The sequence below is a fragment of the Mercenaria mercenaria genome, chromosome 4 (genome assembly GCF_021730395.1).
Source record: "Mercenaria mercenaria strain notata chromosome 4, MADL_Memer_1, whole genome shotgun sequence".
NCBI lineage: Eukaryota > Metazoa > Mollusca > Bivalvia > Venerida > Veneridae > Mercenaria > Mercenaria mercenaria.
In genome coordinates this window covers 43819665-44108022 of record NC_069364.1, presented here as the reverse complement: position 1 = coordinate 44108022, position 288358 = coordinate 43819665, and the positions used below count along the sequence as shown (strand labels likewise).

General features: G+C 35.4%; 12 protein-coding genes and 1 long non-coding RNA gene across 18 annotated transcripts; 6 read left to right on the top strand and 7 right to left on the bottom strand.

Moving 5' to 3' along the window:
* Window positions 1–19292: 19292 nt before the first annotated feature.
* Window positions 19293–31869, top strand: LOC123551589 (cornifelin homolog). The gene is made up of 4 exons (XM_045340634.2): window positions 19293–19446; window positions 23152–23296; window positions 29476–29615; window positions 30342–31869. The coding sequence occupies exons 2-4, from the start codon at window positions 23173–23175 to the stop codon at window positions 30432–30434; spliced, it is 357 nt and encodes a 118-aa protein (XP_045196569.2). The 5' UTR covers window positions 19293–19446; window positions 23152–23172; the 3' UTR covers window positions 30435–31869.
* A 4364-nt stretch (window positions 31870–36233) lies between these two features.
* On the top strand, window positions 36234–42366 carry LOC128556330 (PLAC8-like protein 1). The gene is made up of 4 exons (XM_053541057.1): window positions 36234–36441; window positions 38588–38723; window positions 40667–40806; window positions 41584–42366. Exons 2-4 carry the CDS (start codon window positions 38633–38635, stop codon window positions 41665–41667), a joined length of 315 nt encoding a protein of 104 aa, XP_053397032.1. The 5' UTR covers window positions 36234–36441; window positions 38588–38632; the 3' UTR covers window positions 41668–42366.
* A 3289-nt stretch (window positions 42367–45655) lies between these two features.
* LOC123549852 (THAP domain-containing protein 2-like) lies at window positions 45656–47806 on the bottom strand. The gene is made up of 2 exons (XM_045338292.2): window positions 46631–47806; window positions 45656–46254 (listed from the first exon to the last, which is right to left on the bottom strand). Exons 1-2 carry the CDS (start codon window positions 46821–46823, stop codon window positions 45932–45934), a joined length of 516 nt encoding a protein of 171 aa, XP_045194227.2. The 5' UTR covers window positions 46824–47806; the 3' UTR covers window positions 45656–45931.
* Window positions 47807–78373: 30567 nt separating this feature from the next.
* LOC123551588 (cornifelin homolog) lies at window positions 78374–87883 on the top strand. Its single transcript, XM_045340633.2, has 4 exons — window positions 78374–78467; window positions 80378–80511; window positions 84449–84588; window positions 87047–87883. The coding sequence occupies exons 2-4, from the start codon at window positions 80385–80387 to the stop codon at window positions 87137–87139; spliced, it is 360 nt and encodes a 119-aa protein (XP_045196568.1). The 5' UTR covers window positions 78374–78467; window positions 80378–80384; the 3' UTR covers window positions 87140–87883.
* Window positions 87884–88323: 440 nt separating this feature from the next.
* Window positions 88324–106010, bottom strand: LOC123551586 (feline leukemia virus subgroup C receptor-related protein 2-like). Its single transcript, XM_045340630.2, has 11 exons — window positions 105197–106010; window positions 100925–101516; window positions 99411–99552; window positions 98380–98517; window positions 97705–97772; window positions 97162–97265; window positions 93915–94025; window positions 92966–93071; window positions 92318–92429; window positions 91491–91534; window positions 88324–90060 (listed from the first exon to the last, which is right to left on the bottom strand). The coding sequence occupies exons 2-11, from the start codon at window positions 101441–101443 to the stop codon at window positions 89977–89979; spliced, it is 1428 nt and encodes a 475-aa protein (XP_045196565.2). The 5' UTR covers window positions 101444–101516; window positions 105197–106010; the 3' UTR covers window positions 88324–89976.
* A 133-nt stretch (window positions 106011–106143) lies between these two features.
* On the bottom strand, window positions 106144–125813 carry LOC123551585 (feline leukemia virus subgroup C receptor-related protein 2-like). 3 transcript variants are annotated; one of them, XM_045340628.2, is made up of 12 exons: window positions 124525–125813; window positions 121083–121666; window positions 119754–119895; window positions 119136–119273; window positions 116790–116857; window positions 113745–113848; window positions 112852–112962; window positions 110789–110894; window positions 110267–110378; window positions 109782–109825; window positions 108936–108971; window positions 106144–107942 (listed from the first exon to the last, which is right to left on the bottom strand). In XM_045340628.2, the coding sequence occupies exons 1-12, from the start codon at window positions 124526–124528 to the stop codon at window positions 107856–107858; spliced, it is 1536 nt and encodes a 511-aa protein (XP_045196563.2). In that variant the 5' UTR covers window positions 124529–125813; the 3' UTR covers window positions 106144–107855. The 3 variants fall into 3 exon arrangements, with proteins under 3 accessions (XP_045196563.2, XP_053397026.1, XP_045196562.2); XM_053541051.1 differs by lacking the exon at window positions 124525–125813 and adding an exon at window positions 121975–122131; XM_045340627.2 differs by lacking the exon at window positions 108936–108971 and having other exon boundaries at window positions 124525–125811.
* A 32646-nt stretch (window positions 125814–158459) lies between these two features.
* Window positions 158460–169638, bottom strand: LOC123551584 (uncharacterized). The gene is made up of 6 exons (XM_053541055.1): window positions 169620–169638; window positions 168049–168228; window positions 166826–166970; window positions 165246–165387; window positions 162296–162447; window positions 158460–159932 (listed from the first exon to the last, which is right to left on the bottom strand). Exons 2-6 carry the CDS (start codon window positions 168212–168214, stop codon window positions 159899–159901), a joined length of 639 nt encoding a protein of 212 aa, XP_053397030.1. The 5' UTR covers window positions 168215–168228; window positions 169620–169638; the 3' UTR covers window positions 158460–159898.
* Window positions 169639–177660: 8022 nt separating this feature from the next.
* On the bottom strand, window positions 177661–216481 carry LOC123551581 (fibrillin-1-like). Its single transcript, XM_053541050.1, has 15 exons — window positions 216367–216481; window positions 213648–213722; window positions 212845–212917; window positions 210908–211006; window positions 200543–200665; window positions 199814–199936; window positions 186516–186638; window positions 185796–185918; window positions 185066–185188; window positions 184349–184471; window positions 183618–183740; window positions 182899–183021; window positions 182179–182301; window positions 181459–181581; window positions 177661–179697 (listed from the first exon to the last, which is right to left on the bottom strand). Exons 1-15 carry the CDS (start codon window positions 216394–216396, stop codon window positions 179603–179605), a joined length of 1602 nt encoding a protein of 533 aa, XP_053397025.1. The 5' UTR covers window positions 216397–216481; the 3' UTR covers window positions 177661–179602.
* LOC123528301 (uncharacterized) lies at window positions 187113–199650 on the top strand. 2 transcript variants are annotated; one of them, XM_045308036.2, is made up of 3 exons: window positions 187113–188471; window positions 188741–189689; window positions 194788–199650. In XM_045308036.2, exons 2-3 carry the CDS (start codon window positions 188882–188884, stop codon window positions 197148–197150), a joined length of 3171 nt encoding a protein of 1056 aa, XP_045163971.2. In that variant the 5' UTR covers window positions 187113–188471; window positions 188741–188881; the 3' UTR covers window positions 197151–199650. The 2 variants fall into 2 exon arrangements, with proteins under 2 accessions (XP_045163971.2, XP_045163970.2); XM_045308035.2 differs by having other exon boundaries at window positions 187113–188487.
* Window positions 200688–203810, bottom strand: LOC128556329 (uncharacterized). The gene has a single exon (XM_053541053.1). It carries the CDS (start codon window positions 203379–203381, stop codon window positions 202533–202535), a length of 849 nt encoding a protein of 282 aa, XP_053397028.1. The 5' UTR covers window positions 203382–203810; the 3' UTR covers window positions 200688–202532.
* Window positions 210176–213776, top strand: LOC123551583 (uncharacterized). Its single transcript, XR_006686437.2, has 3 exons — window positions 210176–210355; window positions 212454–212584; window positions 212847–213776. It is a non-coding gene; the product is annotated as an uncharacterized LOC123551583 (long non-coding RNA).
* Window positions 216482–236036: 19555 nt separating the features above from the next.
* LOC123551580 (mitochondrial carrier homolog 2-like) lies at window positions 236037–259861 on the bottom strand. Of its 2 annotated transcripts, XM_045340621.2 has the most exons (13): window positions 259711–259861; window positions 257066–257150; window positions 255023–255129; window positions 251816–251893; window positions 250699–250756; window positions 250315–250366; window positions 249243–249302; window positions 243970–244063; window positions 242089–242115; window positions 241055–241087; window positions 239788–239855; window positions 238175–238250; window positions 236037–236485 (listed from the first exon to the last, which is right to left on the bottom strand). In XM_045340621.2, the coding sequence occupies exons 1-13, from the start codon at window positions 259810–259812 to the stop codon at window positions 236387–236389; spliced, it is 939 nt and encodes a 312-aa protein (XP_045196556.1). In that variant the 5' UTR covers window positions 259813–259861; the 3' UTR covers window positions 236037–236386. The 2 variants fall into 2 exon arrangements, with proteins under 2 accessions (XP_045196556.1, XP_045196557.1); XM_045340622.2 differs by lacking the exon at window positions 242089–242115.
* Window positions 259862–271730: 11869 nt separating this feature from the next.
* On the top strand, window positions 271731–287960 carry LOC123551579 (growth arrest-specific protein 2-like). Of its 2 annotated transcripts, XM_045340619.2 has the most exons (8): window positions 271731–271787; window positions 275915–276057; window positions 276529–276650; window positions 277255–277396; window positions 280952–281154; window positions 281582–281677; window positions 282899–282925; window positions 283879–287959. In XM_045340619.2, the coding sequence occupies exons 1-8, from the start codon at window positions 271762–271764 to the stop codon at window positions 284062–284064; spliced, it is 945 nt and encodes a 314-aa protein (XP_045196554.1). In that variant the 5' UTR covers window positions 271731–271761; the 3' UTR covers window positions 284065–287959. The 2 variants fall into 2 exon arrangements, with proteins under 2 accessions (XP_045196554.1, XP_045196555.1); XM_045340620.2 differs by lacking the exon at window positions 282899–282925 and having other exon boundaries at window positions 283879–287960.
* The last annotated feature ends 398 nt before the right edge of the window (window positions 287961–288358 follow it).

Genomic DNA, 288358 nt, shown 5'->3' with positions numbered 1-288358 from the left:
ACCTCCTGACCTAGTTTTTGAAGGCACATGACCCAGTTTCGAACCTGACCTAGATATCATCAAGGTGAACATTCTGACCAATTTTCATGAAGATTTTGTGAAATATATGGCCTCTAGAGAGGTCACAAGGTTTTTCTATTTTTAGACCTACTGACCTAGTTTTTGACCGCACGTGACCCAGTTTCGAACTTGACCTAGATATCATCAAGGTGAACATTCTGACCAATTTTCATGAAGATCCATTGAAAATTATGGCCTCTAGAGAGGTCACAAGGTTTTTCTACTTTTAGACCTACTGACCTAGTTTTTTGATGGCATGTGACCCAGTTTCGAACTTGACCTAGAATTTACCAAGATGAACATTCTGACCCATTTTCATAAAGATCCCATGAAAAATGTGACCTCTAGAGATGTCACAAGGAAAAGTTTACAGACGCACGGACTACGGACGACGGACACCGCGCGATCACAAAAGCTCACCTTGTCACTTTGTGACAGGTGAGCTAAAAAGGGGAGATAATTCATGAAATATTGGTGCTAGAATTATGATCCTTATGCCATATGATGTGGGTGATGATGAGGAACAATTATTTTAAGTTTGAAGTAAATCCATAAAGTAATAACAAAGATAAAGAGAAAGAACATCTCGCCAGGTTGAGTCGGATAGCTCTCCATACTTCGTATAGTAAAGCTAAAAATGCTCTATATATTTCAGAAATTAGCTGCAGGCTAAGGCAGCAGCAAAAATCTGGCAGCTTAAGCCAAATTCAACAACAAACAAACATTTCATTTGGGAAGGTACCTGACTAGCTGCTTAACCTTTAGCCTGCTGGCGATAAGTGATTCTGTCTTTGCGACCAGGCTGATCATGGTCTGCACTTTCCTCTATTAAGTCAGTAAATTTTCAGCAAACACCCCTTCAAATCATAAATGGTACTGCCCAAATTGAATGATGTACCAGTCCATTTTAGAAATTTAGCCAGCTAAATGTTAAGGCTAACTGATGCTGAAAACAGGTGGCCACAAAGGCAGGTTTAACTGTAGCAGATCTAACTGAGATTTAATAACATAACAGTCTTATTAGTAACAGGTTATTATCAATGCATGGAGTAATGCTTGTTTCTTTTCAAAAGGCAGTAAATTCTGACTTTAATGCATCAGAATAAATTGTATATTCAAATAGATCAAATTTCTACAGCATCTTACAGAATTAAACAAAAATGTTATGCTTTCTATGGGTTTGTACCTTGACCTTTGATCCTATGATCTCATATCGCTTAAGAGGTCATCAGCTGCACAAAAGCAATATGCCTGGCAAATTAGAGGATCGTTGGTCAAGGGTTTTATAAGACATTGTGAGGAAACAAGTTTCTGCGCTAGCTGTCAATGTGATATTGACCTTCAAAATCAATAGAAGGTCATGCACTGCCCCATGGACAATGTGCCAGCAAAATATGAGAATTGTAGGTCAAGAGGTTCTTAAGATACCTAGACCTTTAAGCTAAAGACCTAAAATCATTAGAGGCCATGCACTGCCCATGGACAATGTGCCTGCTCTGTCTGAGGATCATAGGTCAAGGGATTCTCAAGTAGCTGAGTGTAAACAATTTTTGTATTAACAGTCACAGAAACATTCTCAACTTACCGGACATGAAATTGCTAACAGGCAGACATACAGTCAGAAAATCTGTGCCAACACATAATACGCTTTCAGCATATCAAAATAAAGCCATATATCAAACAGTCTGCACAAAATATTAACTGACACAAAAAGCTTAATTAAGATTTTTAAGTTAAAAGGGACCACAATTCAGACAAAATCCTTGCTGAAGTTATGTATTCTTGCCTTAAACTGGAAATAGTGATAGTACACAAGTGATGTAAATTTCAAAGCTAGGTCAAAAGGTTTTGTCAAAATGTGGGCTGGTACAAACAACTTAACCAATGTGTGATGCCGACGAAATGGCGAGTAGGATAGCTCTCCTTATTCTTTGCATAGTCAAACTGAAGAAGTATTTTGGGCAGAGGTGGTGAAATGGGGTAGTATGTTACTTGTTACTGAATAGCAACAGAATTGTTACCAGATGGCCAAACTACGTCATCACATTATTACTTTCCTTTGTGCATATAAAAATGGGCCATTCTCCTACAGTATCTAATTTGAGGGGACGGTTTTCTTTTCTTTTTAAATATGTACAGTACCTATAAACAAACTTGTTTTGCTTCAAAAGTAGACAAAAAACTTACTGTGGATGTACAATAAAATGTACGTAATTTGGTGGAATCTTCTCCTTGGGTGGTATCACCTTCATCCAAAACAATGGCAGAAATTCTCTCCTCTGCGGATCACCTTCATAGTAGAGTGGATATCTGGGGATTTGCCTTTTCCATAAAGGTCTGTAAATTAAACAATAAAGATTGTATGCCCCAGAACAGGAATAACTTCTTTAACTCAGTGAAATGAAAAAGAAAACCCCAGGTGCATACCTTCAAATGCTTAATGACATTCCTTTGATGTATTTTTACTCTACTGGTCAAACAATTTTTGAGATACAATGTACTTGCGACAAAAACTTTTTAGCCTTTTATGTATATCTTTTTAATTCAATGCTGAGTCAAATGCAACGGCTCTTGTCTTACGGAGTGAAAGTCTAGAGTCAAAATTTCAGCTTCAGAGATGTTTATGGATTTCTGAACTGAAATGAACCTGATACCTAAACTATGGAGGTAGTTTAGAGATAGAGTGCTGACAAAAGCACTTAAAATGTACGGCATCAAGTAACTTTCGGGAAACATTTTTTTCCAGACGAAACATTCCATACAGTAGGTACATACCACCAAATACTGACTAAAGGTTAGAGTTAAGTTCTACCTAGCTTCAAAAATTTAATTGGGTTATACCTACTCTAAGGCCCCAGTGACTCGTTAGTATATGGAAAAGAGACGCATGTGAAACTTTCAGAGTAATCTAATATCGGGATAGGAATGTTTCAACATTTTTCGACAACATTAAAAATCCAAGAAATCCTCTCTTTGGTATTTTAAGGTCATGGAAGTCATTAATTCCAGGTCAAATACTGACATAATAGTCGAATTGGAAGATTTTGAGTTACTCAACAAAACAAGAGGGTCATTGACCCTAAAGCGCTCACCTGTGTACAAGGCTTCAAGTGTGTTTGTATAAGTACAGTTTATTCTAAGGTTTCTTCTAGGTTAGCCTATATTATATACATGTCACACACACTTTTGAACCTAGGGCAATAATTTGAACAATTATGGTAGACATTACAAATCTGATATCACACCTACAGTAACTTCACACACTTAAGTTAACTATGTGATGTAGAATCACCTGTGCAATTTACTAAATTACAAACATAATATGAAAAGTAAGAAACACGGAATTAAAGTGAAATAATTAAATCATTACGGTATATGCCTGTATTAATTCTCATGTGCATTCCTGTAATTGTACAGTAATTAATTAAGTAATTAAAACAAGAGGGCTATAATGGCCCTATATCATTCACCTGAATTTAGTTTGCTAGCTTGAAGAAATTTAAAGCTTCCAAAAATAACAAGAGGGCCAAGATGGCCTTAGGTCGCTCACCTGAGAAACACACCATAACAGTGTAAACATGTTTGACCTAGTGATTTCATGGAAACAAATATTCTGACCAATTTTCATTAAGATTGGACCAAAAATGTGGTCTCTTTAAATGTAAACAAGTATTTTCTTCAATTTGACCTAGTGACCTAGTTTTTGAGCCAAGATAACCTACATTAAAATTTGACCTAGATTTGATCAAGGCAATCATTCTGACTAAATTTCATCAACCTCAATTGAAAAATACAGACTCTATCGAATACAAAACGTTTTTCTTTGATTTGTCCTAGCAACCTAGTTTTGAACCCAGATGACCCATATTCAGATCTGACCTTAATTTCATCAAGGCTATCATTCTGACAAAATTTCATGAAGATCAAGAAAAATACAGTCTCTATTGCATACACAAGGTTTTTCTTTGATTTGATATAGTGACCTAGTTTTTGATCCTGGATGACCCATATTCGAACTTGACCTAGATTTTATCAAGGCAATCAATCTGACCAAAATTCATGAAGATCAATTGAAAAATACAGCCTCTATCGCATACACAAGGTTTTTCTTTGATTTGACCTAGTGACCTAGTTTTTGACCCAATATGACCCATTTTCAAAATCGGCCTAGATTTCATCAAGGTAATCATTCTGACAAAATTTCATGAAGATCAGTTAGAAAATACTACCCAGATGACCCATTTTCAAATTTATCCTAGATTTCATCAAGGTTATCATTCTGACAAAATTTCATGAAGATCAGTGAAAAATGCAGCCTCTATCACATACACAAGCTAAATGTTGACAGACGACAGACAGACGCCGGACATCGAGCGATCACAATAACTCACCTGAGCATTGCTCAGGTGAGCTAAAAACACATAACCCAGATTCGAACTTGGCCTAGAGATCATCAAGATAAAACATTCTGAAAATAAATTTACCGCATTAAAAATTCCCAATCTGACCAGGGGCCTTTTTCCCAAAAAATCCTAGAAAAAGCCTAGGCCTGTTAGGTCACCCAGTTAAATCAAAGGAAAAGCTAATGTTAACACTCATGAGGCAACATTTATGATCCTATCTTCATGAAACTTTGTCAGAATGTTTATCTTGATGATTCCAAGGTCAAGTTTGAATCTGGGTGGTGAGGATTCAAAAACTAGGTCACTCCCTCAAATCAAATGAAAAACTTATTAACACTCTTAGATTGTCAAAATTGGAAAAATATCGACAAATCAAGCGAGACATTCAAATGATGGATTGACAAAACATGAACTTTCTTCACATTCCAGCAATTGAAGCAAATATTCATGCTAAGAGCTAAATGATTATCTTTGTCATGTAGGTGTAAACAGTGCTGTGATCCGGAACCCCAATGATCTGGAACTGACTACTCAACTGTATTGCAAAAATAAAATAGGAAGTGTCTATAGGGGTACGGATGCGTAGCTCTAGAATCTGAATCTAGAGGTAAGGATCCGTACCTCTAGACAAGCCTGTCAGGGATTTTCTATGGGTACGGACCCCCATTTTTCCAGAGATTAAGGATCATTTAGATTTTATATTTTGTTGAAAATGATCAGTATTCACCTTAAACTTGGATCTAAATGATTTTTTAAAAAGATACCAACATTCACCAGTCAGGGGTGTAACTGTTTCAAGTTATCGCAGTTTATAACCCATTTGAGTTATTGCTTATACTTTCATAACTTGTTTCAGTTATCATAAAATATTACAAAGCCCTCCTGTGCCAATTCCTCATTTTGAATGAGACTTGTGCAATTATTTCCTCAATCCTTGAACTTTTATCTTTCCTGCTATGCAGTAAAATTTTTTATGCAAGGCTGATAAAGGTTTACGCAAAAGTTTTAAAGCTATAAAACTCAACATCCCATTATGCTTATCAGGTCCTGACCAGACTAAAAGAGAATTTGATTAACCACAGTTTCCTACTAATTTCGCTTTGAAGGTCACTTTGTGAGAGCAGCAAAAAGACTTTTTTTGAATAACTTACCCGAGTTAACTGCATTTTATAACTAATACAGGTTAAAAAATGCTTGAAAAATTAACTGAAATAGGTTACATAACTCAGGGATCATCCTACAAGGCGATTTGAGCGATATCGTCACTGTAAAGTCGGCCACTTTGCCTAATTATCGCCTCCAGGCGAAATCCGAATCGCCGAGTTTTTCTGAGTGTTGTAATCTGTTTACTTAAAGTTGTAAATCTTGATGCATATTCTAGATTAAATTACCGATAAATCCATAGTCAACCCCGCCTACTCGCCTGTCAAACTTCAGCCAATCGTATCGTTAATATCCCAAAGTGTTAATCAGTAATATTGTAAGCCGCCGCCATTTTGAAAATTTTCAATCGGCGAGTAAAAAGCCGATAAACTTAACGAGTGCATGATCTTATGCATCAAATGTATATTATTTATTGATTTTATTAAAACTTACTTAAAAAAAATATTTCAAATACGGCCAATTTCTGTAAATGAATTGCCCGGGCGCTGTTGATAAAAAAAAAATACGATTCCGCGGACGTCTCAACTGCCGTAAAAAAAATATTGTAAAAAGATCGCCAATATCTACGAGTTTGGTATTATTTTGATAAAGATTAATAAATATATCAATTAAATGTATAAATCTGAACAAGTTGATGCAAGAATCTGACATTATTTAAGCACGAGTATCGAAACATGAATGAAAATTTTCATGGCGTTTCGATCGTGCACCTGATAAACTTCCGAGTTTCGGACGTGTAAATTTCGGATAAAAATTTTAAGGCGACTTTTTCATAGCTAAGTTAATACTTTATTTAGAAATTCATGAAACTAATAATGCAATAATCAATAGAGGATATTTGTTTGTTTTGAGTGAATATGGAATATATCTCACTGAGAAGTGAGAAAATTTCAAATATTTTCACGAGACGCAGCGCGAGTGAACATGTGAAAATTTTATCACTTCGAGGTGAGATATATTCTATATTCACGAAAAACAAACAAATTTTCTTTTTATTTTATGCTCAATTACGTTGAGACGTGCATTTTGCAACTATTTTAATCTCAGCGCGGGAAACAGACGCACGTAAACAGACATGACGTCAGACGTGCTGTGACGTTATAAAGACGCATGCAACATAAAGTTCCATTTTGTTTTATTTCTTGCTGCATTACGGTATGAAATTCTCTTAAGTAAAATAATTTGAATCGAGAAATATAGAACAGTGCGGCTACAATTTCCATCCTGTTTTAAGCAAATAATTTAAAATTCATACACAATGTAATGAGGGGGCGGAGCTATATCTCTCACAGTGTGAAAATATTTAACTGATAGAATACAGTATTTCCTTATTTAATTACTGTTTATAAGTTATAGCAAGACCCACAGAAAGTGGAAATATATAATTATAGGCAGGAAACTGAGTCGAATCTTCTCCTTAAATTCCTCAATTTCTCCCTAAATTCTGCGGAGGGAGAAGTCACTTCTCCCTAAAATTTTGACCTAGGATGATCCCTGTAACTTAATTAAAACAGTTACACCCCTGACTGTTCACCCAATGTGTTACATTTTCTTTCAAATCGTAAATAACAGAGGAACACCAAATAAATCACGAGGATTCGAACAGGCAGCAAAAAAGATTATATATAAAGATTGAACAAAATAATATTAAATTATATAATTAATAAATTATATTTTGTGAAAATAAAACACTATATATTTGTAATTAATGATAATTAACCCTTAGGGTATTTATGTTTTCCACACATTTGGTAGCCATTACAAGATAAAAGGGACATTTTCACAAACAGTTTATTTTACTTTATATTGGTTAATAACAACAGTTTATTTTACAATAAACTAATTGACACAGAACAGAGTATTCATTTGGAGTGCCTTGGTTATTTATAGGTTTTAAAAGAAAAGGTAAACAATCGAGTGAACGCTGTAAAGTATAGATAGATCTAAATTTTAAGTGAACACTGGATATGTCTCATTTGTTATTTCATTTTCATTTAGTACGCATCCGTATCCCTTGACACTTCCAATAAAATACAGTAATGTAACTCTTTATTAGTCATGTTTAAATTTTTGTTTTCAGTTTGTTTTCACCACAATTGTAACTGAATTTCAGTTCAGAGGTCCGTAATAGTATATAAACATCTCTGTAGCTGAAAGTTTTAGCTAGGTTCCAAAAACACTATTTAACTGAAATTAATAGACGAAATTATGACTGTCCGAATACGATAAACTTCAAGGACAATCACGCGATTTCTTCGGAACACAATCGTGTAAAACAAACTTTTCAAAGATGTGCTACTTGTTTCGCATTTCTCATGTATTTTCTAGGATCTGTCATTGCTGTAAAAGCTTACATTCTTGCTAAACCTGAAGGAACCCTGGATGCCATTTCAAAGCGCAAGAAGAGCCGGGTACAAATCGAGGACCAGAAAGATTTAGTACCTCAAAGAGCTAATATAAACCCAATGTCTTAAAATACCCAAACAACAAATGTTCAGCAAAGTTTAAAAAGTATCACACTGGCTATACACACAGATAAAGATGTGTCCAGATTTGCATTTAAAGCTACTCACTAATGGCTGGGGTGATATAAATACCTAACCCATAAAATTGAGAAAGTTCAGAGATCTGCAGCTAGATATGTCTATAATGACTACAGTTGTACCAGTAGTGTCTCCAAAATGATAAATGAACTAAACTGGCAAACCCTACAACAAAGCCGTAAGGTCAGCTCAGTTACTAAGTTATACAAGATTCAACAACACCTTGTTTTGTTGACCACAGTCACCTTAGACCTACTAGAAACTTGAACTACTTGATACCGTATTCAAAGACACATTATCATGCAAACTTCTTTTTTTTCCCAGAAGCATACGTCTGTGGAACAGTCTCCCTGTGTCTTTGCAAGCTAGTCCCAGCTTAGATGTATTTGCTGGGCAGCTACCACGTACCTTCTATCAGTTCTAATTCAACTTCCTGCTTTTACTTTTAACCTGACCTGTAAAATAGTTCTTTTACTTTATCTTTGAGATGCACATAATCTCTGTATTCTTATTATTTTTAACAGGTATCCCTGACAAAGCGCCTGCTAGTTATAATCGATAACGATTGATAAGCAGTATAACATAGACATAGACATATTTTCTACGTATTCATTAACAAAAACTGAAAAATTTGAGTGAACATTTTGGTAAACGAGCAAGAGGAATATTGATTTTCAAAAGTATTGCAATGGTTTAGTGGATATTCCCTCGATCTGTTATTTACGACACTTCGTAAATGTCCTCGTAAGTTAAGGCTTAAAAATCCACCTATATATAGTGTCCTCGTAGCGCATAATAACTTGTGTATTTCTACCTATCTGAAGTTGAATCTTTGTTTCTTATTCAAGTTTTTGTACCACGCTGACGAATGACGTCCGTGAATTTATTTACTAAAGCTGTTCTTGGAATGAAGGAATATACAGACTGATTATTGATACTTATGTCATTACTTTCTAACTCTTTAACAGTGAAACAATTAAAACAATTACAAAAGAACTAAAATCTATTGGGGGAAATGTCAATGACTGTGTTGTCGGATTTCATGTTAAAGTTCTTCTAAAGCCTTTTGAAACCTTCCCTCGGGTGAATTTTTGTTAAAGATTTTTACGCCTCATATGCATTGGTTTATCATAAAGAATATACCTAATGTCGAATCTACATCTTCCAATAATGTCAAATCTACATCTTTCGATAAAAACGAAAAAGATTTTCTTGAGGAACATCATTGATCAAGTGAAAATACTTTTTGAGAACGCTGAAATTGCTGATGTTTTATTGAAAGATATAGATTCGACATACTGTCAAATACATCATACTTTCAAAATAAGTAGACTGTGAGAAACTTTCAAGACAGGTTATTCTCTATTTAACAACACATTTTGTTTTATATCACATATGTTCTTCGACTGTTCACGTTATATTTTGTAGAAGATATCAAGCCTCTATTTCAAAAGTATTTTGTCATTACTTTTATGACTACTGTGTATCTAACATATTTCTTCAGGTACTCTGGGAGTTGAACGTGCGACAACCCATATGCATTTAAATAAAGGGCAAAATTTGGAAAATGAAAGTGAAAGTGAGCTGTAAAAAGGATACAAGTCTGTGATGTTTCGAAAAATACAAAAGTTGATTATTTTTCATTTCCCGTAGTACCCAGATAAGTATGTTAGACAAACAACTAAAACAAATTTAGAGAAAAAATATGTTTGAAAAAGAAGTTTGATATTTCCTATAAAATAGAACGTGGACAGTCGAAGTACATGTGTTGTAAGACAAAATACATATAACTGAACAAGGTGACCTTTATAAAAAAAAGTATTTGCTACTTCTTCTGAACAATTCCGATAAATATATTATGAAAATTTACCCTTCTTAACTACAAAAACAAGTCAATCCATCTACACAACTTTTAATTATTTCTGTAATAGTATTTCAATGTATTCAATTCACCATTAACAGCAGACCAAGTTTGGACATAAGCAATGAGTTACAGCGTGGTGATGCTCTGCTAACCTCGTGTTAATTATCAAATTATTGTGGAGTTTAATCAAATGAATTTAAATTGAATAATCCATAAATATAATGGCCAACACAATACATTTTTTATGGTATATAAATAAGGGAGGAGTAAAGACCCAGGGTATAAAGACCTGGATGAATAAAGACCCAGGGTGTAAAGACCTGTATGTGTAAAGTCCCAGGGTGTATCGTCCCGTTAGTGTAATGTCTTGATAATCAGTTGCTTTTTTTAAAACAAAAATGTGTGAGCGAGTCATTTTAAAAGCTACAGTAGAATTAGAAAATTCCTACAATAGTAATTCAGGAAAAATAGTCTCCTTTACCCGTTCTGTAAAATTATATTATTGAAGTGGCACAGTGCTATATGTATGCCTCTGACTGCGTATGCGTACACATCATTTTGAGTCTGGAATAAACAATAAAAGTATTTAAAAGAAATTTGTAACAAAATCAACGGATATAAGAGAATGCAACAAAAATATAAATATACGTTTTTTATTATCTGGTGTTAGCACCATGTCAGCATTAGCTATGAACTGCTATTGACTGACTTATTAAAGCGCTTGTACGGTAGCATGCATTTCCACTACCGTCCATGAACAGATCACTTATTCTTCACTGTCATACTTTGAAGTTCTCTTCTTGCCGATTATTCATCGATAAGGTTTTCTCTTCATTTATTGAATTGCTCGCCTATCCGATTGCATCTGACTTATTTCTAATTCTTTACCACCATCCAATACATCGCTCACCTACATCATACATGCCTATAAGTCTTCATCTCCATCCAAAGTATCGCAAATGCATTGTTCTCCTACACCTGACTCATCTGTAGTTTTATCTCTATCCAACGCATTGCTAACCTATATCAAACTCAACTATAGTTCTATATCCTTATCATCTTTATTTTTATCATATTCGTCAAATGCATTGCTCACCTATAGGTTAGAGATCACTAACTGTTTTCCCATAGACTTCTGTTATAACATTGTGGCGACTCTGGTCGGCCTTCCATAAATCGGAGTGGGGGAGGGGGTCGTATCTTTGATGCGAAAAATACTCAAATAAAGTATCAATATTCATATGTTTTTCATTCGTTGTTTTTTGGAATTATGATAGTTCTTAAATAAAATGTAACTAGATATATATGTTATCAAGCATTCTAACATGGCTCGAACTGATTTCCAGTTAAACAAAGAAGAAAATCAAACGCAATATATCCTGCGATAAACAACGGTTGACGCACGGACCGGTAAGATAGCATTATGACGTCAATTTTGACGTCATGTAGCCGCCTGACGTCCGATACATTACTCCTCGCGTAAATGAATTCCAGCGTAATATTTATTGAAATATATCAACGTGCATGTCAGAATGAAAACAATCAATGCCTTCTTGTGATTCATCGTCTAATTTACCACGGTTCATCGTTCAGATGCTTCAGTATTTAACCACTCGGGCTAACGCCCTCGTGGTTCAATTCCTACGCATCTGAACTCTGAACCGTGGTAAATTAGACGATAAACAACGCGAAGGCCTTGATTATTTGTTAAGTATGTGTCAAAATGTATAATATATTATCCTAAACGCAATAACAAGGTTCAATTCCGAAAACAAATCACTGTTGGGTTTGTTAACTTTACTGACGAAACAGAACGGACTAAACATTACCTTATTCCCAGGTGTACTATTATTCCCAGTTTTATTTCAATTGGTAGTCTCTGACCTATATCAAAACTCATCATAAGTTCTTCATATTGCTCATAATAATTATACTCAACTGTAATTCTTTAAAAATTATCTCTATTCAGTCCATTGCTCATCTACATCAAACTTATGTTTTCTTCAGTCATTGCAATAATTGCTTTGAACGGATTCTCCATTTAACGTATTGCCCAGCTACATCAAATGCAGCTATATTGGACTTTGAAAACGCAACAGTGGGAGCAGTTGGTTTTTACCATAAAAGTAAAATCATTACATTTAAATTCAAAAGTATAGAAAAAGATGAAAATGGGAATTTACTTATTTTAAATGCTCTTATTGAAAATGTTGATTTTACAGTTATATGCCTATATGGACCAATCAGAGATAAACCTGCCTTTTTTACATCATTAAGAGATAAACTATCAAAAATTGAAAACAACTGTTTAATAGTAGGAGACTATAACTTGGTTCTTGATCCTGACATGGATTGTTACAATTATTTGAATATTAATAACCCTAAGTCACGTGATGTTGTTTTACAAATGTTACATGAATTCGACTTGATTGACTGTTGGAGGGAACAGAATATGGAAAAAAAACAATACACAAGGTTTAAGAAAAATCCAATAAAGAAAGCAAGGCTTGATTTTTTTCTGATTTCAAGTAACTTATATACATATCTAAAAGAAGCTACAATCGAACCAGGGTACAGAACTGACCATTCGTTAATATATTTAAGTATTGAATTAGGGGCACCTGTGGTCTTCCTCCACCATTAAAGCTTGAAAGTCGTCATATGACCTATCATGTGTCGGTGCGACGTTAAATCAAAAAAAAAAAAATATGTAAATTTGAAAAAGGCCGATCATATTGGAAATTTAATAACTCTTCTAACAGATAAACAATATGTAGAGCAAATAAAAAATGTCATCAAACAGGCAAAAACGCAATATGTTGTAAATCTGATAGAAAACGAAAGTAATGAAAATCTAGAATTTAGTATAAATGATAAATTATTTTTTGAAACTTTACTAATGGAAATCAGAGGTAAAACCATTTCTTATTCTTCATATAAAAAGAAACAAGAAGACAAAAGACAATTAAATTTAGAAAAAGATATTAAGTTTCTCGAAGGACAAGAACCCATTGACTACAATCTGTTAGAAAGGAAGAAATCATAAGTGAAGTAGAAAATCATTATAAAAATTATACTCTCATAAACAGACAGAAAATACAGAATTAGAGAATATTCTAAATGTTGTAGGCATACCTAAACTTAATGAAGAAGAAAAAAATTCATTAGAAGGGCATTTGAGTTATGGTGAGATGTTGGCAAGTCTAAAAAAAAAATCCAATAACTCATCGCCTGGTAGTAGAGGTTTTACAACAGAATTCTTTAAGTTTTACTGGATAGATATAGGTCATTTTCTTGTTAGGTCAGTTAAACATGCCTTTGGTACAGGCGAACTATCAGTCACTTTAAAACAAGGGGTCATAACTTGTATTCCAAAAGGAAATGTATCGTACAAAATTGCATCCGCAAGTATTGCCCAACGTTTAAAAATAGTGTTACATAAATTGATTAGTGAAGTCCAAACAGGCTTTTTACCATGCAGGTATATAGGAGACAACATAAGGTTAATCTATGACATAATGTACTTTACAGAAAAAAATAATATACCTGGCATGCTTTTACTACTGGATTTTGCTACTGCTTTTGACTTTCTGTCATGGTCATTCATGTATAAAACTCTAAAATTATTTAATTTTGGTGAAAATTTCATCAAGTGGATTAAGCATTCAATCCTGTGTTATTATAAACGGTCATCTCTCAGATTGGTTCCATTTCACCGTGGATGTCGTCAGGGGGACCCGCTGTCCCCTTATATTTTTATACTCTGTGCTGAAGTTCTTTCAATTATGCTAAAACAAAACCCAAGAATAAATGGCATTAATCTTAATAATTCTGAATTTCTACTGTCACAATATGCAGATGACAAAACTGTATTATTAGATGGGAGTGAAGCATCTCTCAGAAACACAATGCTAACATTAAACTCCTATGCCAAAATTTCTGGATTATGTATTAATGTAGAAAAACAAAAGCTGTTTGGATAGGAGCAATGAAAAATAGTCATTAAAGGTTATGTACTGATCTGGGTCTACATTGGGAACAAGAACAATTTAAATTACTGGGTGTAACCTTTACATTAAATCTGAAAAATATTGTTATTCCAAACTACTATTCAAAAATAGAGGAAATTAAAAACTTATTAACACAATGGTCTAAAAGAATGATCACACCAATAGGCAAGAATATAGTTATTAAGACGTTAACTATGTCAAAACTGAATCACCTAATATTAAGTTTACCAAACCCAAACATAGAAATAACTAAATCAATACAAAACCTATTTTATAAGTTTCTGTGGAATTCTGGACCTGACAAGATAAAGAGAACAGTCATAACACAATCTTATGAATATGGTGGCATTAGAGTGGTGAACTTAGAAACCTTTATGACATCTCTTAAAATTACATGACTTAGAAGGTACCTTACCTATAATACTAAATACTTTAATTTTATCACACAAATATATCCATTTCTTAATACATTTCACAGTTTTTGGTGCTGACTTTCTTAAAAACCAAACAACATGTGAAAAATCTTTTTTGGAAAGATATTTTCCAGGGATATATAAAACTCAGCATGCAATATCCAAAATCAGGGACAGCTTTCTGTGTTTTACCAGTTTGGCATAATAGTATGTTTAAAATAGGAGGAGCAAGTTACTATTTTTCGAGATTCTTTAAAAAAGGAGTAAAATTGGTGAATGACTTCCTGGACAGAAATGGAAATCTGTTATCGTTTAACAGTTTTATAAATATATATAATACTCAATACTAACTTTTTCAGTACCAAAGTATAATTGAATCTATTAGGGAATTTTTAGATTAAATTAAGATTTCTCTCATTATGCTGTCAAAGAGCAAAATCCTTTGCAACCTTTACCAATAAAGATCATTCAGAGTGCAAATAAAGGTTGTAGGCGTATTTATGACTTTTTGTCAAGCTTTCATAAGTTACCAGATTCAAGTAGAAAATAGAGAGACAAATTAAATTTAAATGCTAATTTCAACTGGAAATTTATATACAATTGTCCATTTGCAATAACAAAGGACCAAAAACTTCAGTGGTTTCAGTTAAAAATAAATCACAGAATTATTGGCACAAACTATTTATTAGAAAAAAAATGAGGAAAAGAAATGATAATCTCTGTACTCTATGTCACAATCACTCAGAAACTATAGAGCATTTATTTGCAGACTGCCCAATTTCACTAACATTTTGGGAAGAAGTTAAAAGATGGATAAAAAGAAAATGTCCTAATGCAGATATTGACTGGTCAATATCAGATATTTTATTAGGTAATTCAAATTTCAGTGCAGCTACTCTATTATTAATCTTGATTGGAAAATACACTATTTATCAAAGTAAATTTAAGGAGGCGGTTTCTACCTTACAGATGTTTATTAATAGTTTAAGAATACATTTGAAAACTGAGAAGTATGTCGCTAAAAAACCCAAAATATGAATAGCTTTGACAGAAAATGGAATAGTTTTAGGACTCTATTTGTAGATGGTGAAGTGTAACACGTGGGTCTGAGGCTTCATAGTGACTTGCGCCTATTGTCTTTTTTGTTTTCTTTGTTCTGCTTTTATTTCTCAGTAAAATTTTAACTTAGGTCTGAATTACATGCTATCTGTGAAGCATATTATTAGCTTTTCATTAATGGATATTTTTACTGACTCTTTTCCATTCTGACCTTGTACTTTTTAAACTACATTTTTTCCCCCTTTTTTCATATAACTTGTTGAAAAAGTTACTTTAGAAAAGATATGCAACTCTGCAATCTCCATACAAAAGTATCTGTTAGAGTTTCCTCCCCTAGATCAATACCTTGTTAATGATAAAAAACCTTGCGATTAAACGTAAGCAAGGTAACTATGTATGCTAATTAAGCCGCTAACTTATTGTGTGTAATTGGATTTCTGGAACCTACTGGTCAACTTTTTCGTACTCGTTTCCTTTTTTTTTTTTTTTCGAGCAAGGATGCCAAATTATAATACAACTATTAATGTAGACCCAAACATTGCAAGTTAAGTTTATTTACTGATTAGTTACTCAAGCAGCGTTTGAAAAACTATCTGATCATGTGCATGGTCTTTTCACTGTTAATATATTACTAGTCTTTCTTTTTAGAATAGTCTCCATCCGGAACACAACATGTATCACTTGATGATATTGAACAATGTATATCATTATTTGCATAGATATGTACATTTATGCACTTTCAAACAATTCTGGTTTATGTAGGTAGATTTATTTCTCCAACTACGCTTGATATTATAATGTAAATATCTTTTCTGGCACACAAAATCAATTTTGTGATGAATGCATGATACTTCTGATGTGGAAAAGGAAATAAATTATAAAAAAAAATATCATTACATGTATTGCCATACTTCATTATAAAGATCAACGCAGTGTCGACGTGTTGATACCAAACTAGATGCTTTTTGAAGAAATCATTGCATGGTAAAGGTTTTGCTTCAAAAAATGAAAGTAATGCATTGATAATTTGATTTCGATGTTGAATATGATCAGCCAGTGAGAAGTTCGAAAAAAAAACCAAAAAGAAAACAGATATACAACATAGAGTAAATCTGACACATCATGTTTAAACAGAAACAAACCCTTCTGTACTGTTATTTGGGTTTCATTTTACGACAACTATTTAAAGAGGACAAAGTCCGCTATAAGCGTTCCTTACTTCTACGCACAGTTACCTCATGAACAGGTACATTGAACTGACCACGTGCGAGTTTGATAAATTCAACAACGCTTTGGATTATGCATAAGCCAAAAGTGTGACTTTCGTTTTCTGAAGCGAAGAAAATAGCAGTTTATCCCACTGTTGCATCTTTAAGGTCCGTAAGTATACTTCATCTCTATCCAGTGCGTTACTCACCTTCATTACACTCATTCCCTTCTTCATGGCAATGCTCGTCTCTGATTCTTCATATCCACCAAATGCATTGCTCACATACATCCAACTGGGCTTTAATTTTCATTTCCGTTCGATGCATCTCCCATATTCACCTAACTCAGCTCCACTTTATTCACTGAAATGCTCTGTCTCCATCCAGTGCATTGCTCCCCTACATGAAACTCATTTATAGTTTTTTCATCTTCAACCTCTTCTACAGTTCTTTATTTTCAATCGTGCTTTTCTCATCACCAACGCACACATAACATATAAATCTTGACTGCAATCAAATGCATTACATCCAGTACATCTTTGATTCTTCAACTCCATCCGCGACAGGGCTCAACCACATCAAACGCATTTTTAGTTCTTCATCTCAATCCAGTACATTGCTCGCTACAACAAAGAAAGTCTTAAGCCCTTTCATACAGTGCATTCTCACCATCATCTTATCACATACCAACACAACTGTAATTCCTTTTCTCCACCCAATGTATTGCTCACCTTCATCAAACTTATCTACAGTTCTGAAATCACCTCAATCCAATGCATTTCTAACCTACATCAAACTTCTGTATAATTCTTCATCTTTAGCCAATGCATCGCTCACCTTCACCAAATAGACATAAATCTTTAATTTTTCATCTCCATCCAATACTTCGCTCCATTGCGTTAAACTCGTCTATAGTTCTCCTTCTCCATATCCTTCTCTATCCAGTGAATCACTTACCTACAAACACTCGTCTTTAGGCTTTCTTCATCTCCATCCAATGCCTGACATATTTTATTCTTTATCTCCACCCAAAGCGTCGCTCACTTACATCAAACTCATCTTTAGTTCTTCATCTACGTCCAATGCATCACTCACCTTCATCAAACTCGTCTATATTTCTTCATCTCAATCCAATGCATTGCTCACCTATATTATGTTCATCTATCATTGTGTGTTTCTTTTCGCAAAATCAACAGCTTATGCCAATTAACAACTTTTCCAGATGGCCAGACAATGTTTAGGTGTTGGCAAGCACCTTATTGGGTCAACCGACGAATCACTCGTTTTGTCTACATTGCTACATGGACATATCTAACCATATGATACAGTGCTTTTTGCAAAGTTATCTTTGCAGAACAGTGTTATTGTGCCTTTATTTGAAGCTTGGTTGCCCTGTTAGTTCCGTAGAGACCACGGCAATACAAATATAGATGTCAATATTGATCTTCAGGCAAGACAAATGTCTAGATTTAACTAAATGTTATTCATTCCAGATGATTTTTAAAAAAAAAGATGAGGAGAACAAGATGATAAATTCTTGCATACCAGACGGGGATTTCCGGGGATTTCCGGTATTTTTACCGGTGCTGGAAAAATCCATCTTACACCCCGGGGTGTAAGATGACTCTCATGCTTTAAATGACGTATTACGAAATACATATATGTAGAAGATTTATGTAATTATTTATATTTTATTTCGAAAAACGGAATAAAAATCTAATACCTTGACAGTTCCTCTTTGTTCCTGATTGTATATTTCTCGATTCAAAACCTGTTATTTTATCAAAAATTCATAACGTTACGTTGGAACTGATAAAACAAAACCGGAACTAAACATTGTTATTTGTCTTTGAAACGTCATGACGTCTTTCCTGTTTACGGACGTTGATTTCCCGCGCTTTGTTTGAATACGCTGCTATAAGAAATAGTTCTAAAATGAAAGCCGTTCGACTGATTTTATTTTTATTATTTTATCTTGATATCGGTATGCAAGAAAAAGATTCTGTCACTGGTTATAGGTGCAGATGGGAATATCCGGCTCTCGGGTAACTGTTTAGGCGGTAACTCGGTAGGAACCTCGTTACCACCTAAACAGTTACCCTCGAGGCCGGAAATTCCCATCTGCACCTATAACCAGTGAAAGAATCTGATAAGTTTAAAGAACACTTTATTTGATTATCTAAAATTGTTCAATCCATCAATTCAATACAAATCAAAATATGACTTAATTTTTACCGACTGTAGACTCGAAGAATAATTAACTATGCGTCTACGCACTCAGAAATTATTCCACAGGACGTATTATCTCAACGTGGTCACACTCACGTCACGTCGACTTACTGATTTGTACTATGGACACGTCATGAAATAGTTGTTCCTTTTATCATTCGGGGTTTTTTTTATTTTTCATATTAGAGACATGACAGAATCGGAATGATATGTAAAAGAACTATTTTTGATATATCTAAACACAATATATAGGTTATACTCACTCGTGCTACGCCCTCTCGAAATTATTCCGCAGGCGTATAACCTCTTCATCGTGCTTAAATATATTAAAGCATGGTTCTGCTATAGATCTATATCATTTCTTAAGAAAACACACACTAGTCCCTGTGGAATATTGATTTTCATCGTTTAACAACTTAAGTATTTACTACCAACTTGCGCAGTACTAATACAGAGAACGTGGAGTGGAAGTTCATACACGGAATTTTTGCATGTAAGTATAACTTTTTTTTGTATTAACGTCTAGAAAAGTTTTTACACAATCTAAGCAAATAATTTATTAACCCGTTGTTATTGGTGCGAATTTTAGACTTCAGCAGGAGTTATTTTCTTTTCAATAAGTCTTATATTTCTCGTAAGTTAATTTCATCAATCATACAGAAAACTCCTACAATTTTATTAATGTTGACCAAACCTTAAACATATCGTGTTTATCAAAGATTCTAGTAAAAATAAAATTGTCACCACTTAAAGACGACATAAAGCTAAACTTTTGATAGTTTTTGGCAAGACCTTAGAGCCTGTCTACAATAGAATTTAGTGAGAATAAAGTTTTCATTATTAAAAAAAAAAAAAAAAAAAAAAAAACACACAAAAAAAAAACATTAAAATATCTTTATGGTTTGCCCTTAAAAGATAGTGTTTAGATATACCTTGTATGTTGTAATAAAAAACGTTAAGATAGCTTTATAGTATAATATTAGTTACACTACTTTGAAAATACGTACATTCCTCAACTGTTTGTTTGACAAGAATTGATTTGAGGGGTTGGGGAGGTATTCTCAAGATGGATTCAACCAAAACTGTTGATCATCAATTGGTTTGCCTCATACTCGACCGGGCCCGACTCCCCATATTATTAATGCCACTTTTAGTAAACTCTATCTTTTAATGTATTCGAAAATTAACAAAAAAAAACTTTCGATACAGTTCGCTATAAACATGACATGTACCCACCCGACTCACGACATTAAATAAGAGATGTGGGGAGGGGGGAGTTCAACAACTGAAAAAAAAGGATAAAATTAGATGTTCTTATAGAATGTCACTGACTCTCCTACGCATTCCATTTTGATATTGTTTATTGTTTTTCCCACTTGAAAGTTGAGATTGTATCAAGTGACTTCCGAAATGCACTATTTTTGCATCGTTAACTCCTTAACATGAGATGGTATACGAGATATGAGCCGCGCCATGAGAAAACCAACATAGTGGCTTTGCGACCAGCATGGATCCAGACCAGCCTGCGCATCCGCGCAGTCTGGTCAGGATCCATGCTGTTCGCTAACGGTTTCTCTAATTGCAATAGGCTTTGCAAGCGACCTGCATGGATCCTGACCAGACTGCGCGGATGCGCAGGCTGGTCTGGATCCATGCAGGCCGCAAAGCCACTATGTTGGTTTTCTCATGGCGCGGCTCATATATAAAGTGATTTTAAACAGCATCATTGTACTTCTGTTGGTATGAAAAGTCAGCAGATTTATGGTATGCAAACGTAAATTACACAAACTGTAAGAACAATCTTATAAATATTCAGTGCAAGTTCCCATTTCATTAAACTTTTTTAATGTATCATCCGCAATATTTTCTGTGCCGTGACACTACTTTTCATATACGATACTTTTTCTTTGAATTAAAGACGGCAACGATCAAAATTAGCTAGGCGTTTATTGATACTAATTTGAGCCGCACCATGAGGAAACCAGCATAGTGCATTTGCGACCAGCATGGATCCAGACCAGCCTGCGCATCCGCGCAGTCTGGTCATGAACCATACTGTTCGCTAACGGTTTCTATAGGCTTTGAAAGAACAGCAATTGATCCTGACCAGACTGCGCGGATGTGCAGGCTGGTCTGGATCCATGGTCGCAAATGCACTATGTTGGTTTTCTCATGGCGCGGCTCAATTGTAATTTAGCGATCTTCTAATGAAGGCCACAAAACAAGAAAAAAGATCTTACGGCATATTCGTCACACAGTACGATTTTCAGTTTTCGCTGGACAAAAAAGACTTTATGTGATATATCGTTCATATTATACTTAATAAATATTAAGACACCTCGGTCGATGGCCATACCTGTACGAAAAAATGAACTGTTTTGCAGCTGTAAAATGTCTGTAAATGAACTGTGTTTTGAAATTACAGCTGTAAAAGACCTGTAAGTGTAAAATGACCAGAAATACAGTTGAAATTTACAGGTGTAAAACATGCAGTTCTCAAAAAATACAGCTGTAAAAAAATACAGTTGAAAGTTACAGCTGTAAAATGTTCATGTCTCAAAATTACAGCTGTAACTTTTTTGGAGGGAAACATGAGTACTGTCAGCCATCTTTAATTAAATTTGGCGGGATATAACTGAAGTTCACAAAGAAACCACATTTTCTAAAATATTGGATTTTTAACCATTATTGAGTAAGTGCAACTGTATTATTGTTTAATGTAGTTATAAAAGGACATATATATGTACATGCATATTGACACTATATTTGAAGCTGATAAGTTTAAGTGATTTAATTACAAAATTGTCATATGTTTTCATGACAAAGAAAGAAAACAAGATCTGAGGCACAGTATCCACTTTGACTATCCTACTCTTGAATTTTGCAAATGCTATACTGTAAACATATTTCATTACTGTTTTTATTTACTTACAACATCATTTATTTTGGCATTTTTTGTAGTAATTGCTACCTTTTCTAGAAAATAACAATTCATCCTAAAACTTTTTGCACCCCTGCTTTCGTCCCTTAAAATAATGTCTTCTTTTTCAACACCTGTAATATTTCTACAGCTGTAACTTTGAGGCATTTTACAGCTGTAACTATTTCATTTTTACAGCTGTAACGTTTTCATTTTACAGCTGTAAGATTTTTTTACAGCTCTATCTCATTTGCATAATTCGAACTGTTTTACAGTCGTTTGACAGCTGTAAATTAAAATCTACAGCTGTAAAATCAATGTTGATAATGAAACCTACAGGTGTAAATGAAATAATCATGACTGTAATTTTGAACAAAAATACAGGCCTTTTACAGCTGTAAAATTTCATACAGGTATATCTCGAGAAAGCGTGCGGGACATAGCAACAATATCTAAGGGGCCGCACTGAGACATTAACCAAAATGAATTATACCGCATTGACTCAGGCCACATTTGCTTGAACCAAGTCTGAAAAAGAAGAAAAGTATTCCTTTATCGCTCATATAAATCTTTTTCTTGATTGCGTACTTCACCAAGTTCACCGTGACAAATTGGTAGTAGAGTTATTTATCGGTCATATTTTATTTGAAGAATGGTATAAAATAAATTTCTAAATTTAGAATATCCGTCCTTGATAAATGTATCGAGATTACAGATATGAACTGACAGAAAATAGGCAATAGAGTAATAGAATAAGTACAACAGAAAACATTCAAGCGAATACACTCACTTGATTTGGGTTTAACGTAGTTTTCAAAAGTATTTCACTAAGTTTCCTGGATTTTGCAACAATTCTGACTTGTTCAGGAGTACATGACAACTTCCGCAAATGAATGTATAAAAAGGCTAATTGCACCATCCATTTTCCAAATCGGTACGGAGAGCATTCGCACGCGGGAACCAAACCGAAGTTTTAATAAACAGTCTTGTTTCTTGTGTTCTTCCTGACGAAAAAAAAATACACATGTATGTGAAAGCTGTATTATAAAATGAGCCGTGCCATGAGAAAACCAACATAGTGGGTTTGCGACCAGCATCCGCGCAGTCTGGTCAGGATCCATAATGTTCGCTTTCAAAGCCTACTGCAATTAGTATAGAGAAACTGTTACCGAACAGCACGGATGCGCAGGTTGGTTTGGATCCATGCTGGTCGCTAAGCCACTATGTTGGTTTTTTCATGGCGCGGCTCAAATGATAATTTTTTGCTTGTTTTTACAGAATTAAAACGTTCTTCACATCATGGCATCAACAACCGTTATGATTGCTCAGCCGGTGTCCGGGAGACAAATGCTGATAGGGTCCGTGCAGGGGCACAGGGACTGGGATTCCGGTCTTCTGTCTTGTTGCACCGACTGCAAGTCGCGTAAGTACAAACACACTTCTATATCTCGAACCATGTTTAAGCCGATAAACGTTCCGATAGCTCCCATGCTGGCCACATGGGACTAGGTACAAAGGGACTGGGATACTTCAGATAACTCGAACTCTCTTTCCGATCGAGTCGACATGTGGTAAGCTTACCATCTCGATCCCCGGGAATAAATGTCAGGGACATTGGAAGTGAGCTACTGGTCGATTTTCATGCCCTACTGACTGAAAATGCATAATGATGATCTCGTATCTAATATTGGTGATAGGATAAGCGCAAAGATCCTTGTGCAGGGATTTCGGACCTGTTTCTCGTTGTAAGTCGTGCGGTCAATGCTCGAACTCGATTTAAGCTATAAACAGCCGTGACTGACAGGCTTATGTATCAGATCAATGTGATAGCTCGCTAAGGGAGCAGTGCCTGAGTATGGGTGTAGGGATTTTGTTTTTCATTAACTGCAAATAATGTTTCCATCTTGAAACATTCAGTAATAAAAACGTTCAAGTGAGTATAGTTTATGGACTTTCTTCTCTAGAAGTAGGTTTAGGCACTTGAGAATTCCCTTTTTGGTGTTTATACGGAGTTGTAACAATAGTATATACTTAGATTTATACGCTCCACTTGAACATAGGCAACTTCATATATAAAGAGCTGCTTTAAAGGCACATGCCTAGATTGACATCACAATACCATTTTTAATACCATTTTTAAATGAATACTATGGGAGCGATGGTCTAGTGGTTAAGATGCCGGCCGCTCAACCCGGAGGATCGTGTGTTCGAGCCACAATGGGTTCACGACCACATTCTCCTATGACACGAGTACTTGTTTTCCAGAAAGCGGACACGAGAGTGGTTCAAATAAGTTTGAAGCTTTCATTATAATCGGGCTAAAATAAATAAGTATAAACTAAATAAATACAAATATAAAATACCGATCTTATAGATGATATAGATTAACACCTCAATGCCATTTTTAAACAGATAATGGCCTATATATAATTTTAAAAAAAACGCTTTGTAAGTATTGTTTGAAAACGATATTTCAAGTATGTATGTTCTAATTTTCTTCTGTTTTTTTTTTTTTTTTATTTATTTATTTTATTGCACGACTAACATACTGGAGAGAAACTCTTCATAATGTAAAAATGTCGCGAGTATTTTCATAAATAAATATTTCCTAGAACGAACAAATATTCGCGTTGGTTTTAATTCAATATTTTGAAAGAAACCCAACTGATATAGTTTTTACTGACCTGACCCTTTACCTGAGATGTTTATGAATATATATCAATGGTCTTTATGGCTTTGAAGCGTCATATGATAAAGCAATATATATACGTGGGTCATCATTCTGAAATGGTTGAACATCATACGTATATCAATTCAGTAATTCTTAACATATTGGCAAAATAGGAAGTTTAATGAATCGAAAATTATGGTATGTTTGTAATTTTTTTTTTTTTTTTTTTAAAGATAGTGGCAATTAGGGTTGTACAGGTACTTTGCCGTATTCAAGCAGACATTACTCATTTTAATATAACTACACATATTCCACCAATATAATTATGAAAACTGTTTGCAAAATAAAAAAAAATGCGAAAGATTAAAATCGCATGATAATTATACCTTGTAATTACAAAAAGAAAATACCCGTAATTCAAAACGCAATTACAGCCTTATCAGTGTTATAAACGTCCGTGTTATTTTAACCTTCCTTATTTAGAGGTAATCGGCAAGTTTTATTACAGGTCCAATAAAAAGGATTTATGCGTGATGCATACAACATTTTATTACCTCTATTAACTATCATTCAATAGGATTACATTATAGAAATTGGTTTCATGTAAAATTATCTTGAATTGAACATGTACAATAAATTATGAAAGTAAGTTAATCACGACGACATTTATGAAACTGAAAAGATCATGAAACCAGGTAAAATTTTCACGAAAACAACAAAAACATTCTTGTACACAAAAATACTCTGGACATATGTTCCACCTTTAATTTGATCAAGGCGGACCTTGAATTTATTTACTAAAATTTATTAAGTAAAATATATACAAAAAATTCTAAATTTTACCTTTTTGTACTGTAACTGAGTAGAAAAATAGCGACAGTTTGCATTTGTGATCCAATGGCCGATAGAAAAGCTATCTCTTTTAATGTTTAATTGACATAATTGACACTGATATTTAAATGTGTATGAAATAAGGTGAGAACAACAACATAAGAAGAAATGCGCATCTCTTTCTTTTTAGAACCGAAACATTAATTGCAATATTTAATTGCATTTCTTATATTGTTAATTTGTGATATTAACACAAAATGAATTACTCGCGAAGTAAATTACATTAAATGATTAAATCATTACTTTAACCTTTTGATCACAATACCGCATGTTCACGCGGCATAATAATATCGTCTGCTTATGACGCTACAACAACAACTTCGCGCTGAAGTTAATTTTTCTTCCAAATTAGTGGAAATAAACCGTCTGAGAACGAATCAAATTTTTATTTCACAAAAATGAAATAAATATCAATCAAAAGATAAATTCAATGAGAGTAGGAAATATTTTGCACCTAAGCTTTCATATCAATGGTTTTGTACAAAAAAAATGCTTTGAAGAAATGCATGTATGAGATTTTTGTACATTTTATATGGAAAAAAGAAGGGAAAAAATGACGAAATGATGGAATTAAACTTCATGTGAAGAACGAATAAAGAATTAAGATAAAATTTAATTTAAAAAAACCTTTTGATGAATCAAATGTTGAACTTTGGTAATATTTTTGCACCTAAGGTTTCTTATTTTTAGTAATTTTGTTATTAAGTAAAATGTGTACATGCCCTTCTTATTTCTATATAGAAAATCTGACCGCTATCGATTAGTGGCCGGAGGAATATTCTTCGGTATGGTCATGAATATTAAAACTTTGTAGCGGCTTATTAATAAGATAAAGTTATTGATTGTGGTCACAAAGTTACCCGGTGGGAACACAACAACACATGAACAAGACGGTCATTGTGGCCTTATATCGCTGCCCTGTGTACCATTGGTCTTTGAGACTAAATTTAAGGAAACCGGGTTCAAACAGAAGCTGGTAGAAAAAAAATCTTGATGATCAAAAGTTATCCATTGTAACATAATTTCATATCACAGGTTGTCTATTAAACCAAAACAAAGTATACACAAAGAACTTTAAAACAGGCCAGATATTCATCCGGAATATTTGATCCAAGAATATTTTCGTCAGAAAACAGAAGAATAAAAGTACCGATTTTAATTACGCAAAGTACACGAGTAACACGTGCACAGGTGATAAGTATTATTATTGATTGGAAAACTTGCAATTACATTATTCTCTACCTATAGTTGTCATATGACATTGTTCTTGGTGACCAGGAAAAGTTGCATTAATATCCGGTAAAACATGTGATTTCTTGAATATTAGTAAGTTGTTTTTATACGCCCTTCTCTGGGGTGGGGGAGCAGTCGGCGTCCAAAGTATGCCCGCTCTCTAAGTCAAACCAGTTTAACAGTTTCATCTGATCTTCACCAAACTTGCTGACAATGTTTGTGGGCATAATATCTCGGTCAAGAACCATAACCACCCAAATCGCCCCATGCACTCTTGGATTATGTCCTTTGAATTAGGCAAAGTTCGATGACGGGCGTATTTGTTGACAGTCTGACACTCTTGTTTCTTGTTAATTTGACATACTGACTTAGTTTTGACCAGATTTAAGCGTAAATCAGATAGAAAAGTCAGGCGCTCAGAATGTTCTTTTTTTTTTACTATAATTTGACCTAGTGGAATAATTTTAACCGCAGATGACCCTGCTTCGGACGACCTAGATTTTTAAACAACTTTCGTATAGATTAGATATTAAGTTGTTGGATTTAGACGCACACCTATAAAGATTAGATCATACGACAATTTTTCTAGCTTTTGAAGATCCCAGGTGCCTGTCCAGGCATTATTTTAGTCTTAGGCGGGCACCTTGGTAGAACCGCTGACCTTCCATAAGCTCTTGACATGAAAATTCTACACCCAAATCGAGGTAATAACATGGTCTATAGTCTGCTATGATTAAACCATGTGACCTATTTTTAACCAAGATGACCCGGTTACGTAAATAACGACAAACAAGTTTCATGTAGATCAGGTAGAAAATATGGCTTCTGGAGTGTCTACAGCAATTTGCTGTTCTCCGATCTAGTGACATAATTTTTGACTTTAACTTTTAACTTTCAGACTTGAACTAGATTTAATGAAGTTTAACCTTTTGGAAACGTTCATGTAAATGGAGTAAAATGTGACCTCTGGATTGATTACAAGGGATTTCTATGATTTGACCCAATGAAAAGTTTTTTACCTCAATACGGCCAAGTTTTGGACTTGACCTAGATTTCATAAAGTCTTAGAGAAAAAGAATGACATGACTAAGAGTGTTGAATGGCTTTTTCTATAATTGGCCTAGTTTTTCTTTACTCCAGATTACCGAGTCTCAAACCAAATCTAGATTCCACGAAGCAGTCTGATCATTCTTTATGAAAACTGGTTAAATAAATGGCCTGTACGATGTCAATGGTTTTCCATCATCTGACCTAGTATCCTAGTTGTTTTTACCCAAGTATCTTGTAAAAAATTGTAACCTTAAGAAGGTTAATATCAAGACGTTGTCGCATCATCGGTCTGTTAGGGTTTAACGCTCTTTTGTTGTTCTGTAATGGAGGCTATTTTTAGGTCATGTACAAATGTACCAGTATTGGCTCGTTTAAAGATATCCAGTGCCCACCTTTCACTTAAATAATTATCTTTAGCTATTTACTCCAAATATAGTAAACCATCTTCAGATGTATTTAGAATTACTAGATATGTAAATGAGTTGTGTAGTTGAAACTGTTCAGTTGATCAAATACCCCTCGATATCGATAGAAATAACGAATTAATATAATGCACTCATTGAATTCTGCAAAAAGTTAAGTTTAGGATTATCATTTATAATATTATCTAGTTTTGCTGAGCTGTTTATCTGTACGGTCCCTTAGAGCCGCCAACATTAAATCTATGCACGTATTGAGTGTAAAATATACTGAATAAATAGTTTAATGTAAGTTTTATAGTGCACATTCAATGCGTGCGTGCGTACACTCAATCCGAGAGATTTAATGCCGAAACCCACCCCCCACCCACACACACATCCCCCTTACAGCCTTAAAAATACTACTCATATATATGTAGGAATGCTACGTCCTCCGGAGTCTGTTATCGTGTTTTCGTTACAAAATGGCTGAAAACGGCGGAAGACAATTCATAATGTCTTTGTTTAAAATGTGGCTGCCAGATTTTCCGTTATGTACATAAAATACATTAATTTCTTGTAAAATCCTATATCTGATAATTACTTTCTTTAACATTTGTCCAAGGTTTGAATATTGCTGAACATACTAGAACGTTTTATCGAATCTATTGTTTTTATTACCTCCCTTTATTGCTCTAACTATAACAGTTCATGCGCGGTATTAAAAGTACTGCTTTTTTAACCATGTTATTACGCATAGCATGTATATAGAAAGTTGTTTTAATCTGTTTTTAAAATAAGAATCTAAGACATTACTCACTTTTAAGAGGACACGGCAAAATGATAGAACTTCTGGGCAAACAGTACATTAACTACGCAGATGACCTATTTATAGTCTACATTTTTTAAATTTCCTGTTTTCTCTGAAAGACATGAATCACTAAAGTATCATACATAAATATATACGGTGAAGATAAAGTAGAACTATTTTTTAACTTAAATTAGGTCATAGGGTGACTTCAAGCTTTTGTTGGTGGTGAAATACCCGCAGGTGCCCATGGACCAGGTTAGCATCATGTACCGACCTTACGCTAGCCAGTCAGATGACTTCTTCACATGTATTTTTTTTTACATTCAGTCGAGGCTGCGAAGTAACATCGATGAGGGACACGCAATTCGAAGCCAACGACCTTACCCTCTCGGCCCCTATGTAGATTATTGGTATATAAAGTAATAAATAACCGAAAAGATGAGAGAACGTGAAGGTGAGATTTCGGGCAGTTGTGCTTATACTTTGGACAACCAAATAATAAACGCAGTTTTGCCCCTTTCAACAAATGTTTATTTTTCTATTTCCAGTAATAATGACTTATTGCTGTCTGCCATGTGCCCTGTGTAATATAGCAGCTCGTGTTGGTGAATGTAGTTGTATGCCATGGTTCGTACCGGGTGCTCTGGTTGCCCTGAGGACCCGAATCCGAACCCTAGGCGGAATACAGGTAAATGATTTCATCATTTTGTCTTAACTTGCTTTCTTTAGCTTAATATCAGATGATTTTTGTGAACTAACAGTCTGCATTGAAGGAAAAACACCAAAATCAGTATGTCCTTCATGCGAGGCGCATTTGGGACACGAGAATGTTTCAAATCACTGGCCAGTAGGTTAAGCGGTCGAAACCTAGTCTTATAGACGGTTTTTATATGTCCCTCAACCACTGCTGCAATTCATTATTATTAGATTGTGCATACGATTTTCATGTTGAATATTACGGCGCCATTTTCGCCATTTTATGTACACCTGGTAAAATTACATTTGCACAAAAAACCGCATCAGAGCCTTTGGAAAACATTGTCATGATGTATACCAGAATCATGCACTGAAACACATATTAATTAGATGAATTCTGGCCAGTTTTAACTTAAATTTAAAAAAATACATGTGTCGGCCTTTTATTTCAAAATTATTTATTATCTAATTAATACCGTTAGAAAACAAACATAGTGCATCTACGACCAGCATGGATCCAGACCAGACTGCGCATCCATGCTGTTCGCCTTCAAACCCTAAAGCAATTAGAGAAACCGTTAGCGAACAGTATGGAATCATGCTGGTCGCAAATGCACTATGTTGGTTTTCTCATGGTGCCGCTCATATCTTCACGATTTGCTATAAAGTAATACTGTTCAAGACTTTAGTGTAGAATTGATACTATGTATGTTTTCAGGGCTCAATCTGTGGTGACTGTGTGGCAATGTCATTCTGTGGACTTTGTGCTATTTGCCAGATGCAGAGAGAACTGGACGCCATGGGTCTCTAAAAGTTTTAGCTGAAAGAGTGCGCGCGCACAGTGTGTCAGAAGAATGCGCGCGCATAGTTCCAACTGTGTTTTTAGAACATATGCAGAATTACAATTGTATTTTTCAATTATAATTGATGCCTTTGGTACGCTGACCGAAAACTGCGGCTTTTCACATAATTTTTAGAAGGCTTGTACCGCACACCACCATTTCTTACAAAAATGAGAAAATAACATATTTTTTTTATTTAAATATTTTCTTCAAGTGCCTTTAACTGATAACGTTTATATTTCTGGTTATGTTTGGGAAACACCAATGTTTCCACTACGAACAATATAGGGAAAGCTAGAATCACACTGCCTGGAAGGCCTTGCGGATGAGTTCCGGATAGCATCCGTAAAGCATCGGTAGAACTCAGGGTAAAATAACTCATTCGTAAATCATCTGGTATATCCGCTCAGAAATCGGGGACATCCGGAGGCAAGGGTGCAAAGTTTTGAACATGCTCAACATTTTGCCACGGATAATATATCCGTAAGAAATCCGTAATTAATCCGTAACAGTTCTGAAAACATCGTAACATATCTTAAAAGGTCGTAACAATCTGGAAGACAATCACTGTGGTCAAAATGTACGAGATTTTACAGTTTTATTCCGTTTTCTAATAAGATTAATTTAGGTTCTGTTACGACACTGCATTAGACAAAACCTATTTTTTTCTTACATGTGCATCCTAAGCAATCCGGGGATGGGAATCCGGAACTCATCCGCAAGCCTATCCAGGGCAGGGTGATTATAGCTGAAAGAAAAATGATTTGAAGAATAAGTTATTTAAAAAAAAATACATTTCTTTCATCAACCTTTCTGTGATAAGTCATTGTATAATAATTCATGCACTTTAAAGCCATATTTTTCGTATTCATATAGTTATAACTGATATACAATGTATGTTATTTTAAGTATCACGAATGCTTTACTGTGAATGAGTTAATTTTAAAGTGTGACGCTACTAAAACCTTTTATTTGTACATGTTTCAAACATAAGAGGGACATATATCTGAGAACTTCAATTTTAAGAATATCAATTATATCTCGTTGCTGGTATGGAAATATAGAATAGGCTAATTACAATTTTGTTAAACCTTTACCATGAACAAAAAATTATTTGGTTTCACATACACATGTAAGATCAAAACGTCTTCCACTGGCCAGCACTAGATTTTAAATTTTCAAGAGTGGGAACGTTTTTTAAACTTTATATACCTATTACCCTTCTTAAACATACTGAGCCTATTTTTCATGTTACTTTAGATGTTCAGTGTTTTACATATGGGATTTTTACATTTACTTTTTTACTTCTTTTTGTATGCCTTTTTTATAACTTCTGAAGATGTATAATTTGTCGTTTTGTATGTTAAGCTGCTTTTAAGTTATGAATAAAGTCTCTTTTCCTAAGTGTTTCTATATTCTGTGTTAACCCTTATCATGCTGGACACGGCTGAGTCTGTCTTTGTGACCAGTGCAGATCATGACCAGCCTACATATCTGTGCAGTCTGATTATGATCTTTACTGTTCGCCATTCAGTCAGTATCTATTTGGTAAGCACCCCTTTTAACAGTTAATGTTGCTGTCCAAATTGAAAGGTGGGCAAGTTCATTATAGAAATTTAGCAGGGTAAGGGTTAGTAAATTCAGCATGTTGACAAAATTATCATGAGGTTCAAAGTATTACTGTCACAGTCACTGCTCTTTCTTGGTTGACAATATTATCCTACGGTTAAAAATATTACTGTCACTGTCACTGCTCTTTCTTGGTTAACAATATTACCCTACGGTTGAAGTATTACTGTCACAGTCACTGCTCTTTCTTAGTTGACAATATCACCCTACGGTTGAAAGTATTACTGTCACAGTCACTGCTCTTTCTTTGTTGACAATATCACCCTACGGTTAAAGTATTACTGTCACAGTCACTGCTCTTTCTTGGTTGACAATATCACCCTACGGTTGAAAGTATTACTGTCACAGTCACTGCTCTTTCTTGGTTGACAATATCACCCTATGGTTGAAAGTATTACTGTCACAGTCACTGCTCTTTCCCCGTTGAAAATATCACCCTACGGTTGAAAGTATTACTGTCACCGTCACTGCTCTTTCTTGGTTGACAATATCACCCTATGGTTGAAAGTATTATTATAATTATAAGTGTCACAGTCACTGCTCTTTCTCAGTTGACAATGTTGCCCTAAGGCTGGTTGCATTGCTCTTACAGTCACTGTTCATTCTTGGTTGACAATGTTACCGTAAGGTTGATAGTACAACCGTCGGTTGACAGTATAATAACTGTCACAGTCACTGCACTTTCATGGTTGACAATGTTATCTTAAGGCTGGTAGCTTTACTGATATAGTCACTGTTCTTTCTTGGTTGACAATGATACCGAAAGGTTGATAGTGTAACTGTCACAGCCACTGGTCTTTTTTGGTTAACAATGTTCCCGCTAGGTTGACAGTATAACTGTCACAGTCACTGCTCTTACTTGGTTAACAATTTTGTCCTAAGGCTAGTAGCATTACTGTCACAACCAAGTCACTGCCCTTTCATGGTTGACAATGTTATCCTAATGCTGAAGGCATTACTTTCACAATCACTGCTCTTTCTTGGATGACAATATCACCCTACGGTTGAAAGTATTACTGTCACCGTCACTGCTCTTTCTTGGTTGATAATATCACCCTACGGTTGAAAGTATTACTGTCACAGTCACTGCTCTTTCTCTGTTGACAATATCACCGTACGGTTGAAAGTATTACTGTCACCGTCACTGACAATATCACCCTACGGTTGAAAGTATTACTGTCACCGTCACTGCTCTTTCTTGGTTGACAAATCACCCTACGGTTGAAAGTATTACTGTCGCAGTCACTGCTCTTTCTCGGTTGACAATATTACCCTACGATTGAAAGTATTACTGTCGCAGTCACAGCTCTTTCTCGTTTGACAATATCACCCTACGATTGAAAGTACAATGTATTACTGTCAAAGTCACTGCTCTTTTTTGGTTGACAATATCACCCTACGGTTGAAAGTATTACTGTCGCAGTCACTGCTATTTCTTGGTTGACAATATCACCCTAGGGTTGAAAGTATTACTGTCACAGTCACTGCTCTTTCTTGGTTGACAATATCACCCTACGGTTGAAAGTATTACTGTCACAGTCACTGCTCTTTCTTGGTTGACAATATCACCCTACGGTTGAAAGTATTACTGTCACAGTCACTGCTCTTTCTTGGTTGACAATATCACCCTACGGTTGAAAGTATTACTGTCACAGTCACTGCTCTTTCTTGGTTGACAATATCACCCTACGGTTGAAAGTATTACTGTCGCAGTCACTGCTCTTTCTTGGTTGACAAAATCACCCTACGGTTGAAAGTATTACTGTCACAGTCACTGCTCTTTCTTGGTTGACAATATCACCCTACGGTTGAAAGTATTACTGTCGCAGTCACTGCTCTTTCTTGGTTGACAATATCACCCTATGGTTGAAAGTATTACTGTCGCAGTCACTGCTCTTTGTTGACAATATCACCCTATGGTTGAAAGTATTACTGTCGCAGTCACTGCTCTTTCTCGGTTGATAATATCACCCTATGGTTGAAAGTATTACTGTCGCAGTCACTGCTCTTTGTTGACAATATCACCCTATGGTTGAAAGTATTACTGTCACAGTCACTGCTCTTTCTTGGTTGACAATATCACCCTATGGTTGAAAGTATTACTGTCACAGTCACTGCTATTTGTTGACAATATCACCCTATGGTTGAAAGTATTACTGTCACAGTCACTGCTCTTTCTTGGTTGACAATATCACCCTACGGTTGAAAGTATTACTGTCGCAGTCACTGCTCTTTCTCGGTTGACAATATCACCCTACGGTTGAAAGTATTACTGTCACCGTCACTGCTCTTTCTTGGTTGACAATATCACCCTACGGTTGAAAGCATTACTGTCGCAGTCACTGCTCTTTCTAGGTTGACAATATCACCCTACGGTTGAAAGTATCACTGTCACAGTCACTGCTCTTTCTTGGTTGATAATATCACCCTACGGTTGAAAGTATTACTGTCGCAGTCACTGCTCTTTCTCGGTTGACAATATCACCCTAGGGTTGGTAGTATAACTGTCACAGTCACTGCTGTTTCATGGTTAACAATGTTACCATAAGGCTGAAAGCATTACTGTCACATCTGCTACTGTTTCTTGGTTGAAAATGTTACCATTTTGTTGATAGTATTACCGTCACAGCCACTGCTCTTTCTTGTTTGACAATGTTACCGCTAGGCTGATAGTATAACCGTCACAGCCACTGCTCTTTCTTGTTTGACAATGCTACCGCTAGGTTGATAGAATAACTGTCAAAGTCACTGCTCTTTATTGTTTGACAATGTTACCGCTACGTTGATAGCATAACTGTCACATTCACTGCTCTTTCATGGTTGACAATGATATCCTAAGACTGGTGGCAGTACTGTCACATTCACTGCTCTTTCTAGTTTGACAATGTTACCGCTAGATTGATAGTATAACTCTCACAGTCACTTTCTTTCTTGGTTGACAATGCTACCATAAGGCTGAAACCATAACTGTCACAGACACTGCTCTTTCTTGGTTGACAATGTTACCGTAAGACTGGTAGCATAACTATCACAGTCACCGCTCTTTCTTGGTTGACAATTTATTTATTTAGCTTGTTGGGTTTAACGTCGCATCGACACAATTATAGGTCCTATGGCGACTTTCCAGCTTTTATGGTGGAGGAAGACCCCAGGTGACCCTCTGTGCATTATTTCATTACGAGCGGGCACCTGGGTAGAACCACCAACCTTCCGTAAACAAGCTGGATGGCTTCTTCACATGAAGAATTCAACGCCCCGAGTGAGGCTCGAACCCACATCGATGAGGAGCAAGTGATTTCAAGTCAGCGACCTAAACCACTCGGCCATGGTTGACAATATTATCCTAAGGTTGAAAGTAAAATTGTCACAGACACTGTTCTTTCCTGGTTGACAATGTTACCATATAAGGTTGAAAGTATTACAGTCACAGTCACTGCTCTTTCTTGATTGACAATGTTACCGTAAGGTTGACAGTATTACTGTCACAATCACTGTTCTTTCTTGGTTGAAAATGTTACCGTAAGGTTGATAGTATAACTGCCAAAGTCACTGCTCTTTCCCAGGTTTTGGTTAACAGTAACATTACCAATCAACAATCAACGCAAAATGAAGCAATGTGGAAAAGTTATCAATAATGGAAATTTGCAATAGTTTTGCCTGTACTTCTAAAATACAAGTCAGTTTCAAAAACCTTGGGCTGAGCTTACAAATTTTTACCTAAATTATTAGGAGTATTTCACCTCAAGCTATACAACAACTTCTGATGGAATAATAGTCTGCACGTCAGTAAGTCTTGGCTCTTTGGATCAAACTGCCGAACTATAACGATAAGGGGTCCCGATTGACGTAAGAAATCTGCATTTGTGGGGCTCGGACCTAAAATGGTCAGAGGTATGTGCTACTTGAAGATGCAGTCATTTCTGCAATATTTTCTTTAAGAAGCAGCGTAGCAGTAATATGAAGGTACCTTGATTTCAGAGCGCAACCGTACACAAAGAAGAAGCAGGAATGTTTTAGTTCATGTATTCATTCATGCCTCGTATATGATACGTGTTAAGCAGTTATATGATCCTTTGAGAGAACAAATTTTTACAAAAATGTACCCATAAAAATCGAAGACCGCTAACGTAAAGTTCAAAACATTTCAACATGTTCCAGCAGTCTACAGTCAAGATAAAACAAAGCCGCACTAGCCCCTGTGAAATACGGATATTTTTCGTTTATCAGTTCAACTTAAATATTTACACTTTATCAGGACAAGATTTGCGCAATATTACAAAGTCATTCTGTGTCTCCACCCAGAGTAAGAAATTCAGACAGGGGATTTTGTGCTGAAACGAATAACACGTAAGTATTGCTTTTTTTCTTTTGTATAAATACTTGTGTATGCCGAGCGCCTTTTTTTACAGCGAGAGCGGAATTTCAAAGGGTAAAGAACGAATAGTGGCATGTCCACCCGATAAAATGGTTTATATTATTATATGAAAAATTGGCGATTCTTGTACAGCTGTCAGGGTTCCAGCAAGTCGTATAATTTTTGGTAGATTAAAAAGTTTTTCAAAAAACAATTTACTCAAAGTATGACAATCCTGTTAAACAAAAGTATTGGATTAGCGAAGCACGCTGTGTTAAAAGACTTTCAAAGGGACCTGCGCCGTGTCCATCCCGCCTTGTAACTATGCATGTAGACTGACTGGAGACTCACAACGAAACTATATGAAAAGTAACAGGCTCTTGTCGACAAGTAGGACTACTATGTTTATTTTGAACCCTGAAGAAGGCTAATGTAGCCGAAACGTTGGTTAAAAATGAAGTGACTTGTTTTAAAAAGTTTTTGTAGTTTTGACTACTTTTAATACTTATGTTTTTAATATGTAAAATTGTTCAGATTTACAATTTTACATAGTATGGATTTTAGTCATAATCGAAATAAAATCGTTGAAATTGCATACCATCCTTTTAAATTTAGCCTAAATATGCAGGTCTAAAAAGTTATTATTTTCTATCTTTACACTGTTTCTTTTGTGTGCTTACTGCTATTCATCCTTATAATTGCTATGCACTGAAAAGCCTTGCACATTTTTGCGTAATATTCGTTATTTAATTTATTCATAAATTTAACAAAACAAAGAAGGAAGGAGTTGTATTATAAAATATTTTCCGCGTACGAATTGTGAAACACCACGACGATCAGACAGATAGACTGGAATTTGAGCTTGAGACATAAACCACAGGGCGTTGTACCGCGGTGTACAATTCATAAATACAAGTAGTTTTAAGGACCATGTTTTCCTTTTCCACGGTAAAAATAAACATTTTTGTCATGCTCGCATATTTCATTGAGATCAGTTTGATTTACCTGGTGGTAAAATACTTATCAGTTATACATAATATAAAATAGGGTTTTTATACAAACAGCTTGATCTGGAATGTTGTATTGGGCTCGAGTGGATTTTGCCAGACCTTGATGACCTGACGCACGCAAGCGCCGTGTTTGACCCTGTCTGTTTACAGTCAGGATAGCTGAATAAAACATCCCAATTCAAGCTACTGTTGTAATGACCCTTTTAGTATTATATACCTCCATATTCTAAAACATATTTTACAAAAAAAAAGAATTTTTTTTTTTTAAAAATACAAAAGCAAAAACACCATAACGCTACTCTGAACAAGCTCTTCCATCTTGTACGCTTTTTAAACTTCATGTTATTACCCCACCCTTTTAGCTACTTTTTAACCCATCCCTTTTTGTGTTTTGCATATAATTAAAATGTACTTGTTGGATTTTTGAAGCAACCCGTCTACAATACTTTTCCGTTACAGCTTCTGTATGGGCCTACTTTGCGATGCATGGCTCTATGGCTGTTTGGTGTGCTCTGTGCTTCTTGGAAATCTACCCTTACCTTTTTTTGTCAACGAACATTGGATTCTCGTTTACGTTAAGAGATTTGATCAAAAAGCGTTATAAAATGTTCAATACAAAAGAAGTTGAATGTCGTTATAGCTTGTCTTGTAATTTTAGGTTAGAAGGATCGTGATGGTTAAACTGAAAGATTTAAGTTATTTTTTAGCACTTTTAATAAAACTAGGTCTTGAATATAAATAAAAAGAAATCTGGACCAATGGCTACATGGTTTTCGCACGTTCTGAAAAGCAGTTTGTATTTTCCATATCTATTGGTATATCAGTATTCGGATGTGTTTATCAAAAAATACATGAGAAATATGATAAGAAAAGTGCAGACATATCTGTAAAGGCATATCCATACGCTTTATCTTCACTGACCGTTCTAAAATTTTCAATTTTTAACAAAATCCGCTTGCTTTAAGTCTAAGAAATTTTGTTCAACTGACTGGACGTATTTGTGGAAAATGTCCGAATAAAGATTAAAGCGATATTAGATCTGTAGTCTTTGATGAACTTCCGGCTATTCTGCTGAATTTACCACCAAACGTTACACATTTTGTTTACATTATTTTATTTAATCTTGCAGAGTATCACCATGGCAATGTCAAACATTGTGATATCTAACTAGCCGATGGGCGGGAGGCAGATGTTAATAGGCTCAGTGGAAGGGCACAGAGACTGGGACTCTGGTCTTTTTTCCTGCTGTACCGACTGCAAGTCATGTAAGTATTGTCTCAGTGTACTTATCCAAACTGCTTAGTGATAACTGGTAAACCGATTGACAGGAGGAAGATGTTGACACATGAAGTGGGATATTGTTCACTTTTCCAACTGTATCAACTGTCAAACAAACTCTGTTTAAGTAACTGCGGATAAAATTTCCCGAATACGAAATTATTTTACAGTATTTTTTTTTCGGTGTAACGACATCTTAAAATGTTTAAGAAGTCAGAGTGGGCTACTTATACATGTGTAATGTCGTTAAAGCAAATCGACTTCTCCACAAAGAATGTACAATGTAAAAATAAATATTTTACGCAGAGAAATTACAATAGGACGCATTTATTCATAATTAACCTTTACACTGCTAAATTTCTCAAATGGATTGGTCCATCATTCCATTTGGGCAGCACCACTTACTCTTCAAAGGGGTGTTCACTGAAAATATGCTGACTGAGTAGCGAACAGTGCAGACCATGATCATACTGCATGAATGTGCAGACTGATTTTGATCTGCACTGGTCTCAAAGGCAGAATCACTTGCCGCCAGCAGGCTACATGTTAAAACAGTTTTAATATGCTTTTTGAGTCTATAACGTCTAATAAAACAAATTAAGTTATATTATTATTGCTAAAAGTTTGTGTACGAGTCAGTTTTATCTTGTGTTTGACCTAAAACGACTTGCGAGAGTGCTGACCTATGGCATTTATAAATTGATTATAAACGTTGTGAAGATTATCTGGAGATAAAATATTATCAATTTTGTTTAAATAAGGTCACCGGATTATTATTCAGGGTCAAATACCTATATAGCAAGCCTATGTGATGTGATCAATCTCCAAAATTAAATTCGTTCATACTTCTAGATCTAAACTGCGGGTTATAAAAATGATATTTTACCCTAATCTGATGTACTGAACCTAGGATCGAGGACTGAGCCCGATCTAGACCTGTATAAATGTCGGGTTATAAAATGATATTATATCCTTAAACAATGTAATGTTCTGAGGTACCGACCTTAGGATCGAGGACCGAGCTCGATATAAACTTGTATAAACGGCGGGTTATAAAAATGATATTATTTTCTTATACCATGTAATGATCTGAGTTACCGATCTTAGGATCGAGAACCGGGGTCGATCTAGTCCTGTATAAACGACGGGTTATAAAACTGATATTTTTATCCTTTAACAATGTAATGATCCGAGGTTCCGAGTCTAGGATCGAGGACCGAGCTCGATCCTACGCTCCTCCAAATGAAATTACTATGAGTCTCGGATAAAGCTTTCAATCAATGATCCGCGTGAATGTTATACGATTAGCAGTTTGTGATTCGGAACGCCTCCGCTTTATCGTATACAATACCCTTAAATGACTAACATTTTTGGAGTGTCGCGCATTAGGAGGACATGGTAGTGACATCTCAGAGAGTGCACCCACATATAATAGCCAAACATGTAAATCGATAAAACGCAGAGTGACTATTGACCAGGATAATTAGTAATACGACATATTTGTATTTGACAATTTATCAAAATCAAACATTGTTTTGTTTTGATTTTTGTCATTTTTGTGCTTTTTGTTGTTTTTGTTTTTAATTTGTCCGAGCTTTCTATTATTGCGGACTTGATTGTCTAAAAAGAATATGACCCAAATTTTCTATTTTTCCTTCAAATTTGAATGTTTTATGAAAGAAATAATTTCAATTTTTTTACGTTCCGTAGACGGGGAACATTAAAATGTGTTCACAGAAAGAAGAAATATCCGGGGGGGAAAATCGTCACTTTACATAGACATGTACAGCTCAAGTAAAATAGAAATTATTAAAACTTTTGCATATATTTGTATATATTCCCCAACATCTATCCGATACTAAAGTTCGTGTCATGTCCTCTTTTGCGGCAAATTGAGCAAAATGCATTCTTGTTATTCTTCTAATTTCAGTAATTTTGACATACTGTTGTCTACCATGCGCCCTGTGTAATATATCATCTCGTGTTGGTGAATGTAGCTGTATGCCATGGTTCGTCCCGGGTGCTCTGGTTGCCCTGAGGACCCGAATCCGAACCTTAGGTGGAATACAGGTAATGTCTTTCATTAGCATTCTTTAAGGATAACTTAATTCATTTTAGTGTGATAATGAAGAGAGATTGCTGTCGATCTGAATCCCGAGTTTGATAAAATAAAACATATGAAGTGAAATCATGAATACGACCAGGATTCAAAATCACGATCTATAGGTGGAATTATTGAAGCCTTGTTAACAAAAATTTCTACTAACACAACGCTTGTACAGTATTTTTCATGTTTTAAAATGTCGAAAAAAAAATGATATTAACGATATGAACCGCATCATGAAAAAACCAACATAGTACATTTGCGACCAGCATGGATCCAGACCAGTCTGCGCATCCGCGCAGTCTGGTCAGGATCCATGCTAATTGCAATAGGCTTTGAAAGCGAACAGTATGGATCCTGACCAGACTGCGCAGATGTGCAGACTGGTCTGGATCCATGCTGGTCGCAAATGCACTATGTTGGTTTTCTCATGATGCGGCTCAATTATGTTGTTAATGACATGTCAACATTTTTACGAAGTCGAATAGTTTTTTGTTTGTTTTAACTTTAAACCGACACCGACACAGGTCATATGGTGACATCCAAGATTCTGACGGTGGAGGAAGACCTCTGGTATTATTTCAGGCATGGCCGGTCTCTAGGTAGAGCCACTGACCTTCCGTAAGTCAGCTGGATTGTACAATGCTTTTATTAGTTCATTTTGTGGCGTCCACCAAAGTTTAAAAAGACACAAAAATAAATAAAATGTGAATGTTTATAATAAATTATTTTCTTTTTTAAAGGAGTTGAATTGGATGATTCTCTGTATAAGTCGTGGAAGATGTACAAAAGTCCTCAGAAGGTCCAGGAAAATTCTAGTCAACTGAAAATACCTCTCCAAAAGAAGTCCGTTAATCTGAAAAAGAGAAAACAGGAGCAATACTTCGTTATTTCTTGTAATGAAGCATTTAACGCAAAGCAGAAAGCCTACGAAGAAAAGGAACTTAAGAAAAGACAGTTAGAAGAGCGTAAAAGAACAAGGGTTCAACAGAAGGAGGAAAGAGAAAAAATGAAACTTGAAAAAGCTCTTAAGAAAATGAAAAGGGAATGAACTGTAACCCAATCAATAAGTGTCATTATGTTCGAGTACTTTGGCTATAACGTCGAAGTTACACAATAGCAGTAGATTTAACTCGATGTTGATTTACTCGTTTATAGATCTATGTCAAAACATAAAACAACTTAAACAAATTAAAATAAGCTAGACGTAAATAGCACAAGTTAAATGTTTAGAAGAACTGATACTGAAATTGAAAAAATATCTAGTTCAGTTGTACATACCGGTATGTCACATTTGTTAAAGGAATAATTACAGTACAAAATTAGTTGTGTAGAATTATGTACGCATTTGATATATGTGTAAACCGACAACGAATCGTATTCCAGTGCGTGTTCTTCGGACAATTAACCTTGATATTTATACTTACCACTCGGACATCTGATTTGAATTACGTCTATAGTTTATTAAGATTTTGATTGACAGAAATGTTATGTCATGAATGAAATAGTAAACATATATTGAATGATTTAATTCTTCATTTGACATGATTTTTATCTTTGCACTGCTGATTTGGTGTAACTTTAGCACGCTGATCAGATACGTTTTTTTACGTTGACGCTTGCTTTAAACATTATTTTAGTTATATCAGGAAGTTCAATTAAGCATCGTTCCTGGTAAAGACCAGTTCTTACCCCTAAGTCCATAAGTAACTGCTTACTTTCTCAAATAATGAATCCTAAACGGTAACAGGGGTCGAACATACGAACCTCCATCAATGAGAGGTTTCAGAGATTACAAGCACAATTGTATCCCCTACACAACAGATCCGGGCTGACCCTAGATTTGTACAATCATTCAGTCTTACATCTAGTGATACACTGAGCATGTTCAGAAAACTTATACCCATGCATTCAAAGTTCCCCTCCTTAGATTTACTAGTCGTTAGATGATCCTCGCATGTATCGGTTCTCTACACAAGGAAAACATTAAAATCAATTGGTTACTTCGCACAAAGCTGTCCACTGATCTGCGTTTGTCAGACGGTAGCTCGTATAGAAATCACTTATCTCAAAATAAGAAGTATCTCAACTATACGGTGAGTTCATCCATACTAGAAGCGGAACTTACCTGTATTTACTTACATGTCTTAAACAGTCGCCTTCCTATTCAAGGATTTCGCATGTCCGATTCCAGGGCGAAAGTGGTCGAGTCAAGGGCGAAAATAGGCAAGGTAAGATTTTTAGTACTTGCATGCCTATGTCCGAGATATTGTCGTAAAATGTACCGGATATAGGCATTCATGGTAGTAAGTGACATATTCCGAATGAAAAAAAGCTTAATACCGGTGATACATCTACACAATATGCTTGCAAATATCCAACCTGTCCGACTTGCGGGCGAATTACCGTACACTGATTTAGTCTATAGGGGATAGCTTCATTTTACATTTGATGACATATGAAAAATAACACAACAAGCAAATATTTAAAATGTATGTCAGAATGTTTGTTTGCATGCCAGTAAAAGAATGATATGAAAATACAATAATTCAAGTCTAAATATAAAATTTATCAAGCTATCCGCTATTCTCGGTTTCGGCATGACGTCATAAAAAAAATGGCTGCCTAGCTACGGGTAATACAACCGCTTAGTTACGTATTACATATAATGAAATGAACTGCCGATCGCCAGCATTTCTGGTGATTTTTACCGTTCTGATAAGTGTAAAAGTTGTTTTTCACAAATTAATCATGTCTTTTAAGTATTTTGATGACCTTGATTCAGTGTCAAAAGCTAGATATAATGAAAAATTGAATTTAATTGGCTTAGCAGAATGCCCTTACAAACTACCAGCCGGTACTTGGGAAAACAATCCGTCAAAGTGGCCTTCGGTGGAATATGGAGATATTCACAATTATTTGATCGAAACACCTGGTAAGAGTTTGTTTTTAAAACAAATTATAAATCTTAAATGAGCAAAAAAAATCATAAATCAGTAAACTTTTAGATATCTGTTAGATTTTAGTAGATCTACAGGCCGCTATGATAATTTTTTTCTGAGCATTACACACGTCGCACCAGCGCTATAAAAAGTATTTTTTTAATACTGTTAAGTTTTACATGTCATCAAAATCATTATGTGTAAGTAATTTTTTTTTTTTAATCTTTAATTATCACTTGATATAGCGCAGAAAGCGGCAAACATAATATTGTTTGATCGGTGATAGATTAACAACTTCATTAACTGTTGTATTAGAGTGTAATGGTATAAATCTTTTTAGCAAGTTATTTTTTTCTACTTAAAACATACCAATACAATCAACTTGATCTTTATCGTTTTCATTTGCATAAATTGCAATTCAACAGCTGTTGTTAATTGTTGTGTTGTTTTTAACACATGTCATACAGCCCGTGGAGTAGCTCTAATTAACAATGGAAATGACAAACAGGAACACCCCATTGTGCTGCCTGATTAACGAGCAATCAAAACATATCTTATGAAAGATTAAATCAATAATTGGTGAGATTTCACTTTGAAGAAAAGATAAGGTTGACTTTTATGACATTCATTTTAAAATGTTTGTAAACTGGTGAACTTTGAGATTTAACAGGCTAAAATTTTACAGGTGTCTACACAAGAGACAGCATGAAAACTGCACGAGTCTGGAAGCCCATAATTACTTCATGTCCGGTTGGGTTGAGACAGTACTATCATACAAGCCAACTAATAGTCAACATATATTACTGAAGGCCTTTGTCAAACCATCACAAAAGCTAAATGATGAACACTATAACCCTTCAATGGGTAGCTGTCAGCAGTAATGGGCAAATTTCTGCTGCTCATAGTAACTGTATGGCTGGGTATGAAATCAAATGATTTATTATATTATACTTGATGGAACATGTAAAGCACAACTTCAAATACAAGTATAAGTCTAAAATAGGTTTTATAACATTTTATTCCTGTTTTTAAAAATGATAAATAATAAATAAATAATGTAAATAATAAAAACAGATCAAATACTGGCACATGAATACAGTTCTTAAGCTAGTGCTTTGCTGCAAATTTACTTTTCTCTTAAAGAGAATTCATTGTAACATTGATAAGTAAGATGTGTTACAGAGTTAAATGATTATAATTTTTTTCTGCTTTATACTGATAGAATGAACTGAATACTGGAAAATGAGCCACATCATGAAGAAAGGTACAGAGTGTTAAGCATGACATGAACATGAGTGTGTAATTTCTGTAAATTTAATACAATAGAATAATCACTGTAACCCATGAAAATGCATTTGCTGTGAAAATGTTCACTTTTACACCACAATGAATTATAAAAATTTGACATGATTCAGATGTGTTCTTTATTCCTTTTAATTGTAAACAATCCCATCACCTATATTTACCAGGATAGCACAAGAACGCAACAGTTTATCAATTCTAGCTAATTCCTCACCATCAGCCTCATCATTTGGAGATTTTATCAAAGTAATTGGAAGTGTCCCTTGTAACATTTTAAACCTGTGCTTCATCAAACCTATAACCCTCTCAATATGTATTCTTACACTGCTGATTTTCCGTGATGTCTCAACTTCTTGGGCTGACAATTGTTTCTTTCCCTTCGTAAATGATGGTATAATAAGTTCTGCGCAGCAAGCTGCGGCAAAATCATCTTGAAGCGTAAATCCTCTGTCTGCTAAAATCTGATCATTCGGCAAGTGGTACTTTGTGTCAATGAAACCGGAACTTCTGACAGTTTCAACATCAGAGACCCTACCCCCCCCCCCCCCCCCCCCCCCCATGCACATGACAGGAAAGAAATTACACCGTTTGGAGTACATGAAATAAACACTTTCACTGTGCTGTGTTTCTTGTAATTCGAATAACATTTTGCACGTGCCTTCTAAAATCCTCTAAAACCACCTTTCTGTTAATTGGTGCTGGCTTCACAAAATTGACCAAAAACTGAAATAGTACTAAAAATGTTTCCCACGACAATCCAGTGTAAAATTTACACTTGTCATCGTCATTGACTACAATTTTATAACTTAAGTTAGCACTTTTAACTTGCTCTTTCAGATGATCATTTTCAGATTTTATATTGTTTTTTTTCTGTTCTAATACTGTTGATTTCAGAATCATACTGGTAGCGTTCGGTATTATTCATGTCTCTATTGTAGCCAGTCTTTTGATTCAGAGGTGTTGCAATGTATACTTTCTCTACATTCTCAACCAAAGGGGATAATACTTTCCGCTGACGTATTGCAGGAATGGGAGTGCTGAAAGCTATTTTACGTTTTACTGCACTAGCAAATCTTTTCAATTTCGACTTGGTCTCTTTCGGTGTCGTCTTTACATACTCGAACAATGAAGGGACAAAATCCGGATGTGCAGGGTCTCTGTTGGGTTTTCCTAGACAAAAATGGGAAAAAAAAACACTGTAACAGCATCTACAATAACTAGCATGTAGAGAGATTGTCTTTGGTAATTTATTTATTTGCCATGAAACAGTGATGGAAATGTTGGAAATAGTTTTTCAACTTCATTATAAAGCAATGTTCAAAAAGACTGCATTGTTAAATACTTTTTTTTATTTGAAATAACATTTCTTTAACAAAAGAAGGTCAAACTTTATAACCAGGTGAAATTATTACACAGTTTCTGCTTCATACAACAGGCCTACAGACGGCAATGATTCTAATAATTAATTACTACACATGAAAATTCTAACTTCAACAATGTATTCATATATATTCACCTTAAACTGAAAAAAATAAAATATATATACCTTGAATGAAATGGTCGCTGCATAATACTGTGTATTTGTTAGGTTGCCATTTTGTACCATCTGGATTTACTCTTTTCACAGCACTGATCCATTTTTCTCTCCGTTCATCGTCTTTTGGAAAAGTGAAAAATGATAATTTCTTCAGCATTCTCCCATGGTTACTACAACCAACGGCGCAACAATGATTTGGCATCTTAATTACCTCAAAACAGTCCAATAATAATTATATACTGAAAAAAACTTCCGATATCTTTCGATCTTAACTGTAACTTATACAGAAAATGGCGTTTGTTTAACCCAGTCGTCAAGGGGCGCGTAACTCTTAGCGACCGAAGTACCCGGATGTGCGAAGCCGAGAATACCCTAAAATCTGCTATATACCACTTGCTGCTATTTTCGCGTTACATCTGGTCTCGCGGTATTTGGTTTTTGTGAGAAGAACAATGTGCAGCGCTCTCTACAGTAAACAAATTTGACCTACTTTGAAAGCTGATTATGTTGCACACCCTATTTTTGTAAACGTAGATCAATTATTTTTAAATGCCCTCGTCGATCATTTGACTAAGTAAAATCGGTAATGAATCGTGTGTTGTCCGTATATTTGACGGAATTATCCTTCCATTGTGTTAATTTTACATTGCAATAATTTTAATGTCTTACTCACGGAATCTATTTTGAAAATTTAGGGGTCCTCCTATACATTTTACACTTTCACAGGAAGCGCTTTATCAAGTCGGATGTCGTACCGCGAAATTAGAATTAACTCCCTTGGCGAAAGTGAAAGTCACATGCACCGGAAACATGATCGGTTTAAAAGTAAACAAGGACTAGAAAAATGATTTTCTGCTTGAAATAATAGTGGAAAAGAAAAGGTTTACGAAGTTAATAGGAAATAATAGCAACATAATATTGTTTTTCTTTCCTTTATTCATTTATTTCCTTAGTACCGCGAAAATAGGTGCAAACAGGCTACCCTAAAGCACTGTACAGTAACTCTTCATTAATATCATGTTTAAATTTTTGTTTTCAGTTTCTTTTCACCACAATTATAACTGAATTTCACTTCAGAGATCCGGTATAGTATATAAACATCTCTGAAGCTGAAAGTTTTAGCTAGGTTCCAAAAATACTATTTAACTGAAATAAATAGACGAAATTATGGCTGTCCGAATACGATAAACTTCAAGGACAATCACGCGATTTCTTCGGAACACAATCGTGTAAGACAAACTTTTCAAAGATGTGCTACTTGTTTAGCATTTCTCATGTATTTTCTGGGATCTGTCATTGCTGTAAAAGCTTACATTCTTGCTAAACCTGAAGGAACCCTGGATGCCATTTCAAAGCGCAAGAAGAGCCGGGTACAAATCGAGGACCAGAAAGATTTAGTACCTCAAAGAGTTAATATAAACTCAATGTCTTAAAATACCCAAACAACAAATGTTCAGCAAAGTTTAAAAGTTTCACACTGGCTATACACACAGATAAATATGCGTCCAGTTTTGCATTTAAAGCTACTCACCCATGGCTGGGGTGATATTTTCAACGTATTCATTAACACCAACTGAAAAATTTGAGTGAACATTTTGGTAAACGAGCAAGAGGAATATTAATTTTCAAAAGTATTGCAATGGTTTAGTGGATATTTCCTCTGTTATTTACGACACTTCGTAAATGTCCTCGTAAGTTAAGGCTTAAAAATCCACCCATATAGCGCTTAATAACTTGTGTATTTCTACCTATCTGAAAGTGAATCTTTGTTTCTTATTCAAGTTATTGTACGTACCACGCTGAAAAATGACGTGAATGTATTTACTGAAGTTGTTCCTGGAATGAAGGAATATACAAACTGATTAGTGACACTTATGTCATTATACTTTCTAACTCAAAATGCAATTCTGACTGGACCAAACTGTCCCTCAAAGGTATTAAATATATATACATCTCTTCCTATTACAAACCTTTGAAGGAAGATGATGAAACATCCTTAAGTGAACTTTTGTCAACAATCCAGAATATCCCCAAAAACAGTTCATCTGGGTCCTTGGTGATTTTAACATGCCTGGTGTTGACTGGACATCAGAATCCATCTCTGAAAACTGTAGGTACCGTAACTTGTATACCTCCTTTCTTGAAAATATAGTTAATTTCAATTTCCAGCAAATGGCCCTCTCAAGTCCATAACACCACTACTTTACCCCCCCCCCCCCCCCCCCCCCAATTGTCTTTCACGGGATAAAGGTTAATAGAGGCCGCCCTATACAACAGGTCAGAAAAATGAAATGTTACAAGAAAGCAAACTGGAATAGCCTCAAAAAAGATTTTGAAATGTTTTCAAAGCAGTTTCTTTTTCTTGCAGCAAATCACACTGATCCAAATACCGCTTGGTCATTATTTAAGGATGAGCTAAACCGTCTTAGCTCTATCCACATCCCAACTAGATGTACTAAAGTCCGTCGTTATCTCCCATGGGTTACTCCTGCCATCATTAGGCAAATAAGAAAACGGGACCGTCTGTTTTCCAAAATACAAAGGTCAAATTCCCACTCCCACTCTGAAAAACTGGTCAAAGAATATAAATGCTTAAAAGGAAAAATGCAAAAAGATATTAGGAATAGATACTGGCAGTATTTAGACACCATAATCTTCACTGCCGACACCAAACTAGGTCAAAACAAAAAGTTTTACTCATTTCTCAAATCGAATAGGACAGAAAATAGTGGTGTTGCTCCTCTTAAAAGTGAAGGTCAAACATTGTCGATCCGACAGTAAAAGCAAACATACTCAATCGGCAATTTGAGTCAGTTTTCTCACGGCCTCAGCCCCTAAACCCTCGCCCAGTCATGCAAACAACTGCTAACCCCTGTAAATAAACCAATCATGCCCAAGGTCAACATATCCCAGGAAGGTGTAGAAAAGCTCCTTAAAAACCTGGATCCAAGTAAACCCTCTGGCCCAGATGAACTGCCACCTAGGTTATTGAAGGACCTGTACTTAGAAATAGCCCCTGTCCTTACCTACATACATGTATTCCAAAGCTCCCTCAGGTCACTTCTTGGGTCAAGTCCTTCCTTCAGGATCGCACTCAGCAGGTTGTCGTCGAAGGTCACAATTCAGACAATCTCCCCATCCTCTCTGGTGATCCTCGGATCTTGCCTCTTCCTCTCGTACATAAATGATCTGCCTGAAAGTGTTAAAGGCAAGGTGAGGCTGTTCGGAGATGATACAATAGTCTATGTTACGGTCAAATCAAACAGTGATGCCCAAGCTCTACAGCAAGACCTTTTCAGTCTCGAAACATGGGAGTCTGATTGTTCCATGGAATTCAATCCAGATAAGTGCGAAGTTCTAAGAATCCGTCGCAGAAGAAACCCTGTAATATTCCCTTATAAGCTGCATGACATCGAGTTAAAATCGGCTGATTCTGCCAAATATTTAGGCGTAACCATTAGTAAAGACCTATCATGGACCAATCATATCAATAGTGTAACATCCAAAGCAAAAAATTCCCTAAGATTCCTCAAACGTAATGTCAAAACCCCAAATAAAAGAGTCAAAGAGGTTGCATATAAAACCTATGTTAGACCCCAGTTAGAGTACTGTTCCACCATATGGCATCCATGGCAAAAATACCTAACCCATAGAATTGAGCAAGTTCAAAGATCTGCAGCAAGATATGTCTATAATGACTACAATCACACCAGTAGTGTCTCCAAAATGATAAATGAACTAAACTGGCAAACCCTAGAACAACGCCGTAAGATCAGCTCAGTTACTATGTTATACAAGATCCAACAACACCTTGTTTTTGTTGACCACAGTCACCTTAGACCTACTAGAAACTTGAACTACTTAATACCGTATTCAAAGACACATTATCATGCAAACACCTTTTTTCCCAGAAGCATACGTCTGTGGAACAGTCTCCCTGTGTCTTTGCAAGCTAGTCCCAGCTTATAAGTATTTGCTGGGCGGCTACCACCCTTCTATCAGTTCTAATTCAACTTCCTGCTTTTACTTTTTAACCTGACCTGTAAAATAGTTCTTTTACTTTATCTTTGAGATGCACATAATCTCTGTATTCTTATTATTTTTAACAGCTATCCCTGACAAAGCGCCTGCTAGTTATAATCGATAACGATTGTTAAGCAGTATAACATAGACATAGAACTCTTTAACAGTGACACAATTAAAACAATTACAAAAGAACTAAAATCTATTGGAAAAATGTCAATGACTGTACGTGTTGTTGGATTTCATGTTAAAGTTCTTCTAAAGCCTTTTGAAACCTTCCCTCGGGTGAATTTTTGTTAAAGATTTTTACGCCTCATATGCATTGGTTTATCATAAAGAATATACCTAATGTCGAATCTAAATCCTTCAATAATGTCAAATCTACATTTCTCAATAATGTCAAATCTACATCTTTCAATAAAAACGAAAAAGATTTTCTTGAGGAACATCATTGATCAAGTGAAAATACTTTTTGAGAACGCTGAACTTGCTGATGTTTTATTGAAAGATGTAGATTCGACATACTGTCAAATACATACTTTCAAAATAAGTAGAAGAAACTTTCAAGGCAGGTTATTCTCTATTTAACAACACATTTTGTTTTATATCACATATGTTCTTCGACTGTTCACGTTCTATTTTGTAGGATATATTAAGCTTCTTTTTCAAAAGTATTTTGTCTATTGTATTTTATGACTACTGTGTATCTAACATATTTCTTCAGGTACTCTGGGAGTTGAACGTGCGACAACCCATGTACATTTAAAAAAAGGGCACACTTTGGAAAATGAAAGTGAAAGTGAGCTGTAAAAAGGATACAAATCTGTAATGTTTTGAAAAATACAAAAGTTGATTATTTTTCATTTCCCGTAGTACCCAGATAAGTATGTTAGACAAACAACTAAAACAAATTTAAGGAAAAAATATGTTTGAAAAAGAAGTTTGATATTTCCTATAAAATAGAACGTGGACAGTCGAAGTACATGTGTTTTAAGACAAAATACATATAACTGAACAAGGTGACCTTTATAAAAAGTATTTGCTACATCTTCTGAACAATTCAGATAAATATATTATGAATATTAGGCCTACGGGTCTGTCAGGTAGAAATTCCAAAATGAAAATTTACCCGAGGGTGGTCTCAAAAGCTTTACATGATTCTTAACTACAAAAAAAATCAATCCATCTACACAACTTTTAATTATTTCTGTAATAGTATTTCAATGTATTCAATTCACCATTAACAGCAGACCAAGTTTGGACATAAGCAATGAGTTACAGTGTGGTGATGCTCTGCTAACCTCGTGTTAATTATCAAATTATTGTGGAGTTTAATCAAATGAATTTAAATTGAATAATCCATAAATATAATGGCCAACACAATACATTTTCTATGGTATATAAATAAGAGAGGAGTAAAGACCCAGGGTATAAAGACCTGGATGAATAAAGACCCAGGGTGTAAAGACCCGTATGTGTAAAGTCCCAGGGTGTATCGTCCCGTTAGTGTAATGTCTTGATAATTAGTTGCTTTTTTTAAAACAAAAATGTGTGAGCGAGTCATTTTAACAGCTACAGTAGAATTAGAAAATTCCTACAATAGTAATTCAGGAAAATAAGTCTCCTTTACCCGTTCTGTAAAAGTATATTATTGAAGTGGCCCAGTGCTATATGTATGCCTCTGACTGCGTATGTGTACACATCATTTTGAGTCTGGAATAAACATTAAAAGTATTTAAAAGAAATTTGTAACAAAATCAACGGATATAAGAGAATGCAACAAAAATATAAATTTACGTTTTTTTATCATCTGGTGTTAGCACCATGTCAGCATTAGCTATGAACTGCTATTGACTGACTTGTACGCCGGGTAGCATGCATTTCCACTATCGTCCATGAACAGATCACTTATTCTTCACTGTCTTACTTTGAAGTGCTCTTTTTGCCGATAATTCATCGATAAGGTTCTCTCTTCATTTATTTAATTGCTCGCCTATCCGATTGCATCTGACTTATTTCTAATTCTTTACCACCATCCAATACATCGCTCATCTACATCATACATGCCTATAAGTCTTCATCTCCATCCAAAGTATCGCAAATGCATTGTTCTCCTACACCTGGCTCATCTGTAGTTTTATCTCTATCCAACGCATTGCTAACCTATATCAAACTCAACTATAGTTCTATATCCTTATCATCTTTATTTTTATCATATTCGTCAAATGCATTGCTCACCTATAGGTTAGAGATCACTAACTGTTTTCCCATAGACTTCTGTTATAACACTGTGGCGACCCTGGTCGGCCTTCCATAAATCGGAGTGGGGGAGGGGGTCGTATCTTTGATGCGAAAAATACTCAAATAAAGTATCAATATTCATATGTTTTTCATTCGTTGTTTTTTGGAATTATGATAGTTCTTAAATAAAATGTAACTAGATATATATGTTATCAAGCAGTATGTGTCAAAATGTATAATATATTATCCTAAACGCAATAACAAGGTTCAATTTCGAAAACAAATCACTGTTGGGTTTGTTAACTTTACTGACGAAACAGAACGGACTAAACATTACCTTATTCCCAGGTGTACTATTATTCCCAGTTTTATTTTAATTGGTAGTCTCTGACCTATCGGCAAAGCCAAGATAAATGGGCACTTTCATATTCCTCTGTGTTATATGTTGATTTCTGACAATATTTAAGGAATACAATATCATCTTATTCTTTTTTAAAAAGATATTTATAAGGGCTTTCTGTTGATGTATGTTTTATCATACTTTTGTTCAGTATTTTTTTATTTACAAGGGTTGGAGAGTCGAAAAATGGCTCATTTTTAATCGTTATTCTGTTGCACGGAAAATTCATTACTTTTTGACCATTTATTTAATTACTATTTCAGTTTGTTACAGTTTTTATTTCAAGTTTTCAAACTTCAAATGACATTCAGGTAAGACATACTTTTTACAGACTTGAAATTGGTCCGAAAATATTCAAGATATTTATAAATAACTAAATCCATCACTTCGTTATGCGATGATGGTTTTTACCTGCTCTGTCTCTACAAAGGAAATACCAAAGTTACTCTTTAAACTGGCAGATATAATCATTATAATCATGAAAAAGGAACACATTTGCCAGCATCTAAAAGCAAGATATTGATTTGCACTACATTATTTTCTGAAAAATGATAGCTGAATCTTGACATTTTTATGTAGAGTCCGTAGCCCCATCTTCAAGGTTACATTCTACCAATTCAATTCCTTATTTATTTCATATTAATAACAAAACATTCAGACCTCATTTTCAGCACTTTAGAGCATTTCAATGATATGAAAACCATATATGGTCATTTAGTATAACATGTCTTCTTATCAAAAATAGAAAAATATTGACATGTTATGTTGAATATAAGAAAAATAATCTGTTCTGAGAAACATCACCCTCTAAAAATGCCCCCATGAAAACAGCCGTTTAGCAGTTACGCGTAGGTAGACATTTTTCGCAAAGACTAAAACTTATTCCAAGAAATTTACAATGAAAATGGTCTAGATCTATTCTCAATACTATAAGCAATAAACATAAGCCAAAAATTTAACTGTCACCTCCTCATGTCACTCATTATACCAGATTTCATCCATAGTATGGAACTACATTTTGGACTACTTCACATGTAACACTGAGTAGTCACTTCCGCTTTGGTGTAATCCGTCCTCAACAGTGTACCGCTTGCACAAAAACAAGAGCAATATAAAAATGAACCTCTGATTATTTTCGTGTTATCCCACATACTAACTACAGAAAAGACATTTCTTCAGAGAAGAAGCAGAAAAAAGTTTTGTACAAAAAATGGTTGTCCGTAGCCCTGTAGAGTCCGTAGCCCCACCATATTCATGCAACTAAATCAGAATTTTTTATGCAATAATCATATCTAATACTCATAATTTTTCTCATTTATGATATAACAAAAGAGCTTCATTCTTTCAAACATCTAAGATGTTGATAGTAAACAGTATAATGGGAAAAAAGATATAATTGTAATAAATTAATTATATTTTTGCCAATTTCCAACACTAATCTTACAGATCTAATGCATATTGATGTTTGTTTAGTATCATAAAGTATGGTTAAGGATACACAGTATCAGACTTATAATAAAAATTGTATTAACAAAAAATTTATATATTGATAATAAATACAAGTTAAAATGTTATACAAGGGGCCTACTGACTCTACACTTGCATAACGAGTCCCGTTTCTGTTACATTTACCAATCTATTTCCAGATAATGTAAAGAAACAAACATATCAAACATGAGACCTGTAACAAGGAACCAAATAGCTGAAGAAAGCAATTTGTTTGCATAATTTTGTGTGCTGTTGACTGAAGCAGGGATGAAACATACTGTGTAGAGTCCGTAGCCCTATATTAGTCTGTATTTAAATATGCAAAACCATTCTAATATTTGAATTCAGGAACTGCTTTCTAGGTCTTAAAAACATGTTTATCTAAGAAATAATTTAACAAAACATGCTTTCTAACTATTTTATTTATCACAATGGGCGTTATACGTCGGACTATTTAATTTCACAAGGGCACAGGCCGAGAGAAATTATTTCGGACAACGTATAACCACCCAAGTGAATAAATAGTGATATTGATAAAGCACTGTTTTGCTATAAATTATTTCGACTCTAATAATTTCTTGTTTGTAAAATTTATATAAAATATAATCATAATGAACGTTTCTTCGCGCAAGCATGGCGCCAATATAGGTCTTTGTTTAACATGCCAAGACCGAAATGGTAATACATCTAATCTTGGTAGAGTTCAGTTTCGATGAAAATTATGTGAATTATTCAGCAAAGCCAAAACTAAGTAATGTTTTGTAAATTAAACCACACATTTGTGCAATTGACATTTTGTTTAAAACAGTTATTAAATAAATATTTCATGACATTGAAAGTGCCTATTTCTTGATGGTACATGGGGCTAAATATCACATTGAACGAACGTCACCATAATATCGTTGTGATATTAAAGCATTGTTAGTCATATTAGAAAGTGATTAATCTCCTGTTAAAACCAAAATGAGGTACACTGACACATTCAATGATTTTGTTCATGTTCTTCATGATCATGTTCATGATGTATACAGTTTGTTCACTTGCGTCTTTTACAAAGTTAAATAATCAAAATGCAAAAAAAACAAAAAACAAAAAAAAAAAAAATATAGTTATATAATGCCTCTTAAATGACAAGAATTATGATGACTGCAGAAATATCCACTAATTCTGGAAACTGACTATGAAATACTATACTGCAGCAACTATTTTACTAGTAACCATACATGCTGTAGAGTCCGTAGCCTTGATATCAATTTGTATTGGGTCTGTATCAGAAAAGTGTTTAAACGTTATTATCTGAAACCTTTAGTTCTATTAATATACACATTTCTTAAAGGTTTCAAGGAAGCTTGGCCCTACTCTTCTTAGTTTTCTGTCAGAATGTAAATTGGAAGGCAGTGCATACTGTCTCATTTGATGTACTTTGATATCCAGCTCTGGATATATTATGAAATGCATAAAAATCAACTTTAAATTCCATAAAGCAATATTGAAAACACTTAAGCAACATTGAACTTATTTTCAACACCATGAATAACTTTTTCTGTGTTTTCTATGTATGTTATGCTTTTGGCAGTAGAGTCCGTAGGCCCTCAAGAGGTGTGGTTCCTTAGGCATCCGTAACATTTTATTTTGCAATGAATTAAGAAAACCCTGATAGATTCTTGTGCTCAAAGATTACCTTGAAATCACATGATAAGATTGAAAATTTTGATCGAGTTAAAATTCCCATATTACCTGCCACATCAGGGTACCCTGTATATTGGCTATGCCGCATAATCAAAACTCATCATAAAGTTCTTCATACTGCTCATAAATACTTAACGCAACGTATCTTTAAAATTATCTCTATTTCTGTCCATTGCTCATCTACATCAAACTTATGTTTCCTTTCAGACCCCTCATTGCAATAATTGCTTTGAACGGAGTCCCATTTAACGTATTGCCCCACTACATCAAATGCAAGCTATATTGGACACCCTTTGAAAACGCACAGTGAGAAGCAGTTTGGTTTTTACCTAAAAGTAAAGTCATTAACAATTAAAATTCAAAAGTATAGAAAAAGATGAAAAATGGGAATTTACTTATTTTAAATGCTCTTATGTGAAAAGTTATTTTACAGTTATATGCCTCTATGGACCAATCAGAGATAAGCTGCCGGATTTTTACCATCGAGAGAAGATGAGTGATAAACTGCGAGCAATAATTGAAATACCAAACGGGTTGGTGTACTCTGGGGAGTTCTATGGGTTTTCTAACAGAATCTAGGCTTGTTTTATAGAGAGATGAGTACCGACATGGAATTGTTACGTTCTTGGTTCGGTTTGGGGAGAGAGGAGGTAAAGTAAGTTCCCCCCCCCCCAAACGGATGTTGTTTTACAAATTTTACATGAATTCGACGTGAATACTGTTGGAGGAACAGAATAGGAAAAAAAAAACATACACAAGTTTAAGAAAAAAAATCCAATAAATAAAGCAAGGCTTTGATTTTTTTTCTGATTTCAAGTAACTTATATACATATCATAAGAAACTACAATCGAACCATGGTACAGAATGACCATCGTTAAGATATTTTAAGTATTGAATTAGGGGCACCTGTGGTCCTTCCCTCCACCATTAAACTTGAAAGTCGTCATAATGTACCTATCATGTGTCGGTGCGACGTTAAATCAAAAAAAAAAAAATATGTAAATTTGAAAAAGGCCGATCATATTGGAAATTTAATAACTCTTCTAACAGATAAACAATATGTAGAGCAAATGAAAAATGTCATCAAACAGGCAAAAACGCAATATGTTGTAAATCTGATAGAAAACGAAAGTAATGAAAATCTAGAATTTAGTATAACTGAAAATTATTATTTGAAACTTTACTAATGGAAACAGAGTAAAACCATTTCTATTCTTCATATAAAAAAAACAAGAAGACAAAAGACAATTAAATTTAGAAAAAGATATTAAATTTCTCGAAGGACAAGAACCCATTGACTACAATCTTTAGAAAGGAAGAAATCATAAGTGAAGTAGAAATCATTATAAAAATTATACTCTCATAAACAGACAGAAAATACAGAATTAAGAATATTCTAAATGTTTAGCATACCTAAACTAATGAAGAAGAAAAAATTCATTAGAAGGGCATTTGATATGGTGAGATGTTGGCAAGTCTAACAAAAAAATCCAATAACTATCGCCCTGTAGTAGAGGTTTTACAACAGAATTCTTTAAGTCTTACTGGATAGATATAGGTCATTTTCTAGTTAGGTTCAGTTAACATGCTTGGTACAGGCGAACTATCATCACTTTAAAACAAGGGGTCATAACTTGGATTCCAAAAGGAAATAAAACAACAATATATAAAAAAATTGCGCCCAATATCTTTTATTAAATGTATCGTACAAAATTGGCATCCGGGGCAATATTGCCCAACGTTTAAAACTAGTGTTACAAAAATTGGATTATGAAGTCCAAACAGCTTATACCATGCAGGTAATAGGAGACAACATAAGGTTAATCTATGAACATAATGTTACTTTACAGAAAAAAATAATATCCCTCAGGCTTTTTACTACTGATTTTTGCAACTGCTTTTGACTTTCTGGCATGGTCATTCATGTATAAAAACTCTCAAATTATTTTAATTTTGTGAAAATTTTCATCAAGTGGATTAGCATTCAATCCCTGTGTTATTATAAACGGTCCATCTCTCAGATTGGTTCCATTCACCGTGATGTCGTCTGGGGGACCCGCTGTCCCCTCCCTTATTTTTTATACTCTGTGCTGAATGTTCTTCAATTATGCTAAACCATAACCCAAGAATAAATGCATTAATCCTAATAATTCTGAATTTCTACTGGCACAATAGCAGATGACAAAACTGTATTATTAGATGGAGTGAAGCATCTCTCAACAGAAACACAAGCGAACATGAAAACGCCGATGCCAAAATTTCGGATTATGTATTACTGTTGAATAACATAGCTGTTTGGATAGGAGCAATGAAAATAGTCATTAAAGGTTTAGTACTGATCTGGGTCTACAGTTGAATAAGAAAATTAAATTACTGGGTGTAAACCTTTACAAAATCTAAAATATTGTATTCCAAACTACTAGTCAAAAATATAGGAAATTTAAAAACGTATTAACACTATGGTCTAAAAGAATGATCACACCAATAGGCAAGAATGATAGTATTAAGACGTTAACTATGTAAAACTGATCACCCTAATATTAATTACCAACCCTAACATAGAAATAACTAATCAATACAAAACCTATTTTATAAGTTTCTGTGGAATTTTGGACCTGATAAGATAAAGAGAACAGGCATACTACACACTCTTATGATTTTGGTGACATTAAGTGGTGAACTTAGAAACCTTAGGCATCTCGTAAAATTACATGACTTAGAAGTACTTACCTATAATACTAATACTTTAATTTTATCACACAAATATATCCATTTCATATAATACATTTCACAGTTTTTTGTGCTGACTTCACTAAAAAACAAACAACAGTGAAAAAATCTTTTTTTGGAAAGAGTATTTCCAGGGATATATAAAACTCAGCATGCAATTATAGGTCAAATCAGGAAAGATTTCTGTGTTTTACCAGTTTGGCATATTAGTATGTTTTTTAAAATCGGAGGTGCAGTTTACTATTCTTCAAATTCATTAAAACAGGAGTAAAATTGGTGAATGACTGTCGGACAGAAAAGGAAATCTGTTATCGTTTAACATTTTTATAAATATAATAATATTCAAACTAACTTTCTAAATCCAAATAATAATTGAATCTAATTAGGGGAAGTTTTGTTGGATATATTCAATATCTAATTATGCTGTCAAAGAGCAAAATCCTTGCAACCTTTACAATAAAAATCAATTCAAAGAGCAAATAAAGGTTTTGTATGCGTATTAGGACTTTTAGTCTAGCTTTCATAAGTTACCAGATTCAAGTAGAAAATGGAGAGACAAAATTAAATTTAAATGCTAATTTCAACGTGAAATTTATATACAATTGTCCCATTTGCAATAACAAAGGACCAAAACGTCATGTGGTTTCAGTTCAAAATAAATCACAGAATTTATGGCACAAACTATTTATTAGAGGAAAAAAAATGAGGAAAAGAAATGATAATCTCTGGTGCTCATGTCACAATCACTCAGAAACCAATAGAGCATTATTTGCAGACTGCCAATAAAGTTCACTTATATTTTGGAAAGATGTTAAAAGATGGATAAAAAAAAATGGCCTAAGCAAATTGTTCGGCATTGCAATATTTTTATTAGGTAAGCAATTTCAGTGCAGCTACTCTATATAAAATCTTATTGGAAAATACCTATTTATCAAGTAAATTTTAGAGGCGTTCCTACCTTACAGATGTTTATTAAATAGTTTGAGAATACATTTGAAAACTGAGAAGTAGTCCGCTAAAAAACCCAAATTAGGAATTTGTCTTTTGATAGAAAATATTGAAATAGTTTTAGGACTCTACTGTTAAATGGTGCAGGTAACATCGTGGGTCTGGGGCCATATGACTGCGCCTTGGCGGGGGGGGGGATTTGTTCAGTTTTTATTTCTCATAAAAATTTCACGTAGGTCTGAATTACATGCTATCTAGGAGCATATTATTAGCTTTTCATTAATGGATATTTTTACTGACTCTTTCCATTCTGACCTTGTAACTTCTAGAACTACAATTTTTCTCCTTTTTTTCATATAACTTGTTGAAAAAGTTACTTTTACAAAAGATAGCAACTCTGCAATCTCATACACAAGTATCTGTTATAGTTTCCTCCCCTAATCAAATACCTTGTAATGATAAAAAAACTGCGTTAAACGTAAGCAAGGTAACAATGATGCTAAGTAAGCGCTAACTTATAGTGAGTAATTGGATTTCTGGAACCTACTGGTCAACTTGTCTTGTCATTGCGTAACTCGGTTCCTTTTTTTTTCTTCGAGCAAGATACCAAATTATAATCATGTACAACTATTAACGATTATTAAGTAACCCAAACATTCAAGTTGAGTTTATTTACTGATTAGTTTACTCAAGCAGCGTTTTGAAAACTATCTGATCAGGTGCATTCCTTCACTGTTAATAAATTACTAGTCTTTCTTTTTAGAATAGAGTCTGCCATACTGAACACAACATGTATCACTTGATGATATGAACAATGTATATCATTATTTGCATAGGTATGTACATTTTATTCACTTTCAAACCCATTCTGGTTTATGTAGGTAGATTTATTCTCCCACTACGCTTGATAAATAATGTTGATATCGTTCTGGCACCCCAAAATCAAGTGGGTGGGGGTATAAATGCATGATACTTCTGATGTGGAAAATGGAAATAAATTATAAAAAAATTCATTACATGTATTGCCATACTTCATTATAAAAGTTCAACTTAGTGACGACGTGTTGATACCAACTATATCTTTTTTGAAGAAAATCTTTTTGCATGGTAAAGGTTTGCTTCAAAAATGAAATAATGCATTGATAATTTTGATTCGATGTTGAAATATGATCACCATGAGAAGTTCGAAAAAAAAAAAAATATAGTAACATGATGACAAGTAGGGGGGTAAAGTGTTACTTAGAGTAAATCTGACACATCAGTGTTAAACGAAACAACCCGTCTGTACGTTATTTGTTCTTTTTTACGACAGCGATGTAAAGAGACAAAGTCCGCAATAAGCGGGCTTACAAATCTACGCACAGTTACTCATAACAGGTACATTTGAATCTGGACCACGTGCGAGTTTGATAAATTCAACAACGCTTTGGATAATCGCCATAAGCCAAAAGTGTACTTCGTTTTCTGAAGCGAAGAAAATAGCAGTTTATCCCACTGTTGCATCTTTAAGGTCCGTAAGTATACTTCAACCTACCAGTGCGTTACTCCCTCATTACACCATTCCCTTCTTCATGCAATGCTCGCTCTATTCTTCATATCCCACCAAATGCAATTGGCTCATATACATCCAACTGGGCTTTAATCTTTCAATTTTCCGGTTCGAGCATCTCCCTTATTCACCTAACTCAGCTCCACTTTTATTCACTGCAATGCTGTGTCGCCATCCAGTGCTTTGCTCCCCTACAGAAACTCATTTGAGCCGGGCCATGAGAAAACCAACATAGTGGTATTTTGCGACCAGCATTGATCCCGACCACCGCGCCATCCGCGCAGTCTGGTCAGATTCCATGCGTTCGCTTTTTAAAAGCCACTGCAAGTAGAGAAACCGTTAGCGAACAGCAATGGATCCTGACCGGACTGCGCGGATGCGCAGGCTGGTCTGGTTCCATTCTGTCCGCAAACCCACGATTTGTTTTCCAGGCACGGCTCATTTATATGTTTTCTTCTTCAACCTGTCCTACAGTTCTTTATCTCCATTCCGTGCATTCCTCATCACCAACGCACACATAACATATAAATCTTGACTGCAATCAAATGCATTACATCCAGTACATCTTTGATTCTTCAACTCCATCCGCGACAGGGCTCAACCACATCAAACTCATTTTTAGTTCTTCATTTCAAACCAGTACATTGCTCGCTACATCAAAGAAAGTCTTAAGCCCTTTCGTACAGTGCATTTCTCATCTCTTATTACACATCAACACAACTGTAATTCCTTTTCTCCACCCAATGCATTGCTCACCTTCATCAAACTTATCTACAGTTCTGAAATCACCTCAATCCAATGCATTTCTAAACCTACATCAAACTTCTGTATAATTCTTCATCTTTAGCCAATGCATCGCTCACCTTCACCCAAACAGACATCTTTAATTTTTCAGCTCCAGCCAATACTTCGCTCCATTGCGTTAAACTCGTCTATAGTTCCCGTCTCCATATCCTTCTCTATCCAAGTGCATCACTTACCTACAAACACTCGCTTTTAGGCTCTTCATCTCCGCCAATTCCGTGACTATTTTATTCTTTATCTCCACCCAAAGCGTCGCTCCACTACATCATACTCAATTTTAGTTCTTTCGTCTACGTCCCGTGAATCCACTCCACCTTCATCAAACTCATCTTTATTCTCCATCTAACGTCCCAGTGCATCCCCACCTCATCAAACTCGTCCTTTATTCTTCATCTATGGGGCGTCCAGTGAATCACTCACCTTCATCAAACTCATCTTAGTTCTTCATCTACTTCCATGAATCACTCACCTTCATCAACTCATCTTTAGTTCCTCAATCTACTCCATGCATCACTCACCTCATCAAACTCATCTTTAGTTCTTCATCTACGTCCATGCATCACTCATCTTCATCAACTCGTCTATATATTTCTTCATCTCAACCAATGCATTGCTCAACTATATTATGTTCACTATCATTGTGTGTTTTCTTTTCGCAAAATCAACAGCTAACAACTTATCCGAGATGGCCAGACAATTTTGAGTTTTTGTTGGCATGCACCTTATTGGGTCAACCGACGAAACACTCGTTTTGTCTACATTGCTACATGGACATTATCTAACCATATGATACTGTGCTTTTTGCAAAGTTATTTTTGCAGAACAGTGTTACTGTTATATAAGCGCCTTTATTAACAGTGTTACTGTTTTAAAAGCGCCTTTATTTGAAGCTTGGTTGCCCGGTTTGTTCCGTAGAGACCACGGCAATACAAATATAGATGTCAGTATTGATCTTCAGGCAAGACAAATGTCTAGATTTAACTAAATGTTATTCCTTCCAGATGATTAAAAAAAATGCGGAGAACAAGATGATAAAAGTTTAAAGAATACTTTGTTTAATTATCTAAAATTGTTCAATCCAATAATTCAATGCAAATCAAAATATGACCAAAATATGTTTACTTTCAGAAAAAAAAACACGGCAATATTGACGTCACGTTGACATATTATTTGGCGTAATACAGTCGCAGAGAAGGTGTACAGCCATATTTTTTCTACAATTTTATAATGAAAGACATTTAAGAATCAAAATGAAACCATAGAACCGTGTTACACTTAATTTTTACAGACTCTGTAGTCGCGAAGAATAATCAACTATGCGTCTACGCACTCAAAAATTATTCCGCAGGACGTGTTACCTCAACGCGGTCATGCTCACGTCACGTCGACTTATTGATTTGTACTATGGACACGTCATGAAATAGTTGTTCCTTTCATCATTCTTTTTTTTTTTTCATATTAGAATCGGAATGGTATTATAAAAAGAACCATTTTTGATATATCTAAACACAATGTAAAGGTTATACTCACTCGTGCTTACCCCGCGCGATAGGACTCCGCAGGCGTATAACATCTTCATCGTGCTTAGATATATTTAAAAACATGGATTCTGCTATAAATCATATCTGAAGAAAACACACACTAGTCCCTGTGGAATATTGATTTTCACCGTTTATTCGAACAACTTAAGTATTTACTACCAACTTGCGCAGTACTAATACAGACAAAATAAAATCGCTCTGGAGTGAAGTTCATACACGGAATTTTTGCGTGTAAGTATATTTTTTTTTGTATTAACGTCTAGAAAAGTTTTTACACAATTTAAGCAAATAATTTATTAACCGATAGTTATTGGTGTGAATTTTAGACTTCAGCAGGAGTTATTTTCTTTTTAATAAGTATAATTTTTCTCCTAAGTTAATTTCATCAATCATACAGAAAACTCCAATAATTTTATTAATGTTGACCGATTCTGGTAAGAATGAAATTGTCACCACTTAAAGACGACATAAAGATAAACTTTTGATAGTCTTTTGCAAGACCGTAGAGCCTGTATACAATAGAATTTAGTGAGAATAAAATTTTCATTATTGAAAAAAAATTTTTTTAAAAGAATGATATTGCCATCATAAAAAATAACAGCATTCTAAAAGATATGTTTAGATAACCTATATGTTTAATAATAAACTGTAAGATAGCTTTCTAGTATAATATTAGTACACGACTTTGAAAATACTACATTTCTCAACTGTTTGTTGACAAGAATTTATTTGAGGTTTTGGGAGGTATTCTCAAGAGGATTCAACCAAAACTGTTGATCATCAATTGGTTTAGCCTCATACTCCGACCGGCCCGACTCCCTCATATTGTTAATGCCACTTTTAGTTAAACTCTATTTTTTAATGTAGTCGAAAATAACACAAAAAAACTTCGATACAGTTCGCTATAAACATGACATGTAACCACCCGTCTCACGCCATTAAAATAAGAGATGTGGGAGTGGGGATTTCAACAACTGAAAAAAAAAAGGATAAAAAATTAGATGTTCTTATAGAATGTCACTGACTCTCCTACGCCTTCCATTTTGATATTGTTTATTGTTTTCCCACTTGAAAGTTGAGATTGTATCAATGACTTCCCGAAATGCACGATTATTTTGCATCGTTAACTCGCTTAACATGAGATGTATACGAGATATGAGCCGCGCCATGAGAAAACAACATAGTGACTTTGCGACCAGCATCGATCCAGACCACCTGCGCATCTAATTGCAATAGGCCTTTGCAAGCGACCTGCAAATGGATCTGGACCAACTGCGCGGATGCCAGGCTGGTCTGATCCATGCAGCCGCAAAGCCACTATTTTGGTTTCCATGGGCGGCATCATATATAAAGTGATTTTAACAGCATCATTGTACTATCTGTTGGTATGAAAAGTCAGCAGATTTATGTTAATGCAAACGTAAATTACACAAACTGTAAGACAATCTATAAAGATTCATGTGCAAGTTTCCCATTTTCATTAAACTTTTTTATGTATCATCCCAATATTTCTGTGACCGTGACACTACTTTTCATATACGATACTTTTTTCTTTGAATAAAGACGGCGAGCGACAAGACGCTCCACAAAAAATTTAGCTATGTCGCGTTTTATTGATACTAATTTGAGCCGCACCATGAGGAAACCAGCATAGTGCAATTTGCGACCGCATGGATCCCAGACCACCTCCGCATCCGCGCAGTCCTGATCAGGAACCAGACTGCACGCTAAGGTCTTATAGGCATTGAAAGAACAGCAATGGATCCGACCAGCTGCGCCGATGTGCAGCTGGTCTGGATCCATTTTGTCCCCAAATGCACTATGTCGGTTTTCTCATGGCGCAGCTCAATTGTAATTTAGCGGACACAAAACAAGTAAAAAGATCTTACGGCATATTCGTCACACAGTACGATTTTCAGTTTTCGCTGGACAAAAAAGGCTTTATGTGATATATCGTTCATATTATACTTAATAAATATTTAGACACCTCGGCCGATGGCCATATATCTCGAGAAAGCGTGCGGGACATAGCAACAATATCCAAGTGGCCGCACTTAGACATTAACCAAAATGAATTGTACCGCATTGACTCGGGCCAAATTTGCTTGTACCAAGTCTGAAAAAGAAGAAAAGTATTCTTTTATCGCTCATATAAATCTTTTTCTTTATTGCATACTTCACCGTGACAAATTGGTAGTAGAGTTATTTATCGGCCATATTTTATTTGAAGAATGGTATAAGATAAATTTCTAAATTTAGAATCTCCGTCCTTGATAAATGTATCGAGATTATAGATACGAACTGACAGAAAATAGGCAATCAGAAAGTAATAGAATAATTACAACAGAATACATTCAAGTTGAATACATCACTTGATTTGGTTTTAACGAGTTTTCAAAGTATTTCACTAAGTTTCTGTATTTTGCAACAATTCTGACTTGTTCAGGGTAACATGACAACTTCGCAATGAATGTATTAAAAGCTAATTGCACCATAATTTTCCAAATCGGTACGGAAGAGCAATTCGCACGTGGAACCAAACCTAAGATTTAATAAACTGTCTTGTGTCTTGTGTTCTTCCTGACGAAATAAAATACCACATGTAAAGCGTATTATAAAATGAGCCGTGCCATGGCAAACCAACATAGTGGGTTTGCGACCAGCATCCCGCGCAGTCTGGTCAGAATCCATAATGTTCGCCTTTCAAAGCCACTGCAATTAGTATAGAGAAACTGTTAGCGAACAGCACGGAGCGCAGGTTTGGGTCTGGATCCATGCTGGTCGCTAAGCCGCTATTGTTGGTTTTCTCATGCGCGGCCTCAAATGATAATTTTTTGCTTGTTTACAGAATTAAAACGGTCTTCACAATCATGCAACAACAACCTTGTGATGCTTCATCCGTGTCCGGGAGACAAATGCGATATGGAATCCTGCAGGGGCACAGAGACTGTGATTCCCGGCATCTGTCTTGTTTGCAAACCTACTGCAAGTCGCCATATGTACAAACACACTCTATATTTCGAACCATGTTTTAAGCCGATAACGTTCTGATAGCCTTCCAGCGGCCGCATGGGACCAGGTACAAAGGGACTGGGAAACTTCAGATAACTCAACTCCCCTTTCCGGCGAGCCGACATGTGAAAAGCTTACCATCTCGGGGGAGCCCCGAATAAATGTCAAGGGACAGTGGAAGTGAGCTACTGGTCGATTTTCATGCCCTACTGACTGCAATTGCATACTGAGAGCTCGTATCTAAATTGGTGATAGGATAAACGCAAAGGTCCTTGTGCAGGGATTTCGGACCTGTTTCTCGTTGTATGTCGTGCGGTCAATGCTCGAACTCGATTTAAGCTATAAACAGCCGTGACTGACAGGCTGATGTATCAGATCGATGTGATGTGCCTGAGTATGGGTGTAGGGATTTTTTTTCATTAACTGCAAATAAAATATTCAGTAATAAAAACGTTCAAGTGAGTTTAGGTTATGGACTTTCTTCTCTAGAAGTAGGTTTAGGCACTTGAGAATTCCCTTTTTTGGTATTTATACGGAGTTGTAACAATACTATATTTAAGAGATTTATACGCCCACTTAAACATAGGCAACTTCATATATAAAGAGCTGCTTTAAAGGAACATGCCTAGATTGACATCATAATACCATTTTTAAATGAATAAAATGGGAGCGGTGCTCTAGTGGTTAAGATGCCGGCCGCTCAACCCGGAGGATCATGGGTTCGAGCCACAATGGGTTCACGACCACATTCTCCTATGACACGAGTACTTGTTTTCCAGAAAGCGGACACGAGAGTGGTTCAAATAAGTTTGAAGCTTTCATTATAATCGAGCTAAAATAAATTAGTACAAACTAAATAAATACAAATATAAAATACCAATCTTATAGATGATATAGATTAACACCTCAATGCCTTTTTTAAACAGATAATGGCCTATATATAATTTAAAAAAAAAAACGCTTTGTAAGTATTGTTTGAAAACGATATTTAAAGTATGTATTCTCTAATTTTCTTCTGTTTTAATTATTTTATTGCGCGACTAACATACTGGAGAGAAACTCTTCATAACGTAAAAATGTCGCGAGCATTTTCATAAATAAATATTTCCTAGAACGAACAAATATTCGCGTTGGTTTTAATTAAATATTTTGAAAGAAACCCAACTGATATAGCTTTTACAGGCCTTCCCCTTTAACTGAGATGTTTATGAATATATATATATCAATGGTCTTTATCGCTTTGAAGCGTCATATGATAAAGCAGTATGTATACGTGGGTCATGTCATGAATATTAAAATTTTGTGGCGGCTTATTAATAAGATAAAGTTATTGATTGTGGTCACCAAGTTACCCGGTGGGAACACAACAACACATGAACAAGAAGGTCATTGTGGCCTTACATCGTTACCCTGTGTACCATTGGTCTTTGAGACTAAATTTAAGGAAACCGGGTTCAAACAGAAGTTGGTAGAAAAAAATCTCGATGATCAAAAGTTATCCACTGAAACGTAATAATAGAAGAATAAAAGTATCGATTTTAATGACGCGAAGTACACGAGTTACACGTGCACAGGTGACAAGTATTATTATTGATTCGAAAATTTGCAATAACATTATTCTCTACCTATAGTTGTTACATGACATTGTTCTTGGTGACCAGAAAAAGTTGCATTAAATCCGGTGAAACATGTGATTTCTTGAATATTAGTAAGTTGTTTTCTATATGCCCGTCTCTGGGGGCGGTGGGGGTGTATGGAAGTCGCATGACCGCTCTCTAAGTCAAACAGTTTCAAGTGATCTTAACCAAACTTGCTGACAATGTTTGTGGGCATAATACCTCGGTCCAGAACGATAACCACCCAAATCGCCCCAAGCACTCTTGGATTATGCCCTTTGAATTATGCCAAGTTCGATGACGGGCGTTTTTTATGACAGTCTGACATTCTTGTTTCTTGGTAATTTGACATATTGACTTACTGCCAGTAGTTTTGACCAGATTTAAGCGTAAATCGCAAAGAAAAGTCAGGCGCTCAGAATGTTGTTGTTTTTTTTTTTTTTTTTACTATGATTTGACCTAGTGACCTAATTTTAACCGCAGGTGACCCTGTTTTGGACGACCTAAATTTCTAAACAACTTTCGTATAGATTAAATAACAAGTTGTTGCATTTAGACTCACACCTATAAAATTTAGATCACGCGACAACTTTTCTAGCTTTTGAAGATCCTAGGTGCCTGTCCAGGCATTATTTTAGGCTTGGGCGGACACCTTGGTAGAACCACTGACCTTCCATAAGTTCTTGTCATCAAACTTTTACACCCCAATCGAGGTAATAAAATGGTCTATAGTCTGCTATGGTTAAACCATGTGACATATTTGTAACCAAGATGACCCGGTTACGTAAATAACGACAAACAAGTTTCATGTAGATCAGGTAGAAAATATGGCTTCTGGAGTGTCTACAGCAATTTGCTGTTCTCCGATCTAGTGACATAATTTTTGACTTTAACTTTTAACTTTCAGACTTGAACTAGATTTAATGAAGTTTAACCTTTTGGAAACGTTCATGTAAATGGAGTAAAATGTGACCTCTGGATTGATTACAAGGGATTTCTATGATTTGACCCAATGAAAAGTTTTTTACCTCAATACGGCCAAGTTTTGGACTTGACCTAGATTTCATAAAGTCTTAGAGAAAAAGAATGACATGACTAAGAGTGTTGAATGGCTTTTTCTATAATTGGCCTTGTTTTTCTTTACTCCAGATTACGGAGTCTCAAACCAAATCTAGATTCCACGAAGCAGTCTGATCATTCTTTATGAAAACTGGTTAAATAAATGGCCTGTAAGGTGTCAGTGGTTTTCTATCATTTGACCTAGTGACCTAGTTGTTGACTAAGTATCTAGTAAAATACTGTAACCTTAAGGAGGTTAATATCAAGACTTTGTCGCATCATCGGTCTGTTAGGGTTTAACGCTCTTTTGTTATTCTGTAATGGAGGCTATTTTTGAGTCGGCTAAAGGCTGAAAGCCTTTTGACGAGTCCTTGCTATCCAACGATTCTCTAAATGGACCGAATAACATGTGAAGGGATGTAGTTCCATTAGATTTCTCAAATTTCAAACAGAGCACTGCATGAATGAAGTTAAGTTGTGTCAATTCCCTTTGCTATGACCAATATACGATGTAATCTGTCATATTTATGACTTGTAATTGTGCAATTCTCGAATGTAACTCATTAAGCATAAATGTGCATTTTAAGAATTGCGCAGGCTTACAAAGCTTGGGTAACATCCAGCGAAAGACAAAAAATAGTTCCAGCAGGGCTCCAGATAAGATGCGTATTAGCGTAAATTACGTATAGAAATAATGCAAATACGCATGTCTAATAATTTCTAAGCGTATAAAAACGTATATAAAATTACAGAAACGCACACAATGCTTTTTTAAAAACAAAATCTGAATCGTCTGGATGCGTTAGGTAACATAGCCGATCAGCCTTAATTCTCCCACATTGAACGTAAACACGCATCGTATGATTTCTATAAACTTTGCGTGGGTTGAATTTTGCAGTCAGTAAACGGATAAATTATCGGAAGAAGAAGCTCTTACTGGTTTGTTTAGTTACTACTGATATTAAAAATGATTTTAATTCTTATTTTTCGAGAAATAAGCAAATCGGCGAAACATTAAATTGTATTTTCTTGTAGTGTTTGAAATCGAAAGTAGATCGTCTATGTTTGGCGAAACGAAATAACTTTTTTATGAAAAGATTTAAATAAGAGGTAATTTAACCGTAAACTTCAATGTCAGATACTGCCAATTGCTGCTAAATGTCTTCGTATCATCACAATTTGTAAAATATATTGTTCAAACTGGAGAAAAGTGTTATCGTATCCGGATATAATATTTTGGGTAAATATCGAGCTGTGTTATGAAATTTTAAGAAAAAAACTAAAAACAAACTGAAACTGGTAGACTATACTGTCAGTACATCAATCATTAGCCGACTCAGGCCATTCAGGCCTTTGATTAGGTTATGTACAAATGTACCAGTATTGGCTTGTTTAAAGACATCCCAGTGCCCACCTTTCACTTAAATAATTATCTTTAGCTATTTACTCCAAATATAGTAAAATTTAGAATTACTAGATATGTAAATGAGTTGTGTAGTTGAAACTGATCAATTGATCAAATACCTCTCGATATCGATAGAAATAACGAATTAATATAATGCACTCATTGAATTCTGCAAAAAGTTAAGTTTAGGATTATCATTTATAATATTATCTAGTTTTGCTGAGCTGTTTATCTGTACGGTCCCTTACAGCCGCCAGCATTAAATCTATGCACGTATTGAGTGTAAAATATACTGAATAAAGTAATAAATAACCGAAAAGATGAGAGAACGTGAAGGTGAGATTTCGGGCAGTTGTGCTTATACTTTGGACAACAAAATAATAAACGCAGTTTTGCCTCTTTCAACAAATGTTTATTTTTCTATTTCCAGTAATAATGACTTATTGCTGTCTGCCATGTGCCCTGTGTAATATAGCAGCTCGTGTTGGTGAATGTAGTTGTATGCCATGGTTCGTACCGGGTGCTCTGGTTGCTCTGAGGACCCGAATCCGAACCCTAGGTGGAATACAGGTAAATGATTTCATCATTTTGTCTTAACTTGCTTTCTTTAGCTTAATATCAGATGATTTTTGTGAACTAACAGTCTGCATTGAAGGAAAAACACCAAAATCAGTATGTCCTTCATGCGAGGCGCATTTGGGACACGAGAATGTTTCAAATCACTGGCCAGTAGGTTAAGTGGTCGAAACCTAGTCTTAAAGACGGTTTTTATATGTCCCTCAACCACTGCTGCAATTCATTATTATTAGATTGTGCATACGATTTTCATGTTGAATTATGAAATGATATTTAGGTAAATATTACACAATGCCTGCTGACTGTTACAATTTACTCACTGACACTCCCATTATGCTTACTGGTATAGTAATCATGCATGCTGGCACCTTTAACACGCTTGTTGACAATGATACCACGCTTATTGACAATGATACCATGCTTGCTGACAATGATACCATGCGTGCTTGAAGTTACAACTTCTTTGCTGCTTAGACCCTGATGTCTATATCATAATTTCAATTGGCAAAATGACAGTGCCGTGTACCGTATTGGAATATTTCAACATGTTATGGTTATACTGGTTAATCTGTAATGCATCCAAGAACAAAATTCACGAAGTGATCAACCAGTAAGGAAAATGTAATCAGGCACTAGGCAAAATAGGAGTAAGCATAATGTCATTTCAGAAGTATATGTCACATTTTGATAACAGGGGGCGCTATGTACAAGTGGTCGTGTTTTTCCGTACTTTGAATAATTATTTGCCGGAAAGGTTATCGAGAATATCCGAATATGTATAGAGATCTAACAATAGTTACTTCCCCTTTTTGCAAATCGCCATTTGTCTTAACTTTATTATCCCCCGCCGATGAAATCGGGAAGGGGTATTGAAATGGCGTTGTGCGTCTGTCCGTGCGTGCGTCCGTCCGTCCGTCCGCAGCCATTTCTCAGTAACTAGCAGGTAGAATTTCATGAAACCTGAAATAAACATGAACCAACATACTGCGATGATGCCCGTCAAGTTTTTTTTTATAGATTTTTCAATTTCCCCTAGAGTTATTGCCCTTGATTAATGAAAAATGCCCAAAAATGTCCGTCCGCAGCCATTTCTCAGTAACTATCAGATAGAATTTTATAAAACTTGACATTAACATACATCAGCATACTGCGATGATGCCCGTCAAATTTTTTTATCGGATTGGTCAATTTTCCTTAGAGTTATTGCCCTTGATTTAATGAATTATCTACATCTGTAGCCATTTCTCAGTAACAAGCTGGTAGAATTTCATGAAACTTGAAATAAATATGGACCAACATGCTTCGATGATGCCGTTCATTTTCTTTTTTTCTTCAATTTGTCAATTTTCCTTAGAGTTATTGCCCTTTAATTGTTTAAAAATCTACAGATTTGTATATAACAAACCAACCCATTGGTAGAATTTCATTAAATTTCTTTCATTCTTTTCCATGAACATTTAGTATAAACATGTGAAATTTTGTACCCACACCTGGTCACCACCTTGCCTTGGTCACACACCCTCCCTAAACTGGCTGTTAAGGACAGAATTTTGCAGATTGCTAATAATGTGTCAAACTGTCATTTTGAACATGTAGAATATGAACTTGAGTCAGTGATGACTGTTTTGACACTTAGCCAAGAGCTAATTAAAATCCGGATATTCCCGTTACCTTTCGTGAAAACTACAAACTCCCCCCCCCCCCCCCCCTCCCCGGTATCAAAATGTGATGTGCAATGTTGCACTTTGCATTATGCTAACTTTCAACTTGCTTAGTGGCTGATTGCATCTTTCATATTGTGTGGTCACATCGTGCATTTTCTTCTGTGAGTATTGTAACTGTGCAATGTTGCTTATATACAGTCCCGGCATGTTGAAATATTCTAATACGGTACACGGCACTGTCATTTTGCCAAATGAAATTCTGATATAGACATCAGGGTCTAAGCAGCAAAGAAGTTGTAACTTCAAGCACGCATGGTATCATTGTCAGCAAGCATGGTATCATTGTCAACAAGCGTGGTATCATTGTCAACAAGCGTGTTAAAGGTGCCAGCATGCATGATTACTATACCAGTAAGCACAATGGGAGTGTCAGCGAGTAAATTGTAACAGTCAGCAGGCATTGTGTAATATTTACCTAAATATCATTCCATACTGAATATTACGGCGCCATTTTCGCCATTTTATGTACACCTGGTAAAATTACATTTGCACAAAAAACCGCATCAGAGCCTTTGGAAAACATTGTCATGATGTATACCAGAATCATGCACTGAAACATATTAATTAGATGAATTCTGGCCAGTTTTAACTTAAATTTCAAAATATACATGTGTCGGCCTGTTATTTCAAAATTATTTATTATCTAATTAATACCGTTAGAAAACAAACATAGTGCATCTACGACCAGCATGGATCCAGACCAGCCTGCGCATCCGCGCAGCCTGGTCAGGATCCATGCTGTTCGTCTTCAAACCCTAATGCAATTAGAGAAACCGTTAGCGAACAGTATGGATTCATGCTGGTCGCAAATGCACTATGTTGGTTTTCTCATGGTGCCGCTCATATCTTCACGATTTGCTATAAAGTAATACTGTTCAAGACTTTAGTGTAGAATTGATACTATGTATGTTTTCAGGGCTCAATCTGTGGTGACTGTGTGGCAATGTCATTCTGTGGACTTTGTGCTATTTGCCAGATGCAGAGAGAACTGGACGCCATGGGTCTTTAAAAGTTTTAGCTGAAAGAGTGCGCGCGCACAGTGTGTCAGAAGAATGCGCGCGCATAGTTCCAACTGTGTTTTTAGAACATATGCAGAATTACAACTGTATTTTTCAATTATAATTGATGCCTTTGGTACGCTGACCGAAAACTGCGGCTTTTCACATAATTTTTAGAAGGCTTTTACCGCACACCACCATTTCTTACAAAAATGAGAAAATAACATTTTTTTAATTTAAATATTTTCTTCAAGTGCCTTTAACTGATAACGTTTATATTTCTGGTTATGTTTGGGAAACACCAATGTTTCCACTACTAGTTTTAATAAAACAATATAGGGAAAGCTAGAATCACACTGCCCGGAAGGCCTTGCGGATGAATTCCGGGTAGCATCCGTAAAGCATCGGTAGAACTCAGGGTAGAATAACTCATTCGTAAATCATCCGGTATATCCGCTCAGAAATCGGGGACATCCGGAGGCAAGGGTGCAAAGTTTTGAACATGCTCAACATTTTGCCACGGATAATATATCCGTAAGAAATCCGTAATTAATCCGTTACAGTTCTGAAAAGATCGTAACCGATCTTAAAAGGTCGTAACAATCTGGAAGACAATCACTGTGGTCAAAAAGTACGAGCTTTTACGGTTTTATTCCGTTTTCTAATAAGATTAATTAAGGTTCTGTTACGATACTGAATTAGACAAAACCTATTTTTTCTTACATGTGCATCAGGAGCAATCCGGGGATGGGAATCCGGGACTCATCCGCAAGCCTATCCAAGGCAGGGTGATTATAGCTGAAAAATGATTTGAAGAATAAGTTATTAAAAAAATTATGTTTCTTTCATCAACCTTTCTGTGATAAGTCATTGTATAATAATTCATGCACTTTAAAGCCATATTTTTCGTATTCATACAGTTATAACTGATATATGTTATTTTAAGTATCTGGAATGCTTTACTGTGACTGAGTAAATTTTAAAGTGTGACGCTACTTAAACTTTTTATTTTTACATGTTTCATACAGAATAGGCTAATTACAATTTTGTTAAACCTTTACCATGAACAAAAATTATTTGGTTTCACATACACATGTAAAATCAAAACGTCTTTCACTGGCCAGCACTAGATTTTAAATTTTCAAGAGTGGGAACGTTTTTTAAACTTTATATACCTATTATCCTTCTTAAACATACTGAGCCTACTTTTTACGTTACTTTAGATGTTCACTGTTTTACATACGGGATTTTCACATTTACTTTTTTACTTCTTTTTGTATGCCTTTTTTAATTATAACTTCTGAAGATGTATTTGTCGTTTTGTATGTTAAGCTGCTTTTAAGTTATGAATAAAGTCTCTTTTCCTAAGTGTTTCTATATTCTGTGTTAACCCTTATCATGCTGGACACGGCTGATTCTGTCTTTGTGACCAGTGCAGATCATGACCAGCCTACATATCTGTGCAGTCTGATCATGATCTTTACTGTTCGCCATTCAGTCCTTATCTATTTGGTAAGCACCCCTTTTAACAGTTAATGTTGCTGTCCAAATTGAAAGGTGGGCAAGTTCATTATAGAAATTTAGCAGGGTAAGGGTTAGTAAATTCAGCATGTTGACAAAATTATCATGAGGTTCAAAGTATTACTGTCACAGTCACTGCTCTTTCTTGGTTAACAATTTTATCCTAAGGCTAGTAGCATTACTGTCACAATCACGTCACTGCCCTTTCATGGTTGACAATGTTATCCTAATGCTGAAAGCATTACTGTCACAGTCACTGCTCTTTCTTGGTTGACAATATCACCCTACGGTTAAAAGTATTACTGTCACCGTCACTGCTCTTTCTTGGTTGACAATATCACCCTACGGTTGAAAGTATTACTGTCGCAGTCACTGCTCTTTCATGGTTGACAATATTTATCCTAAGGTTGGTAGTATAACTGTCACAGTCACTGCTGTTTCATGGTTAACAATGTTACCATAAGGCTGAAAGCATTTCTGTCACATCTGCTACTGTTTCTTGGTTGAAAATGTTACCATTTTGTTGATAGTATAACCGTCACAGCCACTGCTCTTTCTAGTTTGAAAATGTTACCGCTAGGCTGATAGTATAACCGTCACAGCAACTGCTCTTTCTTGTTTGACAATGCTACCGCTAGGTTGATAGAATAACTGTCAAAGTCACTGCTCTTTATTGTTTGACAATGTTACCGCTACGTTCGTTGATAGTATAACTGTCACAGTCACTGCTCTTTCATGGTTGACAATGATATCCTAAGACTGGTGGCAGTACTGTCACATTCACTGCTCTTTCTAGTTTGACAATGTTACCGCTAGATTGATAGTATAACTCTCACAGTCACTTTCTTTCTTGGTTGACAATGCTACCATAAGGCTGAAACCATAACTGTCACAGACACTGCTCTTTCTTGGTTGACAATGTTACCGTAAGACTGGTAGCATAACTATCACAGTCACCGCTCTTTCTTGGTTGACAATTTATTTATTTAGCTTGTTGGGTAAACGTCGCATCGACACAATTATAGGTCCTATGGCGACTTTCCAGCTTTTATGGTGGAGGAAGACCCCAGGTGACCCTCCGTGCATTATTTCATTACGAGCGGGCACCTGGGTAGAACCACCAACCTTCCGTAAACAAGCTGGATGGCTTCTTCACATGAAGAATTCAACGCCCCGAGTGAGGCTCGAACCACATCGATGAGGAGCAAGTGATTTCAAGTCAGCGACCTAAAACCCCTCGGCCGTGGTTGACAATATTATCCTAAGGTTGAAAGTAAAATTGTCACAGACACTGTCTTTCCTGGCTGACAATGTTACCATATAAGGTTGAAAGTATTACAGTCACAGTCACTGCTCTTTCTTGATTGACAATGTTACCGTAAGGTTGAAAGTATTACTGTTACAATCACTGTTCTTTCTTGGTTGAAAATGTTACCGTAAGGTTGATAGTATAACTGCCAAAGTCACTGCTCTTTCCCAGGTTTTGGTTAACAGTAACATTACCAATCAACAATCAACGAAAAATGAAGCAATGTGGAAAAGTTATCAATAATGGAAATTTGCAATAGTTTTGCCTGTACTTCTAAAATACAAGTCAGTTTCAAAAACCTTGGGCTGAGCTTACAAATTTTTACCTAAATTATTACGAGTATTTCACCTCAAGCTATACAACAACTTCTGATTGAATAGTAGTCTGTGCACGTCAGTAAGTCTTGGCTCTTTGGATCAAACTGCCGAACTATAACGATAAGGGGTCCCGATTGACGTAAGAAATCTGCATTGGTGGGGCTCGAACCTAAAATGGTCAGAGGTATGTGCCACTTGAAGATGCAGTCATTTCTGCAATATTTTCTTTAAGAAGCAGCGTAGCAGTAACATGAAGGTACCTTTATTCAGAGCGCAGCCGTACACAAAGAAGAAGCAGGAATGTTATTACGGCCCGTCTAGATTTTTGTTTAAAAGCAACGAAAAAGCCCGAACATTTCCAATCATATAAAGAGGCTTTTTCACGAGCAGTCGCAAATGCGCTGGCAAGTTGAGAACCTGCCATTGCTATATACAGAAACCATAATAGACTCTTTCTAATTGAAAGTGTAAATGTATTCCTCCTGTATAATTATATATTCAGTTTTGTTGAACACTAGCACTTTTAACGGGCCACCGGCTGACAAAAAGCTAACCTAGTTGACAAATTTAATACTTTTAGTTCATGTATTCATTCATGCCTTGTATATGATACGTAATAAACAGTTATAAGTTCCTCGCAGAGAACAAGTTTTTACAAAAATGTACCCATAAAAATCCAAGACCGCCATGTAAAGTTCAAAACATTTAAACATGTTCCAGCAGTCTACAGTCAAGATAAAACAAAGCCGCACTAGCCCCAGTGAAATACGGATATTTTTCGTTTATCAGTTCAACTTAAATATTTACACTCTATCAGGACAAGATTTGCGCAGTATTACAAAGTCATTCTGTGTCTCCACTCAAACAGAGGATTTTGTGCTGAAACGAATAACACGTAATTATTACTTTTTTTCTTTTGTATAAATACTTGTGTATGCCGAGCGCCTTTTTTACAGCGAGAGCGGAATTTCAAAGGGTAAAGAACTAATACAGTGGCATGTCCACCCGATAAAATGGTTTATATTATTATATAAAAAATTGGCGATTCTTGTACAGCTGTCAGGGTTCCAGCAAGTCGTATAATTTTTGGTAGATTAAAAAGTTTTTCAAAACAATTTACTCAAAGTATGACAATGCTGTTAAACAAAAGTATTGGACTAGCAAAGCAAGTTGTGTCAAAAGACTTTCAAAGGGACCTACGCCGTGTCCATCCGCCCCGCCTTTTAACTATGCATGTAGACTGACTGGAGACTCACAACGAAGCTACATGAAAAGTAACAGGCTCTTGTCGACAAGTAGGACTACTATGTAGTTCTTAATATGTAAAATTGTTCAAATTTACAATTTTACATAGTATGGACTTTAGTCATAATCGAAATAAAATCGTTGAAATTGCATACCATCCTTTTAAATTTAGCCTAAATATGCAGGTCTAAAAAGTTATTATTTTCTATTTTTACACTGTTTCTTTTGTGTGCTGCTATTCATCCTTATAATTGCTATGCACAGTTGTTACTGACAACTGAAAAGCCTTGCACTTTTTTGCGTAATATTCGCTTGTTTAATTTATTCATAAATTTAACAAAAAGGAGAAGGTAGGAGTTGTATTATAAAATATTTTCCGCGTACGAATTGTGAACCACCACGACGATCAAACAGATAGACTGGAATTTGAGCTTGAGATATAAACCACAGGGCGTTGTACAGCGGTGTACAATTCATAAATACAAGTAGTTTTAAGGACCATGTTTTCCTTTTCCACAAGGTAAAAATAAACTTTTTTGTCATGCTCGCATATTTCATTGAAATCAGTTTGATTTACCTGGTGGTAAAATACTTATCAGTCATACATAATATAAAATAGGCTTTTTATACAAACAGCTTGATCTGGAATGTTGTATTGGGCTCGAGTGAATTTTGCCAGACCTTGATGACCTGACGCACGCAAGCGCCGTGTTTGATCCTGTCCGTTTACATTTAGGATAGCTGAATAAAACATCCCAATTCCAGCTATTGCTGTAATGACCCTTTTATTACATATACCTCCATTCTAAAACATATACTACAAAAAACAAAAACAAAAGAAAAACAAATAAAAAAGCAAAAACGCCATAACGATACTCTGAACAAGCTCTTCCATCTTGTACGGTTTTGAAACTTCATTTTATCACCCCACCCATTTAGCTACTTTTAACCCACCGCTTTTTCGTATTTTGCATATAATTAAAATGTACTTGTTGGATTTTTGAAGCAACCCGTCTACAATATTTTTCTGTTACAGTTTCTTTTTGTTGTGGACCTACTTTGCGATTTGATCAAAAAGCATAATAAAATGTTAAATACATATAAAATGTAAATGCATATAAAATGTAAATACAAAGAAAATGTAAAGAATGTTTTTATCGGTTGTCTTGAAATTTTAGGTTAGAAGTGTCTTGATGGTGAAACTGAAAGATTCTACTTTCATCACTTTATGCTGTTTTGTTAGAACTTTTATTAATACTAGGTCCTGAATATAAGTAAAAGAAGTCTGGGCTCATGGTTACATGATTTTCGTACGTTCTGAAAAGCAGTTTGTATTTTCCATAGATTATTTATTGGTATACTAGTATTCGGACGTGCTGTATCAAATAATAAATGAGAAATATAAATAATTAACATGCAGACATATCTGTAACACTAAGTGCAAAATGTCCAAATAAAGATTAAAGCGATACTATTAATAAATTTGTAGTCTTTGATGAGCATTCCGCTATTCTGCTGAATTTACCACCACACATTCCTTATTTTTTTTTTTGCTAACAGTATCACCATGGCAATGTCAAACATTGTGATATCTAACCAGCCGATGGGCGGGAGGCAGATGTTAATAGGCTCGGTGGAAGGTCACAGAGACTGGGACACTGGTCTTTTTTCCTGCTGTACCGACTGCAAGTCATGTAAGTATTATCAAAATGTGCTTATCCATACATATCAAATAACATACTGTAAAATCATTTAATTTCGTGGGCATGAAATTTCGTGGTTTTGGTCAAAACAGCAATTTCGTTGGGATATGAATTCGTGGATTTCAACTTTTGAACATAAAATGAATGGGAATTTTACTTGTTCGTTGGGATTAAATTTCGTGGATTGACTCAACCACGAAATCCACGAAAATTAATCCCCCACGAATATTAATGATTTCACAGTAGCTGAAAGCATAGTTTGTGACAAGGAAGATATTGGCATAGTGACACTGTCCACTTTTCCAACTGAATCAACTGTCAATCAAACTCTGTTTAAGTCAAACTGCGGATAAATTTTCCCGAACATGAACTTATTTTACAGTGATATTTTTCGTTGTAACGTCATCTGAAAATATTCAAAATAGAGTGGCCTATTCGCTCTCGCCTAATATGGATTTTCGAGACAGCGTATATCCCGTATCCTGTCACCAACAAGCAGCGTGTGTAATGTCGTTAAAGCAAATCAGCTTCTCCAAACAGAATGTCCAATGCAATATAAATATTTCTTTTTTTTTTTTTTGTAACCCCGTTTATTTCAAATTGTATACATATATAGATACATATAAACACATGATGCAAACGTACATATATAGATACATATAAACACATGATGCAAACGTACAATTACATGAATTAATAATGTAAATATCAAGACATATTGTTCAACATGTAATCTTAGTGATCTATTATGTATACATATTTTTATAACTACTTCATATACTATCTTAAGTCGTATATTGCCATTGACAGTTGTTATCAGGCAATTTACAAATTGGGGTAATATTTTACGAAAATATGATGAAGTGTGTATGAGAAAAAAAAATATAGACAGGAAAAAAAAGAGCACATATTTAACAGAAATATGCGCAAGTTGTTTAAGAAAAAAAAAAGAAAAGAGGAAGAAAAAAGTGAAAAATGGGGGAAACTGATTTAATAAAATGAAAAATCCCTTAATAACTCTTAGTAGACAGTTATGGTTAGCTCTATTAATAAAAGATCGGAATTAACAAGTTTTTATTTTTCAATATTTTGGTATTATTAAAGATGATCTTTTGGCAGGTTAGGAAATATTTTACTTTGCTTTATTTCTTAAATTCTGTTGTTAATTTTTGCTTAGTTATCTATCGTTTCGACAACTTGAGACCAATTCTTTTCGAATTCAGATATTTTATTATTTATGGCTGAAATGTATTTCAAACTTATAAGTTTATCTTTAAAATAAACTTTGAACATTGGTACAGAGAGGTACCTACAACAGTTTTCTTTAAACTTTGTTTTATAAACATCATACTTTAGAAGTAAAGCAAGATAATTTCCAGCTCGATTGGTACAGGTATCATACGAAAAAATGAAATTTTTTTCTGTAAATTAATGTCAATATTAAATCTTTCTTTTGCCCAATTACTTAAGTCAAATAAAAACTTATTAACATGTGCACATTCAAATGTTAAATGTTCTATTGTCTCTTGTTGTTGACGACAATATGAACATAAATTGCTGTCGACTTTATTTATTTTATACAAAAATGATTGTTACTAGAATGTTTTGATTTATCTTAAATTGAAAATTTTTTAGTTTGATTTCCTTGATTGTTTCTATATTTTTGCAAAATAATTTAAATTCTAATTCTGAGATATGTCCTAATGTTTGGTTCCATTTATTTGGTATGTACAATATAAATATTTAAAATATTTATATTGAAAAAAAAAAAAAAAAACAATATAAATATTTTACACAGAAAAATATCAATAGGACGCATGTATTGAAGTGAGGATAATTTGTTCATAATAATTAACCTTTACCCTGCTAAATTTCTAAAATAGACTGGTCCATCATTCAGTTTGGGCAGCACCACTTATTCTTCAAAGGGGTGTTCACTGAAAAATTGCTGACTGAGTAGCGAATAGTGCAGACGGATGTGCAGGCTGATCTTGGTCTGCACTGGTCGCAAAGGCAGAATCACTTGCCGCCAGCAGGCTGTAGGTTTAAACCGTTTAATATGCTTTTTGAGTCTTTAAAACAAAATCTATAATGTTTAATGAAACAGATTAATAACAGTTTGTGTTCGAGTCAGTTTTATCTTGCACATGACACCTAAATGAAAACGATTTGCCACAGTACTGACTTATGACATTTATATAAATTGATTATAAACGTTGTGGAGATTACCAGAGATAAAATATTATCAATTTTGTTTAAATAAGTTCACCGGATTATTATTCAGGGTCAAATACCTATATAGCAAGCCTATGTGATGTGGTGTGATCAATCTCCAAAATTAAGTTCATCCATTTTTACGGTCCCCTTTTTATATCTAGACCTGTATAAATGGCGGGTTATATTATATCCTTAAACAAAGTAATTATCTGATGTACTGAACCTAGGATCGAGGACTGAGCTCGATCTAGACCTGTATAAATGACGGGTTGTAAAAATGATATTATATCCTTAAATAATGCAATTATCTGAGGTAATGAGCCTAGGATCGCGAACCGAGCTCGATCTAGACCTGTATAAATGACGGGTTGTAAAAATGATATTATATACTTAAATAATGTAATGATCTGAGGTAATGAGCCTAGGATCGCGAGCCGAGCTCGCTCTAGACCTGTATAAATGACGGGTTGTAAAAATGATATTATATCCTTAAATAATGCAATGATCTGAGGTAATGAGCCTAGGATCGCGAACCGAGCTCGATCTAGACCTGTATAAATGGCGGGTTAAAATGCTATTATATCCTTTAACAATGTAATGATTTGAGGTACCGAGCCTAGAATCGAGGACCAAGCTCGATCTAGACCTGTAAATGGCGGGTTATAAAAATGATATTATATCCTTAAATAATGTAATGATCTGAGGTACCGAGCCTAGGATCGAGGACCCAGCTCGATCTAGACCTGTATAAATCGCGGATTATAAAATTGATATTTTATCCTTAAACAATGTAATGGTCTGAGGTACCGAGCCTAGGATCGAGGACCGAGCTCGATCTAGACCTGTATAAATGGCGGGTTATAAAAATGATATTATATCCTTTAACAATGTAAGACCTGTATAAATGGCGGGTTATAAAATTGATATTATATCCTTTAACAATGATCCGAGATTCCGAGCCTAGGATCGAGGACCGAGCTCGATCCTACGCTCCTCAAAATCAAATTACTATGAGTCTCGGATAAAGCTTTCAATCAATGATCCGCGTGAATGTTATACAATTAGCAGTTTTTGATTCGGAACGCCTCCGCTTTATCATATACCGTACCCTTAAATGACTAACATATTTGGAGTGTCGCGCATTAGGAGGGTATGGTAGTGACATCTCAGAGAGTACACCTACAAGATATAATAGCCAAACATGTAAATCGATAAAACGCAGAGTGACTATTGACCTGGATATGTTATACGACATATTTGTATTTGATAATTTATCAAAATCAAACATTGTTGCTGTTTTTTGTCTTTTTGTGTGTGTGTGTTTTTTGGTTGTTTTTGTTTTTAATTTGTCTGAGCTCTCTATCTTTGCGGACTGGATTGTCTAAAAAGAATATGACACCAATTTTCCATTTTTCCTTCAAATTTGAATGTTTTATTAAAGAAATAATTTCAATTTTTTACGTTCCGTTGACGGGGAACATTAAAATGTGTTCACAGAAAGAAGAAATGTCCGAAAAAATCAAAATCGTCACTTTACATAAAAATGTATACAGCTAAAGTAAAATAGAAATTATTAAAAACTTTTGCAAATATTTGTATATTCCTCAAATTAAAAAATGAAACATCTAACAGATAAAAGGAGAATAACATATGAAGTTCGTGCCAGGCAAATTTAGAAAAAAATGCATTCTTGTTATTCTTCTAATTCCAGTAATAATGACATACTGTTGTCTACCATGCGCCCTGTGTAATATATCATCTCGTGTTGGTGAATGTAGCTGTATGCCATGGTTTGTCCCGGGTGCTCTGGTTGCACTGAGGACCCGAATCCGAACCTTAGGTGGAATACAGGTAAAGTCTTTCGTTAGCATTCTTTAAGGATAATGAAGAGAAATTGCTGTCGACCTGAAGCCAGAGTTTGATAAAATAAAACATATAACGTGAAATCATGGATACGACCAGAATTCAAAATCACAGTCTATAGGTGGAATTATCGAAGCCTTGTTAACAAAATTTCTACTAACAACGCTTGTACAGTATTCATGTTAATGTCGACAAAAAATGAAATTAACAACATGCTAAGAACAATATGAGCCGCACCATGAGAAAATCAACATAGTGCATTTGCGACCAGCATGGATCCAGACCAGCCTGCGCATCCGCTGGTCAGGATTCATGCTGTTCGCTAACGGTTTCTCTAATTGCAATAGGCTTTGAAAGCAAACAGCATGGATCCTGACCAGACTGCGCGGATGCGCAGGCTGGTCTGGATCCATGCTGATCGCAAATACACTATGTTGGTTTTCTCATGGCGCGGCTCAATCATGTTGTTAATGACATGTCGATATTTTTTGAAGTCGAATAGTTTTTTGTTTTGTTTTAACGTTAAACCGACACCGACACATAGGTCATATGGCGACATCCAACATTCTGACAGTGGAGGAAAACCTTAGGTGCTCCTCTAGGTATTATTTCTGGCATGGGTAGTCTCTAGGTGGCGCCACTGACCTTCTTAAGTCAGCTGGATTTGACAATGCTAGTATATTCATTTTGAGGCGTCCACCAAAGTTTGAAAAGACACAAAAACAGATAAATGTAAAAGTTTATAATTAATGAGCAAATTTCATTTACAAAGAAACTGAGGTGAATGTATTCATTATTTACTTAGATATGGTTGATTATTAAATAAAATCAATTCGCTCAAGAGATTTGTCATTTTGTTTTAGTCCTGAAACTTTCTTGATACTTGTTTTATGTGATTGATTAAACCTGAGTTGTGGTCGTAAAAAGAATAGGCTGATTTAGGTTTTAAGGAGCACCAACGCAGTACAGGTTATATGGGGCGCCAAACAGGACTAAATGTTTTGGCTCCACACCTCATATATATCGGAATAAATGTTCGAGGTATCGAATCAAAACTTGTATACATGTACTTACTGGAATCACAGAGATACAGCGAAACCAAGTATTCAGACCCTGTCAGTCTCCTCTAGTTATCATACAAGCTTAAAATGGTGGTTCAAATTCTTTTCATACACAGGCTATCCCAAGAAGCACATGGGGCCGTAAAATAAATTAAAACATACGACTGCACAATTTTTATCGATTTTTTTTTCATATTCATCATCGACATACTGTTCTAAATTATAGGTCAAATTTGAAAAAAATAAACGAATTTTGTGAAGCATGCAGGTTAAGTATTCCATCATATAAGGTTCCGCTGCTGACAATTCATGTTTATGAAATAAAACACATTGGGTATTCTAGTAGTATCTTTGACGATATACATGGATTTTCAAATAACTTGGCATGAATGTGTACCACAGTAAGACGACGTGTCGCGCGCAAGACCCAGGTCTCGAGCTCAAAGGTCAAGGTCACACTTAGACATTAAAGGATAGTGCATTGATACGCGTGTCCGGTCCATATCTTTGTCATCGATAGATGGATTTTCAAATAACTTGGCATGAATGTGTACCACAGTAAGACGACGTGTCGCGCGCAAGACCCAGGTCCGTAGCTGAAAGGTCAAGGTCACACTTAGACATTAAGGGATAGTGCATTCATGGGCGTGTCCGGCCCGGTCCATATCTTTGTCATCGATGGATGGATTTTCAAATAACTTGGCATGAATGTGTACCACAGTAAGACGACGTGTCGCGCGTAAGACCCAGGTCCGTAGCTCAAAGGTCAAGGTCACACTTAGACATTAAGGGATAGTGCATTCATGGGCGTGTCCGGTCCATATCTTTGTCATCGATGGATGGATTTTCAAATAACTTGGCATGAATGTGTACCACAGTAAGACGACATGTCGCGTGCAAAACCCAGGTCCGTAGCTCAAAAGTCAAGGTCACACTTAGACATTAAGGGATAGTGCATTGATGGGCGTGTCCGGTCCATATCTTTGTCACCGATGGATGGATTTTCAAATAACTTGGCATGAATCATATCTTATCTCATTGAATGTGTACAACAGTAAGACGACGTGTCGCGTGCAAGACCCAGGTCCGTAGCTCAAAGGTCAAGGTCACACTTAGACGTTAAAGGTCATTTTTCATGATAGTGCATTGATGGGCGTGTCCGTCCATATCTTTGTCATTCATGCATGGATTTTAAAATAACTCCGCATGAATGTGTGACACAGTAAGACGACGTGTCGCGCACAAGACCCAGCTCTGTAGGTCAAAGGTCCTAAACTCTAACATCGGCCATAACTATTCATTTAAAGTGCCATCAGGGGCATGTGTCATCCTATGGAGACAGCTCTTGTTGTTGTTTAGGATTAACGATGCGGTTTTTTTTTCAGGGTTCAATTTGTGGTGACTGTGTGGCGATGTCATGCTGTGGACTGTGCGCCATATGCCAGATGCAGAGAGAACTGGACGCTATGGGTCTCTAAACGCTGCGAGAAGGAAAATACGCGCGCATGTTGCGGGCACAGACAATGACTGACTCAGTATTTTGTAAATTTCAATTAAAATGCAATTCATGTATGAACAAACAGTCGAATGTATACTATTTTTAACTTAAGAATTCTGGACTATGAACAAATAAAGGAATACTTTTACATATATTTACAATTCATTTCGTTGTGCACACATTTGCAAGCTGTTCCAAAGTTTTTGAAGTTTGTTAAATTAACCATGCCTTAACATACTGAAATGAACAAATTTTAAACCTTTGATTTCACCGACATCTTTTACATTGCTAGAGGTATATATTAAGTGATCTATGAGAGCTGTCAACTTTACAGTTCTCCACGCGTGTAAATCGGGAGTAAGTTTGCGATGTTCACTACAGGGTAAAAAAAAAAAAAAAACAACCAAAAAAAAATTTTCTTTGATAAAATCGTTTGAACTAGCTTATGTTTTCGGGTAAATGTGTGATGATTTAAATATAGTATCTAAATTTATTAATAACTTAGTTTTTCATCTACAACACTTCCAACATTTTGTCCCATATGCAGAAAAAATGCTGTTGTTACTTGGCACTGCATATGTCAGAGTTTTGTATATATAAAATTACAGCCCTTAATTGTTTTCTGTCTTCTTATATACATTTTGCATTACTATACTTTACATATACATGTATAGAAATCTTTTATATTCCTTTTACGCAAATAAATTCATATATCTTTACAATCTTTGTGTGTCTGTTGGTTTTTTTTCCTGTTCGATGAAACATGTAATCGAAACTATTCCCCGTTTGACTATATCTTATCCTTAAATAGAGGATATTTGTTTGTTTTTTTTCATTGAAAGATAACTCTTGATGGTATATGTGGCTCACAACAACAATAAGTAAAAGGTATTACAATATTCAATCGACAGTCTTAGCCGGGCGGCTTCTTGTCCGATGCAGCTTCCATAAAAAATCAAGGGATTCCCCGCCGTTAAATAAGGGTACAACTTAAAACAATTTAAAAGACTATAAAGGCGCGTTGAAAAGCATACTTTTCTTGATTAAAGGTCTACACTTTCTCATGCAAAAACATATTTTTGTGTGGTTCCTATTATAGAAAAAACATAAGATAAGTTTGACAATAAAATGTATTCTAAGTTAATAGATAAAAAAAACACTAACTGAATTCACAGATTCATTTATTTGTAAGCATATGCATGGTTATTTGCAACAAAAAAGCAATGACGGTCATTAGTTGCTCACCTGATTTGGACCATTTACATTTGAATATATTTGTTTTGAATCTGATAACTTCGGTCATCAAGGGTAATGAGTGCGTTACATAATTTGCCTGAAAATTTCAAAGTCTGAAATATGATACAGAAAAGCAAACAGGCGAATTCATTTAAAATACACTTGAATATGCTCCCTACAATGACACTTCTGACCAACTGTGGCGACTCGCCGCAGAGCAGTCTTCTTTCTGATTTTAGTTCCTGCAACCGCTTTTATAGTTACAGGAACCTATCTTTGAGAGGCCTCTGGTCAAGTTAAGCAGAAGCAGTCTTTTAAAGTTTATATATACAGTCTGACTAAGTTCGCTCGAACTTGGATCGCTCGAATACCTCCATTCGCTCGAACTTATTGTCTGGTCCCGACAAAATCTCTACATAAGGCATATTGTTCTACCGCTGATCGCTCCAACACTGATGGCTCGAACCGCATCTCTGGTCCCGATGACTACATTATAGCGTAAATCACACCTTTTCGAGTTGTTTGGTTTTTTTTTTTTTGGTTTTTTTTTGGTTGTTTTTTTTTTAGTTCGGGCGAACAAAGCTTGACTGTATACATATTAGCTCCGGTGTCCCCTAGTATGACAGAAAAGCGTACACATTTGAATACGATCAATTTCGATGAACATCATCAATAAGTATGATTAAAGGATTTTTAACTTTAGCACACCTAGGCACGGTCAAGCAGTAACCATTTGAACAAGCGTTATGAGGTCAAACAAGCTAAAGGCTAAAGACTATAGTGCGTAAAAATTCATCAAAATGTTTACGAAATAATTTTCCAAATGTATGTTCTATTCTCTTGCTGACACCCACTTACAGTTCTTCAGTATGGTCCGTTGAAGAATGCTGCAAACGCAGTTTGCACGTAATCCATCTAGACCGAGATGCTGCAAACTTTATCAATGGTTAAGGTGTCCAGCGAATAACTTCGTTTTTACATGTGCGTCAAATACATCAGAAAACAGACTTTTGCAATAAAGATGTGACTTTTAAAAGATTTACTGTCATTTCTACAAGTTTCACTGATATGTTTGAAGCATGTTTGTAGCATTAAGAGTATAAAAAAAATTACCACCCGACAACTTAACCAGTAGATAATGTCTTGGGTGGTTCACGAAAAGGCGTTCGTTTGAGTTTTGTGGCCAAAACAACATGGAATATGCACATCTAGACGTGGTACTAATTCAAATGCAACCACATATAGGATTCAATCAACAACAGAGTTTTGTAGTAGGGAAGAGTGAAATTTTGTCTGAAGTTATATTTTAGCTTTACAAAATGAACGTATATGTTTATTACATTCCTCTGATAAATATAAATGTAACCACGACATTTGGAACTTTTAAAAACGTTCCTATATATAACCGCCCTCGGAATTACTCGGAATGATGTATAACATGAATAGAATTGTCTTCTATATTTAAAGACAAATCAAGTAAAAGCCTCTGTTATGGTAAAGGTGGATCAATCATCTACTACAATCTCCAATAAATAACGATATCCGTAACAAAATTATAAAACAAAAAACATAACTTTGCTATCAATCTTTCATATTTTCTTCCTCGTTTTCCTTGTCTTTATCTGTCATATTCACATCAACATGAACATTCAGATATTCAGCAGTCTGAAACAAAAAAAAGAACTTTTAATAAACTTACCAGTAATTTAATTACTAAAGGCAAATATTATTAAGTTAGGCAAGGGATGAAAAAAACCATCATGGGAGGCTGTTATATGAGAAGAATGCATCCCTGTTTTAACAGATGAACAAAATTCAGTGTGTTTAAAAAATTAGTAGAGATGAAATACTACCATCCCTTTCCTTTCTGTTCATACACTGAAACTTAAACAGTTAAACAATGGAAAAAAGTAACAAATCTACTTTGTTAAAACAGTTCGTTTCAAACATTCATGGTATTTGAGTTGAAATATTAGTTTAAGATTGTGATACGGAGTTTAGAGCCAAACTTGTGTCACTTTTTACATTGATTCTGAGCTAAATCTTAGAAGAGCCTGCCCACTTAGCTCCATAGTGAGAGCGCAGATCTATGGATCGCGGATTCGTGAGTTCGATCCCCGGACGAGACGAATGATCTTCGTGATTATTTGGTAGAAGACATTGTATTTGAAGTCATTGGTTTTCCACCTCTGATTCATGTGATGAAGTTGGCAGTTACATAGTACTGGTACATAATCCAGGGACACTGGTAAGGTTAACAGTCTGTTGTTACATAACTGAAATACTGTTGAAAAACGGCGCTAACCCCAAATAAAAACACAGATTTGATGAATGGACAGGTTGGTCTCTAAAATATTTTATCTTGCTATTTTCTACACTAAAACACAACATATTTCCAGCAATAGTGAGTCTAAGTTTTCTTAAAACTACTTATTTTAATAATGATAGTAAATGTTCCTTCCCTTTGTAAATGTTTCATCTATTAGCAGTATCATTCTTTTACGGGCATAGTGATATTCGCTATCGATCACTTTGTTACATATTTTACATTTTTCTGAAAAAAGGTGCAATATGGTAAATCCTTCTACTTATTCAGTGCAATTGTTTACGTGTTCTGTTCTAAAAACAATGGGATCAACTTATCCATTTACAATAAAAAAAAACACTTCCTTCTGACAATCTATAAAACAATGAGAAGCCTGATTCTGTTCTAAAAACAATGGGATCAACTTATCCATTTACAATAAAAAAAACACTTCCTTCTGACAATCTATAAAACAATGAGAAGCCTGATTTTTGTTGCCCAGTGACTGCAGTATGTCACCAACATCTACAAAATGTCACCTCACCATGTCTACAATATGTCACCATGGTCTGCAATGTGTCACCATGGTTTACCAAGTGTCACCATGGTCTGCTATGCAACAGTGGAGACTCCAACGGTTATTTTTCTTAACAACGAGTCTTGCTGGAAAACACAATGTGTGCCTTTGTAAGGCGGTGCTTTGCTATTAAGGTAGGTTGGTTACTGCTGTAGCCAGCAAGATAAACATTAAAATAATTTCTATGTCAAAGACATAAAAATACAAACATACCTTTTTACCCGCTTCCTGACGTCTGTAGTCTGCTTTGATAAATGCTAAAAGTAAATGAATGACACCTCATTATATTTTATAAACACAATACTAGTATATAAGGAACACTACATGAACGTATTTCTTTTGTTATAATTTTTGCGTTCAAAAATTTATTACTTAACAAAACACAACTTCTTGCGAAAGTTCATGTTAACATGTCAACCATTTTATTACATCAAAATTTATACTAACCACGACTTAGCACATAATGACGGGTTCAGCTTTCAGATATTTCTAAAACAATACTATTCACGAAAGACTTAATGTGAATAAACTTAATTAGGCTGATGATATGTAAAACTTTTGTATAAAAATGATCCCTTGTTAGTTTTGATGTATTATTACTGCATATATATGCGTAGAGTAAAGCCTGCATTTAAAGACCACTTTGGAGACAAAAAAAACAAAGATCTTTGTTTACAGGTAGGCTTTATTCATAAATTAATTCACAACTTAAGTTGGAAACGAAACTAGTGGCTCTTTTAGAGTCAGATAGTCTCGGTTCATAAATGATATGAGCCGCGCCATGAGAAAACCAACATAATGGCTTTGCGACCAGCATGGATCCAGACCAGCCTGCGCATCTGCGCAGTCTGGTCAGGATCCATGCTGTTCGCTTTCAGAGCCTATAGCAATTAGAGAAACTGTTAGCGAACAGCATGGATCCTGACCAGACTGCGCGGATGCGCAGGCTGGTCTGGATCCATGCTGGTCGCCAACCCACTATATTGGTTTTCTCATGGCACGGCTCATATTTAGAAAAAAGTTTCACTGTATATTCTAACCTGTTATGACTGTCCCTACCAACAGGACAACTGAAACAGTTATATTGGCTGATAAAACGCTGACTCGGTTGAATAGTGCACGCATCCCTATGGTTACTATAATACCAAATGTCTGAAAAACAAGAAAAAGGCTCTTTTTGTATTTTGAAAATGGGATATAAGATAGAAGTCAGCATGGTATGCGATACCATTTTTTCACAATGAAGGGAGATATACTTTAGACATGGATTTGATTATAAACTTTAAGTGCACATTTAGAGGGCGGGGGCGGGGATTCAATCAAAACTACACAGCGTAACTTATTTAACTCAAATCGTTGCCTATTCAGAATCATAAATGATCAAAGAACGATGTCTTTTTTGTTGATTATGCGTTTGCCAGAAACCAGATTCTTTCACAAAGGACACCATTCACAAGACAAAGTAATGAGTGTCAATTTTTTGTCTAACAGCAAATCATGTCCTATAGGAACTTAAATTGGCTCTGCATTAAAACTGAATAATGTCACAGTCTAAGTCGAGTTCTTTGACTTCAAACTTAAATAGATACTCAGAAACTACCTTTTGTTCCGTATTGATTTTATTATTGAGCTTTAACTATTCTTTTTTTAATAAATATTATACTTAGATGATGCTATTATAAGCTCACCTGAGCGGAAGCATTAAGAAGACCGGAAGATGTTCCTTCTGACTCTGGATACGTGATCTCAGCCGCAAATTCGAATCCAACGGGCAGATAACCAGTCATAAAAAACCTGGAATATTTTTTTAACATACATCATCGACCAATTCATTTGTATACATGTATATTAACTCATACAATTGATAGCCTGCAGCTTGCAAAGAATTAAAGAATTTCTTTGTCTATCGCAAATTTTTGTACGTATATTTGGCGTCCTCTGGCCCACCTGATCCGTATTGCAGCATTTAGATAAGTTGAAGACACTATGCAAAAATAAAATATTTCCTTTAAATTTGGTTGTGTTTAACTTTTGCAAAACAGAACATCGTAAACATCTTGGGGTTAGGTCTCATCTGATGCAAAGTGGACGTGTCATTTTGAAAATACCTATACATCTTGTATGAAGAAAATAGATATTTTGAGAAACTAAAAACTTTCAAAACGGATTGTATATTCAAAACGTTTTTTCAAAACCTTTTAACACTTTCAGAATGATGCACCGCATTTTAGTTTCCAAAACACGCAATTGCATATATGTTTAGGACAGCACACTTGTAGTTCTAGAGTTTATGACTGAATACAATAATGATTTTAACTTACCCTTGTGAAAATGCTCCTCATAATTTTCTGTGACAGCCAATGCTAGTTTATGTATGATATTACCACATTCGGTAGTCAAATCTGACGAAAACTGGTAGATCTTCCAAGCAGTTCGTCGTTTTTTTAAAACCATCGTAAATATAGTTACAGATTAAAATACTTTTCCTTCAACTTACATTTCAAACCACTTGGCGATCTTTGCAGACATAATTTGAATAGCTTGTCGAAAATCATGGCATTCCATGTTGATGTAGAATAGAATTGTTTCCAATCTCATTTTTATTACGCAGTAAAAGAATTGTAAAATTTTGGTTACCCTAAAGCTGCTGAGGTAATGAACACCACCCAGATCAGATCTACATCCATTGTAAACGTAAAAGCCACCATACCGGCCATGGAGAGGAAGTATATACCTACAGTGGTTGGTCTGAAATAAGAAATAAATATTCAAAACTCCTGTATGGTTCCCAAGATATTCTAAATTTTGTCTAAATAACTAAACTGTGATTTTTCATTCACAATGCTTTTCACATTCCAACAAACTGAACATGTTGATATGCTATTTTTAACACTTGAGACTTGTTTACCAGACAACAAAAATGACTATGGTGACACTTGATTTTGTTCTTTTTGTCTTACTACAGTGCAAACTGGCATTTATAACTGACTTAGACCTCTTCCACCAAACACACTAATATAGCACATAGTTACTTAATTCTGTTCCATCTGACCATATCTAATCTATCACATTCTCATCCATCAGAGGTTCGTATGCGAGAATGATCTATCATAGTGTATACTTTTTTAATTTGGTCTCAGTTTACCGTTCACCAGGCAATACAGCGCACACAAAATGACACGATTTATTCATGTGAAATCGTGCACTTACTGCTGTACATACGTAAATTTTTCAGTCCAATCTAACCATACACGTACTATGGTAAAAACTAATTAAATCGTTTAGTCATGTTTAACCATATACCAGTCACAATAGTACATACTTACCTGAAGGATTTAGTCATGTCTAACCATACACCTGCTGCTACAATACACACTTACAAGAATATAGTCCCGCCTAAATACACAAAGACCATTATGGTACATGCTTACTTAAATGATTTGGTCCTGTCTAACCATACACCAGCCAATAATTCATGCTTATTTAAATGATTTGGTCCTCTCTAAGCATACACCAGCCAATAATAAATACTTAAATGATTTAGTCCTGTCTAACCATACACCAGCCAACAATACATACTTACTTGAATGATTTAGTCCTGTCTAACCATACACTAGCCAATAAATACATGCTTACTTGAATGATTTAGTCCTGTCTAACCATACACTAGCCAATAAATACATGCTTACTTGAATGATTTAGTCCTGTCTAACCATACACTAGCCAATAATACATACTTACTTGAATGATTTAGTCCTGTCAAACCATACACTAGCCAATAAATACATGCTTACTTGAATGATTTAGTCCTGTCTAACCATACACTAGCCAATAATACATACTTACTTGAATGATTTAGTCCTGTCTAACCATACACTAGCCAATAAATACATGCTTACTTGAATGATTTAGTCCTGTCTAACCATACACTAGCCAATAATACATACTTACTTGAATGATTTAGTCCTGTCTAACTATACACCAGCAAATAATGCATGCTTACTTAAATGATTTAGTCCCAGAGCTCCAGATAAGCTGCGTATTTGCGTATTTACGCAATTAAAATTGCAGAAAACCCAACTGAATTCATACAGTGTGCGTACTGAAACGCAATTAAAATTCCTAATACCCAATTCGTAAAAAATAGCTTGCGTATCGCATTTTCCTTATAACTAGAACGGGTACGAGACTTTAACGCTAGATTTGACTGACTGGTTATGCGTTACTGCAGAACAGGTTGCTATTTATCGGAAAAATAACAGGGCCATTCAGTCGGCAGATCGGTGTTATTTGGATGCTTTGTAAACAATTTTACGCCGATAAAATGTAAAAGAGGCTGCAGGAAAAAACATTGTTGCAGCACAAACAAACAAACTAGTGGGATATTTTGCTGTTCAACAATGACAGTTATCTGTTTGTGACGATGTAGTGTCACCAATACTGGATGACATCTTTTGGGAGAATGCATATTGCGGTGACCACATCGTTCGGGATATTGTGGATGAACTGATCTCAGACTGCATTAAAAGTGAAAAAGAAAACAACAGTATGAAACATTCATTACAATTTTAAATACATTTTTGTATTAAACATTGAAGGGCGCCATTAAAATACTTAGTCAGTCCTGTTTAATTATATATATCATGTATACTGTAAGCAAAAAAATACTCAATTGTTAGTGCGAGATTGGTAAAATACCCAATTGGTTTTAGCAAATACCCAATTACTTCTGAAAAGGCTGGGTAATGATATTATTTTTACCCAATTCAAATTTCCAATACCCAATTCAGACAAAAAGTGATGGGTAAATACCCAATTACACCAAAAGCTTATCTGGAGCTCTGTAGTCCTGTCTAACCATACACTAGCAGCCAATAATACATGCTTACTTAAATGATTTAGTCCTGTCCTACCATACACCAGCCAATAATACATGCTTACTTAAATGATTTAGTCCTGTCTAACCATACACTAGGCAATAAATACATGCTTACTTAAATGATTTAGTCCTGTCCTACCATACACCAGCCAATAATGCATGCTTACTTAAATGATTTAGTCCTGTCTAACCATACACCAGCCAATAATACATGCTTACTTAAATGATTTAGTCCTGTCCTACCATACACCAGCCAATAATACATGCTTACTTAAATGATTTAGTCCTGTCTAACCATACACTAGGCAATAAATACATGCTTACTTAAATGATTTAGTCCTGTCCTACCATACACCAGCCAATAATGCATGCTTACTTAAATGATTTAGTCCTGTCCTACCATACACTAGCCAATAATACATACTTACTTAAATGATTAAGTCCTGTCTAACCATACACTAGGCAATAAATACATGCTTACTTAAATGATTAAGTCCTGTCTAACCATACACTAGGCAATAAATACATGCTTACTTAAATGATTTAGTCCTGTCTAACCATACACTAGCCAATAATACATACTTACTTAAATGATTAAGTCCTGTCTAACCATACACTAGGCAATAAATACATGCTTACTTAAATGATTAAGTCCTGTCTAACCATACACTAGGCAATAAATACATGCTTACATAAATGATTTAGTCCTGTCTTACCATACACCAGCCAATAATGCATGCTTACTTAAATGATTTAGTCCTGTCTAACCATACACTAGCCGATAAATACATGCTTACATAAACGATTTAGTCCTGTCTTACCATACACCAGCCAATAATGCATGCTTACTTAAATGATTTAGTCCTGTCTAACCATACACTAGCCAGTAATACATACTTACTTAAATAATTAAGTCCTGTCTAACCATGCATCAACCAATAAAACATTCTTACATAAATGATTTAGTCCTGTCTAACCATACACTAGCCAATAATACATACTTACTTAAATGATTTAGTCCTGTCTAACCATATACCAGCCACTATAGAACCGACCACTCCTGCCAACACTAATACAAGGCCTATTTGTCCGGCATTCTGTTCATGTCCCTAGAAACATTTAAAATTATAAACACACTCAATCTCAAAAACATGCACAAAAATGTTGAAACCTAAATGACATAGCAGTTTTATACAATTTCATATTATTACGTATAAAGTCAATTAATAATGAATATTTACTTAATTAACTGTAATAACACAATTTCATATGTAGTATAATGTCAATTAAAAATGTTAATCTACTTAAATGTAATAACACAATTTCATATTACGTAGTATAATGTCAATTAATAATGTTTATCTACTAAACTGTAATAACACAATTTCATATCATTTTGTATAATGTCAATTAATAATGCTTATTTAAGAAAAATACAATGTTCACTATAAATAATTATAATACATTTACTTCTAATTAATGTTATCAATACAAATGTACTTTAAAATCAAAACATATAATATACCGTAACGTATCTTGTGTACTTACTGGAAAGTAGTGCAATATGATTGGGTTCAGCAACGTCCCAATACCGTAGTAACATCCAGTGTTGATACCTTTAAATGGACAATTTACAAATATGAAAAATACATAATGTTATACAGGCAAATAAGTGAGCTGTAATACCGAAATGGACTGAATTTCCGATTTTGAATATTTTTTTATAACATGATATGTTTAGAAAACAAATATCTTTATTTCAGTTTGGTTCCCATTTTAAGTACACCGAGTACAACGAGAATGCATGTGCAAATTTACTACAAGTTTTCAAAAGACTTAGAACTGCAAGATGACTTAATACATGCAAGATGACTTAATACATGCAAGATGACTTAATACATGCAAGATGACCAAAATCGTCATTATAAAGGTGATCAAAATTGCTACAAAAAGGTAATGTAAATATATTCATTTGTGTAGGCGAGAGACAGATCAATTAAAAAAAGAAATCTTGATCACACAAGCAAGGCAAGATGTGTACGTTTACATATGCTGGACATTAAGAAAGCATCCACTGAGGGAAGTCTTACTTACCTTTCTGATTCCACAAGTCATCTTCCTGGATAGAATTTACATGGCAGTAAGTACTAAATGTGACGGGAACATAGTTTCCAATTTGAATTACATACAAATTAAGTTAACCAAATATTAGAAAGCACTGACCGTAAGTTAGCAACAATAAAATGAAATTGCGGTTATGAAAGAGATTCTTTAGTGAGCGGAAGTAATTCTCCTTGTTAGAACCCTGTTCAGCGAGCATCTGTGCCTTGCTCGGCGGTATCGGTGGCTTGTCTTTAAATACTGAAAATAGAATATGAAAAATCCATATTCAGTTACTTGCAAGCGTAATTTAGTCCGTAATTGGTGACGTATGGCGTAGAGTATTTTAATAACATAAATCCCAGAATCTAACGCACTTTGTAAGATACTTGCCTGGGTGGATTTTCAGTATGTCACCAAGCCGGAAGTTGACTGATTCTAACCAGCTATACTAATCAATATGTAAAATCATTTCTGGAAGACTCCGGACAAACGTTAAAAAACTGCCATAATGAAAACCAGCAAGAGGCTGCGACAGTTTATTTGGTAAGTTGCCATAGAAACCCTATTTGCAAATCAGACTTACCTAAACCAACAGTGTAAAACAAAATTATGCATTATGCATTATTACATCAAAAAAATATAATCGTCCGGTGCGAAGGTTGTCCGTCCATTACAAATGCGAAATGGGATGTAAAAAAAACTTTAAAAAGACATCAACGGAATGTAAAAAAAAATCGAAAGTCAAAACCAATAGTCTGCGGTTAGGGCTTCCATATATCAACTGAAATTGACAAAGGGTTTCAAAATTCAAATTTCACCGGGCCTACATTTGACTGGAATGACTGGAAATGGAAGAGAACAGCTATGACTACGCAGCGCAACGTGGGTGAATAAGAACGGACAATTAAAAAAACAAACAATAGTCTGGTTCCGGTAACTATGTCCTATTTTTAAGGTCAATCTTAGGAGGAGAGATATGAATGTATACATTCAGTAGACAGAAAAGAGAACCATGCTTATAATGCTTAGCTCAAAAACACTGAAAACTACCAACGTAAAACTACCCAACGACTCTGTATTTTGGGCTGCGCTGAAACGCACTTACTTTGGCCTATGATGCGCGAGTAAAATGAAATTGTAGGAATACTTACCAGTAACAATTATTATAAATAAGGCTGTGGTTACGCCGGCCCACATGTAGAACATTATACCTAAACCTTGCCTGATCTCAGAAAAAGACTCGCTGTTGGGAACCAGTAATGGGGGTATAAGGAAACCAGCTGCACATCCAACCTTCAAAAAGTAGTCCGGCAATGAAATACACGTATATAAACGTTTATGAGCAGTACACAAATGCATAAAATCCTCATAATTATAGACGTAGAAATGTCCTAAGCAAAAAAAATATAATTATCACGATATACGAAGATGTGGATGAAAATAAACGGCCTACATCGCAATATAGCATTTCTTGAAATACAAATTTGTAACCTTTTAGATTAACCGAAGAACATTTTATGAAAAACAAATGCGTAGTTTTCTTAATACTGTTGCAACTTCATAAAGGGTTTTATTACTTTATGCTTTAGCATAAACTCTTCTTCTCTCCCGGAATTCTGGAGCAGGCTACGATTACAGGTCTAGTGCATGAATTTAGTAACGGACATGGCTAGTATTTGTGGTTTAGCATGTCATATTTGGATTAAGTATTTTCAATATGTTGATGTTGATATAAAAGGGTTACATTTCGTGATTTTTGGCAGAACAGCAAATATGTAGTCTTTAGGGTAATGTTTTGTCTGTTGTTTTTTTTTTTCGCACAAGAAGTCACTAAGGTGTAAAAAAGGACTATATCATTTCATTGTAACAACCGTAAAATATATGTTATAAGATTTGTTCGTTTGTTTGATTTTTTTTTGTGGGGGAGTGGGGGTGGGGTAGCACGTTTTTCAACCATTGTCCAGTTACGTAATGGCTGAAAGTTAACCTTACTAGTATTCGTTGATTCTATACCAATACAAATTTGTTCTCCACAAGTCACTGCAAGCTTCTCAACATGAATCAGAGGTGGATGACGAAATTACTTCAGATACAATGTCTTTTAACAAATCGTCACGGAGAACGCCTCTCCTGGAGATCGAACACCATGATCCTTAGATCTAGTCTCTCCCTATTGAACTAAGCGGGCGAGCTGTATGACATGGATAAGTGTAAAACAAAATATAGAATTTAACTTTGTATCGTCGTGAACTATTAGAAACTAATTTATGAATGGTCTAAAATTGTTACAACAGAAAATTTGAAGAAAAAAATGTTGCACTACACAGTTCCTCGAAATACAAACTTGTAACATACTTTATTCCTTCCATTGTAGTTATTCAAAAAAAATAGAAGAAGAAAAGACAAACCGCGTGTAACATTCCATTGTGCTTGTACAATAATGTACACGCTATTGAATACACCCTTGTGTTTCATACCCAAATAAAAACAACAATTAATATTAAAAAACATGATCTCTGTCTTCTGTCGCCGCAGGTTTAATTGTAGATATCTGTTACAGCACTAGTTTATCGGGGAAATTATATTTCTAGAGAGAAATTATGATACTCAGAACAATTGTAAAATAAATTTGTTCGAAAATGATTTGCTAGCTGAATATCTTTACCTGATTTCCAAAGACTCCAATTGAAGTTGCCGTTGAGACTTGGTTGGGTCCGAACCAGACAGCTGCAAGGCGAGCAGGAATGCCTAGTATAAAGATCTGCGCTATGGCACATAGCGTCTGAGCAAACATAAGGACCGCAAATCTGTCTGGTGCTAAACATGCACATTTAATCCAAGCGCCTAAAGCGTTCAGAAACGCTCCACAGATCATATTCAATCGAAGACCTTTCTTGTCTAGAAGCCATGTTGCCGGAAATATCAAAGGAATATAAACTAACATGTAAATCATAGAGAGCCAATCAATGGCTGATTCTTGCTGGAAAGTATCTCCCGGGAGACTCTCGTTGTAATATTTCATGATGACATTTCCAATTATATTCAAATGAATCCACTGGTAATTATTGCTGAAGGAATACGCCGCAAACAACAGCAGCATAAACCACCGTCTGGTATACTCTTTCGGAGCAATGTTCTGTTTGTCCATGATGCGAGTTTCTGGTGAAATGGAATCTGCTGACATTATTGGCGGAAGTACCTTGTCAATTTATCAGCAGACGAACTCCACAGACGACCTGGCCCTTTAGACAGTAGTCCTATACAGAAACAAGTATACAAAAATAGTAATAGAACAAACAACATCTATGTTCAGTAACGGTGTGATTTATCATTTTTTGAAAGTGAAGTTTTATTTCTATTTCTAATTAACAGTCAATGTACACACATAGTAAAAAGCATTAATCCACTGTAACAAGCACATAGTTCATTTTAATCTAAACGCCAGATGTTTCGTGATCTATGAGCAAAGAAATTTTATCTTATACATCAAATACAGTCTAATACATCACAAAATCCATATAATCTAATTACTGTTGACACATTCAGAACGAAGTGTTGCTGCGAATATTTATTTTGAACACGACTACATGTATAGATATAGTACTAACTTACAGTGGATGCTCTTCAACGGGGCTTAAACCTGTGATCATATTATCATAATTATATATTATGTGATATTACAACTGTCAGACATGTATCATATGGGAATTAACTCTGCAATAACTTGTGGCGGAAATATAATGCGTGTGCTCTGAACATGTTTTCTTTTTGAGCATGGGTAATCGACGAAAATCCCCACCTGAAATGCATGGAACAATTTGTTTCCAGACAAACCCACGGAGGGTGTTATATTTACCTCCCAAACATCTAGTCTAGGCGGATATTACTGGAAACAGAGTAAGTTTAAGTAAATCAACCAGCACTAAACACTATCCGGGATATCAGCCGCGACCGCGATCGAACCTGGACCGTCAAACCAGCTAGCCACTACGCCACTGACTCCCTGTAATGCTCGCTTCGTATTTTTTATTTCATTGCTCTATTGACTACTTACACCAGCTTTGATTATGTTCATTAATATAATAAGATGACATTGAAGGATGATAGACTTAAGATTCTTACACATTGCAAATTCTCTCATTTACATTCCAAGTCTCAATGAAATCAATTTGTAATGCTTTGGACAGAAGTTTAACGGACAGACATATGTGACAGAACAGAACAGAACATAATGTCACAGGGTGAGAAAAATGTGCAGTCAGTTCGAACCCGGGACCCCTCTCTTACAGGGCGAGTGCTCTACCGACTGAGTTAACCGGCTGCCTGACACATATCCTACCCTTACGTGACCAAGTCCGTACCGTGACATACACCCCCACGAATTGGAAATTCGTCCTCGAATTCCGGAGGTACATAATATTGCAAGCGTCGTAAGACAGACCAAGCAAGCATGCCACGGTCCCATGTTTGGCGCCATATGCCATACGGTGAGAAATATGTGCAGTCAGTCCGAGGCTCGAACCCGGGACCCCTCACTTACAGGGCGAGTGCTCTACCGACTGAGCTAGCCGGGCTTCCTGACACATATTCTCCCCTTACGTGACCAAGTACGTACCGTGACATACACCCCCACGAATTGGAAATTCGTCCTCGAATTCCGGAGGTACATAACATTGCAAGCGTCGTAAGACAGACAAAGCAAGTATGCAACGGTCCCATGTTTGGTGCCATATGCCACATGGTGAGAAATATGTGCAGTCAGTCCGGGGCTCGAACCCGGGACCCCTCGCTTACAGGGCGAGTGTTGTACCGACTGAGCTAACCGGCTTCCTGACACATATTCTTCCCTTACGTGACCAAGTCCGTACCGTGACAATAACATAGAATTTATTTTGACTTGTACAAAGTACATCGTCAATCATATAAGAAAAAGCGACACCTACATTGTATTATGAGCATGACTTTAGACAGCAAACAAATTATAATACCTGTGATTCACGTGGTCAATTTATCCTCCTACATACAAGACTATAGAATATTTTGGCAACTACGAAATGAAACACAAGTGTAGGGTTGGATATCGTTAAGGACGAAGCGGTCCGATACCGATACCGATACTAACGAAACGATACGGTATTTTTAACGATACCGATACCGATACCATGCTTTGTAGTACATTACGTAAGCATTGATTTGCTTAGTATTATATACACCTATGTAAGTAGATATACATGAAAATTTGCTGTGATAAATAAACATTTTAAGTCTGTTAATGGAATGGTGTATGTATTAGATTATGAAAGAGTAAAAAATAAACATATCTTACAGACTAGTTTTCCAAAATAAAAATCTAGAGCAGATACCTCGCTCACTATGCAGTTTAAATCTATGAAACCACTCACTGTAGTAATGCTTTTAAAGCTCAGTACTGTCTAGAACTGTTAAACTGAACACTTATTAGCTTTCAAATTACCCCTCTAACAAGTCAGACCCATTCTCACTCATGATAATCTTCGACTAGGTTGACTAGTAATGTTTTTAAAGTGAAACACTTTGCAACACATTTTTAATTGAACAGTAACCTTCAAAACACTTGAAACAGCCAACATTCCAACAATAACATTATTTCTAATGGTTCGCGAAAACCGATTATTTGTTTACGTAGGTTACAGATTAGTCTCGTAATTTTTTATTTACATCATTTTTTTTCGTTGGTTTTAAAAGAAAACTACAAAGAAAAATAGTGTCGTATATTTTGAAATTAAGTATTGGTTTACGTTTTTTAAAACGACGGGAAAAGATGTATTTCAGGTAAAATTTAGCATACGAAACCATTCGCACGGTTAGCTCTCCATGTCAAGGGAGGTTACTCTGAGCGGTATCACAGTAAACAATGTCGATCGCGTTATTACACTATTTGCTTAAATTTCTGCTTTATTTTGCCGCAGATTTTGTAAAAATTTTGTTTTTACTTTTATGAAAATACCGAAATCGGAACCGGTTCTTTTACGAAACGGTATATACCGGTACTTTTCGAAGTGATTATTCGGTATTGTACCGATACCGGGAACCGGTATCCAACCCTACACAAGTGTCACTGTACAGTGGAAAGAGGTTGGCAAAGTGTGAAATATAGAAAGTATATAGCAGTCAGAGGCATGCACATATTTTTGAAGTTAACGTCCACGCAATATATAGCGTGATAAGAGGTCATTAATATGTTTCTTTATCCGCAAATGCAACCATGCAGTTCAGTTTAAACATATTTTATTTCAAACAAATTGGTACGATTACAGCAGAGATATTAACATTAACAATGATACAATCAATTTGAAAAGGGATACGACCAAAAGTCTAGCTTATATAGAGGTCTTCTCCCGATTGAAGTGAAATCACTTATACATCTGACGGTTTGAAATACGATTTTAACAACGATCAAGTAAATTTTCATAAGAAGTATGAAAGGAAAGACGATGAGATCTGATCTGGATCAACGAATACTGGAAGCAAATCTTATATGGAAAGCGTCTATTGTCCCTTATGAAATTTTGAAGGGCGAGAAATATTTCAGTGCCAGTTCAGATTAAAAATACAAATGTTAAAGCTGAATATAACTCCATTATATTATTAAAGATACGTAATCACAACTAAACAGAAAATACATTGTAAGTGCTGAAATGATTTTAAATGGTTTGGTCATTTTTGTAACAACGGTTGTGTGTTTATATTCAAATACAGGTCAGACTGCACCATTTCAAGTGGTGTACTTGCCAAAAAAAATGGCCTGGGGCTTCCTTCTGACTCCACATGTTGCCCGCTAAAACCGAAATCCTGGATCCGCCCCTTATATAGCCTGTCCAAAACAGGTATTTAAACAGTTAACCAACAAAATCAGAAATGTGACAAACCTAAAATTATATTGACTATTACCTCTTACCTCTTCAATGTAGAATAATTTGTCAGTATGTTCATTCATGCATCGTTCACAGGTAAATGGTGGGAATTATATAGAGGGAAATAACTGTATGCAACTACAAAAAAAGTATCATATGTCAAGAATGATATACTGCAGACCAAGGTATTTTTTTATTTTTATCTTAACATTGTCCCCCTGATGCATATAGATGTTTTATTGTTATTTCTCGTTGCCTGTCTAACGTTTTATATACAAATAAAGGGATTTATATTTTTTGTGATAAAATAGTTTTATTTTTACCTTTTTAATTTCTGCTGTAACTTTATAAAAAGACAATTATCGTAATGTAATGTTCCATGCCCTTTATTTATTTAAACTGCGTTAAATTATCTATCTAGACTACGTCAATATTATCAATTTTATTTAGGTAATTGAATAAAATTGCAACATTTATATAATATTCATATGTGTAGATATGTATGTAATGAAAAGATTATTAGGTTTGCATCCAGAAATATGCACTCGTTCTTTAGTCGAATAAAATTGCGCTCCTAAAGTCGAGCAATATTTCCGCTGCAGAACTCGTGCATATTTCTCTTTACAGAGTTAATAAGTTGTAACTATTGGGGTTGTTAGTGACCCCCACGGACATATGTAGCAAGTCATTTAATATAAGTGTTTATAAATGGCATCAGAGATATATTTTATTCGTATTATTTTGTCTTCAAGGTTTAGCTTAGCCCAGTAAACTTTGCTACTTTATATCTATAGCACAGATTGACTTGAGATTTATATAAACATAGCTGTAAAGCATGCTTTGAAATCTCACCATTTTCTACATCTACAACATAAACATCGCACTATTACTTGTTTTGAAGTTGCCGCCATTAACTAAAACATGAATTTTTATTTTCCATTGGAGGTATCTACAGAAAAGTTTGCCTGTATATGAAAAACAAAGTATTAACTTACTTCAAATGTTCTTTTATTTTGTTTTTAGCCATGTGCATTATGAGTTGTAAAAAAGAAGAAAAGATGCATAGCAAGAAACACAATATATATTCAAATTATTCCAAAAACCGTGCTATATTTAATATCTCGTTTAATAAAACTGAACAACATACATGAAATGCATTCACTCTTTTACAGAACACACGCACGCACGCACGCACGCACACACACACACACATAACAAAAATATATTACTACGATGAAAGTGTTCGTCTCGCCTACGGTCTTACAGGCGGTCGGTTGTTCTACCCTAATACCATGTTCTTGGTTGGGCAGTTGTGATCGTCCTAAACCACCCTGGAAGTTCGTCGTTTAAGATAAAATGGGTCGTTTAAAAACAACAAAAATATCATCATGTGAAATCACATTGCACGGTACGAGGGCTAACAGTTTTGGTCTATTGTCGGGCAAACAAGTGGTTTATTACCCGTACATGACATTAGCAATGAATTCTCCAAGTATTGACTTAAAACCAGGAGAGCTGTATTGAGCTATAGACCAGTTAACAGCACAAACTATGGACCGCCGATTTATACACGTAATCGTGTTATAAAAGCAAAAGAAAACAGAAATACACTTTTTGAATCGCTTGCCGGTCAATAGTCAAAACTATTGTACGAGTTCTGAAAGACCGAAGGCCGATAGTTTTGACTACTGACCGACGAATCATTCAATAAGTGTTCTTTAGAAATTTATTTAACAAATTCATTTTCAATTTTATTACTTATAAGCCCAGTAAACATGTGTTGAATACAGACTGGTCGTATGGCACAAATTATGGACCGGCGATATCTATAAGAAGACATGTAATAATTTCTATTATACGATCCGTGAACTAAAATAATGGTCAACAGATGCAATATGTAATCTTAAACAAAAACTTCAAAAATGTGTTTGACCCGTCATAATCATGAAATCGCGCAATGTGTTGAATAATTCTGACTGGAAGTAGATCTACCGATGCAGCTTTGAAACGTTGATGAAATGCGTGAAAAAGCAATACATATACAGCACGTGCTCCATGCTGAAAAAGAGATTGTCTTGCTAAGAATGAGCAGCTATACAATATCAAGGAAAAAGTTTAAGTAGTTTGTATAATATGTTTGAAAACATGTGAATAAGTATAAATAAAACTTCAGCTGAACACATTGCACTGAGAAGACACACCCATTCCAGAAGCTCCAGTTCTTTAGCGTGTCAGGTGTAAAGCACCCACACACGGGACCCTATGCCAATGTTAGTATGGTTTTTCGTTGGAATGCGCTTGGGCTGAGCTCACGCCACCCTGATTTCGTAGTCAATGTTAACACATTTTTACCGCAGGTCCGATGGGTCCGCTTTATAATATGTTTCTTTTTATACACCGATGAGCGTCTCTGTTGACGTCACTTCATGAGCATCACCGTAGACGTTATTTCCCCTTTTAGACTGAACACCGATTTACTCGTTCAAAGAACATACATAAAATACAATGCTTGCGAATCATTCTCTGTAGACAATTAAGAATATTTATATATTCAGCCTTTCATATCGAATTTTCTATTCTCGATCATATGCAGTTTTATTGCTCTCAACAGAAAAGCCATTTATTACTTATGCAAAGAATTAAATATGCATACTCGCAACAAAGACTGAAATTATTTTAAAAACAAACAACACAACTTCGTTATCATGCTTTCACAGTTTCCTCTTTCTTTTCCTTGTCTTTGTCTGTTATATTCACATCAAAATGAACTTGGTCCAGATATTCTATGGTCTGAAAAGAAACAGATCATTTAAGACAGTGTACTCGAAATGACAATCGGCAAATTCCGTTGGATTACGTATTGTCCGAATACGATTCCGGCACTTCCCGATAGTTACGGAAATTTATTTGCTGCATGTGACAACCGAATAATGCCGAAGTAGGATACGGAGAATACGTCATTGCACGGAAATTGCCGAGTGCCAGTACTGGTCCGTTACATTAATGTACGCTTGAATGGCGAACTAACCTTAAGAACAGAGAAATTATCTGATTAGATTTCTTTAAAATCTTATTATATTGCCATCAGTTAAATGAGTCGAAATAAGCTAAAGTAAGTATGGTAAATACAAAACTGTACATTAAATCCGACAACCGACAGTTCATGCAAGTATACATATCAAAATTGTGCACTAAATTAGTAGCCAATGAGATATTATGTCTTAGAAACCGAATGTTTATATGTATTTTCTCCTAAATATTGTTTATGTGATACAACATGTGATAATAGTATTTAACAAAACCTGAAAATAGAGGATAGGGACGAAATAGTACCTTCACCTGTATACGCAGTTAGAAATGTATGTACTTACAGAATGCCCTAATGTTTGTCAAGGAAACTGATCAATGATCTTAGTTTTGACCTTGATAAAAAAAACACACACATAATTGAGCCGCACCATGAGAAAACCAACACAGTGCATTTGCGACCAGCATGGATCCTGCTCCTGGTACGGCTCAAATTTTATTTCATTGTCAGCTGTCTTTTTCTTTCGATTATGTAATACTGCTACAAGTTAAAACATAACTCTTTAGACCTTTCAACAAATCATTGCCTGGGATTTCTTTTAAGTAACTGCATTTTTATCTGTTCTTACCTAAAGGCAATAAAAAGCATGGCGTTTTGAAGTACATACATTTCTCTACATGTCCATAAAGCTGATATATATTCAACAATACAGATATTTTATTTGTACAATGTTTTTCTCATATTTTTATACGTACTCTCACAGCTTTAATTATGTCCAATGAAGCGATAGTCTGCATTAAGTAAAAGATGGAGATCTAGTTTGCTTATAATATGCTTATATATTGTTATAGCTGACAACAACAACAACATCAATTCACACAAATGCTCTCTGTTACTGTCTTGAGCATAATAATAATATTTCACCCCTCGGCTTAACATTATACGTTAACGTAAATAAGAGATATAATGGTACTCTTTATCAATCACTATGTTACATATTTCACATTTTCCAAAAACGGGGAGCATGAAACATAAATCAAACTACTATTACGGTGCATTCGTTTACTGTTTTTGTCTGTGACCAAAAACAGACCTGGAACGTATGTGATATATTACAGACTCCGGTATATACCGGATTCAAGCGATTGGCATGACGAGTATCTGTAATAATCTATATTTTTTTGTAACTGTGGTAATCCTAACTCTAACCTTTAGTCAGTTTATTATACATATTATACACTAAATGCGTGCGGACATACAAAATCTGCGTATTTTTGCCGAGCACTCCAATGATAATGATTTTGTGACATGCACAGAACGACCACTCCAAGTCTGTAGTGAGCAACATTTTTTTTTTTTTTTTTTTTTTTTTTACTATTTGGCTTCCGTTTCCTGCCATAAGAGCCACTGGATTACCCTTTATGTTATTCGTGTAACATTAGACTGATTTTGGTTGAACAAGGGAGAATTAATTTTGTAACATAAGAAAATGTTTGCTTTTGCAAGGCGGGTTTAGCTTTTCACATCTGTCATATAGATATTATAATAAGTATAGCCAAAGCACGTGTTTTTAATTTTAATGAAACAAAAATCAAACATACCCTGTTACCCGCCTCTTGACGTCTATAATCTGCTTTGATAAATGCTGAAAACAAACAATTGGCAAACCATTATCCTATTAGGGAATCTATATAGTTGTATTTTCTATTTTTTTTACAGTTTTCTAAATGTTACTATTTACCCCCAAATGGTATTCTTAATTTTCAGGTTAAAATCACACTGTGAGACACTGGGCTCAGGATCCACTCCCCCCCCCCCCCCCACACCCACACACACACACCCACACACACATAAACACATCCCGCTCCCAGCCTTCCAATATCTTTTAGCATTTTAGCGCAAACATAGCATAGGTAACGATAACTGATTTTTAAAAAGCACTTTTTACCATCAATGCTCTATACTACAAGAAAGGCAAGTGTGAAACTGACGCTTGGAAACAATGGTCTTATATTATAGAGAATTGGTGGTAAAAAATCAATTTCATTTTTGATGGTCTTTAGCACATTTGACTATATATTCTAACCTGTTATGACTGTCCCGGCCAAAAGAACAGCTGACACAGTGATATTGGCTGATAAAACGCTGACTCGGTTGATTAATGCACGCATTCCTATAGTTAATATTATACCAAAAGTCTGAAAAACAAGAGAACAGTTTTTTGTAAATCCGTAGTCTATGCTCAGACCTTATGTTTTATTCACGGGAGATAACACCCGATGCTTTCCAAATTTTGTATAATTATTTCCCTTCTCTTCTCAATGGTCAAAATATAAAAATAAAACAGATTATCTATTCGGTAGCCAAACTAGTAAATCTAAGGCAAGTGGAGTTACACAAAGATAAACGACATGTAATTCCAGTAATATTTATACTCAGAATATGAAAAACATACTCAGTGGAAAAATTAATGTTTAAGCATATGCTTCAAATGACGTTAAGGTAATTTTATTTGATTAGACACGTGAAACCGGCTCTTGGTCTGTAGTATCTGAGGTTCAACTGTTAATAAAGAATGGTATCAAACTGTTGTAATAAGCAAGCTCACCTGAGCGGAAGCATTAAGAAGACCGGAAGATGTTCCCTCCGACTCTGGATACGTGATCTCAGCCGCAAATTCGAATCCAACTGGCAGATAACCAGTCATAAAAAACCTGAAATTAATGTTTGTTAAAGTTAAACATTATCAGACGATCATTGTCATATATGCACGGGTGTCTTACTACTCTCTACATTCAAGCACGTGCAAGGCAGAGGAATAAGACATCAAAAGGTTTGAGGGCACAAGTAGTAACCCCATTTATTTCCAGTGTAATTGGTAACATAGAGGATGTTTCTCAAACACTATTCTGCAAAGCACAAAGTGATATGTTTACTTATTATTCATTTACGGAGTATAAAAATTTGAGTAACTGAACCTCATAACAATTAATTTTAAATTTTATATGAGATAAACGAAAACTAGAACTTGTTGAATAACATATACATCTATGGAAAAAGATAAAAGCCCTATCCTACTATCATATACTGAAGTTATTTTTTAAACAGTGGTTGTGTTACTTTCTTTTCTTTCTTGTCAGCGAAATCAAACTAAATGTTTAGTATTTCGCAAAGTCTGAACCATTTTTTATAGAAGTTCGTGCACTTGCCATTTAATTTTGGAAATGCATTGTTTTTAGTTTTAAATTTTCTGTTTTAAATCTACGGAAAAATAGAACAGTAGTATAGTACCTACAATTTGCTCTAAATCTTGACATAAATGTATTATTTCGTGCACAAACAAAGAAATAAAATTTCTTTTAAAGTTGTCTTCATCGTACGAAAACATGATTTTTTGTTCTGCGAATTAATGTCGATATTTAGTTTGAGGAAATGAGTTCGTAACTAAAATATTCTGCTTACTAAGCATGATTTTATACTGAAAGTCTTTAGATATAGATAAAAGGTCTGTTCTATGGGAAGTAATAAAAGAAGCGGCTCTAAACTTAAAACATTGGCATTGTAAATGAGCCCGTTTGTTTGCCTCGTCCATATAAACCGTATCTATGTAACGGTACCATTTAACAACTTAACAAGAACCGTTGTGTGCTATTTGGTAAAATTGTGTTTTTGTTTGCTGTTGTTGTTGTTGTTGTTGTTGTTGTTGCTGCTGCTGCTGCTGCTGTTGCTGCTGCTGCTGCTGCTGCTGCTGTTGCTGCTGCTCTTCTTATTGTTGTACTATTTTTAAACCAGTTACTTTGATAAACATTTAGTTTATCTAACATGTACAGTGGAGAGTAGAATTTATGAAAGGTCGAATCAATCAGCTCTATCATCAAACTGAATTTGAACGAAGTTATAAATAAATGCCAAAAATAAGGGGGAAAAAATGTTTTCCGCTGGCCTGACTTAAACAAATTACAGACGTCGTTCAAATCTCACACCTCCTGTGGGATTGTCTTAAACAAATAACAACGGGTAATAACATTCTAAGAAGCAGACGATATTTGGAGAATCGGGAACTCTGCGTTTCCTTTGAGCTCATCATTGGAATCCGATCGATTTCTGCACAAAGAAATATCCAAAACTGTTGCGAGACTAGACAGTTCAATACAGCACCTATCTGTGAGTAATATTCACATGCAGATGCTGAAAACAGTGTAAACGTCGCAATTTGAGACAAAAACACTTTGCAGTGTTAAAAGGTACGGTGTACAGAAGCCGCCATTTCAGAATTCATTTCAGTTATATAGCGGCAAACCTTTCACTGTATGACGAAATATTCCTTTATGTTTTTGTTAGTATTAAATATATCATTCTGATTTATTGATACACTGTACGTGTATTTCATAAATTGTTTATGTTAGATAGAGTATTTCTACTGATGTGTTAAATACCATTTTACCCTTATATACACATTTCATAAAGATTTCATACCAATCAAAAATACTATCCACCAAGAGAAACCGCCGCACTATAACGACAATAGCTTCATTAATTTGACTTCTAAATTACACTCTCAAACAGTGAATCCTAGTGCTTGTACAGGTTTTACGTGACCTTCGCTCTTGTAAGACAGTCTTATGTCCCTGTATATGTGATATAATAAAGTGAGCACGAAATATCACTTACCCTAAAGCTGCGGACGTCAGAAACACCACCCAAATCAGGCCAACACCCATTGTAAACGTTAACGCAACCATGCCGGCCATGGACAGGAAATATATACCTACAGTGGTTGGTCTGAAAAATAAAAATATATATACAACTCTGTATCACTTTTTATGAAAATGTTCATCAACTGAAGTGAAATGAACAATAAGTATCGGATGACGTCAAAGGCATTATACGTAACAATGCGTCAGAGACTGAAGGATAGACGAAATAAATGACGCCTACCGGTTGCTTTACCACTCAACATTGACTTACCAGAATAACTGAGTCGAGTCTGTGTGAAACTTTATATAGTCCTCTCTAATCATACCCCAGTAGCATTGTAAAAACGTTCTTACTTTTTAAAAACCCTGTCTTGCGATACAAACCTATCTTTAATCGAAACTATTAATTTGATTAAGTCTTGTTTAACCACATACCAGTCACTATCTTACACACTTACTTCACTGATTTAGTCCTGACCCATTATCTTACATACTACTGATTTAGTCCGGTCTTACCATACACCAGTCTCCAGAGTACCCTTCCCCTACTTTTACTGTGTCATATTTCTCAACTCAAGCGGGTTCTTTCTATACTGCGATTTGACTGCCCTTTGCTTCACAGCCATCAGATGAAAATGTGCTATTTTCCAGGCTAAAAGTTTGCTTACAATATGTTTGCAGAATTTGTTAAAATAACTATTCAGCCACGAACCAAACTACATAGTACATAGTTACTTTACTGATTTACTCCTGCCTGACAAATACTATATTACATATTTACTTAAATGACTTAGCTATGTGTGCTATATATGTACTTACATGATTTAGTCCTGTCTAACCATACACTAGCCCATAATACATACTTACTTAAACGATTTAGTCCTGTCTAACCATATACCAGCCACTATAGAACCGACCACTCCTGCCAACACTAATACAAGGCCTATTTGTCCGGCACTCTGTTCATGTCCCTGTGAAAACATTTAAAATTTAATACACACCCAATCTCAAAAACATTCACTATTGAAACGCACGCAAAATCAATATCAGATACCAAACGTTATAAACGTGACACGATATGTCTTTGTTCCATTTTTACGTGTAATAAAATGCAAGTAAAAATTGTTGAAGTTTTTAATAGCAATAGTAGTATATATAAAACAAGAAGGGCATGATGGCCATAGACCGCTCAACTGAGTTACACAGATGGCCACGGAAGGAATATATCTGTGTAATTATTTTGAAATAAGTCCCACTATTTTCTGACAAGAATATTTTTAAAGTCTCCACTAGATAAATACGGCCGGGTAATGTTCTTGTGTTTGGGGGAGGCGGGGAGGAGGGGAGGAGGGAGATGATGACATAGGATACTAAGAGACAATATAAAAAAGGAATAAAAATAAAAGAAATCAAGGCCATAGCGGTAATGAGGAAGAAATTTGGTAGAGAATGACTGTGAAATTATTTTGAATTTGGGACAACAGCTTCAGAGGGGAATATTTTTTAAGTTTTCCATATAGCCATATAGAGAAAACTATCACCACCCCTATGCGGCTATGTTTTTAACAAATCAACATGTCTTGAAAGAATTTAGTAGAGGGTAACCTAAGGATCATTTCTAGGAGATTTTCGAAGTTTTCCATTTAGCCATATAGGGACCGCCCCTGGTAGTCATGTTTTTAACAGAAAATACTTATTTGAAGGAATTCGGTAGAAAGTCACTTAAGGTACATTGCTGGGAAATTATTTTGAAATCGGACCAACAGTTTCAGAAAAAAAGATTGTTAAAGTTTTCCATACAGCCATATAAGGGAAAACTAACTCCGCCCATGCACTGGCGGCCATGTTTTTTTTAAAGAAAGAAATATTTGAAGGAATTTGGTTAAGGGTCACCGAGGAACATTTTTCTAAAATTAGTTCAAAATCGTGCCAGAGGTTTCTTACAAGAAGATTTTTAAAATTGTTCATTTCGGTTGCTATGGAAACCAGAACTGAGATGAATGTCCTAGATTTGAAGGAATGTGAAAATAATCCACCCAAGGAAAATTCCTGTGAAGTTAGTTAAAACTGGCAAAGTGGTTTCACAGGAGATATTCTTTAAAGAAATTGTGGGACGACAAACATCAAACGATCCTATAAAAGCTCACCATGAGCACTTTGAGCTCAGGTGTGCCAAAATAGTCCGATGTAAAATTATTTTGAACACAGTCATTGTTTTGCGTATGACATAAAATATCTGCATTAATTCCTTGTAGATATCTTATGCTGAAAAAATATATTGTTTTTATTATTGATACATAGAATGCTATACAGGTTAAGTTTAAAAAGTTCACAAAAGGTGTATATTCAATGTCATGTACTCACAAACCCCTTTAAAGTATAAAGCTGTAGATTATTGTCAAATTCTTAATGCATGCTTATTTTTAAGATTTTTAAACGAAAATTTTTCAAGCCTTCGAAATATTTTAGCCACGCGCTTACTAATTTGAAATTGCCAGATATTAAACATGTTTGTTTAAGAAGTTATATATTCCAAACAATGATTTGTCATTTGATAATCGATAGCGGCCAGACTTTCTATATAGAAATAAAAAGGGCATGTACACATTTTACTTAATGAAAATACTAAATACAAGAATCCTTCGATATCGGTGCAAAAATGTTATCCATTTTCAACATTTGCTTTATCACATGATACTTTTAAAATAAATTTTGTCGTTTATTTTGATTGACCCACGCCACGATTTATAATGCCATCATTTCGTCTTTTTGTCCCTTCTATTTTCTATATAAAATGTGTTAAAGTGGCAAAAATGAGTTTATTTAAAGCAAGTTTTTTGTGTAGACTCCAGTTGGAATATTAAATAAAACTAGGATACATCAACCCTACAGACTTGTGAACGTTCTTAAGATGGCAATGCTAGCATAGAATGCAATACTAGCGTGGTAACTAACAATATGCCAACATAAATACAACAGCGGTAACGTAAATTCTGGCTTAACTGTGACAATACTATATAGCTAGCAGTTACACCGTCTCTATCTTTTTAGATTACACCATTTCGTAACCATAACAACAAACGAGAACTGTTACGTATGTGTGTTCATCTGCCATTGTGTTTTTTAAGATGGTAACGACGTTAACCACGTTACAGTTGCCGTTTGCTGATACACATACAACAAACAGTGTCACAGCCAATAGAGTGTAGTAGATGACTTTGCCACATACTCTTCAACATTTCACTCACAATTTGCAAGGTAACTAGCGGTTTGCAAACAGACCCAGTGTATTGTGCAACCTTTATTTCTAACAAAAATTAATTTTCTTTTCAAGTTATAAACTTCAGATCTCTTGAAAAAGGAAAGTGAAATAAGATGTTTCACCAAATTTCAAAAACAGTTTACAATGAAAGCAAGACACTTTTTGTTCACAATACACTGACCGAAATAAGGCGGCAATATGTTATAGTTGGACTTTTGTATAAAACAATCCCTTTTTATACTTATCTAATTTATATGGACTTTCTTCTCAATACCTAATAAGTTATATAAAATTGCTCTTGCAAGCTATAATTCAATTTTCTGCCTTCTGAATATGTATGTCTGCCTTGATACGTGTTTGTTAAACATATCGTCGATTTACATGGTGACGTTACCATTCTAAATAATGCATAAATCAAGTATTTTAGTAACGTAAATTAAGTTTTATTGTAACGTAAATGTCACATAGTGTAGTTCAATGTAAAACAAAATAAAGATTACTCTTTTTAAATGAAGTAGATATGTGCTGAAACATAACAACAATTCTTCAAATCAATGGTATTACCACAAAAAATCAAAACATTATAAATATCCAGAGTTACGTATGCTACTAATTCTCTATTGTTACCTTTCCAATATATATGTACTTACTGGAAAGTAGTACAATATGATTGGGTTAAGCAACGTCCCAATACCATAGTAACATCCAGTGTTGATACCTTTAGATAGGCAATATAACTACATTAAAAAATAGTCAAGCACATAAGTGAGTAGTCACATCAAAATGAACCACTTTTTAAATCTATTTTTGGAATTTCGGATTTTTACACATTTTTTTTATATAAAATCACATGTTTTTAAAAGCCTTTATCTTTCTGTTATGTTTTAAAATTTTGTAAGAAAAAAGTCCCATGCTTTTGGTGTTAAAGAAAGTTTTAACGTCGTTTCTCCAAAAAGATGTCATTCTGCAAGATGGTAATTTTTTACGTGACTACTCATATAATAAAATTATATAAGTAAGACAGATATTATATGCTGTTATTCGTTGCAAATATTTCTTTCAAATACAAATCTCTATGGTTCTTTTTTTTTTTTTTTAAAGTAATGATAATTTGACTGATAAAAAAATCAAACGTGGCATTAAATGCCCGTTAAAACTGAGTATAAAGATAAAGAGTTCTAGACTATTTGCATGAAGCAATGTCCTTTATGAACAGGAAGCAAATGTATGGTGACTGAAAAAGGACATTTAGTGCGCGAGGTTTATGGGGCATATTTCGTTGTGTCATTCTAGCGCTACGAAACGAAATTATCAGTTTACCACAACGAAACATTGTACGCGTTTTATTTTGCGCTGGATAGCATGAAAACGTGCGCATGCCAACGCGACAAAATGAAATGTCCTAAATATTAGTCACCATACAAAAGAATACTTGTTCAGTTTGAAGTGTCATCTGCTTATCATTCCATAGAACATATTTTAGAACAGCTAATTACATCATACAGAAGAATAATTGTTCATTTTGAAACAGTCTATAGAACATATTTTAGAACACCTAACTACTATATTTAATACCTCATGTTGATTTCTAATTCTCCATATCATTCTATAAGTAAAGGTTAAATCATTTATTGACTTGCTAACGAAATAAAGTACTGATGTAAGGGTGCGTAGCAAATGAAAACCACAACTTTATTCATTAGAAGGTCAATAAGTATAATTATAACCTATTTATAGTTTAACAAATTAAACAGTAAGTAAGCAAGTCCGCCCCTCCACACCCCCCCCCCCCCACACCCCCCCCCCCCCCCCCCCCCCCACAACCCACCCATATTGCCAACTAAATGATCTATTTATGGATTCATCTAACTGCTGACTGGATGTTTAAACTAGTTAAATTATAAAGAAATACAGGGATAAAGTAGCATTTCTGCCGAAATAGGAACAAGAAAATGAACCGATATGTTGCGAATCAGGAAGGTCAGTGCCATTGAGTATGCAATCCAAAATTATCTTATTGACATGGTAGAAACAGATAACCGTACTAACACCTTACATTATAGTTTCTGTAAGCGCACGCCTACCAGCAACTGAAAGAAAATACTAGACCAGAAGAACCACAAAATAGACGGAAGTGCTATAGGTTAAAACTCACTACAACTGGTTCTAGACTGTTGGAAAAAGCAGAACATCGCAAGAAAAGCTTTATTAAAACCGCAGGCTTGTGAACAAACCTGTGACAGTTCATGTCTCTGTATGTAAGACTGGATAAAATACAAAATACAACCGCAAGAATAAGCTAGACAACTTCAAGGACGTTTAGTATGAAACGATCTGAGAGAAACAAGAAATTGCTGAACTTAAACAAGAGAAAATATGACAAGGACAGACCAATTGAAATCAGGAAATATGACTTGGATAGGTAAAGGGAAACAATAAATTCAGTCAGTAGGCAATGTTCTGAACCTTTTGTACAAATGAAATCTGATTTGTACTGTCTTCAACTGACAAAATTTATATAGGTAAATAACTAACAATATATATACATGTAAGCAGATTTGATCCAGTATTTACTTGAGGACAATTCCAAAGGAAAATGGTAGATGAAACAAAACAAAAGAAAGAAGCGATATCTAACGCTTTTGTCAAAGGAGGAAGAGTAGATCACCATTTCAGACGCAGACAGGTCACTGGAAAAGAGAAATATCGCAAACCTAACCAAGTCAATGCAGTCTAAAAAGAAAATGCGACAAACCGGATAACGGCATTCAGTTCAGAGCCGATATACACAACTGGTCCAATTTCCATCAAGTATAAAAAGTACAACTTTACGGAAAATGGGCTCAACACTTTATTTTTCACATGGTGGCACAAAAAAGGCGTTTAAATTGATTTAAGTCGACCAAGTTTGTATGATACATTTACATGTTGCAGTGAAATACCAATAAAATTACATTATGAATCAACACATTAAGCAAATATTTGAAAATTCTTACCATATGTAAGTGTTAATAAAATAAAATTCCGATTATGAAAGAGATTTTTCAATGAGCCTAAGTAGTTTTCCTGGTGTGATCCTTGATTAGCGAGCATCTGTGCCTTGCTCGGCGGTCTTGGTGGCTTGTCTTTAAATACTGAAAATGAAATATGATTCGAGATGCAAGTTGTGGAGTACTAAAAGCAGTTTGTTTTACACTGCAGTTTGGTTTGCTAGATTTTGTCAGGTTCTCTTTTTCCCTAAAATTGCAAAGAATCTGTAAACCTCTAAATGGACTAAACTCCAACTTTCCTACCATCCTATTATCAGACTGGGATTGAAAATTATACATTTTCGAAGAAAATATCTGTCTTAGGCGAATGCACTTTTAAAACGTCTATTTTAGAACAAATCTGAAGGTTCCAATTCGACCAGAACTAAAATATGACCATAAATTCTATGAAAGGAGACAGAATATTCCAACAGTATATTCCTATAATCCTAAATAAAATCTGTTTCAGCGATACTCAGCGACTCATGATTATTTTTTAAAAAAAATGATTAAAGAAAAAAAAACTAAATTCAGAAACATTTTTTAGTTCTGAACATCGCTTAATGACGTAAGTATAATACTTACCAACAACAATTATTATAAACAAGGCAGTGGTTACGCCGGCCCATATGTAAAACATGATACCCAAATCCCTGCCAATCTCAGAGAGAGACTCGCTGTTGGGAACCAGTAATGGGGGTATAAGGAAACCAGCTGCACACCCAACCTGCAAAAAAGTACAAACTTTCAAACTTCTCTATTTCATGTTTTATGAAAATTTAAAAAATCGTGAAATAATGAAGTGTGAAGTCGCGAAATTCATGTTTTCAATCTTCACGATATCACTTTTTATGAAATGAAAACAATCGTGATCTTGCGAAGTGTAAAATCGCAAACTTTATGATGTTTTTAGTTCACAATTTCACTTTTAACGTAATTACAAAACGTGACGTTATGCGGTATGAAATCGTATAGTTCATGATTTCATACTTTGCGATTTCTCGTTTAAATCGTGAAGTCATGAAGTATAAATCGCGAACTTCATGATTTAATATTTCAAAATTTCAAATCTTCATGATTTTACATTTTATAAAATTTAAAAAATCGTGAAGTCTTGAGTGTGATTTCATACTTCACGATTTCACGTTTTATCAAAAAATCATGATGTCTTGGATTGTGAAATAGTAAAGGTTATGTTTTCATACTTCACGAGTTCACGTTTCCAGTATGGAAAATATCGTAAAATCGTGAGGTGTGAAATCATGAAATTCATGATTTTCAAGTTTTAAGTTGCGCGATGTGAAATCACGAAGACCACTGGTTTTGCGTAAATGCGTACCATATCATCACACAATATTAAAATCATAGCGTATCACGACATTAAAATTTAATTTGTGCCATTACCTAACAATATTGGAATGATAGTGTACCATTATCAACACATATAAATGTATGATATTTTTGATATATATATAGAAATGCCGACGCACTTTCATGACACCGGAGAGCGGGACATTCCAATACGATATATTGATACCTGTCAATCTATCTGACAGTGGACCCGTAATGACAAAATCGGTAATTTCCGTAATTACGTTTTCTCCATATATGACCTCGGTATTTTCCGGTCAACATCGAAACCTCTGCTCGGTATAAGCTACATTTACGGTCAAAAAATGAAAAAAATAACAGACGAGAATACGGATTTGCACGGAAATTGTCGAATGTCGTTACAGACGAGAATACGGATTTGCACGGAAATTGTCGAATGTCGTTACAGACGAGAATTCTGATTCGCACGGAAATTGTCGAATGTCGTTACAGACGAGAATACGGATTTGCACGGAAATTGTCGAATGTCGTTACAGGTCCACTACCTTAAACATGAACGACTGATTAACTGAATATCTTTACCTGATTTCCAAAGACTCCAATTGAAGTCGCCGTTGAGACTTGGTTGGGCCCGAACCAGACGGCTGCAAGGCGAGCAGGAATGCCTAGTATAAAGATCTGCGCTATGGCACATAGCGTCTGAGCAAACATAAGGACCGCAAATCTGTCTGGTGCTAAACATGCACATTTAATCCAAGCGCCTAAAGCGTTCAGAAACGCTCCACAGATCAAATTTAATCTAAGACCTTTTTTGTTCAGAAGCCATGTAGCCGGGAATATTAAAGGAATATAAACTAACATGTAAATCATAGAGAGCCAATCAATGGCTGATTCTTGTTGGAAAGAATCCTCTGGAAGACTCTCGTTGTAATATTTCATGATGACATTTCCAATTATATTCAAATGAATCCACTGGTAAGCGTTACTGAAGGAATATGCTACAAACAGAAGTAACATAAACCATCGTCGTGTATACACCTTCGGAGCCATGTTCATTTCGTCCATGGTGCCGGTATTCGTTGCGATGGAGTCTGTCGGCGTTACTGGTGGAAGCAATTTATCAGCAGAACTCCCCGGTCGGCGCGGCTCCCTGGACAGAAGGCCCCCTGCAGAGAAAAAATATTAATATATGATATGTGCACATGTGAGAGAAAAACTGATGTATTGCATATATATAGATTATAGCAACTTATGATTTTTTTTTATTTAATCATAGTAAAACTGCATGTCGTTAGGTGTTTGCCTATTTTGTAGCAAAGAAATTATTCTGTGTTTACATTCAATGAATACATCCAATTTAGCGAAAATGTAAATCCAAGCATAATACAAATGACACGTGCAAAAAGGAAAAGTTACTCTACTGTAGCAACGGCAAAAGTATAATACCTGTACGATCCAAAATTTTGAAACTTACCTTCTTCTTACAAAAGAATCTCACAGAAGACTAAAATATTTTGGCTGCTACATAAGGGAAAAGCACATCTATCCGAATGACCTTATACGACGTACAAAAATTTGAAAGTGGGAGATAATACAAATATGAATGATAGTACATAGTTTAGAAGTTAATATGCTAGCTCGGTATATTGAGTGATAAGATGCCATTCCCGTGTTTGCTTATCAACAAAGTTCAATGTCCATGCGCCTTATGTCACTGCTGATTACAATAAATAATAATAATGATACTAATGATGATGATGATGATGATGATAATTATAATAATAATACTGATGATGGTGATGATGATAATAATGATGATGATGATGATGATGATGATGATAATGATGATGATGATAATAATAATGATGATGATGATGATAATGATGCTGCTGATGATGATAATAATAATAAAAATAATAATAATAATAATAATAAAAGTAATAATATAATATAATATAATAATATAATAATAATAATAATAATGTGAATAAAAGTGTTGAAATCTTTTTAAAATCAATATGAACTGAAAACCGTTGCTGTTGCATTTCCAGAGCTTGAAAGTGGTCGCTTTGGAGCTTTGTAAACGACAGTCAAAATATATGTGTCGGATTTCTGTACACAAATGTTTGATATTGGTTTGAATCCCTGTAAGAACTGTATACATAGCATTAAGGACAATGCGCTAGAATATTGACTACAACCATTTAACAAGTGTAGCTGCACGCCGGTACTGTAAGCCTAGGCTTGTACATTAGTAAAAACGAATAAAAATATCATATCATCATGACACCTCCACACCACCGCCCCTCTTAAACCAGTATTAAGTAAATAACTACATTTTTCCTTTATTACTAACGCAGAGGTGAATGGCTTGAAATTAGGTAAATAAGCGGTTTACATTTTTGTAATATAAGGACAGGACGATGACCTTAGCTGAACTACATTCTTTAAACCCGTGCATGGGCCTAAGCACGGCAAATAGGGTCGGGTCTAGGATCATGGATTTGGGAGGGACCAGAGTTAAGGAGTGCGGGGGACGTACGCTAAGGAATCTATTTGGCTAATATCCTTAGGACGGCCAGCACATATTTATGCAATCTCGCCAGGCATACGTATGTTTTTGACAACACAGAAAATGACGTTACTCGACCTTCAGCTATTTCCGGAAGTAAATAAAATGAAAGTAGAAATGCTAAACTTGAAAACGAAAGCCGGATTTTGATTCGTAGATAGTCAGGGATAGTCAGGGGTCAAGCGCAGGGGTCACCCCGTCTAAATGTATGGCGTGGACTTCATTTTTTTTTTTTTTTTTTTTTTTTTTTTTTGCTATTGGGGAGCCAATTTCCAGCACTTTATTACGAATTGAAATTACCTGGGCTTTAGTACAGCATGTCAGCTTTTAATCTATGAAAAAAAATATATGAGCTCTGGATAAACAGAAATCCAACAGGGTTCCGTAACGGACCAAGGGTAGACTGATAATTTTGGAAATGTCATTTTTGATGTTGTCTGAGAGTGTCAGTATATGCCTCAGATATAAGATATAACCGTATTTGAGAGCTGCAGACCTAGACATTTCAGAAATATTTTCAAAATAAGTTTCGTGTCATAAATGTTGTTTCTACGGAAGCGTGAAAGGGCCATCAGACGCTAATACGTTTTAGTACGTTAAGGCTGCGGAAAGGATATACCTCAAATGATGCAATATGATGTACATTTGAAATAGGCTGAGATGAATGTTTGAAACAATGTCTTTTTTAAATATGTATTGTTTTAGAAAAAAAAACTACTAAAGATTTAAAAAAAAAAAACGAAAAACAAAAACGAAACAACTGGACAATGCCGATAGCTTTTTGATTTGTCCTCCGTTCCCACCATTATCTATATAAAATTTTGGCGTGCAAAGCGAGCCGAAAATCGTGTCTAAAATGACTAATGCCTCAAATTTGGGCTATCCAAATGTATGCTCGACGGATGTCAGTGGGGCTGCGAGCGTCCCGCTTCCATTCCACCCATTTAGATCCACCCACCCGCCATCAAATCGTGCAGAATTAAATCAATAACTAACTAATGGCGGATAAAACTGGATATGACCAGTTACATAGGTCAATTGAATAAACTCGGTTAATAAGATATTTAGGAAAGCATTTTCTATTCAAGCGTTATTTGATGTAAATTTGAATAAACTTTTATCGTCATTTGTAATGGTACACTCCATGCTAAAATATAGAATGTGTTTTCCTCAATGTATGTATGTGTGTGCAGGGGGAGGGGTTGCGTGGGTGTATGTGAGTATATTCAAACAGAAAATAATGTGATTATGTGATTTCCGTTGATTGGTTTCAATCTAAACTTTGGATGTTCTCACGCCTGCGCCGCTACTGACAACGGCCGCATATGAATCACTTAACAAAATAAAAGTACAAAATCTATACTCAAATCTGTAACTTAAAAATAAACAAAATTACTGACATAAAGTATAAAGACAAATTCTATAAACAAGAGTTGACAGAAAGAAACTTACCCATTTTATGTTAAGAAATATATCCTTTAAGTACTTATCGCCAACCAATTGTCCTCCTCAGGTAATTAACTAAAGGGACCGCTCATTAAAAATGTTATGTCATTTAGCACTATTACCCTTCCTTCTTCTGTTCACTGCCCGCCATAATTAACCTATATATTTCACAATGCCAACGCCAGGTAGACTTTTTTACTCCGAGACAGGTAACTTTGGCATACTATATGAATATACTTTATCCTTGCTGGCGTTTGCTTGCGTGAAAAATATATCAACATTTCATTCCCTCTAGCACGTAGCAAAAAAAATGCAATAGGAAAAAAAAAACAGTTGGTGAGTAATGGCCACGGTTTAATGGTGAAGAACTGAAGAGCTCAAAATTTCTTTTCTTTTTTTTCAGCGCGACTGCATCTAAATTCCTGGCTATATATACTAACACGATGTATGTAAACACTGTCATTGAACGTTCTCTCAACATCTATTTTTACAGCGCTTTGTCGAAATCGATACTAATTAAGTTCCTGTAAGGCGCAAAACATATGAATTGCAATACAGTTAGTAATTTCCATCATATATGGGACGAAGAAGGAAACATTCTCTATTGGTGTATCCTGTATACTGCTTGTATCGTATGTTTGCACCCGCTGTCTCCGGGACAATTCTGATCGATAATTGGTTTGATTTCTACGGAAGACATTGCGGATCATATCAATAAAGAAAGCGATCTGTTTCAAACTATATCGCGTTTTTTTATAAAGTTCATCTAGCAATATCCACTCTTAAGAAAACTGCATTGGCTATGGTGCCAAATGTGTCCTTCGGCTTTAGCAAACACGTGTACATAAATGCCCGATCTCATTTGGACCTTATTTTGAGGCACGAATCCTTTATTTATCCACACTTGATCTATATTTCTACAACGAAAACAGGCATGACTGCAACCTGTGTAGTCTTTGATAGAAAATCGGTAAATATGACATTTATTTTATCTTTTTAGTTGAAATAGGGTAGTAAAATGGTTGCATCATTCAATTTTGTTTTAAGTACACCGTGCTAGAAGTAAACCCCAACCGGAATGTTAAAGACATTGTCAGATATATATCACTAATTGCCTTAGAAGTTTTGTCATACAGTTTCAAAAGTTTTTTTAACAAATCCGTGGTCAGTTTTTCTTAAATTAATCCATTTTCTGAAAATAATGAGCAGTCAATGTTATAAATATGACATTTATAAACAAACAAGTATATCCCCGAGTAAATTCTTTGGCACTGCAACACTTTAATATTCAATATAATGGTATACAAATACGGTATGACGTGATGTTGAATCTTATATATATAATAAGCCGGTGGACTTAACAATTAAGTAACACATGTTAAACGATGGCGACAACAATTCTCTTCATAACGTACTTTCTACAATTGATTTCCGATATCATTTTGCATAAACCTATGGGCCTATATCAACTTATATCATTACAGGCTTCCTCGCATAAGTTGCCAGTCCCATAATTTGTGCTTTACGACCAGCACACTCTGAACTGATTTTTGGACGATTTATATTATGATGCAGGCATACGGCAAAATAAAATAAAACTATTAACACATGCAAATGAGCAATGTTTATGAAGCAGCTTTCACAGTGTCGTGAACACTACTTCACGAGCAATGTTGTGAAAACTATTCAGTGATCAACGTTCCGTCAGTAGTTCTCAGAGCTGTGAAGATTTTACATTGACCATCAGGAATGGAAAAGCTGAAATCGTCTACCTTGCACAATACAGCGCTGTCAAAGTAGCATTTCAGGGACAAAAAAAAGAAAAGAAAAAACTGATACCAAAATACATGTTCTCTTCTCTAATGCCCCGAAAAGGGCCGACATGTTTGTTTTCTTTAACATATCCACATCCTTCCAGGAACAGATTATCAGTAAAGATCAAGTGGGAGAGGACAAGGGGAAATTTGTGTGCGGAAAATGAGGTCGGTTAGCCTCCTGCTAATTTTGCAAATGGCGTCAAGGGTGGTAGGGGAAATAACTTTAAATGAGGAAGAAGGGGTCAGTTTTTGGTACTTCTTTCGCATCAACATTAAATCTCACCCATTTGATGTACGCACGTATTGAGCGTACTATATACTGACTAAAGATTAGGGTTAGGTTTAACATAGGTTTACGGTTTTCCCGTCTATAGATAATGTGTACGTGTATATGTCAAAGTAAACCTATATACCGTTCAACTTGGGAATATTTTCTATACCTTCACCGTTTTTTGTTGTTGTTGTTTCTACCCATAATTCTTGGAACTGCTGCCGCGCAGTTCACGCAGTAAATAATTATCAGGACGACATTTGATAAAATAAAATTGCTTATAAACAATCCGGCGCCGCATTACCGTTATAGATATGTGAAAAAGAAAACAGATTATTCTTATACTATCGTATTCCAACGAGTTGAAAATGTGCGGTATTAATGAAATCGGTGTTATGTAATGAGTTCAAGCGGCCCGCTTTTTGTTTCAAATATTGAATAATATTGAAAAACATAACAGCAGTGTTGGAATAACAAAATCATCTCTAATTTATTTATTTTTTATTGTAGAAAAGCTAATAATTTCAAAAATGTCAAAGTAATACGAATTTAGACACGCTGTCGTAACAAAATATATATATAATTTTATCACTAAACAACGTAATAGGTCCCCGTAGTCCAGTGGTTTTAGGTCCAATTTTATTTTTTTATTGATATTTATCACATTTTTTGCAAATATTGGAACAGAAATCAATGTGTATAGTTAACCAATGTTCTCCCTGTAAATTTTGAACAAAAATTCAAAGGCATTGAAAAGCATATGTTGCTTATTTCCCCTCCCTTCCACAATCTTTCACATACATTGCAGCTACTTTCTCAAAAATCAATCCATTGACTAGTTTTACACTTGTAAAAAACTGTTGGCTATAAACTTGAGTAGAGGCCCCAACTACGATCCCTATCGAGCTAAGAAATTAACCTTAATCATATTTTAAAAAAAAAGCCCCAGACTGTTAGGAGTTAGGTTAATTAAATTTGATTTCTTGAATTTCGACCAAGAGTGTTTGTGTTATGGATAAAATTCTGGTCAAGAACTTTTTAGAATGAATTTGAAATAAGAATTTTACATGTAGATCTAAATGGTTGTTTGTCATTCTCACATACAAGAGGTTTCCCATAGCTGTATTAGTGGGCCAAAATTTGTGCTAAAAGAATGTCATTTGACAATAATGGCATTTAAAAGAATTGAAATAGTCAGTGTTTAGGATAACAGGATTATGTAAGTTCCGGTATCTATACTAAACAAGAGCTCGTCGAACACGAAATGCCCCTTTGATGCATTCAGTAATTGCACAAGAAACAGAAATTGTATGCTCACTGTTAACAAAAACTTTCTACCGTTCTGGTTCATAGGTCACTAGGTCAAAATCAAGGTTAAATTTCATTTCGGAACACAAAGCTATGCACGTGGTCCAAATTTGAAGGCTGTAGCTACGGAAGTGTGAAAGTAGGCCACTAGGTCAAGATCAAGGTCAACTTATTTTTAAGGTTCATCTTGCCACTCAAAACTATACATGTGGTCCAAATTTGAATGATATAGTTTACGGACATGAAGATTCTAAGCTTTTCCCTATACAAGTCTATATGAACCATGTGACTCTAGGGGCGGGGTCATATTTGACCCTATAGGGATAATTTGAACAAACTTGGTAGATAACCACTAGATGATGCTACATTACAAATATCAAAACCATAGTCTTTGTGTTTTGGACAAGAAGATTTTTTCAAATATTTCCCTATGTGACCCCCAGAGGAATAATCGGAACAATCTTAGTAGAGGACCACTAGACGATGTCATATACAAAATATCAAAGCCCTAGGCCCTGTGGTTTTTGACAAGAGGTTTCTCAAGGTTTTTCCCTATATAAGTCTATATAATCCAGGTGACCCCCGGGGTGGGGCCATATTTGACCCCAGGAAAATGATCTGAACAATCTTGGTAGAGGACCACTAGATTTTGCTACATACCAAATATCAAAGCCCTAGGCCCTGTGATTTTGAACAAGAAGATCAGAAACCGTTAAACTGTTCCTGGCCAGTGAGACCTTGACCTTTGACTTAATAACCTTAAAATCAATAGGGGTCATCTGCTGGTCATAACCAACCTCACTATCAATTTTCCTGACACTAGGCCCAAGCGTTCTTGATTTATTGCCCAGAAACCATTTTACTGTTCCTGGTCACTGTGACCTTGACCTTTGACATACTAACCTCAAGATCAATAGGGGTCATCTGCTGGTCATCTTATTTATCTCCTTATCAACTTTCATGACCCTAGGCCTAAATGTTCTTGAGTTATCATCCGGAAACCATTCAACTGTTCAGGGTCACTGTGACCTTGACCTTCAACATACTGGCTTCAAAATAAATAGGGGTCATCTGCTGGTCATAACCAACCTTCTTATCAACTTTCATGATCATAAGCCCAAGTGTTATTGAGTTATCATCCGGAAACCGTTTAACTATTCAGGGTCACTATGACCTTGACCTTTGACATACAAACCTCAAAATCAATAGGGGTCATCTGCTGGTGATGACCAACCTCCCTATTAACTTTCATGATCCTAGGCCCAAGTGTTCTCGAGTTATCATACGGAAACGGATTGGTCTACATTCCGACCAACCGACCAACATCTGCAAAAACAATATACCCCTCCTTCTTCGAAAGGGGGCATAAAAAGAATATTAGAAGAACATGAGGTTGAGCGTGATCTTACGCAGGCTCAATGTGTAAATTGTTCTTGTTGTTTCTTGGGGGGGTTTTGTGTTGTTGTTTCTTTTTTTTTGGGGGGGGGGGGGGGGGGTCTTTTTTAAAAGCTATTTGTAACAAATGAACTGAAAAGAAACTGTGCATTCCCGGATTCAAAAATTAGTATTAAAGAAACAAACTGAGAGAAAAGGCATGGTCGTTGGGGCGCATAGCGCCGAGTGTAGGTATGTACCGAAGGAGGTATACTAAACAAATTTAAATATTAGTACTTTTGTAACTGGTGAACTATGGGTGCATTTTGGGACTAGATTCTGAGCACAAAAATATCACTATTATCTTTAACTCATGAACACTATTTTCCATTGTCTGTCTAGTCTTGACACATTTGAAGAAATGATTAGATCTTCGTTCATTTAAACAAAACATTTTAAAACGTTTTCCTTTTTATAAAACTTTATATAGCAAATGACGTCAATGGTGGAAGGGGAAATAACTTTGGATGGAAAAAACGTCGGTTAGAGTAACTTCTCCTATATTTTGCAAACGGCGTCGAGGTGGTAGGGAAAGTAACTTTGGATGGAATGAAAGTCAGTTAGAGTAGCCTCCCCTTTATTTGCAAATGCCGTCAAGGATGGGAGGGAAGTAACTTTGGATGGAAAAAGGTCGGTAAGAGTAACTTCCCCTTTATTTTGCAAATGGCGTCGTGGATGGAAGAGGAAGTAACTTTGGATGGGAAGAGTTCGGTAAGAGTAAATTCCCCTTTATTTTGCAAATGGCGTCATGGATGGAAGGGGAAGTGACTTTGGATGGGAAGAGGTCAGTTAGAATAACCTCCCCTTTATTTTGCAAATGGCGTCAAAGTTGGTAGGGGAAATAACTTGAGATTGAAAAAGGTCAATAGAGTAACCTCCCCTTTACTTTGCAAATACCGTCAAGGATGGGAGGGGAAGTAACTTTGGATGGGAAAAGGTCGGTTAGAATAACCTCCTCTTTATTTTGCAAATGGCGTGAAGGGTGGAAGGGGGGATACCTTTGGATGGGGAAAGGTCAGTTAGAGTAACCTCCCCTTTATTTTGCAAATGGCGTCAAGGGTGGGAGGGGAAGTAATTTTGGATGAAAAAAAAGTCGGAAACAGTAACCTCCCATTTATTTTGCAAATGGCGTGAAGGATGGAAGGGGAAGTAACTTTGGATGAGGAAAGGTCGGTTAGAGTAACCTCCCCTTTATTTTGCAAATGGCGTCAAGGGTGGAAGGGGAAGTAACTTTGGATGAGGAAAGATCGGTTAGAATAACCTCCCTTTTATTTTGTAAATGGCGTCAAGGGTTGGAGGGGAAGTAACTTTGGATGAAAAAAAGTCGGCAACAGTAACCTCCCCTTTATTTTGCAAATGGCGTGAAGGGTTGAAGGGGAAGTAACTTTGGATGGGGAAAGGTCGGTTAGAGTAACCTCCCCTTTATTTTGCAAATGGCGTCAAGGGTGGAAGGGGAAGTAACTTTGGATGGGGAAAGGTCGGTTAGAGTAACCTCCCCTTTATTTTGCAAATGGCGTCAAGGGTGGGAGGGGAAGTAACTTTGGATGAAAAAAAGTCGGTAACAGTAACCTCCCCTTTATTTTGCAAATGGCGTTAAGGGTGGAAGGGAAGTAACTTTGGATGAGGAAAGGTCGGTTAGAGTAAACTCCCCTTTATTTTGCAAATGGCGTCAAGGGTGGAAGGGGAAGTAACTTTGGATGACAAAAAAATCGGTAACAGTAACCTCCCCTTTATTTTGCAAATGGCGTGAAGGGTGGAAGGGGAAGTAACTTTGGATGAGGAAAGGTCGGTTAGAGTAAACTCCCCTTTATTTTGCAAATAGCGTCAAGGGTTGAAGGGGAAGTAACGTTGGATGGGGAAAGGTCGGTTAGAGTAACCTCCCCTTTATTTTGCAAATGGCGTCAAGGGTGGAAGGGGAAGTAACTTTGGAAGGGGAAGGTCGGTTAGAATAACCTCCCCTTTATTTTGCAAATAGCGTCAAGGGTGGGAGGGGAAGTCACTTTGGAGGAAAAAAAGTCGGAAACAGTAACCTCCCCTTTATTTTGCAAATGGCGTCAAGGGTGGGAGGGGAAGTAACTTGGGATGAAAAAAAGTCGGTAACAGTAACCTCCCCTTTATTTTGCAAATGGCGTCAAGGGTGGAAGGGGAAGTAACTTTGGATGGGGAAAGGTCGGTTAGAGTAACCTCCCCTTTATTTTGCAAATGGCGTCAAGGGTGGGAGGGGAAGTAACTTTGGATGAAAAAAAGTCGGTAACAGTAACCTCCCCTTTATTTTGCAAATGGCGTGAAGGGTGGAAGGGGAAGTAACTTTGGATGGGGAAAGGTCGGTTAGAGTAACCTCCCCTTTATTTTGCAAATGGCGTCAAGGGTTGGAGGGGAAGTAACTTTGGATGAAAAAAAGTCGGTAACAGTAACCTCCCCTTTATTTTGCAAATGGCGTCAAGGGTGGAAGGGGAAGTAACTTTGGATAAGGAAAGGTCGGTTAGAGTAACCTCCCCTTTATTTTGCAAATGGCGTCAAGGGTGGAAGGGGAAGTAACTTTGGATGGGGAAAGGTCGGTTAGAGTAACCTCCCCTTTATTTTGAAATAGCGTCAAGGGTGGAGGGGAAGTAACTTTTGAGGAAAAAGTCGGTTAAACAGTAACCTCCCCTTTATTTTGCAAATGCGTCAAGGGTGGAAGGGGAAGTAACTTTGGATGGGAAAGTCGTTAGAGTAACTCCCCCTTTATTTTGCAAATGGCGTCAAGGGGGGAAGGGGAAGTAACTTTGGATGAAAAAAGTCGGTTTGAATAACCTCCCCTTTATTTTGCAAATGGCGTCAAGGTGGAGGGAAGTAACTTGGATGAAAAAAGGTCGGTTAAGTAACCTCCCATTTATTTTGCAAATGGCGTGAAGGGTGGAAGGGGAAGTAACTTTGGATGGAAAAAGTCGGTTAGAGTAACCTCCCCTTTATTTTGCAAATGGCGTCAAGGGTGGAAGGGGAAGTAACTTTGGATGGAAAAAAGGTCGGTTAGAGTAACCTCCCCTTTATTTTGCAAATGGCGTCATGGATGGAAGGGGAAGTAACTTTGGATGGAAAAAGGTCGGTTAGAGTAACCTCCCCTTTATTTTGCAAATGGCGTCAAGGGTGGAAGGGGAAGTAACTTTGGATGAGAAAAGGTCGGTTAGAATAACCTCCCCTTTATTTTGCAAATGGCGTCATGGATGGAAGGGGAAGTAACTTTAATGGGGAAAGGTCGGTTAGAGTAACCTCCCCTTTATTTTGCAAATGGCGTCAAGGGTGGAAGGGGAAGTAACTTTCGATGGGAAAAGGTCGGTTAGAGTAACCTCCCCTTTATTTTGTAAATGGCGTGAAGGGTGGAAGGGGAAGTAACTTTTGATGGAAAAAGGTCGGTTAGAGTAACCTCCCCTTTATTTTGCAAATGACGTCAAGGGTGGAAGGGGAAGTAACTTTGGATGGGGAAAGGTCGGTTAGAGTAGCCCCCCCCCCCTTTATTTTGCAAATGGCGTCAATGGTGGAAGGGGAAGTAACTTTGGATGGGAAAAGTCGGTTAGAATAACCTCCTCTTTATTTTGCAAATGGCGTCATGATGGAGGGAATAACTTTGGAATGTAAAAAGGTGGTTTAGAGTAACCTCCCATTTATTTTGCAAATGGCGTTAAGTGGTAAGGGGAAGTAACTTTGGATGAGAAAAGTCGGTTAGATAACCTCCCTTTATTTTGCAAATGCGCTCAAAGTGGAAGGGGAAGTAACTTTGGATCTAAAACCGGTAAAATGAACTAGTATTCTTTGTAAAATGGGTCAAGGTAAAGGGATTATTTATAAAGCGAAATAACCACAATTTTATGGCAAATGTTCATGATGAAGAAAAGTAAACACTCGATAGACAAATGAAAGGTCGGATTAAGTAACTCCCTTTAGTTTAAAGTTCAAGGTGAAGGAATACTTTGGATGAAAAAATGTTAAAAACTCCGACTTTATTAAGAAACAACAGCAAGTATAAAAGAATTAACATTAATACATGAAAAATGAAAACGGTTTGTAAACCACTTCCCTTCATTTGCAAATGGCGTCATAGGGCAGGAGAAGTCAAGAACATTTGGTTGGTGAAAGGTCGTATTGAACAGTAACCCCTTAATTTCACACATGGCCTAGTGGTTCGTCAACGCAGGTGGACTTGAACCTTTGTGCTAATGAACAGTTGGTCAATTAACCTGCTCCCCATCATCTATTAGGCAAATTCAGTCAAGGTGCAAGTTAAGAAACTGGATTAACATGACAGGTCGGTATTTTAAAAACCTGACCCCAAATATATGTTCAAATGCATGTCAATCATGATGAAGTAATATTACTGGGTAAAGTCGGTCTAAGTACCTCATTGTTTTCATGTGTCAGGTCTGGAGACTTGTCTTTACATGAGTGGCCAAAAGTCGATTTGAGTAACCTCACCATGTTATTCTTGCAATTTCACATCTGGATGCAAGAGCGAAGTAATTATCGGAATGGATAATGTCGGTCCCAGTGACCTCACTTTAATTGATTCCCAACAATAGGGGTTGATCTGCATGAAGAATACTATGAAGAAATATTCTGGTCGAGTAGCTCTCCATTATTGCAAATGGTTCAAGTTAGGCGGAAATACTTGAGGATAATCAAAATGGATTAGAGTAATCCTCCCCTTTATTATGCAAATGGCGTCAAATGCGAGGGGAAGTGACTTTGGACGAGAAAAAAGTCGGTTAGAGTAACCTCCCCTTTATTTTGCAAATGGCGTCAAGGGTTGAAGGGAAGTAACTTTGGATGGGAAAAGGTCGGTTAGAATAACCTCCCCTTTATTTTGCAAATGGCGTCAAGGGTGGAAGGGGAAGTGACTTTGGACGAGAAAAAAGTCGGTTAGAGTAACCTCCCCTTTATTTTGCAAATGGCGTCAAGGGTTGAAGGGAAGTAACTTTGGATGGGAAAAGGTCGGTTAGAATAACCTCCCCTTTATTTTACAAATGGCGTCAAGGGTTGAAGGGAAGTAACTTTGGATGGGAAAAGGTCGGTTAGAATAACCTCCTCTTTATTTTGCAAATGGCGTCAAGATTGGTAGGGGAAATAACTTTGGATGTAAAAAATGTGTGGTTTAGAGTAACCTCCCTTTATTTTGCAAATGGCGTTAGGACTTGTAGGGGAAGTAACTTTGGATGGAAAAATGTCGGTGAGAGTAACCTCCCTTTATTTTGCAAATGGCGCCAATGTTGGTAGGGGAAGTAACTTTGGATGCTAAACACCCCTGCATTTTGCAAATGGTATGACGATAGGATAGATTAACTAGATAATTGAATAATTAAATGCAGTAATAGCATTTATTTTAAAAGAAATAAACAACACAATTTTATGGCGTTTTATTCATTTTTCAAGCAACAATAAACAGCACAGATAGTCACAAATGAAAGTGGAAAGTATAATCATAGTGTTAAAGTTCTGAAAAAGAATATTTGTAAGTTAAACACAAGTTAAAAACTTAGCTGACTGTCATTAAGAAACAACCAGCGAACAGATAAAAGTATTAACAATATAATACAATGAATAAAATGTATAAAACTAGAAATTGCTTTTGTAAAAACGCACATGTCTCCCCCAATGCAAAGTCCTATAGGCAAGAAGTCAATAGGGGTCAGGAGCGAAAGTCAAAGAGACACTGATGGTTGGTTGCAATAGGGATCATCTACTTGGCATATCCAGTAATCCCGCTAAATTTCAACACTATTGGCCTAGTGGTTCTCAAGTCACTGTTCAGGCTCCTGTGACCTTGACCTTTGATCTAATGACCTCTGGTCATTTACTCTGCATGTCCAATCATCCTATTAAGGGTCAACATTCTAGGTCAAGAGGTTCTCAAGTTATTTTCCAGAAATGATTTAACATGACCAGGCCTCTGTGACCTTGACCTTTAATAGACTGACCCAAAAATCAATAGGGGTCATCTACTCTGCATGTTCAATCATCTTATGAAGTTACAATATTCTGGGTCAAGTGGTTCTCAAGTTACTGATCGGAAATTGTTTTCCATTTTCAGGCTCCTGTGACCTTGTCCTTTAACAGAGTGGCCCCCCAAAATCGATAGGGGTCATCTACTCTACATGTTCAATCATCCTATGAAGTTTCAACATTCTGGATCAAGAGTCTGAAGTTATTGATCGGAAATGGTTATCAATGTTCAGGCCCCAGTGACCTTGACTTTAATTGAGTTACCCCAAAAACAATAGGGGTCATTTATTCTGCATGAAGAATCATCCTATGAAGTTTAAATATTCTGGGTCGAGTGGTTCTCAAGTTACTGACCAGAAATGGTTTTCAATGTTCAGGCCCCTGTGATCTTGACCTTTAACGGAGTGACTCCAAAATCAATAGGAGTCATCTACTTTGCATGTACAATCATCCTATGAAGTTTCAACATTCTTGGTCAAGTGGTACCCAAGTTATTGATCGGAAATGGTTTTCAATGTTCCGGCCCCTGTGACCTTGACCTTTGACGGAGTGACCCCAAAATCAATAGGGGTCATCTACTCTTCATGACCAATCATCCTATTAAGTTTCAACATTCTGGGTCAAGTGGTTCTCTAGTTATTGATCGGAAATGGTTTTCAATGTTCAGGCCCATGTGACCATGACCTTTGACAGAGTGACCCCAAAAACAATACGGGTCGTCTACTCCAGCAGCCCTACAACTCTTATTAAGTTTGAAGGTTCTAGGTCAAATGGTTCTTCAGTTATTGCTCGGAAATGAAGTGTGACGGACGGACGGACAGGGCAAGAACAATATGTCTCAGAGGGGGGGGGGAGACATAATTATTAGATTTGCAAGACAGACATGACTGATAGGTAAGATACTTCTGAGGGAAACATTTAATTTCTAAATGTGAAAAAACATTCTACCTAGAATTACAAATAAAAAAAAAATCTAAAACTAGTTGATATACTGATAATGAAATTTTGATTGTCATTTAAGGGATTCTTCCAGCCATTTATGTTCTAAGTTGTGTCACTTTATTTTTAAGCCGTTTTTTCCCTCAAGATATTGATGCTTGTTATCTACTACTGCCGTTAAAAGATATAGAAGGGGGACAGTTTGCTTGTTCCAGTTCAAGATCAAAATATCTATCACAGAGTAATCTTAAATCTGGTGTTCCTGAGTGAAAGATAATTCAGTATTACACGTTCTTTTTAATTCTTATCTTTCTAACAATTTTAATCAAATTGTACACATAGGCCGGTTCAAACGTTCATTCAGAGCTTATATTGTATTGGTTTTTGTCTTGTCGAATAAAAATAAATTCATGTCTTATTATCTTATTCCCCAGGCAGAGACTGTCATGCTCTATTTCATGACGTCACAATGCTTATGTTGCAAAAAAAAATGGGAAAAAAGTTCAGTATGTCTACGAGATGTTTGTTTTACATTTTAATGATTTTGCAAGTATTTTAGTGTTTTTGTATGCATTTATACTATACACATTTGCCTTTTTGAAGCACATATCAAGCCCTTATAATTCATATCCTTTCGCGTTCAAGTGTAGTTCCGTACTAGTGAAAATCATATTTGAAACAACGAGTTTATCATGTTATAATCTAACATTTTATTCCAGAAATGAGGACTAAACATCTAAAAGTTTGCCCACAATTCTATTACCATTGATCAGCGCATCGTTTTACCTATCATTTTTAGATTAAGTGTTAAGTGTAACACATTGTTGCTAGTAAAGACAAAATTGTTTTAAAAGTCATTTCAACCCCAAAGGTTAATGTTAATGCTCAGAGTTAGGTGTCGGTTAATAGTTATGCCAAACAGTGTAAAAATCAGTGTACAAGAAATGAGGCTAAAATGACTTTTTGCGGTAAAATGAAAGCTAAGATTTTATCTGTATATTTTGTCGTTACTAGAGTACGGAATTTCCTGTCAAGCTTTCAGAGTATTACTGAGACATAACGAAACATTATATCCTGATAAACCCACTGTTTCAGAAAGTGGGAAATCCAAATACAATTTTCACATGCACGCAACATCAATTAAACGCAAAAGAATATGTATTTATAATTATAACCGAAAAAAATTTTAACGAAAACAAATATAGAAAAAATATATTAAACTGTAAAAGAAATCAACCTCGTGGAATTATTTAACTTTTTCCAACGTATGCCATAAGAGTAAGCGTAACGTTACGTATTACGTGTGACGTTTAACGATTACACTGATAATGAATGCTATTTAAACCACAAAGATTTAAATACATGAAATAAATTTTGTATGATTTAGATGTATATGTAAAATTGAATTATTTTTTCACAATATTTAACTATTTTTCACGTGGGAACACTGGAGTTTATATTTTTGCGAGCTGCATCTAAAATTATTCGATTTTCGATCTTACACTGAAACAAACAAATATTAATCTCTCGTCCTAAAATTTATCATTTGTGAATGTGACTTTTGTATTTATACTGATCAACGTATATTTATTCATTTTTTTTAAAACTATTCTTGTCCAGTTTATATACAAAAAAAATATATTTTTATATAAGGAGTACAATTTTGAAGGGCTTAAGGAATAATGAACTAAATCAGTATTCTATGTGGCTTCTAACAGCTATTGACTGTCCCTGATGTTTTTATTTCATTTATCTAAGTCCAATGTGCATTTTGTGTTCATAAAAATATATTGTTTGATAAATAACTTGATAAAAATAAAGATTCATAATTTGGTATGACCAATAGCAAGAAATATTTGTTGCGCCTAAATATAGTCCGGCTATATCAATGTTCCGAAAAAATGTCCTCATTCTAACTTCAAATAGTTATCCTAAAATTTAGGAAAAAAACTTATCAAATGCAATTAAGCGAATGTTACACATTTAGGTCGCTGAAACATTATCAACTAAAGCTATCACTGACCAAGATTAATACCCCCAACCACCGCTTTGATAAAGAGAAAGTAAAATGTTGTCATCATGACTTTTGACCTTCAAGAGTGACCTTGACATTCGACCTTATGGGATAGAGGAAGTGTGGGTAGGGCTAAAAGTCGGGAAATGCTGCTAAGAAACAGTCAAACTGAGAAGTGTGTCTTAAAACTAATAGTCGAGCCGTTTAGAAAATATCGAGCGGGAATGAAGTTAAGCTAGTTGACCTTTGACCTCCAAAAGTAGCCTTGACTTTGGGCCTTATGACCTGGATTATGTGATCTTCATATCATCTTGATGAGATTGATAATTCATGCCAGTTGTATGAAAACCTTCCCAGCGGACACAATGATTGGACGGCCGAACGGACCGGCGGACATGCGTGACTCCAATATAGCCCCATTTATTTTGTACATGGAGGTATAATTATATACATGTCAACTTAATATATGTCTAATTTGTTTAACTATGCTGGTATCAGGGCGGCTGTGGTATGCTTCTGTCAGGTCTGTTGTGTCTTCATCATACTTGGTTCTTCCTTCTGCATATATTTCACACTTGTTCATTTGAAATCACTCTGAAAATGAGAATATATAATTAAGACAGGAAATGCTTCAAGATGAAAAGTAAAATAAGGTTATACTAAATCTTCCAGGTTTTTTTTCTCTTTTCAGAATATCGGTACAAATATATATCCGAGTCCTCTTTTTCTTCGCAGGCGAAGATTATTGGACTGTTTGACAAAAGGCAGCATATTAACAAGAAATACTTTGACAAAAAGTAAGCAAAACAATTATATTACATGTGCGTTTCAACAGCCCTGTAGATATACGTTTCAATAACCCTTTAACTCTGTACTTAACGTTTCAATAGCCCTGTACGTATGTAGTTCCTGCGTGCGTCTTTGCCGAATTGCTTACAAAATGAAGACGAAAATATATTTAAAACACACACACGCACACACACGTCCAAACGCTGTCTGAATATGTTTTTAATTAGTCAATATTCAAGAAAAGAGTTATGGTTTATTACCTATCTTCTCATCTAAAAATAATAGACGGCAGCAACTTTGGGCTATTCAACTGCCATGTCACCAAATAAAGTTATCTGAATGATAGAAAAGTCAAACGAGGGCCATAACTTTGTACACATGCAAAACTGATTTATGGAACCTGTACAGTGCCTGTAAGCTCACCACAGTGGACAAGTGTGTAAGGTTTCAATCCATACTGAGATACCAGTTTACATACACATGATACAAAAACTTAATCAAACATTGCCAAGTCGAAAAAGGGGCATAATTTTGTAAATATGGAATTAGAGTTAAGAAACCTGATCAATGAATGCAAGATCATCACAGTGGACAAGTGTGTGAAGTTGCAATCCATTTCCATAAGTGGGTGCAGGAATACCTGCTTACATACAAAAACTAACTGAAATTACTGAACTGACTGGAAAAAAAGAGGAGTTATCGAATCTTGTACACTGCATGTCAGAACATCACAGCGAACAAGTGTGTGAAGTTGTAATCCAGTCCCCTTAGTAGGTACTGACATACTAGTACCAGTTTACATACACTTAACCATATAGGGACGAAGACGACGAACAGGCGACCTATTCTTCGAATAACCGAGCTAAAATATGCCATATCAATCTCATCAAAATAATTGTAAAAGTTATGGACGCTATGCCATTCAGGTAATATTACCATAGCAAACAGTGTTTAAAGTTTCATTTATTTGCGTGTTGTTTAGTTCCTCAGAAAACTAACCCGCTGACAATCGCAATCAGAATTCTCCTGAAAAATGTCTGAGTATTAAAGAGAAATAATACCATCAAAATGACCGTAAGACTTATGAAACCTAGGTTTCTTCTTGCCATTATGGAAAAGGAATTGTAACGTTTCGTACAGTTTCGGTGAGCAAGAACAGATATATTGAGAATCATGAATAATGTGTCTAGGGTATATGAATAGCTCAACGGATTTACGTTAAAAGGGGAAATTAATCATAAAAGATCGGTGCCAGGGTTATGGGAGTCATCTTACATGCTGACCTTGAAAATGCTTGATAAAATAAAATTATGAAGTCCAAAAAATGGGACTTAACGCACGAAAAAAGGCATACATTAAATCCCGACCAAATGCACATACCCACTTCATGTTGATGACGTATACCAAGTTTCATTTGAATTGATATACAAGGTGCAGATGTAGTTGTAATACATATATTGAGATCTCAAGTGGAGCATAATTAAAACATAATAATGGACATAAAAGTCCAAACTATAAATTATGCGCACGCGGAGGTAAATTAAGCTGCATTTAAGTCGGATGGAATATGTTGAAAATGTTGAATACACAGTTACAAATATATTTGTAATACTGTATAGTTTAACAAGAGCTGTCTGAGGAGGAGAGCAATGCTCGCCTTTTCACTTGAATAAATATAAGTGAGAAAAGGGACATTAATTTGTAAATATGCAATACAGAGTACAATGCATGTTAATTTATGACAGTGGACAAGTGTGTGACGTTTCAATTCATGTCCACTGGTGGGTACTGAGTTATATAAGTATAATTCTAAGCAAAAAGGGGGCATAATTCAGAAAATATTGGTGCAAGATTTATGCACCTTGTGTCGTATGATGTGACTATTTCAAGTTTGAATCAAATTCATTTTAACTGAGAAAAAGTGAAAGTGTATCAAAACTTTAACCTGAAATTCTAAGTAAAAAGGGGAGCATAATTTATGAAATATTGTTGCAAGAGTTATGACCCTAGTGTCAGATGATATCGGTGATGATGTTGAACAACTATTTAAAGTTTGAATCAAATCCATTTAGTTATCAAATGCATTTATAAAATATTGGTGCAAGGGTTATGGCCATTGTGTCATATGATATGGGTGATGATGTTAAACAACTATTTTAAGTTTGAATCAAATCTATTTGGTAATAAAACCCTTCCAGTATAGGCACATAGAAGTTATGGAGCAAAAACCAAATATCTAACCGTTGACCTTGAATCGTGACCTTGACCTTTGACCATCAGGCATAGGTGATGTGTTCAACAATTAAAAAAAAAAAAAGAAAGAAAGAAAAAAAAACAAGAGCACCGCCCTTCGGGTGCTAACGCTCATCATGAGATTTTTTGTATAATAGAAAAATTGTCCTACTCATGATTTTCTAAGTCCAAAAAGGGTCATTATTCTTGCAAAAAGCAGGATGGAGTTATGTTCTTGATGTACATAGTGAGCTTATGATGGTGAACAACTGTTGCAAGTTTCAAAGCAATAGCTTGAGTAGTTTAGGGGAAAAGCTGACCTAAACATAAAACTTAACCAATAAATCTGATATTTTCTAAGTCCAAAAGGGCCCATAAGTCTTGCAAAAAGCAGGACAGAGTTATGTTTCTTGCGGTACATGGTCAGCTTATGATGGTGAACAAGTGCTGCAAGTTTTAAAGCAATAGCTTTAATAGTTTATGAGAAAAGCTGACTTAAACATATTACTCAACCAAGAAAACTGATTTTCTAAGTCCAAAAGGGGCAATAATTTTTGCAAAAGCAGGATGGAGTTATGTGTCTTGATGTACAGGGTCAGCTTAAGATGGTGAACAAGTGTTGCAAGTTTCAAAGCAATAGCTTTGATAGTTTAGGTGAAAAGCTGACCTAAACATAAAACTTAACCAGGCAACGCCGACGCCGAAACCGCTCAAGTGATGACAGTAACTCATCTTTTTTTTTTCAAAAAATCAGATGAGCTAAAAAACACACATGTTTGATGGGGGTAAAATAAGTTTCAAAGCTATATGCCTTTAAATAATAGCCATATGTACTTGTTTGCCAAACTTTTACCAAGGTGTGACGACGACGCCAGGGTGAGTAGAACAGCTAGACTATTCTTCGAATTGTCGAGCTAAAAAGAGCATAATTCAAAACAAGGCGCTGCGTTCAACAAACGCTTGAAGCTCCCAGTGGTATCCTTGTCGATAGATTTTGCACCTAAGTCCAAAACGAGGTCAAAGTTAAGGTCAAAATGAGGTCAGGTGATGTCTGAAGATGAGGAATGGTCACAGGTTACATCTGCATTAGTATTAAGTCATACTAGTAAGGGGTATTGATGCTAGACGAAACAATCCCATCTGGTTAACCTCGTACGGACGGACGAACGAACGGACGGACAGGACAATCACTATATGCCTCCCGCATCAGAAGATGCTGGGGGCATAAAAACAGTAACAGAACATGACAGTCCCGACAATATGCCCATGTCTTCTTCATGTAGATGGTTTATACGAGACTTCATTTGAATTGGTACACAAGGTACAGACGTAGTTGTCATATTGTTAAGTCCAAACAAAATTTGAAGAAAACTGTAGAAGGAGTAAAAACACAAGAAAGTGTGAGAGATGGACAGAATGACAGACGGACAGTTCAAACTCTATACGCCATCCTGGCCTTCGACATCTGAGGCATAAACTAGAAATGTATCACAGAATAAATATCTACTTCAAATTTTATTTTTCATAATTTTAAGTATTTTTGTTGAAATCCAATTTAAAAATAACTGGTGAAAACTGGGCACCAGCACAAAGTATCGTAACAACTAAGGGAAGTTAATCTTTAAAAAATCCTAAGTCCACACAAAAAAAACCTTACCAGGTAGAGATAGGTTAAGATACTTCTCAAAAGTGGATAAAACATGCATGTTGTACTACAGGAAAGTGGTATTGTTTTTTCCTTACGACCAGTAATAAGGAAGTTACAATATAAGCTATTAATAGTTACAACAGAGGGAATTAATTAACTATGGACCTGGTTCTTGCACATGACATTCTGTCTCATGAGGGTATACAACTGAGGCAACTTGCATCAAAATCCTTCCATGCACGAAGAAGAAATGCTCAAGACAAAGTCATTCTTGTACGTGACCTTTGGCCACTAAGTGTAATCTTGACCTTTGACCTAGGGACCTGGTTTTTGCGCGTGACACGTCGTCTATCTATGCTTATTATTTGTGTCAAATTATTTTGAAATCGGACCATGCATGTTAAAGTTATGAACCGGACACAAGACCACATTATCAGTATATATGTAGTGAAAATTGGCCAAGTTCAACCAAGGACTGTGACCTTGACCACTGAGCTAGGGACCTGGTGTTTGCGCATGACACATTGTCTATCCATGCTTATTACTTGGGTCAAATAATTTGGAAATCAAGCCATGCAAGTCAAAGTTATGGACCGGACACGAACATCACCCTTTCCCGAACACACGGCCAAACGAACACACACACGGACAGTGGTAACACTATATGCCCCCACTCCCATTTTATGGCATAACAAGAGCTGTCGGATGACAGCTTGATTTGATGGGCTCAAAATATTTCTACAGATATTTAGACAAAAGAAAAAACTACATTAGACAATGTTCCTGTATTTGTGGATTTCGATTAGTCTTGCACTAAATGGCAATGTGTGAACCAATTTCAAAGTACAAAAAGAGCCATTGTTCAGCCAAAATAGTTGTCAGAGTTATGTACTCTTGCCTACAGATGGAAATCATGATGATAAACAAGTGTTCAAAGTTTTAAAGCCATATGTCAAATAGTTTTGACAAAACGTGAACTTGTATGACATCAGAACCAATTTCCAAGTCCAAAAAGGGCAATAATTCAGCCAAAATATATGAAAGAGTTATACTATTATATTGAACAAGTGATAAAAGTTTCAAAGCCATATGTCAAACACTTTACACAAAATATGAACTGGTACGAAAAACTTAACCAAGATTGCTAAGTCAAAAGGGGCCATTATTCAGCCAAAATCCTTGATGAAGTTATGTACTCTTGTCTATAACTGGACATGGTGCTGGTAAACAGGTGTTGAAAGTTTCAAAGCTTTATCTTCAAAGACTTTGTCAAAATATGAACTGGAACAAAAACTTAACCCAGATTTCTAAGTCAAAAAGAGCCATAATTCAACCAAAATCCTTGATGGAGTTATGTGCTCTTGCCTATAACTGGACATGGTGATGTTAAACAAGTGTTGAAAGTTTCAAAGTTTTATCTCAAAAGACTTTGTCAAAATATGAACTGGTACGAAAAACTTAACCAAGATTTCTAAGTCGAAAGGGGCCATAATTCAGCCAAAATCCTTGACGGAGTTATGTACTCTTGCCTATAACTGGACATGGTGATGGTAAACAAGTGTTGAAAGTTTCAAAGCTTTATCTCAAAAGACTTTGTCAAAATATGAACTAGTACGAAAAACTTAATCATGATTTCTAAGTCAAAAGGGGCCATAATTCAGCCAAAATCCCTGATGGAGTTATGTGCTCTTGCCTATAACTGGCCATGGTGATGGTAAACAAATGTTGAAAGTTTCAAAGCTTTATCTCAAAAGACTTTGTCAAAATGTGGACTGGTACGTAAAACTTAACCAAGGTGTGACGCCGACACCGATGCCGACGCCGTGGTGAGTAGGATAGCTCTACTTATTCTTCGAATAGTCGAGCTAAAAATGAGTACAAAGTGGATGTACTTTTGACAGATTGGTGCCAGGACCTTATGTTTTATCATGTGGATGAGGAACAAGTATTTTAGGGTTTAGTTACAACAGAGATTAAGTGAAAGTGCACAAAAACTTTAGCTAAGAATCTAGAATGGCCACAGATGCGTATGCCGATACAATGGTGAGTAGGACAGTTCTCTACATAATTCGTGCTTAACACAAAATAAATGGAACATAACTAATCACTTATTTCTTAGAGATAGAGTCAATATAAAACAAAAATTTTTAAAGGTATTACCTGGCATGCATCGGACTGTCGGCTGTCGAAAACAACAAATACAGGACTGCATGATGATATTTGTTTCTGCAATCGATTTTTTCTGTGTCTTTCAGTAATGTCAAACACTGTCTTCTTGCCTTTTAAAACCTGAAATGAATCATCCTTTATAGACCTGATGATACAATAATCCAGCAAAATCCAAACATTCAATGAATACGTGTAAATAGAAATCGATTGTCAGACATGTCTTTTTAAGGTAATTCTCCTGACTACTCTTAACTATACAATGTATGTTGTTACGGTCGTTGACTTCGAATCATTTACATATGATCCCTGCTGTGGGTTTGAGCCTCTCTCTTGAGGTCGTTGAATTCTTTCACTTGAAGGTTTTGCTGAAGGTTGGCGTTATGGCTAACTAGTAGTCACGTCTTAGGGATTCAAACTGACCAATCAGACATCTGCATTTTCAAGTACTGTCATTTTCCACATGAGCTGAACGAGGAGTGTGTTTTACAATGAACACGTAGTGATTTACAGTAATTTAAAAATCAAATTCAGTCTTTAACCTCATATGTCCTAGAGAATGCGAAAACTAAAAATCTTTAAAGTTTGATTTGAGTACTATATTGATTTTTATACTTTGGTTTTAAGATAAGTTTTAGGTTTTAAACAGGGAGTCAGCGATAAAGTCCGAGTAAAATGCTTAAAATTAGACACATTTCGCAGTGTTTCGGTCTTTATAGTTTACTGTATGAATTATAACAAACCATGCCTTATGCAAAAAAGTGCGTTTTATCTCTAGACATGGAGAAAAGATGTATAATTACAAATGCAGGATTCTGTAGACTTCCTAAATTAATGTCTTTAAAAACAAGTAAACAAATCAAACAATGAAATTATGTAAATATATATACTTTAAGGTAAAATAACAGTCGTAAGTAGACGAGAATTATGTCAACATTTTATGACACATGACTCATGTAAATGTTCGATAGAATAATGCTAAAAAAGCGGCAAAACTCCAAAAATATCGGACATCGTATTCCAAATGCATATGTCTACTTTAAGATGATAATGTTTACCACGTTTCATTTGAATCGTGAGACTCTCGAGAGAGCACAGTGTTCTGGTGTGATTGTAATATTTCGACGCAAGATAACCGAATTCAGTTTCTTAACTACTAGAATTTAGCTCTCCAACAAGCACACGCACGGCTAAATCAGAAACCATAATACTTGCTCGAATTTGCGCCGCGTAAATTTTTATGTAATTTAGTAGCCTACCTTCTGATGACCGGCATCTGTAGGGTACCAGTGCACCTCTGATTATCGACATCTTTATAGTACCAGCAAGGCAGTTCTATGGCAACTGTAGTTCCATCAACTTAAATTTTCTTCCTGTTGATAAATTATAAATAGCCACCAATACACCAAAGTCACGTATGAAAAACTGAGTTTTTCAACTTTCTTTACAAATGAAAAGCCACTTCCATTCCTATTTACATTTTAGCAACAGAAAAAAAAATTCTGTATTATAATCTTACGGTTTGAAAAATAACGTGTCTTAAACTAACACACCGATGATAGTGGATTCGAACCATGTCTGAGGCTGATATGGTAGCAGTGAGCCTAGTAAAATTTTCTTGACGTAAAAGTAAACCAATCATGAAAACCTTTGACACTTCATAGTGTAACTAAAACTGAACAAGAGCTGTCACTAATGGTGACAAATGCCCCCGCAGCACCTTGACCTTTGACCTGGTGACCCCAAAGTCAGTAGGGGTGGTGTACTCAATAAGTACTATCAGCATGTGAAGTTTGAAGGTCCTGAATGAAGTGGTTTGCATGTAAAGTGCCTTCATGCAAAAAGTTAACGTTGGCCCATGTGACCTTGACCTTTGACCTGGTGACCCCAAATTCAGTAGGTTTGGTGTACTCATAAAGTACTATCAGCATGTAAAGTTTGAAGGTCCTGGGTGAAGTGGTTCGCAAGAAAAGTGCCTTCATGCAAAAAATTAACGTTGGCCCCTGTGACCTTGACCTTTGACCTGGTGATCCCAAAATCAGTAGGAGTGGTGTACTCAATAAGTACTATCAGCATGTGAAGTTTGAAGGTCCTGGGTGCAGTGATTCGCGAGTAAAATGCCTTCATGCAAAAAGTTAACGTTGGCCCCTGTGACCTTGACTTTTGACCTGGTAACCCCAACGTCAGTAGGGGTGGTGTACTCAATAAGTACTATCAGCATGTGAAGTTTGAAGGTCCTGGGTGCAATGGTTCGCGAGTAAAGTGCCTTCATGCAAAAAGTTAACATTGGCCCCTGTGACCTTGACCTTTGACCTGGTAACCCCAAAGTCAGTAGGGGTGGTGTACTCAATAAGTACTATCAGCATGTGAAGTTTGAAGGTCCTGGGTGCAGTGGTTCGCGAGTAAAGTGCCTTCATGCAAAAAGTTAACGTTGGCCCCTGTGACCTTGACCTTTGACCCGGTGACCCCAAAGTCAGTAGGGGTGGTGTACTCAATAAGTTCTATCAGCATGTGAAGTTTGAAGGTCCTGGGTGCAGTGGTTCGCGAGTAAAGTGCCTTCATGCAAAAAGTTAACGTTGGCCCCTGTGACCTTGACCTTTGACCTGGTGTCCCCAAAGTCAGTAGGGATGGTGTACTCGATAAGTACTATCAGCATGTGAAGTTTGAAGGTCCTGGGTGCAGTGGTTCACGAGTAAAGTGCCTTCATGCAAAAAGTTAACGTTGTGACTAACGAACGAACGAACTAACTAACTAACTAACGAACGAACGAACGGACGGACAGTTGAAAACTAATATGTCTCCCTTCGGGGGCATAATTACCAACTTGTATTCAAAGTGCGTTATATACTATAAGTAAATGTATGGTCCAGGAAACTATTTCTCGTCAGATAGTTTCAATTTCTCATCGGATAGTCTTGAGTTTCTCGTCCAATACTTTTTTTTGTTTTACTTTCACCATGGCCAGAAAGTGTATGTGCATTTCTAAGCTCTTGAGTGACTCCGGGGAAAAAATCGACCTTTGTTTTTTAAAGATTTGAAGTTATGCACTGCTGACTGAATACTGGTAGTCATTACTTTACAATTAACAATAATAGGTTTAAAATAAGAATGAATCAATATATGATTACCAGAAAATACCAAATTTGTAGAAAAAATATGAAAATGAATGTGCATAACTTGGTTGAAAAGTGCACGCCTAATATAAAGCTAGCCAAAGGAATAAACTATATCTTTATAGAGACAAAAAAACTCACCTTGCCAGAGAAAATGTACCAACTTGAAGCTGCATCGTTCGCTAAACCATTGCGAAAATCTACAACACGACATCCTGGCACGTGCTTGTATAGTCAACATCAGCTGCCATAGCTACACCGTTCACTAAACCACTGTGAAATCAACAACATGACAACCGTGCACGTGCTTGTAGTCAACATAAAGCACCGTAGCTACACCATCTTCTGAACCATTGTGATATCTTCACACGTTCAACATCAGCCACCATTTCTGAAATATCTGCGGAGAAATGTATACAAAATAGAATAATACAAGTAGCAATATACATCCCTGTTCATGATAAAGAGAAACGCACATTTTGTTTGATCTGCACATCTCCGTATCCGCCTGCGTCTTTATTCTCCAAGTACCCAAACATTCTAGGAATAAAAAGCAGAAAAATAAAAAAGAATATAGCGCGCATTAACTCAGATGTCGTCTGCACCTTATGTCTGTCGTCTGCACAATTCGTGGTATGTCTTTCAAGCTATCTAAAATTGATGATACAGGTAGAGTTATTAAAACACACCGCAATATTTAATATATTTTGATAATCGAAAAGTAATATATTGCTCATAGCAGACATAAAAACACCTTGTAACAGAACGAAAGACAAAGAAACCAGTGCGACAAATCAATGCACCAAAAAAAAACCCTTCTTGAGAAAAGAACACAAAGCATGTCGTATACAACCGAGAAGACCACATTGAAGACACCACAAACACTAAAACTCCACCACAACCACCATCACAAACACACAAACAATGCCACAAACACCGTCAAAAACACCACCAAGTAGCCACTCACTGTAAACAATTCCCTAATAAAACATCAAACACCGAACACAAAGTATTTCGGAAGAAAAACATACAAGGTAGATAGGATTCTCAATAACCGCACCTATTATCCAGACTTTTGTTACAATTCAAGTTTGCCTGAAATAATTTTCAGGTCTTAGCAAGGCTTAGACTGTTTAAAGCTAAGCGTTTACCACGTGATCGGTTGCAGGATTTCTCTCACTGCTGTTTCTAGACCTTGGAGTCTGACGTTCATTAATACCACTACCTCGGTGCAGATGTAAGTTTCCATGGTAACCCTGTCTAGTGTTTGGATACATAAAAGCATGTTTAAAATGAGAAACAAGTATATCAAATTCTTGCCAAAAGAAAGAAAAAGTAAACATACACACCCTGTATGATCCAAAATCTGCTGTATAACTCTGTACATCTGAACGACTGTCATCCATTTATACCACTGCCCAGGTGTAGATGTACGTCTCCATGGTAACCTTGTTGAGTGTATAGACACAGAAAGGCATGTGTGTAAAGAGAAACAAATATATCAAAGTGATGTCACAAGAAAGAAAAAGTAAACATACACACTCCATATGATCCAAAGTCCTATAACTTCGTACATCTGAACGTCGATCATCCATTTTTATACTTTTACCTAGATGTAGAGGTACGTTTCCATGGTAACCCTGTGGAGTGTATAGACATAGAAAGGCATGTGTAGAAGGAGAAACAAATATACCAAAGTGCTGACACAAGAATGAACTAGGAAACATACATACCCTATATGATCAAAAAACTGCTGTATAACGTTGCACATCTAACGCCGACCATCCATTAATACCATTGCCCAGGTGTAGAGGTACGTTTCCATGGTAACCCTGTGGAATACATAGACACAAAAGACATGTTTAAAAAGAAAATCAAATATATCAAAGTGTTGTCACAAGAAACATGAAATAAACATACGCACACTATATGCTCCAAATCTGCTCTATAACTTTGTAGATTCTGAACGTCGATCATCCCTATATATCTTTGCCTAGATGTAGATGTACGTTTCTATGATAAACCATTTTGGGTGTATAGATACTAAAGAGTGTATGCAAAAAAAAACAGCAACAAACATATCATACTGTTGCCTTGAGAAATATACACACCTTTTGTGCCCTAGGATCTGCTATATATCGTGCTTTCAGTCAATATCAAACGCCTTAGCTTCACCACCCACTAAACCATTGTGATATCTACAACATGATATCTTCACATGTTCTTTTTTGTCAACATCAGACGCCATTTTGGGCAAATCTGCAGAGAAATGCATACAAAATAGGATGATATAAGTAGCAATATACACTCCTGCTCATGATAAAGAGATACGTACATTTTGTTTGGTCTGCATATCTCCATCTCCGTCTACTTCTTTATTCTCCAAGTACCTCAACAATGTTCTAGTAAAAAATAGCAATACAAAACAAAAAATGAAATAAATGAAAAAGATATAAAATAGAACATAGCACGCGTATACCCAGATGTCGTCTGCACATCATGTCTGTTGTCTGCATATTGCATTGTATATCTATCCAGCTATATAAAATTGATGGGAAAGTAAAATTATCAAAACGCACTGTAATGTTTAACTTATTCTAATAATCTAATAGTAATATATTGCTCATAGCAGAAACGAAAAACAAAGAACCCAATGCGACAAACAATTCAGACCAACTAAAACCATGTTTGAGGAAACGACACAACCATATCGTAAACAACCGAGACGACCACACTGAAGACACCACAAGCACCATCACAAAAAATAACACCCCACCACCGACACCGCCACAAACACCACCAAGGAGCCACCCACTATAAACAAACCCCTGACAAAACATCAAACACAGAACAAAGTATTACGGAAGAAAAACATACAAGGTAGACTGGATTCTCAATAGGCGCACCAATCCAGATTTGTGTTTAAATTTAAGTTTGCCTGAAATAATTTACAGGTCTTAGCAAGGCTTAGGCTGTTTAAAGCTAAGCGTTCACCACATGATCAGTTGCAGGATTTCTCTCACTGTTGTTTGTAGACTTGGGAGTCTGTCGTTAATTAATACCACTGCCTATAGATGCTTTTTTTTTTCGGGGGGGGGGGGGGGTAACGCCGTTTTCCAACAGTATTTCAGTCATGTAACGGCGGGCAGTTAACCTAACCAGTGTTCCTGGATTCTGGACCAGTACAAACCTGTTCTCCGCAAGTAACTGCCAACTTCCCCACATGAATCAGAGGTGGAGGACTAATGATTTCAGACTCAATGTCGTTTATCAAATAGTCACGGAGAACATATGCCCCGCCCGAGGATCGAACTCACGACCCCGCGATCCGTAGACCAACGCTCTTACCTACTGAGCTAAGCGGGCGGGGTCGCCTATAGATGCAAATGTACATTTCCCTGGTAACCCTGTTTAGTGTATAGATATATAAAGGCATGTGTAAACAGAGAAAAAAATATATCAGAGTGTTAAAAGTAAACATACACACCATATATGCTCAAAAATCTTCTCTATAACTTTGTACATCTGAACGCCGGTGTCATCCATTTAAACAAAATGTACATCTGAAAGCCGACCATCCATTTATACCACTGCCTAGATGTAGAAGTTCGTATCAATGGTAACTCTGTTGAGTTTATAGATACATAAAGGCATAAAAGGCATGTGTAAAAACAGAAACAAATATATCAGAAAGAAGAAGTAAAAATACACACCCTATATGATCCAAAACCTGCTCTATAACTTTTTACATCTCAAAGTCGATCATCGATTTATACCACTGCCTAGACGTAGATACAAGTTTCCGTGGTAACCCTGTTGAGTGTATAGACACAGAAAAGCATGTGTAAAAAGAGAAACAAACATATATCTGAGTGTTGCTAAAAGAAAGGAAAAGTAACCATAAACACCCCATATGATCCAGAATCACTCCTTAACTTTGTACATCTGATCGCCAGTTATCCATTTATACCATTTATACCCATGGTAAACCTGTTAAGTGTATAAACACACAAAATGCATGTGTAAAAAAGAGAAACAAATATACCAAAGTGTTGCTACAATAATGAACTAGTAATCATACATACCCTATATGATCCAAAATATGCTGCATAACTTTGTACATCTGAAAGCCGACCATTCATTTATACCACTGCCTACATATAGAAGTACATTTCCATGGTAACTCTGTTGAGTGCATAAACACAGTAAGGCATATGTAACATGAAAAACAAATATATCAGAGTGTTGCCAAAAGAAAAAAAGAGTAAACATACACACCTCATATGATCCAGAATCTGTTGTTTAACATTGTACATCTGACGTTTTCATGGCAACCATGTTGAGTTAATAGACACAGTAAGACATGTGTAACAAGAGCACCGCCTTGCGGGTGCTGACGCTCATCTGATTTTTTGTATAATAGAAATATTGTCCTACCCATGAATTTCTAAGTCTAAAAAGGGCCATCATTCTTGCAAAAAGCAGGATAGAGTTATGTTTCTTGATGTACAGTGTCCACTTATGATGGTGAAAAACTGTTGCAAGTTTTAAAGCAATAGCTTTGATAGTTTATGAGAAAAGTTGCCTTAAACATAATACTCAACCAAGAAAATGATTTTCTAAGTCCAAAAGGGGCAATAATTATTGCAAAAAGCAGGATGGAGTTATGTTGCTTGCTGTACAGGGTCAGCTTATGATGGTGAACAAGTGTTGCAAGTTTCAAAGCAATAGCTTTGATAGTTTAAGAGAAAAAGTTGACCTAAACATAAAACTTAACCAAGAAATCTGATATTTTCTAAGTCCAAAAGGGGCCATAAATTTGCAAAAAGCAAGATGGAGTTATGTTTCTTGCTGTACAGGGTCAGCTTATGATGGTGAACAAGTGTTGCAAGTTTTAAAGCAATAGCTTTGATAGTTTAGGATAAAAGCTGACCTAAACATAAAACTTAACCAAGAAAACTGATTTTCTAAGTCCAAAAGGGGCAATAATTCTTGCAAAAAGCAAGATGGAGTTATGTTCCTTGATGTACAGGGTCTGCTTATCATGGTGAACAAGTATTCCAAGTTTCAAAGCAATAGCTTTGATAGTTTAGGAGAAAAGTTGACCTAAACATAAAACTTAACCAAGAAATCTGATATTTTCTAAGTGCAAAAGGGGCCATAAATCTTGCAAAAAGCAAGATGGAGTTATGTTTCTTGCTATACAGGGTCAGCTTATGATGGTGAACAAGTATTCCAAGTTTCAAAGCAATAGCTTTGATAGTTTAGGAGAAAAGCTGACCTAAACATAAAACTTAACCAGCCGACGCCGACGCCGACAACCGCTCAAGTGATGACAATAACTCATCATTTTTTTTCAAAAAATCAGATGAGCTAAAAAGAGATACAAACTAATCAAAGTGTTGCCATAAGTAATAACTAGAAACATACACACCCTATATGATCCAAAATATGCTGTGTAACTTTGTACATCTGAAAGTCGGTCATCCATTTATACCATAGCCTAGATGCAGAAGTATGATTCCATGGTAACCCTATTGTGGATAAAGACACAAAAAGGCATATGTTAAAAGAGAAACAAATCTATCAGAGTGTTGCAAAAAAAGTAAACATATCCAGAATCTGCTCTTTAACTTTGTACACCTGACTGTCGGTCATCCGTTTATGCCATTGCTAGATGCAAATGTACGTTTCCGTGGTAAACTTGTTCGGTTTAAAGATACAGAAGGGTATATGCAAAAAAACGGAAACAAACATATCATACAGCTGCCTTTAGAAAAAAATGTAAATTATACACACCTTTTATGCCCTGAAATCTGCTTTATAACGTACTTGTAGTCAATATCAGGGACCTTAGCTGCACCATTCACTAAACCATTGTGATATCTACGCCATGATATCTTCACACGTTTTTTTAGTCAACATCAGCCACCATTTTGGAAATATCTGCAGCGAAATGCATACAAAATAGAATAATATAAGTAGAAATATACATACCTGTTCATTATAAAGAGAAACGCACATTTTAATTGTTTGGTCTGCTCATCTCCATATCCGTCTGCATCTTTATTCTCCAAGTATCCCAACATTCTTCTAGTAATGAACAGCATTACACTGAAACAAAAACACAAAATAGAAAATAGCATACATTTACCCAGATGCCGTCTGCACCTCATGTCTGTCGTCTGCACATTTCATGGTACGCCTTTCCTGCTATGTAAAATTGATGGGACAAGGAAAATTATTTAAATAGAACACCGCAACATTTAACTTATTCTTATAATCTAACACAGTGTAGTAATATATTGCTCATAGCAGAAAGAAAAACACCTTGTAACGGAACGAACGACAAACAATTCAGACCAACAAAATCCCTTTTTGAGAAAACTAAACAAACCATGTATACAACCTAGAAGTCTATATTGAAAACACCATAAACACCATCACAAACACTAAAACACCGCCAAAAAACGCGACCACAAACACCACCAAGTAGCCAGTCACTGTAAACAAATCTCTGACAAACCATCAAACACCGAACACCAAGTATTACGAAAGAAAAACATACAAGCTAGATTAGATTCTCAACAAGCGCACCTATTATCCAGATTTTTTGTCTAAAGTCAAGTTTGCCGGTCTTAGCGAGATTTAGACTGTTTAAAGCAAAACGTTTACCACGTGATCGGTTGCAGGATTTCTCTCACTGCTGTTTACAGACCTGGAATTTGTCGTGCATTAATACCACTGCCAAGATGCAAATATAAGTTTCCATGGTAAACCTGTTAAGTGGCCAGATACATAAAGGTATGTGTAAAAAGACAAAAATATATATATCACAGTGTTAAAAGTAAACATACATACCATATACGATCCAAAATCTGCTCTATAACATTTAAACAAAATGTACATCTGAAAGCCGACCATCCATTTATACCACTGCCTAGATGTTGAAGTACGTTTCCATGGTAACCCTGTTAAGTGTATAGACACAGAAAGGCATGTGTAAAAAGAGAAACAAATATACCAAAGTGTTGACACAAGAAAGAACTAGTAAACATACACACCGTATATGATACAAAATCTGCCGATCATCCATTTAAACCACTGCCTACATGTAAAGGTACGTTTCCGAGGTAACCCTGTTGGGAGTATAGACATGTAAAGGCATTCGTAAAATCAAATAAATCAGTGTTGCCACAAGAACGGCAACATCACTTGTTTGAGACAAAGGACTCAAAATCAATGGATGTGATCCATGAACATTATTACAGAGAAATTACTGACTGTCGACCATCCATTTCTACCATTATGTTGATGCAGATATACATTTCTGTGCCCATCATGTAAAGTGTATGGAATACAGAAATACATGTATAAAAACACACAAAAAAAGACATTTACCATTGTGTTGTCTTTAGACATTTTGGATAAAAAGGAAAAAGAAAACATACACGCTCTATATGCTCCAAGTCTGAAATCACCTCCGTCAATGTTCTGTATATGTATGGTCGTCCATCTATGTCACCATGGCAACCTGGAAAGCTGCAAAAATAAAACATGATTTTGTTAAACGTAAATGTCTCATTTGCAATTTTAAAGCTCAAGTCCCCATTAGCACAGTTTTTCGTGGATGCCAGGTTGTTGGCATAATCAAATAAATGACATTTAAAGATGTTCCCAGTAAAAAAAAACTTGCACAATAATCAAATTGCAACAAAGAAAAAAGTGGCTTTAGCTCTTTTTCACTAGAAATAGTTTCTTGCGTTTACAGCAATGGTTGGAAAACACAAAATGAATCATTTGTAAGTTTATTTTAAGGAATAAGGAAAAAACGACAAAAATAAAAAGAAAATAGAAAAGAAAACAGAGGAAGAAAAAAAATACATACCATTTTTGACGTTCCCTTCTGAAAATCCACGCTAACAATAACAATATGGTCATGAAAGTCACGTGCTAAGTGAACTGAGCATGAACATTGCCCCGGGAATAACGTGTTGATTAATTCACAAAGGGTGAGTGAATTGTGTAAGGTTTTGTCAAACATGTTTTGTACGAGTTCATTAGAGTTATCGGGTCATTGCACCCCATCGCAGTTTATACTTTCCTAAAAAATTAAGTAGATATTGTTTGTTTCCGGTAACATGGTAGGTCGGTCAAATTTATTTATTTCTTTTTATTTTCTTTTATTAAGCGGGACTTCTATGAAACTATTTTTGTGTCAAAAACATGGATACAAATAAGGGGGTTAGGCCTTTAGAGCATCAGTAAGCTGATTTCTAACATCGCTGACCATGTTTAAAGCATAAAAAGTGCATTTTTGCAACTTTTTGTTAAAAAGTTGAAAAAGAAAATCTCCAAGACCATAAAACCTTTTAAGGTCGGACCAAAACTTTAGGGTAGGTCGGGATACCGGAAACAAACAATTATAGGCCTTACATCATTTGTGGAGAAAGTTCAATCAATGATAGACTTTGGTTAGTAGTTGCGAGTCGGACTCAGTTGCTGTATCTCATATGGCGATACCTTTGACCTGTGTCGGCGGTAACTTGCCTCAGGTAGCGACATGCAACCGAAGGTCACATATATATTATCAGGATGGTGCAGCAACTGGTCAATTTCTCTGTTCTTCAGTCTTTCCTATCACACCCCTGTAAGTTTGGGACTGGACAAGTTGAACGTTGTAGGCTTATATGATCAACACCGCCTCCCCTTGCCATGCCTCATCTCTTGCGCCGAATTCTTTCCAAACAAGATTTTCCAGTGTCCGTAATAAACCACGCAAATTGGAACTTTTCAAGTTAAATTACAAAATGTATAAGCAAGTGCTTTTTCTCAAATATTGGCCAATCATAATGTGAAAGGGTTGTTTACCAAACGAAACAACCACACAGACACGTTCGCGCGCGAACACGCACGCACGTACAAACACACTAATCAATTCACACCCAAAAATAACCCTCCTTATCATCATCTTTTGTTCTGAGCTTCCTTGTCAGCTGACAACTCTTGTTATTTATTTATTTATTTATTTGCACATCGGACTGGCGTTTCCTGTGATTTTACCCATGGCAACTCCCTTCCAGATGGTTCTCGTGTTAATGACAATTAACTACTCGCGCATTCATTATATATTGTTTTTGTGAAATATGTAAAAATAAATCGATTCAAAATAAGCTATTTTACGGGGCAAAGCCTCGTTACCTCTAAAAGCAGTTACCCTCGGACCGGATATTCCCGTCTGCATCAACTGCACAACTAGTGACGGGTTATATTTTTTCATATGAGTACGGTTCTATAGACTCTGAACTTTTTACACATACTTTAACTTAAAACAAGCAGACCAGTGCAAAGCAAGACAAATTTATTTCCTTGATAATTAACTTACGACATCTTGTGTTTGGGTCGGACGTTATGTAACTCTTTACAAACAAAAATCAAGGGAAGAAGTTTGCAATCACAATAGGAAAACTTTAAAGAATACGCTTCAGTTAAAGTACATGATCGGGTATCTGCCCTAACCTTTCAAAAATAGAACAAAATCAAAGATTTTAATCGTTTAATAAAACTTCGAAAGCAAGTGCAAAATTAGAATTAATACAACCATCAAATTTCGTTGTCATGGTATACATGACAATAACATATTTCAGATACAATGTTTGTTTGTTTTGGGATAAACGCCGATTCTCAATAGTGTTTCAGTTATGAAACGGCAGACAGTTAACCTAACCTAACATATTTAGCAGTACTAATCTGTTCTGCGCAGGTAACTGCCAACTTCTCATAACGAATCAGAGGTGGAGGACGGTGACACAGTGTCTTTTATCAAAACGACATGGAGAACATACACCTTGCCCGCGGATCGAACTCACGGCCATGTTTCCCGTAGATCTACGCTCTCCTATATGCCTTACATCAACTGAAGTCATCTGAAAAGTGGCCTTGAATTTTTACATCTTGGTCACTTCCAGATTAGGCTTTGCAGAGGCAATGTTCGATTTATATTTTACTTCAGCCTAGAGGCAAGTTCTTGAGAGAAACTTTGAACACTTCCAGTATCACACCCTTGCTTGTTTTACTTCAACCATGAGGTCAGTTCTTGCTGGGGGGAGAGGGGATGAAGGGGGAGGGTAGGTGGGCGTGTTGGAGACTTATAATATCACCTCCTTGCATTACTTCAATGTGTGTGGTTAGTTTCTAGGATGGATTAAAGTTATAAGAAGAAACACAGAGACAAGCAAAATGATTATGATATATTTCTTCAAACTTTACACTGAAATTCATGCATTCGCATAAAAATATCTAACAGGAAAACATAAACCTCTAAATGAGCACTAAGACCTCCAAAAATGCCGAGGTAAGCATTTACCCTATCTAATCTCCAAAAAAGTGGGATACGTAGAAAAAATAGCTGCTGAAAGAACACTTTTTAATCTTACATATCCAACCCCGGCTATTTATAACCTCGGTTACAGACATTAGTAAAGATATTTGTAAAGATATTGTAGGGATAAGGAATGGTTCTTTCTTGATGAATCTTGATGAATCTCAAGGGTCTGATAGGTACCCAAGTCCAATAGGGCGAGGATATCGACGTATCCTGGATGTTTCCGCACATAAAACAGGAACTAAAAATGCGTTGAAGCTATTCTAGCATATAAAATTACAAAAGGCCAAGTTGAGTGAATAAAGAGTTCATTTACTATCAAACATGTTTTAATAACGTGTTATAGTGCCGTAATACATTTACACCACACATGTATAAAAAGAGTGTTTTAATAGAATGTGATCTCTAGCTCATAATGCCTATGTTCAAAATGCAGGAAAATGTGGCAGCGTTATGAACATAAAATGCATTTAATTCTTCTTAAATCCTATTTCTAATAAATGTTTTCTCGAATATTTGTCAAAGGTTAGAATATAAATGAACATGGAAGAACGTTTTATTGAATCTGTTGTTTCTGATTACCTCCCTTTTTTTACTTTAACGATATAAATTCATGTGCAGTATTAATAATAGCGCATTTATTACCATGTTATTATGTATAACACTCATTTAGGCAGCTGTTTCATCTGTTTTTAATATATTTTTTATTCTAAGAAATAGTTAAATGATTAAGTTTTTTTGGAAACAAGTCATAAGTTATTTATGAACTGCCTTTTTTCTTTGGGTTCTTTTCAAAAACGCTGATTATATACACTTTTTTCTGCGAGTCATCTATCGTTTTCGAGCCATCAAAGAGACTGGAATTCTGCCTATAAATCAACCGAGGTTTAAACATGTTGATTTTTTATCTCAGAAGTTTGAGTATTATGGCTTCTGCGATGATCCTTCAAATTTCTTTGTTCATATTATGTGGTTTCGGAAGTTCGAAAGGACTATAAAGCCCATTTAGCCCTTTACATGATTTAACGTACATCTTATGATTTAATAAAACAACTAGCAAACATTTTATATTATTTTCTGAATAGAAAACAAACCATCGTCTGAACTTCTCTCATCTTTGCTGTATATGTAAGGATAAAATGGCGTATATATACAAACTGTTGATTATTATGAACTTGTCTGACATGTTACAAGATCGTATATTGAATCAAAATAACAGAAAAAATGTTCTATTTTTCGTCTGCTCCATATACAGCGTATCACAGGCGTACAACAATGATGGTTCTCGCTTTCTAAGCTGTCGCTACGTCCTCACGCAGTGATTCCCTGAAAAGAAATAAAATTCGACATATAATAATAATAATAATAATAATAATAATAACGACTTTATTTTAAGAGGCTACACATTTGGGTGTGCCCAATCTTCCGTGTAGGCCTCATAATCTGTTTGTCTAGTTAATGTATCAATTTTTGAGTCCATTATATATACATTCATTATCATAATATTGTGATTTTTAAGGAACTGTGTTTTTGAAAGTCGTTGTTCCTTACACTGGGATCTCATTGTTTAATGCCTGTATCACATGTTATTCAATCGGCTAAAAAAGGTTTTTCAGATTTTTTTAAGAATATCGTAAAGAGTACAGTACAGTTGTTTCTTTTGGTGTAATATTGAAATTGTTTTTTTTTATCTGGGGACTATTAATACAAAATTTTCAAAAAAGTGAACATTTAAGTTTCTGCAGTAAAAAAATGCATCACATCCCGATGACATGTTACACAACCTTTATTTTCATTTCTTCTTTAGCCCACCTGATCACAAGGTCCTGAAAGTAAGCTATTGTGATACCCTGTATCCGTCATGTGCCGTGCGTCATCAAAACTTTTGTTGTTAACACTGTAGAAGGTCACACTTTTTGCCCAATCTTAATGGAAATTTGTTTGAATGTTTTCCTTAGTAAATACTCGAACGACTTCAAAACTGGATCATCTGTCGTCAAGAACTTAGTCACGAGGTCAAATCATAGAATTACTTTGTTACCTCTATACATGTTTACCTGATCTTCATAAAACTTTGCCAGGATATGTGTCTCTATGAATTACTAGTAACCTTTAGCCTGCTGGCGGCAAGTGATCTTGCCTTTGCGACCAGAGCAGATCAAGCTCAGCCAGGACGTCCGTGCAGGCTGATCATAGTCTGCACTGTTCGCTATTCAGTCAGTAAATTTTCAGTGAACACCCATTCGAATGATAAATGGTACTGCCAAAATTCAATGATGGACCAGTCCATTGTAGAAATTTAGCAGGGTAAAGTTAAAGATTGGACTACCTGAAGTAAAAAACTCTGCCCTTCTGTTCAATCATATAAAACCCTTTTTAACCTTCTAGAGGCCACGTTTTTTACCTTATTATGTTGTCAGAAAGACTTTCTCTTTGAGGTCTACAACAACAATTTCAAAACCGTTTCACCAGAGGCCAAAATCTAGATAACCAGGTAAAATCATACAAAATCCTTATCATCATTCAAGAGACCCGTTTCTATTTGGTCATCAAAAATCTTTGTAAAAATGGTTGGTCTATATAGAATTTGGTCGGGTTCAAAACTGGATTACCTTCGGTCTTAAACTAGGCCACTAGGTCAAACTATAGGAAAACCTTGTAAACACTGTAGAAGTCATAATTTTAATTGATCTTCATGAAACTCTGCCAGAATGTGTGTCACTATAAAATAGGTCATCTTTAAAACGGTGTTATCTGAGGTTTTAATCTAGGTCACAAGGTCAAATCATAGTAAGACCGTATTGACACTCTAGAAGCAATATTGTCTAATGTATTAATATAAACCTTTGTCAGAATATCTGTTTCTATAAAAGCTAGGTCCGCATCAAACTGGGTTATCTGAAGTCCTAAACTTTGTCACTAGGTCAAATCGTAGACAAGTCCTGTTAACAGTCTAGAGGCAACATTTATCAAGTTTAAAATCCGATTATACAAGGTCACAAAAAAGATTCCAATGTCAAATAATACAAAAAATCTTTTTTATCACTCTCGATGCCACACCGTGAACCTGATTTTCATAAAAACTATGTTAGAATGCTTGTTTCTATGAAATCTAAGTTTTAAAAGTTTGATACTGGATAATCTAAGATCAAAAACTAGACCACTAGAATAAACCAGAGAAGAAACTTCCGAACGCTCACAGGACAAATTTTCTCCCTGATCACATGAGACATGGTCATAATGTTTATCTGCTTAGGCAAACAAATGTAACTGTGTCACTAAAGTCAAAACCTTGGTTAACATTGTACCGGGTTTACATAAAACATGGTCAGCGTGCTTGACTTGATGAAATGTAGGTCAATACAATCATGGGTAAGAACTAACTAAGGTGATCGATAAAAGGCCTTCAGGGCCCTCTTGCTTTTCAAAGATTTTAACAAATTTCATTCAATTTCCCCTCGCAACCAGTGATAAATTCACTGTACAAAGTATTACAAGATATATTCTGTTGGTTATACTTCAATATTTCACGCGAAACACTTAATAAACCATCAGTAGAATTTCAGCTTGTAACTCATTATAAATTTTACCGTTGCAAAGTTCTTATATATGAAATTACATTTTTGCTCTAATGTGTTCATTTAGAATGTGTAACAGAAATCCTATTTTGCTAATAGTAAAGTACGTACCCATAGTTCCTAACAAGATATTCAATAGTTTCAGCCGCGCGTCGGACGTTTGAATTAAACGGATAATAAATGGTTAGGGCCTCCATGACTGTGTCTTGAACTTTCTCATCCGTCAGACGACGCCGTGCTACAGCCTGGGTTGACGTGTACAACTGAAAAATGAAATGGTTGCCAAACAATCACTTATTTATTAAGAAAATAATATCCATTTAATAAATAATCATTATGTAATAAATGTGTGGTATGCACTTGGAGCGGTTTTCTATGGAATTTAGTGCACTACAGTGAGCAGTTGCCGTGCACCGGGGGCATCTTGCTATGCTACACATTGGACTTTATAAAAGGAATGAAGTTCCCGACAGGCGGGAATTAGACAAACATTTGATGTACCAACAAGGCTCTAGGGTGGGATTTACACAAAAAAGGTTGTCTCTAGGGTGGGGATTTAGACAACAATTTTTTTGAAATGTCAAATTCCCCTGGGTCAGCCCGCCGCCCCCCTGGGCGGGCAAAATATTGACAGGTGCATTAGATGCGGACTACAGTTGAGCAGTGTCGCGGTGAAACAATTCCACCGGAAGGCGCCACTTAAACTTTGCTTTATTGCCATCCCATTTGGACATACCTTATATAAACAAGTGAATGAAGTATTGCCATGCAATACAAAGTCCCCTAAGCACCTAATTTTTCTACTGCAGTATAACACTATGCAATATATTGCCCTCCAGGGGACGGCGGGATACAGGACTTTGACAGAGCCTCCAGGCGAATTAGCAACATTGATGTCACAGCCAGGTGTTAACAAAAAAGGTTGTCAGTGGATTACAACAATTTTTTTGAATGTAATCCTGGTCAGCCGCCCCCTAGGCAGGCAAAATTATTGACAGTGCATTTTAACATAATGATACTATATCTGTCAATGATGTATAAATAATATTGTACTATATATAAATATTTATAACAACACACTTGGATTTTAATTGCATTTATAAAAACCCAGTTTGTTTTCATATTGAATTGTTTTGGCTGATAAAAAAAATGTATCAATAAAGTTAATATATAACAACAAAAGGAAATTAATTTTTTAACAAAATCATATATAAATAAGTCCACAAGAAAACTCTTTACCTGGTAGAGATAGTCAAATACACTAAAATTGGATGTAACTGCATATGTACACAGAAAAGTGGTCTTGATTTCTCTACCGCGTAATAAAAGGTTACAATAAAATCTATTTATAGTACAACAAAGAGACGTAATTCTAAAACAGGGCCTCATTTGGGGTGAACATTTGGTCCAAGTTACATCAAAATCCTCCATGCATGAAGAAGAATGCTCCGTACAAAGTCTTCTTGAATTTGACGTTTGACTCTAATAGACCTTGACCTTAGACTAGGGATCTGGTTCTTGCGCATGACAATCCATCTTATGTTGGTGAACATTTGTGCCAAGTTACATCACAATCCCTCCATGCATGAAGAAGAAATGCTCCAGACAAAGTCATTCTTGTGTCTGACCTTTGGTCTCTAAGTGTGACCTTGACATTAGGCCTTGGACCTGGGTTTTGCGCATGACATGTTGTCTCATCCAGGGGAATATTTGTGCCAACTGATATCTAAATCCTGTTTTGCATGACAAAGTTATAGACCGGACAGGAAAAAAATCCTCTTGACCTTTGATCTCAAAGTGTGACCTTGACCTTTAAGCTAGGGTACTGGGTGTTGCGCATGACTCGTCGTCTCATCATGGGAAACATTTATGCCAAGTAATATTGTAATCCCTTGATGGATGACAGAGTTCTGGATCGGACAGGAAAAAAACCTTATTGACCTTTGACCTCCAATTGTAACCTTGACCTTTGAGCTAAGGGTCTGGGCTTTGCGCATGACATGTTGTCTCATCATGGAAAACATTTGTGCCAAGTAATATTAAAATCCCTTCATGGATGGCAGAGTTATGGACGGGACAGGAAAAAAAACTCTGTTGACCTTTGACCCCAATTGTGACCTTGACCTTTGAGCTAGGGGTCCGGGATTTGCGCATGACACGTCGTCTCATCATGGGAAACATTTGTGCCAAGTGATATTAAAATCCCTTAATGAATGTCAGAGTTATGGACCGGACACGAAAAAGACCCTGTTCATGCTATGTTAACATTTGACTGCTAAGTGTGACCTTGACCTTTCAGCTAGGGGTCTGAAAGTTATGCATGACACATCGTCTTATTATGAGGAACATTTGTGCTAAGTAATATTAAAATCCCTTCATGGATGGGAGAGTTATGGATCGGACAAGAAAAAAGCCTTATTGACCTTTGACCTCCAATTGTGACCTTGACCTTTAAGCTAGGGTCCGGGATTTGCGCAGGACACGTCCTCTCATCATGGGGAACATTTTTGCCAAGTAATATTAAAATCCCTTCATGAATGGGAGAGTTATGGACCGGACAGGAAAAAAGCCTTGTTGACCTTTGACCTCCAATTGTGACCTTGACCTTTGAGCTAGGGGTCCGGGATTTGCGCATGACACGTCATCTCATGATGGGGAATATTTGTTCCAAGTAATACTAAAATCCCTTCAAGGATGGGAGAGTTATGGACCGGACAGGAAAAAAAAAGCTCTGTTGACCTTTGACCTCCAATCGTGACCTTGACCCTTGAGCTAGAGGTCCGAGTTTTGCTCATGACACGTCGTCTCATCATGGGGAACATTTGTGCCAAGTAATATTAAAATCCCTTATCGGATGACAGAGTTATGGACCGGACACGAAATTGCGGACGGACGGTCGGAATGACGGAAAAGCGCATTCCTATAGTCCCCGAAACTGGTTTTCAACCAGTAGGGGACTAAAAAGCGTGTGTACCACGAATCCATTAAAACACGAAATGATTTGTAAAGAGAATACATAGAATTCTTACATAATAAATAACTTAAAATTTAAAATACTCACCACGCCATCTTCGACTGAGTAGAGTATGATGACCATTTCTTTGCAGTTGGAAGAATGTTTGCCCCACTTGATGGATTGTCCCAGATAATAGCTGAAGTACTGGGCCTCACGGTACCTCGTGTGCATACTGTATCCCTTTTTACTAAAACATTCAATTAAAAGTAGTTCTCTATAATTCATTCAGACAATCGTGAAGGGTTAATTGGAGTTTTTATTGTTGGGTTTAAAAGGACACCGATACCAATTATGTTTCAGGGCAACTATCTTTGAATTATTAAAAAGAACCAAAAAGGCCTTTTAAGATATAATTCTAAGCATGGAAGGACACCTGGGTAGAACCACCGACCTTCCGTTTGTCAGTTAGATATCCTCCTCACATAAAGTAGCTCGACTTTTTGACACCGCTTACGAAGTTTCGAACCCACATCAATTAGGGCCTAGTGAATATTCTAAGTCAGAGGGCTTAACCAAATGGCCAAGGAGACTCCTCTTGAACTGATAAATCAACACGGTTAAAACAGTTTAAATAATTTGAAAACGTTTCTCATTAACTCCGAGGGGTAAAATTTGAATAATAATTTCAAAGATGGATAACCACGCGATTGAAGTACTTTTATATTGTAACAAAGTTGTTTCACAATATCAGCTTTTCTGTACGGTGGCATAGAGGGGACATAGGAAATATTTTATTTATCACGTGCGCACATGTTAGCTTCCACGTGCGAACGTGTTAATTAACACGTGCGCACGTGATAACTATCACGGTCGCACGTGGTAGCTAACACGTTCGCAGGTGATAGTTATCACGTTCGCATAGGAAATATTTTATTTATCACGTTCGCACGCGATAGCTATCACGTTCGCATAGGAAATATTTTATTTATCACGTGCGCACATGTTAGCTAATACGTGCGAACGTGATAGCTAACACGTGCGAACATGATAGTTATCACGTTCGCACGTGTTAGCTTACACGTGCGCACGTGATAAATAAAATATTTCCTATGTCCCCTCTATGCCACCGTATTTCTGCGAGTGTTCCAATACTACGTCTGTGTCTAGAGAATATGTATTTCCAAGAAATTCTACGGATGCGTTTGTGGCGTTTTGTTTATCTCGCGGAAACGATAGAGAAACTCGTACCTTCGCTATTAATAACTTGGGGACAAGTAATTGTTATTTGTTCCCGCGTGACCGCCAGATGAAGAAAGCACTTATCCTCCCTGACATTCCGTAGATTTTGGATATAAATTTTATAATCTATTTTAATGATATTGTGTCTTACTTAACGTTGTGGTTCGCTATTTACTTAACGGCATGCCTACACCGTTTGTTATGAATTTCAAAATACTATGCATTGCATCCAGAGTTTATTTATAATTATACAGACCTAGGACTCTGTTAAAACCCAACTTTTTACAGTGTACATTTCCCTTTTCAGTAGCGATATACAGGGGAAAAGGCCTGATAATAGTCTATCCTGTGCAGCTGAACATCCGCATGTGCGTATTGCACGTTTCATTTGTAAAACCCATCTGATATTGCAGTAACCTTAAGCACAGAACATCAATGATACTTACTCGAGCGTAAAGTATCTCTCCATTTTTGGTACGACGGCTACCATCACGATGTATCCCTTACGCCTTGTCGCCCGTGGACCGGAAGAATAGCATGGTACAGTGGTCTCGTTGTAAATCGACTTTACCAGGTTGTCAATTGTATCCGCTGTATGAGAAAAAACACGCATTTTGTTAGCTGACCTAGGAAAGTAGGTAGAGCAACTGAACTCACCCTTCCGTCATCGGCGTCCGCGACCCGAATATCAGTCAACCACTAGTAGGATAACATACTTGTTCATAGCTTGACCTCGTTTAGTTGTTGTCTATGCTCCAATAGGCCCTCCTTATCGATGATTAACTATCATAACATCAGTCTTTAAGTTTTGCATGCTGGGACTCAATGTTATTATACTTTCTGGTCTATCATGATCATTAAGTCCATTCAATGTATCTATATAGTATCTTATACCGCTTTAGACGGTGCTAGTAGGGGTGAGTTGTGTTGTACATTTCATTGCCTCTCATAAAACGAGCCTGTTATTATCTTGCTAGGTTGCATTTTATGCTTCCAAACGATCTTTTTATAGTTCTTTTTTTTTGTAATTGAACTGAGTGACGAACTCAGCCTTCATATATTTATTCATTGCGATGATCTGCTGACACGAGTTTCGTGTGTTCCGTAACTCTATTTTACTGTTTCACGAAGTTATCCCACTTTTTCAACAGAGCTATTTTTTATTAAGCTTTATATTTGTAACCATGCATGGAAAGTAATCTTAAACTGTCACACTTGTTCACTGTGGTGATTAATCAGTTTACAAAAATATGGTAGCTTTTGAAATAGTTAAAACATGATAACAAAATCTAACTTTTGAAAGACTTAACACAAGGTTTGTTCATGATATCAATGAACGAGTATCTTCAAGCCCAGTGAGATATCTAATACATTTTAGCAATCAAGTAAAGTTTCAATGTCATCATTGATCTTTGAAGGCCACATACAGGAACATGTACTATATTATGACAGAAGACTCGATACCACCATGTACATCTGACAATCATTTCAGTCAAATGCAAATATGCACTTTGCTGTTGAAGAAGAACATTTTAGCAAACGAGTGAAGTGTGCGATGTCACCACTAACCATACATGGCAACTACTGTCGCCTGTCGCAAACAAATATGTACTATGTTATGGCAGAAAAAATCTCAACATCTTAGCAAATTTGCGATGTCACCACTAACCTGTACTTTCTGGGAGACGGCCACTTGGATCGCAGATGAATGAGGGTCTAGGTCTGCCGCACGCTTGGTATCTTTCGATAGGATCTGGGAAGTTCCCGACCGTATACATGGACAGCTGGGCACTGATGGGTACGAGCAAGCAGACGACAAACACTAACTGCTGCATCTTGTTCGATGATCCTGAAAATATAAGAGTTCGGAATTTTATTATACAGTCAAACCTACCTATAATGACCACCCTTGGGAGAAACAAAAAGTGGTCTTTAATGACAGGTGGTCTTTATTCACAGGTTAAACTACGCTGTAAAAGTTAGAATAGGAAACAAAACCATTGGTCTTTAGAGCCAGGTGGTCTCTGTTCAGAGGTGGTCTTTTACACAGGTTTGACTGTAATTATATTTACCTATTACGTTACTAGATACTATGAAAATCAGAAACATTTACTTGTCTATTAGAAACCTAATCATTCTGAGAATATTTAGATAGAGGCTATGTAGTCTACAAAGAAATAAAAACTTCACATTCTATCATTTTTGTATCATATCATATTGTCTGCCAGTATCTTGACCAAAATCCGATTAACCACTGTTAAATCACGAATTACCAAACTTGCCAAAAATATTTCTACTAAATAAACAAGTTAATCTTATGTTATACAAAAAACACCGGCCAGCCCTTGTTGTTTATGCACAATCAATCAATGACGTAATACTAACATACTTAGTGCCATCATAAAAACAATAAGCAACAGTATTATTTTACAACGTATACGTTAAAAACAAAACTTAAAAGCATGCTGTAATATTGAATTTACATTTCAGCAAAACAAAGAAAAGATTACTTACTGTTTTTAATATGAACACACTCTTCTGATAGGAATGCCAGATGTGTAAGAACGCCGAGGAATATGTGTGTCTGCGAAAAGATATTATCTGAGTAAACTACAGGTATATGTGAAGCATTCACTGATAAGCCTCTTGTGTGTAGTAAGTTATATATAGCGCTAAAGTGCATTTTTCAGATGAGAGTAAATGCTTTTTGATGTGGTTTTTTTCAGTCTATGTTTTGTAAAGGAAGGAGTGATGTTTTATTCGTTTCTTTGTTTTGTACTTTTTATGTACTTGTATATTTATATATAAACTAAAAAAGTATATATATTAATATTTTTCGACATGTACAACTGTAACCGAAACTTTAGATCTGTGAACCAGGATGTTTTGTTTGTTCGAACGAAAATACATATTTGTATTTTTAATCATGTGTGAAAAAAACAAAGGGAGTCTCTACATTTGAAAAAAAAAACAATGTTACTACAGATAAAAAATCTATTCCAAAGAAATTTGAAAATAAAATAATTCCTAAAGCAGCATGAGGCCGTCACCTCCCCGCGGTCCCTCTAAGTTTTGCGTGGTATTTATTAAACACTTAACATATATTTCACTATTTTCTCACCTACGTAGTCTGTATATACCTTATTTAAAATGATCGGCTTTTCGACTGCGCTGACTAAACTACTGTTTTATTTAATCAATTTTATCTTTTTAATAATCAAAGGTAAAAGTTTATAATACCTAAACTGACTGAGTATTCCAACAGGAACTTATCCGCACAAATGATAATTTCACATTGAGATGATTCAGAGTTCGGAATGCCCTCGTTAATGAACGTTAAGGAGGTAGGTTACCTTGTTACAAGGGTAAATTCAAATTAGTTGAACCGCAACATTCTTTTGTATTTCGTGTAATATGAAGTTTTAACTGCTATAATCTCTATTTCGTTTGTCTCTGTCCCTTCAAGTTCATTTTTTATCCAGGTTTGAAGAACATGACCCTCCAAAGGTATTTTATATTGAAAGAAGAAGGAAAATACGGATATTTAACACTTTTCAGTGTATTTTAGTTTCATTGATATCCGTAGAAGTCTGCATAATTGATAATTTTACTAATATGCACGTAAGCTTTTTAATATAAGCTTAAAATGTATATGTCGCGGGGCTCGTGTTTCCATGGTAACGCAATTTCTCTCATTTTTAAACAACTATGTATAAAAATAGGGGTTTTCGACGGCTTCAGTGCCATTCTGTTAATGACCAACATGGAATATTTGGGTAATATTATTAGCAAAATACCAAGCACTTTACATGGTACACTATTTTTCTTAATGTTTAAAGTAACCATGGCAACAGAGATGTTTAAAATAGCTTATATCTTGCTTTTTGTCGTAATTTCTTATAAGAAGTATTGAATAAGATTATCTTTCTCGTTAATGTAGCTTTAAAACATATTATTTCTAACGTAAGTCATATTTTCGTGTTATTTGCATTTATTCAAACAAATTTCACAGCTTAGAATACTTACAGCAGTACCCCTCGTCTGGAATTTTTCATGGAAAAATCGTTCAGCATGCTGCTATTATTCTCATGGATATTGTTGAAATGAAAATAAAAAGCCGAAGCTGTGTTTCTTAAATAGAACAGTGTCAACGTTTTTAGATTTTACATTCAGATACATAGGTCACGGGCTTCGTTTCCATGGTAACATCAATTCAATTCAAGAAACCACAATTTTCTACTGAAATTTGAACAATTTTAGATCTTAGTTTTAGTACATAAGTAGCAAATTATCAACTGAACCTGAAAAATAGGTATTACAAATCAAACTGCTAGATTTTTTATTTGAAAATGGCCATAACAAGTAACCTTTCACCTAACTATATTCCAAATAAAATTGTTTATCATCATCCATTTTCTTACATTTCGCATAACATTTCAATATAACTACATAAAAGAAGCAAAATATTGATTATTATTCAGAGCAAAAGACTCATAAAAAATATTTCAGCAAATAATGGTTATTCGAAAATAGTTAAAATAAAGAAAATGCACAGAATTACATACTTTCAAGATAAAAGCTATTAATTTTGCGCGGTAACTGACACGTAACGTCATGACGTCAATGACGTCATTTTAAGGCAACATTGTTTTGAAGCGTTTGTGCAGCAATTTATTTATTATTTCTGCATTATTAAACCATAAACCATCAGATCGAAGACAGGTTCATGATTTGTTTTCAGAAGAATGAATATACAAACACATTTAGTTTGTCGTAAACGTCGTCGTAAATCGTCACGTTAGCTTCCGGTTGGACATGCGCACATACAAATATGAAGGTAACCTACCTCCTTAAGTGGCTATTTCCAGATTCATACTGGTATGTCTTATATCTTACTCAGTGAGTAACTTAGTTCAAGACACTTACTGTTCGGTTTAAACACCTATCTAGTTATTCGGCCACCTTGATTTATACATAATTTATTTCAGGTCGATTGTGAAGCAAGTTCTACAACTCTCGACATCCCATTCCTGAAGTTATGATATGAGAGGTAGAAGAGAAGCCAGTTTCACTTTTCATGCTGAGCGTCAAGCCATTCGGACACCTTGAAGCAACCTTTGCCGGAAAGGATAGAGTCTGGTTGTGACTAGATCATTGAAGAATTGTGGCAGTACTCTGGGAAGAAGGTAGAAATATATCATTGCTCCAGCAGTACTGTACGATGATTTTTTTTTCAAAGTTGCGTCATTTGTACCGACAACAACTGCCCCTAGAGATACGACAAAGCGCTAACACCAGCCTCTTTTAGCCAGGTTGATTTTATTGTTGCAGCGCAGTGCAGGACTAAACAGTTTGGTTTCACATCTTATTTGCATCGAAATAAAAATGTGAGGGCTTGTAAATCTGCTAAAATCACAGAGATGCAGCAAAAAGTATTCAGACCTTATTAGTCGCCTCTACGATCATGCTGTAGAATCGCCTAGACTCTTTAGGCCTAAGCTAGGTGCCAAAAAGCAACAGCAAAGATATTGGCGAACTGATGGACGCTCTCCGACAGGACTTAGTCTAGTGGTCACATGCCTTGTGTTGAAAAGCAACTTTCAGAAATTTGTTGAATTGGCATCCCACAACAAATAACCAAATTGACGGGCTTTTGGGCTTGGAAAGTTGAATTCCGTGAATGATTTTAAGGAATGAGCTATTCCGAAGCTGCAGCTGTTGTGATTTAAAATTTTGTCTTGAATAAATTTTAAGAAATTAGAAATAACAAGCATATTGGAAAAAAAGGGAAATATTTTATATACATTTAACACTATAACCTTTTAAAGGGAAATAATGACATACTAGTATCTCTCATTACGTTAAATAGCTTCAATATCTCTTTAACCTTCACCCTGCTGAATTTCTAAAATGGACTGGTCTGTCACTGATTTTTGGAGAGTACCATTTATTTTTCGAAGGGGTATTCATTGAAAATTTACTGACTGAATAGCGAACAGTGCAGAGGCTTGAAGACTAAAGGTTAATATTTTCAAAATTGCTGCGAGCAAATAAAAAGAAGTAAGTATGAAAAGGGCTGTTCAAATTACATTCAGAATAAACAGTGCTTCTTTTGTAACTTCTGCAACAAATATTTTAAAATATGTAACCAGAGATGATACCAAGGATGTATATTTCAACACCTATCACCACTTCTTTGATAAGTAAAAGTGTAAAAGTTATTTGTGAATAAGCCAAACCACTTAGACTATGCTGGAGGCGAAAACAGTTGCAAAAACAAACAAGAGCTGTCGGACTATTCAACAGCTTTATCAACTGAATGAATTTAAAAGTCAAAAAAAGGAAAAAAAGGGACATAATAATTAATTCTGTAAAATTGCAAAACAGCGTTATGGAACCTGTACACTGCATATCAGCTCATGACAGTGGACAATTGTGTGAAGTTTCCATCCATTCCCAATAGTTGGTACTGACTACTGAGATACAAGCTTACATCGAAAACTTGACCAAACTCTGCTAAGTCAAAAAAGGGGCATTTTAATTTTGACAAGACAGTCTGACAAGTGTGTGAAGTTATAAACTGGAAGCAGTTTTCAATGTTCAGGCACCTGTGACCTTGACTTTCACTGAGTGACCCAAAAATCAATAGGGGTCATCTACGCTGCAAGTCAGATCATCCTTTTAAATTTCAACATTCTTGGTCATGTGGTTCTAAAGTTATTGATTGGAAAGAGTTTTCTATGTTCAGACCTCTTTGACCTTGACCTTAGGTCAAATGACCCCAAAAACGATAAGGATCATCTACTCTTTAAGTCCTAACATCCTATGAAGTTTGAAGGTTCTGGGTCAAATGGTTCTCAAGTTTTTGAACCGTTTTCCATGTTCTGGTCCCTGAGACCTTGACTTTTGATCAAGTGACCAAAAAAGCAATAGAGGTCATCAACTCTACATGTTTAATCATCATATGAAGTTTCAACATTCTGGGTCAAGTGGTTCTTAAGTTATTGATCAGAAACGGTTTTCCTTGTTCAGGCAACTGTGACCTTGACCTTTGATCTAACTAGTAACAACAAAAAATAGGGGTAATCTTCTGTAAGCACTATCACCCTATGATAATGAAGTTTGAAGGCTGTAGGTCAAATAATTCGAATATAAAGTGTGACCAACAGATGGCCCCTGTGACCTTGACCTTAGGTGGAGTAACCCCAAAAACAATAGGGGTAATCTACACTGTAAGTCCTTTCACCCTATGAAGTTTGAAGGTTCTAGGTCAAATGGTTCTCAAGTTACTGACTGGAAATGGATTTCCATGTTCTGTCTGCTGTGACCGTGACCTTTAAAAGAGTGATCCCAAATATCAATAGGGGTGATCTACTCTGCATGTCCAGTCATCCTATGAAATTTCAAGATTCTGGGTCAAGTGGTTCTTAAGTTATTGATCGGAAATAGTTTTCCATGTTCAAACCCCTATGACCTTGACCTTCAACAGAATGACCCCAAATAGGGGCCATCTACTCTGCATGTCCAATCGTCCTATTAAGTATCATCATTTTGGATCAAATGGTTCTCAAGTTATTGATTGGAAATGGTTTTCCATGTTCAGGCCCGTGACCTGACAATAGGGGTCATCTACTCCATAAGCCCTCGTTCTTCTAACTTATTGACCGGAAATGAAGTGTGAAGGACGGATGGATGGACAGGGCAAAAACAAGAGGGGGAGACATAATTTATGACTCCGAGTCTGGAAACCATTTTCAGTTCCAGGTCAGTGACGTTTGACCTACTGAAACCAAAAACAATAGGGTCTTTCTTAAGTGGTGCTTAGTCATCCTGTAAAGTTTGAAAGCTATACCTGTTATACTCGACTTGGAACTCAGAAATAAAAAAAAATACCAGAAATTAAATGAAGTCTCTGAGACCTTGACCCTTGGGCCACTGACTATAAAATCAATAGTGATATTCCATTAGCGGTACTTCATCGCTGTTTTGAGTTCTAAAGCAGTAGCTGTTATACTTAATGTCTTGAGTTCGAAAACTATTTTCAGTCCCTAAAGTCAGTGACATTGACCTTTGACCTATTGATTACAAAAAAGGGATTCTCCTCAGGTGACTTATAGTCATCCTATAAAGTTTAAAGGCTATAGCTATTATGCTTTGTGACTTAGAGCCTAGAAACAAACTAGAGGGCCATGATGGCCCTATATCACTCACCTGAGTTTAATTGCTTGCTTGAACAAATTTCTTTGCTAAAGCTTCAAAAACAAAAACAAAACTTGATGAGAAGGTCATGGTAAAGATTCTTCAAGATAAGTACTGAATTCTGTTTAAAACTTATACAAATCTGTTTGCTGTAGCTTCAAAAACAAGAAAGTAGGTCAGTAGGTCAGGGCTAAGAACATTAAAGATGAGTAATGAAATTTTTATCGAAAGTTACTGACGTGGTCCAAATTTCTATGCTGTTATGATCGGTATGCAGAACTGTACATGTCATCCAAATTCCAAGGCTGTATCTTAAAAAACGAGAAAGTAGGTCAGTAGGTCAAGGTCACAGTCAAGTGACCCCTAATTACTTGGGGTCATCAGGTAATTATAATAAAACAATGTAGGAAAAATGATCATATAATTTTTGAAGTATTTTTTCCTATATATTTCATATACAAGTGACCCCCGGGTGGGGCCTCTTTTCACCCCAAGGGAATAATTTGAACAATCTTGTTAAAGAACAACTAGGCAATGCTACATACCAAATATCAAAGTCTTAAGCCTTGAACTTTCAGACAAGAAGATTTTTAAATTTTTTTCCTATGTAAGTCTATGTAAAACTTGAGGCCGCAGGGGCAGGGCCTCTTTTCATCCATGGGGCATAATATGAACAATTCTGGTAGAGGGCCATTAGGCAATACTACATACCAAATATCAAAAGCCTAGGCCTTGCAGTTTCACACAAGAAGATTTTTAAAGTTTTTTCCTATACAAGTCTATGTAAACTTGGGACCCCTTGGTGGGGATCTTTTCACCTCAGTGGCATAATTTGAATAATCTTGGTAAAGGACCACTAGGTAATGCAACACACCAAATATCATGGAGTTTCAGAACAAAAGATTTTTAAAAACTTTTTTCCTATATAAGTCTATGTAAAACTTGGTAGCCCCAGGGCAAGGCCTCTTTTCATCCCATGGGCGTAATTTGAACAATCTTGGTAGAAAACCACAAAGGCAATGCTTCATACATCAATGACCTAGGTCTTGTGGGTTCAGACAAGAAGATTTTAAAATGTTTTTCCTATTTAAGTCTATGTAAAACTTGGGACCTCCGGGACGGGGCCTCTTTTCACCCCAGGGGCATAATTTGAACAATCTTTATAGAGAACCATTAGATGATGTCACATGCCAAATATTGAGGCTCTATGCCTTGTGGTTTTGGACAAGAAGATTTTCAAAGTTTTCCCTATATAAGTCCATTTAAACCATGTGACCCCCAGGGTGGGACCATATTTGACCCTAGGGAAATAATTTGTAAAACTTTGGCAGAGGACAACTAGATGATGCTACATATCAAATATAAAAGCCCTACGACCTGTGGTTTTGGACAAAAAGATTTTTTAAGTTTTTCCTTTGGTTGCCATGGCTACCAGAGTTCTATATGGAATTCAATTCTTTGAACACTTTTAAAGAAGACTATCCAAGGAACATCCTTGTGAAGTTTCATCAAAACTGGCCTGATGGTTTAAGAGGGGATGCTGTTTAAAGAAAATAAGGACAGACAACGGATGGATGGACGGTGAGCGATCACAATAGCTCACCCCGAGCCTTTGGCTCAGGTGTGCTAAAAATATAAGATTTGTGACCTTAACCTTTAGACACTGACACCAAAATCAATACTCCTCCACGAATATTTAGTCACTGTATTAGATTTGAAAGCCACATCTGTTACATTTTATACCGGTAACTTACAGTCTTGAAGCCTTTCTCAGTCTCATGGTCACTGTGACCTAGACCTCTGATCCGTGATTTTCAAATTTGATAGGAACATTGCTTCGGGTATATTATACTCCCCACAGAGGTGCTCTTGTTTTTTTTTTTTTTGGTAGGAGTTGATTGCTGTGCTGTCTTATAGTGTTGAGGAAATTACACAAAATCAAGACAAACTACTTGATTTTTATAAACTCGTATTTTTATATGTATAAACATTGTCTATCTTTGCTGTCACAGAAACCATAGCACTGAACAAATATTCGGGCACCATTCAGGGAACCCAGACGAAGTGCACTATGTAGTGAAGATTATTATAATCAGTATCTATAACAAACATTTAGTATATTCAAGTGTTTCGAAATTTGGCCATTATTCATTGTACGAAAACTCAATGCTGGATTTCATAGTAAACTGGAAGTACTGGGTCTATGAGAGATGCAGACACAAACTGCAATATATTCAGAATTGGCGGTCACTTTTTTATATGGCAACAGTTAAACTTTGAGGAAAGTTTACAGATTTGTTTTAACAAATCATAGTGTCCCATATTTTTACTGACTTTAGTACCTGCCCGATCTACTTGTCTTGAACCCTGACTTTAGTACCTGCCGGATCTGCTTGTCTTGAACCCTGACTTTAGTACCTGCCGGATCTGTTTGTCTTGAACCCTGCCGGATCTGCTTGTCTTGAACCCTGACTTTAGTACCTGTCGGATCTGCTTGTCCTGAACCCTGACTTGACAAAAATGACACAATTCCAGAAAAGGATTCGAAACACTTCGATAAAAGTATTCTTAGACCACCTTTGATGCTATATAACATATCCTGCAATATATGAGCCGTGCCATGGGAAAACCAACATAGTGGCTTTGCGACCAGCATGGATCCAGACCAGCCTGCGCATCCGCGCAGTCTGGTCAGGATCCATGCTGTTCGCTAACGGTTTATCTAATTACAATAGGCTTTGAAAACGAACAGCATGGATCCTGACCAGACTGCGCGGAGGCGCAGGCTGGTCTGGATACATGCTGGTCGCAAAGCCACTATGTTGGTTTTCCCATGGCATGACTCATATGTCTACTTAACCCTTACCATGCTGGGCACGACTGATTTGGCCTTTGCGACCAGTGCTACACAGTTTGCTATTCAGTCAGTATCTTTTTGGTAAGCACCACTTTTAACAGATAAATGTAATGTCCAAACTGAAAGATGGACAAGTTCATTACAGAAATTTAGCAGTGTAAGGGTTAAACACTCATAGTGTAATACATTAGCAATACACTACCACAAGTAAATCACAAACTCCTCTTTTGAATTTTTTCAAGAATTTTATTGGAAAGAATTTATGGGGAAAGACAGAAAAGTTCAAAGTAAAACGACAATGATAAATGATATCAACAATTCTATCACAAACATTCCATACATTTCAGTAAAATCATAAATATTCGAACAGAAATCAAAACTGTTTACAATAGGTGTAGTAAATTAATAAGATAAAACATTTTAGGCGTAAAAAAAATGTCTGTTTCCGGTATCCCAACCTACCCTTACTTTTAGGCCCGACCCTAAATGCTTTATGGCCTTGGAGAATATTTTTTTAACTTTTTAACAAAAAGTTGCAAAACTGAACTTTTTATGCTCTAAATATGGCCAATAATGTTAGAAATCAACTTACTGATGCTCTAAAGGTATAACCCTCTTATTTGTATTCACTTTTTGACACAAAAATAGTTTCCGAGAAGTCTCCTTTAGTCAAAAAAAAAAAAAAAAAAATTTCGACCTACCTACCCTAACTTTTTTTAGCATGTTACCGGAAACAAAGATTTTTTTTTAGGCCTTAGCATAAAATAAAACAATTACTTTATAAGATCAAAAAAGATTTGCAAAAATGATGATAATTTGTGCAATCATAACAATTACTGTATAATCAATAATATTTGTGGTTGAATATAATTTTGTGGGTTTCCAAACTGTGCCAATACACGAAATTAAATCAGAACAAACAAACAAAAGCTCTCATCAATTTCATCTCAAGTGGCTGCTATCAACCAATTAATTTCGGTTTGGCTGGAACCACGAAATTTCAAAACCTATTGCAATTAGAGAAACTGTAAGCGAACAGCATGGATCCTGACCAGACTGCGTGGATGTGCAGTCTGGTCTGAATCCATGCTTGTCGCAAACGCACTATGTTGGTTTTCTCATGGCGTGGCTCATTTCATGTCCACAAAAAGTAATGATTTTACAGCATGCCAGTATGTACAAGGTCATTATAACAGAGGTGAATGTTTGGTCTTCTGTACACATGTGATTTACATTGAAAATTACATTAACATCAGTTAAAGCTAAACACTTTTTAAATGAGAAATTCTGAACTGCAAAAATTAATGCATAACTGTGTTTAACATTAATAAGGAGTAATAATATATTGTTCTGAGTATTGAGTACTGGTAATGCTTCACCATGTTTAAGAGGAAAGCTAAATGAACTTATTAATTAGTAATTCAGAACTGTACTTTTGTGAATTTCTAAGCAAATGACTATTTTGAAGACAGCTTAATTATACTTAACACATTTAAATCTATAGAAGAAGTGATTAATTATTAGCCAGTTATCTGATATATTTACTATATTAAGACATAGCATGGATAAACACACATACATTTCTAACATTCATATGAAAAAGAGATTTTTTTGATTTTTTTTTCCTCAGTCATGAAAGAAGGACAATGGATTCATATACAAACTTAAAAATAAAGATTTCTATTTCGAGAATACAGAATGTTTGTGAACAGGCCATAGCTGGAAAAAATAATGAACTTTTGAACTTTGATACTGTCACTGCTATCTGAAAGTCTTATCTTCATCTGCAAGCCTGCTTCTTTAAAAAAAAGGTAAAAGGTTTCTTGTTTAATGTGGGCAGTCGATGAAATCCCCATCTGGAATGGATGGAACAACTTATTTCTAGCTGAGCCCACGGCAGGCGTCATCTTTACCTCCCAAGCATCCAGTCTAGGCTGATACTGCTAGACACAGTACCAATTTAAGTAAATCACCCAGTGCTGAACACTAGTCGGGATATCAGCCATGACTGGGAATCAAACCCAGATCACTCGCTGACTCCCATGTTTAATTTTTTTTTTAATTATAATTAACATATATAAATCTACCAATTAAACATGAATTGATTTATAAATCCATTGTCATTCTAGTCGTCCTAGATGTCATCTTCAACGGGTCCTCTTCGTATTTATCGTTTTGTTGAAGATTCACAGCAGAATCCAGGTTCATTATTGTTGCAGGCTAACCCAGACTGGCATGGATTTTGAAGACATTCATTTATATCTGTAAGATAATGTTTTCAAGAACTGTAATTGTCTAAATATGTACCAGTACTTATTAATAATATCAGTCATGTGTTTACGAATCAAATAGAAATATCTGTCCCGAGGGCACCTGCGCACTGGGCGGTAAACACATGACGGATAATTTTTCTTGCATGTCGTATATATGTTAGCATTTTATTCTGGCAGCTAATTTTTCTTGCATACCATATTTTACAAATAACAGGTAGAAATACTTTCTTTGTAGCACTCTTTCTTATAGTACAGAATGAACACAAAGAGCGGGAAATTTACATCTGTAAGCAGAAGTGACGTCATGATGTTTTGCGTTACGCACCCCTGGCAAAAGTCCCTCTCATACAAAGTCGAAAAAGTGCAAAGATCAGCTGCACGGTTTATCTTTAACGACTATAACTATACAAGCAGTGTAACCCAGATGATTAACACCCTAAACTGGCAAACTTTAGAACAACGGCGCATACAATCTTCTCTCATCTATTTTTACAAAATCCGAACAAATCATGTATGTGTCGACCATAACCATCTAACTCCGACCAGAAACCTGAACTACCTAATTCCACAGTCCCGTACTCAATACCACATGAATTCCTTCTTCCCCCGTACAATCAGACTATGGAATGGCCTTCCCCAATATGTACAGTCCAGCCCCAGCCTCAACATATTTGCTGAGCGGCTGGCCACTGTACATCTGCAGTAACTTCCTTCACTGTTTTTTAACTTAGCACCTGTAGTAATTTTTATTCTTTGCACCTAATGAGTTTTCTCATTTTTAACACTGCCCAGGCAAGCGCCTTCCAGTCATAATCGTTAATGATTGTTGGAAGTATCATGTAGATGTAGAGATAACAAAATTCCACTTTAGTTTTATCGTTTGTCACGTAACGTTATATTGTTACAGTAAACTAATGTATTTTGAATCAAGAAATGTACTTTAGTGTACGGAGAGAAACTATCAAGGTACCTGCTTTTTTCGTATTTTTACAAAAACAATATATTATCAGTGCATGAACCACTAGTACTAGTTGTCATTAACAGCACGAGAGTCATCTGGCATGGGGGTGCCAAATGGGTTTTGCTGGCATGGGTAAAATCACAAGAAACGCCAGTCTGGTGTGCAAGAAAGAAGTAGGTCTTCAAGTTAACTTTCAAACAGTTCCGTGATCACAGACCTGCACTCACAGTTTTTGCTTATACTCTGTGTAGGGATTTTACAATCTTTGGTGAAACTATTTGAGTTATGTATGTAGTTGTAGTCTAGTTAGTAAACTAGTACAGATTTGATCTAAATTCATACAGGGTTACTAGTGTAAGTGCACTGCTGCATTCATGTAACAATCATTGTTGGAGTTCAGTGTACATTCGCTAATGTCTGAAAATGACCTATATTTCACTATTGTAACAGTGCAATCAAAGGTTACCTCTAAACTGATAGGGATTGGGGTTCAATACATGGCTGGTAATATAAACTTTTAGGATTCAATTGCAACTGTGGTGTTACAGTTTGTAAATAATATTTTTTTCACTTGTTGTTGAATAAAATCATTGTTTGTAAGGAGTTCAGATGCGAAAGAATTATATCACGAGGGAGCCCGAGTAATATAATAATACGCAAATCTAAAAAATAACTTAACTGAATATTTTTGGTTTCATCACAGATCCTTTTATCAACACACCTCTATATTTTAATGATGCAGGCAGAAATTAATCACTTTCTATCATTTGTCTCTACAGACACACTTACCACTGCATGTCACTCCATTGCCAGAAAAACCTGCGTTACAAGTACATGTGAAACTTCCCTCAGTGTTGGCGCATGCTGCATTCTGATCACAATTGTCTGTTCCTGTTGTACATTCGTTAATGTCTGAAAATAATTGACAGATCATGTTTCATTCAGGGTTTCTCGTAAATAATACAGATTATAATTGGAGTCTGAAAATCCTTCTCTATTTGAAAGAAAAGTCCTCAGCTGTTATTCAATCTCACTCCAAGGTGATAAAAAGATGGATCTTAATTTTCCATAATTCTCAGTTGGAAGAGCACACATCTACGAATCACTTGGGCTGTGAGTTCGATCTCTGAATGAGGTGTACGTTTTCCATGACAATTTGATAAAAGACTATTTTTGGTTTCATCACAGGCCCTTTTATCAAGACACCTCTATATTTTAATGATGCATGGTGCTTTTTTGGAATATCAGTTGCCATGGCAACACAAATGACATTTATTTGTAAAATATGGTAGAATTTGATTTCTCATTTTTAACTTTAATACAATATACTGGTTTCTAGTTTCTGCATGAACATTAGAAAAACAATGATTTTCCAGTATTTTGAACTACTAACAATACAATATAAATTTATATTATGTCACTAAAACAGGTTTTCTCATGGAACAGTCCTATTGTTTCTTAGAGGCAGAAATTGAACACTTTCTATCATTTGTCTAAAGACACACTTACCACTGCATGTCACTCCATTGCCAGAAAAACCTGCGTTACAAGTACATGTGAAACTTCCCTCAGTGTTGGTGCATGCTGCATTCTGATCACAATTGTCTGTTCCTGTTGTACACTCGTTAATGTCTGAAAATAATTGACAGATCATGTTTCATTCAGGGTTTCTCGTAAATAATACAGATTATAATTGGAGTCTGAAAATCCTTCTCTATTTGAAAGAAAAGTCCTCAGCTGTTATTCAATCTCACTCCAAGGTGATAAAAAGATGGATCTTAATTTTCCATAATTCTCAGTTGGAAGAGCACACATCTACGAATCACTTGGGCTGTGAGTTCGATCTCTGAATGAGGTGTACGTTTTCCATGACAATTTGATAAAAGACTATTTTTGGTTTCATCACAGGCCCTTTTATCAAGACACCTCTATATTTTAATGATGCATGGTGCTTTTTTGGAATATCAGTTGCCATGGCAACACAAATGACATTTATTTGTAAAATATGGTAGAATTTGATTTCTCATTTTTAACTTTAATACAATATACTGGTTTCTAGTTTCTGCATGAACATTAGAAAAACAATGATTTTCCAGTATTTTAAACTACTAACAATACAATATAAATTTATATTATGTCACTAAAACAGGTTTTCTCATGGAACAGTCCTATTGTTTCTTAGAGGCAGAAATTGAACACTTTCTATCATTTGTCTAAAGACACACTTACCACTGCATGTCTCTCCATTGCCAGAAAAACCTGCGTTACAAGTACATGTGAAACTTCCCTCAGTGTTGGCGCATGCTGCATTCTGATCACAATTGTCTGTTCCTGTTGTACACTCGTTAATGTCTGAAAATAATTGACAGATCATGTTTCATTCAGGGCATGTAAGGTTTCTCGTAAATAATACAGATTATAATTGGAGTCTGAAAATCCTTCTCTATCTGAAAGAAAAGTCCTCAGCTGTTATTCAATCTCAATCCAAGGTGATAAAAAGATGAATCATAATTTTTCATAATTCTCAGTTGGAAGAGCACACATCTACGAATCACTGGGGCTGTGAGTTCGATCTCTGCACGAGGTGTATGTTTTCCATGACGATTTGATAAAAGACTATTTTTGGTTTCATCACAGGCCCTTTTATCAACACAACTCTATATTTTAATGATGCATGGGTGCTTTTTTTGAAATATCCATTGCCATGGCAACACAAATGACATTTATTTGTAAAATATGGTAGAATTTGATATCCCAGAAATAACTGTATTACAATATACTTGTTTCTAGTTTCTGCATGAACATTAGAAAAACAATGATTTTCCAGTATTTTAAACTACTAACAATACAATATAAATTTTATATTATGTCACTCGTGGAACAGTTCTATTTTTCTTACAGGCAGAAATTAATCACTTTCTATCATTTGTCTCTACAGACACACTTACCACTGCATGTCACTCCATTGCCAGAAAAACCTGCGTTACAAGTACATGTGAAACTTCCCTCAGTGTTGGCGCATGCTGCATTCTGATCACAATTGTCTGTTCCAGTTGTACACTCGTTAATGTCTGTAAATAGTTGACAGATCATGTTTCATTCAGGGCATGTAAGGTTTCTCTGAAATAATACAGATTATAATTGGAGTCTGAAAATCCTTCTCTATCTGAAAGAAAAGTCCTCAGCTGTTATTCAATCTCACTCCAAGGTGATAAAAAGATGAATCTTAATTTTCCATAATTCTCAGATGGAAGAGCACACATCTACGAATCACTGGGGCTGTGAGTTCGATCTCTGAATGAGGTGTACGTTTTCCATGACAATTTGATAAAAGACTATTTTTGGTTTCATCACAGGCCCTTTTATCAAGACACCTCTATATTTTAATGATGCATGGTGCTTTTTTTTGGAATATCAGTTGCCATGGCAACACAAATGACATTTATTTGTAAAATATGGTAGAATTTGATTTCTCATTTTTAACTTTATTACAATATACTGGTTTCTAGTTTCTGCATGAACATTAGAAAAACAATGATTTTCCAGTATTTTGAACTACTAACAATACAATATAAATTTATATTATGTCACTAAAACAGGTTTTCTCATGGAACAGTTCTATTGTTTCTTAGAGGCAGAAATTGAACACTTTCTATCATTTGTCTAAAGACACACTTACCACTGCATGTCTCTCCATTGCCAGAAAAACCTGCGTTACAAGTACATGTGAAACTTCCCTCAGTGTTGGCGCATGCTGCATTCTGATCACAATTGTCTGTTCCTGTTGTACACTCGTTAATGTCTGAAAATAATTGACAGATCATGTTTCATTCAGGGCATGTAAGGTTTCTCGTAAATAATACAGATTATAATGGAGTCTGAAAATCCTTCTCTATCTGAAAGAAAAGTCCTCAGCTGTTATTCAATCTCACTCCAAGGTGATAAAAAGATGAATCATAATTTTCCATAATTCTCAGATGGAAGAGCACAGATCTACGAATCACTGGGGCTGTGGGTTCGATCTCTGCATGAGGTGTATGTTTTCCAGGACGATTTGATAAAAGACTATTTTTGGTTTCATCACAGGCCCTTTTATCAACACAACTCTATATTTTAATGATGCATGGGTGCTTTTTTGGAATATCCATTGCCATGGCAACACAAATGACATTTATTTGTAAAATATGGTAGAATTTGATATCCCAGAAATAACTGTATTACAATATACTTGTTTCTAGTTTCTGCATGAACATTAGAAAAACAATGATTTTCCAGTATTTTAAACTACTAACAATACAATATAAATTTTATATTATGTCACTCGTGGAACAGTTCTATTTTTCTTACAGGCAGAAATTAATCACTTTCTATCATTTGTCTCTACAGACACACTTACCACTGCATGTCACTCCATTGCCAGAAAAACCTGCGTTACAAGTACATGTGAAACTTCCCTCAGTGTTGGCGCATGCTGCATTCTGATCACAATTGTCTGTTCCAGTTGTACACTCGTTAATGTCTGAAAATAGTTGACAGATCATGTTTCATTCAGGGCATGTAAGGTTTCTCTGAAATAATACAGATTATAATTGGAGTCTGAAAATCCTTCTCTATCTGAAAGAAAAGTCCTCAGCTGTTATTCAATCTCACTCCAAGGTGATAAAAAGATGAATCTTAATTTTCCATAATTCTCAGATGGAAGAGCACACATCTACGAATCACTGGGGCTGTGAGTTCGATCTCTGAATGAGGTGTACGTTTTCCATGACAATTTGATAAAAGACTACTTTTGGTTTCATCACAGGCCCTTTTATCAAGACACCTCTATATTTTAATGATGCATGGTGCTTTTTTTTGGAATATCAGTTGCCATGGCAACACAAATGACATTTATTTGTAAAATATGGTAGAATTTGATTTCTCATTTTTAACTTTATTACAATATACTGGTTTCTAGTTTCTGCATGAACATTAGAAAAACAATGATTTTCCAGTATTTTGAACTACTAACAATACAATATAAATTTATATTATGTCACTAAAACAGGTTTTCTCATGGAACAGTTCTATTGTTTCTTAGAGGCAGAAATTGAACACTTCTATCATTTGTCTAAAGACACACTTACCACTGCATGTCTCTCCATTGCCAGAAAAACCTGCGTTACAAGTACATGTGAAACTTCCCTCAGTGTTGGCGCATGCTGCATTCTGATCACAATTGTCTGTTCCTGTTGTACACTCGTTAATGTCTGAAAATAATTGACAGATCATGTTTCATTCAGGGCATGTAAGGTTTCTCGTAAATAATACAGATTATAATTGGAGTCTGAAAATCCTTCTCTATCTGAAAGAAAAGTCCTCAGCTGTTATTCAATCTCACTCCAAGGTGATAAAAAGATGAATCATAATTTTCCATAATTCTCAGATGGAAGAGCACAGATCTACGAATCACTGGGGCTGTGGGTTCGATCTCTGCATGAGGTGTATGTTTTCCAGGACGATTTGATAAAAGACTATTTTTTGGGTTTCATCACAGGCCCTTTTATCAACACAACTCTATATTTTAATGATGCATGGGTGCTTTTTTGGAATATCCATTGCCATGGCAACACAAATGACATTTATTTGTAAAATATGGTAGAATTTGATATCCCAGAAATAACTGTATTACAATATACTTGTTTCTAGTTTCTGCATGAACATTAGAAAAACAATGATTTTCCAGTATTTTAAACTACTAACAATACAATATAAATTTTATATTATGTCACTCGTGGAACAGTCCTATTTTTCTTACAGGCAGAAATTGAACACTTTCTATCATTTGTCTCTACAGACACACTTACCACTGCATGTCACTCCATTGCCAGAAAAACCTGCGTTACAAGTACATGTGAAACTTCCCTCAGTGTTGGCGCATGCTGCATTCTGATCACAATTGTCTGTTCCAGTTGTACACTCGTTAATGTCTGAAAATAGTTGACAGATCATGTTTCATTCAGGGCATGTAAGGTTTCTCTTAAATAATACAGATTATAATTGGAGTCTGAAAATCCTTCTCTATCTGAAAGAAAAGTCCTCAGCTGTTATTCAATCTCACTCCAAGGTGATAAACAGATGAATCTTAATTTTCCATAATTCTCAGTTGGAAGAGCACACATCTACGAATCACTGGGGCTGTGAGTTCGATCTCTGAATGAGGTGTACGTTTTCCATGACAATTTGATAAAAGACTATTTTTGGTTTCATCACAGGCCCTTTTATCAAGACACCTCTATATTTTAATGATGCATGGTGCTTTTTTGGAATATCAGTTGCCATGGCAACACAAATGACATTTATTTGTAAAATATGGTAGAATTTGATTTCTCATTTTTAACTTTATTACAATATACTGGTTTCTAGTTTCTGCATGAACATTAGAAAAACAATGATTTTGTTCTGCTGTACATTTTTGGTGCTGCACATTTTTGGGTATATTTTATGAAATTCTTTATGAATTTTGATTTTAATAACTATAAGTAAGGGGATGTAAATTATTGTTATGTTATATGAAATTCTTTTAAATTTTATTTTTATTTCTAATAATAGTATGTAGTTGGGAGTCTAAGCAATTCAACACGTACAGACATACAACATGTTAAGGTAGATCTAAACAAATAAAAGATAGATATACAATTGAATAACGGTATTTGCAAGGTGGAAATCTATTGCCTGAAGATGTCTAACGCTATATCCCTTTAATAATACATTACCTGCGATTACGCATAAGGACCTTTGAACAGAATATCTAACTGAGATGTCAAACACATTTTTCAATCAGGATACTAGTTACATGACTTTGATCAAACACATTTTTACAATTAGCACACTAGTTACATGACTTTTAATCAGTAAATAGGGATTAGATTGTGTCATCAAAGATTTACTTAGACACCATTTTTTTTGTATTACGGGCAGTTTTATGGCAGTTAATTTGTTTACTTGCCAAATCCTGTTTTAGGGTCCGAGACGAACCAGTTTTTATGTACGTATTTTTCATTGGTCAGTTGAATTTGTAATAAGATTTTTAATTGGATAATTGCGAAGAAATCAACCGTTTCCAAATCCTTTATAAGCACATCAGCTACCCGAGAAAGCCAAAACTCTGGCTTCGTAGAAAATAAATGTTATTGGGAGCTGACAAGATTTTTATTCTTTTTATAGGTAAGTCGAATTTTGTACTCTGTATTTTTTTCAACTTTGTAAAATCTGGATTGGTAACTTTTAAATTTTAACAGAGATCTTATCTTAATGCGAGGCACATGTGTATTGGAATTGTTCGGGTTTTTTTATCTATACAGCTATTCAGATAGCTACTTAGTATTTTGTTGTTCATGTGTAAGATTTGTACTTCTATAGTTTAGTTTTATACATATGCATCTCAGAAAACTTCAAAGTATTTTTGTTTATGAGTAAGATTTAGTAGATTCTTTTTACTGTTGATTTATTACAGAAATTATGTTGTATAATGAAATCTGAACTAGTTTTTATTCAGATAGAGAAAAGAAACTTATTGAGGAGTACTCTAAATTCTTAATCACTTAGTGTACTTTCATTTAGAACTTGTCGCTTAATTTGCGTCTTTCGGTTTATTTTAATAATAGTCTAGGCCGTGAGTACTCTTCATAGGAAAACAAATTTAGATGTATTTAGGAAATCAAATAACTGAATAAAACTGAAAATATAACTTTTTAGGCATTTCAGTGTATTTAAGAAACAAATCTAGAGTAGGCAGTATGTTGGTTGAGTGTCGATTTAATGTAAGAAACCAGAATGGTAGGATTTTTGTTTGTGTATATTAAAACTATTTGTTGATAAACTTAGAGTATGATTTTCTGGTTCATTAAAGAGTTAGTCTCTAGGCTTGGTGAATTATTTATCATTTTCTTAAATTTATTGATCATTGATTGAATGTATGCTTGATGTTATGTATGTGATTTATATGGATGTTTGTACAAAAAAAAAAAATTCTGGCTTCGTAGAAAATAAATGTTATTGGGAGCTGACAAGATTTTTATTCTTTTTATAGAGCTACAGAAATCTGGAAGCATCCCAGAGTATCGACAATTCCCCATTCTCAATAAGAGAGAAAACAGTGCAGAAAACGTGGTGGGTAGAATCAAGACGAACCCAACCTCTTAACTTAGCAAGCGAGTGACATTTCTAACAGATGCCATTGTCTAGCAAACCGTCAAACTATAATTTAAGATCGGTGCCAGAAGTTGCGGAAGAAGAAAGAACTCTAGAAACAAAACCAGTCATGCCAATGTCCACATACAGATTAGAAATCTTCAAAGGGGACGGCGCCCAGGACATACAACGGTATCTCAGACGATTCGACCAATACGTAGCCTGTACAGGCATTAAAGATGAACAATCGTATGCAACGTTAATATGGCACTTAGACGATCCTGTCCGTCTGTACATAGAAAATCTTACTACGCCTCCCGACACGTTGGAAGGATTAAAAAGGACACTAATATCTAAGTACAAAACAGACACACCAGTGGACTTAGCCATTTTTCATGCAAAACAAGGTGCAATGGAGACAACGGACCAATTCCTGCGGAGATTGGAGAACTCCATCTTGCTATCCAACTCCAAAATAGACAGAAAGCTGGCAGTGCAGATTGCACTACAAGGGATGGACAGATCCGTGAGTTCTGCAATTTCATGCCATAACCCTGATTCACTAGATAAAGTCAGGGAACTTGCATCCAGAATGAGTTTTACGAATACTAGTAGTGTAAACTCGGTAACAGAGGTACCAACCCGTCTGGAAACCACGATCGATGTCCTGACAGCTGCGGTTGCCAAGCTGTCCACCAACATGGACCGAGATGAGCAGACAAGGCAATTACCAGTCCAATCCCCAAGGAATACCAGTTACAGGCATCATCAACGCCAACAACAGCAGTATGAGCGAAGAAGACCAATGCAGTCAAATCAAGAACATTCTGTGTGTAGAAGATGTGGAGGTAGGTGTTACTCTAGAGCATCTTGTAGGGCAATTGGTCAAACTTGTTTTAAATGTAAAAGGGTAGACCATTTTGGTACTATGTGTGAAAATGTTAGGACTACTAATATGACAAAGGGAAATAATTTCAGATCTCATAGGCAATAGGGATTCGGGCCTGTCCACTTTGGTAAAATTTCTTCAGTGGATGGGCACAAAGATAGGAAGTCAATAAATATGCAATTAGAAAGTGCTAAAAATAGGTACAGGTATAGGTATAATCTAAATCACAGAAATAAACATTCCCAAGCTCAAAGTGAGAAAAAGCTTCAATATAAGAATAGGGATTCTGAAAAATTAAATTTTATTCATAATCAAAGCTCTGAAAGTACTGCAGAGGTTAATGCTAACTTCACGGCTTACATGAGTAAAAATACTGTCTCTGTTAGTGTTAATGGTAAACAAACCAATGCATTGATAGATACAGGAGCCTCGGTCAGCTGTGTAAGTAAGTGCTATTTAGATAAAATCACTTCAAATGGAAAACCAGACATTCAGTCATCTGCTATAAAATCAATTATAGGTGTAGGACAATCAAAACATCAAGTTTTAGGGACTGTCACATTAGATGTTTGTTTTGGAAAAATTAAATTGGCATATCATTTTCATGTTATAGAAGAGTTGCACCATTCTTTAATCATAGGGCACAATTTCATGGAAGCACATAAAATTCAAATTGACATTCCAGGCAAAAAGATTATAATTCAAGAAAATCTGGCTGTTTGTCATTTACGAACAAATACAGGGTTTGCACGTACTATAAGACCAACTTTAATACAAGCTCAAAGTGAGGTCAATATTCAAGTTAAAATTGCACGCACTAAGTCAGGAGAGCAAGTCTTGTTAGAGCCACTTCAAAATTTATGCAAATTAAATTTGATGGGTGCAAAATGCTTTGTCACTGTAAATAAAGGGAAAGCTGCAATAAGAATAATAAATCCGACAGACCAAGATATCCTCTTAAAAGGAAATAAAATAATAGCCAAAGTATCTCAAGTAGATAAGAATCAAATTTTTACTTTAGACTGCAGTGAAAACAATCGTGTTGAGCAAAAATCTTCAAAACATACAAAATTTAATATTGAATCTTTTGATCTTGACGGATCAGATCTAAATACACAGCAAAAACAGCAGCTGCTTAAACTTTTAAAAGCAAATAGTGACATTTTCTCAGAAGGGTTACATGACCTTGGAAAAACTTCTTTGCAGACCCACAAAATAGACACAGGCAATAATCCTCCTGTCCGACTTCCATTTTACAAACAAACTCCAGAATTACGTAGGGAAACTAAGCGACAAACTGATGAAATGTTGCGTACAGGCATTTTAAAAGAAAGTGATTCAAACTGGCATTCACCTGTTGTTATGGTAAAGAAAGCAGATTCAAATGAATTTAGGTTCGCAGTGGACTACAGGAGGTTAAATAGAATATCAAAACCGCAGGCTTTTCCAATTCCCAGACTTTCAGACATATTTGATGCTATAGGTGAAGCAAATGCACACTATTTTTCTTCCTTGGACTTAGGCAAAGCTTTCTGGCAGGTACCCCTTGATGAAGAAAGCAAACATAAGGCAGCAATCATAACATATGATGGAATTTTTGAATTCCAGACTATGCCCTTTGGACTTCAGGGAGCTAGCGCAACTTTCCAGAGACTCATGATGAAAGTACTCAGAGGAATTTCTTGGAAATATGTGCTTGCTTACATCGATGATGTTTTAATCTATTCAGCCACTTTTAAAGATCACCTTCAGCATCTTAATGAAGTATTTTCTCGTATTCGTCAAGCTGGTCTGAAACTTTCATCAAAGAAATGCTATTTTGCACAGAAAAAACTTCATTATTTAGGTCATGTAATCAGCAAAAATGGAGTAGAAACTGATAAAAAGAAAATTGAAAAAATAAAACATTTATTAGCTCCAAAAGACAGGAAAGGTGTAAAATCTCTGTTAGGGTTAACAAATTATTATAAAAAGTTTGTTTTAGGGTACAGTAAAATTTGCGCACCAATATTTGAATTATTAAAGAAAGACACTCCATTTGCATGGACTGAAAATTGTGAAAATGCTTTAAATCAGTTAAAAAAGGCACTCATATCCGCCCCAGTTTTGGCATTCCCTGACATGGGAAAACCTTTCATATTGACTTGTGATGGTTCTAGGTCAGCTTTAGGGTATATTATAGGACAGTTAGATGACAATAATAAAGAACATGTAATTGAGTATGGAAGCAGAGCATTAAGGGATGCTGAAAAAAATTATTCAGTGTCTGAATTGGAATGTTTAGCTATAGTAGAAGGTGTCAAAGCATTTAAATCTTACCTTTCAACCGGGATAAAATTTACCATTGTCACAGATCATAAAGCACTGACTTGTTTAAATAATTTAAATAATTCAACTAATGGAAGAATTGCTAGGTGGGCTATGTTTCTACAAGAGTTCAACTATCATGTAGTCTACCGAAAGGGATCTTTAAACCAGGCGGATGCATTATCAAGGTTGACACAGGATGCTAACAGGGAGGAACATACATCAACCGAGATTCCAGTAGAGCGGACACATGAGGTAAAAACATGCATTTCAGTAAATCAAAATATTAAACAAAGTGATAGGCCACAATCTTCCACTGAGTATGGTGTACATAATGCTATCTGCTCATTGGAGACTGAGTCAATCATAAACACTGTAAGGACTGAGGACAGGCAGTCTTCCATTGAGAATGGTGTGCAAAATCCTACCAACTCATTTGAGGCCGTGTCTTCTAGTATCCAACACAAGAAACAAGAGTGGCTTGAGGCTTTCTTTGAGTATGGCGTGCAAAATTCTGTCTGCTCACTGAATGCTGATACGCCTATTGTGGAGGATTTGAAGAAGGATTATACAACCAACTCAAATGAAGATAAATTGAAATTAATAGAAATGCAACAGAACTGTCCTGAATTTAAGTACTTGTATCAATACATTCAAACTAGGGAACTTCCAGATGACATAGATAAAAATTTAAAAAAGTGGGTTTTAAATGAGAAAGAATATTATGATATAGTTGATGGAATCCTTATTCATATCTATCAACCAAGGTCAAAGAAAAAGCCAGTTGATGAAAAATTCATTTTTCAAATTGCTATGCCCAAACAAGAAAGATTAAAAACATTACAAGCTTATCATGATAGTAATGGACATTTTGGATTGAAAAAGACTTTTGAAATTTTGAGATCAAAATTCTATTGGCCACGTATGTTTCAGCAAGTTACTGAGTATGTTAAGTCTTGCGATAAATGTCAAAGAGCAAAAAGAGACCCCCATGCTAAACCAACACCTTTAAATCCACTTCCTGTTACAAACGTTTTTGGTAGGTTACACATAGATATGATAGGACCTCTCTCAAAAACATCAGAAGGTCACGAACATATTCTTGTAGTTGTAGATAGCTTTTCACGATGGATTGAAGCATTTCCTCTTAGGTCTACCACTGCTAGCGAAATAGCTCGCATTCTTCATGATGAAATTTTCTGTCGCTATGGGGCACCACTTTCAATTGTAAGCGATAGGGGACGAAATTTTCTCTCAAAACTTGTAAATGCAGTTTGTGAAATATATCAAGTATCGCGTCACAAAACTGCAAGTTACAACCCAAGAGCTAACGGAGCTGTGGAAAAACAAAATGCATGTATTAAACAAACCTTGAGGATGTATATTGATAAAGATCAAAAGAACTGGCACCTACTACTACCTACCGTAATGATGGCTATGAGGTCTTCACCAAATACAGAAACTTCCGGTTATAGTCCATACAAGATGGTATTTGGGTGTGAAATGAGGCTACCTTATGACACTTCACTGGTACCTCGTGAATCACTAGGACCCGAGGCCAAGACCCATGTGGAACAATTGTTACAACGACTCAAGTTGATTCGGGAACAAGCAAAACAGAACACGGAAACTACCCAAAGGGACAGCAAGCAGAGACATGATGAAAAAGCAAAAGACTCAGATTTCTTACCAGGTCAGCAGGTACTTTTAAAAGTACATAAAACTAAAACAGGACTTTCACATAAATTAGAGGATCAATGGTCAGCAAAACCTTATTACATTAGATGGAAAGGACCACATGATTCCTATAAAATAGCAGAATGTGATTCAGATAAGCTTCATAAGCCTCTGGTCAATGCAAAGAACTTAAAGAGATATTATGATCCCAGAAACTATAGACAGGAAGATGAAGCTGAAACCCCAGATGAAGAAGAGCCACAACAACAACAACAGCAGCAGCAGCAACCCATTGATGATGAAGAAGATGATGATAATGGCAATGACGATGGAGATCAAACTAGTGGTAATGGCACTTATGATGACAGTGATGCTGATGATAATGTTAGTGGATCAAATATTCCACAAGCAACACACACTGATAATAATAGGAAACAGGATCAGGAGGGAAGCACAGATACAAAATGGTACAGGGCAAACAAAATCTTAAAAATAAGGTTTAAAAATAAGAAAAGGGAATTCTTAATAGAATGGAAAAACAAAAAATATAAACCAAGTTGGGTTCTTGATGATGATGTAAGTGATTATCTTAAGCGTCAATATTATGCAACTCACACTAAAATGGGCAGGAGGAGAAAAAGGCCTTATAGGTACTTTGATTAAATGATAAAATAACATGCAGATCTGCTAAGATGTAAAGTAGAAAGTAAAAACACAAAAGTTACCATAAAAGTATGAAAAGTAAACGAGATCATGATCTAAAATAGAAACACCAAACAAATTTACAAGTTAATCTTTGTTATGCGGAGATATGCGCACACTTAAATTATTTTAATGAGGAAGACACTTTTAGTTTAATTACTTTTATAGTATAATGGAATGATTTCTTTCAAGGAGTCTGGTTAATGATTGTCTTGGACTGCAAAATTCCATAATATGCAGGATTGCCTTGCTTCAGCATTAAGTAGTACATGCCATTAAGAAATTTCAAGTAAATTTCTGAATAGTGTGGGGTGGCCAACCACATTGTTCATTTGGACGACTACAATTGGTCTGTATTTATATTTTTGCAGTCTGGGATGGTCTTTGGCTGATTCCATTGATGATCATGATGACTCTTTGTGTCTCGGTGTCGGCAATACCACAAGAAATGCAGAGATTAAACTATGGTGTAGTATTTGAGCCAGAAGCCCTGTTACAACTAAATAAAGAGAGTTGGATCCACACTTTTGAAGTACAGTTGCCTGAGCCTATGAACATAAATGAATTGCCAGGTTGTACTAAGAACAAGAAGACTTGTGAATATGTAAATAATATGTTAACTGAAATTAATCAGGTTAGGGTACATACTGCAATGTATATAAAAGAAACAATTAAAACAATTGACCGCTTAATGCCAGAAAAAGCACACACCATTAAAAGTAGAAGTCGCAGATCACTTCTCCCATTCATAGGTTCTCTGAGCAAAAGTCTTTTTAACACCGCTACTATGGATGATGTGAATCTGTTAGCTAGGCATGTAAATGCTTTAAATAGGCTGAATCGCAACCTTGTTAAATCTGTTCAGCAACATGAAGGTCATTTATCTTCTTACATCAAAATGGCTAATGACAGATTTTCAAATGTGATGGCTGGAATTAAAGAAAATGAAAATGCCATCATTCAAATGCAGACACAAATTAATGCAAGTTTTGAAAAGATGGAAAGGTCATTTTCATCAATGAATGTCTTAATAACTAAACAAATAGAGAAATCAAGGCAGCTGGAATCAGTTTTCAATAATCTAGTAAATGGTATTTATAATCTGGTAGATGGCCTTTTATCTCCATCCTTGGTACCAGTTGAGATTATGCAGGATACCATTGATGAAATAAAGTCCATGCTGCACAATAAATTCCCTGACTTCCATCTCATTCACACAGATGCTAAAAACATTTATAGAAATGTAGAAACAGTATATGCCAAAATAGGTTCTAGGTTGTATATTTCTGTAAAATTTCCAATATCTCCATTCAAGAAACCTCTTACATTATATAATGTAATGTCATTCCCAGTTCCTGTAAATGATAGCACAGATCATGCTACCCAGTTATTAGATTTACCACAATTATTTGCTGTAACTGATGATCTTCAGTTCTATGTTGAACTTTCAAAAAATGATTTGCAAAAATGTGAACAACACAAAAAGCTTATGGTTTGTGAAATAACCAAAATTCTGCATCCTGTAACCCATGACAGTTGCACTCTAGCATTATTACAAAATGATAAAGCCAAAGTTAAAGGTAAATGTCACTTTAGATTTCTGATGCACCACTTGATACCCAAAATACAAAAATTATCTGCAAGTTCCATCCTGGTATATAATATAGATGTTCTGGAACTTAGCTGCAAATCAGGAAGGCAAATGCTTAAAGCTTGTAAATTCTGCATCATTAAAATACCATGTGAATGTACAGTTTCAACACCAGAGCTTTATTTACCACCAAGGTTGTCAGTCTGCCACAACCAAACAGTCTCTAAAATGCATCCTGTAAATCTAGCTCTGTTACAGCAATTTTTCAATGATTCCTCTCTAAATAGTATAGATCCAAATTCTCTATTTGAAAATCCATTAAGCATAACTGTGCCTCAATTTAAAATTTATCAACATACCATGTCTGACATATTGGCAGATGACAGAAAATCTCACTTAAGTTTAGAAAAAATGGCTGAATCTGCTAAAAAGGATGAACTAGTTTTCCAAACACTATCAGAGCCATTACTGACAGGTGATATTTCATTGGAACAGTCATGGCCGACAACCAATGACATTCTTTTATATGTCACCATGGCAGTAACAACTCTATCACTTATCGCTTTCATTATAATGGCAATTAAATTAAGGAAGGTATTGCTTATTTTAGGTGTAATGCAAATGACCAATAGAAAAGTAGCTGCGTCAACTCTGCCTTCATTTATTTATAAGCAGGAAATTCCAAAGCAAAGTCAAAATTCATACTTGCTTGAAAATCTGAACCTCCAAGTGGACCATTACATTTTAGCAATTGTATCAATTACCTTTGTCTGCTCTTTGGTAGTAATTTGGAATGTGTATCAAAGAAAGTCTAACAAAACGGCTTTAATTTTAGAATTAACCACTGGAGAAAGCTGTATATATATAACATTACAAAAGCTGTCATTGTGCCCATCCTACTGGCATATAACCATCCCAAAAGATATACAATCTATTACACTACAAGGAAAGTTCTCCCCAACCATATATTTTGAATGGGATGACTGCTCTATTTTCAATAAATTGAGGGAAAAATCTCAAAAAGTCAAGTCACAGGTACACTTGACTTACTGGCAAGGCAGAAAAATCAGGGAAATTTTAGACAAACCATATAATGTCCACTTCTTTGTAAAACATACAAATTTGCTTTTACCCTTGCAATAAAACCAATTGCCATGCAAAGCTCTAGAATTAACACCTACAGTTAGGAAACTTAAGCTACTATTAATTTACACTACTAGTATGTATTTTATTTGAATGTGTATATGTGTGTGATCCTGAGGACAATCAGTGATGATGGAATGGAGACAATATATATATATTTAAACAATAATGGGAAATTTGACTTTGTTTTATAGATGAACTTATCACAGGTGTGTCAATATGTTTGAACATATGCTCAGCAGAATATATAATTGCTCATAACTGAAACAGCAGTTTAATTATTATAAAAAAATAATAATTCATAATTCATTGGTCTTTCATACAATGTAGCTTAGGGTTGTTTTATTGCTTCTGCATTGTGTATATATATGTGTGTATATCATGTTTTAATTTTTTTTCTTTCACTTGACTATCAATTTTATTATTAAGTTTCTTTATTTACTATTTTGTTAAATGTATTAAAAACATGACTTCATGTTCAATTTGTAGGGGTAAATTTTGACAAAAACAGTAATTCACTTAAATTTTGCAGAACTTTTAATTATAATTACAGCTGAGTTCGACATAGTGTACAGAAATTGTATTGTACAGCAACTTCATACAGCTGCTTTCAGCAGAGTGTTCTAAATTGAATATTACAGCTGATTTCAACCAAGTGTTCCAATTTTGCATTGTACAGCTGATTTTAACATAGTGTTCTAAGATTGCATGATACAAAACATATGGCAATAAGTATTACAACACAGTTCAATAGACTGTTAGGACTATTTAAACTTTATAGGAATAAAGTTATTTTGAGGGGGAGAGGTAGTGTTCTGCTGTACATTTTTGGTGCTGCACATTTTTGGGTATATTTTATGAAATTCTTTATGAATTTTGATTTTAATAACTATAAGTAAGGGGATGTAAATTATTGTTATGTTATATGAAATTCTTTTAAATTTTATTTTTATTTCTAATAATAGTATGTAGTTGGGAGTCTAAGCAATTCAACACGTACAGACATACAACATGTTAAGGTAGATCTAAACAAATAAAAGATAGATATACAATTGAATAACGGTATTTGCAAGGTGGAAATCTATTGCCTGAAGATGTCTAACGCTATATCCCTTTAATAATACATTACCTGCGATTACGCATAAGGACCTTTGAACAGAATATCTAACTGAGATGTCAAACACATTTTTCAATCAGGATACTAGTTACATGACTTTGATCAAACACATTTTTACAATTAGCACACTAGTTACATGACTTTTAATCAGTAAATAGGGATTAGATTGTGTCATCAAAGATTTACTTAGACACCATTTTTTTTGTATTACGGGCAGTTTTATGGCAGTTAATTTGTTTACTTGCCAAATCCTGTTTTAGGGTCCGAGACGAACCAGTTTTTATGTACGTATTTTTCATTGGTCAGTTGAATTTGTAATAAGATTTTTAATTGGATAATTGCGAAGAAATCAACCGTTTCCAAATCCTTTATAAGCACATCAGCTACCCGAGAAAGCCAAAACTCTGGCTTCGTAGAAAATAAATGTTATTGGGAGCTGACAAGATTTTTATTCTTTTTATAGGTAAGTCGAATTTTGTACTCTGTATTTTTTTCAACTTTGTAAAATCTGGATTGGTAACTTTTAAATTTTAACAGAGATCTTATCTTAATGCGAGGCACATGTGTATTGGAATTGTTCGGGTTTTTTTATCTATACAGCTATTCAGATAGCTACTTAGTATTTTGTTGTTCATGTGTAAGATTTGTACTTCTATAGTTTAGTTTTATACATATGCATCTCAGAAAACTTCAAAGTATTTTTGTTTATGAGTAAGATTTAGTAGATTCTTTTTACTGTTGATTTATTACAGAAATTATGTTGTATAATGAAATCTGAACTAGTTTTTATTCAGATAGAGAAAAGAAACTTATTGAGGAGTACTCTAAATTCTTAATCACTTAGTGTACTTTCATTTAGAACTTGTCGCTTAATTTGCGTCTTTCGGTTTATTTTAATAATAGTCTAGGCCGTGAGTACTCTTCATAGGAAAACAAATTTAGATGTATTTAGGAAATCAAATAACTGAATAAAACTGAAAATATAACTTTTTAGGCATTTCAGTGTATTTAAGAAACAAATCTAGAGTAGGCAGTATGTTGGTTGAGTGTCGATTTAATGTAAGAAACCAGAATGGTAGGATTTTTGTTTGTGTATATTAAAACTATTTGTTGATAAACTTAGAGTATGATTTTCTGGTTCATTAAAGAGTTAGTCTCTAGGCTTGGTGAATTATTTATCATTTTCTTAAATTTATTGATCATTGATTGAATGTATGCTTGATGTTATGTATGTGATTTATATGGATGTTTGTACAAAAAAAAAAAACTCTGGCTTCGTAGAAAATAAATGTTATTGGGAGCTGACAAGATTTTTATTCTTTTTATAGAGCTACAGAAATCTGGAAGCATCCCAGAGTATCGACAATTCCCCATTCTCAATAAGAGAGAAAACAGTGCAGAAAAATTTTCCAGTATTTTGAACTACTAACAATACAATATAAATTTATATTATGTCACTAAAACAGGTTTTCTCATGGAACAGTCCTATTGTTTCTTAGAGGCAGAAATTGAACACTTTCTATCATTTGTCTAAAGACACACTTACCACTGCATGTCACTCCATTGCCAGAAAAACCTGCGTTACAAGTACATGTGAAACTTCCCTCAGTGTTGGCGCATGCTGCATTCTGATCACAATTGTCTGCTCCTGTTTCACACTCGTTAATGTCTGAAAATAATTGACAGATTATGTTTCATTCAGGGCATGTAAGGTTTCTCTTAAATAATACAGATTATAATTGGAGTCTGAAAATCCTTCTCTATTTGAAAGAAAAGTCCTCAGCTGTTTTTCAATCTCACTCCAAGGTAATAAAAAGATGGATCTTAATTTTCCATAATTCTCAGTTGGAAGAGCACACATCTACGAATCACTGGGGCTGTGAGTTCGATCTCTGAATTAGGTGTACCTTTTCCATGACAATTTGATAAAAGACTATTTTTGGTTTCATCACAGGCCCTTTTATCAACACAACTCTATATTTTAATGATGCATGGTGCTTTTTTGGAATATCAGTTGCCATGGCAACACAAATGACATTTATTTGTAAAATATGGTAGAATTTGATTTCTCATTTTTAACTTTATTACAATATACTGGTTTCCAGTTTCTGCATGAACATTAGAAAAACAATGATTTTCCAGTATTTTGAACTACTAACAATACAATATAAATTTATATTATGTCACTAAAACAGGTTTTCTCATGGAACAGTTCTATTGTTTCTTAGAGGCAGAAATTGAACACTTTCTATCATTTGTCTAAAGACACACTTACCACTGCATGTCACTCCATCGCCAGAAAAACCTGCGTTACAAGTACATGTGAAACTTCCCTCAGTGTTGGCGCATGCTGCATTCGTATGACAATTGTCTGCTCCTGTTTCACACTCGTTAATGTCTGAAAATAATTGACAGATCATGTTTCATTCAGGGCATGTAAGGTTTCCCGTAAATAATACAGATTATAATTGGAGTCTGAAAATCCTTCTCTATCTGAAAGAAAAGTCCTCAGCTGTTATTCAATCTCACTCCAAGGTGATAAAAAGATGAATCATAAAGGGCTCGGTACGCTTTACATTGAAAAATGGCCCATCACAAAAATGCTAATATCTGTCATGCAAAGATTGCAAACTTTTAACAACAAAAAACTGAAAAAAATATTCAGATACATCAAAAACTCACCTTTCTACAGGATATTTACCGGCCCGACTGTTCGGTGGAGAACGTCGTCTGCTCAATTCATTTTGACGTCGCGCGGAATTCTTCATTTCCCGCTTATCATTTTCTCAGTATCCGCTAAGTTTAATTCGGTGCTACGGACATTAAGCAGTCGTCGACTATTTATACTGTTACTGTTATTTAAATGTAGCGAATAAGTATAAAACGACAAAAGAAACAGATCCGCATTAACCTCATATATCGTGCTGACTTTATCAAGATGCTGACCGCGATAAATAAAACAATAATCTACACTCATGGACTTTTATAATCGGTCACTGTCGTTATAGCGATAACTTTGATAATTAATGAATAATATATATATTTAGAACCTAGAAATCTATAGTTGTTTTTTACTGTATATTTTGTGATATCTTGGCCATCCTTTTTATTTCTGTAAATGGCCAAAGGTATATTGTATATGCCGATATGCCAATAAATCTGAAACTGAAACTGATAATATTTAAATTACTCAATTGATATTTTCTCGATCACCTTTGTTCCCATAACATTATACCATTTATTCGTGAGGGTAATTTCCCGTTGAAATGGCTCAAATTAACCATGCGTGGTGTACTTTATTATTTTATTTTTAGTAGTCTTCATGAAATAATGAAAATCATAGATGATTGATTATAAATGTCTATGAGTGTATATTTATATTTCATATGTGGTTAAAATAAATAAATAAAAACCGGAACCGCGTTTCAATATGTGTTTTCATACTTGTAATACAATTCACCGCTGCCGCTCTCCCTATAATTTTTAATCTGTTATACGTAAGTAACTGACAACTAACTAACATTTTGTATTATCGTTTGTTGCATACTCTCTGTTATGGAGAAATAATGACTGACGCAGATAGAAAGGCTTAGTGATAAGTTTATGCATTTTATATATCTGAAGCGATTGATACAAAATGATGAATTAAATATAAGTTTGATGATAATGAACAGTTAACACATACGTACATGTATATATAAAACACTGATTAATATACATGTGTCCATTGCTAATGTTCAAATACAGTTCTAAGGTATCTATTCCTATAAACTGTAAGTCTCTATTGTGGAATGCAAAAATAACAATTCTAAGTATTCTATTAACATTTTCTGAAGTTAGATTTATAGAAATGTCTCAAAATAAATCAATAGGGAAATATTTCGTCCCTTGATTTACGAGTTCATTGAGCGGTCTGTAAGCCTTTAAGCTGACTTAGCCGCATCGGATCAATAATCATTCTTTAAACAAACGCATTTGAGTGAATGAATGGATGAATGAATGAATCGGAATGAATGAATGAATGAAAAGACAGTAGTATAAAATCATTTTCATAGAAAAGCTAACATGCATATCATTCGACTTTGTAAAACGATAAAAATATAACAGAGTTTCGCCGAACTAGTGTTCATACAGCATGTCTTAATTAGTCATCGACTGTCATCATAGATATGACAAATGACTGGTATTTTTAACTATCATATCGGTTAGCGACGTACATGTCACCCACCAATTTGATAAACATCAACACATTTTGGATTAAAACATTATTCCTCTTGCTTACTAGCATCAGACACGAAGTTATCCCAGCCAGTCGGCCATTTGTTTGAACGGTAACGACCGGTTCCCAGGTACCATACCACACTCGCTACATGGGCACATGACCCGACAACACGTGCACCGGCCTTACACTTGCAATACCAAGATGTGATATTTTTACTGTCATACCCTATCCAACATTTATACTTAACAGCTGATGTATGCCTGCTTTGTAGTCTAGCTTGCAAAATACCAGGAACATCGCTACATACAGATAATGCATACGTGTCGTCACTCATATGTTCAGCTGTGTACGATTTAGCCAATTTTACAGTATACACCCCTAATGTAATTTCGCGCACTTGTTCTTCTGACAATTTAGGAAAGTCAATAACTGCTGATTCTGTTACTTCTCGCCACTTTTGTTTCGTCCGGCTTTGAAGTTTTTCTTCTACTGTGTTTTGTAATTCGTTTTTCCTTTTAGCAAGTTCGAACATTTTAGTGCCAAGTTCGATATCTGCGAGGCGATCCTTTGTTTGAGAAAGTGGAGGCTTAAACTTGTTACAGATTGCGCATATGATGCGGACATAATCCGTTAAATACGGTAATTTACTTGTTGGTAGTACATTATTTAGAATCTGCCATTGTTTGATTCTAGCATTGGCAGATTCTACAACCCAACGTATTTTTGTCACAAGTCTACTTTCGTTAGCGTCTTCTGTTGTGTGTTGTGTTTTTCCTTTCTCTAAAAAAGAAGGCATTTTAGCTTCAATTCCGCTGTCTTTAAGCACTCCTAAAGAATCTCTAAAACCTCTGTCAACGACGAAAACATCGCCACGCCTAACCCATGTTTTCATTTCTTAAACATTTTGCTCTAACATACTGTTCAAAATGTTCGCATCATTATTTTTACCATTCGCCAAATATGGACCAAGTACTGATACTATGTATCCAGATGTTGTTACTACCATCATTGGTTTGACAAGTGGTCTTTTCTTGTGTACACTGTATGTTTTGCGCTGGAATTTGAAATTAGAACTTTTGTGTATATACACGTACGTTCCGTCTAAAACAAGGATCGCCGGCGGGCTACATTCATTTTGACCTAATAAAGAAACTGCTAATGGTCGTGTGTGCTTTTCAATTACATCACTCCTGCTAATGTGTGAAAACCCGATGTACAAAGGGGCAAAGTTTTTAGCCAGTTGCTTCCGGACTGAGGTTACAGACCTACGTATTTGTGATTTTGACAGGTTGTATAGAGTACTTATTATTCTGTTGGAAAGACCAGTCCTTATTTTCACACTGGCCATAGCTTTATCAGATCAAGTGGTTCCAACGTTGTTTGAGCGGTGAGTTTTACGCAGAACAGATGGTGAAATATGGCCGATTGTATAAATTTCCGGTCTTGTAAGTATTATTTAAAGGAATTTCTACCCGTTATATATCGAATTGAATGAAAACGATGGGTGCACCTGGAGCGCAAATGTCTCCGTTTCTTAGCACATGTGTCCATTTAGCTGAGGTTTGTGCCATTTATTCAAACACTTATGTACAGTCCAGCGAGGGAAAGAAATTTTTGTCAGTTTTCCACAATATCGCATCATATATAGTGCTTATCGGGAACAAGTAATTATTTAAAAACTTCTTATCTATAGGGCTACGTCTTAAAACAAGGCATATTTATTTTCATAGAATTATTCGAGTTTGTTTCAGAAAAATCGGCCGAAAACCTAACGCAACGCAGTTTCGAGTGGGCCGCTACGCAACGCAAACAAGTGGATACCGTTCTCTGTCTTACTTGCCGGGTCCTATCTCTTATATAAAATGTCGTCCATGATCTACGTAAACATCATATTTACCATTAATGTACACTGAATTTCATGTGGCTGTACTAACAATTGAAATCAAGTTTTTCGTTCAACTAGTATTGAGTATGGCATTATCTGGAACATTTTCATGTGCCCACAAGTTTGTTAATTTGAGATAATAAAGAAAAACTGTTCTATAAATTACCGAACGGGTTATCAATTTCTTTGGTATGATGTTTCTACTTGATGTCAGATTATTAGATCATTTCACTGATCGTAGGTGCAGATGGAAATACCAAGCTTGTGGGTAACTGTTTAGATTGTATCTATGTTCTGAAATGTTTACTCAAAACAATTACCCGAGAGTGTCGGATATTGCGATCCATACCTACAACCAGTGATTTATTCCTGTTTTGTATGTCTTATTCTTCAGATAACCTAAAGGAATAAAGAATAAAATGAATGTGTCTCCGGCTTTAATGTACTATGCTTTACTAACGTAGCATTTTTTTCATTCATGAGTCATCTTACACGTCGGGTGCAAGAAGAGTTTTTCCAGCATCGACGAAAACGTTGGAACATTCTCTACAGATTTTTTTAAGCCATTCAGTAAAAACATACCCAGTTAATTATCTATCACATCAGATAAACCAGGTAAAAAATTGAGTTTTTACTTTCTAGTTATTCATCAAAACTAATTAGTGTTTGAAATTATTTTTTGTCCAATGGCATTGCAGTACTTTTCAAATGTTCAGCAAATTTATTTTAGTAAATCAGCATTAACTAGCAGTCATTTATTAATCAGGTTAGTCATGTGTACAGAAGGGACAAGAGGTGTGTTATTGATTTTATTTGCTCTGACGTCATCCAAAAACAAAAATAATTTCAAACACTAAATAGGTTAGTGTTTATTAATGTGCATTTACAAAACTTAATCAGCCTCGCGGCTGCGCCGCTCGTAGCTGATTACACTTTGTAAATACACATTAATAAACACTAACCTATACGAAAAGATGATACTGGTGAATGATTTGGTTACCAATGTGCAAATCCGTTTTTCAAGTGACACTCCACGTGGTATATTCCGGATGCACACTAATTTTCCCGTTTATTTATTAGCGACCATTACGAGAACTAAAATTAAACTTAATTTTATTTTGAATTTGGTGCTACTGGTTTGCATAATCTTGGTTTATACTCTATATATCTTTTCTCTTGTCTTATAGGGGTATGAATATGTTGGAATTATAAAGAAAATCCAGCATTATCATGGTTTGTGTGTCTGTTGTTTTTGTTAATTAACAAAGTGCGTTTTCGCTATGCAATGAAAACATGTGAACTCGAAATTGTGCGTGGAAATTAAGTGTTTATATAACATAACATAACATAACATAATATATACTTTATTTGGCATAAAATGACAAAATACACATTTATAGCCAATACAATTACAACAGTCATGTAATGTAAGAACTTACGACTTACAGCTTACTGAGTGATAATGTTTTACAGAGAAAGTATTTACGTATTCACAGTTCACAAAGTGATAATGTTCTACAGATAAAATATAGTTACGTAAAATGATGTAGATGACGATATATAAATAGCCGCAATTTAACACAGTTTTACTTCAGAAGGCAGTTTACTTGCGGCATCACATATATCAAAAAATAATGTAGTTACACTATTATGCGATGCGTGTAATAAGAATGGAAATTATAATATTGTTAGTACAGTCTAATGACGTAGTAACTTCGCGCACAAACTGCAACTGCCTTATATTGGAATCGGTAGCTGGAGAGAAGAAAAATGAGCAGATTGTTCCATAGACGTCGGTGCCGGTGTGGACAAAGTATAAAAATTGCTCCCCCCTCAAATATTTTAAGATACAGATATAACATGCATGCTAATAAAACACAAATTTAACTATTGTATGATTCTATCTCGGCTTCGATTAGTCTGATGTCACATTTTTACCGGGCTGTTCCTTATATCAGATATTAGTCCACTGTCCACCCTAACCTTTAGACAGTATATTGTACGCTCAATACGTGCTAGTCCGTTTGTTTTCATTTTGAAAGACAAACATACAAATTTATTTTGACATTTTTGTTTCATGGACGACAAGTTTTTTTTCTCTCTCGTCATTTTCAACGTTCTTGTTTCTCCGCGATTCATCTCTCTGAAAATAGATGAACGCTGCATCAGACATGTGAGTGAAAATATGTACAGACAATTGATCAGTACATCTTGCCATGGATCAGATTTTATTTATTTTGTACGAACAGCTTAGATGCACAGTATATCAGTAATGAAATAGCAATGCATTATTTCAAGAGAGTAAATATGAACGAAATGCAACTATACTGATTTAAAGAGTTAACCCACTTGTGATTGTTTTTGTACGCTGTTCAATACCATACGTGATGGGGTTTACATCAGTTAACTGGTTCTTATGTTTTGGCTAATTAATATCTGATGATATTGATATTTGATATTCACTTTGCTTAAAGTTTGGGTTTTTGACAATGTCCGCAAAAATATATGTCCAGTAGAAAGCGAACATAAAAATGAAAAAGTGCAATACATTGGAAATGGCGGGATCATTATAATGACATAGAACGTTCTAAAGTTACATTATATGAGATTCTAATGACTTTTTATGACGGATAAGCCTTTGCAAGTGAGACAAAGAACGGTATCCACTTGTTTGCGTTGCGTAGCGGCCCACTCGAAACTGCGTTGCGTTAGGTTTTCGGCCGATTTTTCTGAAACAAACCCGAATAATTCTATGAAAATACACATGCTTTGTTTTAAGAGGTAGCCCTATAGATAAGAAGTGTTTAAATAACTACTTGTTCCCGATAAGCACTATATATGATGCGATATTGTGGAAAACTGACAAAATTTTCCTTCCCCTTTCTGGACTGTACATAAGTGTTTGAATAAATGGCACAAATCTCAGCTAAATGGACACATGTGGTAAGAAACTGAGACATTTGCGCTCCAGGTGCACCCATCGTTTTCATTCAATTGGATGTATAACAGGTATAAAGTCCTTTAAATCATACGTACAAGACCGGAAATTTATATAATCGGCCATATTTCACCATCTGTTCTGCGTAAAACTCACCGCTCAAACAACGTTGGAACCACTTGATCTGATAAAGCTATGGCCAGTGTGATTTTGGTGAGAAAGATAGCAAGGGAGGTGCGAATACTTTTTTTCCCAGAAATCTTACTTTTATTTACGTACTGGACCATTTCATCGAAATTAGATTTGTTAAGACCTGTTAGATTGAGATATTCATCACTCGATAATGAGTCGTCATCAAAGCAGAGTCTTTTTTCTTTATTTTCCGTTGCGATTTTGCGTATATTTTCAATCAAATCAATCAGTTCTGAACTCGATAGATTAGTTCTGTTTCGAACATTTCCATTTCCTTTTACAGTCGTGATACTACTTGCAGTAAACATGTTTTCAATTAAATGACGTGGACAGCATCTTGCGCCATTTGAAAGAAGCACCCCTGTTTCAACAAATAATTGATTCCTAGCAAAACTTTTCACTCTCATAAGTTTTGGGCCTGGCTTTTCGCAAATAAAGCACCTAGAATGTGTGTACCCAGTGCTCTTTAATAGAAGTGAAATAGTGTCATTTTCAGTTTCAATTCGTGCCATTTTTGACGGATTATTCTCCATAGTATTGATGGCATCAACCGATTCAAGCGGTGTTGGACTTGGGGTCTGCTTAACATTGTTGCGGCGTTTGAAGTTGAATTTCTGTCTGCATTATCTGCATGTAACATCTGTTGTGTCAGATTGGAGATAAATAAGGAATGTTTTTTCCAAGAACTTTCTGAAATCTGTATTTGACTCTCCATTTATCGGAATACGGTCCTTGGGTTTGCACCTCTTATTGCAAAGTAAACATCGTCTATAGTAATCCATTGTTTCAGTCGCGCTAGAAAAAAGATATAAGATTCCTTTATCATTCTAGGTTTTTAGCACGGGTAAAAAATATGACCAGAAAAGTAAAAAAAAAAGGTTTTCAACATCAAATATTTTTAACTGAAAAAAAAATGGTGAAATATAAATCCACTATGGTATTTGAAAGGGGCAAATATTTCTCTACATAATTTTCAGTTTGGATGGATTTCGGATGAAAACGTTTTAGTTTTTTTTCTTATCTGTCTGGTCATATTTTTGTTTTATTCTAGGTCCGATACTTATGCCTTTGTTATTTTAGCTCATTACTTTTCATATACGAACCACATTACGTGATGAAAGTACATCAAAATACTTTTAAGAATTACATCCAATCTGATGGAAAGTATGGGTTGTAAAAAATATGATTCAAATCTTGTCACATTGCGGCTATAAGGGAGTTGATACAGAGGTTCCGACTAAACAGTATTAAACACATGCAGGTACGCGTACGTGTAGAGATATTCTTTATGTTTAAAAGTGTTAAGGCTCTTTAAAAAATAAAAACATCACAATTTTTATATAAACTTGACGTACATGAACACATTAGATCTGTGTATAAAACCTAAAAACTTGTAGATTTATCGACTAAAGGGTTACTATATAGATCTCTATCTGACTTCTTTTGCAGACGTTTCTTCATGTATATAGATTAACTACACATGCGCGGACACATACGAAATCGCACATTTTTTTGATTAACATTTAAAATGTGTCGGAAAAAAATGTTGTATTTAATAAAGGGAGGTAATTTCTTTTATAATTCTAACATGTTTTTATTATATACTATTGTAAAAAAAATTAAACTAATCAAAACCTGTTTACTTTTACAAAAATAAATAAAACGAGAAAATCTGGAAGAATTTTGAAATAATGTAAAACCATTCGGTTTGTGTTTGAACGTCTTAAATATATACAATTATTCGTTATGAAAGTCGCTTGAAGGTCTCTCTCAGACAGAGAGAGATCAGACATAACCATGTAGCTATGCATACATCTATTTGGTATTGTTGACACAAGTACGAAGGTAATCTCACACTCTAGGTGTGTATTTAGCTTATAGACAGTTGGATAGTGCGGAAAATATTTGGTTGCAATTGTGGTTTATATTTTACTTATAAATTAAAGTAGATCTAACTAACATACACAGTTAATTACGTGATTCATGTTTATAATGATATGAACATAGGATAATGTTGATTTTCGATAAATTAACCATGAAAATTCACAACATAAGTGACAAGTTTCCTGCTTTTAAATTTGCAGACGATTTGTCCGCACAGTTGCATGATGTCAATTCGCTTTTCGTTAAAGACAATTATAATTGATATTATATTTATCGTCGCTTAACTACAATGTATTCAGTGCGCATGTTCATTCTTTCTGTCCATCATTTTGTAAACAATTAAGATTAAATAAAATCATATCAAATCAAATAAAGAATTGACATTCTTGGAGAGCTGTAATGAAAAATAAGCTAAAACATATCTAGATTGTAATAATTGGCCGGTACGATTATAATCGTTTCCTAAACGACATCTACTTCTTGCTTATAAAGTTGTATACAGTACTGGTCCAGAACAGAATAATCATGTACACCTTCGAACAATTTCTGCAAAATACTCACCATCCGCAAACGATAAACTTCAAAACTCCTCTGTCACGTGAAAGGTTACATCCTGTTCTTATTAACCATGTAAAAAATCTAAAGTTTATTACTTGCGGATATCATTTATTTTGAGCGTTTGTTGAAAAAAACACACGTTTTCGTTACTTTTACGATTTACGACATCCGTATGACGTCACTTATGACGTCATCAGTGGTTGCGTAGGTGACGTAATGTTCGCGTTTACGTTCCTTGTATAACTGGCTATAATCTGATACATTTTTTCATAAAATAAAAAACTTTTAATTTTTCATGATATTTTAGGCCATTTCGTATAGTAAAGCGTACCAAGCCCTTTCCATAATCTCAATTGGAAGAGCACAGATCTACGAATCACGGGGGTTGTGAGTTTGATCTCCACATGAGGTATATGTTTTCCATGACGATTTGATAAAAGACATTGTGTCTGAAATCATTCGTCTTCTTTTCATGATTCATGTGGGAAGCTTATCAAATTCTAGAGTGATATTGAAACTTAGTTTTATAAGTTTACACAGAAATGTCAGCTAAGGGGCACAACTGTTACATTTGGAGGCTGTATACATTGTATCAATATTTCTGTCGTGAATATCGTATGATGTATTGACCTCTCTGATGTACATATAGTACCTTATATTATGATGTATCTGTCAATCTCACATAAAAATGGTACATTTGTACCTACAAGTACTATGTATTGACATCTCTCACATAGATATAGTACCTACAAGTACAAGGTATCAACCTCTCAGACAAAAATACAGTACATTTTGTTACGATGTATAAACCTCTCTCACACAGATATAGTACCTACAAGTACAAGGTATCAACCTCTCAGACAAAAATACAGTACATTTTGTTACGATGTATAAACCCCTCTCACGTAGATATAGTACCTACATGTATAATGTGTCAACCGCTCTAATATAAATATAATACCTTCACTGCATGTGTCACCAGTGAATCCGAAGCCTGTACAGTCACAAAAAACTGTATTTTGATCATTCAATCGACACTGAGTTACGTTAGCACAATCGCCTACACAATAGAAAATAATACAGATAAACAGAAAGAAACAAAGCCAACAATATTTAAATTCCTACATCAAAAGGTAACAAAATTTTACATAAATCATTATAACACATCTATGTAGCACTGAGATGGCATATATATAGCACTTGAATAATAGATATAGATAGATCTAGATAGATTTATTTCTGTATAAAATGTATACAAAACATGGTAAAATGGATATCAAAACATGCATGTAAAAGAACATAAATGAATTGAATATGTCAACTACATTATAAACAAAGGATAACACAAAAAAGAGACAAAGATGTCCATTGTGGTCCTTATAATAATAATTACAGTTTAACAAAGGAAGACATTGTTATCACAGTTAACATTATAATGAAAGACTTGTGGAAAAACATTTACAATATCGTATGTCATAAAAAGTATCACAATTAGGCAAATACACCTAATAAAACTATTGCCGATAAATTGAGCTTAATTTTAGTCTCAAATAAAATCACATTGGATAAAAATACTAAAATAAGCATGTTTATAAAGCAAAATGAGCCGTGCCATGGGAAAATCAACATAGTGGCTTTGCGACTATGTTGGTTTTCTCATGGCACGGCTCAAATGTTGATTAAACCTTGTAAACCCAGTGCAGCCTGGAAAGGTTCTTACATGTCTAAGACAATATAATCATTTAAACAGTGGGATATTAACAACAACAATCAAAGGTCACACAGATAAAAAAAAACAACAAAAGAACAGCAATGCGGAGCAATATACGCCAAAAGGTATAAACTTTGCCCCTATGTGTGACGTTAACCTTGAAGCAAGCCATCCTAAACATGCCTGCATATTGTCTCAATGTGGTGAACATTTGTGCAAAGTTTCTTTAAAATCCTTAAAGCACTTCAAGAGTTACAGAACGGACATCAAACAGAGACGTAAGACCTTTGACCCCTAACTGTGACCTTGACCTTGAAGTAAGCTTTCCAAATCATTTGCTCTGCACGTTGTCTCGATGTAGTTAACATTTGTGTCGTTTCTTTGAAATTCTTCATGCGTTTCAAGAATACTAAGCGGACACGAAATTGCCAACGCACGGACCGACACCAATGTACGTCATAACATAATATGTCCCTTCAGGCATATAAAAACAACTCAGAAATGTCCAATTTAGTAGTGCCAAAATTTATAGTGTCACTCAGAATAAATACATACTGAACTGGTTCATCCCAAGCATTGTAAACACCAAAGAAAACATAATAATCAAAAGTATTCTGAATTCATGTTTTAATCCCTCCTAGCTGGCCCACAGTTTTCCGTAAACAAACTTCTTGCCCAAAACAGTCATGTTTATACCAAACTTAATTATCCTTTAAACAGGAGTTGAATCATGCCAAATGTCATTTGATAAATGCTAAATGCCAACTGCTAATTGTTTTTTTTTTACAACTTGCAGGTACACAGCATTTACTAGTAGCAACTGAGGAATCAACAAATAGCAACTGGCAAACAGCAATAGCATACAAGGAGCAAGTCTAACAATTTGTTAGAACATAGGAACACAGTTTAGCTGGATGTCAGTTAGATGTAAGCATGGACAAGATTTTAGAATATACATTTAGCCATGCTAATTGCCCCTAAAGATGCTAAATTATAAATATTAAATGCCAAATGCCTGTTAATCAGGAAACGCTAATACCCGAATGATAAAAACTAAATGTCAAACTGAGTTAAAATGACCTAGCTGTAGCTTAGAAACCAATGACTTCTAATTACTAATTTTTGACCTTCAGTATTACTTGATAGTGTTTCAATTGGTGTATGTATTAAACAATTCATTTACTTACAGGTTCTGCATTTAAACTGGCTAGGGTTATTCGAACTTCCTGGTGCAAGGCAGACCGTACCGTCTGGGCAATCCTGTCAAAATACAACATATATCCTTTAAACAGAAAACTGAAAACAAAGAAATATAATAGAAAAATTCTCGTGGATTTGCAGGCCTGCACCTCATGCAGTACAGGCATTGCATAGTCAACTCAAGCTGAATACAACATTACAGATCATAGTACTTTTATGATAACTGTATTTATTTAATGTTCTTCAATGGTTGAATAAACTCGTCGAATAAAATAATGAAATGCGAGGCTCTGCCGAGCATTTTATCAATTTTATTCAACGAGTTTAATAAATTCAATGTGGAAAGTCACAAATGTAATATTCTTTTTATCACATGTTAGCCTTTCTTGTCGAAACATCAAAAAATTGACTTTCTTTTACCATATAAACAAGACAATTTGACCGACGTCACCTAAACTATAAATGACGTCGACTTCAAAGCTTTATTACACTAGTGTATTATCATTTTTATTTAATGGCTTTATTACACTCCCGCGACGTCAAAAATGTCATAACTGTATTTATTTAATGCTCTTCAATGAAGTACTGAAATTTAACAGTGGTATAAAATTGACCTCAATTTATTTTTCACTGGTACAGATTTATGGATCCATGCTGGTCACCCTATGTTGGTTTTCTCATGGCATGGCTCATTTTATTAATCAGGTACTGTGAAACAAGTTCCTAATCAATCGAAACAGAAGCAAAGATATTTTTGTTTGTAAAAATGTATGTCAGCTTTAATACTTACATCAGGAAAATTTTTCCTACAGTTTGGTGGAGCTGCTTTTACCACAACAACAACAACAACAACTAAAAGGAGAACCTGCAAGAACAGAACACTGTAGTAAGACTTACTATAAAAAAAACTAAGACATATGAGCCGCACCATGAGAAAACCAACATAGTACATTTGCAACCAGCATGGATCCAGACCAGCATGCACATTGACGCAGGCTGGTCTTGATCCATGCTGGTCACAAATGCACTATGTTGGTTTTCTCATGGCACTGCTCATATTCAAGTTTTTAATCATTTGTAGACCAGTTATAACTGGATAACAGAGAGATTCAGTTGTGTGCTATGTTGAAATAGAAGGAGAGTTCAGCATAAATTCTGTTTGTATTGCACATATGTAATCACATACCTTTGTACATGTTAGTTTAAATTACATTGTCTTAAGTATATGTATTCTATATCAGTAATATGTGCCACCACACACATGTATATGTTTTAACTTGTAATATTATTTGAATGCGTTGGGGTTTGGGTGGGGGTGTATGGGGGTTGCATGCAGCAGCAAAGATGACATTATTTCAAACAGGAGGTGTACTTTAAATATAAAACACATTTTGAACTGTGCCATGAGAAAACCAACATAGTGAATCCGCGCAGTCTGATCAGGATCCATGCTGTTTGCTAACGGTTTCTCTAATTGAAATAGGCTTTGAGAGCAAACAGCATGGATCCTGACCAGACTGGGCATATGCACAGGCTGGTCTGGATCCATGCTGGTCGAAAAAGCACTATGTTGGTTTTCTCATGGTGCGGCTCATTTCATGACTATATTCCCATTTTAAAGTTGCTTCCTCAAAAAAGAAATCAGCTTGTATATTCTTATAATTCTGTGGACAAATCTGGGTCATACGGTGATTTTCCAGCTGTGACAGTGGAGAAGGATCCCATGTGCCTATCTAGGCATTACAGTGCAGGCACAATCAGTAACCTGGGTAGAACCTTCCATTAGACAGCTGAATGGCTTCCTCAAGTGAAAATATCCTACACCCCAAGAAAGATTTTGAACATGCTGTGGTGTGGGGCAAGCGATTCAAAGTCATCAACTTTAACTATTCAGTCACCTAGGTGCCCGATTTAAGAGCAAATCAAGTAATATTTCTACAGAATGTTTCACAAGCTGAAAACATTCAGCTTGATTATTTTTAGGACATTCAGAAGGTTTCAATTATCTCATTTAAATAATTTGACGACGATGATGACGACAACAAATTATAGATATGAAAATTACAATTCTTTTTGTCAAAGAAAAATCTGTTCTCTGTCTACTGAAATTTCAGCTTTATTACATTAAACATAATGAGGATATATTCTATTTTATAGGTTTTTTGTGTGAGTACTTTTCAACTTCAGTAATAGAATTTAATTAACCCTTAGCCTGCTGCAGGCGAATTTAACAGCCTTTGCAAACAGCTTGGAACCAGATCAGACGCCGATTAAATCGGCGTCTGATCAGGTTCCAAGCTGTTTGCTACTCTGACAATATTTCTTCCAATTTCGGAGCAAATTGAATGAACTTAACAATTTTAGCAGACGACATTTCCAGCAGACGACAATTTACCTAGCATGCTAAAGGTTAAGAATCATTTTAGGCTGTATCATGTGAGGTGGAAGGATAATATTGAGTTTTAGAATATCTCATAAATGAGCAGCACCATGAGAAAATGGAACATAGTGCATTTGCGACCAGCATTGGTGCAGTCTGGTCAAGATTCATGCTGTTTGCTAACGGTTTCTCTAATTCCAAGAGGCTTTGAAAGCTAACAGTATGGATCCTGACCAGACTGCGTGGGCTGGTCTGGATTCATGCTGGTCGAAAACCCACTATGTTGTTTTTCTCATGGCGAGGCTCAAATCATTTTGCTTCAATTTTATCACAAGGAAAGTGTTTAATAATCAATCAACATCAAACATACAATTTTATATTTTCAGTTAATTGATTTTATTTTACAGTTATATATTGTTTAACTGAAACACTTTGTTAATTGCAAAAATTATTATCCATAAAAAAGATGCATTTTAATACATTATCGAAGATATATGTGTCATGTGTGAATGACTTTTTGATGATAATATCATATTTTACAATATTTAAAACTTTAGCTGGTTACCATAAATTCATAGAATTAAAATCCAACTTTATCAATTCTTTTTAAAATTTGGTTTAATTGTTCCCAAACAAATTTTTGAGAAAATTATGTGTTTAAGAAATAAAGATGGACAAGTTCTACAAATATATTTTATGTAAATGTAATGTATATTTAATTAACAGTATTTTGCACTAGGTTTAAAACAGTTGTATAGCTAAACACTGTATAAATGTGAATGGATTTTTTTTAATATTAAAGCAATGCATGACATCTAATTATGAATGTAGTTCTACATAGCTCTACATACACAATTTACTTTATTTATAAATTTAGTAAAGATCACTTCGGCTACATTTGAAGGGAACATCTAAATATTAAATATTTTATTATCTTTTAAGTATTTTTTTCTAAGCCTTTCTTTCACTTCAGACGATTTTTAAATTAGTTATTACCAACTAATAAACTTTAAAGTGAGAGATGCAGTTAAAGAAAAATGGTAGTGGAAATTTTGAAGTACATGATTTGAACAAGCAATAAAATAAAATTACTTGAAAAAGATTAAAGTAAAACATAATCAACACACACCCCTTTCACGATGATATTTCCTCCTGCCATAATGACAATGTGACGTCCTTTCTCGTGTTTGATCAACAGCAAATCTCAAAGTAGTGGAAGACAATCAGAGCTAGTATTCACCTGTAATATATACTTAACTGTTAGTGAGCACATGTTGTTATCATCAGAAAACATCTTATTTTTAATCATTTTTCTGAGCACATGTTGTTATCATCAGAAAACATCTTATTTTTAATCATTCTTCTGACAGTTTCGCTTATTAATGTAGATCAGAATGAAATCATCAAAAGACCTTTGAAAACTTGCGATCATTAACACCTCAATGTGAAAGTACTTTTAAAAATAAAGACAAAAGATTTCTCAAAATAGTTATACAAATACTAGCAAAGTTGAGACCCTGGTAACCATACAAAAGGTCATGTAGGGAATCAATACCCGGTATACAGACACACCTTGGGCATCAAACACTTACATGTACAACCTGGTAGCCAAATGCTAAGATCTATAGATTTCAGACTTCATACATTGATGACAACAGATTTGGTTTGACTGATAGGTAATGTTATGGAAGTCACCTGATGTGGAGTTTAAAAGTTGTCCAACAATTGCTGAGAAACCTGCTTATACCCAAAACTTGTTATTAGGGCACATGCTTCATACTGGAGAGTGGGACAACATAAGCTCTAAAGTCTGAAAATTTAAATAAGTAGCATATTCAGGAAGAGTTCATATTCATATTTCGCAATGTTTAGAAGTATTGTAATGATTTCAGGAAATTTTCACTTGCATTCTATCCCTCTACGTACCTGGACTAATATTTTACATCAATACTGTGGTCAACTTGCAATAAAATATATGAATCAAACATTGGAAAATATCATGTGACCTTACTGTTTCAGTTGCAACTCTCCGTTCATCATTTCATAAGTCACACCTCTTCAAACCTACACCGACTTGCTCACATATTTTCCATTTACACCAATCTTGTTTTCATAAACCACGCCTCTCAGTTCAAAATATATGTTTAATATATTCACATTAGCCAAGCCTTTTAACAGTAATACCCCTTACAGAAGCAAGCCTCTGTGGCGTACATGCTGCATATTTGCTGTGTATATGCCGCGAACACAGTAGTACGCCAGAGGAGTACATTTTACATACACCGCATGCCGCGTACATGCCACGTACTATTTCAACCAGTAAACAGCATGTACGCAGGAGGTCACTAGTACACTTCAAGTACGCAGCACAGACTCTGAAAATTTAAGGAGTACACTGCATGTACGCAGGAGGGACTTGTACAAGAAAATAGTTCACTGCATGTACACCACAGATACTTTGAAATTTGTGCAGTACACTTCATATACGCGGGAAAGACTTGTACAATTTCTTTTGGCATTTATACTTAGTTTTTTTTTATAAGTTAAAGTCTGAAGTAAACTTCATATACGCGGGAGGGACTTGTTCATTTTCTTTTGGTGTTTATACTTTGAATTTTTTTAGGTTAAAGTCTGAAGTACACTTCATGCAGTAAGGATTTGCACATTTTTTTTTTTGGAAGTAAGAACTTGATTTCCGAGTAACTTTTATCTTAATAGCATAGAATTGTTCAGATTACCGGTATTCTGAACGATGAAAATTTGCCAAACTATTTGCAATGTTCATTTTGTGAAGCTTACATCTTAGTGATTTCTGAGCTGCACCTTGCATGCAGTGTAAAGATATATTCTTTTTCATTTTGAATTAATCCTGGAGCTTTCTAACTTGGATAATTGAAAAGCCTTATTTGAACTTCATTGCATTACATTTTGTAATACATGAAATAATTACCAAGATAATGCCTCAGCAGCGCCCGAATGAGAAGAATTAATAGCTCTCACTGTTATTTGAATACTCTTAAGCAAAACACCATTCTATCATGTTTTATAAAGGCTTTAATGCTCATTATGTTAACTCATTAAGGCCTCACCAAATTAAAAAGCTGTTCAACGGATTTGCCGTTTGTATATTATCAGAACATTTTTGGCTAATTGCGCTCGCCCCATTCGAAAAAATCAGTCCAAAATTTTTTGGCACGCTACTTTTTACGGACATAAAAGTGTATAAATGCTTATATAATTCCAGTCCTAGATTGTTCTCAGATGGATTTTAATCAAAATAAATACATACTACGCACACATCATCTATAATAAATCATAATACTTATATTTAGTTGCATTAAAGTTGTTTCCCCTTGATGCAGTTACGCCATTTTCTTCAAATGTTTACCAAATTACATGCTACAAAAATTGATTTATTTCATTAAAAAGTGGATGAAGAAAAGCATACTAATTTATTTGATAACATCAATCTACATTATTTTGGTAAGGGTAAATACTTATTGATGCAAGTCACTTATCTTTTTTCTGTTTTTTTCTGTCCAAATGATCAGCATTTGCATACGAAAGTTGGTGGGGTAAGGAATTTACATTATCACAGCAGTTTCGCAACAAGAGTACACAGCATGTATGCAGCAGGAGTACACGGCATGTACGCCGCAGGACTCTGGCCAGGAGTACACAGCATGTACACTGCAGGAGTACACAGCATGTACGCCGCAGGAGTACACAGCATGTACGCCGCAGGGGTAGTACACCGCAGGCTCATTTGCATGTGCAAAGTGTATGTGCCGCGTACATGCTGCGTACTATTTCCCGCATACTAAATTCCTCCAGCGTACATCCTGTGTACTATGTAGTCCACAGCATGTACGCAGCAAGTAGTACGCGGCAGAGCTCATTTGCATGTCAAAAGTGTACTACAAATGTACTATAGATGTATTTGCGGTGTATATCCTGCGTACTATTTAAAGCCCTTGATTTCAGTACACATCATGTACGCATCATATACGCTGTATGTACACAGCAAGAGTACGCAGCAGGCCTTATTCTTCTGTAAGGGACATCTCCACTGAGCAATCCTTCTTTTATAAGCCATGCCTCTAGGACGTCCCCTTGATTGATCTACAATGCTAAACAATACTACGCATTTGCCTATACTGAACAGATCAGTAACTGAGGAAAATTGTCAATGTTCAACTATCCACAAGCTGTGTAGCTCCGTGCCATGAACTTTCTACTCCCACCTAGTGTAAGTGAACTTTCTACTCTCACTAGGGTTAGTGAACCTTTTCATACAGAATCTGACATATCATTCAAAACAAACGTGATTTTAGATCAATATTAAGCCTGCCTGCTTAGTTAAAAAGGAGAGTACAGATCTACAGATCCGGGGGCTATGAGTCTGATCCCTAGGCAAGATGTTCTCTGTGCCCACTTGATAACAGTCACTGTGTCTGAAGTCATTTCAGCCTCCACCTCTTGTCCATGTGGAGAAATTGGCAGTTACATGTAAATACTGGTGGGGTTGTTGGTGGTGCAGTGGGGGGGGGGGGGAGAGTCTCAGTAACTAATATGAGCACCGGCCGCTGAGCAAAAACCAATGTTACGGCTCTATGACCAGCAGTATTCATGTCTGTGCACATCCATACTGTACGTTTATCCCTGCATCAGCACTTTAATGCAACTGAAAAATAAAGATCTGAGACTGTATGGATGTGCAAACTGATCTGGATCCATGCTGTTTGCAAAGTTGGCCTGGTTTTTGTATATATTAAACTGGCAGATCAGTATATTCAATACTGGTTCATACCGGTTTATACTAGTAGTTTCTGATTTATACAAAAGTAATATTTCAACATTTTCACTATGTAACAGGTGTGATACTAACTAAGAGTATTCACTGTCAATTTACTTTACTCTAGATATATATTATACATGTATAAGAAATCTTTCTACATAAAACAGAAATGTTATTAGTTTGTTGAAAATCAATGAAATAGATATCTAGAACGTAAAAATTAAACAAGAGGGCCATGATGGCCCTATATCGCTCACCTGTTATCATTGCACTTGAGGACAAGAAGGTCCTCAGAAAAAATATCTAAATCCAAAGGACAGGAACAACAAAGAGAAGAATTTGAACAAAAAGAAAAACAAAATTCTTACAAGGTATAGATGTGTCAAAATACACCTAAAAATTGGAGGTACCATCCATGTTGTACCACAGAAAAGTGGTCTCGGTTTTTCCCTACGGCCAATAATAAAAAAGTTACTAAAAATAAGCTATTTATAGTAATGAAAAAGGGAAGTAATTAAAAAAAAAATATATTGTAAGTAAACAAAAGAAAGATCTGCCAAATAAATCTGTTGACATGAATGAAATTTCAGATAAGTATCTTCATTAGTTACGGAGATATACCCATTTTAATTTGAAATAAAAGGAGGTAATTTGACATAAAATCAGTCCATAGTTATCTACCCTGATTGACTCACTCCAACTAATAACAATAATGAAATTTCAAATACGTCCTATAAGTACTTACTGATATAAATCTATTTTGATTACAATCAGGGGAGGTAATCAGATATAACTCTGGAACCTACGATTGGATCTGATTTGTCATGGAATCCAAGATTTATTGTTGTTGAAGACATTTTGGACGTTTGTATCAAATTAAAAACCATAAATAAAGTCTCTATATGGCTGCAAACACCCAAAAAGCCAATTTTGGACCTTTAAGGGGCCATAACTCTGGAACCCATGATGGAATCTAGCCAGTTCAAGACAGGAAGCAAGATCTTGTGGTGATACAAGTTGTGTGCAAGTTTGGTTAAAATCAAATCATAAATGAAGCTACTATTGTGCAGACAAGGTCAGAATAGTTTATTTTGGCCCTTTCAGGGGCCATAACTCTGGAATCCCTTATGGGATCTGGCCGGTTCAAGAAAGGAACCGAGATCTTATGGTGACACAAGTTTTGTGCAAGTTTGATTAAATTCAAATCATAAATAAAGCTGCTATTGTGCAGACAAGGTCAAATAGCTAATTCTGGCCCTTTCAGGGGCCATAACTCTAAAACCCATGAAGGAATCTTGCCAGTTCAAGAAAGGAATCAAGATCTTATGGTGATACAAGTTGTGTGCAAGTTTGGTTAAAATAAAATCATAAATGAAGCTGCTATTATGCAGACAAGGTCAAAATAGCTAATTCTGGCCCTTTCAGGGGCCATAACTCTGGAACCCATGATGGAATCTGGCCAGTTCAAGAAAGGAACCAAGATCTTATGGTGATACAATTTGTGTACCAGTTTGGTAACAAGAGGACCATGATGGTCCTGAATCGCTCACCTCTTCCCACATGACCCAGTTTTGAGTATGACGTCGTTTTTCTATTATTTGACATAGTGACCTAGTTTTTGAGCTCATGTGACCCAGTTTTGAACTTGACCTAGATATTATCAAGATAAAAATTCTGACCAATTTTCATGAAGATCTATTGAAAAATATGGTCTCTAGAGAGGTCACAAGGTTTTTCTATTATTTGACCTATTGACCTAGTTTTCAAAGGTACGTGACCCTGTTTTGAATTTTACCTAGATATCATCAAGGTGAACATTCTCACTAATTTTCATGAAGATCTCATGAAAAATATGGCCTCTAGAGAGGTCACAATGTTTTTCTATTTTTATACCAACTGGCCTAGTTTTTGACCGCACCTGACCCATTTTCGAAACTGACCTAGATATCATCAAGATGAACATTCAGATCAATTTTCATGAAGATCCATTGAAAAATATGGCCTCTAGAGAGGTCAAAAGGTTTTTCTAATTTTAGACCTACTGACCTAGTTTTTGACCGCAGTTGACCCAGTTTCAAACTTGACCTAAGGCATGTGACCCAGTTTCAAACTTAAACTAGATATCATCAAGGTGAACATTCTGACCAATTTTTTCATGAAGATCCATTCAAGGGTATGGCCTCTAGAGAGGTCACAAGGTTTTTCTATTTCAAGACCTACTGACCTAGTTTTTGATCGCAGTTGACCCAGTTTCAAACTTGACCTATATATCTTCAAGATAAACATTCAGACCAACTTTCATACAGATCCCATGAAAAATATGGCCTCTAGAGAAGTCACAACGTTTCTTCATTATTTGACCTACTGACCTACTTTTTGATGGCACGTGACCCACTTTCGAACTTGACCTAGATATCATCTAGATGAACATTCTGACCAATTTTTATTGAGATCCATTCACAAGTATGGCCTCTAGAAAGGTCACAAGGTTTTTCTATTTTTAGACCTACTGACCTAGTTTTTGACCGCATGTGACCCTGTTTCGAACTTGACCTAGATATCATCAAGATAAACATTCAGACCAACTTTCATACAGATCCCATGAACAATATGGCCTTTAGAGAGATCACAAGGTTTTTCTATTATTTGACCTACTGACCTAGTTTTTGATGGCACGTGACCCACTTTCGAACTTGACCTAGATATCATCAAGTTGAACATTCTGACCAATTTTCATGAAGATCTCATGAAATATATGGCCTCTAGAGAGGTCACAAGGTTTCTCTATTTTTAGACCTACTGACCTAGTTTTTGACTGCACCTGACCCTGTTTCGAACTTGACCTAGATATCATCAAGATAAACATTCAGACCAACTTTCATGCAGATCCCATGAGAAATATGGTCTTTAGAGAGGTCACAAGGTTTTTCTATTATTTGACCTACTGACCTAGTTTTTGATGGCACGTGACCCACTTTCGAACTTGACCTAGATATCATCAAGTTGAACATTCTGACCAATTTTCATGAAGATCTCATGAAATATATGGCCTCTAGAGAGGTCACAAGGTTTTTCTATTTTAAGACCTACTGACCTAGTTTTTGACCGCGTGTTACCCAGTATCGAACTTGACCTAGATATCATCAAGATGAACATTCAGACCAATTTTCATACAGATCCCATGAAAAATATGGCCTTTAGAGAGGTCACAAGGTTTATCTATTATTTGACCTACTGACCTAGTTTTTGAAGGCACGTGACCCAGTTTCAAACTTGACCTAGATATCATCAAGGTGAAAGTTCTGACCAATTTTCATGAAGGTCTTGTGAAATATATGGCCTATAGAGAGGTCACAAGGTTTTTATATTTTTAGACCTACTGACCTAGTTTTTGAAGGCACGTGACCCAGTTTCAAACTTGACCTAGAAATCATCAAGGTGAACATTCTGACCAATTTCCATGAAGATCTTGTGAAATATATGGCCTCTAGAGAGGTCACAAGGTTTTTCTATTTTTAGACCTACTGACCTAGTTTTTATCGTCACGTGACCCAGTTTTGATCTTGACATAGATATCATCAAGGTGAACATTCTGACCAACTTTCATAAAGATCCCATGAAAAATGTGACCTCTAGAGTGGTCACAAGCAAAGGTTTACGGACTGACGCACGCACGCACGGACGGATGGACGGACTGACGGACGGACGACGGACACCGCGCGATCACAAAAGCTCACCTTGTCACTTTGTGACAGGTGAGCTAAAAATCAAATCATAAATAAAGCTGCTATTGTGCAGACAAGGTCAAAATAGCTAATTTTGGCCCTTTCAGGGGCCATAACTCTAGAACCCATAACGGGATCTGGCCAGTTCAAGAAAGGAACCGTGATCTTATGGTGATATAAGTTGTGTGCAAGTTTGGTTAAAATAAAATCATAAATTAAGCTGCTATTGTGCAGACAAGGTCAAAATAGCTAATTCTGGCCCTTTCAGGGGCCATAACTCTGGAACACATGATGGAATCTGGCCAGTTCAAGAAAGGAACCAAGATCTTATGGTGATACAAGTTGTGTGCTAGTTTGGTAAAAATCAAATCATAAACAAAGCTGCTATTGTGCAGACAAGGTCAAAATAGCTAATTTTGGCCCTTTCAGGGGCATAACTCTGGAACCCATAATGGGATCTGGCCAGTTCAAGAAAGGAACCGTGATCTTACGGTGAAACAAGTTTATGTGCAAGTTTGGTTAAATCAAAATCATAAATGAAACCACTATCGTGCAGACAAGAAATTGTTGGCGCACGCACGGACGCACGGACTGACGATGGACGACGGGTGATCACAAAAGCTCACCTTGTCACTATGTGACAGGTGAGCTAAAAAATACCAGTCCCTATATACACAGCAAGTGGAGGACGAGTTCTTTGATTTCGGCTATTCCTATGGCTATTTATCTTCATTTCTTTTTACAATTTTTTTTTTCATTTATACATTTTTAGTATACTTTACTAGAAATTTTCTCAAAAATAAAAGTTAAAAAAAAATTTTCATGTGAAGTTTGGAATTCATATAATTATTTATGATCAGTGATATAGTATCATAAAAAATTATGTACTGAAGTAAAAATGCATCAGTTATTGATTCTCACAACTGAATACCATGTTCAAATCGGTCATTCATTTATCCTGTGCATATTAAACTTGAAACAGCCAACGTGACATGCCTTTATGCTCGCTGAAATTGATAGAGATATATGTGAAAAAAGAAAAATCTTTCTGTACAAAATAATTCTATTCATTTATTTGGGTTTTACGGCACACCAACACAATATAGGTTATATGGCGCCAAACAGGACTACAAATTTTGGTTTCCCATCTCATTTACATCGGAATAAAAACATGAGGTATGGAATCAAAATTTGCATACTTGCTGGAATTACAGAGTTACAGCAAAACCAAGTGTTAAGACCCTATTAGTCGCCTCTTACGATCATGCAAGGGTAAGGCAGTGGTACCAATTCTTTTCATACACAGATCGTCCCAGAACCACATGGGCACAAAAATAATTCTACGAAATAACCTTAAAAAGGGAACAAAATAAAGGGGACAAAGTTTGTCAGTTAGTCCAAGACACTACCCTTACCCTGCTATTTTTTCTATAATGAACTTGTCCCTCTCCCAATATCGACAATACTGTTAACTGTTAGAAGGGGGAGCTTACCAAAAAGATACTGGAAGAACAGCGAACAGTGCAGATCATGATCAAACTGCACAAATGTGCAGGCTGATAAGATCTACACTGGTCACAAAGGCAGAACCATCAATAGTATATCAATATCATGACTGAGAAATGAGATAAACCTTTGACCATTTTTATAATGTTAAGGCTTGTTCCCTTTGATATATGAAGCCCTCGGGTTAAGAAATCACAGTCATGCAGATGACCTCAATAAGTACTCCTGGATTCTGTGCCAGTAATGCTATCTTCTCTGCAAGTAAACAACTTCTCCACACGAATCAGCGGTGGATGAAACAAATGCTAAGGTACGCCACACTGTTAATTAGAATACTGTTACTGTCATTTTGCAATATACAGTATAGTTTCATGTCAGGGGAAATATTTTAACACTTTAGAAAGTTATAATATCAACAGATCCTAATAATCGATTTTGAAAGAACTTGTTATTCTGTGACAGATGTGACAACTGTATATGAAAATTTTCCTTTGTTTCAACTGTTTTAGTAAATGCTCAAAATGATCTCTTAGCAATATAATGAATGATTACAACTTCTTTTTGGTCAGTTATCGACAGTGTTTTCTTTGTTACAATCAGAAAAATGCTTTTACACAGTGCATAGTCAGGATTCTCTGTTTTTTTAGTTGGCCAAATCCTTTACCATTTGTTGACTAAATCCTTGACCACTCAATGTCCAGATCTTTGACCAATCATTGACAAAATCAATCACCATTTGTTGGCCAAATCCTTGACCATTAATTGACCAAATCCTTGACCACTTGTTCATGAAACCCTTGACCACTCATTGTCCAAGTCCTTGACCACTCATTGACAAAATCCATCACCAATCATTGTCCTAATCCTTGAACCCCCACTGACCAAATCCTTGACTACTCATTGCCTAAATTCTTGACCACTCATTGCCCATGTCACTAACTACTTATTGACCACTCTGACATTGACCAAATTTTTTATCATTCATTGACCAAATCCTTGACCACTCATTGACCAAATCCTGGACTATTCATTGACCAAATCCTTGACCACTCATTGACCAAATCCTGGACTATTCATTGACTAAATCCTCGACTGCTCAGTGTCCAAATCTTTGACCACTCATTGACAAATCCACTGCCAGTCATTGTCCAAATCCTTGATCACTCACTGACCAAACCCATGACCACTCACTGACCAAATCCTTTACCACTCACTGACCACTCATTGACCAAATCTTTTACTACTCCTTGACCAAATCCTTGACCACTCATTGTCCAAATCCTTGACCATCCATTGACCAAATCCTTGACCACTCGTTGTCCAAATCCTTGACCACACATCTGCCAAATCCATCCCCAGTCATTGTCCAAATCCTTGACCATTCACTGATCAAATCCTTGACCACTCATTGACCAAATCCTTGACCACTCCTTGACTAAATTCTTGACCACGCAATGTCCAAATTCTTCACCACTCATTGACTAAATCCTTGACCACTCGTTATCTTTGAACTAGAACTTATAAATGTGAGAGCAGCATCTGAAAATAAAAAAAAGAAGAAAATTTGAAATAAAAACATTATCCCGCTGTTAAAAAAAACAATAAATAAATAAAAAAAAAACAACAAAGAAATTTTTGAAAATTAAACAACTGAGTAATATTTGAAATACTGTTGAGGTTCTTGACCTTCAGTCAAACAACAGGTTTGGTTGCAGAGCGAAATGATGTAATTTTGGAAGTTTCTACATTGAAGAAGTTTTTACCAGCACGGAAGCTAATAGAAAAACCGATACATGTATATATGAGCTGCACCATGAGAAAACCAACATAGTGGCTTTGCAACCAGCATGGATCCAGACCAGCCTGTGCATCCGTGCAGTCTGGTCAGGATCTGTGCTGTTCGCTAATGGTTTCTCTAATTGCAATAGGCTTTGAAAGTGAACAGCATGGATCCTGACCAGACTGCGTGGATGCGCAGGGTGGTCTGGATCCATGCTGGTCGCAAACGCACTATGCTGGTTTTCTCATGGCGCAGCTGATATATCTAAGCTAGAACATGCACACACCGTGCAGCCTACACAAGTAAATGACAACTTCCCCGAATGAAACAGGATCAAAGAAATTAGATTTAATGCTTTTGGGTAAAATTCTTATATAAAATAATTATTATACTTGCTTGCCCTGTGATATATAAAGATCTCTAACCTTTAGCTTGCTGGCGGCAAGTGATTCTGCCTTTGCGACCAGCGCAGACCAGGATCAGCCTGCATGTCCGTGCAGGTCATGGTCTGCACTGTTCACTATTCAGTCGGTAACTTTTCAGTTAGCATCCCTTCAAATAGTAAATGGTATTGCTCAAATTGAATGATGGACAAGTCCATTATAGAAATTTGGCAGGCTAAAGACTAAACAAATTTCACAACAACGACTGTGTTGAATAAAAAAAGCTTCACACAACTTGCAAGAAAGAAATATTGCAAAACACAGTAGCAGTCACTTTTAAGGTTTATTTCAAACAAATGAAAGAATCTTGGCCTCATTCTAATGCTACTTTTTACTTCCAGGGGCCTCCATGACTGAGTGGTTCAAAGATATGGTCTCAAGATCATTGGATAACAAAATTAAGAGAGAAGATTTTTAGGTTTCAGGAAATTAATGTTATTTTTCTTTTGAAACTCAGTTACTGACAGTCTGTATGTTATGGAAACACATGAGAATTTGTTGTTTTTACTTATTTTTATACTGAAAATTGAAAAGCTTTTGTAATGCTTTACTGGAGGTAAACTTCCTGTATTATAAATATCTATAGTTAACAGTAACTGCTGTTAAATCAAATTCCTCCGTGGTATACATGTAAAGACAGCAGGAAAGTTTTTACTGCCGCAGTGGCCCAGGTTCAATTCTAGACTTTGACATCTTTTTTTTCTTGACTTGGCATTTTTAAGATACAAATTTAGCTCAAAAACTCTGTGTTCTAATGTTCATAATATGACCAAACTTCTATTTTACATACATGTAATTTATTTTCAATCAAAAGTATGGTAACATGTTTCAATGTTCACGTTTTTTAAATATAATGCATGAGAAAACAAACCCAAAACTCAATTTCTAACAGATCTGGGCAGGGTGTTTTTTTTCTTTTTTCTTTTTTTTTTGTTTATTTGATGAAAAATATACCCACGCAAAAATGTAACCTGCATAAGGCCCTACAAGGTGCAAAAAAGTTTTGCCCTGGGTGAATTTTGGTCAAGAGGCTAAGGCATGAATTTTGCACCTAAGTGCAGATCTTACGTATCTAAACAGTGCTTTATAACAATTCTTAGGAAAGGGCAAAAAAATCTCAAAAATTTACAACAACCCATAACAAAAACACCAATTTATGTTATTTTATGCAAGTTATATTATGTTATATACATTGAAATACAAAGTATCTTTCCCAGAATCAACATAGGAGAAACCATTTCTTAACCTGTTTGATAAATACACAAGACATAAAAAAAATTGTTTGTCACCGGTATCATGCTAAAAAAATCAAGGTAGGTAGGTCAGTAATTTTTTTTGGGAATTTTTTTTAGTAAGTGTGACTTTTTGAAAATTATTTTCATGTCAAAAAATTAATACAAATAAGGGGGTTATGCCTTAGGAGCATCAGTAAGCTGATTTCTAACATCAATCACTGACCATGTTTAAAGCAAAAAAAAATTGAAAAAAAATATCCCCAAGGCCAAAGAAACATTTAGGGTTGGGCAAAAAATTTAGGGTAGGTCGGGATACCGGAAACAATTTTTTTTATGTCTAATGGGCCAATAGGAAAAGGTTGATGAGATACCACCTTCAAGTTATAAAGAAAAAAGACTATATATTTGTGCCCTACTTAAAAAAAATACATTTGATAGTCCTTTAACCCTTAGCCTGCTAAATTTCTAAAATGGACTGTTCCATCATTCAGTTTGGGCACTATACCATTTATTATCTGAAGGGGTGGTCACTAAAAATTTACTGACTGAATAGCGAACAGTGCAGACCATGATTAGCCTGCACGGATGTGCAGGCTAATCTTGGTCTGCACTGGTCGCAAAGGCAGAATAACTCACCACCAGCAGGCTAAAGGTTAAAGTGACAACTTAGTAGGAATACACTATTTTTCAACAGTATTTCAGTTTTGTCATGGTGGCCAGTTAACCTAACCTGTGTTCCTGGATTATGTACCAGTACAAACCTGTTCTCCACAAGTTCCTGCCAACTTCCCACATGAATCAGAGGTGGAGGACGAATGATTTCAGACACGATTGTCTTTATCAAATCATCACAGAAAACATAACGCCTCACCCAGGGAAATAGTGTCTTCAAAATGTGGCTTGATGAAGGTTTTTATTATCATCTTCATCAGGACATAACATCCAATCTGCATAATATTTAGACTGAACATTCTAATACGACTAACAATGCTTAAGTTTAATCATCACAATGATATAATGTTGACGTCAAGTCGACGTGATATTTAGTGCCATGTATACATCTTGAAACAGCGCTTTCAAATTTGATCAAATGTTTTACTTAATAGCATGTTTAAAACGAAAAGTCACATTGAACAACTGTCTTGATTAAGTTACACATATATTAAGTTGGTTATTCGCTTTGCAGAATAATTCGCCATCTTTTGCGCCAAAACTGAACTCTTCCGCAAGTCGTTTTCGGTTCTGGCGTGCATAAACAAAGAGCGTGACAACCTAATAGTTGGCGCCATGCTTGCAGGAAGGAACAGTTCTGTTATACCCTGAAATCCCGAAAATAAGCTGGTTTTGAAAATAAGCCTGTCTCGAAAATAAGCCACCATTTCACTACAGGCAAAAAGGGTTCATAAATAAGGCGTCCAGTTTTTTGTACAGTCGACATCGTACTTGCGACCACCTCTATTAAGCGAGTTTTGTATTAAACGACCGGTCAAAATCCCTCCCGAACGTTTTCAGTATATAAATTCATTCCATTAAACGACTTTTTATTAAACGACTAGCGACCGCATAAATGTAGTCCCGACAGGTAAAATATTCGACAAAAGTATCTAATAAGCGACCGGGTACCAAAATTCTACTGGGCATTTTTTTATCTGTGTAATAAGCGAGTACGTTTGGTACGTGACTGAAGGCACTTTGTATCAGTCAAATTGCCTAACAATCTAGCCATAATTTTCACGGTTTTTGGACTTGGAAAAGTTTTCACAGTGTTAAAACAGATTTTGAAACCATATATGCATGTTCATAATAAATACAGTCATATTAACAGTTAGAAAATAACTTTCATTTTCATCTGACTGAAATTCATTAAGAGACCATTCCATTAAAGGACCACTTCTTACCAGTTTTTTGGGTGGTCTCTTAATACAATGTTGACTGTATCAGTAATAGTATCAATGACTTTGTTAGGACACCATATGAATAGCAAATGTTACCAACGTGTACAAAGCAGATTTATTTCCACACGTAATAGCAATAAAATATACTTTGGAAAAAAACACCTAAAACAATGCAAGTTGTGCTGATATTTAAAACCATGGACAAACTAAAACTTTAAAAGCAAAACAAAATTCCTGTCTCAAACACTTCTTGTCACGTCAGTAATTCTACTAATTAACGTGACCAGTCTTTATAACACAATGCAGTGTTTATCACCTACATGTATTGTGCAAGTCATTCATACCCGTTGGCCGATCAAATCATATGTGTATTTGTTTGTTAGGCCAGACAAAACTGTTTAATGGGAAATTGTCTGTTAGCATCGGATTATTTTAATTAAGAAATTGTAATAAATTCTAACAAAACTGGTATGTCAGAAGTGTAAGTATTTACCAACGCCGATGTTTTGACTAAAAAACAAACCATATGACATCCATATCCTCAGTATTTCGGTACTCGAAAATACACCGGTTTTAAACCGTTACTGAATATACATGTATGTACTCAAATTTCAGGGTATTTGATCTAAATCTGATTTCAGGGTATTTGATCTAAATTTTACAATAAAATTCATGTTAGAATCGATATAATTTACAGCAAAATGTTTTATCACTATTTATACACTTGGGCGGTTATATGTTGTTCGAAATAATTTACTCGGGCTGTGCCCTAATGAAATTATTACACCCAGCATATATCCGCCCATCATGTATAAATAGTAATAAAGCACTGTTTTGCTATAAATCATTTCTTAATTAAACACCTTTGAAGGGATCCATGCTGTTCGCTTTCAAAGCCTATAGCAATCAGTGAAACCATTAGCAAACAGCATGAATCCTGACCAGACTGGCTGGTCTGGATTCATGCTTGTCACAAACGCACTATGTTTGTTTTCTCATGGTGCGGCTCATATTTTAAAACCACTAATATTCCAACCATGTTTTATTATAAATTAACAAACTTATGAACAAGTCTGACAAGATTTTAATTTTCTTATCATATTTAATACAAACACATTCAATTATATTAGATGTTCTTTATTTCAAAGTAATACTATCTATTTGAAATTAACAAATCAAACTCAAAAAGTAGTATATTTAATACACAAGAACCAACTTAAAAGTTAAATCTCATAAACAACTTTAAAGTGTCTATTACAAATTTAAATCATAATTTTAAGTATCTTTGAGGAAACACATGCATAATTTATATTAAGTCATAATACATTAGTCTATAATTACACACTAACAAAAATGGTCTTGCAGTTTGTGGTTAAGTCAGCAAATTTCTGTGGCAGAAGTAAATATATAACAAAATGATTCACAATCCTATTTCACATGCAAAAAAATCTTCATTTCAAATAATGCAGTTTCACCAGCAAAATCTTCCAATTTTAACTGATAAAATACATAAAATAACATAAAATATTCATATTAACTATAGATTTAAATTTTCAATAAAATATTCATGGTATATAAACATCTGCATCTAATTTATCCTCCAAAAACTGAAAAAGCATGTAAATGAGGAATATTTGGCAACGAATTCTACGTACAATTTATTCCACTTCAGAAAGTTCTTCTATAAGTACATATTACTGGTGAGTGTTTCAACAACCATTCACTAAATTCTAAGACACACCAAATAATGTAAAAACCTCTATAAACAGCTAGTTATAAGCATTTTCTGCAACAGTTTTACAATGTCCGAAAGTCATGTAAATTACTGAAGAATGAAGAACATGCACTATTTCAATTATAAGGTTACACGATTATGTTCAGGAAACATTTAAATCTACTATACTGATGAACCAATTAAGTTGCCATCAACCTCTGTAAACAAATGAAAATATTGACGCCAATCTAAAATGCCACCCTTAAATATATTCCTCATACTTTCTATAAATTTTCTTCATTTTAAAGCTAGAAATGACTCTCCCCTGCTAACAAATTTACAAAGAAAAGAACATGAAACTGAAAGTTCGAAAAATGGAGCAGGGCCTTGAATTAACTCCTGTTTTTATAATGCATATTACATGCATTTTCCTAATGCCTTTAGCCTAGTAATGTTGAGAAAGTACGGGCTATTACGAGTAATAAACTTTTAAGATAGAAAAACAAACATTACGGTAAAATGCCTATCCGAAATGAAAAATAGTTTTTGTTCTGTTCTAGCCATACTGGTTTGTTTTGTTCATTTTCACTTTGTAAAAATGGAGCAAATTTTTTCAAAGTTTTGAAAAAATTATAGAAAATTTAACTCTAAATCAATAAAAATACTATGACAGTATTACTTATTTGTCTTGTACATTGTGAATGATTTGTTGATATCAAAGATTGTTACCACATGGAAAGAAAACTATTCTCAGAGTTTATAGTGCAAGGGAGATAACAAATAGAAAATAATTAAAACTATATAAAATTAGGTTACATTCATTGAGTATTTGACTGTGCCTCACTTTGGCTGATGTTAATATGAGCAAATTTATTGAAAAAAATTAACATTTAAACAAATATATGAATATCCCTAATAATGTTTTGTGAGCATATTTACTGAAAAGTTAAAACACTTACAAAGGATTTATCATTCAGCATTTAACCCTAAATTGTCATCTGCTGTTTGATCTACAAAAGCTGTTTAACCCTTATCATGCTGGGCACAATTGATTCTGCCTTTATAACCAGTGAAGATTATGATCACATCCGTGCAGTCTAATCATGATCTGCACTGTTTGCTATTCAGTCAGTGTCTTTTAGGTAAGCACCCCTTTTAAACAGTTAATGGTACTGTCCAAATTGAAAGATGGACAAGTCCATTATAGAAATGTAGCAGGATAAGGGTTAACGATACAGATATAAACCATTCATACGCAGGTAAATCTATTTCACAAACTATAGGATGAATTGTTGTTGGTATATCTATTTAATCTTTAGTGTTACTTCTACACTTTGTGTTCGATACAGACTCATCAACATTGATACATCTAATAAGAGATTTTACTAGTGGTTAAACAAACAAAAAATCTATACAGACTGACTATTTACCAGGCATAAGCAAGTTATTATAGTTTCTATATGCTTTTTAATATATTTCGTGATATATTATCTATGGTATGTATATGATTAATATACAGTAAAACTTCCATCGCTCGAGCTGTGAGGACATGAGAAAAAAGCTCATATTATCCAGATATTTAGTGATCAAAATGGAGAAAATATAAGCAAGATGGCCGCGTACTTCATGAAATGCTCAGATGAGTACAGGTGCTCAAGCAAGTGGTGTTTCACTGTAAGTAGATTATCAAAATATATATCGAAACTCAACTGGTTTTCAATCTATTGAAAAGTCCATGCAACACATCTAAATACTACGCTGATATGCCAAAACCCTTAAAGCTATACACACTAATGAATGAAAAGAACTTTCAAAACAAGAGCTGTCCATAAGACAGCCAAGCTCGACTATTCGAAATATTGTCCAAGCTGAAATTATTACCAATGTTAAATATCAAAGTTTGAAGTCAAAAGGGACATATCAGATATGGACTGATACTACTGTTTATACCCGAAGAACTGTTATGTTCATCATATCTGCATAGTTTTGGGATAGTAATTGCATTAAACTTTAACCAGAATTTCTAGTCCAAAGGGCATAATTCTCAAATAATGTTAAGATATGGAACTTACCAGTAGGTAGTAATTGTCTAGAAAAGAATAAAAGTTCAATCTTATGCCTTTTAGTAATAGCGTATGTACTGAGCAAAACTTTAACCAAATTTTCTAAGTCAAGGGGATAATTGGCCAATCATCCAGTTATGGCTGACCCGTGAGGTGGTATTGATCTAAAAAGAAAATAGTTCAGAATCTATGCTTTGTAATACGATGTTTGCACGCAAACTTTAACAATTTTTAGTCAAAGGGGCATAATTGGCCAAAGACATGCCAGGTTATGGACTGACCAGTGAGTGGTATTGGATCTAAAGAAAATAGTTTCAAATCTATATGCCTTTTAGTTATTCTATGTACTTGCACGCATAACTTTACCAATTTTCTAAAGTCCAAAAGGGGGCATAATTGGCAAAATGAAGGTCAAGTTATGGATGTGCTATCAACTAGTTTTATAACCGAAGACACATTGAAGTTTCAATTATATCTGCATTAGTTTTGGAGATGTACTGCAGTAAAACTTAACCAATTTCTAAGTCCAAGGCTATTGCTCAAACATGTAGAGTATGGAACTTGACCAGTGATTGGAATGACCTAGAAAAGATAAATAAGTTCATGCGTATGCCTTTAAGTAGCTATGTATTCTGCAAACTTCAGTGTGACGCGACGCGACGCCGACGCGACGCCAGGGTGATAGATACTAGACTATTCTTGAAAGTCGACTATGATTTGTTCCCTAATGAGGATATTCCAGTGGTTGTTTTTTTTCTACTGAATTATTAATAAGTTGAATAAAACAAATTGAGAGCTCTGCGAGCTGTAATTTTATTTGATAAATTCATTGCAGAATAATAATACTTATTTATCACATATTCAATTATTCTGCTAACATCAAAATTGGCCTGCATGGAAAATCAACATATGGCTTGGAATGATCAACCAGTGCGCATCGTGCAGTCTGGTCAGGATCATGCTGTTCGCTACAGTTCTCTAAATTGCATAGCTTTAAAGCAAACGCATGATCCTGCAGACTGCGGATGTGCAGTGGGCTGGATCATCTGGCAAAACTATGTTGGTTTTCATGACGGCATTTCTCTCTTACCTTAACAGACAGTATCAATAATTCGGAACATCACTTCAAGTGTTATAACAGTAATACAAGTTTATAGTGCTTATCATTCCAAAGTAACCCTTAGCTATACGCAAGGATTCTGCACAGATGTGAGGTGATCATGTCTGCTGTTGCCATTCAGTCAACTTTTGGTAACACCCTTTTACAGTAGTATGCAAATTGAAAGATGGACAATCATTATCGAAATTAAGCTGGTAAGTTTAACAGTGATAAATGAGTATTTAAATGAACTCTTTCATTCAAATCCAAATTTATTCATCAGTAATATTTCATCAATGTCAAATAAATGAATTCAATTGGTATTCACTGTTGCAAGTGGTCAATCATTTTTGCTGACCTACTTGGATATGAAAAAATTTGAGTAAGTCCTTAAATTACAGACATTCAAATGACGGTTTTACAAATTTTATTATCATTAGAGGTAATTATCTACACCAGACAAGATGTTGTGTACCTTAAAACTAAGTATTGACAATTGATGGCTACATTCTATGTCTAATAATTTGCCTGCAGATTCAAACTTATTAAATAAGTAAGGTAACTCTATAGCCATTAATATATTCCTATGTGTCTATTTCTTTGCCATAAGAAAATGAAATGTCTACTTAGAATATTCACTTTACTAAAATGGTAACTGTGTCTCTTTTTCCCAAATTTAACGAATACACACATGCCAATTTTGCTATTTATAGAACTAAAATATGTAATATGTAAAAAATATGTTCCCTATCAATATGACACAAAAATATGATTTCATCACACTTTCACATGAAATATATTCATTAGATAGAATATGTTGTGTAAAGAATATTCCCTGTAGGTTTTTATTTTCGTATATGTAAACACTGTAATTTATGTCTAAACTTTCTATTAATAGAAAGACTGTCCCGGGGTTCGTTTCAGCACGGGTTGAACCATGCGACTTCTGTCCACACGGAAAAACTGACTGTTACCTCTCTTCAGGTGACCCTGAAAATGAAAAACTTAAAGATATATTATGCCTAAATTTCATATCTGAAAAAATGAACAAATATTACACAGTACATATGTAAACTGCTGAATTTAATGTCACATCAACACAATTTACGTCATTATGGCAACTTTCCAGATTTTGATGGTGGAGGAAGACCCCCCACCACCCAAGGTTCAATCCTGGCATTGTTTCAGGCATGGGAGGGGAGGTGGGGCACTTGAGTAGAACCAGCACCCTTCTGTAAGCCAGCTGAATGGCTTCTTACATGAAGAATCTAGACTCTAAATGAGGTTTCCAACCAATATCAGCAAGAACAAATAATTTGAAGTCAGCAACCTTAACCACTCAATCATGGAGGCCCCTAAATAAAAGTCAATACCTATGTGTGTATCAATGGTACTTAATGTGACATTCTAATAAACTTGTCTCTGTTAAAACATGCTTACGCTAGAATGACGTCACATTAACATGCGGAGACATCAATGTTTTTGTTGAGCCCCAAGGAAGAGCGCTACTACTATCTACTGTTTTAGATCAAGGCCATGTTAGAATCGAAAGAATTTATAGCAAAACCGTGTCTTAACACTATTTATACACTCGGCGGTAATACATCGGTCAAATAATTTATTACGCCCAACGTTAACTGCCCCATCACGCATAAACAGTGTAAACACACTCTTTTGCTATAAATTATTTCTTAAATAATGCCAGATTTAAGATTCTACAAACTAACTAGTGTCTACACCAACACACTACAAATAATGTTATGTCACTAAAAAGAATTTTAAGTCTTTTTAACAAACAGCTGTTACTGGATAGGATCTCTGTGATTTCAGTTGTTTATATATTTAGCCAAATATATCTGATGATGATTTTCTAGATTTAAAACAACATTTAATGAAGAACTATTTTAGTGAAAGAATCTGATGAGCAGAGTACATTTTAAATTTGCATTTTTAGCTAAATTCCTTACAGAAAAACATAGCACAAACATACTCTGGTAGTGCAGTAAATTCATGATGCCTGTAACTTCCAAATGAGATAAATGGGATTTAATGAAAAACTTAAAACTTCTCTGCTTTCATAGAACCTATGAACCCTATGTTCAATTAATCAAATACCTAGTTGGTTATAAAGTAAAGTGCAAGCAATGCCAACTTCATAAATAAACGAGATCTCATTTATCATGAGATTTAGTGAGATTTCACTATAGGTTCATACTGAAGTCCCACACCTGTTCATTTAATAGATCTCTGATGTTCTCTACAATAAAATTCTCTGGGTAAAAATTCAGGAAAAATAATAAAATCTTTTTGATTGATTCTTTTAACCTTTAGCCTGCTGGCAACAGGTTATTTTGCCTTTGCGACCAGTGCTGACCAAGATGTGCAGGCTGATCATGGTCTGCATTGTTCACTATTCAGTAAATTTTCAATTAACACCCCTTTGAATAGTAAGTGGTACTGCCTAAACTGAATGATGGCCCAGTCCATTTTAGAAATTTAGCAGGGTAAAGGTTAAAGTATCTCACTGCTTCCTACTCTGAATACAGAATGAACCATGACAATATTTTGGTTAGTTTTTTGTTCATATAAATGCAATAAAGATTTCCTAGAAAGTAAGTAACAGGACGGCAATATGAACGGGATATTTGCTACCAGTATTTTCATGGAACAACAGCTTACCATCTCTTTAAGATGACTCCAGCATTCAGTCCAACTCGCATATGGTTTCATATTAGGAGGCGAAGCAGCGACCAACCTAAACAAACAGTAGAGATTTTATCAAATACATATGTAGTGTTAAAATACTTTGGGTTTTGGTTTCATATTAGCAGTAAAAATTATCAACTAAGACAAATAAAAAATTATTTACATAATTCTGTAAACCATGGCTAAAGATCTGTAACAATTTTGCCTGATAATGTATTGAAATATTAAAGACATACAAATGGAAGATCAAGCACAAATCAAATCATCCTTACTCATTTTTCGACAGAGCTAAAACAGGAGTGATGTCAACAATGTATGATGTGTCAGGTAGTATTGCCTCTCTGACTTATAACCTTACTGTAGGACTATGATATTGCAGACTGCCATTCTGTATGCTGCACCATAATGGTTATTAACATTTGTGTCAAGCTACTTGCAAATCCTTTCATGGATTAACAAGAGCTGTCTCCACAGGATGACACATGCCCCCGATGGCACTTTGAATGAATAGTTATGGCCGAAGTTAGAGTTTAGGACCTTTGACCTATGGACCTGGGTCTTGCGCGCGACACGTTGTCTTACTGTACCACACATTCATGCGTAGTTATTTTAAAATCCATGCATGAATGACAAAGATATGGACTGGACACGCCCATCATGCACTATCATGAAATATGACATTTAACGTCTAAGTGTGACCTTGACTTTTGAGCTACGGACCTGGGTCTTGCGCGCGACACGTCGTCTTACTGTGGTACACATTCGTGCCCAATAATTTTAAAATCCATGCATGAATGACAAAGATATTGACCGGACACGCCCATCAATGCACTATCATGAAATATGACATTTAACGTCTAAGTGTGACCTTGACCTTTGAGCTACAGACCTGGGTCTTGCACGCAACACGTCGTCTTACTGTGGTACACATTCATGCCCAATAATTTTAAAATCCATGCATGAATGACAAAGATATGGACCGGACACGCCCATCAATGCACTATCATGAAATATGACCTTTAACGTCTAAGTGTGACCTTGACCTTTGAGCTACAGACCTTGGTCTTGTGCGCGACACGTCGTCTTACTGTGCCACACATTTATGCGTAGTTACTTGAAAATCCATCCATGGATGACAAAGATATGGACCAGACACGCCCATCAATGCACTATCATGAAAAAATGATCTTTAACGTCTAAGTGTGACCTTGACCTTTGAGCTACGGACCTGGGTCTTGCGCGCGACAAGTCGTCTTACTGTGGTACACATTCATGCCAAGTTATTTGAAAATCCATCCAGGGATGACAAAGATATGGACCGGACAGACTGACAGACGGTTCAAAAACTATATGCCTCCCTTCGGGGGCATAATAAAAAGATACGGTGGGGGGGCATTAGTCTGTGACAGTTGGAAAGACAAAACCAAACACAAAGGCCCAAACCATACTCCATCTCCCAGCCCCCACCCTGCTCCATTCCACCTCCCCCCCTCCCACTCAATCTCACCAGCACCCCATTCCAACTTCACCTCACTCCCTCATCCCTACCCTACCCTGATTCTGGAGAGACATATTTCTATACTTACTCTGTACCAGCAACTGCCATAACATTGGACACCAGCGTGAATGGGTAGGTAAAATTGGAAACTACAAGCTACAACAGAAAACAAATTAGTTTTTTGTTTTTTTTCAAAACTGCTATGTCAACCAAATTCGAATGACAATGCTTTAATCTGATTTTTTTCTTGAATTTTTTTAAAAAGATAGTTCATTCCTGACAATCCACTGTACAGAAAGTTGTTATATTTCGTGTTGAATACTTAAGATTATCGCTTTCAAGATTTATGACCAGTTTTTGTCAAAACTAGGTGCAGCATAAACTGAAAGCTATATAGCTATCTACTCCAACTTGGGACTCGTAACCACACATTTTAGAATTTTTCCTAGATTCATTTTCTTATACAGCAATTCTATAAATCAATCACATATCTATGACAGTAAGTTTAAAATTTATGGAATGCTGAATTTAATGGAATGCTGTATTTAACTTTAACAGACATTTGAGCCGCACCGTGAGAAAACCAACATAGTGGCTTTGTGACCAGCATGGATCCAGACCTGGCTGCGCATTTGCGCAGTCTGATCAGGATCCATGCTGTTTGCTAACGATTTCCCTAATTGCAACAGGCTTTGAAAGTGAACAGCATGGATCCTGACCAGACTGCACAGATGCGCAGGCTGGTCTGGATCCATGCTGGTCGCAAATGCACTATGTTGGTTTTCTCATGGCACGGCTCATTCATACTTAATTTACAATAATAAATATACGATGCTTGATGGTTTTGATGAAAACCTGTCTTTTTAGCAGATTTTATTTTTAAAGTATACTAACACTAAGAGACTACTTTCATTTTTCTAAAAGGCAACTTTTACTGATACACATGTTCAAAACTGCAAGAGAAATTTTAATCAAATTTATGTTAGATGAATTTCTGATTACTTTATATTTGAACCGCACCATGAGAAAAGCAACATAGTCCATTTGCGACCAGCATGGATCCAGACCAGCCTGCACTGTTCGCTAATGGTTGCTCTAATTGCAATAGGCTTTGAAAGCGAACAGTATGAATCCTGACCAGACTGTGTTGATGCACAAGCTGGTCTGGATCCATGCTCGTCGCAAATACACTATGTTGGTTTTCTCATTGTGTGACTCAATTCTCAAAAGGACAGTAAGACAATCATTTATGGGATTCACCAATGTTGAGTCCACTGCTCAAATTTTGCACTTACTCATTACAGCCCTATATAATATGATTTGCAAAAGGTAAAATTAAAAAAATATTTGCTTACCCCAACAAACAAAGGGACATAATTCTGTGCTTCCTAAAAATACACAAACACATTATATATAATCAACTTCATGTTAACCATGCTCTATACAATGTGTATACAATGACCTCCAGGGTCATTATTCATCAACACTTGTCACTCTGAAAATTGGATAAAGACTTTCAGATGCTAAATTTTAAACTGACTGCAGATTTTTACAAAACTTGCTTCCTACCATTTACAAACAGGTACCTATATATAACAGAATGGATACAGATTAAAAGAAGTAATGGCAACTTCAGTTTTTAGAGCTTTAAAGTGTAACTTTGAGTTTTAGAATTAAAACTTTAATGAATCAGGGCTCAGGTCTTATATAGTAAACAATCATTAGATTTGCAAATCAAGGAAAGTTGCTCAATAATTTTTATCATTTTAGAACATGTACATTCTTACAATAGGGTTATGATAGTCATTACCTCACCTAAACTTGTCCTTGGATATACATGTAGGTCAAGACACAAGGTAATAATTATGTTTTGAATGAAAAACATTCATCCTAAAACATAATATATATGACAAAGACACAAAAACTTAAAAAATGAGTTGTGTGACCTTGACTTAGAAGATACAATAGGGCACACTGTAGCATCGATAACATGTAAATACATTGTACACTACTCTTTATATTTTGGCTAAGAAAATTTCAAAAACGTTTTCCTATACAATGGACTTGACTCTTATGTAAAAACACATATACATGTGGTAGTACCTATTTTGATCACAGGGATGCATTTTGAATAAACATGGAAAAGAAGTGATTTAGCATAAAATACTGGCAACAGGTGATAAAACTCAGACCTTCACCTATACTTATAGGTCATCCTGAACCCTTGATTCACATGACCTAAAAACACCATTCCTGAAGGGAAAAAAATTGAAATATACATGAAACAGAACCTCATAAACAAGCAAAAACATAAAACTAAAGAGAACAAAATAAAGAATCAATTTATAAATAATATGAACTTGAGAAATAAATATAGAATTCAACTGACGCCTGGCAATTCCCATGTATATAGATTCTGAAATATATTTCATCATTCAAGTTTCATAGAAATATGTTATAAAGGAAAAACAAAGATGGAATCTTAAATAAAATAAATCATAGGGTTCAAATTAGGACAAGCATACAAGCTAAATGCAAGCAGAAGTTTAGAATAGTTAGTGGTCTTAGAACGTACAAATATACTAGCCAAGTTTAGCTAGTCAGTAATATAACAAGCAGATGTCTTCAAAACTTACAAGTTTGTTCTACAAGTACACAGTTTTCATCATGAAAGGAACATAATTAATGAGCCGTGCCATGAGAAAACCAACATAGTGAGTTTGCGACCAGCATGGATCCAGACCAGCCTGCGCATCCGTGCAGTCTGGTCAGGATCCATACTGTTCACTTTCAAAGCCTATTGCAATTAGAGAAACTGTTAGCGAACAGCATGGATCCTGACCAGACTGCACGGATGCGCATGCTGGTCTGGATCCATGCTGGCCGCAAACCCACTATGTTGGTTTTCCCATGACATGGCTGATTTGTGTTTATAAAGGATTTTTTCATTGTTCAACAAAACTCATACATGATGCACACATATAAATAATTACAAGTAACATAATAATGCAAAACAAGTTACAGAGTACTGCAGTGGCAATACAGAAGTTCCCTACCAGCGAAGGACCTTGACCTTTGACCCGCAAGCATAGGTCATATGTTGACACATTATCTCATCATGGGAAACATTTCTGCGTAGCACTAAGATACATGTAATCCATCAATGCATATAAAAGTTAAAGATCAGAAACAATTTTTACTTGACCTTCAATAGTGACCTTGACCTTTGACCTACATGCATAAGTCATACACATGCATAATTAACATATTGCCTTCTATTCACATACCAAGTTTTATGAACCTAGCTTGAATACTTTTTGAGTAATTGCAGGATCCAGATTTGTGGAGAGACGTACAGATATACAGAGGGCATTGCTATAGTTCCCTCCGGTGTTCCACCGGTAGGGGACTAATTAGAATAGCTTGCATTACTACACTCATTTTAGTTGATAAGTGAATAAAAATAGTTCTAGCTAATTTAAGGTAGTAGAAATGGTTTTTTTTGTGACTGGTTACTTAATGATAAAATAAGTTTTGGCCAGAAAAATATTGATTAAAAAAAATCCAATATTATTGTTTAACATTAGCAAATAGATTTTCCTTTTAGCTAGTGAATGAAAAGGGCACTCACTTATTTTATCTAGTAGAAAATATTGCTAAATTTTACCCTGGAAACATTTCTGCTAAAGTGGTGTGTATGCATCAGTTTTATGGTAAAACAACAGCAGTGTAAACAGTCTATCCATCAGATTTGTCCCAAACCTTTATGACTGATCATTTTCCACTGATTTATATTCACTGAACACTTAATACAAGCTCAATGCCATGAAATCATTTATTTTGTGTGCAAGAAATTCCATTCTATGAGGCAAAAGCAACTGTTAAGAAAGGTACGAGTTCCTGGATTTAAAGTTTTACATATGAAACATAAAAACAAACATAGTGCATTTGCGACCAGTATGGATCCAGACCAGCCTGCGCATCCGCACAGTCTGGTCAGGATCCATACTGTTTGCTAACGGTTTCTCTAATTGCAATAGGCTTTGAAAGCAAACAGCATGGATCCTGACCAGACTGCACGGATGCGCAGGCTTGTCTGAATCCATGCTGGTCGCAAATGCACTATGTTGGTTTTCTCATGGTGTGACTCATGTATCTTTTACAAGATCTTCCCCATACATGACTAGATAGACATTTACGAGAATGGAAATGGTACAGAAAGTAATTCACACACTGTCTTTAAAAGAAAAGAAAATAATCATAAACGTACCTTGGTAGGTATAATGTATCGGTTTACAGAACCTATAATGAGGTTACACGCCCATATCTGTATAACCTCCCCTATCAACCTGGGTGTGAGACCTCTGAAATATAACACATATCAATGTTTATGGTATTAAGTAGATTTTAATAACTGGAAGACTCCCATTTATATAGCTCTTAATTACATTCAGAACTACTAACTAGAGATGCTTTTGAGAAAAGCGCATGTCTCCCACAACTGCCTTGTTTGTCTGGATTGTTCAGATGAATGGTTCCTATCAAAAATGTCTAGTTTGTCTAGATGGTCTAGACGAGTGGATCCAATCAGTAATTCAAGGGCCACAATTCAAAAGTGCCTGGGTGGATTTGGCTAGTTATCGAACTTGGCCGAGGTCTTATGGTCAAACACATTTTATTCAAGTTTGGTGAAGATCGGATGAGAAATGTTCAACTTAAGAGTGCGGAAAAGCTTTGTGACAGACAGACACACAGACAGACACACAGACAGGAGTAAATCAATATTTCTCCCACACCACTGTGTGGTGGGAGACATAATTAGCCAGTTTTACCTGCCTTAGCGGCCACCTGTATTAAATGAAATATTAATTTAGATCTACACCTACAGCTCTGAATATGGCTACCCCATACAGGGCCACAGTCAAACGACAGCATGTCAACAGATGAGATCAGCTGTTTATACAGAGTAGGTGCTTTGACTAGGGTTAATTATAATACAAATACTACTGGAGTTATGCATCAAGCATTGAGAAAAAGGAGGGATCCTAAAACCAAGATCTTACTATAATTATATACATATACATGCAAGAAGCTAATTTCATTTTATTGAAACTCAATAGGAAAGTAATGCACTTCATCAAATGTGTATCCTACATTAGGTGGCATCAAAGGGAGTTAAGCTAAATGTTATTTCTTGTTATTAACAGAAACTTACAGAACATTCTGCCATGGAAATTACTATGTACATTTCTTACATCCTCAATATTATCAAGAAAATAGCTGTCCGTAAGACATCTAATGCTCGACTATTCATATTGTTGTCCCAGAAGCAGGAATATTACCCTAAATGGTAAAATATCTATAGAGTTTCAATCCAGTATCTGCATTGGAATTGAAGATAGTAACTTGCATGAAAAACTTTAACCAGGATATTTAAGTCCAAAAAGGGGCACGATTTGCCCAAAATACATGTCAGAGTTATGGGACTTGATCCTTTGAGGTTGGTTATTGACATAGAAAAAGAAAAAATAAGTTTCAAAATAATAGATATGTTATGTACTTGCATGCAAAACTTTAACAAAGGTGTGACGCCAAAGCCTGGGTGTGTAGAATAGCTAGGACTATTCATCGAACAGTCTCAGACTATTCTTCCAATAATCAAGCTAACAAGAGCTGTCTCCATAGGATGACACATGCCCCCGATGGCACTTTAAATGAATAGTTATGGCCGATGTGAACTCGAGTTTAGGACCTTTGACCTACGGAGCTGGGATTGCGCGCGACACATCGTCTTACTGTGTCACACATTTATGCGTAGTTATTTTAAAATCCATGCATGAATGACAAAGATATGGACTGGACACGCCCATCAATGCACTATCATGAAAAAAGACCTTTAACATCTAAGTGTGACCTTGACCTTTGAGCTACGGACCTGGGTCTTGCGCGCGACACGTCGTCTTACTGTGGTACACATTCATGCCAAGTTATTTGAAAATCCATCCATCGATGACAAAGATATGGACCGGACACGTCCATCAATGCAATAACCTTTAATGTCTAAGTGTGACCTTGACTTTTGAGGTACGGACCTGGGTCTTGCGCGCAACAAGTCGTCTTACTGTGGTACACATTCATGCCAAGTTATTTGAAAATCCATCCATGGATGACAAAGATATGGACCGGACACGCCCATCAATGCAATAACCTTTAATGTCAAAGTGTGACCTTGACCTTTGAGGTACGGACCTGGGTCTTGCGCGCGACACGTCGTCTTACTGTGGTACACATTCATGCCAAGTTATTTGAAAATCCATCCATCGATGACAAAGATATGGACCGGACACAAAAAATGCGGACAGACCGACAGACCGACAGACTGACAGACCGACAGACAGACGGTTCAAAAACTATATGCCTCCCTTCGGGGGCATAAAAACAACTTCTATTATGATTCTTCATAAATTTTATGCTAGAACACTAATAAACTAGTATATAACAAATAAATACAAGGCAAAACTACCCTTATTATTTTCTTCACTCTCTTATTTCTGTGAATCTGTAACAAGAGGGTCATGATGACCCTGAATCACTTACCTGAGTAATATGAGCCACATGTTTAAAATGGCAAACTCATGCTAAAATATTATAAAATAGGTCAGTAGGTCATATGCATGGTCACTGAAAGTCAGTTTTAAGATCCGTGTGCAAAACTGTTCATGTCATCAAAATTTCAAGGCTGTTTTTTTTTTTTTTTTTTTTCTTGGATTTAACGTCGCACCGACACATGATAGGTCATATGGCAACTTTCCAGCTTTAATGGTGGAGGAAGACCCCAGGTGCCCCTCCGTGCATTATTTCATCACAAGCAGGCACCTGGGTAGAACCACCGACCTTCCGTAAGCCAGCTGGATGGCTTCCTCACATGAAGAATTCAACGCCCTGAGTGAGGCTCGAACCCACATCGATGAGGGGCAAGTGATTTGAAGTCAGCGACCTTAACCACTCGGCCACGGAGGCCCCAGTAATTTCAAGGCTGTATCTTAAAAACAAGAAAGTAGGTCAGTAGGTCAAGGTCTTAGACAGTTGACCCCTGATCACTTGGGGTCACCAGGTAAATATAATTAAACAGTCTAGGAAATATGATCTGATAATTTTTGAAGTATTTATTCCTATGTAACTCATACAACAAGTGACCCCCAGGGTGGGGCCTCTTTTCACCCTAGGGGAATAATTTAAACAACCTTGTTAGACATTCACTAGGCAATGCTACATACCAAATATCAAAGGCCTAGGCCTTGAACTTTCAGACAAGAAGAGTTTTAAAGTTTTTTCCGATATAAGTCTATGTAAAACTTGAGACCCCCAGGGCAGGGCCTCTTTTCACCCCAAGGTTATTATTTGAATAATTTTAGTAGAGGACCTCAAGGCAATGCTACAAACCAAATATCAAAGGCCTAGGTCTTGTCCTTTCAGACAAGAAGATTTTTTCCTATACAAGTCTGTGTAAAACTTGGGACCCCCGGTGGGGGGGAGGGGGGCCTCTTTTCATCCAAGGGGCAAAATTTGAAAAGTTTTCATAGAGGACCATTAGATGATGTCACATGCCAAATATCAAGCCTCTATGCCTTGCGGTTTTGGACAAGAAGATTTTTTAAAGTTTTTCCTTTTGGTTGCCATGGCAACCAGAGTACTGCATGGAATTCAATTCTTTGAACAATTTTGAAAGCGGACCACCCAAGGATCATTCCTGTGAAGTTTGATGTAACACTGTCCAGCATACATGCCATATTTTCAGACGGTCAATAAGGGAGATTTGCCTCAGCAGGGCTTTTTTTAAGGGAGATTTGGGTAAAAATAAGGGAGACTTTTATTCGCTCATTTTTTATGCGCTAAATAGCTGTTGTCATGAAAAATTCATCCAAGTTAATTGACGAGTGGAGCCAACAGTTGTGTACAGAATGCATGATTATTACTTATAGCACTTAACTTAATCCAAGGAAATTCAGAATTCCATGAAACATTGAACCAGGAACTTTGTTTTTGCTTTATGTGTTGATGCTTCTGCATCTGGAGAGAGTGATCTTTTTGACATGTTTAAGCATACAATACTCAAAAGATTGCGGAGATATCATGTCAAAACAGTCTTTTAAGGGAAGTCATTTCTTTTCATAAATGAAGTTGTTAAAACAAAAATGAAAGTCGTTCTTTTGCTGGATTGTCCATATTTAGATTAAAACTACATGTATTTAACCTGGGAATCCTTCTCCCGTTAATTATTGCAACATGACAATATCACAAAGGAATGGCAGTCAATTATTCGGGCAGTATGAATTGCAATTTATTTCATAAAATTCACTTATCCGAATTCATGTTTGTCCGAAATTCTGTGTAGTCTGACATTAACTCGCCAATTTTGTTAAGTCATTGCTGATTTTTTGCATGTTGTGCAAGTATTTAAATTGAGAAACATAAACTCGATGTTAGCACTAACCTGTCTCATCCTCTGATGGCTCGATAAATATGGGAAAAGAGTGTTTCCCGATAAATATTGAGGTCAGCGAAAACGAAAGTACATTTTGGCAGGTGGCGGTAAAATGACGTAATTTTAAGACTGGTTTACATATTGTTTTGAAAAACTACGGATAAGTGGCTTTGATGTTAATGAATCAGTCTAAAATCTCGCATGCACATGTTTACAATTGCCTACGGGTAAGATTAAATGGTTAATTGTTTGCAGATGGTGACAGTAGGTGGTAAGATAATTAATGCCTCAGGCGTGTATCTCTCGATAAACAAGCTAGGGATTATAGACAACTATGAAAATAATGTTTGAAGAGTATTTATGGGCGACTCGATATTGAAATTCAAGTATTTTCTAAAGGTCTACATGTGGTCCGAGATACGATTTTTCGACAGAGGACTTTTTTTCTGAATTTATTTTTTTACGGGAGGTTTTCATGTCCCGGCGGGAGACCGGGAGATATACTGAAAATACGGGAGAAAAAGTCTCCCGGCGGGAGATATGACATGTATGTGTCCAGTGGTTTTCAAGACTAAGATTTTTTTTAGAAAATGTTGACGGATGGACGACCCACAACACATGACGGACATTGAGCGGTCACAAAAGCTCACCATGAGCTATTGGCTCAGGTGAGCTAAAAAAAGCAACAAGACATATCTTTTCATTGACACATGCCTCTGTCCCAATTTTAAGGTTCTGGCTCAGTAATTCTTTCCTGCCTGCATTTGTCCCCAGTTACAGTCGAACTTCTTTTGCTTGAACTCAATGGGACCAGCAAATTTTGTGAGAGTTATCGTTAGTTCCAGCCATCAAACAAAATGCATTATATAGCAATTTTGCACGAGCCTGAGGGTTAGTTTGAGCAAAGGGTGTGTTTGAATGATCCAAGTTCGAGTGAACCAAGTTTGACTGAATAATTATAAGACTTCAGTCTGATGCTTTCTTCAACACTAAAAAGATTCTGAAATAACTGTCCTTTGTTGATGTGAGAAACCGTACAAAAATAGCAAGAAACTTACGCAAAGAAACCTCTTATTCCGTCTGAGTGATAAATTTCTCCAATGCCTGAGAACAGGCCACTAAAAATTGAAAAAGAAAGGTTTGACATATGAAGAACAATTCAGTCAAATAAGTAAAATAACAACTTTTAAAATCTTTGCAAATGTTTAACCTCCTGTTATAAAATACAGCCAACCATCCATAAATATTGCATATCACCTTTCCTTAAAAAATCTATATATGAGCCGCACCATGAGAAAACCAACATAGTGCATTTGCAACCAGCATGGATCCAGACCAGCCTGTGCATTTGCGCAGTCTGGGCAGGATCCGTGCTGTTCACTTTCAAAGCCTATTGTAATTTGAGAAACCAGCAACCAGCATGGATCCTGGTCTGGATCCATGCTGGTCGCAAATGCACTATGTTGGTTTTTTCATGGCGCAGCTCATATGTTATATAATCTGATCAATATTGGTCATAAATGATTCAGAAAATATACTTCTGCAAAACCTTAAAAAAACATTTAAATCAAAGTATTCTGCATTAAAACTTCTGATTAGAAAATTAATACTTCCATTTGCCATGAACTGGCAACACTGGCCAGTCATATAATTATTGTACGTTCCTAGTTCTCTGACCAGGCTCACCAGTTATGAAGTTACGAGAGCTATTTAATGTTACTCTGCCTTTGAACATTTTTAAAACTCGTACTTAACTAAAACCAATCGCAAGTCAGAGTTCTGAGACTGGTCTAAAAGTCTTGGATCCTGGACTGACACTATAAAGTAAATTGTTGAGATAGTGACAAATACTGTGAAACCATTTATATTCATGAGGGACTATTTTTTGTGGATGTTAACGGTTATGTCAATCCATGAAATTAAATCTCAATGAAAAAGTGAACCTCCCACTCATGTTACATTGAAATCTATGAATTCATATCCCCGTGAAATTGCCATTCTGACCAAACCAATGAAAGTCCATGCCTATAAAACTGAATCAATTCATAGTACTGTAAAAACGACTGCATGTTTTGTGCACAAAGAAAATTTCGGTAAGTACTCTTTTAAGGATAGGCCAACTGAACTTACCAGTACATTTTTTCTCCTCCAACAAACTGAGCAATCTGTCTAACCATTATCACTGGGAAAAAAATCAAAACAGGCAAATAATACTGAATTTATCTGAAATATCATCTAACTGTTAACGGTATAATTTGACATATATTCTATTCATTTACAAAAAAGCTATGTTTCTATTACACTTTTTCAATTACTGGTTATATCATAGACTATAACATTTTCACTGCCATTTTTAGCGTACTGTTAATAAGTATAAAACTAAAATGGCTGCATTTAAGTTGCTTGTTACAGGATTGACTCCAAGAAACTTTTAACCTATATTGTTCTGTTAAAGTCACTGACTGATAACTGTTACTTTAAGTCATGTAATAAAGCAAGTTCTTTTGTGCTTACCATGGAAGGGCTGGCTAGCAATAACTGCAGCACACTTGGCAACTGTCTCCTGTCCTGTCTGTAATTATACAAATATACCTCAATCATTTTTCACCTTGGTGAAGTTTCAGTTTTTTTACTACCTAACTTTAACTTGATTGTAAAGAAAGCTTCTATTTCATACAAAATTTCAGGAGGATAATGCCAAAATGTACAAATATATATAATTCTGAGGTGTTCATGCCAAAAGCTTCCATAACCTTCATTAATTATCTGTAATATCAGCACCTGATACCTAACTCATGTATGTTCTTTAACCCTTACCCTGCTAAACTTCTGAAATGGACTGGTCCAGCTACAATTTGGGCAGTATCACTTATTATTAAAAGGGGTCTTTACTGAAAATTTACTGACTGAATAGCATAAAGTGTAGACCAAGATCAGCCTGCACAGATGTGCATGCTGATCTTGGTCTGCACTGGTCACAAAGGCAGAATCACATGCCGCCAGCAGGCTAAAGGTTAATGACATCCAAGTCCCACTTGTTCAAAACTTTAACAGGCAATTAAGCTTACGATCCATTAACTTTTAGGGTAATGTTTCGATGTTTTAGAAGACTATAGAATACTAAATGTCTAGAACCAGAACAAGATACTAGTGTTTTACCTCAAGACTAATATTTTGAATCAAACTTTAAACAGCTGTAAGTTTAATAGCCAGTTAAAGTTTCGAATAACTGGGCCCAGGAATGCTGGCATACTGACAGCTGTGACTATGACCCAGGTCGGGTTTCAACCTGTGACCGCAGAAAGAGCTGGCGGCACTTTTTTTTCAATACCTTTATCTTAGTTTTCTTTGTTACGGAACATAAGAACTTCCAAGTAAATAATGCATTTCAGTGTCTAATCTACATGCCTTCTGTTATATTGTAAATTCCTACTGATTCTTTTATTTCTTTTATTTCAAACCTTTGAATTCTGTGCAAACTTAAACCAGAATTGACATTTCTTTTTTCTTACTTGTAAGTTTACATGCTGTTGTTCATTTGTATGATATGTCAGAACAAATCAATCACCAATAAATGTTTAAATTAGTTTCCTATTAAAAAAAGGCAATAAAACTGTGATGCATATTTCACCTTTATACACAATGTTTTTATCCAATCTTTTCCTTCTTCTTCCTCTTCTTCTTCCTTCTTTTCATCTTGTCTCAACCACTGAATTAAAATATACAATACTCAAAAATGCAGCTGTCTGTTTACAGCTTTTGGGAGAAAAAGAAATTATCTTGACATTTCTTCTAAATTTGAGTTTTAACGTGGGCTTCAGTTCAACATAACTTACATAAATTAGTTTTACACTTGTTTATTTCTAGCTCAATTTTACTGTTTGACAGGTTGCTACTGACTGCTGAATTAAATCAATACAATTCATACATTCTGTGTAAGTATCTATACTGTCATAATGTCAAAATATTTTTTCATGGCCAAAATTTGCAGTTGAATAAAAATGTTAAACCCCTGAAGAATAAGAATGTAAAATCACTGGTTCAGAACGAGAATGTCAAACCTTTGGTGAATGATAATGTAAACAAGAGGACCATGATGGTCCTGAATCGCTCACCTATCCCCACATGACCCAGTGTTGAACTGAGTATGACGTCGTTATTTCTATTATTTGACATAGTGACCTAGTTTTTGAGCACATGTGACCTAGATATCATCAAGATAAAAAATTCTGACCAATTTTCATGAAGATCCATTGAAAAATATGGCCTCTAGAGAGGTCACAAGGTTTTTCTATTATTTGACCTAATGACCTAGTTTTTGAAGGCACGTGACCCACTTTTAAACTTGACCTAGATATCATCAAGGTGAACATTCTCACCAATTTCATGAAGATCTCATGAAAAATATGGCCTCTAAAGAGGTCACATGGTTTTTCTATTTTTCGACCTACTGACCTAGTTTTTGACCGCACATGACCCAGTTACAAACCTGACCTAGAAATCATCAAGCTGAACATTCTCACCAATTTTCATGAAGATCCGTTGAGAAATATGGCCTCTAGAGAGGTCACAAGTTTTTTCTATTTTTTAGACCTACTGGACCTAGTTTTTAACCCCACTGACCCAGTTTTCGAACTTGACTTAGATATCATCAAGGTGAACATTCTGACCAACATTCATGAAGATCTCATGAAAAATATGGCCTCTAGAGGAGGTCACATTGGTTTTTCTATTTTTAGATCTACTGACCTAGTTTTTAACCCCACGTGACCCAGTTCGAACTTGACCTAGATATCTTCAAGGTAAACACTCTGACCAATTCATGAAGATCCATGAAAAATATCGCCTCTAAGAGTCACAAGGTTTCCTATTTTTAGACCTACTGACCTAGTTTTTTGACTGCACGTGACCCAGTTTCGAACTTGACCTAGATATCATCAGATAAACATTCTAAACCAATTTCATGAAGATCCATTGAGAAATATGCCTCTAGAGAGGTCACAAGGTTTTTTCTATTTTTAGATCTACTGACCTAGTTTTTGACCAACATTACCAGTTTCGAACTTGACCTAGATATCATCAAGGTGAACATTCTGACCAATTTCATGAAGATCTCATAAAAATATGGCCTCTTAAGGGTCACAAGGTTTTTTCTATTTTTAGATCTACTGACCTAGTTTTTAAACCCCACGTGACCCAGTTTCGACCTGACTAGTATCATCAAGTGACATTCTGACCAATTTTCATGAAGATCCATTGAGAAATATGCCTCTAGAGAGGTCACAAGGTTTTTTTTATTTTTAGACCTAATGACCTAGTTTTTGCACCTACTTGACCAGTTTCGAACTTGACCTAGATATCATAAAGGAAACATTCTGACCAATTTCATGAAGATTCATGAAAAATATGGCCTCTAGAGAGGTTCACAAGGTTTTTCTATATTTGACCTACGACCTAGTTTTTGAACCCACGTGACCCAGTTTCGAACTGACTTAGATATCATCAAGGTGAACATTCTGACCAACATTCATGAAGATCTCATGAAAAATATGGCCTCTAGAGAGGTCACAAGGTTTTTCTATTTTAGATCTACTGACCTAGTTTTTAACCCACGTGACCCAGTTTCGAATTGACCTAGATATCTTCAAGTAAACCCTGACCAATTTTCATGAGATCCATTGAAAAATATCGCCTCTAGAGAGGTCACAAGTTTTTCCTATTTTTAGACAAACTGACCTAGTTTTTGACCGCACGTGACCCAGTTCGAACTTGACCTAGATATCATCAAGGTGAACATTCTGACCAATTTTCATGAAGATCCATTGAAAAATATGGCCTCTAGAGAGGTCACAAGGTTTTTCTATTTTTAGATCTACTGACCTAGTTTTTGACCCAACATGACCCAGTTTTCGAACTTGACCTAGATATCATCAAGTTGAACATTCTGACCAATATTCATGAAGATCTCATGAAAAATATGGCCTCTAGAGAGGTCACAAGGTTTTTCTATTTTTAGATCTACTGACCTAGTTTTTAACCCCACGTGACCAAGTTTCGAACCTGACCTAGGTATCATCAAGGTGAACATTCTGACCAATTTTCATGAAGATCCATTGAGAAATATGCCTCTAGAGAGTCAACAAGGTTTTTCTATTTTTAGACCTAATGACCTATTTTGACCCTACTTGACCCAGTTTTGAACTTGACCTAGTATCATCAAGGAAACATTCTGACCAATATTCATGAAGATCTCATGAAAAATATGGCCTCTTAGAGAGGTCACAAGGTTTTTCTATATTTAGACCTACTGACCTAGTTTTTTGAACCACGTGACCCAGTTCGAACTTGCCCTAGATATCATCAAGGTGAACATTCTGACCAATTTTCATGAAATCTTATGAAATATATGGCCTCTAGGAGGTCCAAGTTTTTCTATTTTTAGACATACTGACTAGTTTTTCAAGGCACGTGACCAGTTTCGAACTTGACCTAGATACATCAAGATGAACATTCTGACCAATTTTCATAAGATCCCATGAAAATTGTGACTCTAGAGTGGTCACAAAGCAAAAGTTTACGGACGCAACGGACGCACGGTACGGACGACGACACGACACCGCGCGATCAACAAAAGCTCACCTTGTCACTTGTGACAGGTGAGCTAAAAATCTCATGAAAGTTGATGTCAAACCTCTTCTGAAGATAATTTTATTGCGTCAAAACCCTAGTGCATGTGCATGTCAAACACATGGTAAATGAAAATGCCAAACCCCATCATGAATGAGGAAATCAAATATAGGTCAATACTGCTGGGATATCTCAACATGAACAAAGATACCTCTAAGACTGCATTCTGGGTACAAGTACCAGTGAAGGCTCCAAGCACACGAGGTAACAGCCCTGTGTACATCCCAAGGAACCCATCTCTTGTCCATATATGACCAGCTGAAATAAAAATATTTGAAAATTAATTATATACTAAGCAAAGTAACAGGAGCAAAAAATTATCTGAAACTGTAGTTTTACTTTAATAGCCACTTTCAAATGTGCAATTTAATGGAAGAAATGCTCCCAAATTTTAAAAATAACTAATATTTTTTCCAGTATAAAACTAAGCACTCAACTTGATTATGTCATGATAGCAATAAAATCTGTAAAAAAATTCTTTTGAAGGAAGAATGCAACCAAGAAGAATAATAACAGACTTGGATTGATTGAGTCTGTTCATGAGAGATAATGAAATGTGCAGCACTTCTCATGTCCCCTAACACCAGCTTAAACGTAACTTTATTACACATTTTGTTGTTATGCTTTACGTTTGTACTGCAAAATCATTTAAAACTGATTAAAATTCTATGGATTCAACTTAAACAGATATTTCTTGAAGACATGAGGTGTAAGATTTAAATTTTTTCAGACTCTGTTATCTTATTCTATTAATTAATACAAAAATCAGTACCCTTTGAATAAGTAGCAATTTCAAGGCTTAAACAAGAGCACCGCCTTGCGGGTGCTGACGCTCAGCTGATTATTTTGTATAAAAGAAATAATTATTGTCCTACCCATGATTTTCTAAGTCTAAAAAGGGCCATCATTCTTGCAAAAAGCAGGAAAGAGTTATGTTTCTTGATGTACAGCATCTGCTTACGATGGTGAAAAACTGCTGCAAGTCTTAAAGCAATAGCTTTGATAGTTTATGAGAAAAGCTGACTTAAACATAATACTCAACCAAGAAAACTGATTTTCTAAGTCCAAAAGGAGCAATAATTATTGCAAAAAGTAGGATGGACTTACGTTTCTTGATGTACAGGGTCAGCTTATGATGGTGAACAAGTGTTGCAAATTTCAAAGCAATAGCTTTGATAGTTTAAGAGAAAAAGTTGACCTAAACATAAAACTTAACCAAGAAATCTGATATTTTCTAAGTCCAAAGGGGCAATAAATCTTACAAAAAGCTGGATGGAGTTATGTTTCTTGATGTACAGGGTCAGGTAATGATGGTGAACAAGTGTTGCAAGTTTAAAAGATTTAGCTTTGATAGTTTAGGAGAAAAGTTGACCTAAACATAAAACTTAACCAAGAAAACTGATTTTCTAAGTCCAAAAGGTGCCATAAATCTTGCAAAAAGCTGGATGGAGTTATGTTTCTTGATGTACAGGGTCAACTAATGATGGTGAACAAGTGTTGCAAGTTTCAAAGCAATAGCTTTGATAGTTTAAGAGAAAAGGTTAACCTAAACATAAAACTTAACCAAAAAAACTGATTTTCTAAGTCCAAAAGGAGCAATAATTATTGCAAAAAGTAGGATGGACTTACGTTTCTTGATGTACAGGGTCAGCTTATGATGGTGAACAAGTGTTGCAAGTTTCAAAGCAATAGCTTTGATAGTTTAAGAGAAAAGTTTACCTAAACATAAAACTTAACCAAGAAATCTGATATTTTATAAGTCCAAAAGGGGCAATAATTCTTGCAAAAAGCAGGATGGAGTTATGTTTCTTGATGTACAGGGTCAGCTAATGATGGTGAACAAATGTTGCAAGTTTAAAAGCAATAGCTTTGATAGTTTAGGAGAAAAGTTGACCTAAACATAAAACTTAACCAAGAAAACTGATTTTCTAAGTACAAAAGGGGCCATAAATCTTGCAAAAAGCATGATGAAGTTATGTTTCTTGCTGTACAGGGTCAGCTTATGATGGTGAACAAGTATTGCAAGTTTCAAAGCAATAGCTTTGATAGTTTAGGAGAAAAGCTGACCTAAACATAAAACTTAACCAGGCAACGCTGACGCAGATGCCGACGCCGATCAAGTGATGACAATAATTCATCATTTTTTTTCAAAAAATCAGATGAGCTAAAAAAGAAACTCTCAGAATCTACTTACCATACTTCAGGATGTTAGGATAATAATAATATTGCTTTCCAAATATATTTGTTCCGAGTTTCGCTGGTACTGGTTCATGTCCAAGCTGAAATAAAAATTCATTAAAGAGTAATATAATAAAAGATTAGGGATGACCTGGAACAGACCATCTGTACCATATTAGGAACAGTACTAACTGGACAACATTTTAGCCCAGTGATTTTAGAAATTTCAGGACCAAATGTTTCAACTTAGGTAAAGAGCCTTTTAGACACAGTGTAGGTATGGCAGAATCCACTATTTTCCAAGTGTACAGCATTTACTGAAGACTGTCACCTGCATGATGGATCCAGAGAGAAACTTAGACTTAGCCAGTGTTTTACTTCTACTTGGATGGCCAGAAGACTTCTACTTGGATGGACAGAAGACTCATACAGAGAAAAAAGCAATCATTACCATAATTCATACCAGTATGAAAATTATACCCTGTAATTATACCAACGTATATTGCACCTATTAGCAAGAAATTGGAGTCAATGAGGGCTTTAGATAATTACCAGATTACTGAAGCAGAAAGTAAACAAGAGCTGTCACTAATGGTGACAAATGCCCCCGCAGCGCCTTGACCTTAGACCTGGTGACCTTGACCTTTGACCTGGTGACCCCAAAGTCAGTAGGGGTCGTGTACTTAATAAGTACTATCAGCATGTGAAGTTTGAAGGTCCTGGGTGCAGTGGTTCGCGAGTAAAGTGCCTTCATGCAAAAAGTTAATGTTGTGACGAACAAACGAACAAACTAACGAACGAACTGATGGACAGTTGAAAACTAATATGCCTCCCTTTGGGGGCATAATAAAATAACAAAAAGAATATCATCTTTATTTACTAATTTACTAATAAAACACTGAATTCTGTAAAATGCCAAAAAAGAAAAAAAACTATGAATCTGATCATAAAATATAATGACATCTATTGTCTATAAATCATTGTGTTTGAATTATTTGCCAGATAATATTGTACTTTATTTTTCTTGACCGATATCATGGTGATGCTGTTTACCATAACTTAACTGATGCTATTTTTATATACTGATGGTCGCGTCCATTAAGTTATGGCGTTACCCCATTTGTTTACCTAACCAGGTCGAACCGCAACATCTGCGCACTCTTAGAAACTGATGACATCATGCAAAGTGTGTAGCATATGGTTAATTTTGAATATCAGGATCAACATCTTTTACATTTAATGAACTTAATTGACTTAAAGTAAATGTAAGCATTTTCAACATTTTTAGTTAATAAAAACATACCTAAGAAACAAAAATTTCCATTACGAAGGATCGAATTTAACTTTTTTTCCCACTAGCAATTTTTTGCTAGTGCCATTTTTTCCACCAGCAAAATGGTGGGTTCCACTAGCAGTTATTTAAAGGCTGTTTTACGTGCTAAATTTATTAAGTTATTTTGTTGGTTTGGTTTCATATATAAAAGTTCAGCTCCATTTCCCACTTTTTTAACGGTTCGTACAGGCTGGGACTTTCTGGTTTCGGAAGTACAAACCAAAGTACTCGATTATTCTTTGGACTTTTGGCTGGACTCTGAAGTTTTAAGTTCTTTCAGCTCACTGCCGTGGTGTTGCTAGCATTTTGGGTCTCCGCAGGCCTTTTTCGCCCAAAGAAACTTGTAATTTTCCTTTCCATTTTTGCAGAACTTTGCAAATCACCGACCAAAATGATAACAAAAATTGTCTAGACGCTTAATTAGATATCCGATAATTACATTTGTACAACAGCAACAAGCATCTACAAGAGGTCACTTGATTATCGGTAAAACAACTACCCCAAAGGAGTTTTTAAAGAGCAAAGGACAGTTTGAGCGAATTTGTCTATAATTGTCGAACGTGATTGCAAAAATTATGGAGTGCCATGTTTTCCTACTCGCATTTTTCATTCTTACTCCAATTCCACAAGTTAGCGAATGCTAAATTCGATCCCCGATTGCGCCGTAACCACTAAAATAGGGGGAAAATTGTGTCATGATAAAAGCAATAATTTTCATAAATTTATGTTACACTAAAAAAGAAAATGATTTAAAAGCACAGTGTCTCTTATTTTAAATGATACAGTTTACAATATTATGTACATCTAAATATATAGTAAATAGGGTTTTGTTGGTTTGGAAGGGAATTTTTTCCCAGAAATTGGGGGAAAAAACATACTTTTTGGACATGCAGAGAAAAAACACTGAATATCCATGATACAGCGGCCAGTACAATTAAAAAAAAAAATTCAGATTGATTTCCAGCTCTAATGGGATACATACAGTTTATTTTATTGTGTGACAGGTCAAACTGTTGCTGCAAATTAATGTCAGAAATTAAAAAGCAGCCACTCAGTCAGTGTCAGTAAGCTTGTCTATTATAAGCTCTATTAGTGACAGGTACATTTGTTAATTTTTAACATAAATTCTCCTTTTCTGGAATTATTTGTAATGTCTGAACGCTCTTAGATGTCATCCACCTTTTAAACTGTGTGCTTAATTTGAGTTTCTCAGTTTCTGGGAGTGTCATTGAGAAATATTTTGACCCTTTGAGGTAAACTTTCGCTTTGACAAAAGGCAAATCAGAAAGAAATTCCAATCACATATGTAAGACAACGAAAGGAAATACCTGTATAAGAATTTTAGCATGTCCTACTGGGTGAAAAATAGCAGTAACACACTGCCCAAGAGCAACTGTTCCAAAATTGATGGGGGCTGACATTGTTCTCATTTAAATTCCGTACTGTACCGTATAAGGGACGGTATGATATTGCAGACAACACAGGTAAAGAAGGATATTGGATTTTGCAGACACTGTATTATGTAAAGAACAAAAGGTGTGAATGTATATAAAGGCGTCCTATGACAGATGGTTGAGTGAACTGATAATGTTTTTATTATGTCACTGATTAACTAATAAATAAAGAATAAAGACTATATTTAAGACCAAGATTTTAATGAAAATTATGGTTTAAAACATATTCAAAATATTATTTACAATAAACAATAATAATAATAGATGGTAATAATGATAGAAATCTAATATTAATAATAATTATTATTATTATAATAATCATTATTTGTTCTTATTATTAATGGTTATTATTATTAATTGTATTATTTAAAATAACATTTTGAATATTCTATAACCATAATTCTCATTTAAATATTATTATTAATAGCAGTTAAATATTAAAATGGTATAAGGCCATATAAGGTGATCTGCCAGAGGCGGCCATAATCAACTTACACGTAATTGGGATATCAATCAAGAGATCAATCTGGACAATGTTAGAACATTACCTGAAGCAATTCCAACTGTAATATCAACACATAGATCAAAGCATAAACAAAAATTCATCAAAGAAGTGCTGGACCGTAGAAGAACAATGCATATATCCCACATAAAATATGAATCTCAAGCAATAGCTAAAGGTCAGAAAAATATAAAAAATTGTTGCCTAAACCCAAGATCCTTGAAAAAACAAAATGACATCCTTCTGTGACTTTATACCTTCGAATGATCTAGATCTTATTACTGTGACTGAGACATGGTTAGGCACCTCCATCGTATCGATAGACATGTCTGGGTGAACTGTAACTTGGTGGGTACAAAATCAAGCATTTGCCACGCCCTGGTAGTAAGCGGGGAGGTCGGGTGGCCCTGATTTATAGATCGGTGATAGATGTAAAAATAGTCTCTTCAACTAGTGACAATACATTTTCAACATTTGAACATATTGAGTGTAATGTAAGTATCAACAACTACACATTGCTCATGGCCGTTATGTACTGACCTCCTCCATCAAAGAAAAATGGTTTGAATACAAATGATTTTCTGGATATCGAGTGGCCATGGCAGATTTCTTATCAAAATATACTGCAATTGACAAGAATATAATTTATATTACTGGCGTTCTGAATTTTCATTTGGACATTCTTTCTGATCGTGACACCATCAGATTTAACAGTGTGTTTAAATCCTGTAGCATGTATCAACAGGTCTGTATCTGAAAAGTTCTCTCTGTCTGTTCTGGGGGCTTTATCTCACTCTGTCCCTCTGGTCAGATCGCTCTGTGTCTGTACTAGTAAAGGATGATTCCGCGCCCCGTGTGGCTGCAGTATATGTAAAGCGCCTTTGAACGTGTTTATCATGAAAAGAGCGCTATATAAATCTGGTATAATAATAATAATATGTGAAAGGGCCCATCCACGTTCACGGTCTTACCCTAGACGTGGTCATCACCAGAGACATGGATAACACCGTATCGGCAGGAGTATTGACTGATCCTGGATTATCAGATAGCTCTGGAAAAATAGCCAAGGACCATTTCGCGGTAATGTTTAATGCACTTGCCGCGAAACCCCCTCCGGTAAAGAAAACAGTGACATACAGGAAACTCCGTTCGATTGACGTTGATTCTTTCAAAAGTGATATTCTATCATCCGATTTTTTGAATTTGTCACTGAGTACATCAGATGCAGAAACTCTTGTCTCATCATACAACAGTGAACTTTCAGCTTTAATTGACAATCATGCGCCTTTGTGTTCAAAAACCATCTTGTCCCTGGTTCACGGAGGAGGTCCACGATGCCAAACATTTCAAGCGTATAAACTAGAACGTAAAAGGCAGACTTCAAGACTCACCGTTGACTACTTAATGTATTGGAACCAATGCGCAATCTTTAACAAAATATTAAAAGAGGCAAGAATTGATTATTACTCAGAGAAAGTAGAATTTGAACGAGACTAAAAAAGTTTGTTCAAAATAACGAGACATTTATTGAACGGTTCATGCGGAGTTGCACTTCCATCAGGCAAGAACTCAGAAGTACTAGCACAGGAGTTCAGCGATTTCTTCATAGATAAAATAGAAACAATCAGAACTAATATTGCATCCCAGGATCAGAGTGAATCAGTAATTCCAGAGGACGGACGCATAGAGCTATGTGATACTGCGCGTTTGGCTAGTTTCAGTCCAGCAACAGAGGTGGAAGTGAAAAATCTTGTTCAAAGGTCAGCTAATAAGCCATGTGAATAAGACCCTCTTCCTACATGGCTCTTGAAATCGTGTATATATATCCCAATATTGACGAAAATTGTTAACATCTCTCTACAAAGTGCAATTGTGCCTAAATCATTTAAAACATCACGAATAAGACCATTGTTAAAAAAGCCAAGTCTTGACCAAGACACATTCAAGAATTACGGACCTGTTTCTAATCTGCCATACCTCTAAAAACCCTCGAAAAAGTGGTAAACAGAAGAATTGAGGAACATTTGACAAACAATCAATTACATGAAATAAACCAGTCAGCATGTAGAAAATTTCACTAAACCACCATTTTTATGCAGATGACTCCCAACTCTATCTATCGTTTAACCAGTTGACCAAGCATCAAAGGCAGCCACAAATACGCGAGTTGATTCAAACATGTTAAAATTGAATGCAGACAAAACTGAAGTAATTCTTTTTTCGTGTCAAAAACACTCCAAACATGTTGAAAATCTAGATCTGAAAGTTGGAGACTCGAGCATAAGACCATCAAAAACTGTTCGAGACCTTGTTGGTGCTACACTTTATGCCAACATGCACATGGACCATCATGTTAATTTGGTGACTCGAACATGCTATAGCCAAATACGACAAATTGGTCACATTCGACCATATTTGACAACTGATGCCACCAAAACCCTTATAAACAAGCTTGTGACCTCACGATTAGATAACTGCAATGCTCTTGTATGGCGTGCCAAAATCAACAACGAGCAAACAGCAAAATGTTCAAAACACAGCTGCACGTCTTATTACGGAAACAACCCGTTTTGAACATATAACACCAATCGTTAAAGATCTTCATTGGCTTCAAATACAAGATAGAATCAAATACAAAATTCTCATTCAAACATTCAAGGCCTTGCATGGACAGTCGCCGGTGTATTTGAGAGACTTACTGGAGGTTTACGTGCCAACTAGAAATCAGAGATCAGTAAGTGCAGCAACAACCCTTGTGCCACAAAAAAAGTCGACTGATTTCCTGCGGTGATAGAAGTTTCAGAGTTGCCGCCGCAAAACTATGGAATTCTTTCCCTGACAATCTCAGAAAAGATTTATCTCTAAATTCATTCAAAAGAGCTCTCAAAACACACCTTTTCTAAAATGTCTATAACACATAGATACCAACTGTGACTGTTTCTTCCCATGATAAATATGCTATTGTTATTTTTGTGATACAGAACTACGGCAAGTCATTCGTCGCTGACGAAGATCTCTTTACTGTTCAATTCATCATGTAATTAACTAAATTGGCAATTCATCCTTTATTTCATCATGTCACATTTTAAGGGTTATGGCATTCTATGTGTGTGTTTTGCAAGACTAGAGTTTCACTTGAAGTTGTTCTTATGATTGCATATGTCATGTTTTTGTGAGTTTCCTACATATCTGCGATATGTCACATGTTTAATTGTAAAGCGCCCTTGAACGTATATTTCATATGAAAAGGGCGCTCAATAAATCTGGTATAATAATAATAAAAATAATAATAAGGGAGTTACTAACGTCTTGACATATTCAGATAAGACAAGAAGTTTCTTTTACTCGAATATCATCTTTTTAAACATTTATTCTTTATTCTTACCTGCCTGCATTATCTGCATATACATTTCAACTTACCGTATGCAAGTCCTGCAGTTGTATTATGTATAATGTGCTTTTATGCTTGATAATTCATGTGCTTTTCTATGTGCTTTTTTGTTTGTATTGTAATGTGACTGTTATTTGTTAAGTCGGCTAATAGCTATTCATAGCTAATGTTATTATGTTTGCAACCCGACTATAAATAAAAATTTGTATCTTGTATCTTGTATGCCTTCCCCGCGACATGCACGCCACCAGAATACAGGAAGTCATTTTAATATTATTATTATTTCTTAGTTCAAAGTTTATTCACACAAAGCGCATTTATCTGTTTTGCTAGCCATTATAAAAGTGCATGTATATAGTATATAACTCTCACCATAATGCCTGGTCAGTATTGTACATGTATGTATGTTGCGGTATGGGGAATATGGAATGCCTAAACTGCCTTTGCGTGATAATTATTAGCTCGTCATGTGCCATTTCCAATATATTCTGTACAAATCATAATTTTTATGTAGATAAAGCTGTTTGTTATGTACATTTGCTAGTTTGTCCTGTACATATTTTAGTTTGTGCTGTGCATTCACTAGTTTGTGATGTACAATTAATAGTTCGTCATGTGCATTGTCCAATATATTCGGTACAAATCATAATTTGTTATGTAGATAAAACAGTTTGTTATGTACAATTACTAGTTTATCCGGTACATTTCTTAGTCTGTGCTGTGCATTCACTAGATTGTTCTGTACTACTAATAGTTCGTCATGTGCATTTACCAATATATTCGGTACAAATCATAATTTGTTATGTAGATTAAGCAGTCTGTTGTGTACACATAGACTAGTTTGCCCTGTACATATCTTAGGCTGTGCTGTGCATTTACTAGTTTGTGCTGTACAATTAATAGATCATCATGTGCATTTTCAATTATATTCGGTACAACTCATAATTTGTTATGTAAATAAAAGTGTATCAGACGAAATTGTAAATGTACATAACAAACTACTTTATCTGCATAACAAATTATGATTTGCACCGAATATATTGGTAAATGCATATGACGAACTATTAACTGTACAGAACAAACTGTTTTATCAACATAACAAACTATGCTTTGTACCGAATATATTGGAAAATGCACATGACGAACTATTAATTGTACAACACAAACCAGTGAATGCACAGCACAAACTAAAATTGGTACAGGACAAACTAGCAAATGCACATAACAAACTGCTTCATCTACATAACAAATTATGATTTGTACAGAATATATTGGAAATGGCACATGACTAACTATTATTTGTACAGAACGATCTAGTGAATGCACAGCACAAACCAAGATATGTACCGGACAAACTAGTAAATGTACATAACAAACTGCTTTATCTGCATAACAAATTATGATTTGTACCGAATATATTAGAAAATGCACATGACAAACTCTTAATTGTACAACACAAACTAGTGAATGCACAACACAAACTATAATATGTACAGGGCAAACTAGCAAATGTACATAACAAACTGCTTTATCTACATAACAAATTACGTTTGTACAGAATATATTGGAAATGGCACATGACGAACTATTAATTGTACAGCACAAACTAGTGAATGCACAGCACAAACAAAAATACGTACAGTAAATGTACATAACAAACTGCTTTATCTACATAACAAATTACGTTTGTACAGAATATCTTGGAAATGTCAAATGACGAACTAATAATTATCACGCAAAGGCAGTTTAGGCGTTCCATAGGGGAGGCTGAGTTATTGGAACGTGGCTTTCCCTGTTGGATCTTTATCTTTGTTTTTTAACCGTTGACACAACTACGGTAACAAAAAATATTTTAACTGTGCCACACATAAACTCTAGAGTCATTAGTCTATTAGTCATATAGAATATCTTTTTTGTCCAGTGAGAAATGAAATTGAAGGAAATAATATACATTGTATTTTACTTTGTAGTGTATGCATGGTACAGATATTGATCAAGGATTGTAATAATGAGATGCCCATACAGAATGTTTTAGTATCACTGATATTAGGCATAGATATATTGATTAATGAATTCTTTCACTAGGTATTGATTTATGGAATATTTTACCCTAGTCCGATCCATTCTGTCAATGGTCCGTATGACATTGTGGTTTTTGAACATTTGCTTTTTTATAACCATTTCTTTCTAAAAAAAATAGTGTCCTCTATGTTGCTCAGTTCATCTTCTTCATTCAGTTTTCACACCTAATGATGAAGAGCAGCAGGCGTTATACCATTTTACTGCATTGTTCCCAGGTGTGTTTTTGTTTGTTTATTACGTCTGTTAAATTACTTGTGTATGTATAAATATAATAAAAGGTGCCGATTACTTTGCAGATTACTTGACTGATATAACTCGTGTGTACTGGTTTCATTTACAGTTCTATCTACATTTGTTATGGCAGAGCTTCACGGTACCGACAGCTTGGCATTACAGTTAGAAGTTTCAAAGAGAAATAAGTTCAAATAACGAAAAAGTATATAATCTATACTGACAAATTAAAATAATATTGGCTACTGTTAAATTAGAATGTTTGTTATTTTATTGATATGAGTTAATGGAACGCCTTTTTTTAGATTATTTATATATGATACATCATATCATATATTACACACCAATTCACAAAAGTTTGTCTTAATGGCTCCTTCCAGCGAAATATTTAAATAAAGTTGGATCTGATATCACAGTTTGAATTTGCTGTCCAACTATATTGCCGTCAAACGGAAATGACATCAACGTCATCAGACAACGTTGGCGTTCAACTTCAGTTAATGCTACTCTACTGCCTGTAACTGTATTTACCGATGCTTTATATAATATAAAAACATGCTGGGGTCCTTATCTGAAAGGTGGAGAGGCAAAGCATATACCCCCACTCTCCCCAATACCCATTTTCATAAATGCTGAATCCTTTCCAACGATGCACATATTTTGTACGTCAATCGACGTACATACTAGTACATGTAACTGGATCATTCTTTTTTTTAAGGAACTCCTGTCCCCCAACTTTGAAGTATTTTATGATGACAAAAATGAATATAAAATAGAAAAAGTGGAAACTCCACAGGTCGCTCGACACAACAAACATGAAATGTTGCAGGCTCGGTTTGATTGAGCCTGTTCATGGACGGTAGTGGAAATGCATGCTACCGTCCACGCCCTCTAGCCCCGGGTTGAGCAGACCTCAACATTTACACATGCTAAAAGTACAAAAAACAATTTAGAGACATCCGCAGATGTGTTCATACGGCGGTGCACATGGAACCTTCAATGCTACACTAGTGTGTAATTCCATGAAAAGCGTCGTATGGTCCCCAGTTAAAATAATGGGTTTGCCCTAAACGAGAAAACAATGGGCAAAACTAAACAAACTGGACTTTAGAAAGGGGATCTGAGGTTATGGAGCCTGCATATCACAGGAACTGCCAAAAGACAAAATTAAAAAACAGGCACCATATCCAAGGGGTGATCATACAATACTCAAAGCTATGAAAGCGGGAGTATTGGAACCACCCAGGCCGAAATGTTCATGCTGAGAAACTAAACATACCAATAACACGACATAAAAGTCGTGCTGAACGATCTGAGAAGATGGAAATATAACAGACCTGATTGAATGTACAGGGAGACGTTTTACGGCCGCCACACGGCATGTTAGTTACCTTTAGCAATACATATGTGACAGATATCAGTTGTTTATTTTGTTTAATTGTATTTCTAATAAAAACATTCTTTTATCATGACCAGGGATAAGGAGAACTATGTGTCCCTCAACTGGTCGTGACCTTACAATCGATTTAATGCATTCAGGCAACTGTTATTAGCTAATTTCAGTGGACTTGTTTGCTTGAAATAAATCATCAGCTACTTGCAAGTAACATCATAAAAATAACTGGAATAAAAAATACAAAAAAATATTGACTTTCATCTGTCCCTAAATTTTACGTCATTTCCGTAACCCATGTAGAATCCTTGTGATATCTGAATAGATTTAAGTATTTATTATCATTCGAATGGGTGTCGTAGAAGAATGTTGTGATGTTTTCATTTAAAGAACTTTGTCTTCTACAAAATATAATGGAATATGTATATTATGGTGGTCAACATGTTCTATTTTTAGTGAGTATACTTTTTGTTTGTCGTTACCGTAACGTTTATTTTAGCCAAGCTGCTGTATCTAGATTTACGAGCATAACACCCACTTGTAGATTTTGTGTGCATGGTTCCACACCTTGAATTTAAAATACTTATCTAGACTTAATAAAGCAGTGATGTGACAAAATTTTAACAATTTGTCATTTCGATAACTGTCATTTCCATAACGTGGTCGTTACGGAAATGACATTTTGTTATTAAAAACAGAGATTTCATTACAGAAAACAATTCCGTAATTTATGTTTTATACAACTGTTAAAAAATATTTTTGGAAACCTTACTTCTAAACAAAATGTTAATGTCAAATATAGCACCTGTTAACCGTACTATGTCATTTCCACAACGCTGACTGTGAGCAGATCTCTCATAATCTGTGTAAAAATAATTTTCATTTTATGAAGTCTTTGAACCTTTGAGACACTTTTGTTTTGCAAAATGATGTTTTCAATGATGTTGACAGATTCAAAAGTGTTCTAGTTAGAGGAAATTGTATCTATTGTTACGGTAATGACCAAACGTTTGGAAAAGGCAAACGAGAAACATATTTTAAATAACGTCAAAATGCCCTTTTCCCACTATGTATTAGTTTTCTAATTAAGAATAACCATATGTACGTGGCTAAATTAAAATTTTGTAAATCAAAAAGCTTTAAAATTTAGTATTCTTCATCCCTAAAAGTTCAAAAAATAATAGTATGACCCAACTTAACAAAATGGAAAGGCATAGGAGAAAAAAAAACCAGAACTGCAATATAAGGGCTGGTTATGCTAGTTAAGGCCTAAAAAATTCTTTTTTCCGGCAATATGCTCAGAAACATTAGGGTAGGTAGGTCGGATTTTTTTTTTTGACTTTTTTTATTAAGTGAGACTTTTCGGAAATCATTTTTAAAAATGAATTGAAATAAGGGGTTTATGCCTTTAGAACATCAGTTAGATGATTTCTAACATCACTGACCATATTTAAAGCATAAAAGGCTGATCACTACCAAATAGAAAGTAAGCTTCACACAAGTACATATATGGCCCATTTTCTGTCCAGTTTGCCAGGAACCTACGTATTGTAAGAATTACTTACAATCTCTTTCAGTATGTGCACCAGTTGTAAGATCTTTTTAAGTATGCATGAACATCCATCATTTTTACAACAAAACATCCTTACTGCGAAGAGTGGGGACTAATGCTCTTCCAGCTCCAACTTCCCTTATATTCCCCTTATGCTACTGACAATGATTACACATTTCTCAGATGTCACCACTGACAATTCTTACTGTTAAGTAGTCCAAATATAAATAGTACTAATCTTTTTTCCTTTCCTAGTGCCTTTTCTCAACAGCAACGTGTTTACTTTTACCCTACCGCATTTCCGTATGTATCACTCTGCATTCTATCGAAATCGGCATGTTCCTGTCGCATTCTATGTAAAAATGGCGTCGTAAGAATCTAATGTTTTGAAAAGAGAAATTGAAAGAAGGAGTAAATTTAGCAGGTTGTATTTAGCGAACTGTAGTTTACTTATATAAAAGTTTACTCCCCCTTTTCTTTTTGTTTTTCTAAAGTAGCGATATAGTTCTTTATGGGAATATAAGTCTCTGAAAATCTGATATGCTAGAAAATGTCGAAAACCCGTTTTAATGTGAGTGAATTTTATATAGAATAAAGAACAGCCGGATTTAGTGGTGTTCTGCCTATAAAAATATGCAGTTTTGCAACTTTTTGTTAAAAAGTTGGGATAAAAATCTTCCAAGGCCATAAAGACATAAAAACATTAAGGGTCAGGCCAAAAATTTAGGGTAGGTCGGAATACTGGAAACAAACATGTTTTTTTACGCCTGAACTGCGAGTTTTTGTGTCACTTATGTGAATACTTAATTTTATTCTATGAACTATCTAGAATGTTTTAGATAAGAGAGCATTGCTCGTCGAATTCCAAATGATTTTTCTGTATTCGTTTTAAAGCTCACTCATGGAGCATTACATTTTAAATATTATAACTTCCAACCACAGGAATCTGAAATTCTATCAAAAAGACCATAGAAGCCTATCTTTATAAAAAAAAATACTCCCTATAGATATATATTTATAAAAAAAACAAGAGGGCCAAGATGGCCCTAGGTCGCTCACCTGAGAAACACGCCATAACAGTGTAAACATGTTTGACCTAGTGATTTCATGGAAAAAAAATATTCTGACCAATTATCATTAAAATTGGAGCAAAAATCTTGAGTATTAGTAAGTATTTTCTTTGATTTGACCTAGTGACCTACTTTTTGACCCAGATGACCCATATTCGAACTGATCTAGATTTCATCGATGCAATCATTCTGACCAAATTTCATGAAGATCAATTGAAAAATACAGCCTCTATCGCATACACAAGGTTTTTCTTTGATTTGACCTAGTGACCTACTTTTTGACCCCAGATGACCCATTTTCAAACTCGGCCTAGATTTCATTAAGGTTATCATTTTGACTTAATTTCAGGAAGATCATTGAAAAAACAGCCTCTATCGCATATACAAGCTTTTCCTTTGATTTGACCTAGTGACCTACTTTTTGACCCCAGATAACCCATATTCAAACTCGGCCTAGATTTCATCAAGGCAATAATTTTGACCAAAATTCATGAAGATTAATTGAAAAATATAGCTTCTATCGCATACACAAGGTTTTTCTTTGATTTAACCTAGTGACCTAGTTTTTGACCCCAGATGATCCATTTTCGAACTCGGCCTAGATTTCATCAAGATAATCATTCTAGCAAAAATTCATGAAGATTAATTGAAAAATACAGCCTCTATCGCATACACAAGGTTTTTCTTTGATTTGACTTAGTGACCTAGTTTTTGACCCCAGATGACCCATTTTCGAAATCGGCCTAGATTTCATCAAAGTTATCATTCTGACCAAATTTCACGAAGATCAGTTGAAAAATACAGCCTCTATCGCATACACAAGCTAAATGTTGACAGACGACAGACGGACGCCGGACATCGAGCGATCAGAAAAGCTCACCTGAGCATTGCTCAGGTGAGCTAAAACACCTGGTGTTTTTTTATATCCACCAGTGCCCATGAGTCAACACCCTAAGGATAAATGTTTGTTTTTCCAACACAAGCTCATGAAATATTTCATGTTTTGATACTTTCATAAACTGGAACATGTAGTCATCCTCCATGCAAATTTTTATTAAATTCTGTGCATTGATAGTCGAGTAAAATGACAACTACTAGATGGGGGTGATTTTTTGTACACAATAAAAAGGTGTCCTTGAGTCAACACCCCTCATTATGTCCATTCACTCTGTGTACATAGGGTAATGCACTGATGTTTCAATATCATAAAATCAAAACTAAATACATTGTCTTTAAAAACACAAAACATTTATGTAATTTTCACAAGTGTTTTTAAAAATGCTGGCTTGTAATCAAGACTGGTTGAAATAAATTAGCAATTTCTTTAAAAAATGAAGAAATTCTTGTAAATGAGTTCAAAATCAACAGCCAAGACACATATTCCAGACTTTTCACCACAAATATTATTTGTTTCCTCTATACATCTTTCTCCAAAAGTTTGATAAGAAAAGAAGAAAGAAAACAATAAAACAGCATGGGTGTTGACTCAAGGACAGTGTTGAATCAAGGACTCTTGATGATATATATAAAAGGTGTATTTTTTATAAAGATAGGCTTCTATGGTCTTATTGATAGAATTTCAGACTCCTGTGTTCCGACTAAATATGGATCTGGGGAGCCCATTCCTTTGCAATTATCACAACATATTTTCCTTACGACAACACTTTGTTTACAAATGGCGTCTGCGAGACCAACCGATATTTTATGAAAAGTTTATCTTGTGACATAATGTAAAATATATTTCCTCTACTTTTCTATACATGCTAGATTCTACCAGATTTTTTTTCTGTCTTAAAATATGAGTCGATTTATAACTGCGTTTATTTTACCTGCAAAAGATTTGACAGGCACGAGTAAAAAAATATGATCAGATCATATGATATAGACAAAAAACATTGTTTTCATTCTAAATCAGTCCAAAAGAATGAAAACTATTTGGTGAAATATCAGCCCCTTACAATTGATATATACCTTCTACACCAGACGAGCCTGGGTAAAATGGGACATTTTGGTGTTTGGCGATGAGAATTTCACACATTCAAATAACCTGTTGAACAGGGCTTTTTCAGGGGGTTTTGGGAAAAAGGCCCCTGGTCGTATTGGGAATTTTTAACGCGGTAAATTGTCAAATTTGGGAAAATATACTGACAAATTAAGTGAGTTTTTAATCAATATATATTAGTTTAAATTTTCAGTTTCAAGTCTTACTGGTAGACAGTAGATCTATCCCCTTGTGAAATTTTGAGAATTTTTTTTTTTGGATTGTGTTCCAGTATTGCCTAAAAATACAGTAACTCTTTATTTGTCATGCTAAAGGTTTTGTTTACAGTTTGTTTTCACCAAAGTTATAACTGAAATTATCCAAAAAGTATAATGGCAAAGTGCGCGTATTTTCGAGAGTAAAAACTGGGTCGCGAAAATATGTGACAATTGATTTTAATGGTATAAGAACTACCGGTCAACATGTTTTGGGTACTTTATACAGTTAGTATTTGTGTTTTTTATGCACTTTGAGAGGTTTTTGCATACAAATCATACATTTCTTCAGCAAAATCTTGTAATCATTTTTTGCCAAGGTTACAGACGGTCATGTTACTAAAAATAGAAACGAGTTGGGTTTTTTCAACATTTTGTTTGATTTACTTGGCAAACAAAACTAATTGTGCAAGAATTATTGAAAAACAGGAAGTAACTGATTTCAGTTGGGAAATTTTTCATTGGATTGGGAATTTTTTGCTCCAGATTGGGAAAAATAGAGCATATTTGGCATTGGGAATGGGGCCGAATATCGGCCCCGTGAGATAGCGCGAAAAAGCCCTGTTGAAATTCCCATAAAATGCGCAAAATTTTGGTATGATGGTATTAAATGCCTCCGCTACTATTTTCTATATAAAATTAACAACTTATAACATATTTTTATCAAGATTTCTAGCCTTTCCCTTACAGAAGCAAGCCTCTGTGGCGTACATGCTGCGTATTTGCTGTGTATATGCCGCGAACACAGTAGTACGCCAGAGGAGTACATTTTACATACACCGCATGCCGCGTACATGCCGCGTACTATTTCGACGAGTACACAGCATGTACGCAGGAGGTCACTAGTACACTTCAAGTACGCAGCACAGACTCTGAAAATTTAAGGAGTACACTGCATGTATGCAGGAGGGACTTGTACAAGAAAATAGTACACTGCATGTGCACCGCAGATACTTCGAAATTTATAACACTTAAATTTAGTTGCATTAAAGTTGTTTCCCCTTGATGCAGTTACGCCATTTTCTTCAGATGTTTACCAAATTACATGCTACAAAAATTGATTTATTTCATTGAAAAATGGATGAAGAAAAGCATACTAATTTATTTGATAACATCAATCTACATTATTTTGGTAAGGGTAAATACTTATTGATGCATGTCACTTATCTTTTTTCTGTTTTTTTCTGTCCAAATGATCAGCATTTGCATTAGAAAGTTGGTGGGGTAAGGAATTTACATTATCACAGCAGTTTTGCCACAAGAGTACACAGCATGTATGCAGCAGGAGTACACAGCATGTACGCCGCAGGACTCGGGCCAGGAGTACACAGAATGTACGCTGCAGGAGTACACAGCATGTACGCCCCAGGAGTACACAGCATGTACGCCGCAGGGGTAGTACACCGCAGGCTCATTTGCATGTGAAAAGTGTATGTGCCGCGTACATGCTGCGTACTATTTCCTGCATACTAAATTCCTCCAGCGTACATCCTGTGTACTATGTAGTCCACAGCATGTACGCAGCAAGTAGTACGCGGCAGAGCTCATTTGCATGTCAAAAGTGTACTACAAACGTACTATTGGTGTATGTGCGGTGTATATCCTGCGTACTATTTAAAGCCCTTGATTTCAGTACACATGATCATGTACGCACCATATACGCTGTATGTACACAGCAAGAGTACGCAGCAGGCCTTTTTCTTCTGTAAGGGTTCACTTCCTGCAAGACTACCCTTGTCTTGAAGGTCTGTCTTTAGGCAATCAAAATATACCCAAAAAATATGGGGTTGACGATAATGCAGTGAAACCATGGTCACGTGACTGAGACACATGATGAAAACGCTAATATTGCGTAGGTAGACATCAGGAAATACCTACTTTCACTTTCATTTTACAAGGCAGCTTCAGATCAATTTTTGAAGCATAAAACATAGCTTAAAATCATCTGCGGACATTCCTTTTTACAATCAAGCATCAATAAAGCTTATATCTGGCATGAAAATGGCCTTTACTGCACTATATATTGATATGGACTACATTCGAGTGGACCACGGAGGCATATCCGGCTAACTGCCCCTTCATGCCTAAAATCCTTACAGGAAAAAACTTATGAAGTCGCGAAAATTGTAGTGAATGGAGACTGAGTCAGTAAGGCCTAAAAAAAAAAATTCTTTGTTTCTGGTAACATGCTCAAAAAAATTAGGGTAGGTAGGTCAGAAATTTTTTTTTTTTTGGAATTTTTTTTATTAAGGGAGACTTTTTGGAAATTATTTTTGTGTCAAAAAATGAATACAAATAAGGGGGTTATGCCTTTAGAGCATCAGTAAGTTGATTTCTAACATCACTGACCATGTTTAAAGCATAAAAAGTGCAGTTTTACAACTTTTTGTGAAAAAGTTGAAAAAATTATCCTCCAAGGCCATAAAAACATTTAGGGTCGGGCCAAAAATTTAGGGTAGGTCGGGATACCGGAAACAATTTTTTTTTTATGCCTAACGTGTGGTACCATCTACGGGTATGCTATTTAAATCGCTTTCCACATAGTTTCCATTTATGATTGGATGCTGCGATCCAATCAAAATGTTTGTTAGAAAAATCTGTTTAGGTACGTCACAGGTTGGTCGGATTTTCTGAGAAATTATAGTTGCGGAGAAATTATAAAAATAAGAAATGTATTGTAAAAGTGTGAATTAAAAAAAAGGCAGTGGTTAGGATTACGGTACCGTAATCCTATTACGCAGCTGCTATTATGGTACTGGAAGTTGATATTTTAAATCGACACTACTTTAAAATATACTACAGTACCATCCATAGTAATTCCCAACTATTTGATTTATGCACGCATTGAGTGTATAATATAGTTTAACCTAGGTGTATAGAGTACCATTCAATGCGTGTGTACGTTCAGTGTGGGAGAATTAATGTTGACTGTGCTCTGTTACGTAAAGCATCCAGACAATTCAATTTTGTTTACACTAGTAAAAAGTCACTGCATGCATTTCTGTAATTTCATATCCGTTTTTGTATGCTTAAAAATTATCAGACATGCATATATGCATTATTTCAAAGCATAATTTATGCTAATACGCATCTTATCTGGATCGAGCCCTGACTTGGCAAAGTTAGAAACTGGGTCATGTGGGGTCAAAAACTAAAATCAAAGGAAATGCTTGTTAATAATGTAGAGGACATATTTATGACCTTATCTTCATGAGACTTGGTAAGAATGTTTATCTTGATGATTCCCATGCCAAAGTCGACACTGGGTCATGTGGGTTCAAAAACTAGGTCACCACTCAAATCAAAGGAAAAGCTTGTTAACACTGTAGAGGCCACATTTATGACCCTATCTTTATGAAACTTGGTCAGAATGTTTATCTTGATGATTCCAAGGCCAAGTTTAACAGGTGAGTGATATAGGGTCATCATGACCCTCTTGTATTCATCTTTACCAATATCTAACTTACTCTAACTTTAATTTTCACCCAATTCATCATTTTCAGTGTCATGTACGCATTCTATGTCAAACTTGACAAGACATATAAATATTGCAGGATTAGAAATCGACGGGAGTGACACATAAATGCATAATATCTTACAGAATGTCAGAGGTGATTAACAATAACAATACAGATGACTTGGGTACAGAGACAGATGTTACACACCAGAAGAGCTTGGCGATGCAGGAAGAGAGTATGGGGCCACTTAGGGAAGACCTTGCTGATTGGATCGCTAAAACTCTAGGTATATCCATGGTGGTCCAGCATGGCCATGGAGCCATGAAGTTACTATAGTTTATTTATGTTTGAATGAATATCTGTCTACATTTTTAAGGAAAATTGCTACAAAATAAAATAGAGGAAAAACAAATTAAGAACTTTCTGGATTAGAAACTGTCTACAGAAGAGTTTATTGACCACCCTGATAGAATGTGATACACTCAATCCAAGTATTAGGAAAATCTATTTTGGCTCTGTTTTCTTTTTATTTTAGTATACATATCAAATTAAGGAGACAAGTTTTGTTCAGCTGTTAATGTTTAGGCATAATTATTAATGAGCTGCATCAAAGATGGTTGTTTTTTTTTCTTCTTGTTTTTTACAGGCTACATTTGATCAGTTTTCGCAGTTTCATAACTAATTTGCTAGGATTTGTTTTAAGTTTACCTTATTTGAATTAACAATTTTGAAAATGAGTTGTGTTTTATGATTGTAGAAATTGATATATCATCTGGGAACTTTATGGATGTGTTAGACAATGGTGTGTATTTGTGTGATCTGGCAAATGTGATTCACAAGAAAGCTGAGGAGTGTGTGCAAGAGGGCAAATGCACTGAGGTAAGAATCAGTACGAATCAAAATGAAATTGTTACTGTTCATGGGAGACCAGCTTTCATGGTTGCACCATTCCTCAAAATAAAATCCCAAATAAGCAATAGTTTCTTTTCTTTTATCTATGAAGTTTGAATTCCACAATTTCATATCCTGTTGAAAGACAACCGTATTGGCAGAAACCACTAATATATACTTTCCTTTGAAATGGAGGAGGCTGAAACTGCATGTTATTATGCAATAAAATCACTGTGTTTCAATGTTATTACCTCATAGGGTCATATATCATTATATTGGCATGCCTGAAAAGAAGATCACACAAAACAGGCAAATATTGGTGGATATCATCAAGGATGTAGGAAGATAATTCTTGAATTCTTGTTGTTTTAAAAATCTAAGTGATTTATCTCAAACAGTGATTTTCTCTTGAACAGAATCATTGTTTATCATTCAGACGCATATTATTATATCACTCGGGCTGCACCCTCATGATATACTTTTTCACTCCAAACAGTGATTAAATTCAATGACATAATCACTGTTTCGGATATTTAATATATTTTCATCTTAATAAACTTGTCTTAATATTTATATATACTGTTTCTATCAGGAAATACCAAAAGTACATCTAAAGTGTAGACGGAATGCTCAGTCTGGGAGCTGGTTTGCTAGAGACAATTCAGCCAGTTTTCTCAAGTGGTGCAAATCATTCAAAATGCAAGACGATTGTTTATTTGAGTCGGAGGATTTAGGTAGGTCTCGGCAAAATATATCTTGACAGTTAATGATTATGTAGTCAGTCCTTGATTATTTCCCACATTTTTTTGTCATCTAAAAATGTAAAATGTGTCTCTATTTCTTGAAAAAAAACACTGTATAAGAGTAAATGTTTTCACTGTATAAGAGTAAATGCATTATATAAGGGGCCTCCATGGCCGAGTGGTTAAGGTCGCTAACTTCAAATCACTTGCCCCTCATTGATTTGGGTTTGAGCCTCACTCAGGGCGTTGAATTCTTCATGTGAGGAAGCCATCCAGCTGACTTACGGAATGTGGGTGGTTCTACCCCAGGTGCCTTCTCGTGATGAATTAATGCACGGAGGGGCACCTTAGGTCTTCCGCCACCATTAAAGCTGGAAAGTTGCCATATGACCCAACATGTGTCGGTGCGACGTAAAATCCAACAAAATGCATTATACTTGCAATACTGGAAATTATATGTGTATATTCTGGATTTGTTCAAGTGGTATATTTATTTCAGTGATAGCATTACTGAAGAAGCTTAAAATGCTTAAATAATTTTTAGCTCATTTGATTTTTTGGAAAAAAATGAGTTATTGTCATCACTTGACGTTGCCTGGTTCAGTTTTATATTTAGGTCAGCTTTTCTCCTAAACTATCAAAGCTATTGCTTTAAAACCAGCAACGCTTTTTCAACATCATTAGCTGACTCAGTACAGCAAGAATCATAACTCCATCCTGCTTTTTGCAAGAGTTATGGCCCCTTTTGGACCTAGAAAATACCAGATTTCTAGGTTAAGTTTTATGTTTAGATTTAACTTTTCTCCTAAACTATTAAAGCTATTGCTTTGCAACTTGCAACACTTGTTCATCATCAAAAGCTGACTCTGTACAGTAAGAAACATAACTCCATACTGCTTTTTGCAAGAATATGGCCCCTTTTGGACTTAGAAAGTCAGATTTCTTGGCTATGTTTTATGTTTAGGTCGACTTTTCTCCTAAACTATTAATGCTATTGCTTTAAAACTTGCAACACTTGTTCACCATTGAAAGTTGACTCTGTCAAGCAAGACACATAACTCCATCCTGCTTTTTGCAAAAATTATGGCCCCTTTTGGACTTTAAGTTTTGCGTTTACGTCAACCTTTTTCCTTTACGGTCAAAGCTGTTGCTTTAAAACTTGGAGCAGTTATTCACCATTAAAAGTTGACACTGCACAGCAAGTACCATAACTCTGCATTGCTTTTTGCAAGAATTATGGCCCCTTTTGGACTTAGAAAATTATATTTTCTAGATTGACTCAACCACAGCATCAACGAAAGTAAAACCCCACAAATAATAATTATTTTACTGTAAGTCTTCATCACAGTTTAGAGGTCTCTGTGGCCGCGTGGTTAGGGTCTCTTACTTCTAATCACTTGCCACTCATTGGTGTGGATTCGAGCCTCACTCGGGGTATTGAATTCATCAAGTGAGGAAGCTATTCAGCTAACTTACGGAAGGCTGCTGATGCTACCCAGATGCCAGCCTGTGATGAAATGCTGGAGGGGCATATTTGTGTCGGTGCGACGTAAAACTCAACAGATCATCACAGTTTCATGTTGCATAAGTTTGATAAAATGATTAACAGCATATTCTTGAATTAGATCATGCAATGTTTTGAATGTACATGAGACAATCTCATGGCATGCCTTTTGTCTCTCAGATTGTAGGATGTTCTGGTGAGTATAAAAAGCACAGTTTTAACCGGACAAAAAGGTTGTGCTGTGTGCCTACCGGTAAATGCTTGCAAATGTTTTCATTTTATTAGTTAGTTTCTTTAGACAGATTCAAAAGTACGTATGTAGTTGATAGAATAAACTGCATTTATGCAAGTTTACCATATTGACTTAGTATTACAGAAATTTGGTTTTGTAAATAACATAATGAAATGCTTAGATGATATGCTCAAGGAGTGTATGCATTTGATGCTAATGCGTATAGCACAGAATTCCTTCGTGCAAAATTCCTTGCTAATTTTTGTACAAGCGGACATAATTCCTCTTTAAGTATTTAAAACTACATGTAAAAATGTAATGCTATTCCTGTATTGTTATATCAAATTCCAAAATGCAAGTAACAGTCTACATCTTCATGTTTTACCATATGAGCCGCACCATGAGAAAACCAACATAGTGGCTTTACGACCAGCATGGATCCAGACCAGCCTGCGCATCCGCGCAGTCTGGTCAGGATCCATGCTGTTCGCTAACGATTTCTCTAATTGCAATAGACAATGAAAGTGAACAGCATGGATCCTGACCAGACTACGCGTATGCGCAGGCTGGTCTGGATCCATGCTGGTCACAAAGCCACTATGTTGGTTTTCTCATGGCATGGCTCATATGTTATGGAAGACATTTTTTACATTTGCATTTAAAATGTGTGTATTGATCTTAGTGTGTTGATTTTCTCTGTTGATTGATCAATAAAATGCCTTGTGCATCTTCTGTTAAGTTTACCCTAACATAGGTAGTATATACTAAATAAAGACTCATAAAAAGAGGTTGTTGAAATGGGCATACTGCCAGATGTAAATTTCAAGACCATTAAAAAGTAAAAATAAAAATGAATGTCTTTCGTATCAGAAATATAAAACACTCAGTTTCGACCAAATTGTAAGGTATATTGGATTCATATTTCATATTTGTAAATATGAGCGATTGCTGATATAGTTTGTGTTAACATAAAATTAACAAGTTTGTTTTATTTACTATGCATTAGATTTGAAATTGTACCTACATAATACATGTATGTCTAAACATAGTATAAATGTGTATAGTTTTTAAAAGAAAAGTGGAAGTTTTTTTTAACAATCTGACGTTAGTGAAAGACATTTAATTATAAATGTAGCTGTAAATATACAATTTTACACCTGATGGGGGTTTTCCTAATGTAAAGTAAATGTCAATTAAACTAGAGACTAGCACAGTTTTTAACTGATGAGCACAGGTTGTGGAATAATTCCAGGTTTTGTTGGGTAGCTCATTGTTTGGTCTGCCCAAAAAAATTTAAAACAGTGACATCATGGGTGATCACCAACCTTCTGCAGTCCACATGGTGGAGGCAAAAAGAGTTTACAGTAACCAGTTCTGAGTTAATGAGCAAAGACTTTCAGTGTTCCAACCACCTTTAACAAAGTAGAAATTCAGAAAAGTCAGTTATCAAAATGTCTGTAAGCCTTCAGAGAAGTTTAAGGACACTCATTCTTTAAGTAGGGTTCTTTCAAGATTTCTCAACGGTTTAATATGATTTTATTTAAGAATTTCAAATATTCTCAAAAAGTCACTTTTTTTCTTGATGATTCCTTTGTCCCCAGATTTTATCTTTGGTAACGTAAATGTTTTCTAGCGGCTAACAAATTACTAACTGTGTTAAAACATGGGTTTCCATGTAAGTGGTCTTCTGTCATAGTTTTTAAATAATAGCTTTTTCATTTTAAGAGTACGCCTTCTTTTCCCTTTAACTGCTTCCAATTATGTTCTTATGTATTCAGATATAATTCTAGAACTTCTTCATCATTTACAGTATCCCACAAGTCAGAGCGTCAGGTGATAGTGACGTTGCTAGAACTTGCTCGCATTGGCTACAAGTTTGGATTAGAACCACCCAATATTATCAAAATAGAGAAAGAACTGGAGCAGGAGGAGCAACAACCAGAGGAAGCTCCGCCCCCAAAACCTAAGCCGCCTCCTTCAGCTAGGTCAAGACCACTAAATTTAGATGAAGAGGTAAATGTGTATGAATTAAAACAAAAAAAGAAGTCACAATTGATTGTAAAAGGTTTTCTTGGAAAAAGACTCGCAATAACACAGAACACCAGTACCAATAATAATCCTTTGTTCATTTCATTTATTCATATCTATTGAGTGGTCATTATATTTCTTTTACAGTCTTATTAGATGTATAATGTACCAGGTAATTATTACTTTTTTGCATGTAAGAATGCGTATCGGACCTCTCGAAACTGGTTACTATATAATAAACAAAAAGTTAAAACTTTCATTTTCACAGTATATTAAAACCTTCATCTGTTGGCCCAAATACTTTAATTCAAGCATGTTTTTGACTTACCGAAGTTTTGAGTTTCCAGGTTTCTATTTTGTATTGAACAGAAATTCACATAGATGGCATAACAATTTAATTTATTGAATACAGGTACGGAAGATGGCAGCAAAATGTCAGTGTTCAGAACATGTGACTAGGATAAGAGAAGGAAAATATATGGTGTTTGGAAAAGCTGTGATAATTAGAGTAAGTTTTATTATAGAAATGTTTTAAATCCAGGTGTTACAGATTGTTCGGAAAGAGTAAATGCAGTGGTCCAGTGAAAAACACTGATTACGAAACCTGGGGTTGCGAGTTTGGTGGCGGGGTGCTTTACACCTGGCATGCAAAAGAACCAGGGAAGAGGGTCTTCTATTTCTTGTGCTATCCTTCCAATAACATTCCTAACAGTTTTCTGGAGGAGTCGCCCAAATGGATTACTGGAGACTAAATATGCTTACAAACAAATATTGGTTTGAAAATAACCTGCCGTCTTAGCTCAGTATGGATAGCACAGATCTACAAATTACGGGGTCGTGAGTTCGATCCTCAGGCGAGGCATATGTTTTTCGTGACGATTTGATCTTAAATAATTCGTCCTCCACCTCTGATTCTGTGGGAATTTGGCCGTTACTTGCGGAGAACAGGTTTGTATTGGTACAGAATCCAGGAACGCTGGTTAGGTTAACTGCCCTCCGCTACATAACTGAAATACTGTTGAAAAGCGGTGTTAAACCCAAAACAAACAAAAAAAAATAAAAAAAATTCATTTTGCCTACAGTTTGAATTAATATTATAGGAACCTTCTTACAATTTCTAAGTTGAATATAATGATTAATTTTATTTTGTAACACAGTCATCTTTGAGTGAAATACTGAGATATATTTATAAAACAATAATCTGGAAATTTCACACTTACACATGTATGTCACAGACAAAACAACTTTTGCCAACATACACTAAGGAATTTCTAAATTATCACTTCCTCTACTGACTGGTACTAGTATATCTCGCCTTGCTCAGATCTGGTTCAGTTTTACCTGTGATAAAACATATCGTGCTTTGATATTTTTTTTTTTTAATATAATTTATTCAATATGTTTTAAATATTAAATTTTGTATAATTTATTCAATATGTTTTTCACTGGTTGCACGAGGGAAATTTGGAAATTTTGGAAATATGATAAATTCGGGAAATATGATAAAGCCATTGAAAAGGGTTGAAGTGAAAAAATAATGTCTTTCACTCATGAAGCCCAAATCTTACATTTTTCTTATGTCATGACCTACCATGAAAATATAGCACCAGTCTGCTTTTGTTGCTGAAAGATATTTCAGGATTACACCAAAGCAAACAAAAATCATTTGTTATCATTATCGTCATTTTATTGAAATACAGATTCATTAATTTGTGTTAATGTTTTCCAGATGTTGAAAAATAATGATAAGAATAAGGTATATTGACAGAAAACTTGTTTGTTTTGTTCATTTATCTTGTTTACTGTTAATAGTTTAATGAAGTTGTTACTGTTGATAATTTATTTTATTGACAAGAGCAGGGATGCTGTAATCATAATCCGTAATTGTAATCATTTGTAGTATAATTCATTTTGCTAAATAATCAACAGTAATTAAAGCCATTTTTGATTATTTGTATTATGTAATAGTAGTATAATCAGTTACAGATCTAAAACTTGGTGTAATCATCAATTACATTTTCAATTACTTTCTATTACATTGACATTTACAGATTAACCCTTTCACTGCTAAATTTCTATATTAAAGAACATGTCCATCTTTCAATTTGGACTGTAGCATTAACTGTTAAAAGAAATGCATACCAAAAAGATACTGACTGAATGGCGAACAGTGCAGAACATGATCAGACTGCATGGATGTGCAGGCTGATCATAATCTACAGTGGCCGCAAAGGCAGAATCAATTGTGTCCATTATGATAAGGGTTAAGAAGTCTTAAGAATTTCCAAAGTCACACAAGAACTTTAGAGTACTTTGATATATGAACCTCAGACTTGATCAGCACATTGCCAATGGGCAGAAGGTGACCCTTGTACATTTTGAGGACAGTGGGTTACATGTCAAGGTCACAGTGACTGCTCAATATCTTGAGAATGCCTTAACCAGTGATCTTTAGATTTAGTAGGTACAATGCTCATTGGTAAAGGATGATCTAGAAGTTTTTAGAAGGCCAGTGGACAAAAGGTCAAGCTCATTGATTTTGAGCTCCATTGCTTTGCTTTCAGAATTAGAAGGGAACTGGCATTTTCCCTTATACAAATGTGACAATGGATTCCATCTGGGATGAGATGTGAACAGAGCCTACTGTTTCTCAATAGAAAATATATATATATCAATATCAGTTGATTAAGTGTGTTTTTGTGTTTTCAGCTGTTGAAAAATCGCCATTTGATGGTGCGAGTTGGTGGAGGTTGGGACACGTTAGAACACTACCTCATAAAGCATAATCCTGTGTTCGCAGTTGAACATCGACGCAAATCTAGTATAGACTATCTGGAGGGAGAAGACGTTTTAGAAGGGAAATTCTTATATATCAAATCAAAATACAAAACATGAAGTGTTTTCAACTCCACAAAGCCGGTTTAGTGTTAAACATTCCAAAAAAGGGTATTTTCTTATATACTTAATTGTTAAAATTGTTAGAGAATTTATATTTTCTATTTGTTAGAGTTGCTGAATCATTTAAATGGTTGTTTGAATTTATTGTGGTCTGGGAGTGGATACAGATGTGAAGAATTTCAAATTGGAATACAGTGAGATCATTAATATTCATGAGGGACTATTTTTGACGAGTTTTATGGTTGAGTCAACTCACAAAATTCAATCCTTACGAACAAGTAAAATTCCAGAAATTCTGTTATATGTTCAAAAGGTCAAAATCCATGATTTTATATCCTCATGGAAATTGCCATTTTGGTAAAGAACACTAAATTTCTTGCCTACAAAATGAAATTACTTCTGAATCAGTGTAATTGATATTTTGTGTTGGAGCAAATTCATCATCTTTTCAAATTAAGCAATATACCAATAGATAGAATGTGGATTGCTGATCAAGTAGAAAAGGATTTTTAATCAGTTCCGTCCTTGTGTTTATTCTTTATGCTCACAAATTATACATACTCACATTATATGCAATTTAATGGTTGTGAAGAAGCTCCCAAGGTTAATTCAGTCATGTAGTGTATACTTTTGTTATACCCCCACCAAACATGTTTGAGGGGGGTATATAGGAGTCAGTTTTGTCGCGTCCGTCCCGTCCCGTCCCTTCCCGAAATCTATTATCTCAGTTATTACCAAATGGATTTGATTCAAACTTAAAATACATGTTCCACCTTATCACCCACATCATGTGACACAAGGTGCATAACTCTTGACACCAAGTTTTCATGAATTATGTCCCCTTTTACTTAGAATTTAGGGTTAATTTTGCTGTATTTTCACTCTATCTCAGTTATTACTAAATGGATTTGATTCAAACTTAAAATAGATGTTCCACCTCATCACCCACATCATGTGACACAAGGTGCATAACTCTGACACCAATTTTTTTATGAATTATGCCCCTTTTTACTTAGAAATTAAGGTTGATTTTGATGTATTTTCACTATATCTCAGTTACTACTGAATTGATTTGATTAAAACTTAAAATAGATGTTCCACCTCATCACCCACATCATGTGCCCACATCATGTGACACAAGGTGCATAACTCTGACACCAAGTTTTCATGAATTATGTCCCCTTTTACTTAGAATTTAAGGTTAATTTTGTTGTATTTTCACTATATCTCAGTTATTACTAAATGGATTTGATTCAAACTTAAAATAGTTGTTCCACCTCACCACCTACATCATGTGACATAAGGTGCTTAACTCTGACATAAATTTTTTATGAATTATGTCCCCTTTTACTTTAAATTTAAGGTTGATTTTGATGTATTTTCACTATATCTCAGTTATTACAAAATGGATTTGATTCAAACTTAAAATAGATGTTCCACCTCATCACCCACATCATGTGACACAAGGTGCATAACTCTGACACCAATTTTTCATGAATTATGCCCCTTTTTACTTAGAATTTAAGGTTAATTTTTATGTATTTTCACTATATCTCAGTTACTACTGAATGGATTTGATTCAGACTTAAAATAGATGTTCCACCTCATCACCCACATCATGTGACACAAGGTGCATAACTCTGACACTAATTTTTCTTGAATTGTGTCCCCTTTTACCTAGAATTTAAGGTTAATTTTGATGTATTTTCACTATATCTCATTCTGATTGGCTTAGAGCCAAAGGGAAGTAACCTTTTTTGAACTTTTGTATGGAGTTTCTTCACCTTAAATTCCAGGAATTAGTCTATTTTTAGAAATCCTATTTTTAGATTTTCAATATTTTAGGTATTTTTCTAACTTTTTTTATTATAAGTCCTATGTAAAAAGTAAATACATTTTTCTGTGGTAACATGGGTCGGTAAGACACTTTTTTGTATTCACTTTTAGTGTATCTCTAATATTAGAGATTTAATATATTTACTAGTATTACTATGCTAGTATTATACTAGTATTACTTACATGTGGAAGCCCAGGATGAAGTACTCCAAAGACTAAGTATTTTTAAGATTTCTTATGGTTGCCATTCTTCTGTGACAAGACTGTATGGTGGGGGTATGAGTCACTCCTGTGACAGTTCTAGTTTGAGTCTGTTAGTGAACAAAAGATTTTAACTTAAGATACAATAGTCATGTATTACATTTAAAATTTACACAAATTCATTTATTCTGCACACCACATATTTAAATATTTTATTACTTTGATGAATAAATTCAAGATGACTTTGAGTTAGTATTTTGGTTTGAGGGAGAATGGAATGGGGTTGGGGTATGCAGGAGGCAAATTGCACCTAAAAATGGAGTATTGTTTTATTAAAACTATAACTTTTCAAAAGAAAATTACTGACAAGGCACAGATGACTTGTGTTTTAAATAGTTCACACTATGCTGTAAGCTTGGTTTGTAGGAAACAATTTTAGGGGAGTATTTGTAAACAATAAAGGGGAGTTAGGACATATAATTATTTAAAAAGGAGACTGGAATGGAGCTGTTAAAAAAAGTACAAATGTATTGTGAGTTGTCACGGGGGAGTCTGCACATTTTTATCAGTATTGTTTGTGACTAATGTATGTTTTCTGTTCGATATCATAGCTTCATAAGCAACATCTTAGACTTTGAATTATTTTGTTCCGTCCACCTGTTGAGTTGTAAAGAGCAAGGTACAAAAAATAATTATTTATACAAAACATTTAGGCTATTTGTTACACAAAGATATTTTGCATTTATAAGAATAACAGCCTTGGATAATGGTTTTATGGCATTTTGCTTTTAAGCTCACCTGAGCAATGCTCAGGTGAGTTTTTCTGATCGCTCGATGTCCGGCGTCGCGTCTGTCGTCTGGCGTCCGTCGTCTGTCAACATTTAGCTTGTGTATGCGATAGAGGCTGTATTTTTCAATTAATCTTCATGAATATTGGTCAGAATGATAACCTTGATGAAATCTAGGCCGAGTTCGAAAATGGGTCATCTCGGGTCAAAAACTAGGTCACTAGGTCAAATCAAAGAAAAACCTTGTGTATGCGATAGAGGCTGTATTTTTCATTTAATCTTCATGAATATTGGTCAGAATGATAACTTTGATGAATTCTAGGCAGAGTTCGAAAATGGGTCATCTCGGGTCAAAAACTAGGTCACTAGGTCAAATCAAAGAAAAACCTTGTGTATGCGATAGAGGCGGTATTTTTCAATTAATCTTCATGAATATTGGTCAGAATGATAACCTTGATGAAATCTAAGCCGAGTTCGAAAATGGTCATCTCGGGTCAAAAACTAGGTCACTAGGTCAAATCAAAGAAAAACCTTGTGTATGCGATAGAGGCTGTATTTTTCAATTATCTTCATGAATATTGGTCAGAATGATAACCTTGATGAATTCTAGGCAGAGTTCGAAAATGGGTCATCTCGGGTCAAAAACTAGGTCACTAGGTCAAATCAAAGAAAAACCTTGTGTATGCGATAGAGGCGGTATTTTTCAATTAATCTTCATGAATATTGGTCAGAATGATAACCTTGATGAAATCTAAGCCGAGTTCGAAAATGGGTCATCTCGGGTCAAAAACTAGGTCACTAGGTCAAATCAAAGAAAAACCTTGTGTATGCGATAGAGGCTGTATTTTTCAATTATCTTCATGAATATTGGTCAAAATGATAACCTTGATGAAGTCTAGGCAGAGTTCGAAAATGGGTCATCTGGGGTCAAAAACTAGGTCACTAGGTCAAATCAAAGAAAAGCCTTGTGTATGCGATAGAGGCTGTATTTTTCAATTGATCTTCATGAATTTTGGTCAGAATGATTGCCTTGATGAAATCTAGGCCGAGTTCGAAAATGGGTCATCTGGGATCAAAAACTAGGTCACTAGGTCAAATCAAAGAAAAACCTTGTGTATGCGATAGAGGCGGTATTTTCAATTTATCTTCAAGAATTTTGGTCAGAATGATTACCTTGATGAAATCTAGGCCGAGTTCGAAAATGGTCATCTGGGTTCAGAAACTAGGTCACTAGGTCATATCACGTAAAAACCTTGTGTATGCGATAGAGGCTGTATTTTTCAATTGATCTTCATGAATTTTGGTCAGAATGATACCCTTGATGAAATTTAGACCAAGTTCGAAAATGGGTCATCTGGGGTCAAAAACTAGGTCACTAGGTCAAATCAAAGAAAAACCTTGTGTATGCAATAGAGGCGGTATTTTTCAACTGATCTTCATTAAATTTAGCCAGAATGATTACCTTG

Coding starts and splice junctions, on each gene's coding strand:
- LOC123551589 (XM_045340634.2), top strand. CDS start 23,173: ATGGCATCAACAACCGTTATGATTGCTCAGCCGGTGTCCGGGAGACAA. Junction 23,297..29,475: donor TTGCACCGACTGCAAGTCGC/GTAAGTACAAAC, acceptor TTCTATTTCCAG/TAATAATGACTTATTGCTGT. Junction 29,616..30,341: donor GAACCCTAGGCGGAATACAG/GTAAATGATTTC, acceptor GTATGTTTTCAG/GGCTCAATCTGTGGTGACTG.
- LOC128556330 (XM_053541057.1), top strand. CDS start 38,633: ATGGGCGGGAGGCAGATGTTAATAGGCTCAGTGGAAGGGCACAGAGAC. Junction 38,724..40,666: donor CTGTACCGACTGCAAGTCAT/GTAAGTATTGTC, acceptor TTCTAATTTCAG/TAATTTTGACATACTGTTGT. Junction 40,807..41,583: donor GAACCTTAGGTGGAATACAG/GTAATGTCTTTC, acceptor TCTTTTTTAAAG/GAGTTGAATTGGATGATTCT.
- LOC123549852 (XM_045338292.2), bottom strand. CDS start 46,823: ATGCCAAATCATTGTTGCGCCGTTGGTTGTAGTAACCATGGGAGAATG. Junction 46,255..46,630: donor CAGCGACCATTTCATTCAAG/GTATATATATTT, acceptor ATTTTTGTCTAG/GAAAACCCAACAGAGACCCT.
- LOC123551588 (XM_045340633.2), top strand. CDS start 80,385: ATGGCAATGTCAAACATTGTGATATCTAACCAGCCGATGGGCGGGAGG. Junction 80,512..84,448: donor CTGTACCGACTGCAAGTCAT/GTAAGTATTATC, acceptor TTCTAATTCCAG/TAATAATGACATACTGTTGT. Junction 84,589..87,046: donor GAACCTTAGGTGGAATACAG/GTAAAGTCTTTC, acceptor TTTTTTTTTCAG/GGTTCAATTTGTGGTGACTG.
- LOC123551586 (XM_045340630.2), bottom strand. CDS start 101,443: ATGTCAGCAGATTCCATTTCACCAGAAACTCGCATCATGGACAAACAG. Junction 98,518..99,410: donor ATTTATAATAATTGTTACTG/GTAAGTATTCCT, acceptor TTCTATTTTCAG/TATTTAAAGACAAGCCACCG. Junction 97,266..97,704: donor TCATATTGCACTACTTTCCA/GTAAGTACACAA, acceptor AAATGTTTCTAG/GGACATGAACAGAATGCCGG.
- LOC123551585 (XM_045340628.2), bottom strand. Junction 119,274..119,753: donor GTTTATAATAATTGTTGTTG/GTAAGTATTATA, acceptor TTTCATTTTCAG/TATTTAAAGACAAGCCACCA. Junction 109,826..110,266: donor GGCCGGGACAGTCATAACAG/GTTAGAATATAT, acceptor GTTTGTTTTCAG/CATTTATCAAAGCAGATTAT.
- LOC123551584 (XM_053541055.1), bottom strand. CDS start 168,214: ATGCAGCAGTTAGTGTTTGTCGTCTGCTTGCTCGTACCCATCAGTGCC. Junction 166,971..168,048: donor CCGTCTCCCAGAAAGTACAG/GTTAGTGGTGAC, acceptor TTTCTCATACAG/CGGATACAATTGACAACCTG. Junction 165,388..166,825: donor GAGAGATACTTTACGCTCGA/GTAAGTATCATT, acceptor TGAATGTTTTAG/TAAAAAGGGATACAGTATGC.
- LOC123528301 (XM_045308036.2), top strand. CDS start 188,882: ATGCCATTGTCTAGCAAACCGTCAAACTATAATTTAAGATCGGTGCCA. Junction 189,690..194,787: donor TGTGTGTAGAAGATGTGGAG/GTAGGTGTTACT, acceptor ATATTTTTGCAG/TCTGGGATGGTCTTTGGCTG.
- LOC128556329 (XM_053541053.1), bottom strand. CDS start 203,381: ATGAAAACATGGGTTAGGCGTGGCGATGTTTTCGTCGTTGACAGAGGT.
- LOC123551581 (XM_053541050.1), bottom strand. CDS start 216,396: ATGGCAGGAGGAAATATCATCGTGAAAGGG. Junction 186,639..199,813: donor CAATGGAGTGACATGCAGTG/GTAAGTGTGTCT, acceptor AACTATTTTCAG/ACATTAACGAGTGTACAACT. Junction 182,302..182,898: donor CAATGGAGAGACATGCAGTG/GTAAGTGTGTCT, acceptor AATTATTTTCAG/ACATTAACGAGTGTACAACA.
- LOC123551580 (XM_045340621.2), bottom strand. CDS start 259,812: ATGAGAACAATGTCAGCCCCCATCAATTTTGGAACAGTTGCTCTTGGG. Junction 241,088..242,088: donor ATACATGGGAATTGCCAGGC/GTCAGTTGAATT, acceptor GTGTATTTTTAG/GAAGCACAGAATTATGTCCC. Junction 239,856..241,054: donor ATGTCCCTTTGTTTGTTGGG/GTAAGCAAATAT, acceptor TTTCTGTTGTAG/CTTGTAGTTTCCAATTTTAC.
- LOC123551579 (XM_045340619.2), top strand. CDS start 271,762: ATGAAAAGTTTATCTTGTGACATAAT. Junction 271,788..275,914: donor AGTTTATCTTGTGACATAAT/GTAAAATATATT, acceptor AATATCTTACAG/AATGTCAGAGGTGATTAACA. Junction 281,155..281,581: donor CACTAAATTTAGATGAAGAG/GTAAATGTGTAT, acceptor TATTGAATACAG/GTACGGAAGATGGCAGCAAA.